Genomic DNA, 257,877 nt, shown 5'->3' with positions numbered 1-257,877 from the left:
AAATGGATTCATGTTTTACCTTATCTGCAGATGAAGGCTTTTAATTGGCAAAAATTCAAACTCACTTGTCTAACTTTTCTGAGAAAGAACAGAAGTGAGTAAGCTTTAGATCCAAAGCTCCATAGTCTGGAGAAGATTTAAGATGATTTTTGCATTGTTAAACATACTGTTTTCACTGCACACCTGGATTTTGAACCGAGTCATAAATCCCTAGCTTTCCTTGCTGTTCATTGTCTGAAATATTTTGGATGATTTTCTTGTGTTCGTGTGATACTTAATTACTCCAACACAACTGCTAAGCATTTCTGCCTGGAGGAGGGACAATACAAATCTGTAGCAACCAAGCATTCTTCTAAAGCAATTACATTCACTGCAAATGCTATTACAGTTAACTTAAAACCAAAAGTTTGAATTGCAGTAGCTGAAAGTTTGAGGGCCTCGCAAGTTTAGTGCCATCTTTTGTTGAAACTTGCATCATCTGCTGGTTATTAATGTAAACAATGTTCTTATTGTCAGTAAATGAATGAATGTAGCTATTTGCCTACAGAAAGCTTCTGTTGAATAAAACTGCTTACCTAATTTGTATCTAAAAGTTGAAAGAAGGAACTGAAAACTACTTTTGTTCATGTTTGATATGAGAATTAGCTGTACCAGTGGTGAGATTTTGATGTTAATTTGGTAAATAATTTTTCTGTAAATTACCCTTTCCTTGTCCTTCATTTCTTGATTTAAACAGGCTTGGGATAGCTAAAGTAGCAGTATAGTGGATTCCTTTGTTTCATATTACTTGCAAGTAATACGAAGTACTTTAAAGGAAAACAAAAGGCTACTTTTACCTGATGAATATTTCTTCTTGCTAACGATGGGTGTCAGCACCTGTTCAGTCATACAGCAGTTAACAAACAATTGGTTTACGTTTACAGAAAAAAAAAAAAAAAGCTTTAACCACCATTTCCTACAACATCACTATTTTGTCTGTTGTGGTCTGTATTTGCAGTTAAACCGTATAGTCTAATGTATTTCCAGTAAGTGTCATATACAGTAAACCTAAATACTCACTGTCTAGTCCGCTGGCATTGACAGATACAGGGTTCAGAGGAAAGATCAGCATCCTGTTGAGGTGCAAGTTAATAGGTGAACTGACAAATGCTGATAAAGAGAACTTGTCTGAAAGCACTGAGTCATTATAGAATCATTTTCTCAGGGTGAAGGCTGGTCTATCACTTGCACAGGACCTGTTCTTTTTTTTCTCTGATAATTTGATAGCTTTACTTTACTTGTTGCCATAAAATTGAATTCTCTAAAGGTGAGCGTACGTGTTATAACTAAGCTGAACTAACTGCTTACCTTTAATGAAAGGAAATAGTCCTGTGTCTGCCTGCCTTTTTTTTTTTTTTTTCTGGTTGTACTGTCCTATTTCTTCCTTTGCACTGAAGATAGCATTCTTCACACCCTTTGAGTCAAAAGCTATGAATACGAGAAGAGAGATGATGTTTATGTAGCCCACAATGAAGGGAGACAATGAAAGAGGAGTAAGCTATCACGTGGGCTGAAATTGTATTGCCTGCATTGTAATATGTACTGCAATAATTTCATATTGCATCTCCTAGAAAGAGTACTTGATACTGTTAAGATTAACTTTAATGTAGGAGTAGTTTGTTATTCGTCAGCTATCTGTGAATTTGCTGGGGGTGGGCCAAACTTTTCTGGATTTATTAGCGTTTCGTTTTTCAGCTCATCAATTCACATTGTAGTTCGTAAGACATCAGATAATGATTTGTAAAATTAGAGCTGTTCCAATGTTAATGTCTCACAAATGATCCATTTAGCTTTATTTCTAGTATTACAATGTATCTTACTATAACTAAAAACTATATTTTTGTAAAGCAGTTACATCCTTACATTAAATACTAAAAATCTATTATATTTCTCTTCAGACATACATACACTTAAGAACTGCAATGCAAGGTGGTTTTTTTTTGTTGTTGTTGTTGTTTTTTTTTACATTCTTTTTCACCAGGAAGGTTTAACAGTTCTTTAATTAAAGTTTTAAAACACTGAACTAAAACAAAAAATAGTATCAGCTCCGTATTCATCATCAGCTAGAGAATTTAGAGAATTTGATGAAATAAAGTGACAGATGTAGTAAAAATTTTCCTAACCATCTACCCAATCCTTTTCCCAACAAATTATATGAAACAATTTTGCCCCTGCTGTGACCTTTCATATTCCTAGAACCTGTTCAACTTCATGGGGACCCTTGTAAAAAAAAAAAAAAAAAAATGTTCTATAATATGGCCCAAATGTAGCAAGTAGCATTAACTTGGGTGAGTTCTTGTTAGTGTGCTTTTTCGTTTTTGTTTGTTTGTTTTGAGGGGGAATGTAAATATTATTTACATGGGAGATAACTGCTTTGTTTTATCTGGATTTAATTGCATTTACATTCAAATTCTGTAGCACAACCTAGCAGATATATTGCAAAATTGGGAGTAAAAGAAGTACATATCAGATTCCATACTTCGTATTTATTCATAATCTATAGTTGTGTTGTATTCTGAATGATCTAGAAGCACTAGAAACATTGAACCTTCTTAGCCTGATGCTCTGTACAGTTTTATTTTCTCTTATTCCCCTCAGTTTTGAGGGACATTCAGCAAGCTACGCAATTTCCCCGCTGCTTCCAGGGGGGAGAGGAAAAAAAAAAACAAAAAAAAAAAACAGGAAGAGAAATGGAAGGGGAGTGTTAAAGTGAGATGCAATAATGGATCCCAAGGATCCCTTACCTGTCAAAGAAACATAAGCACCTATGAGAATTAAAAACTTCAGAAAATGGGTACCAGTCCTTGATTTCACCTAGATGTTTTTAAAAAAGTTATTCAATGTTATGCTCAACTGTGGACAGAATTTTTCATTATCAAGCTATTATAACAACATTTATAAAGCAACATAGCTGACATAAAAGGTTATTAAGCATATTGAAGTAGTAATGCACAAGATTCTTAAAACTTGAATGTACCTGAATTCTGCTCTGCAGATCCGGGATTCATCCAGAGAACATTTAATGCCAGATTTTGTAGAATGGACACCTAAGAACTTGACTCACACTGCAAAATAATTTTTATATTGAATCTAGGTGTCCGAAAGTTAAATGTCTTCATCTGCTTCATCAACTAACCTTTGAAATGTAGTCCTGTTAGGGAACAGCACAAAAGTGCAAATTTATCTTAAGATTCAAGATGGTTTTGGAGCATGTTTTCTGCTGGTGCTCTGTGCTTAGTGCTGTGCTAAGACAAAGAGGAGATTTAAAAGGAGATGACCTGTATTGTCATCAGCATGGATTGATTTCCAGTAGCTGTAGAACAGATTAGGGTCATCAGCAGAGAGAACAGCAGAGCTTTAACAGCACGGCCCAATATGGCTTACACAAGCAGAGAAAGGAGATAAATCCACAGCTATCAAAGGTAGGAAGAACGATCGCTGATCAGTATATTTTATGCAATAGTAACCATAATTCCATGTTTCTTGATAGTGTTATTTCATAACATGCAATAACCTTGCCACTTAAAATTAAGGCAGAAAGAGCACAGCAAAGGAATAATGGAATTTATAGTCAGCTGGAAATCATGTTGATACTGGCTTTTCATTGTATTGCAATTTGCCTTAAGTATAATTCTGTTCTTCCCTGTACAATGCACTTCAAAAACTTTTAAGATCAAAGATAAAGTCATTCACAAAATCATACAGTTATTAAATAGTGAGGGATTTTTTTTAAGGAGTTAATTATTTTTATTGCTTTATTAGGAATACAGGACAGCAAGCAAACCTGTAATCTCATCACAAACATGCATGTTAAGAAAGTGTCGTTTGCTTTGCCTTTTCATCTACACATATGGTACTCTTAGAGTTACAAGCATAGTGCTTGAGCTCTAAAGTTACAGATACATTGTGAATTCAAAGTGTATTCAAGAACTATTTCAGGTCTCATCGTTGACATGTAAATAGCTTTTTTTAATCTGGTAATTTTTGTGTTGTGCTAAACCCCTCCAGTTTTAATATTTGCATAGTAAAACATTATTTCTGTCAGCTGTCTGTTTCTGTTAGCTTCAGTCTATTCAGCAGACACCTGCTTCAGTTAAGAGGTGACCTCAGTGGGAGTTTCACCATGGTGATTATGTTAAATCCATTATACATGCATCTGGACATCAGTTGCATAATAACACGAGCAAAACTTGGGTATATTCACCTGAGAAAATGAAGCCTCCTGTCATGTGTATCTTTCACTTTCTTGGTCTATAAAATACTTCTGTGATTAATCTCTGAAGAACTTTTTGTGTAATCCTGTGCCTATGCCTAGAAAGACAATGGCAGGATTCACCTACTCTGCTTTGCAGCACAGTCTTGAGAAGAGAGAAGGCAGCTGTAGATCAGTATCTTTATCTATGCATACAGTAATTAATGTACCTTTATAAACTGAAATATAAGCTGTTGTTTCCTTTTTAATTCATCTGCCTTCTATCAGAACTTCTCTTTAGTTTTATTAATCAATTCAAACTAAACACAAACTGAAAAATACTGTTGTTATTGTAGCTCAGGTTTTATGTCCAGAGGTACAAGGGTAGAAGAAGTAATAAAGTAAGAGTTCTCTTTACCTAAAAACCATGAAGAACTGATGTTGCTGAACTATGTATTTTTTAGTCACAGCATTGGTTTAGTTCACTGCTGGCTTCCAAAAAATAAATCCTGTACACGTGGAGAAAAATAATGATGCATTTGCCATTTGGTTAGCATCTTCAGGAAGATCTACATTTTTGACTTTTTTGAATTTTATGAATCAGGAAGAAGTAATCCATCATACCTTTATAGTCAGAGGTCAGGTTTGACTTGAAGCTGCCGTGTGCATCTGTGCAGTTTTTTTTTTTAATTTCTCTGCATAACCAGTAAGCAGCGTGCTGTCTGAATATGCTACGATATCTGGAAAAGAGAAAAACATTTTAATTTCCACTACATTACATAACCATTATTTCATTTCAGACCTAAATATATAGATGGTAAAACCTAATTGAGCAGAGAGAGACATGCCAAGAAAAAATGTCTCCTACCACAGTTATTCTTCTGTATTTGTACTTCTGTACTGGTCTTCTGTGAAAGACTGATATTCTGAATAATTCTGCAAGCTCTTGTTACTAAAGTTCCCTGCACCAAAGCAGTATGCTTAGTTATTCTCAAACATGCTAGTATTTGGGTTTCAATATATCTTTTGAAGTTGTTTTGACATGTTACTGGAGATCTTCAGTTAAAAATACTTTTGATTTAAAACTGCTCACATTGTGAATTTATTTGGCTTTTCAGTTCCATCTCTGCCATCTACCTGGACCCACCTGGTCTCACTCTTTTGGCCTCCCTGGACCCCTCCAGTGTAAAGACTTCAGCCTCTTTGGAACGCTTTAAAATTCCCTTTTCAGATTCCTTGGATCTATCCAGTCTGAGCTCTTCATCCTCTGTGGACTTTTCCAGCCTCACTTCATCTTCTCTGGACCTTTCAAGTCTCACATCTTCAGCCTCTTCCGACTTCTCCAGTACCTCTTCAATCTCCTTAGAGCTCTCCAGTGTCTCCTCTTCAGATTCCTGGGAGCGCTCCAGTTTCACCTCTTCAGTTTCACTGGACCTATTGAGTCTCACCTCATCAGGGTCTCTGGACGTTTCTGGTGACAGTTCTTCAATCTCCTTAGATCTCTCAAGTCTCACCTCAGTAGCCTCCCCAGATTTCTCCAGTCCTGCTTCTTCACCCTCTCTAGAACTCTCCAGTCTCACTTCTTCATCCTCCCTAGATGTCTCCAGTCCCACCTCCTCAGCTTCCTTGGATGTTTCCTGTGAAATCCCTCCAACCTCCACACATGTCTCAGAGCACATTTCCTCAACCTCTTCAGAATCACTAGATTTCACAGATTTTAACTATTTCACATTTAAGGGTTCCTCTGAGTTATCCTCATCGACTGCTGAGGATGTTTCTAACCTCATCTCTACGCCATTTCTGGACGTCTCCAACCTCTCCATTCGGGACGCTTCTTCCCTCACTTCCTCAATTCCTCTGGACATTTCTAATCTCACATCTTTAGTTCCCACAGACCTATCCACTCTCACATTTCTGGATGTTGCTAATCGCACCACCTCAGCTTCTCTTGATCTCTGCATCTAATCAACCCCCTTATCATATCCTTTTTTTCTCTTTGCACACTCTGTACTTTTCCAAACTTTCCTCCTTTTGTATATTCTCTTTAAGTTCCCTTTCCTATGCCTCTGAAAGTTCTCATATGAAGGAAGATTCAGGCTTTACAGATACATTCTAGCATTTAAACAGAACTGAAAACAATCCTGTTTAAGCAAGCGTGAAAACAGTTTGTACAATTCTGTAATGGTGCCTTGTTTACAGATGTATAAATATTAATATATACTCTGGAATTTTTGTAGAGCAAGATTTCTATCACTAATGTAATTTTCACTCTGTCTCGGGATGGCACCTCTCCCAGAAATTTAACTTTTAATTCTTTTAATAACTTTTTATCTCTCAAGATCAACAAATAGCAAATACAGCTAAATGTGGGAATAGGTGTACCCAGGTTGTGTGTATCTCTATTACGGATTTAAATCTGAGTGCAGTGCACAGAATTGCAGAGGCATCACATGTTGGTATGGAGAGGGAAGATGTAGTAGAAAAAGAAAACGGATTAAAAAGAGGAGCAGATAAGAGAGGGGTGAGGAGAGAGACCTGCGAAGGTGGAGGGGCAGTAGAAGAACGTGTAGCTGGAACAAAGGTGTCCATATTTGTGGCCTGGGTAGCCCATGATTATCTTATTTATGATTAATATAATTAAACTTATTTATAACTATTTTACCTAAGAAATCACCAGATATTAACACTAAAACAGCATTTGAATATAAGACCTCTTTATATATACATAAAAGTAATGTAGTTACTTGTGGTGCATCAAGTATGTTGCACAGATAACAGAGATGAGCTTTTAAAAATCTTTGGTGCTTCCTTGTATCTTCCTCCTGTAGCTAGCTTTTTTGAAAACAAATATGGTTTCTTTGTTTTTCCAATGTATCACTGGTACCCTTTGTGTGTTAAAAGTGCTGCCTGCCCTAACAAATACTTTTTAATGGATTTAATTTTTACAAGTCGGAAAGCTTTGCTCCAATGTCACCCATGTCTCAGAATTAGGACATAAATGTCTTAAACAAAAAATAAATATGGAAATAAATGTATGCAATATGAAATATTTTCTGCCTCATTTATACTAGCTCTTTCTTTAAAATTAATTAGTAAAGACTGCAATACATGGGTTATAGAAATCAAGTCCAAATTCAGTGGAGGCAAAGTTGTTTAGCAATTATAAAAGTCACAAATTGTTTGTCTGTTGGTCCAGATGGAAGGAACTGGTGTAATAAAATGCCCACCTTCAAAATGTCATCACAACTGGCACTGTAGAGTCATCTTCAGTGATCTCAGTAGAGAGATCAAATAAGCAAAGTAAGGAGAAGAAATTTTTTCTGCCTTCCTACTATTTCCTCCTGGTTGCTGTGCCTACTAATTACATAGGGCAATCTTCTCTTACTGGCTTATAATATCCTGGAGACACTGTGGCTAATCTGGTGGCTAATTGTTCTCTTTGTTCTGGTGGCTCTATACTGTCACTATTAGGGTGTATAGCTTGTTAATTACAATGGCTCTGGACTAAGTAAGCTCTCCAATAAAGTTCAAAATTACTCTGTGCTTTAAAAATCATCACCATGTAGCGTTGTGAAATCTCACAGTGATTTCCAGGTAACTGCACTTCAGCAGATACCAAAGCAGTCAGGAAGACACGAGGCCTCTGTGCAAAGAGGAACAAACAACCAAGGTCTTCTCAGGACCTCTGTGTTTTCCAGAGGATTCCGAAATACTTTGTGATGTGGTTTGGTTTGGGATGGAGAGAACAGAGAAGAGGTATGTGTGCTTAACTGCAAGGATTTAAAAATAATAATAATAATTCAAAATTTTCCTTAAAACCTTAAGAAGTAATTATTTAAATCAGTATTTGATTAGAACCATGTTGATTCCTTATGCAGCTTGAGTCTTCTTACAACTTTTTTCTTATTATATATGGAATTTGTCTGTTTTTGTTTTCCAGCAAGTAGTGACAAATGGATGGTAGTGAACTAGAAGCTACGCTGTTTCTTATGAATCTATTTAAAGGCTTAAATCTATTTAAATGTCAGGTGTATGCAATGCCTTACACAAGAACCCCATGCCATGGGGATCCGGTGTTCTCGGGGATAAAAGTGAACGTGGCAGAGCTTGGCCACACATGGCTTAATGCCCTAACTCGAGAATTTATAGATAACTATAACAATCATTGTCTGTGCGTGTTTATAAACCATCCCGATACCTGCACTCGATCTGAGGCACTGACGAGGGCAATGCCCTCCCCTCCCCCCGCCCCTCACACCCCGCCTGAGCCCCCGCGAGACCCCTCGAGGAGAAAGGGCGGGAGGCGCGTGCCGCATGCAGCCCTCTCATTGGCCGCCGCCAGCGGCGAGCGACGGCGGCTAGATCGACCGCTCATTTCCCATTGGTCATCTTCCCTGAGGCAACTCGGAGGCTGATTGGGCAGCAGATAATTCTCGCCCGCTGATTGGCCGCAGGCTGGCAGGGCGGTCTTTCCCCTTCCGGCGGGCGCTGACCTTGCTGGTGGCGGCGCGGCGGGGGCAGCCATGGTGGCGTACTGGCGGCAGGCCGGCCTCAGGTAGCGGCGCGGCGCGGGGGGGGACCTCGGGGATCCTTCGGGGAACCCTCCCGGGAACCCTTCGGGGCCCCCCCGTGCCCGCTGGGCTCTCACCTCGCCTCTCTCCCTCTCGCCAGCTACATCCGCTACTCGCAGATCTGCGCCCAGGCCGTGCGGGCGGCCATGAAGCCGCAGTACAAGGCTGAGGCGGAGAGGGCGGCCATGGCCACCGTGAAGACCGTGAAGCCCAAGAAGGAGTGAGGTGGGCGCCGGGCACGGCAGCGGGAGGTCAGCCCGGCCCTCGGGTGCGGAGCGGGTGGCGGCTGAGGGTGCCCGTGGTGCCTGTGGTGCCCGCGTCCTCATCTCCGGGGGGGTAGGGGGGAGTTCCCCGTCCCCCAGCGCAGCGAGCTGAGGCAGCTCCGTCAGGCTCTGGTTTGAATGATTTAGGTCCAAAGCTGTTACACGCTGCGGTAAGGCAGCTGTGTCCTTGTGAGAGCTGAGAGCTCTGAACGCCCTTGCTTTGCCAAGCCAGAGACAGTCTCACAGGTGACCACTTTTTCTGCTCCTTATGCTGAGTAGATAATAACCTTGGGTAAACCCTAATCTATGTAAGGGTCAGCTGGTGGCTGTGAGAGGTGGGTGCTGCTTGTACCTGCGTTTGTGATGTTGCACACATTATGAGCAGATGAAATCTCTTCTGGACTCTGCCTCAAGCAGCAGCAGATAACGTCACTAGGAAGGATTGCTTTGTCACTAGGATTGTTACGTGCATAAGGTAACAACCTGATCCAGTAAAGGTGATCTGTGTACCTTAACATTACCGTAACCACGTTTGTAGAGACAATAACGTTGTGGAAATGGTTGAAATGTCTGTATAGTGCTTGATCAGCATACTTGGTAAACAAAAACAAGACTGTCTTTAAAATAAACCTCTGAACCAAGACCTGCAGTAAATATGTTTGGCAAAAACCACGTGGAGACTTTTGTTTTGCATAAGAAATTGTTTGAAGCGTAATCAGGAGTTAATGTATTTGACATCCTGAGAAAGTAGGTGGTGATACCATGAATGTAGGACAGCTTCTAGTTCTGAGATTAACTATTATTACCTTGTGTGAAATCTACCTTGTACGTGTTTTCTTATTCTTGAATCAAGTAACTTTTATTTTAAATCTCTCCTAGGAACTGATCTGTGGCGAATACTGTAACAGCAAACTGCAAGCTGTAGGCAAGCTGAAGACTGCAATACAATGTCATCATGTTAACTGTAAAACTTGCCTGTGTGTAAATCAGCACGCTAATAAATATCACTTGTGGTTAAACAAATGAATGTGTGGCAACTGTTGTTCCTCTTGAAACAAAGTACTCCCTTTTGCAGAGACATATTGAGTTAAAAGAGGATTTTCATCAAACTACCATTCAGCAGCAACAGGTGTTTAAATCAAATCTCTTGGTTTTCACGCTGGTATCTCAGGTATATCAATGACAGAGGTGTAGCTGCCATTTAAAGTTTTTCTGCTTATTCCATTTCATGATTAATGAATATTTTGTGGAATTAATCACTTAGAATGTATGTCAGCAGAGAACATAAGCGCGTAATTTCAAACCTGTAATCAAAAATACACCTGCCAGTTCTCTCCCATTGCTGGAAGTGGCATGCTGTTGTTTCTAAAGTTCTCCCACTGGGGTGTTCATCTTCCCAGTGTGCTCAGAACAAACTAATTCAGTGAAAATCATGAGGTCTAAGTTGAAGACAAAACTGCAAGTGGAATGCTTCTCTGGGGATGTGCGTGCATAATGTCCCACTGCATAGGAAGGAAGACAATATACTTACAGAATGGGCATAGGTGAACATGAATCCAAGATGCTGACCCAAAGTAAAACGCGAGGAATTGCTTTCTGCAGAGTATAATAAACTTTCCCTTCCGAGAATATAAAAAAGTGTTTTTTTGTGTAAAAACTTGTAAATATATTTTAATCTTTATAAAAATAAATTGCTTATCAAATCTTTCAAGTATTATTTTGTAGTATTGGTATATGTCTTTATTTTAAAGGATATTATACATACAGTGGCTATGAAGGGCATGAGGACTTTTTGTCAAGGTATTCCTATTTAATGATTGCTGTTGAACTGTAGCTGCAAACCATTCCATCTGTTTTGCTGTACTCAGTGATAGGAAGAAAATATACAATAATTGAGGGGTGTGGGAGAATAGTACACCAAAATACAGTGTTCACAATTTTGTATGCTAGTATAACTCAAGCTATAGTTTGAAAAGGGAAACAAATCACACAACAAGTACAAGCTCTGCAATAATACAATAATATAGACCAGCAATGTTATAAAACTATTAAAAAAAAAAAAAAGGAAAAAAAAATGTCCATATTTAGTCTTGTCCTCTGTTTTTCTCCCTTCACCCTGCAACTTGAACGTGAGTGGCTCTAATTAAGATCTGTCTGCAGAGTGCATAATAAAACATGCTGCCTTTATAGGTCTTACAGATGTGTACAAGTTCCTAAAACAGTAGCAAGTTCATGAACAAGACATGGACTGTGGTTACCTGAAAATAAATAAATGTGATGAGTTGACAGCATGTTTTGCTGTTGCTTATGATCCTGATACACGTGCACGTACATACACAGACTATATTACATTGTGTCAAGCAATAATACTAAAAAGTGAATCCATTTACAAGAAAGGCTGTTATGAGGGTACTTGCCTTCATAGCAGATCTTTTGGGGGGAGATTCAGTGTCAACAGTTGCTTTGGAAAGTAAAGCATAGCTGCTGTTGCCTCATATTTTAATGCTGGATATACTTGGCCAAATACAGAGGAAAAAATGTGGTATACAGTTGATGGCTACTGCTTTTTCTTTAGTGAATGACAACTGGCTTGTTTGGAGAATGTTTTTGTGTCATTGTTCTTATGTTTCCTTTTCTGGACTAGCTTCCACTTCTACCTCTTCATATTCCTCAACATCTGCAGTGGCATCTTGGTACTGCTGGTACTCGGAAACAAGGTCATTGGTGTTTCCCTCTGCTTCAGAAAACTCCATCTCATCCATGCCTTCACCAGTGTACCAGTGGAGAAATGCTTTTCTTCTGAACATAGCTGAGAACTGTTCAGAAACCCTGATGAAGAGCTCTTGGATGGCCGTGTTATTGCCAATGAAGGTAGCTGCCATCTTCAGTCCCCGTGGCGGTATGTCACACACAGCCACTTTGACGTTGTTAGGGATCCACTCCACAAAGTAGGAGCTGTTCTTGGTCTGGATAGCCAGCAGCTGTTCGTCCACTTCTCTGGTAGACATGCGGCCTCTGAAGATGCAAGCCACAGTCAAGTAACGCCCACGACGGGGGTCACAGGCTGCCATCATGTTGCGCGCATCAAACATTTGTTGAGTAAGCTCTGGCACCGAGAGGGCTCTGTACTGTTGGCTACCTCGAGCCGTCAGCGGAGCAAAGCCTGGCATAAAGAAATGCAGGCGAGGAAAGGGCACCATGTTAACAGCCAGCTTCCGCAGGTCTGCGTTCAGCTGGCCAGGAAAACGGAGCGAGGTTGTGACCCCGCTCATCGTCAGGGACACTAAGTGATTGAGGTCACCGTAGGTGGGATTGGTGAGCTTTAAGGTTCTGAAACAGATATCGTAGAGCGCTTCGTTGTCAATGCAAAAGGTTTCATCTGTATTCTCTATTAGCTGGTGGATGGAGAGAATGGCATTATACGGCTCTACGACTGTGTCGGATACTTTGGGGGACGGCACAACACTGAAGGTATTCATAATCCTGTCCGGATACTCTTCTCTGATTTTGTTGATGAGGAGTGTGCCCATGCCCGAGCCTGTACCACCACCAAGTGAATGGATGAGCTGGAATCCCTGCAGGCAGTCACAGCTCTCACACTCATTCCTGACCACATCCATGACATTTTCAATCAGTTCAGCTCCTTCTGTGTAATGGCCCTTAGCCCAGTTGTTTCCAGCGCCTGAATTACCTGTAAACAGAATTACAGACAGAACAACCACAAAATGAACAAGAGCAAATTTTAAATGCTACAAGACTGGGGTTAAAAGGCTGGTCTGAGACAGTTGGCCCCAGTTACTTTGCTGTACATACCATGAATAAAATTGTCAGGTCGAAATAGTGGGCCTATTTTGCTGGAGCGTACGCTGTCCATTGTACCAGGTTCCAGGTCCACCAAGATAGAACGGGGTACGTATTTATGGGCTGGAACAAAAGAAAATGACCAACTACTGTTAGAAAGCAGACAGGCTTATAACCTACTCTAAAAAATCCAACCCACCTACAGGTTTGGGGTGGTGATGGTGTTTTTATGTTTTTGTTTTTGTTTTTTAAATTCTATTACTTATTTTAACCTTCATTTTGTCCCTGTAAATTGCTGACATCCTAACAGCACTGTGCACTTACAGTAAGCCTCGTTGAAGTACACGTTAATTCGTTCAAGCTGCAGTGATGCATCCCCACGATAGTTTCCAGCGATATCAATTCCATGTTCATCACTTATCACCTCCCAGAACTGAAAAAGGAAAGAGATTCAATACAGTCATCATGATTTTTTTTTCCTAGCACAATGTGTCCAGCAGCAGCTCTCACGCCTTGTGCCTGTGACTCCACACAAAGCAGGAACTGCAGCTGAAGTGAGGGATGATTTGCCATGTATGGGCTAGACTGCAGAGGGTGGGAGAGTAATTTCAGTACAACCAGCTGAATGAAATGCAATGGAGCCCATCAGAGCGGGGGGCTTCTTCTCCTCTCCCTCCCAATAAGTTCAAGGGGAGAGTTTAGGAGACCAGTTATGCTGGTTAAATATTGCCTGTGCACTAGAAAAGGAAATATTGCCTCTCTAGAAAAGGCAAATTGATACTTGTTTAAATAGCGCAAAATTAATATTACTTTAAATTACACGGGTACTGTTTGGTATGAATATAACAAAAGCCTGTGTTGGGCTGGGGGAGCTGTGTGCTTTGAGGCATGTCATGCACAAGTGGGGCTGTGGCATGGCAACACCAGCACAGTCAAGTCTGCATGGGAGCAATGCTTTCTGCAAGCAGATACTGGGCCTGAATGTCCTATCTTGACATTCATATGGCTGTCTTGTACCAGGACTCTTATCAAGGCAGCTGCCACAGCAGTGTTAATGCAGACACACCCAGCCAATATAATGAGCAAGCTATTTTAATTTTAAAGGTCTTTCGGGTTAGCAACCATTTCAACTCTACAACTACAACACTGCCAACACGTGCATGGTATATTTATCTGCATGTGTGCTTTTAGACTGGTCCTATTAGACTTAAGTGGTTTCCAGGACAAATACAACAGCAAAATTATAAACCTTTCAGTGTTCACACTGGCTGCATTCAAACTATCTGGGTCTAACATTACATTTCCTGGCCATCCACAGCTTCATGTGCCAATAGAAGAAACCAAAGTGATGTTTGCGGTAGCGAGAAATGGAGGAAGAACAGAATGGCACTCCTTCAGCTAGCATGTGTCTTCAAAGACACCCCCAGCCCCAAATTGACCCAAACACTTTTTTTTTTTTTTTTTGGCACCTTCCTACTAAGTAAATAAAAAGGGTGTTATGGGCATTGTACAGCGAAAAGAATGTATTTTTATTTTTTATCTTGGCACGCAAAGTCAGCGATGACTGACGTCTCTAAGTAATAGCATACCACTGTTTAAACTACACAAATGTAGTCCAAATGACATGGCTGTCTCTCGCAGGAGGCCAGTTAGGCAGGAATCCTTAACTTAGAAAAGCCTAATTTTTCACTGACAGCACAGGTATTTCAGTTGACTAACACAATCCCATATTAATGATTATTATGTGGCAGAGTTAGTGCTGTATGTCAGAACTAAAGCACTGGCATAACAAACTTGCAGTCGTGACGTTGCTGGCTCCTTCACTTGTCCTGGTATTTTGCAGACTGGACTAATGCCCCAGGAACATGAGTCCCAGCAGGAATGCTCTGGAGCACTTAGAATTGCTGTGCTGTAGTTATTGCAGATATAAGACCATTCTCATGTTATTATTAGTTTTACAGTTTTTGTGGAATGAAAAACAGTCTTTGACAGTCTTAAGATCAGCCTTTGCATGAGGAGCATGCCCGGCTTACAACTTTCACATCAAAACACTCATAAGCATGGCTGGCATGCCATGCATCCTATCATCGAGACAACAAAGTAATTGTCCCTCCCTCTAAGTCCCCATCTGGTAATGATGTTTGACCTGGTACTGATGACAGCACTTACTCCTAAGGACCAAAACTGAAAGGAGACCTTACCTTTGCTCCAATTTGGTTTCCACACTGGCCAATCTGAAGATGCACGATTTCACGCATTTTGTGTAGCTTAGACCAGTTGGTAGCTACAGCACAGGATTTCTAGCTGCAGTCCCTAGAGCAAGCCCTCTTTCTGCTGCTCTATCAGCTACACCCAGCACAGTCCGCCCCAAGGGGCCTTTTTATACTGGTGAGATTGTCACTCACCCAGCAAAGGGAGTAGCCAGCTCCCCGCAAGTGGCACATCAAATTTGTCACAAAAAGGCAAAGTACATATTCACTGCCCATGGCTAAGGTGTAAGAGCACAGGTACATTGCTGAGAGTGGCTTGGAAGAGCAAATTGTGCCTCACATGTACATGCACACTTAGAATTAATTATAGTTCTTTGTGCAGCAGTGTGATTCAAAACTCTGCATGTTGTATTTGTGTTTCATTATTTTGTGCAGAGCATACATATATATGTACGTTATTTTATGTATTTATCTGTACATAGAAATAGTAGAGCCAAAAGTGAGCAATTATAACCATCTGTACTGTCACATAATTTAAATTTTACACATCATAAGAGTCAAACAGGACAACATCCATAATCAAAACAGTAACAACTTCTGAGCATTAACCTCCTAGAATGACAATATTGAGCACAATGCCAGGCAAACTTGCAGTTCACTAATAAGCATCATTTTCATGAAGGAGGGGGACAGGATCAGTAACAAAAAATACTTTGTAAGATGTAAGTATATGATGTCATACAGTACAATATTTCTGTACTGTAAAATAATGTCATATTTTTCATTTTCTTGTATCTGAGATGAAGTATCTCAGAATTTTCCAGGAAAACACTAGAGGTGAAATCCCACTTCCAGTGCAGTTAACTATAATGTCCACTGTGTGAAATGTGTCACTGCATTAAAGGAAATAACGCAAGCCTGAGCAAAACATGGCACAGTCGTGTTGCTTGCTGATAAACAGGGCTAATATCACTGCGCAACAGAAACCCAGAATGGACGGCCTTCTGGAAGCTTGTAGGAGTTTTATTATGTCAGATGACTGCCAGTACTTCACAGGTTTTCTTTTTAAGGATAGGGGGAGAAATTAGAATTAGGAAAGCACCTTTAATTATTTTGCATAAAAAAGAAGACACTGGAAGGACTTGACTCATTAAAAGTAGCTACTACTTTTACCCTGTTATGGGTTACTAGAGATAAGGACTCTATGAGCTTCCATATTGTTACGAAACAAAAATCAGCTTATTCCAGACTTCCCCACCACAGATGACTTCCACTTTTTCCACCAGCCAATGAAGGAACTGTTCCTAAGACAAAGTTTACTACCACAGCCACATTGCAAAAAGTGGCTAGCAAACATTGTTACCCTCTGTAAAGCTGTTAACTGTCCTCAACAAGGAGCATTAATAGCAAGATTTACAATTCAGGCATATTAATTTGGTTTCTTTAGAACACAATAGTTTTATCATTTTCCAGAAAATAAACAATTTAGTTTCCATTGCAAGACAACACCACAGTTATGTTCAAAATTGCTGCATTGTAAATATTTTCTAATGCAAAATTCTGAAAAGATTATTTGGAGATTTGCTTTGGAAAGCACGTACTTTTTATTCACACACATTTCTTGTTTGTTTTCCTATAATCACTGAGTATCCCGAGTTGGAAAGGACCTATATGGCTCATTGAGTCCAACTCCTGGCTCCACACAGGGCCATCCAAAAACCTAACCATGTGTCTGAGAGCTTTGTCCAAACACTTCTTGAATACCAACAGGCTCGGTGCTGTGACCCTGGGGACCCTGTTCCAGTGCCTGAGCACCCTCACAGGGCAGAACCTTTTCCTAACATCCAGTCTGAACCACCCTGGTGCAGTCTCATGCTGTCCTGTACAATTCCAAATTGTGTACTCAACTGCTGCATTCTGAATGGGAGCTGCAGTGACGCAACGTGTCAGAAAGCTACTGATAGTGGGGAAAAAAAAAAAAAAGCCACTTAAAATATCCAATGTATTAATTTGCAATAGCCACAATTTATGAAGAAGCTGAAGGTTTGATAATTTGTTGGCCAAAATATTTGGCAAAATAATTTCAGCAATAACAATATTGAGACCATTTCACAAGAAAAGGGGAAATTAAAAAAAAAAAAAAAAAGGAAGTGAAAAAATATGCAATCACTAAACATTGTTTTTTTCTCTTGCTAAAAATAGCTCCCTGGAATCATGTGCCTTCTCTGAAGCATCTCCTAATACAGTCTTTAAAATTATTGCACGAAACAAAGTCCCTGACTGCTTCATGAAGGTGGTTTGTTCCTCTTTTTCCCTGCCTTCACCTAAACGCATTGCTGTGAACCCCCAAGTCTCTCTTTATACCAAACTTGGCATATGGAAAGCATGTTTCTGTGTAGATTTTGTTTGTTTGCAGGTCTGTCATCCTTCATCTCAAGACGAAGAAAACCAGCCAGTGAAGGAAACCCCAAGCCTGCTAACTGCACAAGAACACTTCCCAGGCACAGCCAGTGCACATGTGCCGCTGTAGATTAGCAGCGTGTGTCTCAAGAGAAAGAGGAGGATGTGGCAGAAGGGTTGGCTTTGGGCACCTTTCGGCACAGAGGCGATTAGGGGCAGCCTGGCACTGGGCAGACTCCCACCCGCCTGCCTGCAGCGTCTGTTATCAGCCTGCCCACTGCTTCCACTGCCCTCGGAGTGGGCCTGAGATATTAAAGCCATGGTGACGGGTGTAAGACCACAAACAAGCCATGTTTTTTGGTTGCTGGGCTGGGGTTTTTGTTTCTGTTTTGTTTTGTTTGCTTCCTTGTACCAACACAGTACACATTAGCAACAAATATGCCTGTGCAAGGGCCTGTATTCCTCTTTAAACTCTAGTATAAGAGGGTTTAAAAATTCAAAAATTGAGACTATAAAACTAAAAAAAAAAACAAACCTGCCTGCTGCATGTAATCACACAGTTGCTGGTTACAGCCTTACGTGACACTGGTGTATCAGGCTGAAGGCAAAGAAACCCGGATCCCATTCACACAGGGTCTGCACGTCGCAGGCACAGGTTCTCCTGTCACAAACCGCGCGTTGATAGCCACTGTACTTATTGACTCATCACGCTATTTTAACAGCTTTTTCTGTGTGTGTATGTGCTTGTTTTAAACCAAAATGACTCGGTTTTAAGCGTGTGAGACGGAGACCCTCCAGCACAGCACACCAGCCGAGCGGGCTGAGGCTGCCCTGATCCAGAGGCAGGGAGCAGAGCGGGCCCGGCCAGTTGATCTCCTTCATTACACTCGCTCCTTCTCCCCTCAGAAATTAATTACACCCCTCGGAAATTAATTAAACGCTCTTCGCCAGCCTTCCACGCCTCTCCACCACCGAGCCCAGCGCCAGGGGCTCCCCTCAGCGGCTCCCCGGGGGCAGCCGGCCGGGCCCGCCCACGGCAAGGCCCCTCCCGCCGCCCTTAAATCAGCGCCGGGGCTGGGTTCCTGAGGAAGGTTCTGCCGCCCAGCATGGAGGGCCCGGCCCGGCTCCTCGCTTCCCTCCTGCTGCTGCTCGTGGGCTGTTTTGGCCTCTGCCGGGCCGGCCTCTACTTCAGGGAGGGGCAGAGCTGCTACCGGCCGGCCCCGCGCAGGGCCGTGGGGCTGAGGTGAGCTGCTCCGAGCCGGCAGGGGGCTGCCCGCCCGCCCCATGGGTGCCAGCCCCGGGGCTCGGCGGTGCTGAGGGGGAGCCCGGGGATCAGCCTCAGGGACAGAGAGGGGCAAGGGGAGGCTCTGGAGGGCTCTGGGGGGGCTCCGGGGCTGCCCCGACCCTCTCACAGCCCTCCGGGCACCTCACGGCTGGGAGAGCCCGGTCACGTTGTCTGCAGGCACATGACCGGCGTCAGATTGCGAAAGGCTGGGAGTCCTTGTTTTTTGTTGTTTTTTTTTTTTTTTTTTTCTCCTTATAACCCCTTCCCCCCCCCCCTTTTTTTTTTTTTTTTAATTATTTTTTACCTTCCCTTCATTCGCCTGAAAACATACGGTTCGGTAACGAGGGAAACTCCTTTCTGTCTCTGTGCAGAACCTACCCCCGGCCTCACGAGTACCTGGACGTCTCTGCACTCCCAGAAAGCTGGGACTGGAGAAATGTCAACGGCATCAACTACGCCAGCACCACTCGGAACCAGCACATCCCGCAGTACTGCGGGTCCTGCTGGGCCCACGGGAGCACCAGTGCCTTAGCAGGTACGTGCGGGGCTGTACGCTGGCTCTGCCAGCCAAGGTGTTGCCCTCAGTGGCTTCAGTGTTTCTTGCTAAGCAAAGGAAGTTTATCTTAAGGTTACAAAATAGCTGATGTGAAGAAAAAAAGTGCCGAGTTGCTGCAGTGACTAATGTAGCAAAACCAGGCTTAGACATCTGTGAATACCCTAGGAAAAGAATAAAAGCCAAGCTGGTAGCTGAAGGCAGTTTTGGTTTCAGTAGAGAAAGCAGCCAGAGAAAGGCTGTCCCTGCCTGCTCAAAGCTATGTGGGGGGGGGGGGGGGGGGGGGGAAGGGGAACACTGGGATGGTTAAAAAGCTGTTTGCAGAGGGATTACATTTATAGCTCCTGCTGAACTGTTTAGGGCCTGGAGAAGGAACTGGGTGTACTGTCCCTCACCTTGGAGGGGTGGTGATGGTAGAAGCAGATATAAAGCAGTAAGTGTGTCCCCTTCCCTCTGTCTGTACCTGGGGCTGCTGCACCCTCCAAAGCAGCAAGGGGCTGTGGGCTGCTCCAGCAGTGCCTAGCTATGAGGAAGTGAAAGGAATTGCCTTTGGTGGGAAGGGCCTACACAGTATTACCTTAAAGAGCCCTGTTATTTAAATGAATGTCTACCGCAGCATGCAGACACAGCTGGTTTCAGCAGATGGGTATGTCTGCCCTTTTCTTGGGAAAACGGAAGTAGAGGTTTATGTTAATTGGTGAAACGCTCTCTCTAGAGAGAATATATTATGACTTGTATGTAACTGCTTTGGCTTAGTAACATACAGGAGAAGTTGTTTGCATAGGATGTTTTAAGAGGATCAGCTGTGAAGGAGAAATGGAGGAAATACTACAGAAATAGGGAGACAGTGCAGGTGTGGGAGGAGACAGAAGCAACTGTAAAGTCTCTGTTATTAAGCAATACAACAACATAAATGTGTGTGCACTACTAAGATATATAGCTAAGAAGCTGCTAAATTTTATCTAACTTTTGGTAAAACTTTATTGTGTATGTAGCTGTGCATGTATGTGTGTTGAGTGCCTAAAGCATTCATTCCTCCTGCTCTTGCTGAAAGACTAGGCTGGGATAACGCCTTGCTAATTCATACGGAGCACTCCTCCAGTTCTTTGTCAAAGTAGAGTTGAATGTCACTAGTACTAATAGGATTAAAAGTACTACAGCTGCATGACTGAAGCCAGTTAATACCTTGTGAGAAGCAGTTTATAAATATTGATTAGGAAGCCAAATAAGCTAGCTGTTTCAGGCAAAGTAAGGCAGCAGGATGGTGATGTCTGTCTGAGATAGCAGAATAATGGTGAGATGTTTACTCAGTGTGGCTGTACTTCTAAAAGCTCTTCCTTGCTTTAAGCTTGTGACAGCTGTCTCCCAGAGACCTGGGCTGCCTGAGCTTACGATTGTCTGCATGAGTTTATATGTAACTCTTCTCTTCTGTAGAGAGAGAGCGCGCTGGTTTCATGATGTGTGTTTAAAGGCCAGGAAATAGATCTAGTTTTCAGACACTGAATTAAGAGCTCTAAAGTACTTAGAGGGTTGAAATGGATCTTACTCATCTGCATCTTTTTGATGAGCTTTTAATGGAAAAACCTTGCAATGAAAACCCACAGAACCTCAGCCTGCCTATTTAAGCTAAGTATTGAGACACATAGCATGACCTATAGCTGGGGCTTTTCCAACCACAAATACGGTTGTCTGCAAATAGTTACAGGTTCAATGAAGGCAAAGGTGTTTCAATACTAGTAATATAACAGCACACACATTCCACTAATATTTACTGATTGCTTGTACTTGCAGATCGAATCAACATAAAGAGAAAAGGTGCATGGCCTTCTGCCTACCTCTCTGTACAGAATGTGATTGATTGCGCTAATGCGGGGTCCTGTGAAGGTGGAGACCACACGGGTGTTTGGATGTATGCCCACGACCACGGCATTCCAGATGAGACCTGTAACAACTACCAAGCTAAGAATCAAAGTACGATGCCTTTTTTTTTTTTTTTTGCTGTAGGGCTTCAGCCCAGATTTGCCAGATTTTAATATAGAGAAATTATCATTTTCTGTGTTTTTTTTTCAGTTTACTGATTCCTGCTTTTCAGTGTAGTACCAGCTGTTTGACTGACAGTTTCCTCACAGGTCTCTGTCTAGACAGCATAACACACAAACTTGTCTGGACATGATTTCACCAGCTAAAGTGTTTAAACTCGATCTTTTAAGTCAGTGATATACAATCTCTAGTGTAGTTAAATACTTGCAAGAGTCAACCTAAACAAAGCAGAAATGAAACTTTTGTTTCCAGTATTACTGGAATAGTGTCTGTATTTATAGAGAAGCACAACTGAGTAACATTCTCTAAGCAGTTGTGCCAATGAAGTAAAGAATAACAACTAGCGATTATAGATACTTTAAGTGTAATTTCCAGAAAGACAATTAGTTCACTGGAGATAAGTAATCATTCTTTTTAGTATCTACCTCAAATTAAGTTAAAATAAAAAAAAAATCAGCGTGTTATTAATTCACAGGAAGAAAAGCATTATCTTGTGGTGATAATCTTTCTCTCCGTAGAATGCAAGAAGTTCAACCAGTGTGGAACTTGTGTCACTTTTGGAGAATGCCATGTGATAAAGAACTACACTCTCTGGAAAGTTGCTGACTATGGTTCTGTCAGTGGAAGGGAAAAAATGATGGCAGAAATCTATAAGAATGGACCAATTAGGTAAAAAAAAAAAAAGTAATTAACTAGTAATTGGATTGAAATGCTTGGAATTCAGTTTAGTGACTGAAGTGTACTTCTCCAATTGAGCACATAGTAGGAGCTCTGCACTAATATGCAGACTTCAGCTTGTTTGTAGAAGACTGAGCTCAGAAGTCAAAATGCAAGAAAACAGATTTTTAGCCAGGCTCCCACCCTGATTCCTGTGTATAAAAATACTTGCTCTGTTTTATTACAGCTGTGGTATAATGGCTACTGAAAAGCTGGATGCTTATACTGGAGGACTCTATACAGAGTACAACCCTTCACCTACCGTGAATCATATTGTATCTGTGGCCGGCTGGGGTGTAGAAAATGGAACAGAATACTGGATTGTTCGCAATTCATGGGGTGAACCCTGGGTAAGGAAACAAAAATATGTTTGCAGCACTGCTTTAGAGGAAAAGTGGAGTTTTACCCACTTGCTAAGAGGATGCTGCAACGGCAGCTTGCAGGTAGAAAGTAAGGCTTTCTTTGAATTAGACTTTCAATTAAAAAAAAGAAATTTAATTAAGCTGAAGATGGATACTTGGTTAAAGTTTCTTAGGTAATGTCAACTCAATCCTAAATGCTGCCTTTTCATGGATATGTACCTCCTGTTATGGGCCACCATAAATCTGTGAGTTGTAGGCAAAAAACAAATCATATACATAGAACAGAAGCAGATTGCCCCTTCAAAAAAAGGCTGTTCTATAAATATAGCGTTATACTTCTTGAGTGAATTCCTAGCTTCACTTTTAAACCATTCCTATTTGGAAAACAAAAAAGATTCAATACCATAGTTAGCTTATGTTTTCTAAATCACAATGTCTCTACTTATACTAATGCAAATTAATTCTCTACAGGGTGAAAGAGGATGGCTGAGAATTGTGACAAGTGCATATAAAGGTGGAAAAGGAGCACAGTACAATCTTGCTATTGAAGAGGACTGTGCGTATGGAGATGTTTTACTTCCTTGATTCTGTACTGTACATTTTTCTGTTTAAAGAATAGTCTAAAACTTTCACAGTTCAACTTTCAGGCAGTTTACAAAATTAGTCCAGGTAACACAACACACAGTATTAAAAATAAAATGCAAGTTGCCTTCAGATAACTACTTAAAATTTAAAAATTAAAGTAATTTACCAATGAAAAAGTGTTGTCTGCTTTGATGCACAGTATTTAAATCAGTGTCTTACAGAAACTATATGTAAATTTGTGTATAAATATATATTTTTAAAATACAACTTATGCAGATATAACTAAAAAACTATGCACACTGTACTTACAATAAACTAACAGTAGTGAGCAAATATTATACAATTATGCAGCTATAAAAACAAAGCTAAGACCAGATATTTTACATTCAAAAATTTAAAAACTAAATCTCTCCGTTGTGTCCTTGGCTTCCTGGTGAAAAAATATTGCTGCAAGTCTCGTGTGATGCTGTTGCTTTTATCCAATCAAAATTATAATAAGAATGTTGATCAAAAGATGTTAAAAAGACTAAGTAGATAAGTACTTTTTCCTGTTTGTTTTTTTTTTTGCTTTAATATATGACTGGCTGTACTATTTTTCTCCTAGTGAGGCAAAATCTAGCCTGCCACAAGACAGAGCTCTCCTCATGCTCACTGAGGAAAGGTAGCAAATTCTATTTCTTAAAAATGAGTCAATTACTAAGTGGCAATCAGTGCCATATTAAGTGGCACTGCTCATTACATTTAATAAACTGACAATGTTCTCTTTTATGATTGTGTTTACAGCATAAGAGCTTATTAATACATGTCTCCAGTCATGTTTTATTATTGTACATAACAAGCATTCTAATGTGGCAAACTAGTTACCCAAGCCCTTACCCAGGATGGTACTGCTTTTACTGGACTTACTGTTGTGACAGAGTTGTTCAACAATGTGATATGTAGCAAACTATAATGTTTTAAAAACAAATTAAATGAAATCATATTAATTCTACCCTCTCTATGTTAAAGCTTTTTAGTGGTATAGTGAAGTGTGTGTGGGGGGGGAGATGATAGAGACAGGTTCAGGAAAGACTGCTGCCTTTTATTAGGTAGTTTCTCCAACTTACCTTGGTTTTATCTGCCTTATAATTAGAGACTGTTATGCTTAGCAGAATGAAACAACAGAGCTGATAGTGTCAATGTTGTTGTGCTATTCTGATTATCAGATATCTAAGAGAACATGTTTTAGATATGGTTGATTTGGCCCTAATTCTGGGTTCCTCTATACAATCACTCGCTAATCATTAGCTGTTGATCACCTACCATTCACCTCTTCAGTTCTAAAGACTGGAATAGACATTTAACTCTAGGCAAAAGGCAATCAGGAGTCTCATGCTGTGCATTGGTTAGTTAAAGCTACTTCCTTGGCTTTCCTTTATCATAGTGAAATGACTCCCCAGTGACAATAAGATTAATTCTGCCAAGCTGCACTGCCTACTGTAAGTTAAGTCCTACTCAGCAGAAGGATTGGGGAGTATAATAGCATTGACAGCAGCAGCATGGAAGTTTTACCTAATTTAATATCATGATAAGCCATGAGTACAGAGGAACTCAAATGTATAAAGGAAATGATATAAAACTTGAACAAGGAGAAAAGCAGAAGTCTGCTTTGTCTGAACAGCTGTTAACTTTGTGATGGAGATAGGAACCAACTGCTCTTGATTATCACTGAGATGGTATATGAGGCGGGGCTACACACAAAAAAGGAAGAGCTGTAGGGTAAGTTGTTTTTGCAGTTCTTAATTCTACTAAGAACGGAATCCAGGGTCTACAACAAACCAAACTCATGTGCTAATACTACTTCCAGTAGAATGAAGATAGGGTCTCATGCAAGTTTAAGTAGCAAGACATTTAAAAGGTGTGCAAAGAAAGGGAGCTTTGAAGGTCTATTTGGAAAAAAAAAAAAGTCACGTGAAAGACTGGCTGAAGAGAGGAAAGATGCAGTCCTTGTAGAAAGGAATGGAGAATCTATACAATCGATTTCTGTCTTAAATTGTCATGGTAGCCTAGAATTCCCCTTCATAAATCAGTGACAGCAGAAAAGAGCAAAAACATTTTAGATCTTAAGTTTACAGCAAGGTGACTTAAAATGTCACCTTTTGTCTTTTAGAAAGTACTTGGAAAAGCGCAGATAGTCTTGGCTATACCCCTTTTAAATAGTATTTCTATGTACAAAGAGAAATCCAGGCAGATGAACAGAAACAAACAGTGGTCTCTGGAAAAGAAAAGACCTTTATTTAAAGGTACATTGTAATCTTGGGGGTATCCCTAACTTTAGTATCCATCCAGAAAGAGTACAGAGAAGTATTTAAAAAAAAAAAAGCCACATCACTGTAATGAAGCTTTTGCGCACACGTTTTTTAGACAGCAAGAAAATTCTGACGTGGTAATGAAACTTACCAGTAACATTTGATGCATCTATTTAACAAAAAAATAGATTCTGAAAGATACCACACTCACATTGGATCCATTTGTTAATACAAAACTAACTTTGAGTGTTACACCTCAACCTCTATTATGTAGAACATGTTTTCTCATAGCAGTACATACATAGGATATTTAAAACTTTACTGTAATACAAAGGTGAGAAAGAGGCATCACGGACCCTGCAGCACAGAGGTAATCATGCTTTTTCCATTTTTTTTTTATACTTCCCAACTCACAAGATCAAAGCCTATAGCATTCAAGATTTTTAGTCTTCAGAGAACTATCTGCAAGATGTGTTAATTAAGAACTACCTCCCCCATTCTTCAGGTTTTATATATTACACATGAAGAATCAGTGACAAGTTTTGCAAGTAACTGAAAAGAGCGTTCTTTGAGACAGGTTTGTGTGTCTGCTGCTACCCACTTCAGAATATTCAGATTTATACCAATGTGTTCAGTAACAGAAAATCCTTCAGTATTATTTTGTTTTCCAAATTACATTAACAGTCCTCTGATATAAACCTCAAGGTCACCATGCAAGTTAATCAAATGCCCTTCAGCCCCTTCTTTCTCTTGTTTTTTTTTGTTGTTGCTGTGTTGCCCACCTATAGAACCTTACGGTGGAGGGTATGTCAAAGTAGTGATCATGTGCTCTGCGTTCTTGATTTTTCCACTGCTTAGTTCACCATAATAAAGTTAGATTTGCAGTGAGCTTAAAAGAAAGAAAAAAAAATAAGTGTTCAGTACATTACTGTGATTTATCTGTCTGCATGTGGAATTCTGCATTACATAATTAAATAGAATTTTAGGGTCTGAGCAGGTTTTATTACCCCCCTAGGAAATGAGTATACTATGAAAAACTACTTCCTTCCTTTTTTCTTTACTACAGTGTCAGCTCTCCAAAAGCAGTATTTGTCTTCAAGTTCCTCAACTACTGCTCAGAGATTCTTGATTAAAGAAAAATTGCTAAACACAGGCCCACAAAAGGGAAATAATCTGTCAAAGTATCTGGCAAGCATTCTTATTTTTAGCAATCCTGTTGCTAAGCATTATTTACAAACTGTAACAAATACACAAGGAAGCAGATGTGCAATGGACAAGCATGACTTACCTATAAACTCAGTGACAGGATCATGTTCACCTTCTGTTTTAATAGTACCTGCAATACTTTCATTCTCCAAGATTGGAAGAAAAAGCTGTACGAAGTCTGAGGTATATGGAGGAGCAATCACATCCAGTACCTGAAATGGTAGACAAAATTGGATTATTCTTCCATTTAGGTGTACGGTAGAAATATTACTTAATTCACAACCTTTTGTTGTCCATATAAGTAATTGATTATATATTCTTGTGGTATTCTACCTTAATACTACCAGAAGTCAAAGTTCAGTATGACTAAGTCCTGTCCTTGTGAATACTGATATTACATACATTGCTCGGAAACCCATCTCTTAACTTCAAGTATTTTTGAATTTGAGGCAAGCTGACTCGGTATCCATCCAGCCATATACAGCTGATATTAAAGTTTATTTCTACATGTTAGTAAACACATTTTTTTTTTGCTGCTGACCTCTGTAACAAAGTATCTGATGAGAGAGATATCCGTGTCTAGCTTCTCCAGGCATTTGCGGATATAGCTGACAACAGGCAGGACGTATCCTCGACTGAGTAAGTGCACCATTCTATCCAAGAGGGTCTTCTTCAGTTCCAGCTGATAAGGAGGGAAAGAGAGCAGGGTGAAGGAGGAAAACCAGTACATTAGAAATATACTCTCAAAAGCGTACAATTTTCATCGTTTATTCTTATAGACTCAATATCTGCTATGATACAATCACTACCACGTTCCTAACTCTTAGAACTGCTGTGATAACAGCAGTTACCCTAAGAAAGCATAATACAAAGGAATGCAAATACCGAATCCTTTGATAATCACCTGCTCCATTACATCAAGCTGTGAATGTTCTGTTTCAAAGAGTTTGACAAGAAGTTGTAGAACTTGGGGATGAAGCAGCTGATGGCACGTACTGATCTGCAAACAAGATAAAATAAGATCAACAGAAATTCAATTTAAAAACCAATGTGCTACTCTTATTAGACAAGTTTACATTGATGTTTATTGCCAGATGTACATTCTTTTAGAAAAGTATACCACCAATTCTTTCTGTAATGCCTAAATTTCCCCAATATAAATAACGCTGAGCTGACAAAACCAAACAATTAACTCTAAACAGAAACAGATTCATCTTTGTATATTTAGTGTAAACGACAGGCATTCCATGAACTGGGTGTAATTCCAGTTACAAGGATAAAAAATGCTTTTGCTCCCCAACCAGCTTTATCTGTACACTTTTACCTCATCCAGTAATGCTAGATGAACTGGGGTATGATCAGTCTGCAGCTGGAAGTATCGTGGTTCTGACACTGTCCAGTCCACCCACTTCAATACACCCATTGCCACCACTGGAAACCTACAGAAAAAGAGGTCAGTTTAGAACATGAGCATTCAAACAATCACCATCTTCTAGCATATTCTAACAATTGCTAGATTTTCATAATTTAACTTAAAACAGATTTAATAAAGCTTGAAGTTTTATTTGAAGAGTTGTCAGCATACATAAAGAGCCACCTTCACCCCCAATAAAATTAAGAAGCTGGAGAATAATTTTTTCTACAAAAGACACTACCTCCTCAGCACAAAATGCTAAAAGCAGGCAACATAATTCACATGCATGCTGAGCTTAATCCAGTTTATTCAGTATCTGCTGTTTCATACTACTGAGAGAAGAAAGAACATGTCTATTGCTAAGAAAGCTGCATTAGGAAGACAAAGTAACCCGTCACCTATTTCCAATGGCAGAGCCAAGATGTTCTGCAACATGAGAGGTGCAGTTTGCAATGGAAGCCAGAATTTGTATCCTCGTGAGGGAAAGATTCCAAAAAATCAAATGTACAATTTCAAAAGCTACTTTTAGACCACGTATTCACCCATTCTACAGTGAGGACATTCTCACAGAGCTGCCCCAAAAGGCACTTCCATTTAGCAGTACTTTTTCTCCTAAATAATACTTCCCTTCCAAAAATGGAAACTTGTGACCAGTCTCTCTGCTTACCTGATGCACTGATAGAGTGTGCTCAGTTCTGCAACCAACTCTGATGCTCCTTTGTTCTCATTGCAACACAGATTGTGAACGGTTTCAATGGCTTTTGAAGTTGACTTGAGTTCATCCTTGTTTATGCTGACTCTCTTGTTCTGACAAAATACAAAGTTCAAATGCAAGAGACACAAATATACAGGGAGTCTTTGTTTACTTAAGGAACTGTAGCTTGACATAACCCTAAGACTACATTGTATTTCTCAAAGTTAGACTCACAGGTTTTAGAAGAAAAAAGTTTTAGAAGAAAAAAGTGTCAATGTGCTGAAATAGAAGGAGATTTGCTTTATCTAATTCCCAGCTCATTGATACTTTTTTCTTCTAAAAATCCACATAAAAACATTTCACAACAAAATAAACAAACCAAGTTGAACATATAATTTTAAACTGAGCAACTTAATGACCAACCATTTACTTCAGCACAGTTACACCACCATAGGTGAAAAGAAAACGTTACGCACAGAACTGAGCATTACCTTTTTCCACATCTCTACTACGCTAGCTGCATATGCCAGTATGTGAATGTATTTGTGTTTGTGGTCCTGGTTGATCTTGGCACCTGGCTTAAACAATGACTGCATGAAGAGGTCCAGAAAGGCAGGTACTCGAATCTGAAGAAAATGAATGGTTTATTAGAGTCTGAGAATTATGAGAAAAATATATTTTTTTGCATCTAACGTGTCTCCCATACAGCAAGATTTAACGGATTCCTCCTCAGGAATAAGTTAGATGGTTTCTGAAGAAACCTGAACTTTTGACACTGGCACAAAAAAAAACAACAACAACAACAAAAAAAAAAAAACATACAAAAGAGCAGCAAGTTAGAAACAGTATTACTTAAGTATCTAAATGCCACCATTTGTTACCAGAACCCATTTTAGAACAAGGCAGTAAAACATGCCATTTACAACTGCTTGTAACAAAATGCAAAATTGATATAATTTTTTGTTTTAAAGAAGGAAGTGAATTCCTTACCATCTTTTACTTCCTTCCTATTGGGAAGTTCTTTAAATTAATTAATTATATGTAAAAAGGCAGATCAGAATGATTAAAAAAAAATAAGATGCTAACGCAAAATACAATACAAATAGCAGTCACACATTTATACATTATTTAAAATTATAGATGGATGAGCCTGAGTGATAAATTCCATCTTGTGTCAATACATTTTGCACAGTAAGACCTCAGATTTTTGAGGCTACAATAACAGAAGAAAGTTACAGAGGTTAAAAAGAAGACAGCTACTAACCAGTTCTACTGGAGGTGGGTCCATGCTTGTAAACATTTTGAACAAAACGGTGATATCTGCTGGATTCAGAGCTCCTTTGGACAGCATTGCACCAAGAGCTTGACACGCACGAGGGTAAGAGGCTGCAGTACCCAACGCTAAAGTGATTTGACTAGCATCATGGCCTCTAGATGAATAACACAAACATACATAGCAGCTTATTTTCTTAATTTGGACAATTCAGATCTAGCCTCACTGAGACAACAAGGTACACCCCATGTAATGCAATACCTGATGACAGAACCTCTTATGGGTAACAAGAGAAATAGACCTGTATTTTCCTGGTTTTATTCTAAAATGTGCATCAAATAATAAAAATAAGTATTTTTGTAATAGACAGAAGCATAAATTCTTTGTTATTCCTACTTCAGTTCTCCCAGTACAGGACAAGGAACTTTTCTGTTGTTCTACATATTAAAGCCTGCTACAAGAACTGCTCAGTTGCTAGCAATTTCACACTACCACAGACTGAATAAAAAGCAAAGAATTCTCCTTTTGCTGGTAATCAAGAATGAGCAAAAAAAAGCAGATTACAGATTATGACGACTTATGTTTTGCTTATAAATATAACAGGCGCTTACTTCTCATGAGCATATCGCTGAACCTCCTGAGCAATCCGTCTGACAGCTGACCCTCCTTGCTCTTCTTGAGATAATATGGACATCATAGCTTGAGCAAAAAGGTACGTGTGCTCTCCATGGCAAACCATCTTCTGCAAAGGTGCACATGAAAAATATTACCAGAAAACAAGAAATACATTTTTATTATTACATTGCCTTAATAGGAAAGATTTCAATGAAATCTACTAATACAAAAGGAAGAGAAGGAAGACAAAAGTACAGAAAAGCATAGTCTATCACAGTGCATTGATACCATGCAAGAAGAAATGACTACATTGAGAACGTATGCTTTTTAGATGCTAGAGAGGAAAATTTAGCCTATTCATACTTGGCAATATTTAAAAAGTAAGCCAAGTCCAAAGCCATCCAAAAGTCATTATGGTATTTCATAATAAAGAACAAATGCAAATTTCACACTGATGTGGATGATAAAACAATTATTAGAATTTGCCAGAGGACTGATTAGACTGATCTTTAGATCTTAAATTAAATGTGAAAGAAGACAGTTTTAATTTTTCCTTTATACAATCCATTTAAGAAATACAGGAAATGTTACATACACAGCTCAAAACATGATTGGTGACAGAATCACCAAATTTGTATTTTTTTAACTCATATATATAGCTTCTTTTCATAAAATTCTCTAAGACTCAGAAAATGTCAAGATTTTCTATAATCCCACAATGACTTGTATATTCTAACTGGAAAGGAAAAAAATATTTTTCCCCACATAAAAAGGAACAGAGAACTTACGGCAAACTCAGGGAGGTTTTTCTCAAGGTTTTCTTCCCCTCCATCTAAAATTGTTGCCAAAGATGTGCGCAGGACTCTGGAAAATACTTCCAGTTGCTGACATGCTGTCGAAACACTGGTTATTTCCCCTTGATATCCAGCATCAGATATAAGCTACAGCAAAAATAATAAAGAAATTAATAAACAAATCACTTAATACCTATATTATTTAAGATGATATTTCAGATATCCTAACAAGCCTAAGAGAACACATACACTTGCTGGAATTCACATTCATCATTTAGAATACAAAAACGGAAACCAATGAATATCTGAAGTGAAGTGTTGCACTGTGTGCACTTGTAGTTCACACAGGAATCAAGAACTATTTACATGAATTATTCCTCCCATATAGGATCGTTATCTCCTAACAGGAGATTAAACATGTTTTTACTTTATGTATGCCAACAACAGCCACAAAGCAAGATTAAGAATTAGTTACCTTTGGTACTTGTGTACATAATATATGGATGTACATGTGTAATAAATACAATATATAGTAATAGGGTCTTATGCACACACATATATGCATGTGCAAAAAGCCCAGGAGAATAACTGTCACTGGGGAAAAAAAGCATGTAAGAACATGCTTTTAACAACTATTTCCCAGCACTCACAAAATAAATCTATTCTTATAGCACAAAATTAAGGGAATTCCAATAACATTGCATATAATTTACATCAAAAGGTATCCAACGCTGAAGTCATTTTCAAAAACAGAACAAGTCACTAGGACATGGCAATAAAAATAAAACTAGAGATACAGACATTCTTGCTATTTTACTCTTAAATAGCAAACTAGTTTTGTTTCACTGTTGTATAAAAACAAAGGCTTACTTGAAAGCCTTTGAATTCACAACCCAGTAACCATAAAAATATGATTTAGAAAACACATAATGCACAATTTTCAAACACAGATCAGAGCAAAAACATCTCAAAAAGCAGGTCAAATTGGAAAACTACATTCACAATCGGTAGGACAATTCCTCTCACCAATATGTACTTGTACTGTTCTGACATTTGAATAAGTAGTATTAACAGGTACACATATGAGATACAGGCAATGTCATAGCCAACATTTGATGCCAGAACAATTAGCCTGGTATGGATCGTCTCATTTATTACACTTGAGCATACTACCTTCACAGTAAAATTAAGCATTAAACAGTCTGGATGGGCTTCTGCCAACTTGTAGAAGAGATCTCTCCATGTTGTGTGTGCTATCATTTGCTCAAGCCATGCTGGAGTCTGAAAAGATTAAAGAAATAGAAATAAACATAAGAATATCTATTTGTCAATATCATTAAAAGTAAGCTTTTTACCTCTCAGGAGTCTAACCAGTTGCTATGCAGGACTTTATTACAACAAAGGATGCATTCCACTTTTCTAAGTTCTCTAAGCCCCTGAGAACTCTAGTGAAATAGAGCTGGTTTTCTGAAAACAGTCGATTAGCTGAACAGCTTAGAAGACAGTTTTCCATCCCCCACCATCTACTACTCCATCACACAAAGACATCTATACAAGATCCACTCATGTCATGTAAAGACAGCAACATGGATTCCATGCATACCTCTCCTTCCTCTGTGAAGATGGAATCTGCTTTCCGAGGATCAAAATGCTTGATAAGTAAGCTCTTTAAATGGTTTTCCACAGTCTCCTGAACTTGCACTGGCTCAACACCTGTACAGAAGGAACAAAAAACTTGGCAGATGCAATTCAATCAAACATGGCAGCAAAATTTTCAATTTTTCAATAATGTTCTATCATGAGAACAGAAGCTACTCCGCAATTTACCAGAAATTTATCCACAGGTAGAAGATGAGAGAAGAACCATCAGTTCTATTCTCAAGCCATGCAGATACAGACATGTACAGATTTTGAGATTCTCCATCATTTTTCCTAAATGCAAACTATGCTTAGGTTCATAGGCAGGTTACACTAGCCCTTTTCTCTTGCTCTCTTCATCACTCATGCTAACAGCAATGCCAGACATCTGACAAGACTGTCACTAGGTGTGATACCAAAATATCCTAAACACAAAAGAGATTACCAGGATTGGTGCACAAACCCACGTTACTGCAGGCTAGAGTCCATCTGCTTTAAATGTTAGGTACCAGTAGTTTTGACAAAAACCAATAGATTACTTATTCTCTGAACAGAATCAACATATTACGATGTTACACAAGAACAGAAAGGAATGGCAATATGTCTTCAGGATACATCTTTCACATAAAGAATTTAGTCACATACATATACAGGATAACAATTCTAATATGATCCACTTTTCAATATGATCAAATTTGCCAATTCACGTATTTACGATGACGGACTACGGACCCAAATTATACAGTATCTTACCTGTTTGAATGAGCCATTCTGCCAGCAAATTTACAGTCTGTGCCACTGCTGTATAGTTTTCAGAAAGAAGCTGGATGACATTCTCTGGAGAGCCTCCTGCTTGGAAATATCTGATGAAAGAATTAGAAAAGAACAATTTGAAAACTCTATAAAAAAAAAGCAACTCTAAAAATAAAGGGAAAATAACAGCATCGTTTATTTTTGCATATCTCCATACAAAACAGTAGCACTGCACAGCAAGCTGCACTCACCTTTTTAGCGTGTTAAATATAGACGGCTCCATGATGTAGTCAGGAGTTGAAAATTTCTTCAGGCATTCTTGCTGGACTTCGGCATCATCCTCTCCCTCCCCATCCTCATCGTCCTGCTGTTTGCAAGCACCGCCAGATCAGTCACCTCAGGTCTTCCCCGCTTACCCCACAGCACACTACCAACTCCCGGAAAAAAAAATACCCAATTTAACAGAGCAGGCGCAACCCCAACAGCACCTTGCTCTTGTTTTCTTTCTTTTTAACCCCCAAAACCCAGGTCCCACAGCCCCGGGCGGACCCCCAAGCTGGGCAGGGCGAGAGGAGAAGCCCCGGAGCCCAGAAGGGGGACAGGAGCCCGCCGGTCCCCCGAGCAGCCCGGCGGGACGGCGACCCCCAACCCCCAGCCGCTTCAGGCCGGCTCTCACCGCTCCCCCGTCCGCTTCGTTGCCCCACTCCGCCGCGCTCCCTTCGAAGTAATCGGCATCCTCCATGGCTCCCCGGCCGAAAAACCCGCGGCGATGGCCGGAACCAGGCCGCGACCGGCCCCCGGGGCGGAGCGGCGCGGAATGGCGGGCGGCGGCCGGGCGGAGCCTGACCCGCCCCGGGCCGGCCTCATCTGAGGGGAGGCGCCGCCGCTGTTGGCTCTATGGAGCCGTGAGGGCGGTTTGTGCCTGAAAGCTGTCGCCCTCCTGCCGCTTCGCGGGGAGTTTTTCGCCCCAGAGCCGGTGCGAGGAGGCGGCCGTCACCTCACGCCTCAGCGCCGCTCCCCCTGCAGCGGGCGTTCGCTGCCGCGCAGCCGCTGCCTGGTGAACGAAGGCTGAAACCACGCAGCAAATAGTAGTGAAATAGCACAACCTAAAAGCCGTTCCCGTGGTAAAAATAAATAAATGAATAAAATAATAATAATAAATAAGCTTCCCTGTAGCACCAGGCCTCCCAAAGCCATAGCAACGCAGGTGGAGACTGCAAGAAAAGAGAAAAAAAAATTGGATCATCATACTGTAAAAATGTTAGGAAAACAACAACAAATTGATGGTAATTAGTACATATTATCGTACGGTTTAAAAATTGACAGGTAGAAGGAAAAAGCAGTCCCGCTAAAGAACAAAGAAGGTACCCTTGGTATGATGGAAATGGAAAGATCGTAAGGTTTTAGGACCAGAATCAGTGTAACAGCATCCCCCAAACTTGCTGGAGAATAATATTAAATTAACCTGTCTTTTCTTATTGCAAACCAAAATTCGTTACTTCTAGCTTAAAACAAAACCCTGGAATCTTTGATCTAAAAAGATAACAGACCAACTGAAGCCCCTAGGGGTAACGGTATAGGCAGTACAGTTGTTAAAGGGTTCATTTCCAGGCAGCAGCAAGACCTGCACCATGTGGGTCTCCTTTCCTCAGGCTCTTGCCATCTCGTGTACCCACCAGAGGCAGGCAGTCGCATAAAGAAAACACGACTGCTCCCCCGGCCACGAAGCTGGATGCTCAGGGCAGCGGCTGTGCTGAGGTCGGGCCTTGGTGCTGCCCTTCCTGGGGTGTGCCCACAGAGGCTGGAAGGAGGACATCAGGGCTGGGTGCTGGCCTGAGGCAGGGAGGGATCTGGGAGTTACAGACAAACGAAAAGGGGCCAAGTCCTAAATGGATACTGATCATACAGCCTGACCTCTGGCAAAGAGATGGGTGTTACTGAAACAGGAGAGCTAGAAGGCCTATCTGGTGACAACAATCAAACTTGTAAGGACTCCCGTGATATTTATGCTACAAAACTTACTGTCCAGATGAACAGAAAAATTGGACAGTCCTAGCACCAACTGCCACTGAGAGACAGAGTGGTATTAGGTATTAATACTACCAGTAATTTCAGTGTCTGACTCTCAAAACCACAAGTCCTGTTGTCTTTATATACTCGCATCTCTTTGTTTTGATTGCAGTAACAGAAACTTATTGATAATATTATTATCATTTTAATATAAAGAATAAACAATATTTAAAGCATTTCCTTTCAGCTTTCCTAAAGGAGAAAACTAGGGACTTGTACTAGAGCCAGACATTAGCAGAGTGGCCCTTTGCAGAAGAGCAATATTCAGGCATTCCCCACTGTATGTCAATAAACAAGCAAAATCAGAACAGAAACAAATTTCAAGGTATCATTTAAACTGCTGGAAAAAACAAGTGTACCAGAAACTGATTTTGCAAACTAAACTTTTACAGCTTTGAATGGAAATAATGTTGGTTGTCCTCTTGGTTTAACTGTGTTCTCCCATACAGTTTTTCAGTTTCCGTGAATTGTTCACCACTGCATATAATAAAAGCACTTAGACTTACCTGAGTGTCCCTGAAAGATTTTATTATCCAACAAATGCAGGCAACAAATTTCTCACTGAATGCGTATTTGACTATAGTTTGTATGTAAAATATTCTCAAGTCACAGTTCCCAACTAATGAGATTTTGATGACAGCATATTTGAGCCAAATCAATGTTCTCTGAAGGCCAGCCTAGGACACTCTGCAGCATGCCGTGAAGAAGCTCTAAAGGCAACCTAGGCAGTAGATGTGGGTGAAGAAGAGCCACATCTAGAGACTGTGGAAAATTATTTATTTCCCAGCTATCAAATTCTGTTGTTTGATTTTTGAGCAAATTGCTAACTTGCTTTGTTTCAATATTTCCTACCTAAAGGAGTGCTAAATACTACACAGGTGATCATTTGATTCCTTCCTGGAACAAAAAGACATTCCAAATGGAAAGCTGACCTCTAACAAAAGTGTTTGCCTTTTATCCACGTTTTTTGTATTTTGTAATTGCTAGCCTTTTGCAAATCAGACAATACATTCAACTAGAGATCAGGTAACAACTTTCAAATTCAGTAGAAAAGTACAGCAGCATCAAATTAGGCTAATGCGTTTTGGCTAAAGAGTTCTTTCAATCAGTTTTTTTTTGTTTGTTTGTTTTTTGTTTTTTTTTTTCCCCCCCCAGTACCGTGACATTGACAATTCCTGGTAGCAGCGTTATTGCAGACATTTAAGTTATTCCAGACATTGAATGCTTGACACATTTCTATGCAACTGAAAAGTATTCAGAGGTACTCAGAGACAAAACAAGGCTTATTTATATACTGTGGATTGATTAAGATCACAGCCTTGCAACTCTTTGAGTACTTTTCAACATAAACTTATAGTGGAAACATTTTTTTTCAAAGCAAGTTCTACAGTTTAATTGCATACTGATCATTGGAAACACTAAGCTTACACTTCACTTCTCCCTGTTCTGTAAGTGCATTTTTTTTTGTGGTTCCTTAGATGGAGACATCCTGGCCCTTTAGATAAATACATTTGCTGACCTTGAAAAGTTATGTAAAGATCCCAAACTTGCTCACTTGTACCTGGGAAATGAAGAATTCCCCAAATATTTTTAAATGTCCAAGGTGATGAATTTAGGAGCCTTTTTTATCTAGCTTTCCCTAGTTCCTTTGTACTTACAATGAGATTGTCTCATAACCTTTTTTTTTTTTTCTTTACAGCTGCTCTCTTCTTGCTTATCAACCGTATGTATTACAAAGAGTAGACAGGGTGGGGCGACAGGGACAGTAGAGAGTTGCTGAATTGAAAGGTAGCAGTCTTTGGACCACGATGTTGGGCACAACCATAAGTTGTAGGCTCCTGTTTTAAACCACAAATATGTTAACAAGAGCCACTGCCTGCAGCAGCACTGGGCATCTGGGCTCCCTTACACAGATGAACTGTTGAAACCCAGCACAACTCGCCCTGTGGGAAACAGAACTCAAGGTTAGCACCAAAACCTTCATCAAATCCATTACTTCAGTTTGGATGTTGTGCCTTCAAGTAAAAAGTGATCAGGAATTAAAAAAGCTGAGATACATAATGAATCATCACACACACACTTGAGGAAAGAGATGCTGTCTCCTCTGGTTCTAGGGTTAATGCAAGTTTAAAACACTTTTCATTAATACTTTGAAGTCTTACGTGTATTTGGTTTTACCACCCTACCTCTCCATTTGCCTTTTTATGGAAGCTTTTCTGATACTGCCAACAGAAAACTGATAACATACTGGAAATTAACCAGAGTGGAACCCCTCTCCAAGCCTTCCTTCACAAGCCTGATGATGTGATTCATAACCCTTATACAGCTCTTTTCAATGCCTGATCTCTACTGGCACTCCAGCATTTTTGTTGTAAAAATAGTAATTCCAAATTCATATCAAATACAGGAAAACTATAAATAGAAACACTGTTATTCACTATCTACAATTCATATAAAATCCACAGCCTAAAAACATTATTAGTTTGCATAACAGAACACCAGAACTGAGAGAACTCCCGTGATTACTACTTCCTTCCTAAGCCTGTTCTTTGTACAGGCTGGAGTATTAGTTTATTTCGTACAAAAGTATTATGCTTTAATTTAATAAAATAAGTGTATAAATTAAAGTGAAGAGATACATTCACATTTTAATTCTGAATTTGCTTACATTTTTCTACTGGTACCCCAGCCTCTGAAAGCTTGTTATGCTACATAAAAACCCCTAGGATTGGCATCTTCTCCCTCAAAACTTGATGATTCTCTCTAGATTTGGGACTACATTTAAAGGCTTTATTTTTTCCTGCCATTAAATCAAAGGTTTTAGGGGCAGATTTCCTAGGTGAAAAAAAAAAAAAATAGATTCTATTTTAATGTTTTCTTTTAAAAAAAGTTATCACAGAATCACAGAATTTCTAGGTTGGAAGAGACCTCAAGATCATCGAGTCCAACCTCTAACCTAACACTGACAGTCCCCACTAAACCATATCCCTAAGCTCTACATCTAAACGTCTTTTGAAGACTTCCAGGGATGGTGACTCCACCACCTCCCTGGGCAGCCTGTTCCAGTGCCTAACAACCCTTTCAGTGAAGAAGTTCTTCCTAACATCTATTATATTACATACTTGATCTGTTACCCTTATTGCATAGGTATCAGCAAGCACTTGTTTTTGTTGTTTACCTAGGGAAGAACTCTATTTTTTCCACAGAACCATGCTATGTTCATAGAACCCAGAAGCTAGAAAAAAAAAACTCATGATTTTTATATGTTTAATGCAACAAGAGATGAGAGCCTTGCCAGCTCCTCCCCAAGTTGCTGTTTCCAATAGAATTGTGCTTTAAACTGTACCCATTTTGCTCAGCTCAGTACATTAAAAGTAGACCGAGTAAAAAGCAGCTTTAACTTTTAATAACATGAGAATCAGGACTTAAAACAATTAGCTATGAAGCCAGCACTCATGGCTAACGTTTTAGCATTCTCTGCAATACAGTAAAATACTCTGAAGCACTTTTTCAATGTAGTAGCTGAGAGACATCCATCTCCAATATTTAATCTAACTGGTTACGTCGAGGATTAAAGTTGGTTCACTCCTGGCATTTCTATCTCGCCAGTCAGTAGAGAGATTTTTAATGGCTTTCAGCAGCAGAAGTTCAGAAATCCCCTTTGTATCTTATTTTATTTACAAAGACACTTCAAAGATTGTCAGAAAGACTTTTTCCCAGTAGATGAAAACTCAAAAATGTCCAGCTGAGGAAGAAGGGTACAGTTTTGGTTTTGGACTGCAAACAGATGTTTGCTCATAAATATTTTTACTGTTACACAAACTGAACATGTTTTCAGGGATGAGGATCTGCTCCTGAGTGAGATTTCCACTGATAGCAATCTATGGCCCTGATCCTACTTGTACAGTTAGTAGGAATTTTATCGTCGACCACCATGGAAGAGGTTTTTTATGTGCCAGCATTGTTAGAGACACACATAGTATATTAGATACAGCTGGGGGAAAGAAGAGAACCTAGTCTCTTCCAGAATACATTACATCATTTTGTATCTTGCAGCAACGTCATCCGTCCTAGACATGTGCATGGCACCAATCACCAACAGCATTATCGCTAGGGCACTGGCCTGGTGCTCAGATGACACGGGTTCTGTCTCCGTAGCTGTGGTCCGTTTCCTGTGTAATCATATTTAGACCTTTGGTTTTTCCTGGTACATCGTTCTTCACATTTGAAAATAGGATATAACACAAAACAGCCTACATCTTTTACAGGAATATTGTACCACAACTAATTACAAGGCGCGCAGATTTTAAAGTGATGAACATCAGTATTTCTATGCATAGATTTACCGGTAAATTATGTTGCAGGTATCAATTACGTGCAACATACTGGAACAGACATAGCTTCAGTTCCTCTAGAGCTAATGACATACTCTAGGTTAAATCCTATCCTCAATGCCACGATTCAAAATAGTTTTTAGATAAATAAAGATAAGCCCTTAGGGCTCCTATCTCTGACAACTGATCCAGCATGCCTTCAAGCTTTTGCATCAAAGTCTACTCCTAACAACTTCAGATCTCCCATTTCAGCCTCTCAGAGAGCAGTTTTTAATGCTTTTGGAAGCAGCTGAACCTTTTTTTTTTTTTTAGTCTATAGTCAATTTATCTCTCTACATTTAAAAAAAACCAAAACCTTCAGGAGGTATCACTACTCTGCTGCATCACACTGGCTGCTGAATGTGTACTGATGTACAAATTGCTAAAAGTTCTTGGGTTGAAATAAGTTACTGCAAATGCACAGTAGCTGATTTTGAAACCACAACATCTCTACGATTTATTATTATTTTTACAAAATACCCAAAGTGATCAGACCATATTGTAGGTTACTGGCTTGCCAAAGGTTATGTTTTTAAATCAAAACCATTTCTGAGTTACAGAAGTGCCAAAAACAATCTTGAACCAGTTTTGTTTTGTTTTGTTTTGTTTTTTAAAACCAACCCCCATCCAACAAAACAGTTGTATAACTTAAAACAGAAACAAGAGTTTGTGTTGGAAACTGTTTAAAAACCAACCCACCAAATCATGCTTGAGCAGAAGCCTTGTATGGCAAAGATATAGCTTAGGGCAATTTAGTGCCAAGATATAGACCCGCTATGGGTTTATAATGGAAATACTGACACAACCTCAACTATAGTGATGCAAATGTGCCCTAAAACACTGTATTTGCTTTTATTAATAAAGTGGTAGTGTTTACATTTGCAGGTATCTTACACTTCAGCATCACGATGAATACTGAGTAGAATGAGTAAAGTTTTGGCTGTAAGGTCAGAAGTTTCCAAACAGATGAATGAGACAGAAGTGAAAGTCCTCAATCATGAAAACAAGAAGTTCAAATAAATAAATAAAATAAAACTAGGAAATACGGGTAAGCATTAGGTTGGAATGGTTCAATTAACTGCAAATTATGGCCACTAAATTAGAAAGACATAAGAAAACACAGTAACTTATTAAATAGCAAGCATTAAAGCTTTATGTTTTTTGTATTTAAAAAAAAAAAAAAAAAAAAAAAAGCTGTTAAAAATAAGACTTGCATTTACCAGGCCACCAAACTGCATGGACTAATAAAGAGACTAACAAAGGCAATACTGAGACATTAAGACACACACACACTCCATACTTGTGCAACTCAACCATATTCAAAACAATTGCCTTTATCCTCACTTAAGAAAGGAAAAAAAGTCCCCTAAGCATTTCTGTTCATATAAAGCTTTATAGGAAGGTTTCTTAAACTGTTTTTCTTATATAGCTCATCGTTATTATGTACCCTTCTCATTATTAGAGGAAGAAGTTGATTTATTTTTACTTTTATTTTTTAATGGAGATGCTTTGTTTCTCTCAACGAGAGATTACATTCCTTATACCACTGCAAGTTTTCCCCATTTATAAATTTGGTGTTTACACCATGTCTTACTAGGCTTAAGAAAATAAGGGTTGGCACTCAATTAAAGATTTTGGCTCCTGTAACTGGAATTAAGGCTCACAATGAATTTCCTTTCCACTCAGTGTCCCCCATTTTTACCTATAGGAAACACCAGCCCTTAGCCTACAGGCACTGGATACATTCTTAAATCAAAGGGGGCCATTTTCAGTCATTCTCTCTCACAGTTCTATGAAGTTTAGGTGGCAACTTCCTAAACATGTGAACAGGAAAGATCCTTTTTCAAAAATGAGTATCAACTGCAGCTGAATTTTTTACAAAATTTAGTGTCTTCTGAAAGATCACTACTAACGTTGAGTTGAGAGAGATTGGGACATTAAATCCATCAAGTCCCCAACTGCTCTTAACATATCTGAAAATGGATGAGGCAATTTATTTTAATTTAAAAGTTTAGCCACAAAAGCAATGAAAACTCACAATCCTGAACAGTTTCAGTTCTTAGTATTAAAGGCATCTGATACCTGAAGCAAATCTAGCTGCACAGACACCACTGACCACACCCTAATTTAATTTAAACTGGACCTTTTCCCAAAAAAGAAACTTAACACAGGATCTTGGATGGAGGGAAGCTAGTGTGAAAGGCAAAGAGGCAAGTATTTTTGTTTGTTTTCCTTTTAAAGTCACTGCATTAAGATCCAGATCAGTTTAGGGGTGTAAATGAAGGGGAAACAGGGATGCTTGAGTAATATAGGCTAACACTGTTCTAGATGTGTTATTACAGTTGTAATTTCTGACTCTGTACAAATTGTACACGTAGGTTTAGACACATGAAAAAGTAACACACTCACAGAGACATAAAACACCTAGGTATAAAATATAAAGCAGTGTAGTAGTTACTAAAATTACATGCTCTCTTATTGCTACAGTGATTTTTGCTCTTTTTCTTTTTACTGTACCACATGTTGTTCTAAGCATATAATTTGCATAAATTATTCAAGTTTAAGAAAAATCCACACATCTTCACTTTAAGCTACTTATATAGTTAATATAAAACAAAAAGGTTCTAAAGTATCTCTTTATTAAAAGAGAAATAAAAATGTCATTTGAAACTGGAATTCAGTGGCCAAATCCAAGGGCAGTGCACACCTTGTCATTCTGGTAGTATCATGCCCACGCAGTGTAAGTGGAGGTTGGTGGGGTATTTGGCCCAGTCTAGAGATGGTCACCAGACCTGCATGATGCCCTATGTGTTTGTTATTGTTCTGTTTTTGTCTTCAGCAAAAAGGACTATGAATGACCAAAGACTAACATTTATAATTTGTAGCAAAATTTGGTTTATGTAGAAACAAGCCATGTTTTGCATTTGGATAGAGATTTAAATGAATTAAAGCTAAAATTAAAAAGCATGATGCTGCAACATCTGGTCACTTGTTGAAGACCTCACTTTTAAAGTGGTTAAGTTTGCACAATTTGTACTTTTTTCTTTTTTTTTTCCTTTTTTTCTTTTTTTTCCTTTTTTTTCTTTTTTTTTACTAAACAGTATTTTTCCTTCTTTTATAAACCAGAAAAACTAAACTACAGATAAATTTTCCCTACCTTGAGCTAATGCTGCAGATAGGGTTGACAAAGCTGTACAGCGCAATCAAACATACTTACATCTTAGCTCATTGTACAGGTACAGCCATAATCAAGGCACAAAGATCTTCTACAAGTTATTTTTTTTTCAATAAAGTTGTACAAAATAATACATTTTACAGTCTGTACAAGAATAATAATCCAGCAGTAAAATAAAAAATGAGGGGAGGGAAGAAGAAAAAGAAGGGAAAGACTGTGAGGACTACAGTCCAGATAATGATTTTTATAGCAGACGGGATCATCAGTGGACAAACTGAAAACAGTGTGTGGTTAACTCTTTCTGCAATCACAGGCCATATGCAGTTCAATTCGTAAATGTCCATGGTTGTCTTAAGACCACCAAGACTGGATTTAAAAATACCCTTCTGAAAGGTAGCAGTTGGTTTTTGCACTGTCTAGGTCTGTTGTAGAATTGTCAGTATTTCCGTTCAAAGCCACATTACAGTCAGAGAACCAAACTCAAGTGTGTCTTCAAACTTGGTCTGTGACTTGGCACCTTCTTTGTCTGATGCAGTGAATGATACAAAGTGGAGATCACGGGTTATATGATTATGCCCACAACAGTGCTAAATTACCTAGTTTTCTCTCCCCAATTTTTGTTTTATGCTTTAAATTTTAATCCCCAATTCTTTCAGGTGCTCCACATTCAGGACTTTTAATTAATTAGTTTTTATTTCTTTTTTTTTTCTTTCTTTTTTCGTTAATAACAGTGTTAGGGAGTCCTCATGGAAATGGCCTTTTAAGTGTTAGGGGCCATCTCAAACTGTCCGAGGGGTACAGAAGCAAGCTTAGAAGTGCTGCTATTGTCCAGCAAGGAGAAAAAGTTGAGGGGTGCAAATCAATGGGAGATTCAAACAGTTCTCTTCCACCCTTTGTGGGCAAGGGTGTTTTTTTCTTTTTTAATAAGGAATAAGGAGTCCAAAACACAGAAAAAAGTGCTCTCCATCACAACAACTCGTATTGGCGAAGGTGCATGCGCTGAATAATGTCCCGACAGTCATTGAAAACCCTCCGGATGTTCTCTGTATCCACTGCACACGTGAAGTGAGGATAGCAATAGTGCCTTCCATCTCCACTTGCTGTGCTGATTCTCTGTTAAGAATAATAGAGAGATACAGGGTTACAATAAGGCTGGGGAAAACTGAAAACTTGTTCTCAGATGAATGAAGGTTAAGATAGGAACATGTAAGCTGAGCTTTCGAAGGGTGTAACTAAGTGGCAAAATGTCCACAATTTCTCACTTTCTCAACTAAAATATGAAAATTAAAATGATTGGAATTACATGGTGAGAAGGGCACTGAGTTCCAGGGAATTCCACAGTGGAAAGGGAGCTCATGGAAGTTCTATTACTTGTATGCACATTTGGTGAATTTAGCTGCACAACCATTAGTGAATGTTGTCTGTAAACGAAGTGGGATTTTGCCTCACTGTACAAGCTTTCTAGCCCCGTTTTACACTTATAAAAAGCCTCTCTTCAAATTTTGTTTTGTTCCAATTTAAAACGAGTCAATAACTTCATTGCCATGCTCAGCATTACAATTAAATTTAATACTTTAACAATCCTATGTCTAGTGTAGCTGTAGTTGACTAGTAATGGAAAAGATAACATGAAAAGAACATTAATATTTTGCAGATGATGCATATTTTCATTAGTCTTTGTCTTTAGAAACGATATATGGAATAAAAGCCTGGCCCCACTAACAGCAGCAAGGTTTCACTCATTATTCTTCATTTGAAGTTCCTTAATTCTCACCAATGCTTTTGCTGTTTAATTACATACTGTGTCAACAAACACATTTGAAGAGCAGCTAACAAACTGTGGTAAAGCTCTTAAACCTGTTTTACGCAGTGCAGACATTAAATATAAATTACACAAGACATAGCAGCATTTTGCAATATTAAAAAGTACCTAAAAGCTTATATTTGAAAAAAATCACATAAGAAATACTGAAGGAAAGGAAATACTTACAAGAAACTCATCTCTAATAAAATACTTGGCCCTTGTAACTCTGGGATCCTCACCAGGCTCTGGTATTGCTGATTAATAATAAAATAAGCATCTCATTAAAACAGATGTTTTTTGCCAACAGCGCCTAAAAATCATAACTTGCTCTGTTTTCTGCTCATATGTGATAGAAACATATTTTTCAAAACTATGAGATAAAACAAAGTGTAACATATTTAAAACAGCAAGATTACAGTAGAACAAAGGAGAATTACAGTGTCCATAGTATCAGACATTTGTCAGGTAAGAAAAATGACTGCAAATACGACAAAGAGGAGTCCACTCTTGTGACTACTGGGTCTCACACTGCAATAGCTGGGGAAGAGTACTAGTGATGTTACAGGTAAACTGTAATGACAAATGACTGTATTATATTTATTACTGGTCCATTCATGTATAGATGTACATATTTGCACAGTACTGTGAGGAAGACCCTTCATTATAGGCTTTCTATTTAAAAAAAGGATCAGTTTGTTGACTTATGGTAACTACCTCTGACATGAGGGTCAAAGTTGGTTCTGTTGGTATTCATTAAAGATTACTAGAGGACTGCCCCTATAGTGTTAGTGTAAGCTGTACTGTAGTCCACCAGCAAAGAAACAGGATTTTGGCATTAATATATTACATGCATAAAAGAGGACTGTCCCATTATTAATACCTAAAATGGAATAGAATAGTTCTAAAGTCCATCTAGTCCAATTACTTGATCACTTTGGGGCTAACCTGAAGTTAAAAAGTTATTACTGAGGGCATTATCCAAATGCCTCTCAAACACTGTCATGCATGGGGCATCAACCACCTCTCAAGGAAGCCAGTGTTGACCAACCTCACAGTAAAGACGTTGACCTAAAAAACCTAATGTCCTGAACCTCCCCTGGTGCAGCTTTTTGCCATTCCTTCACATCCTAAAACTAACATTACTCGCCGGCTGAAAAACAATGGAGGAATATTTATACTTGGAGTTTTCAAGTCTTAGCTGAAAATACCAAAAACATTAAAAATGTGATTAATAATAAAATGATGAATTGCTGATAAAACTTAAAAATCTTACCATCATCTGGTGTAGTGTAGCGAGCAAATTCTGGAAAGTAGTCTTCAATTTTAGATTTCCCTGCCAAAACTTTCTCTGCTAGCAAATCTTGTTTATTCAGGAAGAGAATTACTGAAATGGTCCGTAGCCACCTATAGAAAATTGAAGCCAGACACTCTGAGATGGCATAGCTAGGATCATTTATTAAAGCAAACAAACCATCAAAACTAACACGTAATCTAGTTCTGGAGACAACATACTCAAATGACACTATAATAATTGTGAAAGGTTTCTCTTTTACACCTTAATCCAGTGGTGTAATTCAGGGTGTATGCCAAGTTTGGTTTACAAGGTTCTAATGTGGGCAATGAAATTTTCCCACTTTCTACTGTTAATCCAACTGCAACAAATAGGTGAGCTTATAGTAGTAAATTAAGAAGTGGTTACCACTGCTTTAATTACTTCACCCTCCGTAGGGCAACTACCAATTTGTAACTCTCCAGACTGTTTTTCAGTTAGAGTGTATGAGACATTAATGAAGCAAGTAAACAGCTGTGATCAAAGACTAGCTTAGATGGTGTGAGAAGAAGCAAAATAACGTAGGCTACTCTGTAACAGGTCTTCACTAGGATTACTGATTTATTTGATATTAACAATGAAACCTCAATTCACAGACCTGTTGTTCCAGATACTCTTGAAGAGGTTTAGTGCTTCTTGAAGCCGATTGGTCTGATTGTCCTCTCGTATAACCATGTTGTAGCTACTGCTGGCCACCACAAATATGATAGCAGTCACATCTAAAGCAAGAAATATCCATCAGTTAATACCAAACTTCAGAAGAAACATCCAAGAATTCTAGAGGTCAACCAAAAGCTGCTGAATTTTCAGCTTTATTAAGAGACCAGACTGGAAAGTTATAGACTACACTTTCTAAGTACTGAAAAAAACCACACATTAGTGATAGGAAAGTGTCAGGCCACAGAAGCTGAAACAATGATAGAAACTATAAAAATGAAAGGAATAGAAACAAGAGTGAAAAACTGAAGAACGCAATTAAGATAATTTAAAGGATACTCAAAAAACTGTACAGAAATTTAGAAAGCAATTCAGAGCAATCAGGAAAGGACATGGAGCCCAGTGGGGCTGCATCCCAGGAAAACAGCACTTTTGATCTGTGTGAAGAGTAGTAAGAAGAATAGTAGGTTGCTATACATTCGTGGTTCATTGTACAGTGTACTCAAAGGCTCTGATCTCTTTCTTGGGATCTATTCATAGGATAACAGAATTCTGATTTCTGTGTGGCTGTGCTGCTCCAGACCTCTTACACTGACTTCCAAGCTCATCTGCCTCAGACATCAACAGCAGAAGAGATGAGTCAGATCATGAGGTAACAGGAAAAGGAAGGAGCAGAGGTAAAAACCAAACAAGTCTGTTATAAATAGCACAGACGAAAATATTGCACGGTAGTTCCACATATAGTGAGAGGGTTCAGATGGTACTCTGACAGCCACTGCAGCGAAATGAGTCCTAAGTTGCATTCTACCTTATCTCTGCTGTACGATCTCATTATAACTTTTCTAGAAAAAGACAGACTTTAGCATAGCTTCATAAATATTTTGTCCAAACAACAGAGAAAAAGAAGAAAATATTTTTCACCAACTGTAAGAAAACTTGTATGTAGAAAGGTTTCACATCTAAGCAGAGATAGAGTGAAATACATGCAACACTTTAGGATACAGACTAATGGATTTAATTTAGGATACATACCTAATTTAAACTGTATGGGAGTTACGAATATAATCCTCTAAAATAAACAGACTAGAACCTCACTCTTCAGACTCCAGAGCTCACAAAATACTTGCACAGATTTCAGGTCTTACCCATACCTGGTTTGGTGCTGTGTTAGCATTCTAAGGAAACTAGCAGGTTATTTAACCGAGGGTATTGATTTATGTTTTCAGAAAGGACCTTCCCCTTATGTGTGTTTTTGACAAAACATGCGTGGCTCCTCAGAAAGGTGCAGATTTATAAACGTCATCATAATTTTTTCACAAGGGTTGTTTTGGGGCTACACTACACAATACTCTAGTGTTTTGCTTCCCATTCGTTACATTGTGTCTAAAAAGACAAATTTTCCCTACAACCTCTTACCGCATGAGTGTGCTGGTGCTGATTTGGAAAGAAGCACCCATGACATAACAATGGGGATGCAATTATGCACAATAATATGACATTCTGATATTATACCTATATTAATTATATTGTAATTGTACTTGTTATATATGCACGAACACATGTAAACCTTCACTTTGAAGGCAGAATCTCTCCGTCTTTACTCAGTTGACAAATGACGCACAAACACTCCAACAAAAGAACTACTTAAATGAAGGGAGGGAAGCTGACGAAGATCAACAAACTCTGAGGTTACCAAGCTTTAATTCCTTTCCATTGACATTCTCCCTAAAGACCACAGTTAGAGAAGTTTACATGACAAGAAAAATTTCACCCCATGTGACTGTTTAGAGAATTCCTTAGCAAGCTACATGGAAAAGATGATGGCTTTCATAAGGTGATGACATAAGACTGCACGTTAAGATTTTGTGGATAAGTGTTTTATAAAACAAATTCTAATCATACCATTAAAACACTGGATCCATTTTCGGCGTTCATCTCGTTGTCCTCCGACATCAAACATACTAAGAAAAAAAAAGCATAAAATGGGTCACAATACTTCCCCCCACCCAAATGCAAACAGAACACGTAAGAAATTTTAGGACTTCCATGTCCTAGAAGCCAAAAGAAATTGAAGATTCTGAGAAACTTAACAGGTAACGGTCCACTGACACATGCAAGCAGAACTTTCATTGCAAAATACAACCGTTTGCTCTCACCAATATCTACAAATAAAGAGTAAGAAATTCTGGTGCATGTGCATTGCATATTCATTTTCACCCTTACAAACTAAGACAACATAAAAAAAAAAAAAAAAAAAAAGGTCCTGCAACAAGTCATTTATTGAAAGAAGTATCACAGTCAAACAATCTTTCTAAACTGGCACAATACAGAGAGCATATATTTTCTGCTCTTAGGTATTGTACAAAGCTTTTGGTAAAATATTTTACTATCTAAAATAGCACTGAATCAAATAGAAAAGGCATTAGTAAAAACATTAAAAATATTTTGTTCTTTGTCATCTAAAATGAAAGCAGAAAATCGCATGCCAACTTGAATTTCTTTTTAAAATATGTCTACTAAATTCAAAGATCAGAAAATGTTTTCAATTAAACATCGACTTGAGAAATACAAAAAGAGTCTCAAGGATTATACGGTATTCTTTCCTCCAATTTAGCCTTGTTCTTATCTATACTGTATTAAGAAGAGGAAAAAAAAAGGAAAAAAAAGGAGGATATACTTACTGAAAATTTACTTTGTCCACCTGAAATTTGGTTTCAAAAATTCCTGATGTCAAAACTCTGCATCTGAGAAGATCCTATAGCAGAAAGGAAAAGTCATTAATTCAACACATACTTTATAATTCTTCACATATCCAGCAACAGCAAGAAAAACCTTTTACTTAGTGCTGAGAGTGTGCTACAAAACAGAAAAGAACATCATCAAGCTGTATTTAAGTTTCTAATCTTGAAAACATGCACACAAATAGATGTGTGCTCAACTTGAAAAGCACATATATTCTCACAAGCAAGCTGCAAGTGCCAAGCTTGGAAGAGAAGGAAACATTTAAAGGCCACTCATAGCAAATGCAAGAGCTCAGAACAGTGCAGAATCATCACTGGAGATCTGCCTTCACTGAATTCAGTGGGATTGTGGCACACGATAGGACCTTTAAGCAACTGCCAACCAATTCCCAACCCCAAAAGATAGGTCTCCCCCCCCAGCTACTCAGTGCTTGGCTATTGAAAGGAGTGTTGAAGTCTCAGGCTTTTCCTTTTTTTTTTTTTTTTTCCCCCCTAGAAGAACTACAAATTCAACCACTTAGATCTTATAAGAACGATTTTTTTCAAAGATAAAATTTGAAATCTTCACAAGAGCTACAGAACTGTTTAAAAAACAACTGTATTGGAATTTATTCGTGTCTACTGCAAAGCAGCGACAGCCCTACATAGGTAACATCTGCCAGCAGAACCTACTTTGCATAGGCTTCAAGTTCAAGTCACAGTCCAATTGTGACTTACTACCAAATACCGCTTTGAATTCAATTAAAGGTTTTGTAATTTAGGACTCGAAGTTTTGGTGTTCTTCCCAGGAGATCTAAATAGCAGCTAAATTGTAGCATTTGCAGAACATAGACAAGATCACACAAATGGACCAGACTGCAAAAAAATTTACATGCACACTACAAGGTATGTTCTTACTACCTAGGTACCCAACTGGTCAGGGAAAGCCCAAAGGACACAAAATCCGAAGGTTACAGAACACTGTTCAATCATTAAACTAAGTGGCTACATTTTAACATCTTTTTTTTGAGACTGAATTAATGTTGACTGGGTATTTTAAATACTCATATTGAAAGCTGTATATATTTAAACATTGTTCCAACTTGATCCGTGTGTTTGAAATAATTTGAAAACTGCAATGCTTGATACACAGAAACAAGCTTGGAAAACTGGGTTCTCAGGAGCTCTGCATCCCTAGAAGTCAATACAAATGCGACAGAAAAAAAAAACCACCTACTCTCAAAAAAAACAAAAATCAAACATTACACTCAATAGTTTTTATGACAAACACATAATGCCCCAGAGAATAATCCACATGGGCCTGTTTTACCAAAAGTTTGTGTGGAGATTGAATGCAGGCAGTGCCCCAAGAGGTGTTCTTTCTGTTACTTACAACAGTAAAAGTAGGATTGTTTTATTTAGGTAAGTAGTTAAGTAGTTAAATAACTTTCCTTGTCAATATTATTTGCTAAATTTGGGATATTAACATCGTCTTTGGTTATTTATCCTACAAGAGTACACTATATGCTTTATTGCATTTCTTTTATGGGCAGAAAGTTAGGAATATGTACGTGATTTTATACTAGAGACTTGGTCTTAAAGAATATCCTCAAATTCTCTGTAACAAAATGAAGACTACAATTCCTATTCTGATACAAAATAAACTAACAAGGCCATTTTTACAACATCCCTTTTCTATTAAAGCCCATGGAGTCATTTTATTGTGAGGGGAAATTCACCAAGTTCTACATGAGTAAGAATATGGAGCATGCTTAGATTTACCACGCTTTCTGCAAGTAAGAGCTAGATAACACAATGAAAGAATTAAAACTCAGATTTCTATCTGCATTCAGGAAAGCCTATTTTCAAGTACGTAATTTAGTAACTCGAAAAACTGATCTTCCCTGAAGGTAAACAGGATCTTGCAAAATGTGCCCTTTTCCACTGTACATCAGATGGACATTTCTGCTCCTTGAAATATAACCGTGGAGTCTGCAGTCCAGCCACAAGGCCAGATCTGCACATGGTCTCACTAAAATGCCATATGGGTCCTTCTAGCAAGTGGTAAAAATAGGATAATCTGCTAGCTTTGAACATACAGTATTTACTGTTGGCTCAGTGAATGCACTGATCCTAATTAGAAAATGAGTCTAATTAGTAAAGAAAGTTTGTCTTATTTGAAATTGTCTTTAATTACAAGATGTACCATTTTTAAGAAGTATCTATACTGCAGAAAAAGATGTACTGACATACTCGTACCTGGAAAACTCTATTGCTATTTATGTTGCTATTCCTTCTATTTATCAGGAAGGACATATGAAAAGGAATACACCATTATTTTTAATTGTGAATAATGTATCTTCCTGCTTTTCTGGATATATGGCACACCGAAGGAGATGGTGTGGTTGAGAGGATACCAACCAACTTTGCATCAAGGGAAGCACATGGCAGTTATTCAGCAAGGAGGGCAGAACGTTAGAAATTACTTATTCAAATGAACATCTGAATTATTGTGTTGCTAAAGTATAACATGCCTTACATCTAGACAGATTTTCATTTCACAGTACACATATATGTTTAAGCATGACCACAATCCTAACGACAAAGTAACTTTTACTGGAATATTGTACTTGTTCAGTGCATGGTAATACCTACATTAGTGCCATAAATCGCAATTGGAAAATTAGAGAAAAAGATATCCTCGAAGACAGAGGGTGCAGATAAGCTGTATAATTTTTTAATGCGTTTTACTTACCTGGTCAGACGGTGTATACTCATTTTGTTTGACTATGTCAATCTTGTCTAGAAAACTAGGGAAAAAAAAAGAAAAGAATAATTTGGCATTCTCAAATTAGACAAACTTTCTGATGCTTAATTAACTGACAGCTCCCAAGTAACAGTTGGTAAGTTTTATTGCATTCAGATTCACGAAGTGTTGAATACATGTAAATTGCTGAACATACGTGTGCTAGCATTTACATTGTGCATCTCCTAGCAGCACCCAGCAGAGGGCCGAATTCCCAAGTTTTATTCAGCAAGCCTGCTCATCTCATTCCAGCCCCCTCCCACTCCGCTCCCTCCGGCAGCAAACACGGACGTAGTTTAACTTGGGTGATATTACAAAAACTGTACAGCATAGTCTGCTCCTGCTAACAGTAAAACAATGACTCAAATAATCTGCCTGCATGTAATATTCTAGAAAGTAAGATGAATATTTTTATGAATAAATGTATCGTCACTGTGTCTTTTAATAAATGAAATCCCTAAACTGATTTCATTGCAGTTAAGTGTAAGGGAACACTGATTTTGTTGTCACCTGTTGGAAAAGCTTTTCAGCTTACTTTCTGCAGAAGTAGTACTAGTAGGCACAGTTATAAAGTACGTATAAGAAGGTTTATTTTATTCAAAAATCATTAGGCATTAGTTAAAGGAGCTATCTTGGAGCCTTTAAAAATGCTTTTGCCAACTTGCTGTAACCTTCTAATTATCTTTAACTCAAAGGGCAAAAATCTCAAGGAACCAATTTGTTTTACTGTGCTGTTACTCTAAGATTCAAAAACATAAAAAAACAAGTTTCAGAACACAGATGTTATGCTATAATTACTCTGACCACCTTGCTTAATATCAAGTATGCATCAGGGTTATGCAGGACCTGACACCTTTCATTTTGTACTAGAAGGAGACCTCAAAATGCTTCTACAGTTAACTCTACTGGTAACATTACTGACGAAAATATATTGGTTTTAAGACTAATTAAGTTTCCTTTTAAACTCCAGTGCATGAATTCTTTTCCTTATGAAGCAGAAATCACAGAGAAAAGATGAGTTTTCTCAAAAGAAGATTTCCCTTTGGATTCCTATTCCTAGAAAGGGACACTGAAACTGCATTCACTATGGTCATGCTCAATGATTTAAAGGGGGAAAAAGGTAGCCAAGTCCCAGCTTCACAGATTGGAAACCAAAATGCCATTAAAATTGGATTGGGTCTTAGCCCTCTGTTTCAGCCCCTACTTCTCAACAACTCCCTAAAACACAGTGCAGGGGAAGGGGAAAACAACTGAATGTTTTAACAGTGGCTTCAGGGTAAAGGCATTTTTGCCAGGAACTAGATTACCTTCTTGTTTCAGAGACAAATGAAAAATAAGTTTTGTTTCGTCTGAATTACAGACTTTAAAACACATCAAAACTCATCTTAACAAACATACTATTAAAAAAGTGAGACGTAAAGTTCAATTTCTGTCATGAAAGATGATGTGGACACAGGCAAAGTTAAAATTGATCACCAAATATGTACTGAAATTTACAAGCTGGAGTTTTTCCTCATCTCTTCCAAGCTGTTAAATAATACCCTCTTCTTTTTAACCCTTAGGAATAGAAGTAAAGCGTTTTGTTCCGTACACGGGGGATGTTAAATAGGGATGACAATCATGAATTCCAACTAGCACAAACGCTTGCACATTAAGAAGTGCTCTCTTAACACCAGTCTCAGAATCACACGGTGATTTCACAAGTTGGAGGATGCTTGAAAAATGATCATAACATAACGCGTGCATAGAGACTTTAAAGTGATTACTACGATGTCCCAGCCTTTCTGTACTGAATTTATCTGAGCATAACATTTCACGCAAGGTTCCACAAAAGGCTTTTTTTTTTTTTAAAAAATAACACACTGCTAATCAGCTTAATGGATTTTGGAAACTGACAATTAGAAAATAACAACAAGATATTGCTACAACCTGGAACTGAAAGTACAAACCTCTTACTGTTGTTTATGCAGACTATTTTTAGGCCTATGATTTCCTTGAAAAACATCAGCCACATAGGAGCAGCAGTACTGTACTTGAGATGAATTCCAATAGCAACGTTCATGCCAGGTAAAACAAGTTCAAATGGAATAAACATTTCTTCTTCCCTCCTAAATAAGTTCCAACGTTCACTAACATCTGATACTCGTAACAATATGAGTTCAAGAAGAAAGTCTTTCACTGTGTGATAGTAACCAGAAAACCTTCACTGCTTCCAGTGGCATTTTAAGGAAAATGGAGCAAAGCAGCATGTTAAATGAGGATTTCCTCCTGTGCATATCCCTTTTCACAAAAGTCTGCTCTATCAACTCTAGAATGGGCTAAAGACATGAAAAACAATTTGATCTTTTGCACAACTATTTAAAAAAAAAACAAAAAACAAAAAAACAACATACATATAATTCTTTCAATTGAACAACTTCAAAATAAATGTGGTCTAAAATAAGGAGCAATGCAGGAACATGAGAGTTCAGAAAAGTTCAATACACTGTGTTCAAAGAGGTCTGTGCCATTGTTCGTCCAGACCAAATAATTTATCCAGTAAATGGAACTAATAATCAAGTGAGGTGAGAACAAAGCTTAATTCAAAATGAAAACAAATTCACCATCATTAATTTTTATTTTTAGTTCTTGTTATACTCTACCCAAAACACAAGTGAGGCCATTTCAGTACTACCTTGGTGTGCTGAACTCACTGCTGGTGGATTGCTCTAAGTCTATTGGAGATATGCCCATCTGCTACGGCAGCAATGAATTTCATGGGGAGAAGGCAAAAAAAAAAAAAGCTACTACTGAAATAATTCAAATAAAACTCTCAAGCCACGAACCCAAATTTTAGACAGAGTAAGTTTTGCACTAAGTTACAAAGTCAGTTTTTTTCTTCTGTAAAATTTTCCCAGAGATTATATGGGAAAGCTATTTTCCAGAAAGCAAATCATCCATTCAGCGTTACTGCCAATTCTCACTTAGGGCCAAATTCTGGACATGACTAAATAACAGCTATTGCTCTGCAAAATACTGTCACTCAGTATAAGGCGCTTTTGCCTGTATTATTTATTTAAAAAGAAAAACTGCTATGTTGCTATGACACATTAAAAAATAAAATAAAAGATTTTAGGTCATTTGTAATCAGCAGTGCCGTGGTAGAAGCATCTCCAGGACAGCAGCAGATGTGTCCCTAGGATATTAAAATGCAAGGTATTAATAAAAAATTTAAACGATCTGAAATAAATAAAAAAAAAAAACACACTTTATTCTTGGATCCCTTTCCTCAGCTTGGGGAAGGAAAAATGCATGTGAAATGTTTTAAACACATCTTTGAGAAGAATCCAGTTTCTTTAACAGCAAGGGGTGTACTTAGAAAGCAGGTTTCATACAGACACACAGAAGCTTTCTTTAGCTCCCCCACAACTTAGGTCATACACGTAACCCCAATTCTTTCCCAGTTTTTTAGCAAGCCTATTATGCCAAAATCATGTCTCAATTTTCTCATCGAGACGTATGCAAATTTCTGATTAGTTCTGGAGTTCTTCTGTGATACAGAAATAACTGCTCTGGTTTTGCTTTATTCCTCTTTGGGGGGAATTTACTGAACGAGCAATGCTGCTGCAAGGCTAACAACTGCTGTCTCCACTTAAAGGTATGCAACACATTAAAGCCTCCACCTCAACAAAGAGCACAACTTCACCATTTGGGGAAAAACAGGGAGGGGAAATTGGGCTGCCTTTCCGTAAGCATTTCCTGACTGTCTTTTCAATAAACAGTAACTTGAAATTTCAGTCTTTGTGATTTGATGAAACGGTTGACAGGCAAGAAAAAAAATCTGCTCTATCAAGACGAGCTTTTGTTTTCAATCTACAGTACCACTGCAAAGGGCTCTTCAAACTGACAGCGTACCTGTATTTGAAAAGCTCTATTCCCATTAGCTTTTTTTTCTGTCAAGTCATAACCTGAATTTGTATACAAAATGTCTCTCTCTTATGACATACTAAGATCTCATCTTCTGCATGCTGCGCATCAAGATTCAAAAATTCAGTCCCAACTAAATACAACATTTGTTTGTAACTCAGCTCCTTCGACACTAGTACGGGAACTTTGTGAAGTTTCTCGCCTCTGAAAGCCTCGAGGTATTTTACAGACAGTAAATCATGCTCACGAGTCCTGCCTGCCTCCATTCACGCTGCATTTCCTGTCTCTGCCACCACATCCTGAAATACACACCTTATATTAACCTTGTTTTAAAGGTAGGGAAAAAATTTGAGGCACATGAGGAGTACGTTAATTGCCCAGAGTCCCTCGAGTCAGTGGAAATGGAATTTTCATTTCCTCTGAGTCATGTGTTTTTATCAAGATATTACTAAGAATTAACCACACTTGTATCTACCCTGATCACCTTTAAAGCAGTCTTCACAATTCATGTTTCTGTGTCTGAAAATAGTATTTGTTTGCTGATCTTCCTAAAGAGTAAACTGTGTAAATGCCCAATAATTTTTATTATTTATTAATACCCTGTCAGGGACTACAAAACTGATCCCAAGCTCTCCAAGGGAGTTTTTAAACTGAAATTTAACACAATCTAACATTAATAGTGTTTATAAACAATAAGGTGTTTTTAATTTCTCTGAACAGATCGAGCTTTAGTTCTACTTCCCTCCCTTTTTAGTGTTTGCCGTAATCCTTCATGCTATTCAGGAAAGGCTTTCTAAGAGCTAAATAGTTAACTATTTGATAAAGTCTTTCTTCAGCTGTTTTGTCCATGCAGAAGCCAGAGTCACAGGATTAGTACAAAGATACAATACTCTCTTTAAAAGGGTATTCAAGCCGAGAAATACGTGATGTATGTACCGTAACTTGAACACAGTTTAAAAAAAAATGTAATACAGAGGCGTTTTCCAAACCCTGAAAAGTCAGGTCTGCTACAGCGTCAAACCCATGGCTGCCCATGCAGACCAACGCACTGCCCGCAAGCCCAGGGCAGAGGCTTTATTTTCCTTTGCAAGCGCGCACGGCCACCTCAACGGCCCTCAGTTCTGTCCGTTCCTGCCACTCCTGGGAGCAAGCAGGGTATTAAGGGAGAAAAGTCCTATTTCTTAAACTGGTCGTAAAGATTTCTTCTACATTTCAGCTGATTTATTTTTGTAAGAGAAGCAGAAAAGCAGGCAGAGTTGCAGGAACGGCGTAAATAAAACAAGCAAACATTTGATCTGCTAGTATTTATGGTATCCTGTGAACATGGATGTTACATGAAACCAAACTTGTCATGTTTTTCCTCAAAACGCAGTTAAAATTAATATTGGGGCATTAATAGACTTTGTTTGTTTTTAAAGCTACACTGGTATTTGCTATGATTTGCAAAGCTGCAACGTTTGCTGTTTAGGTGCTGGTAGAAGACATGCCACGAACGCGTTCCTGGGTAATTTAAAACGTTCAGAAAGGCACAGTTCTTTTTTTCCCCTAAGCAAAACTAGATAAGGGGAGGAAAAAAAAAAATTTTTGCAATTACTTTAACCACTTCCCAAAGAAAATGAAGAAATCACAACCTTTGGAGACAGGCACATGCAGCCAGTACTGTAACAAACATGACTGGTGTAAGTGCGAGAGCACTGTTATCGCGTGTAAAAATATCTCCGATACGTTGTTCTCGTAACGAAATTCTGCGTGGCAGCTCTCAGACATGAGGACACCGTTCGAAACCAGATTTATATTGCAAATGGACTGATTTGTAGCACAAGGCTCCAGCAGACACAAGCCCAAAGGTAACTCTTCAGAAAAGCTTCCCAAGAAGTTGCAAGTATTTTTTATTTCCAGCTTCAGGTCAACTGGTTATTGGGACTTCCTTACCGAAGTCGCCAGGCACACAGAAGGGGTTTAAGGACGAGGTGAAGCTCCGAATGGACTAGTGGAGAGCATTCACGTGGCCCCAGCCCAGCGCAGCGCCTGAACCTGCCGCATTCCAGCCGCTTGGAGGCGGAGGGGCACCATGGCTCTCATTTTGAAGCAAATAATGAGAAAGCTGAAAAGTATGACTCCATATATTTGGAATCATCTTGTGGTAATCAAGGTTACAGTTCCTTATATGGTGTGGAGAACATGAGGCACACATAAAAAAATAGAATATTAAAAGTAGGGGGGATAAAGAAGCGCAACTCTTGCAAAAACCCTGAAGCGCACCCAAGCGACCGAGCAGCAAAGCCCCGGAGCTTCGCGCTGCCACGAAATACAAACCTTGCCCTAAAAACAAGGCCGGTTACGCGCCCCGCTTCGCAAGCAGCCTCATTAAAGCAGCGTAGGGCTCCCAGAGGCCGCGAGGCATGAATGAGTTTCAGAGAAACCCCGGCGAACGCAAAGCCTGCCTTCCAAAAAGCGACCAAAAAGCGCAAATGGGGAAAAGGTAGGAGAAAAGGAAAATCTATTTAAAGCAATCGTAGTTGTCTTTTTTTTTTTTTTTTTTTCCTCTTTGCCTGTCTAAAGTTAGTCTGGCTTAGAGGATGCAACTAACTTTCCCAATCAGTTTTACATTACAGCACAAGTCCAGAAATAGCTCCCAGCCGCCTTGGCCTCTAGCACGGTTGCCATGACAATGGAACCACAGCTCTATAAATAGCTCATCAGCACCAAATCTTGTGAGACGCATCTGGAACGGGGCCAGCCCAGCCCCAGCTCGACAAATAAAAATAGGCACAGGCGGTTTTCAAAGGCTGGCAAGGTACAATGCGGCTCGGCCCGCGCCTGGGGATGGGCGGCAGGCAGGGGAGAGAGCCCCAGGGCTCCCCGGCATGAGGGACCAAGGGGTGGCGGGCCGGGACCAGGCCCCACAGCCCCTCACAGCGGGCCCAGCGCTCGGCCCTTCCCTCATTTCCAGTTCATTTCCAGTTCTCCTTCTTCTCCCCCCAGCCTGCAGCAGAGCCGTATGGCTTCTGAGCCCCTCACAGCGCAGTGCAGTGCACGGGAGGCCATTAAAATAAGGCAAAGCTGAAGAAAAGTGATCCTCACGAGTCCCCCCTCTGACTGTTTCTGTAGGATTTTGGCCTCAGCGTGGTTCGGTGCTCGTGTGAAGCCGGAGGGCTGCGTGCTGTAGCACAGCCGTCCCCCAGGCTGCAGGCACACTGCTCCGCTCCTTGCCTGGACACGGCACGGCCACAATCACGACCAGGAGGTTACAGAGCGAGGGATCCGCGCCCCTACAGCCCCAGGCCTTGCCTTCAGAGGTCGGTGAGGAGCGGCACGAGCCGGCCCCAGCTCCACAGCCCCACTCGGCAGAACTGCCTTTCGAACAAGCGCTTGCTTTCCCTCGGTGGGTGAGAAAATGCAGTATTTTTAGCACAGACTCTTGATCAACCCATTCAATTACATCCAAATTATCTGTGTGGGAACAGAATGTTATGTCAAAAATGTTATTCAGTGTATTTGTCAATATTACCCAACAGTAGGCATTTGTATAATCAGGAGACTCAATATTTTCTGCAGCGTATGAAAGCAACGGTTCAGGAATAAGACTGAAGTTGTACGGCTTGGCAATTTCAGACACGGGAAATAGTAGTCAGTGTGATATAACACAGCGAGCACAACTCTCAAAATATAAAATCTTCGCTGCTGTATCAAAAGCCAATAGAGACTACAGATGGTAATCAAAATACTGCGACTATAATAAGCATTGAAGCCACAGTGAAATATCTTCCGTATGCCATAAAGGCACCAGTGCACGCATTCAACACAAACTGCACCATCAGCCCACAGGATTCCTTTAGGTCCCTACATGGATATTTTCATTTCTAAAAATTGTAGAGTAACTTCCATCCAGGCTTAAATCTGTATGTAAACTTCCCTTCCCTTCCCCCTTCCGTTCACCACATCCAGCTTGCTCATTTGCCAGCCGAACAATGTATACTTCAGAAAACAGCAGTTTTCACAGAAATACTTCTGGAAAACGTACTTTATAACATGTAACGTAATGCGATTCAGGATTTATTGGGTTTTATAAAGATACTTCAAGCTAGTTTAAGAGCCTATAATCAGCTGCATGTTTGGATTGAAATGATATAAAAAAGAACGCTATGTATATATTTCTTCCTAAAGAAAGCAAATTCATAAATAATTATGAGATGGCTCTCTCTGAGTCACACAATGAACAAACCTCATGGTTTTGTAGGGGGGAGAGAGTGAGGCAGAGGGCTGGCAAACAGAAAGCACCGCCCGGGGCCCGACCTGGCCACTTGGAGGGGCCGGGCAGCGCCTGCCCGCTCCTCTCCTTGCCTTGGGGCTGCTGTCCCTTCCCGCAGCGGTGCCGGGGAACATCTCGTCCCTAACACTTCCACTAACCGAGGGCACGCTCTGCCCCACACCTCTGCTGGGTGCTTTTCACACAGCCCCCCCTCCCTATCGCTATACAGCGATACACAGAACAAACCCCAACTCTTGAGGCCTTTCTGGCTGCCCTCACTTGTACTTTTCAAACCTGTAGAAGAGGTATTTTCGTCCTCTCACGACTACCAACAGACTGGTTAAAAACAACTTACTCCCAAATGCCCTCAAGGTGCACCCCTGTGATACAAGCCTGTATATGTCCCATAGCTTCACAACAGCCCCTCACCCCGCCCCACATTACTTCACCGTGCCAGGAGGAAACTTAAGCTGATCCAAGCCTCAGGTTGGGTCCAGAAATGAAAGGTAACGGTATGAATGAGATCACTGCGCCAGGATTCGATCCCAGGGCAAGCCCGGGGCGGAAACATGGCTAGGGAGTGGGAAGGAACATGGTGCAATCCCTATTAGCTTCTGCTTTCTTTGAGGAAAAGAAAAAAAAAAAAAGGCTGCCAAAGAAGTCAAAAAAACTAACAAGGGAAAAGAAGAAGCCATTAAACATTCACACAACAAAATTTCTCAATTCACTTCCCTTTCTGCACCTTTTCTACAACTTTTCTTCACAAATTTTTGTGGTCCAGAGCAACGAGAGACCCAGACCTAACCAACAATCCTGTTTGTTGCAAAGCACAACAAATGGATTGCTTTAGGCATGGGGACTTTAGCCCTTCTCTACAGTTTGAAACAAATTTGTTTGCCTGTCGCCATTTTCACCTATCCCTATTTACAGGCTGGTGTTCTAAAGAAAACAAGAACAGAATTAATCAGGAGGCAAAGTACCAGTTACCTCTGAACAATTCATCTGTTACTGGAAACTGAACAAAAGGGAGATGGCAGGCTCAGCCTGGGGATCTCTGAAGGATATCAGGCCCTGCACCACCAGGGTACCAGCGACAGAGAATGTGGGAGCTGCAGCATTAAAACTTGAAACTAGTTTTAACCTTGTGCAACGCTCCAAGACCTTCATCCTGCAGAACCAAACTCCTAAGCACTCCATCAACTTCCGTACCTTTTTCAGTTATTTCCGTAAGGGCTCTGAACATTTGTAATTTTAAACTTCACACAGGGAAGGAAAAGCCAAGGATAATACCTAATTGTAAGAAAATAAATTCTATTGCCATGTGTTTTTTTTTCAAGCTATCGATAAAGTCATCAAGCTGGAATAATGAGAAATCCAGTATGGTTGACTGCGAATGTCTCTCCCATTAAATTCCCCACCTTAAATATCCATAGTCTAAATATATTTTCGTTGTGCCTGTTTTCTGGAAGGTAGAAAAAGGTCTTTAGCTACAACGGAGGTCAGTGATTTTCTGTTGTAATCTGTTTTTAATTGTAGACTAAGGTGACAGACCAAATCCAAACAGAGCAGAAGAAACCAACAGAACAATCACAGACTGCATTAGACCAATGCTTAGTGGGAGCTGAACATGGAGGGATATTTTAAATTTAATAATTTCTAAAAAACAAATTAAAAGAAACTTGTACAGTAAGGAAGAGACATTCTCATACAGGTTTGAAAATAGTTTACACTAACTCGAACTAAGGAAACTGTTTAGGCAAAATCATTTAGGCAAAAATCAACGTGCATAATTTTAAATGAAATTACGAAAAGGCTCTACAGAACACAACTTCGTTTGAAAGGCCCCCAGTACACTTGAGTACTTCAATTTCATATTTCTTTTCTAACGTGAACAACCACCCATGCAATTTTCAAATATCTATCCCCTACTGTAGGCTGCTGTAAGTAATTAAGACAGGTGAACCTAATGGGATATCCTTTCATTGTGTTTCAACAAAGCATTTACATGGAATCCTGTCCTTCTGGTCTTTAGCTCCCTCCAGTGCTATCAAATCAGTAGAATTGTGTTCTGTTGATAAAGACCGTCACATATATAAAATTTTAAAATTGAATTTTTCTCACAAAATTAATGACATCAGGATTTCTAGAAAAAATATTTTAAAAATACAGGATCATTTGGGGACAATTTTATCTCACACAAAATAGAGTGCTTCAATCTTTTGTTTTTCACATTGAACACTGAAAATTTAGACAAATGGGACAGGCGTTACTTTATGGTACAAGATGCAGGCACGAGCAATGCTCAGAAGACTGGCTAAAAAGCTGATCTCTAATGAAGTACTTACACTAGCTAGACCAGGCAATGGGAAAATAAGGTGGACTGAAAAAGGTCTGAAAGGGTAAAAAGCTGGTGGTGTCTACGACAAGAGCATCATTTCACTGAAAAAACAGTACTTTCCTTCTACTGGGATGGTGCTGGTAGAAGCGTACTCTCGTTGACTGTGATGGAAAAGGATAGCCAGAAAGTTAACAAACAAACAAAAATATGTATCAAAAAAACAAAGAGCTAGAGCCGAAATAGCTCTATGCTGAAGGCCACAGAATTCTTTACAAGCATTTTTAATTGGTATTTGCACCATGTCTTTCAGATGCTAGAAGAATTAATACACTAAAACCCCATTTGGTTTTGCCATTTGAAGAAATGGAGATATCTGCAGAAGCAGACAAATCAGATCAGACAGCCCCTGCATTCTTCTGCTCGTGTTGTTAGTATACTCTGAGCCCTAACTGCTGCAAATACAAAACCAGGCGCTTCCTCGGCTTCCAAACATCTAAAACCAGGCACCACCATTTTTAACAGAGATTTCTGAAAAAGAGGCAGAGGGAGATGATACGATCTTACTCGACAGAAAAGGAATTTTGCTCCCAGGATTGAGTTTCCGCAGGAACCAGGGAAGCAGTTATACTGCAGAGGATGAATATGGGCCCCAGATGAGCCCAGAACAATGGGAGGACAAACGAGCGCTGTTCTGAGGGCGGACTTCGCTGCCTTATTTAAATATATTTGTACAAAGGTCTTCAGAGAAACACTTCGCTGCACTTAACGTGCAAGAATCCAGTCCAACACCGGAATTTTGCCTACTTAAGCACTACCACAACCAAGAGCTTTTTGCTCTGTATTTTAGGAAGTTTGGTTCTGCTGCAACAGTGCAGGAATGTTGACAGTTACCCTGCTCACGGGAAGCTCAAACCTTCCACCTCCCCTGTGCCAGCGCCGCACGTGATGCTCGCTCCAGGCGCTCCTGGCCGGGGCGGCGGGCAGCTCCTTCGCCGAGCTACCTGTCAGTACCTGCTCGGCACTTGCCAGTTGGAGCAATTCGCAGCAGCTCACATTTCAGTTTTCGCTTTTCTCAGGGCATGCTTTTTTTTTTTTTTTTCTCTCTCGAACTTGGGAAAAACAACTCCAGGCCTCTGTAAAAGGAGGCAGACAAACTGGCATCATGTATTACAGCATCTGTAAGAGCGCACCTCTCAGCACTGAGTGAGTGGGAATATCAAGTTACTCTTCTTTCTTCTTGAAACATTCACTTGATCATGAAATTTAATACCAGACATACTTTAAAAAAATCATTTTAAAACAAACAGTTGATACAGAGCTACCACAGCAATTGTATACTGTTAATTTTGAGGACCATACTGTTATTAATCTTTGGCTACTGTGAAAATCATTCCCTGCAAATATCTTTTGCCACACAATAAAATGAAGTCAAATTTAAGTGCTTGTCTCTCCCTGGTACACATTACATGCAGGCAGATAAAAGGAGCAAGAAACCAAGCTCGATGCCAAATTCAAAGGCAAACACTAAAGGTGAACACATTAATTCTGTGGGAAAGCCACTGGCAGGGAGTGACAGCACGTCTGCAGAGGTACAGCCCTCGTCTGTTCTTGTGTAACTTTTACACATCACACAACAAGAACTGTCAGTCATTTTATTTCATGATTCTGCTCTTTGCTTAAATATTCAGATTCCTTTTTCACTCTTCCTAAAAGGAAAAAACGAATACAGACCCTTCACTTATTTAAATGTTGTTTGTGATAACATCAACACATGGCCAAAGACTACAAAATATTTCCCCAAATAGTATTTGCATATTTATCATTTTTAAGCTTCCAATTCAATGGATACCTCATACAACATGCTGGCTTTAAAAAGACTCACAAACAGCACTAATTTAGCATGATAAGCTATTTTAGAATAATTTACATAAAATATTGTGGCCCTTCCCCCTCTCTTCCCCACAGACCTGCTAACTTTACTCAATTTATCCTAAAGCAGAATTTTAATCATTATAAAAATATGAACTCCTATAAATCTCATTTCCCAAAACAGACTAGCTATAAAAAGGACTTTCAAAATGGTGCTAAAAGCTCTAATCATTAAAATGTCTGTAAAACAGAAAGTAGAATATACTTCTTTTTGCAAAAGCTATTTTAACATTTGCAAACGTTACTTTTAGCACCAACTTTTCTAACCCGCGTGCTTTTAAGAACAAAGCAACAGAGAATGTAGAATCAGAGTGTGTGAAGGAAAGGTAAAATCCCTGACAAGGCACAACCGTAGCCTGTTTCCTCTCTCAGCCAGCCAAGAGTGGTGTGTGCTGGTTTCGGCACCGAGAGGTTTCCTATTGTAGTCACTGACTCACGCCCAGGCAGTCAGGTGCTGCAGACGCTGGAGCAGAGACGGTGCCGGAGTCAGTGCGCAGAGCTGGGGCTGGCGGGGGCACGTGTACAAAACCGAGCTGCACAGGAAAAAGGAGGTGGAGGGAAATTTTTGAAGGACTTTTAAAATACCTTCTCCTGCAGCTAACTTGGGGCGATGTTACAATGAGGAAGTGGTAACACAGTTGTTTCAGTTAGTTTTTGTTGTGTTTTTTTTTTTTTTTTTTTTAAACCAGCATTATTGAATCTAGTCAGCATAGGTACAATAGAAACGTTGTAACTACCTGAACAATTACTAAACATATTTGTAGAATGTAACTATTTAAACATTGCAACCTTAACAGCCACCAATAGGGAATAGATACCTCTCTTGGAACAGAACCTGGTACTGAGACATTAAGGCTGAGAAGTGCTACTGGAGGTGGTTCAGTGACACCTCGAGCCATGGCTGCAGTCTCAGCACCCTACCTGGGAGATTTTAGAGGCCAAAGACTGAGAAAAGAATGGGCTCCGAGTTTTATATGCTCCTCCTCTGAAATGGTTCTCTGCACGTCCAGGCAGTGCAGAACCAAAACCCACCTATTACCGAGACTGGGAAGAACCACTGCTCTGTGTTACACCAAACAAACCTCTGCTAAATTACTGCCCATCTCCAGAAACCCCAATGTTAGCCCCTCTTTTCTCAGGCGATGGGGGGAATGGAGGGGGAAAAAAAAAGATTCTAGCCGTTATGGTCTTGAGGCAAGTAGAAAATGGTGCTGTGAGGTCTACCTACCTATGTAGGGAGTGTGAAACAAGCACATCTGAGAGGTGGAAAATGATTTCATCTCAGCGAGCATTAATTCTGAAACTGCGGTGCTGCTGCTGTATGTTGACATCATTAACTACTTTATTACGCTGGAAAGAAAGTCTCACAAAGCTAAGAATAACAACTCATTTTAGCACCATGAGTGGGTGGACTCCTCTCCCCAGCCCCTCAGCTCAGGCACAGACGGGCAGAAGGAAACCTGAGGGAAAGGGAAACCAAAGTGGAGAGCCCAGGGCATGCACACAGGTTCCACGGAGCTGCCAGAGCTCAAATCCCACAGCAGGATTAAAGCCTTACAATCCCAGCAGAGAACACACACACATCTTGACAATCTCTTTGTCTGCAGAGGGCAGTGTCTCATGTTTGCATTTTAAATGGCTGAAATCTTAAACCTAAATTATTTATTAATGGATTAAAAATTTCCTCTTCTACATGAAAGGAACATTTAAACAGACTCACAGGAAGAACTGAACAAAAACGGATGCTAAAAACTATGGGCTCTGTTCCTGTAGTGGAGAAGACAAGAAGGGGACTAAGAAGGTATTCCTCTTCCCCAGATGTAGTGTTAATTCCCACATCAACATACATGAGGGGCTATGAACCCAGCTGGGGCTTTGGCCACCCGTATAAAGCTATGCACAATAATCAAGTCTATTATTCTGTATAAAGAATAAGGAAACCTCTCGTAATGTCTTATTGCAAGGAAGCAATAAAGGACGTGCAGCGCCCTTCAGTGTTGCAGCCTTGGTTCAAATATGTGCCTGAAGCATAGCGGTCACCTTACACTGCAGATTTGGTAATAAACACGCAATTCCAAAGTGTGCTAGGAAGCAGAGGCACGCAGCAGCAGTGCTGGAATGATCAGACCCAGTCGGGCTGTGCTGGCTCACCTATTGCTCTGATACCTGTAAGCAGACACTGTGTGATTTAAAGCACAGAAGACAATTCCAGGATTTCCATTTGTTCTGCACTACTATAATTAGAGCTTCCGGCTCCTGGTTTACACTAAGAACAGCGGCGAGGACTGCAAGGTGGAAGAGGCTCAGATCAGATGGGGCAGACTGGGAGAAAGGCTGGTGAGAAAGCTCAGTAGTTCTGGAGACAGGTAGGTGTGTTCTTCCATTACCTGCACTGCATCACCTGCTTCCACACGGGCATAATGTTTGTAGACTGTGTGTATGTGAAATACAGCTTTTATTGCGCTGCAGCATTTTAACTCCACTTCCTCTGCTCAGCAGCAAATTATTAGATTCACCACAAAAAAGGGGGGGCTAAGTGCGGCGGCAACTGATACATTACACAATAGCTAATACACATCCATTAAATATAGCCATTTCCTCTCCTTTCTTCTAAAACTTTCAGCCTAAGAGGTTTTTGCAGTATCTTGATCGTGTTGGCTGCCCTTTATCAATAGCTATAGCCAAAACTAGCGACAGGTGCAGAGCTTTCCACATGGCACTTTTCCCTTCCCCTGTGCCACCCATGTTTAGATCCCACAGCTTCAGCTTGTAAAACTGCAGCTATCTTCTTCATATAAATGCACAGGAAGTCCAAGGAACAGACTGCCAACGAGCAGATGAGAAAATTAAAAAAAGATCTGTGACACTAATCAATCATGCCAGGATTATACAGTGCATCTAAATGGAGATTTTAAGGGAACAGAACTGGAGTACTTCTGCAGATGAGCATATCCTAAATTTTATTAAAAAAAAATTACTTTGAATGAAGCAACTTCCATTGGAGAGACCTATGTTTTATTAACACATCTTAAGATTTTCTGTTTCTTTCTTTAAAGATAATAGAATGGGGAGGAAAAAAAAAAAAAAGCTGATATAAATATAATTCACATTCGGGTCACTAACTTTCATGATTATAGCTCCAAACACCAAGCCTTTAAAAAGGAGAAAAACAACCACCCAAAATTCACAGTGCTCTGCAGCAGAACTTCCTCCTGTTACCTACGTTACCTTTTATCAGTGTAAGCCACATACATTTGGTGGAGCTGTAGTCAGAAAGTATCCCAAGGAAGTAAAAAACATCGTCAGCTAACAACTTTTCTATGATCAGTTTCCAGGAAGAAGTATGCAGGGAGAACGCCATACATTTATACAGAAATATGTATGTCCCTCTCCTACAGTAAATATCCATTTCAGTTTTCTGTACATCCAGCATTTGTGGCATGGATCTTAGATATAAGTGTGAAACAAGTCAGAATTTAAAAGACATACTAGTAAAGCAAGGATATTACAACCTGATTTGCTCTGTAATCCATATATGCATAAAAGTAGCATATGCTTGTATAGATTTGGGTAATTAGCATTCTGTTTCAAAACCCACTGTGCTTTGTACACTATAAACATGGTAATTGTCACTTTATCTCCCAATCTACACTGTGATTTCAATTATAACACAACAAAGGGACTGCTCATGAGAACTGAATGGAGAGGGCAAATCGCACCCCTCGTAATAATAGTAACAACCCTATGTTAATTATTGTTTGTTTGTGTTTTTTCAAAAGGTATTTGTTGATTTATTACAAACATCTCTTACAGTCTGATGAAAAAAGAAAATGTATTGGGTGCGGCACGAATCTTTCATTTGTAAGACTTGTCTTGAGGGAAATCAGTTTCATATTCTTTACAGGCACGTGACTTTATCAGAAAACCACAGTGCACAATTTTGGCATAATTAGCAGGACCTTCTTAAATACAGCCAGGAGAAAGCGCCGAGGGAAACAAACACATTTCACATCATTAGGAAAAGTCAGGACTGGAATGGAGGTACGGTGCCGGCCTCTGCACACAACAGCAGAAATCCTACCTATTTTTAGTTCACAATTCCAATAAGAAAACAGCTGGGAGTCTTAATGAAAATAACTTGGTGACAAATTTAATGGACTGAACACTAAAGTTACTATTTTTAAATAAAGTTCCTAATTATCTTTCGAAACAAGAAGCAATTAAGCAGCAGCGGAGCCACGACTTCACAAGAGTCTGGTAAGGCTTGGCTCCGATCAGGTTGAAACTGGGAAATGGCTCAGCCACTTCTGATCCTAAAAACTGGGTGAAGGCCAGGATTGGTTTTAGGACATTTTTTTTTATTATTATCATTATTTATTTATTTAAAATGAAAGCAATTCTGCTCTGGCCTGTCCGTGCCGGCTCTCTGGTCACCTTAGGAGGAGGCATGGCACCTCGCAGCCTCCCAGTTACCAACCTGCAGGCACCAGGAGGAGGTGGAGACAAAAACACAAACAGAGCTCCTGCTGCCTGAAGAGAGCTTGTGGAAATGATCAATGCTCTTTGCTAACGAGATGTGCGGCCCTTAGAGGAGTTCCGCTCCATGGAACAGAGGTGGACAGTGAGATGCTCCAGGGGCAGTGGCCAAGGGTCAAGGATCTCACCCTACAAAAGCACTCAGAGAGAGCACAGAGGAATTCGTAACACGGAGCATATGGGTATTTGCAAAGTTACTGAGCTATCCACATAAATCACGATAAAGTCAGTTACAATCTGACATGCTCTTCTCCAAAACTCTCTCTAAATAGTTCTTTAAAGTGCAACGTTTTAATTACTTGTTCCCTTGATAGAGCACTGTGATAATGATGAGTATATTGCACTTGTATCTCACAGAAGACAAAACTATTTCATGTTTCTTCCATACCACACACCTTAGTTTTAAAGCAAACTTTCCATTTAGCAGGATCTTAAGAGTCCGAAATGCCCATTTGGGAAATCCATCATCTGATCTGCTGAGATGGGAGGAGGGATCTCTAAGTTTGTCCTCACCGCTTCTACCAAACCATTTCACTGCACCAGGATTGTTGATGGTACTGGCATCAGTCCCATGAAGGACTGAACATCCTTCACTTGTCTGATTTCATTTAATATCTCACACTTACCAAAATCATTCAAGGGTTTTTCACTGCTATGAGCTCCTATACTGATGTTGAAGAAGGTAAAACTTGTTCTTCATGGAGCACATGCTGATGGCAGAGCTAATGAATGGACCAAAATAAAATACCAACCAGCAAACTCAAACGAATAAGGCTCACTTTGCTGTTGAGACCCAACAATACCAAAGAAAACCAGACACGCTCTTTATGAAGATACCCAAGAAAAAATAATTGCCTTGCTGGACCTAAGGCTTCACAATGCCCAACTCTTCTGATCTGCCACTGCTTTTAGAACATCAGAAATAGGTAAAATTCAGCTGAGAAGCCACAGTAGCAAACGTGGCAGATGGGGCATTCCAGTCATGGCCTTCAGCACCTTTGCAAGTATTACCAGCATTAACAGAAGCAGCAAATTAACACAATTTGCTTGCACATCACTTTTTTTTTTTTCAATTTATTTATAAAAATTGCCTAAGTTTAAGCAGTTTGTTTTTTTTTCTGTTTTTTTTTTTTTTTTTTTTTTTTAATTGCAAAGCCCCAAATCTCTCTGTAGTGATCATGCAGCACTGCCAGGCCACATGAGCAGGGCTAGATGCGGCCCCCAGGAGCCCTCCTTTGCTACACCCTCCTGCATGACCCAAGGCTCCTGCCCTCCCCCAGCTGCAACAGGCTTGCTAAAAATAGCTCTTTGCTAGCTTTTACTCAGGCTGCCGTTTACATAAGCCCTTTGGGGGCAGGGGAACCTTGCAGAGTATCCACGGAAGCCAGGAGCCTTCCCGGAGAGCTGGTGGGGCGGCAGCACACCGCGCGTGGCCAGATATCGAAAGCCTCACCTGCGTGCTGCAACTTGGCCTTATCTGCAGATATCCTTCTTGGAGACTTAGTGTATCACAATACAAATATAGTTAACGCAATTAGAGTTAAGCGTAACAATTGATTTTAACGTTTCAGATACAAAAATCAATGTATAATGTATTGCAGAGCAATCCGTTCAAAAGCACGGTTCCAAATCACAAAACCTATCAATGAGATCCTGCCTACAAAATGTTCTTAATCACACTTAAAATCAGTTCGCGTTTTGAGTTCCTTTAGGACTAAGTCACATGCTGTAAGAAATACTTCCTAAGATTAAAAACCCCTGATTTTATTTGCACTACAGGGAGTGCAACAGGCAGTATTACAATAAATAATGTTCTGTGATACATTACATCCAGCTTCAGTTTGCTAAACTTGTTCAACTAATATGAGATAATCTATTTTCTTATTTCCAGCCTGCCTCTCCTGCATTTAGGACTTTATGGCCATGTTCTCTGCATGCAAAGCACATGGTCTCAATAAACTTTGGAGCCTGCTGGTAAATTTCTACCAAATGCAATGCAGACATCTTTGTCAGGGGTCTCGAAAAGATAATAAATTCAGCAACACCTGTGAATGAGGCAAGCACCCAGACAAAAGAAATTTAAATTAAAATCCCCGGTGAAGGAATGGTTTCAGTGTATTATCGAGCCCCGGAGTTCACAGCAGAGGAAAAGAAAGCAGAGAACGGGCAAGTCAGCAACAGGGCGTGCTCCTTCACTAGGGCCACAGGGATGTATTTGCTGTATTTCAGCCCAGGGAATAATTGGGAATTGAACCCGGTGCTTTCACGTTGTACCAGCGAACGTACTGGCCTCATTTCATCCTCGTAGCAGAAATTTTCTATTGTTGTCTCCTATCTTTCAGAACTGTTACTTTTAATTCCTTTCCTTCCCCCCCCCCCCCCCCCCCCCTCAAAGCAAGTCTTTAATGAGGTCCTACAACATCAGTTTAGGTCTCAGCTTGATAAAAGTATTCTCCTAATTGTCATCTTCTAATCTTGAAGTGTTCCTCTTTCAGCAGCAGCACAGCAGGAGCGATAAGCGCTCCCACAAAAACACCCAGCCCACGCTCCCGAAGCTGTGGTGTTTGCTGGCGGCGCGCAGCACAAATGGCAGACGCCGAGGCCGGCAGCCACCCGCTCACAGCGGCAAGACAACTATGAAACCCTGACGGTGCTGGCACAGCTGCATCCCAACGGTGCCTCCTGTGCTGTCAGTGTGGGCCAGGAGCCTCTCAGCAAAGCCCCGCGGGCTGCGTGCCGCCCAGGTAAGGCGGCGGTGGTGCACGGACCCCGCGCTCCTGCTCGTCCCCTCCCGCACTTACCCACAGTGTGCCCGGCGCCTGTGGATTTCCCCCTGCAGGATCCCCAGCGAAGGCGGCTCCAGCCCCTCTGGCAGCCTTCTCCTCGCTGCTTCTGCAGCAGATCGAGTTGCCTGAGCGAACCACGGCCCAAACTAAGCTGCAGTCAGGGCCTTTTCTGTCTGCACAAAGGCTGGTAGCAAAGGCATGTGATAAAAGGGGTGACTGAAATTAGTCCTGAGGAACTAACAGTGTGATTTTAGCGCTTGCTTTGATGATTCTCAGGACTCGACTGCTATGCCTTTTTGCCACCCCAGTAATCCAACCCCCCTGTACAATTCTCCAGTCTGATGCTAGCAGTTCAAGATGTTGCTTGCTCTGTCTTTCAATATAGTAATTCAAATTTTACTAAAACTGAGCACATTTTTACAATTCAAGGTTAAAACTTCAGGAGACAGACAAATGTAATATGCCCCGAGTGCACGACCACCTTACAGAGTTGACATAACTGCAACTCCCCCTCTAATTACCACTGCTTAACCTCAGCAATTCATTCTAACCCTATACTGACCGCTACGTCTCTTCACAACACACAGGCGATTTGAGGATCACTGTGGATGCAATGCTCTACCAGGGAGCCACCATTTTACTGGATCAAATTTACTTCAGGTATGTGCAATTTTTGGAGAAACGAGATTAGAGAAGTTTCACCTGCAGCAAATAGAGATATTTTAGGGTCAGTTCAATACATACAAAACTTTGCCACACTTCCCTTGCCAGAACAAGGCTGTTCTGTGTCTAGTGAAAATAAAATTAAAAAACAAAAGCAGCAGAGCAACACCATGCATGAGGTCCATGCGTAGGGAAGCCAAACCAAAGAAACCTGTGCCCTCGTAAGACCCGAAGCTCTTCCCATTGCCTTTGTGCACATGAGGAACCTGCAGCAAACCCACCCGGTGGTCGCTTACTATCTGTCAGCTTGCCCCTAGCAGCTTGGTACAGTGTCCACTGATATCACCTCAATCCACGCACGCACAGCATGGCTTAAAGGGTGAGAGGCTTTTGGACAGGACACCACCGAATGCACACGATCACCAGTGTCTGAACCCAGCTGCTACTGAATTAACTCACAGGCTAAACTCCACTTACTTCAGGGCAGCTCCTGTAAGGACGGGTCTAGGCTACTGAATTTGTCCCTATCTTTACTATTATGAAACAAAATGGAACTGGTGCAGTAATGCTGTGTTACAAGCCATGGTTAATGACCTTGCGTAACAATGCAACATACTGATTTCATGAATAAATTGTATCGTGTCGAGTCTATACTAACACAGATTAACCACTCTAAATGGGTTGCATATTTAGTCAGGACTTTGAATGCATAAATCAAGCTTTGTTTGACAAGAGTTAAAGAAGCGTTTGGACAACGCTCTTAGACATGATCTGATTTTTTGTATTTCTTTTGGGGGGGTGGTCCTTTGGGGACCCAGCGGTTGGACTTGACGATCCTTGTGGGTCCCTTCCAACTCAGATATTCTGTGATTCTATGATATCGGTCATTTTAATTAAGTGCAAAAGGACTTACGAAGCCTCAGAACGTAACAAATAATCACCAACATTACACGTCACCATCTGACCCCAACCCCCAAAAAGCCTATGAATTAATGACCATATGAAAAGGATTTCAAAGTCCACCTTGATTAAAAGTCAGAAACCTCACTTTACAAGAGGGGAACTTTTAAACTATTTTGTACAACTAACCCCAAATGAATTTAGCTTCAGGCATAAACAGGTATACGTATCATACACTAACAAGGTGCTTGCTGTTACACAGTTAACTGTATTTCACTAATTTTCATTTTATTACAAACTTATGCCTATCAACCAGAGAACAATACAATATTCACAAGATCTCTTCCAAAAGCCTTAGCGGACAATAGATTCATTTTTCCACATATTTCTATCATATTCTCTCACACACTATTAATGTCACAACAAAAACTTTGAGGATGGGAGAAGGATGAGGAATGGGAAGCCTGTTGCCATCAAGATGCAGAAATCCTTACAAGTTCAGCTAACAGAAGGTTTTGGCTTCTATTCCATCTCCTTGTGTTTGCATTTTGACTCTTCCCCTTCATCCACAAAAAAATGTGCTGCATTGGGTTCTGTACGTTTGCAGAACACAGGGCCACAGGAACAAAACAGAAGCACGGACAGGTATCAGATACACACTGCCTAAAAGGTTCAGGTACTACTGAACCAAACCAACAAAAGCTATTACAAAAACGTGCATCTGATGTTTGCTTTCAAAAAGCTCAAGATAATTTTACTTTCTTTGTTTGAACTTTGCTTTCTACTTACGATCACAGAGAAAGCCTATTTTACTGACAATTTTTGTAAAATACAATGTTAAAAGCCATGCCAAAGTTTTAGAAATATGCTTGAGCAAATGCATGCCTAATCTGAGTAAATACTGTTACTAAAACACAGAAACAGCTGTTGCATGAGCAAATGCTCCATTTGCATGTGAAAGCAAATGCAGCACACAGTGGAAATGGAAGTTCATTTCTCAGAAATCAGGCATCTATGAAGACTCGCAGGATGGCTTATCCTCAACTCTTGCAGGCACGAGCAAGTGATATGCTTAAAACAGAAGGCAAAGCACCACAATCTGGCTGCCGGACTGGGTCAGGAAAGAGTTCTGGCCCAGCCTTTGCATGCCGCTCTCTGATCAGGCCTTCCCTGCCCTCAGCTGAAGGCTAATCCCTAAAATTTCCAACAAGACATGGAAAGGAAGTTGCATCTGCAGCAAAAAGCCAGAAAGGAACTGACACGTTAACAGATGTGTGGAACAAAGGACAAATAAATGTGGCAAATGAATGAACGTGACGGGTGCGGGGGGTAAAAGTGGTGGAGTGAAAGTGGAGACAGCAGTCAGATTCCCGAAGCAGAGTAATTCCCTTTCAGAATAATTCAGAACGATGTGGTGGTCTTCACACACACCTCAGATGCCTGTGGTTTATCTTCTTAAACTGGACGTGAGGAAAAATATTCTGTATTGTGAGGGTGGTCAACCACTGAACCAGGCTCCACAGTGGTTGATGCCCCATGTCCATCAGTGTGCAAGGCATGTGGACAATGCCCCTGTTTAACTTTCGGTCAGCCCTGAACAAGTCAGGCAGCTGGACTAGATTGTCTTTGAAGGTCCCTTCCAACTGAACTGTTCCCTTCTATTCCACTCACATTTTGGACTTGTAAAAAGGTCTTTCTGCCATTACGGCTCATTAACTTTAACATTTTCATTTGAGTGCTCCTAATTCTGAATACTCAAGCAAGCTACTCCAGGACACCTTTTGTTTTATCTTGCTTCATACTGTGATGTAATTTATTTTAGAGACAGAGAAGTTTATCTGGGGTTGAGTGTAGGTTGAAATTACGAATTTATGATTAGCTGTGACAACAGTGGGAACATGTGTTGGATTCATAATCCATTTATTGGCTAAATTTAGGTAATCTGGTTTTCACAGCACTTGCCAGCAGGCACATCCCTGCTACCAACAGGCAGCAAGGAAGGGCAGACACTTGGAGTAGTTAGGAATAATTCAGGCTACTTATATATTTGGACTCATTTTGTTGGTCCTGACTTCAGTGAAGTCATGCAAGCACAGGAGTGACTGTGCTTCCTGTTGTCTACAGCAACCTCCGTGTGCACCTAATGACCCCATGAACTGGGGAGAAAATATAACCCAGGGTTTATTTACTTTTACCTGAAATGTAGCTTCGTTTAAAACATAAACCTCTGGTACTTCAGGATAAAGAAGAATAGAGACAAGGCCCTAATTCAATGATCTCTAAGTGCTCTGGAACAAAAGCAAGGTGGTTTTATGATTAAGTGAACGGATAAGCAATGAGGTGATCTGGGTCTGGTCTTTGGCTTGCCAAAGAATTCACACAGCAGTAGGCAAGCTCGTCAGCTTTAAATCAGCAAAAGGAGACATGAATGTTAGTCTTCCACACAGGAATGTTTAACAATATAATTGCTAATGCCCATAAGAAGCTTGTGTATGCCAGGAATATAGGCCGGGGAAATTCCTGTCCTGTCAAATGCGAGTACTCAGCACAGCTCACAGACCTGGAGGAGACAAGAGGAACTGCTCTGCCAGAATTACACTAATTAGAAAAAGCAAAAAGAAAGAAAAAGTAATAAATAATATGAATAAGAAACTAGACTAACAGTACCACTGATAAATCAGCTGCTATTTAAAAAGGTAAGACTTTCAGCAAATGCACTTTACTGTATGATCTCCGAAAGGAACTTCATCACAAAGAGAAATCAACAAGGAAGAAAATCATTAAGTACTCAGATTGGGGCTCTTAATTGCTCTTATAACTCAGCGAACCCAGAAGTGAAACCGTAAATCCTAATAAAAATATAAAGAATTTACAACCCCTAACACAGCAGATATTAAGAAAACAGCACGTCCACATCTGCTGATCCTTTAGCAGCTCTGCACAGCAGTCAGCTAAGAGCTGCACTCTCCCCCTTTCTTTGATAAGTATTTTAAAAACAAACATCTTCAAAAATCCTTCTCATAAAGCCCTTCTGGAGCAGCCTGGCACAGTTTCAAGCTATCAGAGTGGCTCTGCTGGTGCTGAAGTTCGAGAAATCCAACTCACTGCACCTACACCACAACCTCCCTGGGCTTTCTCCTTCCCCGAAATGGCAGGCAGTGGGAGAAAACACGGCGAGGCTTTCAAGCAGGAAATAGCGTGAGAATAGGCTCCCTCATGCTACTTCCAGCCCTTCCTGATAGCGGAGGGTGTGAAATGGGCTGCAAATACTGTCTCTCACATTATTTCCTTTTCCACCCCAGCCAAAACCAGGAAGCGTCAGCTGGGAGATATGCAGAGAAAGCAGAGCAGAAAATGAAGCAAAAATCATACTGGTGGCCAAGGAACCGAGCTGAGCCAAGGCTAGATAAAACAAAAAATCAAGTATTTGTGGGCGCTTCCTAATAGTAACAAGACTAGAGAAAAACACTAGGAGGCTTAGGTACCCAGGCTTTGCTTTTGATTTGCTACAAAGCTGATCCAGAGGCTACTGACATCAACTTGGACTTACAAGACTGTGCTTGTATCCTCCAAGCCTTCATGCCACCAATAACCCATTTGTATGAAAGAGATCCTACTTATTCCAGCTACTCTGCAGTGTATTTGTGAGGCTTTAAGAACAGAGATCCACAAACGAAAACCAAGGTAGAAGTATTAGCAGCATCAACACTTCAAAGAGATCATGTGTGTTTATACTTGACAGGACGCAGAGATTTGACATGCAGGATTTGGCACATCACAGTGGAAACGGCTCCTAGGTTCCCAATCTTAAGTAGTATATTCTGAATAAAATGAAATCCTGCACCTGCAGGAAAGAAATGTGAAGGATGGTAAATCACTCATCGCCATTTGGGATTTTCTATATTCTAGACACTTCTGCATTCTTCTGTTTATTATTAGCCAAAAGGAGTATCACATGGCTGCTCCAGTTAAAACATTCATTCTCTTCTATATACATCCCCAAAATATGCGGGAGCAATCAAATCTGCTCTCCTCTCAGGTACTGCCCTCTCCTCACAGCTAAAACAATTCTCTACAGAGAGAAGCTGGTGACAGCCTCCCAGACCTTGCTGTCCTAGAAGCAGAATTGGAACTAATTACTTCATAAATGGAGCTAAGAAAGGGAAAGAGCCTCCTTTCCTTTCTCCCAGGACTGTGAAATATGCTCCGGCAGGAAGTACAGTAAAGCTCAGGATGAGCAGAGGCAGCTACCCTTCAACACCAACAGGGCTCCTCTGAAGTGACGCTTCCATTTAGTCAGTAAGCCTGAGGAGGAAGGGCAGGATACCAGCAGGGCTCTCCAACAGATGAGGTTACCGGCCCAGCCTCCCAGCTTTACACCTCTGAAGCTCACCAGTAAGATTAAATGAAAAGCTTGAAGCTGGTACCTGGAGCTTTTTTCAGGTCTTCTGCTCTGAGCCGAGGCCAGGAGTTTGGGGGAGCAGTGACAGAAGCGCACAGACGGGGTTAACGGGAGCTTCTGCTGGGGAGGCACCGAGAAACTTCAGCAAGTCAGCACAAAGAAGTGCAGCCTTTAAAGGTACTTCTCAGGAACAGGTGACAGATACCACTGCTAGACTCCTCGTACCTACGTTAGCGTTACGTAGCTAAAACACGTTTGGACGAGAATTATCTTCGTTCCCACTCTCCTAGGAAGGACAAGTAGCCCGAAGTGGCATTTTTCCTGTGTTCATCTACAAGAATTTGTGACAAACCAACTTGTTTGCTTTCCTCAGCACAAGCTCTGCAAGAGTTTAAGTCTCCATTTCCTCAGTATCTTTCTTTTCAAGATGCTTCAACATCCTGAAGCTGCGCCATAGGTTAACAAGTCCCTAGCTCTAGGAGGACCTGATGTTGGACTGAGTTCCCACATGGAGAGCCAGCTCCTATCCATGAAAAGCACAACTGTAAAAGCAGCAGCATCAAGCATGAAGGAGCGGGGTCAATCCTCACACCTCTCCCCAGCACTCAGTACCTGACTACCGCACTGTTAACAAAGATGGAAGCGAGAGGAGCGAGGGGAGTTTGGGGCCATTTCCCAAAAGCTGCCAGAAGGGATGCAGGTGCTGCAGCCTGGCCGAACAGGGAACACCACCAGCCCTGCCACGGCTCTTCCCTGCCGATGGATGACAGAAACCAGCCCCGAAATGCTCACATAGCCTTAAAGAAGCTTTGCATGTATTTCATTCCAGTTTGGCAGAAGCAGAAATGAATTTCATTTTGATATTAACATTCCTGAAAGCCTACCAAAGCCCTGTGCAATATGCACTCTTTACTATCCTAAAAGGGATAAAATTAATTTGTACGTTTGGAACAAACTATTTGCAGTGCACTTTGCAAAGCTTCCTATATATAACCGTATAAATCACAAGAGTGATATTTTTTTTTAAATGTAGAATGTGAAATGACTCCATAGCAAGACAAGCTTTACACCAAGCAACCCACACTTAAAAAAAAAAAAAAAGGAATACAAAAAATTAAAAACAGCAATAAAAAAACGCTGTTTAGAATTTTAAAGCAGTTCTCCAAACTAAGACTCCATTAATACTTAACAATTTATTCTACTTTTAATAGCAAGAAAGGATTTTTTTTTTTTGAAGCTGAACTGGTCTTGAAAGAGAAAAGACACTTTTCTGCTTTCCATTTTAAGTAAGCTTTTCTTGTTTTAAACACGGATCTTCAAAAGTGAAAAATGTTTAGGACGCAGGACTCTTCTCTGAAAGAGCTGACATCTCCAACACTTCAGTGTGCTCAACTTTCTCTTTTAATTCCTGTTAGCTCTAATGAGAGCAGCTTGCACGTTAAAATTAAAAATCTTTACTTGAAAACCTCAGCAGCATTTTGTGTTCTGCCTCTGCTGCATTTTTTTAGAATGTGCTCACTGGGTTAATTTTGAAGTATCAATCATGTCAGATTTCCACGCAAACATTTTGCCATTTAAGAGCTCCTGATTTGCATATTCTGTTATTAAAAACAATACCAGGGCACGATCAAAAGCGACAGAAAGGACAAGAACTGCCAGTACTAACAGTTAGAAAGGTTCTTCCATAAGGAAACTGCCATACACTTTACAACCAAACTGAACATTTAAGAACCATGGTCTATTTTTAGGAGACAGCGATGGTATCTCAGAAAAAAAAATCAGTAATTTGTCAGCAATGTATAAGGTTTATTTTTGGTTCCGCAGCCCATGATGTAAAATTCAGTGTTCCACTAGATGGAGCAGGACGGTAAAACCATCAGAAAGGCCATTCCTCTTGCTGACCCATGAAAAAGTCAATGTCCAGCAATCAGGGAGGATAGCAATTTTAGCTTTCTTCTGTACAATCACAGCAGAACAAAATTTCATCCTCTTCCAAAAAAAGAGCAACACACAAAAGAAATCATAGTGCTCTGCAATACTTGTGCCTTCCAGTCACAGAAAATGACTACTAACAAGCACTAGACAGAAACACTAACAGATAACCAAACAACATCAGAAACAAAACTATTTTTAACAGTTTCTATCAGCTTTACGCTATAAAAGACAGAATTTAGCGGACAATTGCCAGAAAACTTTTTTTTTTTTTGTAGCAACTGAACTTTCAAAAAGATCCATGCCGAATGATCAAACATTAGTCACCTAATGCAAGACATCGCTGCACATCAAACACTAGAAACAATGGCAAAACTTCAAAGAGCCTTCGAGAGACCTGGAGCTGTGCAAGTCATAGTAAAATCATCTCCCTGGTCTCTTTTCAAACAGAGCTAATTGTTGATTTACCTTTAAGTCTATCTAAACAAACAACAACAAAAAGAACCTTACAAATTTTATTTCATCAAACGTTCTCTACGAGACTCAGCAAAGGCAGACAAACCACAGTCCTCCATTATGCGAAATGAGAAGCTTGCACTTCCTTGACCATTAAAACTTATTGCAGCTTCTCCAGAAGAAACAGAGTCTAAACTAATAAAGAGCAGTCTTAACCTTTAATATTCCAAATTTAAGTCCTACAATTCTTGAGCCTACATAATGAAAGTACCAATTGTCACAATTACAACAAACATCTTGCAATAAAAAAAAAAATCAGAACCATACCTTATTGCGATATGTGATAAATAGCTGCAAACATGCAGCAGTCTCTCTCATGACAATACTAATTATCACAGCAGTATAAATAGCAGAGGGGAATGAATCATTCTCTGATATGTGCAGAAGGTACACAAGCAGAAATCTTGGTGACTGATCACAGGCTGCTGCCTGTGATTGTTGCTGCCCTCTCTTTGTTTTCAGACAAATAAACTGCACTAAACTCAAAAGCTGCAAACATGGGCACGTTTCACACCATCATAGTTTCCAACTTATTAAAACTTGCTCAGTATCTGAAGTTGACTGTCATTTAGAAAGAAACTGGTGTAAGAGGAAGAAGCGGGAAATTTGCTGTCAGCCTGTGCTAGGACCACCTGAAAGTATCGGTGAGGTTTCCAATACCAATATTATTGTCTAACTGAACGCAACTTCCCCCACCTCTGAATGGCTGATTAACAGCAACTCATTCCATAGTGTACCCTCTTCTTTTCCAAGGCATGGAAAACTAAGCATCAGGACTATCCAAACCACTGTTATTAACATCCAATATCACTGTCAGCATACAGCAGAATAGAAACGATACTTACTACTGTGCACAGTCAATCAGCTGATATTCATTAGACCTCTCATAGCAGGCTTTCACACCTTCGTCTTGCCAAAGCGTTTTTGTATGTTCATAAAATTCCTGAAAGAATAAAAAAAATACTATCAGCAAAAAAAGGATTCTATACTAAGAAGCAGCAAATAGGAATATATCGTTAGCACGGTAAGAAATGGTAAAGGGCAACAATTTAACAAAAAACATTAAACATCTTTGTAGAAGCTGTGTATGAGTTCTGTTCTGTTGGCTTTCTTAGTGTCTTGACTTTGTAACGCTTTAAAACACTTAAAGAATTGCTTCTTGATCATCTTGTCCCAGTCCAACTGTATTTGGAAGTCCTGGAAGAAGGGCTAACTTTTCATTAATGACAATTCTGTAGGCATTTTTAGTAATCAATACTATTTGATAACACTCTTTAGCTCACTGATATGATGTTTATTTGTCTGTCAACGTTTTTTTCTTCATTGAAACACTATTTCTTAGTAATTCTTCCATAAAGGCAGCAAATTATGAATAGGTTTTACGTAATTTTCCATCTTCCAAGTTAGTGGGGATTTCTGGGGACTATACAGACACCTTTATCTTAGTGCTTGTATCAACGGATTTGTTCTTCCGCAGTGTAACAGCATACTGAGCTTCAGAAAAAATACACTGATGCGAAACCAGATCATGTTTTGATGGTTTTAACCTTAAAAATTACAAACCAAGTGCAATGTCTTAGGTTTGCTGAAGCTGTAACCTAAGTACAAAACACAACCAGAAGTCCGTCCTTCATTGCATATAAAAGATGCCCTTTGGCTCTAATGGGGTGTGTGTTATAATTAATTATATTTCTGGCTATCAAAGAACTTTGAATAGACTTAGAAAGAACACCAGGATCTTTGTAACTTAAATACACGCACCACTGGATGCATTACTTTTATCAATGACCATGGACTTTTCCTGGGTGTATCTCAGAGCTTTTCAAGTGTTTGGGACTAAATGCTTTAATTCTGGTTTTTAATGGACTCTGTTCCCCTATTCCAACTCAGTTTTTCTGCACCCAGGAGAGCACACAACCTTTAAAGTAGTTGCTGTATACATTCTGCCACCCCCACCCTTGCCCCTTTTCTTTGTATTAGGGGTGTGTTATAGAAAAAGGATTTATTATTTTTTAAATAACCATTTTACTGCTTCAAGGTCCCTCCATTAACTCCAACTAGCTTTGGAATCATTCCCTCTCTTGGGATATCGGTGTCTTACATTCTTTTACTATCAGCGTGACACAAAGAAAGGAGTCCTCCTTTCCTACCAGGATATTGACTACCACCTGAACAGTATCTCAACAGAAGATGCTTTGAAGGGCACCTTCAAGACAAGTAATGGCATCTTAAAAGTAAATTCAGTGCTGTGGATTTTGAAGCCAATCTCAGTTTTGGCAGGTAGAAGATGCATATGTGATCGTGTGATCACACAGTTGTGAATACCAATGATGGAAACAACCTATCAAATAATAAAATTGATCTTGTTTTCATTGCTATTGAACGAACGTGCACACACACACAAAGAATATTAAGTGCATACTATTCATCTAAAAAAGATCTTTATGGTAAATTTTTCTTCCTACTTCTTTTAAAGACAATACAAACTTCATACATGATATTAGATGTATCTTTATGGTTTGTTCCCTGCTTTTATAAGTTGTTCACGAGCAATAAGAAAACCTGAATTTCTTTCATATGTAGGTAAGCTTTTACATGATTTTAACTATCAAGAGATTGTACAAATATTTATTGTTAAAGGAAGATAAATTGCAATATTAATTCCTGTCCTCAGTTCTCTTCCTCCCACTGCTGAAATGTTCATTGGACGCGTTCATTTTGAAGGTTTCCTATTTTTTGGCAGTTGGGGAGACTGGCAAGTACCTTCAATCTTCAACTGTATCACAGCATTGAGACAAAAATATCTTTCCTAAGTAAAAAATGAGCAGGAAGAGAAAGTCAGGAAGAGAGAGGATACTATCTGGAATCTCACCATATTTGAACCAAAACTATTTTGGGGTGGCTTCATTTATTTATTTTTAAAACTAACAGCAAAAAAACTAATACAGAACCTCTCATGACTTGTTTAACTTATTACTACAAAGTTGGGAAATTGTCTTAATTGAAAAATTGAATTGGCAATTGTATTTTGTTGTTGTTGTTGTTGAAACAGCAGCTGATTCAGATGGACATAAACCATCTAAATTTCCAACTTATCAAGATAACTTACACCAGACCTCAGACAGTTAATTGAACTATTTGGCAGACACATGGTTCTAAAATAGATATCTACTTCAAACTGGGGTCAGCATCTGCCAAGCCAATTATCTCCAAATATACCCCAAAACACTCTCTTCATCCTGCATTGCAGTCAGTAAACAAATAACTAGGCAAAGATAAGTTTATAAAAAAATGTAATAAAGCATAATAATTCTTCATCAGCTACAAATGTATATTGAAAGTGAAAGGACACATTGTGTTAATGAAACAAGATCACGGCACAGTAAAACTCTCTTGGCAGTAGAAAGAAGACGAACTTAACCTTTTGCATCCCCTTTCCCTTCCATTATGGTTCTCCCTCCTCTTGGGCTTTTGTCCATCTCTTCTAACAACCTTTCTCATACCTGACTCTGGTCTCCTCAATGAGCCCGTTTGAAATTCACCAATATACATGCAGAAGTGTAATATTGCCTGGAGTGTTCACATTTTACTACATATTACTTATTTAGTTGATAATTTCCTGGATTGTTCAGTACGATAAGCTGAGAGAGTATCCCGATGTTCTCCTCACTCTGAGTCCTCTTATTAGAAAGTTTCTTCCCAAGCTTGGATGCCTCCTCATTCTGCAGTCATTTGCTGATAGGCTTCTCCTGTGCCTCTTCTCCACCATCGTTCTTACATATTATTTAAAAATAGCCATAATCAGTTTGTCCTCCCACATTAAACCCAGACTTCCTCACTTTCCAGTAGCCACTCTTGAATTTTGCTATATCTACCCAGGCTGACATTAAGAAAAAGGCAAGAACACAACATGAAAATGTTCAGATCTTATATTGATTGGCTGAAATATCTTACTATCACACAGTTTTTAATGACCTATCAGTCTGTAGGAAGATGAACCTTCTAGCCATCATGAAAATGAGGCACAAAGTCCTTCCTCACTCAACTACAATATTCCAGCACAGAACTGAAATAAAGCAATTATTTTAAGCAGCTTATCAACTCCGTCATACCTCGTGGAAAAAAAAAAACATTTCGAGTAGTTTCTGCAATCAGACTCTTAAGTGGGATGAAAAGTAAATCCAGTTCCTGGCCCTAGCATAAACACATTGATAATAAAAAGCCCAAGATTTAGTTTGACAGAACTGTTACATACTGTTCAGCAGAGTCCTCCCTGTGTTTTAAGAACAGTTCTGAACTTCCCAGAAAGTATCTGGATAACAATAATCAATGTTTTTGCCTTGTTAGGTCAAATTAGCAATAAAATACTTAATAGTGCCTTTATGGCTGTCCCGCTGATCTGAGCTATAATCAGCAGTACTTATGCAATCCTTTCAATATGGTTGTTAACTGTCCATGTGGGCTGGAAAAAGAATTCAAGTCCACATTCTTTGAACTTTTTATTAGCATTTCAAAATCTGGATCTACGAAAGTAATGAGTAATGGATTATTATACCAAGAAGTACTTTTTTTTTTTTTTTTCTTTTTTTCTTTTTTTCTTTTTAACTACATGACTTGTGACAGCCAAATATGAAGATCCCTTGTTAAACAACCTTTTGTCTTTGGGCCACACCAAATCTGTCTTTACACAATTAGGGACTGATGCCGACCCAACTTACACAACTGCAAACAGGGAATGTAGGTGTTCATCAGTGAAAAGTTTGAACCAAGCTTAGAAAGTTCAACTCGTGCTTTATTACAAGCTTAGTTATACTAGAATGAGTGACTTTGGAATTAAGGCATATTAGCTAGTCACAAAAAAAATAAAAAATAAAAAAAAATTCCCCCTGTCCTCCCACCCCCAAAAATACACCTACACTAACCACAATTCTGTAATAATATTTAAGAAAAAGAATAACATACGAAACCCTCAGCATCCCCTTTGAGTCATGGTATGTAGCCTGGGGTAACTCTCCGGGAAGACAAGCAAAACCACAAGATTTGTTATGCATTTAGGTGGAAAAGGGGCTTCAGAGGCCACCAGAAAAATCAAGTCAGTAACAGTTTTTTTGTTTTTGTTTTTTTTTTTTTTTTGAGTTAAACAGGTCTAATTTGTATGAGTTCTCTAAAAATAATGAGTTAGGAAACAAATTAACCGAAAGTAGCAGGCAAATTTCCTGAAAAGAAATAGCCAGAAAACTAGTCCTTACATGTCTGCTTCTTGTTTCCATAACACTGATTCATTTGCTGGCACATCCTAATATAACAGACTCTACAGCAGCATCAACACAGGTTTCTCTTGCACTAATAATGGAACTCCTAATAAAACAGCTAAAATAAACAAATAATACTAAATAACATTTTGGTTTGAGATGATACTCCACTTTAAACAGGAATGAAACATTAGGTTCAAAACAATCCACAGTATTTGAAAAGTGTGGTCCTATTATCCATTCTTGCCTTATGTGTACTTAAAACCCAAAAAATATTCAAGTTATGTCATTTTCCATTTTAAAAAAAGCTGCAGTTACACAATACACACCCAAGATCCTGTTTAAACTATAGCTGAAGCTGTGTAAAGCAACAAAAGTCAACATAACTGATGACAGGCAGCATGGCATCACCAAGCAAAGTGAGAATTGAATTCTTCCCAAGACTTTACACTCTTCAAAGTGCTAACATTACCCGAAAGAGAAAAATCCTTGTGCAGAACACTTAGGGAAAATTATGCCAACGTTACACGCATATGAACGTAACACTCAGGGTTTGACTTTGAATGAGTACAAACTGCACAGGGGCGTAGTTTGAATTCTGGGCACAATCCCTACATGCTTCTGTGAAACTATAAAATCTTGGAGAAAATCCACCATCTGGATAAACCTTCTCTGGTCTGACTTAGATAACTCAAATATGAAGGACCTTGACTTGCCGATTGTAGGAAGCCTTGTCCCTCACCATGCCATAACACTACAGAGCTTTAGCAGTCACAGTCATGTGAAAAGAAATGTGTTTAAGTATTAACGTTTTGTTTAGCAGAAGACACCTTCTCCACCTGCTGAATGTTTCCCAATACAATGAATAAACAGGTAACAATTGAGTATTGCCTGTATTCACTTACAGGAATGCAATCAGGCCTCTGGAGGAGAAAGATAAATAAAAACAACAACCCATGAGCAGAAATCATCATGTAAAAGGGATTCTTGTAAAACAGTATTTCGGTCGCAGAAAGCTCTAACCACCATCCAGGGTTCTGCGGAGTCTAATTGAGTTAAAATCCTACTTGTTTTAGAAAATTTCAACAAGTTGAGTAAGTGACAGCAGGTAAACAGCAGTTTTATTAGAAGTCAACCAGAGAAAGTGTTAAAGAACTTGGAGGTTGAGTGTTTTGGTTGTTAAAAAAATTAATCCTCAAGAGACAAGCTCCAGGCCTGGGAAAAAATAAGGAACCAAGATCGGCTTTTGAGAGACATTCTAAAAGGATAAAATATTAGTAGAAAATGAAAGAGAAAAACTGGACATACTGTCTACATGGTTTTGTTCCCTCCAAATATATAAATACTCAAGAGACTTTTAAAAAATGTTTATGAAGCAATGTTTTATAGGCATTAGGATGTTGGCAGGGAAAAAACATTGGCACAGTAACTGCAACTATGACACCATGTTCACAGGAGCCCTAGCATGGACGTGCAACGGTACCTTTTCTTTGTAAAACCATAATGTAGGGCGGATCTGTCAGCAGATAGCTTATTTACTAATTCCAGCAAAAGTCGGTGCCACTGAAAAAACAACACTACCTACTAAAAGGTGTGTACAGCCATTACACAATGTTGTGGTTAAAACTGGGATTCAATTCCTGGGCAAAGTTCAGTGTCCCATGGAGTTGTGCATTTCATAATAAGAGTTTTAAATAGGTCATCCACTTACAAGCCTAATGACTAAAGGTCAAACTAAATCAGATTCTAACTGTAAAATTGTGTCTTTTTACAAACATGCTCAGTACGGTGGGGGCACACGATCTCTGCTTTTGGGACGGACAGGCAGCAGTGCTGCGTTCCCCTAATGACCTGTATTAGGGTACCATGGGGTCACGGGGTGGCACAGCAGCACGGGGCATTCCCAGACAAACTGCACAGGTTGATTTTCTCCTTCCAGGATAGGTAAATACACAGCAAATTGATTTATTTTTTACTGCTCATATCCGAAATCAAGCGATTACTATTGACTGTAAGGCTACTCAGTGAAGGAAGCCAACGGTGTCTTGTCATTCTCCCCGTGTTTGGGCAGGGATCCTACAACGTGTTAAATTTGTCAAATCAGACAGTTTAATAAGGCACTTACTTGAATAGGGAAACATCTGCATTCCTAATGGTGTGAACAAGTGTTAATTATTGCTTGCTATTTTAGGGAAAACATGCCGATGATATCACAAAGGAAACGCATACCTACAAATAGTTGAAGATATTCTCCAGTTACTGGCACATGTCCAGAGGCGAATACAAAACTCTTTGGGAGAGGCCAGAGTACTCAGCATTTCCCATAACTGAGTCAGAAATACTTTCAGCAAGGATTCAGCCTCATTATCGATAGTTTTTTGTGTTTAGAAAGAAGAACAAGGCTAAAATATTTTGGGCGTCTGCTTACGTTATCTCCACATTTCTAGTAGTACAAACGAAACCGGATGTTGCTGCAAGAAGGGATAATGGGAAGGGAATTTTATTTAAGAAATTCCTGTCAAGCTTGAACTTTCATTTTTTCCCTCTGTTACGTTTCAAGAGGCCCCAGTATTTGCGAAATGTACCGACACGTGATTCTATACCCATTATATCCCACGGCGCCTTTGGTTAAGAGGCTCCAGCAGTGTATCATCATCACACCATCTCCCTTTTATTTTTACTTTCACGAGATATTTCATCACCACAGAAGCTTAAGCTGTTGATACTGGAACACTGCTCGGATTTAATTCTTTCATACAGCTCCCATTTAAAAACCCATCGCTCTCGTTAGGGAGGAGGAACTCACTCTTGGGAGAGCACCAGGATGGAAGGTCGGCAGGCGTGGGCTGCCCATTTGTCAAGACTGCGCTGGAATTTTAAACCAAGTAATCAATACTCCTCTGCTTCTTCGGAATATACTTACACGTGGACAGAAGGTAATTCATTAATGAATTAAACCTACTACTAGCATAAAAGGCTCAGGAAAAAGTCGTCTATACCACTTCAGCTCTCTCTTGGGGCAGCAGAGAGCTGTGACAGAGGCATTGCAACCAAGAGCTATTTTTACAGACCTCTGGCTAGGAAGGAAGGTTTAATAAAACTCTGAGAATTTCCTTTGAGCCTTAAATTAGGGTTTGGAAAATGTCTTTGATACTACGTCATTTCGTTGCTTTTTGTGTAATGAATATATAATAAACTTAAATAGTCAAATCAAATGGCTTTATTGCCTTATGCAACTGAGAACAACGCCACCACGAGTAACACGTTGAACATGGGATCACGCTGCAAGTTTGCTGTCCCCTTTTGGGTTGGAAACACAAGACCAATTTTTGACAGAAATGTCCACCAACAGAAAAGTGTAGAAGTTGACTTAGGATAAGAAGGAACTCTCTCTTAAGACAAATCCCAAGGAACGATCACTGATTACCATACAACCTTTCTGAAGAACCAGAATCTGTATTTATAGAAGTATTCATAGACTCCAAATGCTGTTTACGTGAGGAGATCAGGCTTGCATACATTTACAAGAGATTAATCAAAACTTCTGTTTACTTTCTAGGATTTATTTATTTATTTTAAAAGAGTAAAAGCTATCCAATTTTCCTGACAGCTTAAGAAGTCTTGATTTTTATTGGAACATTGAAAAAATGTCCTAGGATAATAAAATATCTTAAAGTTACATAGCTGATATGCAAGGAAGGTTACAAGTAAAACAAAAAATGAAACGTGCTTTTGTAAAAGTCCAGGTCAGGAATATTTCTATGCTTTCAGTAGCATCAAAGACAACAGTCGTTCAATACATGCACAAAAAAATGCACATGCTTTACTACACTGTACAATGTCTTGTGTAAGTACCTAAATTACACCCTGAACTTAGTATTTATTTTTTAGAGGAGTGCCATTAGAATTACTGAAAATTATCATTTGAGCAGCCTTGACTCCAAGAGTTCTACCTACTTTGTAGGATAGTCCGGCTGTGTGCTTAAAAAGGATTATTTGTAAACAGAAACTATTTTAATTCTCATTTATATCCTTCACCTCGTATTTCAAATAAATGAAGTGTTTGTTTGTTTCTGAATCCAACCGAAATACCTGAAGGAAGGCAATGATGAACACCAACAATAAGATCACGAAAAAGAAAAGGCCAAAGCTACTCTCAGTTGGAGATGCTTTCATTGGTCCTACCAAGCAGAAAAGAGAAAATCTGGAAAGCTGGAACGTGTAACCTCCACAAAGGCAAGCTGAAAACCCTGATGATCTGGTGGTTTTCTGAAAAGCAGGACTCTACTGGAAGCGATGTGTACCTTTATAAAGCACGACACTCCTGGCAGCAACAGATGTGTGCAGGATCAGAACAGAGTCATGCATGCAGGGCTGCCTCCACAGTGCACACACCTTCATGGCCAGACAAGCTCTCACCAACCTCCACTTGAGCTTCACAGGGTGAAAGGCCTGCGCTTGTGGATCTGTCTCGAGATCTGGGGCCTGACGTTGTGATTCTTTAAATTCCATCCTAACTTCATAAGCTAAGGGCACATACCCTGCAGCTCTGCTCCATATAAAAGTCTCCCTGCTGGGAAATCACTGATGACTGTATGTAAAAAGGTAACTGAACAACTTTTCCATCCTACAATATATTGCATTTGGTACTGGAACGATAAAAACAACTTCTAAGTTTAGCACTGAGGGATGTGTAAAAACAGCAACAAATACGCGACAGAATCAAAATGTAAGATGGATTACAATACTTTCCCACTTTTCTCATTAGCTACTTTCATGCTTGTCTGAGCTTATCCTTGACTTATCTGACACAGTGTAAATTAAATTAAAATCCCAAATTCATGGCTTTTAGAAGCACGTTTACCACCACATTTCCTAGTCTTTGAACACAACAGAAATTTGATGCCCAAAGGTGTTTTTTGTTGTATGCCCAAAAGGCATATCCAAGGGTGATTTGCACATTTACTATGTTGCTGTCTTAACAGACTATCACAGAAAACCTTGCCAAGCCACTGCCATGCCAACCAGGCTCACAGGTGAAACTTTATTTCATCTATGTGTACACCAGTATTTTGTGATAGTCTCTTACTGTGATTAAAACCAGAAAATGCTTAAGAATTTCTATATTAAATTTATGCCTATTTCCTGTTTAATTCAGCTGACAGCTCTTCTCTTTCAACATAAATTGAATTAATCTGTTCTTGTACTTTAAGACTGCTTTGAGGAAAACAAAGGAGATGTATCAAGAGAAATTAAGTCATGATTTCTTCAAATGAATTTCTAAATGTGAACTTATGAACCTACAAACATGGTATGGTGGGAATTTACTTGATAAAAATACAAACGCAGAAGAAAGCATTAGCGTTTACTTCGAATGCTAATCAAATAAGTTAATAATAAAGCAAAAGAGTGTTTGTTTTTTAATTTTTGTACGATAAAATGGCTACACTACAGAAACGATCTGCAGATAATATCACCTGACAGTCCTGGAATGTATATTCTCCAATTTAAGGAAATACTTTATCAGATTTCAACTGAACTACATAAACACCCCAGCTGAAACACTGCAGAATTCAAAGGACACGTTTCTTTAATTTTCTAGCCAATAATACCTTCATCTCATGAACAAAACTGAAGCGTACCCATTTTCACTGCAGTTAGAAATTGCTTTATTAAAGGCAAGGAAATTTGGATGATCAAAAGGTGGCAAAAGTAATTTCTGCAGATGCTGCCACATTTAACAACAAAATCAGGTATAGCAGAAAGAACTGCAGCAAAGAAACCAAGCGATTAATCGCTATATAGAAACCAAGGCTTATTATTAAAACTGCTTAGCTCTTCTATTTAATATCTTTTCTGTTCATAGAAGTCGGAAGGGAGACTTTTATTTTTTAAATACATAGGTATTCATAATTTAGGCTATATTTAAAGTCCAAGTGCTGTAATATTACTGTTCTTCAGAATGACCACCCTAAATTTGTATGTATTCCTAATCAGTGTTTTGACTTTCTGGAAAACTTTAGCAGTCAAAAAAAAAAAGTAACACAAATACATATACATACATTTATTTAAATAGCTTTACATTTAGGTGTAAAAAGAAAGATCTTCGCATATTAATGGCAGTGTTTCTAATCATACAATTTACTAAAGAATTGTTAATTTATTTTTTTTTTAAATCAAATTCTCCTTGATAGTGAAAAAAGCTCCCCATAAATTATGGATGCTTGTACAAAAATACCGAAGCTTTATTGATTCATAGACCAAAAGGAACAGGAGCAGTAAAACCTGTTAGTGGAAGTGGTTTGTGCTGAATTCACCTAGGGGCTGCTACCAGACAGGCATCCCTGAGCTCTCCTCTCCACCACACGCCCTAAGCAGCTCAGTTAAAGCAGCCACGTGAGAGCACTGGGGAAAACTCCTGCACATCCGACCAGTCACCATTCCAAGCAACGGCCACTGTGCAACTGCTGTCAAAGAGATGGCCACCAGGAATTTGTTCGTGAACCTAAAAACTAAGTTCTGTAATAACATTTGCTTTTTTTTTTTTTTTTTTTTTTTTTTTTTTAAAGATAAGGTCTAGTCATCAAATAACTCGGATATTAGTCTAAACTTATAGTCAATATATTTTCATTTAAATTACTCATGAAGAAAAGCTTCGTGTCAACATAATAGTTCTTCATATGAGGCAATGGGCTAACTGTTCATAGCTAGTTCTCACAACTACAACCTACCGCACTGCATACTGAAGTTGAAGAAATGCTTATATTTAAGAATTACTGAGTGTCTACTTCCAATAAACAGGTTGTTCCAATACACAGCAATGTCAGAATTTGCTAGATGTTGCTGTTCTTTTGTAAGAAAGAACATTCATATCAAGCATCCATGTGGACAAAATCAGAGATTTCAGGAGATTCATTTGCAAATAATTCCTACTTACACATGCTTTAAACGTGAGAAACAGAAATGAATTCAAGTGGCTGTCTAAAAAAAAAAAAAAAACAAAAACAAAACCTCAATAGAACTCCTTAATTAATTTGTGTAAGAATTTATTTCTGCTGTTAGGGGATAGGAAAACCAGCTTTAAGTCTTGTTCAGCTCTGATCAGGTAAACTCAACTGGATTACCCAGAAGTCCATTTAGAAGGAGCTGTTCTGTGTAGATAAGATAATGGAGATTTAAAAAAAGAATATGTAAAGATTACTTCTGAGGAACTACTAACATAGCACTCTGCTGACAGTCTGTAACACTCCCTATTCCTTTTTATAAGCAAGGTTAACATTCTTCAGTTATGCTTTGCATATCTGTATTTTCTACCAGTTCAGTGCTTCAAGATTCTTAAATACATCTCTGAGGTCCATCTTGTATCACTATTTTACAAAAGACAAGACATACAGGGCATAAAAAAAAAAGACATACAGGACAGTGAGGTGACTCGCTTAAAATAATAAAGCAAGTCTGGACAAGAATGAGTAAGAGTCCCAAATTTTCTGATAGCTATCCAAATTCCATACAATATTATGCAGACACCCAAGAAAACAGGCTCTGTCTCCTCACCTTCCAAGCTTCCCAGGGGGTACTCCCACCAGAGAAAATGTTTTGCCTTCTTCCACACCCCAAAATCTGGGGCATTTACTATGGCCTCCTGGGAACATCCCCCATTAAGGTGAATGTTTGGCATTACGTTATAAAGCCTGTGATGCTGTCAAACCAGAAAAGCTCACTTCTCCTTCCATGATGTATTTAGACAGGAAATAATAATATATCTACCATTAAAGAGATCAGGGTGATTATCTACAGGGACAGATAATTTTGTACTGTTGCCTACATGATTAAGGAACACTTTTGGCAGCAAATAGATCCCAGTGCACATCTTACTGAGACTGCATTATCTTGTATTTTTCTTGAAGATTTTGGTGTTAAAACCCTCCTAAGGCTCCCACCTTTGTCTCTGCCCCTGCTACACGTTAACGTACTACACAATTTGTACCAAGCGGTCGATGGGCCATGGTGTAAAGCAGCCCTCCAAACGGATTCCCGTTAAAAATAACCTCCCTGAAATAGAGGAGAGAAGGAGTAGGGGTTACTGGGGTTATTTTTAACCTCAACCGGTTCAATGGTCTGATTTACTCTGGGGACACGATGGAGGTTTTTTTGGCACAACTGCGAGTGGCACATGATGGTGTGGCGGGAGAGGGAAAGGGATGGCTGTGGGCAGCCGGGATGTTAGGCTGGCTTTGAGGCCGAAGCCAGCGTGTGGTAACACTGGGCCTCAAAGACACCACTCAGAAACCATAATAAAACTATTCAGCAGCACTGGCAGTGGGAGATCCAAAATAACTACAATGGAGCAGTGTAATAAAAAATAAACAGGGACCAAAAAACCTGCAGACAATTTCACCAACAGCCTAAAAACTACCCCATCTCTTCTAAAGATACATTTTCCAGGATACGCCGGAGTGGTTCCGCAGTTATTTCAGATTCCAATAGCAAACATTGTGATTCTTGCTGAATGTCATCTTTCTGAAGCGATCACAGTATTTTCAGGAGATATATCTCCCACAGCTGAGTCCAGATCAATTAAAAATAGGCAGCTGTAAACACTGCTCTGCTATTTTGAATATTTTATTAAGGGACTATGACCCAAAATAAATAGGTTTTATTTGGCAGCTTGATTCAAATGGGTTGAGCATGGAAAGAAAAATGGGCATAGAACGAGAGCATTTCCTTTCCTCTCCTAAAAGTAAGAGCAAAAAGAAAGGGATGAGTAAAAAGGCCACTATTGCAGTTGGTACTAGGGATGGAGAAAATATCCTAACCACTGTCTGGTATGCAGAACGGGAATAAAAATACCACCTCCATAAGCCAGCCCACCCAACATCACCCTATACTTGAAACAGATATACAGCTAGTATCAAAAATACTTCTGAGGTTCATTTTTGACATTGAAAATATACAAATATAATTGTATTTTACCTGAAGTGAGCTAAATGTATCGAGGTACAACAGTGATAGGAAAACCATTTGGAAGCCTCAACTATGAGCATCATTTGTTTTTATTTTCTATTTCAACTAATGGAACAGCTGTAAAAACAGCCTGAAATTTGGATTTGCTTGGTCTTTGTTCTTAAACACCGTATAATTGAAATACTTGTAAAGCAAGTATTATTCTGGTCTCACAGAAAATTAAAGACCAAAATTAAATCCTACAAAATTTACGATAACTTAAAAAGCAATTCTAGCACAAACTCAGGCAAGATTTCAAATTTATTGCTCAAGCAAACCAAGTTTTCTACTTGTTTCATTATAGAGTCTCAATGATAAGCAAAGTTCATTCCATAAGTCCTAAACCATCTGTGATTTTGTTCTTTAAAGTATTTTTTACCATGGTATAATATTAAAATACAAGCCCAGTAGCAGTAATTACATGTGGGCCTTCAGATTTGTTCCATACATTTTCACAGCCTCACTTCTAAGGGTGTAGTACACAAAGTTTTTGTTTTGTTTTTTCCTTTAACTTCCTTTTTCCTTGCTTAAGCTAATTGTGCTGGCCAGTGACAACTTAGTCACATGATAAAAACTCGAGTGAAGACAATGATGTTGGTCCTCCTTGAAAAGATAATCTTTCATTAAAAAAAAAAAAACAGGCACTGCAGCATTTTAGCCAAAAAGAGCTTTCAGTACTTCTCCACAGAAAGCACAAGCCCTCTGTTTTCAGTGCTCATTCAAACTAGCAGGGCTAGACTTCCTTGGCAAGGCTCAGCCATTTAACGTCCTGTCATTTTAGCAAGGATGTGTTTCCCAATGATGCAAATATTATACTACATACAATATTTATCAGTGCTATTCATCTTAACAAAAGATTAAATGGACTTGATTAGACTTCTGTTGTTTCCCTTCTGCTCTGCCTTAAGAAAAGTCTATGCAATAAGCCTAGTAACAAGAAGGATAGATTTATAGATTTTACCCTCCCCCCAAATCATTTTGCTGAAATAAATCAGAACAGTACGTTACCCATGGATACATTACGTTCTCAATCTATTTTTGAAGTCCACAATGAGCTAAGGTAGAAAATACTTCACATAAAGACATGAGTTTAGTATTCAGTTGTGTTGCCTAGAATACTACTAATTAGCGCTCTCTGGGCATTTGAAACACACTTATGTTCCTAGCCTTAGAAATACTGTAACCTTTAGATGATTTGTAGGGCACAGTTCAGAAACAGTTTTCACCAGGTATCTATGATTACAAAATCTTAGACTTATACAATCCAGAGAACATTACAGTGCCTTCAAGGCCTCAAGGTAGGCACGTATGTAGGACAAGAACACAGGTTGTTTAGAGGAACTTTTAACAGGATAGAAACCCCATGACATTTCTAATCGGCTGGCATCTATAACACTTTTACTTCTTTGAATTTATATATCCTAAAAGGATTTTATATGCTCATTGTTCAAATCTAGAATTTGCAGACATGGACCGAAGGCATCTTGTTTTTCATGAGATTTTTCTACGGCTATTGCATAGAAGCCTTGCAATTTCTTACACTAGAGTTTTGCTAGTTTTATTTGAGTAAAAATGGCTCTCCAACTTTCATTGGATCAGTCATAGTTTTGAGGAATTATTTTTTTTTTTGTGCAATTCACATTTTAGAAACTGTTAAAAACAGGGCAGGACAGGACAAATCAGACTATCAGCTGCAAGAGTTCTTGGACCATCAGCTTCTAGGCTTTTGCCAGTAGTATATACAGCATGGCGAAACAGCACAGAAGGTATACAAAAGGAACTACACATTTGATTTATTAAATATTGCAGTAGTTTAAATCACCAGCACGATTATGTGGACAGAATTCCTTTCAGTAAGTACTACTCTTTTCCTTTCCCCATATGCTACTATTTGTATTCAAGAAATCTAATTGCTTAATACCAAGTGGGATGAATTAATGTCTCCAACATACTAATTTTTCAGCTTTAAAGGGAATGTTTAGCCTACCATTGCACTGCACCAACATTATTTTTAACTTGAGTTGTTTTTTTAATTCAATGCTGTATGCTCTACACAAATGACACACATTTCCTATAAGTCAGAAACTGCAAACCAAACAGATGGAGACACAGATGAAAAGAATTAGAATATCAGACTCCAAAAGTTGCTCTTTAAATCCTAGAGTCAGACCTCTATACTATTACCACACTGTAAGGTTCCTACATTTCTTTAAACTTCTTTCTGCTTTTCACATCACACTGAATCTTGCTACTGGGAAACTTCAATTCTAGCCCCACCTGTACAACAGGTGATTATAAACAGATTTACATGTCTACTTTAAAATTCTTCATTTAATACTGCCCCATGTGTGAGAAGGATGAGGCCTCATGTTCTAAAAACTGTCTTTAGCTGGAGAAAAATTGCAGGATACTAGTGCTAAACATTGATTCTGATTCAGTGCACTGCTTGCTGGAGAGCTTGCTAAATTAATGTTTAAGAAAAACATGAATGGGTATTTAAAGGGAATCAAAAAGGCCTTCTGTCTTAAAAGAGTATTGCAGTAGGTACTCATAGCCCTCAAAACAACACCTCCTTTGTACATGAGTGTTCTTTCTCCCCATCTTCATATTCTTCCTACAGCAGAGAAGATGAGTGTCAAATATTGTACTGAGGAAAGTATGGCTTTGTAACAGCTGAAATGTGATTCCCCATGAAGAAAACGGAAGAGAGAGAAACTAAATTCTACAACTCAAAACATATATCATAACACACTCCACTGCTAAACACTGCTAAAAAATCCCCCTCCCATTTGCATTAGCTCTCTATATAGCAAAGGTTTTAGCTGCCAGTTTATAAAATTGTCTCACCGGAGTACTGGAAGAGAAGATAATCAAGACTTCCTTAGATATAATGAGGCTATTTCCACTTACAGAAAACTATATTTTCTTCAAAGTACTTTTAATTAATCTATAGCAATTATTCTACAGAGGTACCCAAGGATCATATATTTCTGATACTATTCACTGAGAGTTGGCATCGAGGGACATTCTAAATCTTAACGTGATTTAAAATACATAATTAAAATGAAGGTTCACTTTTTCATGTACCAAAGGACAAATCCAGGAATCAGAAACACAGAGGAGCTTATATAATCATCAAGGACAGAGGGAGCCAATGGTACTCCTTCAAAAATCGATCACTAGCATTTAGAACCCCAACCATACGAACATTTACAGATGAAATACTTGAGTATATCGATGAAACTACCCATTAAGCAAAGTTAAGCATGTGCGTGAACCTCTGTAGACTCAGGGCTTAAAAATTTAACACAATGCTTTGCTCGGGAAAAGAAAAAACTAGTTTTATTGGAGCACAGTTATTCTTCTAGTTGCACATCTTTCACAGTTATTCTTTCAAGTTGCATTTCCAAAGACTCCTCTCTGGTCTTGAAATTATTTACAGACCTGGTAAGTACACCTCTATTACTTTAGACACCAACAACACAGCACATAAAACCACCAGATATTATCTAGTCACAGAAGCTGATCACTTACATGATCCTCAGTCCACTTTCTGGTCTCTCCTATCCAACGACCTCAGAACGCATTGCAAATGTAAAAGAACAGACAAGTGCAATAGTACGGGGGGTTGATCATTGCTGTCCCTACTACTAATTAGTGTAAAATAGCCCATTTCTATAACAAGATATGTCTATAAGCAAGACCCTTGGCATACGTTTTCATACTAGCAAATACCACCTACAAAAAGGACTTCACCTTGATTAGGAAGGGCTCACTACCTTGTTTTACCAGACACGAGTATGGAATATTCAGTTTTAGATTAAAAACAGCTGTCAGAGTAAAAACAGAGCTTCCCTAGCTGTATCTAACAAAAATTCGAAATCTCTCAAAAACTTTTTTAATGCACATTTTTTAAAAGCAGATTTTTCTTCCAGAAAAACATGTATAATAGATTTTCTCTTAATATAAAGAGCTTCAACCAACACTAACTTGAAGATATATTCAAGAAGACGGCATTTCACACTGGAACTAAACAGAAAATCATATCAAAACTTCATTTGTCTTCAGTGCATGTTTAGTATGAATTACCTTAGCACAGACATGCAACACATGCCTGGCTTATTCGCTTACTGCTACACAACTACCTCTTTCAGAGGAAAATTAAAAACAACAAAGCAAAACACCATATTCCAACTCAATGGAAGAAAAAACCTTTCCTGAGACAGAGGAGAGAAAGAGAAACATCAAGTACTTCGGTACATGGTAGGTCACAGGAACTTGTTAGAGCATTGTTACAGATCACAACCTGAACTATCACAAAACAATGGGCAGTACGAGAGTTGCAGGCACCCAGCCAATTCAAGAGGACATGGGGTGGAGTAAGGAGCTGCTGTCTTTTCTCTTGAATATTCTCCTAAAACTATCTTCAAAGCATGAGATTTTGTCCCCCTCCAGAAAAAAACATAAATGAAGGGAATAAATATTATATGAAATAATCAATGAAGAGAATATATATACCACTGAGAACTGTCAAAACTAGTGTCAAGTTAAAATCTCAAAATGTATTGATTTAAGTTTCTTTAACCTAAAATGATAAATACTGCATTCCGCGTGCTTCAGAAGAACCACACCTTCCACTCTCCATAACCTTTCTGTACCTGCTCAACTTTGAAAATTAACAGATTTGAAGATGACAATAACAGTATTGCCAACTAATTGGCAATATAATATATGACTTTTGCATCGTACACAAATACATTTTTTTTCTTTCTAATAATGGCTGACAGAAACTGTTAAGTTCCCAGAAGCAGCAACAGTTGCAAAAGGTAACTCACTGTTTTCACAGACTAGCTTGTTCAATAATGTTTATAAGAGTTACGAAAACCTTGTTGTGCTGCAAAGTATCCCACATTTGATTACTATTTGCACTTCCACTTTTCTTCAAAGCAGGCAGGACTGACCACTGCTAGAAACAACATTCTGGTGTAAATTGATCATGATTCTGAAACATCATAATTCCTCCCTTCAGTCTCTCGAACATTACATAGGAAGTGAACAGAAGCTTTGAAATACTCCTGTAATTGCTGCAAGTATAAAGTACTTCATGGCAATTAATAAAAAATATCTTCTCAGTGTTTATGAGTTCAGTGGTTGCAAAGTGTATTTTCATGGGTTTCTGCTACTTGTCTGGTTGAGATACAGTAGAAATTAATCACAGTGAGCAGACAAGTTATACCACCAAACAAATCATTATACTTTCTGCATTTACTCTGGGGTTGCAGGGATTTTGAATCATTAACTAGGACTGGGGAGGGCTGGGGCAAGGACATAGTATGTGGAACCTTTGCAGAAAGTCTGGCTGATACAGCTGTCAGAGAGCATATCTGAATCAGCAAGAAATCTGTACTATTCTTCCAAAAGAGAGAAGTACAATATCACTAAATGCCAGCTAATTATAAACTAACTGCTGGGCATAACTTCCCTCCTTTTGGGCAGGGCAATTCCCAAGAATATCCAAACATTACTGCCCACAGTTCCCTTCTTTACTGTAACTGATAATTGCAATAGGGCATAAGAAAGGAGAAAGGATCTCTGCGTTCATAAAGGATGAGCCTGAATATTTTAGCCATGTTGCTATACACTTTATTTGATTAGCACTGACCAAAGACAGCTACTGTAGTAATTCCCAAAGACGAGATCTTTTTTTTTTTTTGTAAATATTTACTACAGTGCAGTGAAAAAAAAATAATCATTTGTAAAAAAGCATGACTGCAGCCAATTAGAATTATTTACTTACCGGTGGGAAATCAAAGTCTATCTGGTTAGCTAAATTTAAGATGTAGTCGATTCGAAACTGGTTCTCTGGATTGGCTAGTTCAACTGGAGGTGCCAAATTGCCCATTGCTGTCACTATTGTCTGCAGAGAAAAAAAAAAAGTAAAATTATTGCAGAGTATGTCTACAGAGCTAATCTTGAATAGTTAGTAATAGCTTGAAATATTACCTCTATAGCTTCTTTAATATTGTTCTTAATATCCTGAATTTTCATTTTCTTCTCCCTGTAATAATAATAAAAAAAAACATACTAAATTTATAGGCCATACAAGCACAATATCTGTCTGAAATAGAACATGAAAAGCGTTCTATCAAAGCTATATTGTTAATACTGAATAAACTGCTCTCAGTACTGAACACTTTTGTAGATATACTTGATTAAATATCTCATACCTTTTCTGCTTAAACAGCAAACATCTATTTGTCTCAAAAAGTCAATATTCAATTATGCTTAAATAAAAACTTACTGCAGTCTTTGACTGGAACTGAGGAATTCTACAAAATCAAATTCTGATTTATTTTAATGAAAAATAATAGAAATACCTGAAAGTTATTTAGCAAACATAAATTGGAAACAAGGAAACAAATAGAAAAAAAAAAAAGAGTAAGTTATTAAAAGTAGAAACAAATGAAAGCAGACCAAAGCGCTGTGAGTTACAAAAAAAATTAAAGCATAAAAATGATGTCGTATCAGAAAAAGCTAGAGCAGAGAACTCGACACAGACATTCAAACAGTTTGGATGTAAAATCTGAAATCAATAGTGAAGGGCTAATTCAAATATGTAAAATTAACTACAAGCACTAAAGTAGGCTAGAAAACTATTCTGAATGCTGTATGTGCACAGTATCATACAGGATTAACTGCAGCCAAATTAAAATGTGTAATGGGCTCAAGCAAACTATTGCCTCCAGTCTATCTGTATGGTATTTTATTGCATGGCATTTGCAATTCTGACAATAGTTATTTTCAATGCTCAATAGTGCAATCAAATGAAATGCCTGATCAAACATTTAGTATAACCAAGAATTTGCTTTCTAAAGGTATGACTAGCACTGAGTCTGTAAACTGTAACTTAGTTGTAAAGCACCATGACAAAACTTTTATATTATTAATTTCTTGCTATACACAATATAAAATCACTGCTTTGAGGTAAACCAAGTTAGCCAAGTAATTACTAAAAAAACCCACCCTAAATTGTCTAAGTGACCTTTTAATCTTCATAAAACTGTTTTACAAAACATTTTAATTACCTGAATATTTATACCAACTGTTTCTAATATTTTTCACTTTGAGAACTAACATTTTCCAGAACAGTATTCCCAAAGACCTGAAGCTACCAACACTATGCTTTCTTTTTTATTCTTTACAAGGTAGTGCTCACACTTTCAATTTACAGACTACAGCTTGAAAATTCGCAATTTCATTAGTTAACTAACTCCTCATATTGTACATGCTTTACATTATGTTTCCTCTCTATAAATATTCACAAGCACCAAAACGAAACTGAAAGCACATTCACCAATGAAGAATGCAGAAGAAGAGCAGAAAAAAAAAGTACTGCCTAAACAACAAGGCAGACACGGATATCCAAGAGAGTGGAAATTTTGGTTATCAAATGAAAGATTAACATAACTTTTGTAAAAGACGGGGTCAATGAAAACAACACCGTGCCAGCTGCATGCCACTCTGCCTTTCAGACGCGGGCTTGCAGGATCATACTACACATTCTACCGCTGCGAAAGCACGATTGCAATGCGAGTCCTGTCTTACAGACAGAAAGCAAACAGCAGCATCAAATCATCTCGTTCTGGATGACTTAGCTGTACTAGTGAACATGTATGAATCAGCAGCCAAGCCCTACCGAACAGAAATACGATTATCTTTAAATATCGGCTCCTCGTCACTGACCACAACGTGTATTCTCAAAGCTTTGGGGCAGGGCAAGAAAGGTCAGCGAAGCTTGATGCAGAAAGACAACAAAATCATCAATAGTCGGATGTAAATTCTTGGTTTCACCGGAATTCTTGGTCTACCCTACAGACCACCTTATTCCTCCTATTCTCTATCTGAAGACTACCAGTTTTTTGCTTCGGGGATTTGGCACTGCCGATGGGAACAAGGCAAAGAGCCAGGAGAGGCCAGAAGCAGTGAACAAATGAAAATAAATAAGACAGGAAAAAAGAGGAGAAACTGAGGCTTTTTCACCCTCTTCCTTCCCATCTTCAGTCCTTTCTCCTACCCCAGGACTTACGAAACTCTTCATTTCACAAACCCAGGCTTACAGTGGGTATAGCTTTTGGTTAGTGCACATATGGTTGCAAAAAGCCGATGTTTTTAAAAATGATGTTCCTTTAATTAAAAAAACAAAACCCAAAACAAAACAAAAGCATAAATAACGCTATGAAAGCAGGAAATGTTTATCATTGACACTGTACGCAATTTGTCTGGCTTGATTTTGCCTTCAGTTTTCAGCTGAACATGATGAACACATGCAGAGATTCTGTCCCACTGAGATCAAAAGGACAACTGATATGTCCAAAGTGAAGGAAGATACTAGCATTTTTAAAGGATTAAGGAAAAAACTAATATTCCGATATTTTGCTTTGTTTTGGAACATCAGGAAGGAACACACATATATAAAGTTGTCTCACTTTTATGTCAACTGTAGTTATATTTTTTCCCCCTAGAATTCTCTTGGATAACTTCCTCAAAGCTTTAGCTAAGTGCAAATTCCCATTCTTCCAAGTAATACAAAAAATGCAGTATTTTTATTAAAGTTTTGGTCAAACTTTTATATTTACACCTCTTCACAGAGCCTCGCGCTCACAGCAGCACCGTAAAGTGATGATGAATACAGAGCGTGGTACAGCTCCAGCAATTAACAAGCTGCTTGCTAGCCATCACCATCTTTACACCAAGAATACTCATAGTTCCTATTTCTGGTTTTGTTGCCATGGCCCTATAGCATGCCCAGTAAACAAGGAATCTTATTACACAGCAAGGGATGTATCATGTCATTTTGTGTTTTGTAATGTTTACTAAGCATAAATTTTCCATGACAATGGGATACCTTATTCTGCTGAAACTCAGCATGTCCATCAATCATTCATCTAACAGCCTAGCTACACCTGTGACTTTTCTTAATAATAAAAAAAAAAAAAAGGCTGTATGTGAAGAAGATGTTAACCAGGGACTAATGAAGCTAAGCTAATAAAAGCCAACCACCACCTCTGCTGTCCTTTCACACTAAGGTAGGACCTTAACATTTCCAGAAGGAATTAAACTGGATTTTCCCCAACCACGAAAACCCAACATTCATCTTAGAAACGGATTCTTGCTTTTTCCTTTCTTATTCCCGGGTGCTGGCACACAATGGCGAAAACTAGGAGAGAAAAAAGCTGCTCTCCCCAGTGTGCTTCTCTGGAACAGCCTGAATAGATGCAAAATGCCACCGCGCTATCACGCCTAATGAGCTCCCGATGGCTCTGCAGGCCTGGTCTGTATCTGTAGATGCCACGGGTTAATAAGGTCAGATTTTTAATCTTGTTTAAAACTTTTGCTTAGGTTGCGTAGGGGAGGCCAAACAAAGCATTAAACTCTATTAGTTGAGGATTATAAGAAAAATCTCAAATCCTGCTGTTTTCAATATTTAAATGGGCCAAAGGAAAGCTGCACATAGCTTTCAGGAAAACTAATAAAGTCTATTTTAGGCACTATAAAAAAAAGATGACATTTTAATACAAGTAACATGAAATTAGAATGACATAAAAGGTCAGGAAAATCAAATATTCCTTGAAAACAAACCTAATCAGTGTTTAGTGAAGAACAATTCCACCTGTGGCTGAGCTTTACTATTTAAATGACAGCATTTTTAGTCAGACCATCAGATCTCATGCAATGAAAACATTACCAAACAGGTTATCAGAAAGCAAACTAAATTAATTTTAATGTTCCTGTCTGATTTACCTTCAGATAATAACAACTGCCCTTATTTAGAGAACTTAGAAAAAATATTTAAAGATTTTAAAAGTACTTGCCAGGAAACCAAGAATTCACCTCATGGGTAGAAAAGGAAACAAAATAACAATAAGGTGAAATGAATGGTTGAAGCAAAAACATGCCTTTTTTTTTTTCTTAAAGACAAAATTAATCACAGATCTTCTGATCCCATTATGTCATTTATCTAAATTCCTGAAAGAGAAGAACTTTGCATGTCTTCATTGCTACTGACAGGTTAAGAAGCTGTACACACACCTTGCTGCAAACTTCTACTGCACAGAGTTCTGACAAGATGGAAAACAAAAATATAAAGAATTACCTAACTTAAATCAGAATGTAGTAGGGTGTTTTGTTTTGTTTTGTTTTTTTCCACCAGCAAAAGAAATAGTTATAAACAAAAATGAGGGGATACATTTCTTCAAACCCCACAAACTTACAGTAAGGTAGCTGGAAAAAAAATCCAAAGCCTGTAGGACAACAAAAGTTATTTTTTTCCTTTAGAAGGAAAAATAGAAAAAACATCGTTATCATTTTAAGACACACCAATTACCTACGTTAATGAGAAAATCATCACCTTCCTCCAAAATCCAGGGATTATATAGGAAACTCCACAGTTTAAACACCTGAATATTTTGTGAAGCATGCATTAGGCATAAATAAAGATAAAGACCACTGTGAAGAGGTGAATTTAATGCTGCAGGATACATCATTTGAGTGAAAGCAAAAAGACTTTGATCAGATAATATGCAACAGAAAACGGCTTTTAATGAGGGTAAATTATGATTGCCAATTAATCACACCATGAACAAGGCCTAAAAAAGGAACCTACCCTGCGACACAAGTACTTGAGGCTTTACAATGTGAATACAAAATATTTGAATGCTCTTTGCATACTGACGATATAGATGTTAAATAGTCGTTTTTGAAAAATGTCATTTCTTTCTCAGTTTGTCTTTTAAAACATTGTTTTGTATGTGCAGCCTAAGCATAACAAGTAACACCAAGCAGTGGTTTGCAGTTTGTGTGCCTTCCTCCTGCACGAAGCAGAGCATCCAGCAGCACAGACAGAGCGCACGGGGTGACACGAGGACTCCTGCTTAAAACGACTGGCTTTTTACTGTGTAACAATCCACGTGCTTTAAAAATAGGTATTTATCCACATCTTTGACACAGCTCATGGATTTCATAAACATGACAAAATAATCGTTTACTACACCTTCAAGAGGTCAGCAAAAACGCCTATAGCTCTACCTGGCCAGCTACCTCAGAGAAGCAGAGCAGCGCAGCCGAGATCTGCCGGCACAAGGCCACAAGCCAAGAAATTCAATTAAGACTTTGCTACCAATCCACACTACAAAAATTCTGCGGTTACTTCACAGTTCAACAGTAAGACAAACTTGGTGTAGCAGCCTGGGTTATTTCTAGCAGAACAACATGACAATTACCTCCAAACAGAACAGCTAGAACAGCAAACCGGGCAGAGGCCAAGCTGGGGGCACTTGAAAACAGGGGGAGAGGAGAAAAATCAGGTGCCTAGGGTATCCAGGGTGAAGCTGAAATAATTCATCTTAGACCTATGGCAAAACACCAGTTTACAGACAGAACTACCAAAATGCAAGAACAAAACCCACTGAGTATCTTCTGCAAATCAAATGCATCATGTATATGAGAGCACAGAGACAGCTCAGTAACTCTCTAGTTCTTGCAGATCAAGATTGGAAAGGATGAGCACAAAATGGACCGTGGGGTAGGATGCCACCAGCAGCAGTAGGATGCTACCACTCACCTCCAGCACTATGGAGATGCTTAGTTGGACTGCTCCGAAATCCTGGCTAACAACAGAGCACACCACCAGGCTACCAAAGGTGATTTACAAGCAAACAAGCCAAGAAGACATTAGGATAGCCTGTTTGCTTTCACTGTAAACAGTATCTTTAGGACAAAGGAAAATGCAACAGGTTGAATAATTTGATCAAGATATATTTTGATCTAAAGACACAGTTAGAATTATGTTGCACAGATCTAATTGTGACTTTCACACACACACAATGCAGCATACACAACAGACAACGCATACTGGGCTTCCACAAGTTCTCCTTTAAGTGTTGGGAACAGCACTACAAACCACTTTGCCATTGCTTGTTTTGGTACAATACAGTATTTACTTTCATGAGGCACATGCACATCTTAATATGTGGCCGTTAATAGACGAACATGAAAAATACAAGAGCAAACAGACACCGTCTATTTCTGGAATGACAATCATTCTCTAAGTTACAAAGCAAGAAACACAAATTACTGAAGCATTAATAAAAAACACATCACAGCTGTCACAATAAAAGTTACTGTCAAGAAATAAACTTAAAAAGCAGAAATGTGAAAGCAGAAATTAGGCTGCTTTTGAACATTATTTACGCTGAAGTGGTAGGGTACTAGGGGCGTGACTTGTTTATTTTCTTAGGGAACACTGCCATAACGAAATGCCTACAAAACTCAATAAAGGCATCTCTAAATATAAACCTAACCCCTACTGTTAGATTTGTTTTACTTGTGCTCATTGCACTATCCTAGGCGTAAAGGTTAACAGGTAACTTCACTCTGCCTCCATGGCCATCTAATTAGGCAGCCTGGCTGCGGGCAGGTCTGGCCTCTGAAGCATGTTCAAGGACCCTCCAGGATGGCTGCACGCCAGGTGACAGCTCTGTCCCCAGGGGCCACTTGGCCAGGAAGAGCTGGAGTGCACCTGGGGTACCTGGAGTACACCTGGGGCACCCTGGCCACGTCACACACCCAGGGGGAGGTGGCACAGGGATGCTGTTCTGGCTCTAAGCCACTTTGAGGCTCCCCTTGGGCTTTGCAAATTCCTCCCTAAAACCAGCTGAACTGGCTCTCCAGTCCCTTTATACCTGTAAGTGGCACCAGACCAGCACAGACCCAATATTAAGAAGCATAATTCTACTTATGCTGCTCCATTTACCTCAGCTAATTAACTCGCAATAGTTTAGGTAAAGAATGAAAACAGAAGTGTTCACAAAGAGCTCTGTGATGGAGGAGATTGACAAAGACCCTTTAATTCATACTGTGCAATTAAACACCTGTGTAAATTGCAGACTGGATTTCTAGTTCTTCAGGCACGCACACAAAGGGTATCACACTACTCCACTTTCCTTGCTCTAAGTACAGATAATTAGGCATATTAGAATAAAAGATGTCCTTAAAAGTTTAGTATTCTCTCTCAAGATACTTGAGATAATAATTAACAGGGCTGGAAATTTCAAACTATCTTGTGATTCGTTTCTGGTACTGAAGGACCAGACCCGCAGGAATAGGAGATTCAAGTCAAACCTGCTGAATCATCTTGCCTTGTACAACTCGCTGCGATAACCGCTCGCTGTCAGGAAGCACTGAAGACACTTTCTTTTTTTTTGGCACTGTGAATGTGGTCATTATTAACAGAAAGAAAAAAAAAAAAAAAAGGGAAGCATATAGATCAGCAATCACCTTTAAAACATTTATGTCTGACTGTGGCAGCACGGAGGTACAGCACACGACCCCTCTCCCTACGTGCTCTCTCCACTGGTCCAAACTGGCCCATAGACGGCTCATACAGCCAGCCCACTAAGGACTCCGGAATTACTTGGCTGGTCTATCGATCTCTTCTTCATTTACAGAAAAAATACTGCTGTGTGAGTATTTACTGACTATATACCACAGTATGCACGGATCAACAGCACCTTCTGCTGAAGGCAGGATGTTGGCTATGCCGTGCATCACTTCATCCTCGGTACCGCAGGGACTTTGCTTTGGAATACGGGCTGGTACCAGCAGCATTACTGGGGTCTGGTTCTTGCAGCACTTCAAAGCACTTTTGTTTTAATTGTTAAAGATCCATTTGACAAGCTCCCTGGGAATTTCATGCATTCTGCCACCATTTTGTAAATGCCTAGTAACTTCTTCAACTAGGGCTGGGTATGAAGCTTCCCAAAGAGGGCAATCACGTCCCAGAGCTCCTCAGGGCTTCACATACAAGTCTGAGACGAATAACTCTTCTACCAGCCAATGACTTCACTGCTACTTTAAATTAAAAAAAAAATAATACACGGCTGGCTAAGTGCCAATATTAAATGGAAAGAAGCCCTAAAATAAAATGGCTGGAACACTGGGTGCCAAACAAGTATACACACAGGCCAGCCCAAACCTGATGCAGAGCAGTAGGGAAGACGACAATTACACAGGTGGAAGATGGTCAGCCAAGAAAAAGGTTTTTTTTAATTATTATTATTATTTTTTTTAATTTTATTTTTTAAAGCGATTATGATTTTCCATTACCATCTGAAACACTTCAGCATTTGATATTGCAGACAGGAGAATTGGAAGGTGCAAAAGCCAAGGCTTTTATCCCCAAACCCTGCAGGTTAGCAGCTAACAAAGGGACGTCAGAAGGACAACAGCACAGCAGAAACAGGAAAAGGGAAAGGTTCAAATTCATACAGTGTGGTAACCTCTCAGAAACACAGTAAATTTTATAAAACCTGATTCTGCAGGTTTCTACAAGCACTTACTGTAATTTTTATATGAATTACTTACTTTTATTTAACCTTTCAAATCCATTAATTTAATATAATTAAAGGCCACTAAAATATGCAAAGAGCTTCCAATGTGATAACAGTTTTTCCAATTTCACTGACAGAACAACTGACACAGCTAGTTTGGGGTTTAGCAGGACATACACCCTGTTGTCAGAAAACAGGTGCGCAATCAAGATTTGCTAGTGTAACATCAGGGAGAAAAATGTCCCAATATTCAAATGCACATGTGCTCATAGAGATACACATTTATGTGCAATCTGACCACGAAAATTCATAGAGATACATCTGATAGGGGCAAATACAAAGAGTCACTGAGCCATCTGATCAGGAACAGTTATCAACAGGCACCTGCTGTCACCAAAAGCTGACCTTAGATTTTGGTGAGACGTTAGTGTTAAATGATTTGTTCATCACGTGTTTCTCACGGCCGTGCTAGACTGTTTTCACTGAATCAGCTATTTGCTTTTCAGCTGTAAAGCTGGAATTCTGACAAAATTCTGAATCAAGGAAGGCTTCCTCAGGATGAGGCGCTGTCAGGTACATGTAGCTTTAATTACAAGCCTTGAAGAGTTGCCTCAATGCTTACTATTGCAGCGTTATCAAGAGAAACTAGAACTGCCCGTAGTGATTTCAGCTTTTGGGAAGTTCACGTTCACAGTCATTCTTAACAGTGTGATACGCAGCTCTTTTCTCTCATAAGCTTTTAAATATGTCATATCTAAACAGTGATTTTTGTTATAGAATTTATTAAAAATTGAGTTCCATTAGAACACTAGAATGGTGAAGCACATTATAGATGTTTTAGGTGTTTTCATGTAAACAAACTCATTAGCAGGACATTCCTACTGAAATCCTCAAAAAAAAAAAAAGAAGCTTGTCAAATACTGTTAGATTGTATGAGTTATGGTTGTACCTTTATAGCTCCAGGCAGCATATGAATTTACTATGACTGTGCATGTAAACTGCATTTTTAGAATATGGGCTAATTAAATATTGGAACAAGCAGATCTGAAAATGTATCCCTTAAAGTTCCAGACTCACAGCGAGGCAGGTGTAACAAAGCAAGGTGCTGACAACTTTGGCTCTAATCCATCAAAGCACTTAAGCACATGTTTAATTTTAAGCACATGAGTAATTCTATCAACTTTAATAGGGCTACTCATGGTTTAAGTACTACGATGGATGGGGGCCAGAATGCGCAGAACCTTTAAGAATGCTGCATGGCCCATGTTATAGGAAGAAAAAATGGCATTCTTCCACCCAACAATTAAGTTATAAAAGCTTTGGAAGCAAAATTTACCGTAAGTTGAACACAGCTCTCTTTATGTAAATACAGAGATGTGAGTTACTCTGCAGCCTTTGAAGACACAACATGATGCGGGTTCTCCTAAGCACGATGTCCACGTATCTTTGGTTTAGCTTTCTTTTCCTTTACAGCTCTGCCTTAGGGCCATATGCCACCTATGCCCACCATACTGTGCTTTACAATTAAGAAGCCTGATGTAGAAGAGATCGATAAATTAGCTACGAGTTATGCTTCTTTTCTGAGGTAAGACTAGATGTGGTTTGAAAACAGTAGCACTCCAGCCTTTCAAACATAAACTTGCCTGCGCAGACACAGGTGTGAGACTTTCAGCAGTCACTGGCTGAACCATTTGGCATCTCCTCTGTATTAGCAGTTATTCTGTATATTCAGAGCTTTCATGAACATACAGCATGTGGCAAATTCAGATCTTTTAAGTAAAAATGAGATTTCTTTAAACCTAAATACTTTGTACAGTCAGTGTTAACAATGTTTAAAAAACAAAAACACCTGTTCTTCAAACTTCTACTAGGACGACCTCTGTAGATCAGAGCTGACTTACTTGATCTCTAAATAAGTCACTAGAAAATTTTGGATCTTGCTTTAGCTGAATATGGCTCTAAAATTGTTACCAAGCTTTAAAAAACAGCTTTCTAAAATAGGAAGAGAATGGAACAACCTGAAAAATCCTTTACAGACATTTTCCAGGAGGTCAGATCACTAAATGGTAAAACAGAAGAGGACACGAGTTTCCTCCCCACACTCATAACGCAAGTCAGAGAAGTTTCACAAGCTTTTTGCTTATATAGCCAAAACATCCCAAACGTACAGTGAATTTTAACAGCATCTATTTTAACATCAAATTATATCTGCTCTCAAAGGTGGATAAGGGAACGTAGGCAGGGAGACGATGTTTCCAAATGGCAATACTAAACAATTATGATAAAAATACACTTTTCTACAAAAACTACTCCAGAGGTCAAAGCATCATACTCAGGCTCCTATATGCCAGATTCCAACAAGCCAACCAACCAAAACTCTACTCCCACACCCCCAAATACAAAACAAACAAACAAAAATAAAAAATGTAAAATAAAAATAAACAGCTTCACCCTCCTGAGTAAATTCTTCAACAACACACACAACTCCTAACTAAAGTCTTACAAGTTAACACGTCCAATGCTCCTAAGACATCCTCCAGTCTGTAAAATGAGGAATTGTGTTTCGTTTTGTGAACACCACTGTTTGTGGTCTCACAGCATCCAGTACCTTATTGATTAATCAGGGCTCTTTTATGCCAGATGTAAACACAGAAACAGTTTCTGCTCCAAACTGGAATTTGAAGCAGTTTCTTCCTTATACAAGAGGGTTTTAAAATGATTTTTCCCAAGTCTCAATCACTGAAAAAATGATCTTCCCTTACTTGTCACACAAGTGTCAGTGAGCAGCTAACCCCTAACAGAGCAAGCCTACTAGCCTACTAGAAACACCCAGCTCCTCTACCCCTAAACACTGAGGTTCGTTCTTAAAGCCCACATGATGCTTCACAGGTTAACACTCATGTTTATAAAGGACAGCTTGTTAAGGCTGCACTCACATAACTTGTTCACTTTTACATAGTAAGGGGCAACTATATCATTACAAGAGGCAATGAGAATTAAATCAGCGCGAGAACTTCGTTACATTAAAAGAGCACTTGCAGCACAAAATCAAGCCCCCTGCATACACAGTTCCCAAAACCCAACTGCTTTGCTATTTACACAGCATCTCCTGAATCACTCATGTTATTGTTACCTTTTTGCAGAGACAAGACCACCAAAACTCAAAGACTGCACAAGACACTGGCTTCACTGCTCACCAGAGCTGGGTTGTGCTTCGAGCAGCTCCGACAGTGCGGTACTGCTGGGGAGCAGGGCTGAGTGGGACCTACAAAAGGGGGTCTAGCTGGGAAAATCCAGCACAAGTCTATCCTATACAGCTAAGGGTCATTAATATACTTCATGCTGCCTTCAAGATAAGGGAAAAAGGTGTATTTTACATCTGTTATGTGAACAACTGAACTATTCATGCCTCCTACACAATCCCATGTAAACTTTTGTGCTCATTAGTCTGGAACAAAGAAGTCAAGGCAGCATATTCTCTGCTGATATAAGAGGCAGTGAGCTTTAAAATCTGATTTCTGATATTTTAAAATCTCCTATAAGCAACATCTATGCCTCCTGAAAGCGTAAAACTACAGGAGGAAAAGATCACTTCAAGTAAGAATTTATGATCTTAGGATAGACAGGCTTCTAAGTACATCCAAATTTAATTCATACAGCTTTTTTAGTACCGGTTACTTCTGATGGTCTGGATTTTTTTTTCTGGTTAAGTTATGTAAGTGCCTCTATTTTTTCCTTAAAGCACGGACATGGGAAAATACTTTTGCAATACTTATTTGTCTATGTAATTGCAATCAGGGCACAAAAAGGCAGCTAACCCAAATGGAACAGAGCTCTGCCGATTTCCATTCAGCAGAGGAGGCCTAGAAAAATAGGGCACAGAAATCTACTGAGTGTTAGCCACCCCTGCAGCTGCCCATTTGCAGCCAGCAGCACCACTGGTGTTGCCTGAAAGGTTACGGCAGCACCATGGCTGGGGCTCACTGGTAGGGCTGGGGAAGTGCCAGGTGCTGCCAGCCCCTCGCTGGGGCATCAAGAGGCTCTGAGCTGCAACAACCTTGCTATCAGGTTATTTATAGGAAAGATATCAGAGAAAAGTATAAGCAGGTAAAATTTATAGACTGCAACCTCCTTTCAGAACATGCTGTACCTCTCCTTTGTAGCCGTACTTTACTTTTCACCTTAATAAATAATCAAAGACAAAAAATGCCCGTTTGTAATTCAAAGGAAGTCCCCAGCTGCAGCTGAGCATGTCTGCACTACACTGTGCACAACTCACTGCAGGCTCTTTAGCTGCTACTAATGTTTTAGTCCAACTGCATATTTTAAATTATTTCTATCTGTTTCTTTAGGTGACTAAAGTGCCTTAGCCCAAAACAAGCAAAGACTCACTCTGTAAGTAAAACGAACAAGCCCCAAACCTCAACACATAGGATCAACCACGCAAAAAAAAAAAAAAAAAGCCGAACAAAAACACGATCAAATTGGTCCTCTCCCTGGAGTTGGTAAGATTATATTCTATTTTCTACCTAGATTGGCAGGTAATGCTGACGATTGAATGAAAATCAAATCCATAAATGGCTTCCAACAGCAGCATAAAGGTTTTTTTGAAAGCAGATTAGCAAGAGGTTTGGCCCAGAGCGCAAGTCCTATCAGGCACCAGCTGCCTGGGAAGTATCATGCCGATACCTATAATCGTATTGAATACGATATGAAAGCTTCTCATGTATTTTCCAGTTATTAAAAGTTTTGCACTACCAGAAGTCAAGATGGTACAAGAAAAATATTTGTGTAAATAAATGATTTAAATATTACCAGGCAACAACAAGAAAAATACCCTCACTTCCTTCCAAGCACTGAGGCAGTCATAGCCCAGTAGTGAAATCCTTCAGCCAGTGCCAGTGAGCATCATTTGGGGCGAGCAGTTCCACCTACCAGTTCTTTCCTGCCCAACTTTAGGAGATAACTGTCAACTAAAGGACATCAAAAGCAGTATTTTATTTCTAGCAATCTCAGGCTTTATTTACAGAAAAGTCAGGAGTCTATTTTAAAGAGTGCAAATTTCTGGACTGCTACTTCTGAAATAATTTTGCTGCATAGTCAGTCAAATTACAGCTGTACTACAGGTGAACTGATGAAATGGCAAGTTAACAACTCCCGTACATTTAACAAAGCAGGACAAAATTTCCTTTATTACAGAGGAGTTGTAGAAATGAAGCTGAAAACGTGATACTCACTTCCCTTACCTCAATATTATATTTCCCATTCTGCCCATTCATTTGAACTGCGTAGTAAGAGAACAATACTTTCACAATTCAATTTTACAGTTCCTTAATTGTGTCACAGCAAACTATTTTTAGTTACAAAAGCTTAAGTGGATGTGTACTGCGGCACACACAGTACGTAACCGGTTTGGGCACACAGTTAGGACTGACTCCTGAACAAACAGATGGGTAGATACTGAGAAAAACTCACTTCTCAAATTCCTCCCTCATCTGTCTTACAAAATCCGCTTCTGTGCCAGGCATTTGAATCTTACAAGACCGTACTTTCCAAGCAATTTTATTCTATTTATTATTTATTTATTTTTAAGTCGGCAGAGCAGCTTTTCCACACAAGTTTCCCCTTACGCAGATTACTTCCTAACAAACATCAAGAAGCTGAGCCTTCCCCTCTCGTGGAGTTATTTATACTCAAACTGAGCACAGAGCATCTTTAACCTGACTCACTGACTGTTCAGTCCCTTTTAAGCAAACCTAAGCACGAGGTATAAAACTAGAGAAGACTTGAACAACTGCTCAGCTTTACAAATAGAAAACAAAGACCACCAAAATGAAAGTTTGAAATACTGATATGAAAAAAATATCAGGTAAAATGCAACTTTTTTGTTTTTAAATCAGCTTTGAAAGTTCTGTTTCTAAAAGCTGAGAATATCACCCACAAGCCATAGATGCTGAATGAGATGGTGCTGGAAGGTGCTGTAAGTGCCTGCAAACCCAGGAGCCCAACTGAAAGACTCCTGTCCCGAGCAATCTACCACCATTCCTGGACTTCCAGGGAACCCGCCCTTTAGTACCAGGAAGGTTCATTTAACTCATGATGTTTCAGACAAACATTGTGGATCCAGATTAGCCTTCTCCAATGAAACACAAATTAACTGGAAAAATTCCAAACCATGCTTGCTGAGAAGTCTGGAAGTCACAAGAGAGGCAGTGAAGAAAGTTTCACTTTATTGTACTCAACATCTACACGCATTTGGACTCAACTAGTATGAAGAATGACCTTTTACTATGTTTAAAATTGGAAATTAATTATACCTGAATAAGCACATTTATTATCGTTTCCCCTGATAAAAGGGAAGTTATACTGCTGTAATTTAAGTCAAACTATGACAATGGCACAATTATCATGTCTTGGCCCTGACCTGACATTTCTAAATGGTAACAAAAAAAAAAAAAAAAAAGATATAGTTTGTACTGACAGTATATAATAAATTAGAATGTTAGGACAAGAAGAGGTATGTGAGATATAATTTGATGATACTTGGCACATCAAATAATATATAGCGCTCTACTGTAATTGTCCAATTACTTTCACAACATACAGTCCCTTAAATATTAATAATACTATTTGAATGAGAAACTTACACACAGCTGAAGAAAATAACCTCAGGAGAATGTATATACTGCTTGAAGTTATTACATTGCAAATTACTTAAACAGCATTACTTAGGCATAATTATTGACCCAACCAGCTACTACTTTTGCTGCAACAAAAACATACCCAAAGTGCTGAGAAACCAGAGTTAAGTTGGCCCTATCTGAATGTGATTGCCCTCGGTGGCATTCCAGCCAATGCAGAGGTATTAACCAGGCAGCACAACTGATCTGCAACATTTGCATTCTATTCACAGACAATGACACGGAAAAAAAAAATAAAATAAAGGCAACACATGAAACTTTAAAGGAGAAAGAAGATTTGCTAAGACAATTCAAGCATTAGTCTTTTTATTTCACATTACAGGGGAAACTGAACTGAAAAACATATAGAATGTGACAACTTCAAAACTTGTTATGAATCTTAGAGTTCCTAAAGCACCAGTGGCAGAACCTGGCAACAGATCCAAACGGGAAGCAGTGTGAATCTTTTCCTTACATTTTTTCCCTAACCTTCTGAAGTGCCATTTCTGAGACACGATATGGACTATGCAAACCATCCACCTAATGGAGCATAGCATGGATTCTTAGAAATTCTCCCTCTGGAGCTTTGAGCAGACTGAGATGTTTTTGCCACTACGTTAGAGAAAATGTCTGCTTAGTACCACATATTTGATTAAAAGAATTAAAAATAATTTGGGGGTGATCATCAGTATCTGCAAAATTCTGAAACATACTCTTTATTAGACATATAAACTGTACTTCGTAAGCCATTTCTACACTTACATAAGAGACACTGCTTCTCAGTTAAGCAGTACGACCCAAGATAGGGTGGTGAGGGCAAGAGAGAGGGAAAAAAAAGAGTGAAGAAATACAGTATGTCCCCCACCTTTCTTTTTTAAAAAGAAAGGTCATACCTTAGTAAAGAGCAAAAACCTTTGTCCTTGGCTTGCACCTTTATATATATATGACCAATACCAGCTGCCTATCTTGTCAGGGGTGCTGCTCACCTCAGTTGTTACAGCAACACAGTGAAGCTCACTGACACGTTTCTTCCTCTGTTTGTCAACTTTCTAAGACAGCGGCTCTCAAACTTTATTTTTGCTTCTTCCTATTTCTGTTTTAAGAATGAGCTGGAATGTACCTGGGGGGAGGTACATGATAAGAGAGCTGCTGTAAAGCAGCGGGAAAACAAGAAAAGAAGAATAAGCCCTACTTTACTGATTGCTAACATAAAGCCAGAAAGACAAGGTCTTCCTCTGAAATGTTCATTATAGCCATAATAATAACATCTCTTTCTCAAGTTTAACAGAAAGTGAAGCCAAGTTTATTCCCACAAGCTCTTTTCAACACATGCAAGCAATATACAGAAAAGCTGTATGAATCTACTACCTGGAAATCAGGTAACTGTATCAATCCACCTAGAGCATAACGATACTCACTGGCATCTCCTTACATGCTTTCATACAAAGGTTAAGCAAGACTTCTCAGGAGTTTAGACCTCCTACAGAACGTAACATAGCTGACTGCATATATAGTGTGCTCCAAATGCATTTATGAAATGTTCAAGTCATGTATTTTAGCAGGTTATTAATATCTGGTGTTGGCAATGGAAGGATACATTTCTCTAAAAACACAAATCGTGTAAACCTAGTCATAAAAATGTTTATGACTATTTTATTTTTTTTAAAGCACTGTACCGACAAGAGCTAGCCAATCTTCAACCTTTCCTAAGAGGTAGATTAAGTATTAAAGTACATCCAAGGTGTGGCATCATATCAGTGTACCCTTGGTGGCAATTACACAATTAGAGCAAATTCTCTGTCAGCTTCATTGCTCAAAACTACAATCCTACAACAATGCTTTCATTTTACAAAGCAATCTGAGGGAAAAATCTCAGTGGACAACTTACAGTTTGAGTTGTGTAACTATATATTAAGTCATTTTGGGAAAAAAGTTTTAAAATAACCATTTTTACACTACATAATTATGCAATGTGTAAGGTATGAAGGCAGTGACAGCATTTGTCTCTAACACTATGCTTCAGAGAATACTTCAAATGCTTGCCTGACTTAACTCTGAATTTAGCATTTCTCCATGAACAATCAATAAAAAAGGAGAGGGGGAGAATAAGTAACTGGGTAGTAATTTCACCACAAGCAACCAACATTCAGATCCAGCATTAATATTCAGAAAATGCCCCAAGTCTCAGTCATTAATAATTAAGCATCGCCACACCCAGGAATATTTTACTACATATCTGCATTGACATCATGAGATCCAAACTTCAAAGATAATTGCATGCCATTTCAAAGATCTTCTCAGAATTAAGGGACACTGGCTACAGTAGCATGTATAAAACCCACTCCATGCCAAGGCAACAGACAACTGAAGCCGAAAAGCTGGACTCTTAACAACTTCCAATGCCTCAACAGTTTGAAGACATGGTAGGACATTTCTGAATCTAAGCAATCACCTTCTGCAAGACTGAGGAAGAAATGCGTTTCTGAAGTTAGAAAACATAAACCTTCAACCAAGTCTTTACACTTACTGAGAATCAATCTTTTATTATTCACCTCACTTACCATCATACATCCGCTACACAGCTTTCCAAACTCTACAGCCGCGCTCCCGAGCTTGCACAACCCAGCTCTCGGAAAACATTAAGCACACACAAACTGCTTTAGGAATCGATCAATGCACCAGAGCAGTGATCAAAACCACACCTTGACACCCAGCATCGCACAGGAGACCCATGAGGAAATCCAGGTGAGTATCACCCACCCACAACACGAATGCTTTGAAGCACAAGCTAAGGGAGATCGGAAGGGCATCCCACTGGTCCTGCTGCTGCTCTCCTGCGCAGCTCTGGCTTGGCCCCGTACATAAGAGGTGCTCTGGATGCTCATCTCTGACTGTGCTTATGCACAGCTCACCTGTGCAGCACATAAGCTGCTACTGAGTCCTGAAACAAGGCCGTGGCGAGGTCCTAAATAGGCCTTTTCTGAATGGAGATTTATTTGGGTCTTCCATCTGCACCAGTGTGCATTGAACAACTGCATTCACATGCACCAACTGCAATGGATCCTACAGGTTGTCTTCCAAGAAATCTAAATTCCCTACATTTCCTCAACAGAGCTACAGAATTCAGAAGTCCTGTGACATTTACACACAATTCCACTTTTATAATATTGTTAAATGAAGCTTCTTAAAAGCTTCTTTAAAAAAAAAAAAAAAAAAAAACACTAATCCAAGCACAACAGATTTCAATGATGAAACGCTTATCATTTTACACAGTATTATTATTTTCAATGTACTGAAGAAAAACCTGAACTAAGTCATGTATTTACTTTAATTTTGCAAAACACCATTAACTTTTGTGACAAAGATGTTTGCCACAAAGTAACTGGGTGTCCTTTTTTGTTGAAACAAAATCTAGGCAGAAAGAGACAAGCAAACAGTGAATGCTAGCAAATCAGATGACACGTTTGCTTGAACCAAAGTTTAAGGCACAGCAGTCCCAGTTAGTACCACTGCATGTACAACTACTAAACAAGGGGTTAACACACAATATGCAGCAGTTAATTCTCACAGATAACAATAGTTGGAGTTCAATAAATTGGGAGGTGGATTATAGCATGGTTTTATTACTACCTTCAACACGTTTACTGATGTGCTTATTACCTTTTTTATAGCGTACCGCTCTTGAGCAACCAGTTTATAATATTTACCCTTTTAAAACTAGGTATACAGAGAATACATACATATATAAAAGGGTAACCAAGTTTACATGGCAATACTGATGCAGCAGCTAATATATCACATATGTAGAGTAATTACACACATCTTGTGCAGACAAACCTACTTAGAAGCCTAGAGGCAAAAGGCAGCTGCCAAAATTCATGCTTTTTATGCATTAAAAAAAAAAAAAAAAGCATCAACTAGGACCGGTCTTTTTCTCTTAGAGGATTAAGATAAAAATACCACCACCAAAACAGTTTATTTATATACAACACACACACACACTCCTTTTCTATCTGTAAATTACCTCTATTAACTGCAGCATGTCAAAAGAACTTTCAGTCCAACACAAATAAACCTTACGCACTGAACACAGTAAAAATATCACATACACTGGAACGTTTTTTTCATTACGTTTTAAACATTTCCTAGTGTATTTCTTTTGTATGCCTTCATTAATTCAATTTATCCTTTAACCTAGAATTATCTAGTATTGTTTTTAGCCCACACATGAAAAGCACCAAGTAACCTATCACCAGCTGACTCAAATTTACTGCGACTGCAGTTGGTGGGTAATGTACCACCCACCTCGTGTAAGGCAAAAACAGCTCTTCTCAGGCATGCACTCACTTGGGTCTGTGATGCAGACAATTAACATACAGATTATAATTCCAAATATATATGTCCTCTCAATGACAGCTTCAAGTATCAAACTCCCTTGAAAACATCTCACACTCCTACGGAAGCAGGAGAGCAGGAAGTTGCCTTGCAACAATAAGCTGTGAATTTGCACGCTGAGTGTTCATTTGTTGTGTTTATCTGCATCACACAGCGAAAATGCCTCCTATACTGCACTGATTCATCGTGTTCATTTCATCCTGAGCGATGGTGAAATGGAAGCCTCTTGACAAAAACACCTAAGTGGACATTCAGTGTGTAAACACAGACTTGGCACAAAATACCCTGCATATAAAAGCCTCCCTATGCACAAAGCATGTCTGACATGTTTTTTTCTTCCTTGGACAATTAATGTGCAATTCAGAATACATCCTCATTTGCATATAAATAAAACCAGGAACTTGATATCCCATCATTTCCGATTCATTTGCAGCACATCCCTTTTTACTACTGTCATCCAGAAGTGGAACAAGCCTGTTTCTAAGACCAGCACCTTCAGGAAAAAAAAAAAACAAATAGTGGGAGGCAAAGCATTAATGCCTGTGACTGGGACCAACAGTCCTCTGGACAAAACTTGTGGGATAACTTAACTTGCTGTTGTGTGTGATAACGCAACTCAGTTATTCCAGACTGTGTCTAAGGAAAACTGGGCATTCACAATGTCAGAATCTGCTTTAAAAACAGTTAGAATTACTGCTTTTTAGGAGTTACTTACAGAATTAAAAATGACCTTTCCATACAGGCAATGGTATTCTGATCTGAACTCAAATTAAGGAAATCTTAATCCAAGCACCTTCTAACTTTTTTGCATCCCCAACAGTGTTTTTGTAGTCTGTCTGTGTGTAATACATATAGTTTTCTTTTTGAATGGAACTGAATCTATCATGCAAACTTAAAAATCCAAAACCAGAATCATTTTTGCAAGTCAGATTTCATGTTCATTGTCATACCCTTGGCTATGGCAGCTTGTCTGCTGCTCAGATCACATTTCACACAAGAGACAGAATATAAAAATAAGCTCTATTTATTGCTCTATAAGCAATATATGTAAGCAATAAGCATTGCAGCATTATCAAGTAATAGAAGACCTAAGCACAATCTATCATACTTCTTGTTTGGAAGGCCTTTTAGGTGATAAATATTTTAATGAAATTCAATACACTGTAGGTGCATCAGCATGAAGTGAATGGATGGTGATGTCTATGTATCAGCAAACACATGAACAAAAATATTCCAAAACCTTTCAGTTAATTTGCAGTCCAACTAGATAGAAACACTTGAAGTCAATATAGGTCAGAAAAATAAACCCATATACCAAACTACCTCCAGCCCTCTTGGGACTAAACCCTGCCCTGTGCTCTGTGAAGCATAAACATAATTGTACTTCACTCACTGAAAGGAAAAAAAATATTCTTTATTTAATAATCTTGTGATTATTAAGAAGTGCTTTCAAAATTAAAAAAAAACAAACACTGCTTGAGCCCTAAATATTATTAGCTTTTTCAGAACATCAGCTCCGAACTTGCCACTCCCCATTTCCTTCTCTCATAACTCTCTTCATTCATGTCATCAGACAGCATCTTATTTTCAGCAACAACTACTCACTTTTTTTTTCTTTTTTTTTTTAATGCTGCTGGATGTGCAGAACTACTGTTGAGGTTGCTTGGCAACTAGTGAGATGCATCAGAGAGATAAGGTCCAGAATGAATGGAATTGAAGAGAACTATATTTGGTTTCATTAAGAGATACTAATGCACTCAAACCGTACCAATTTGAATTTTCCACAATAAGGTGAAATTTTGCTATTTCTTTCAAAACACAGAGTCTCACTAAATCCATTAAGCCAGCTCCTCAGGGACATCTATGTCTGCCTATATGGAAGATGACTTTTACCTGTGTGAGGGGCTTGGTACAGCAAGGAACACTGACATATAGAAAAAACATTTGGTAAACTTTTAGCCCAGAGAGGGTAACTGCATATTTCAGACTGCCTTTTGGTGTACCAAAGGCAGCAGTGCTTCTCCATATACTTTAAAATCAAGTTGAAATTTCAAATGAAGCAATTTTGACCTGAAGGTCCCAATTTTTTTCCGTGCTATGCACAAGTAATGAGCAAGAAATTAGATGATACTGAGCACCCAAGACTCCTACAATGGCAGAAAACCAATTAGAAAAAGTAGGCCCAAAGGAGGTCAAAAAAGCTTTATGCAGCAGGCAGTGGAAATACTCCAACTACGCAATTCCTAGTGAAAGAGTTGCCTTCTTATCTCAAACTCTTCAATGAATTTTCTCTGGATCACGTGAGTAAGAATCAACCCGTCTGTCACAAAAGAGGATCTTCCAACATCACCTCTGATCCTGTCCGATCTTTGATAGGCTTTTTGTTTTCCAAGGCCAGAACAGCCACCAGGAGCAGGCACACTTGTGGCAGAAAAGCTGCATCTCCATACACCGGACATAAATCGACATAAGTCAGTTTAAAAATACTGACTTATGTTTCTCTAAGAGAGCTCAAGCAAGGCCTTCTCATCCAAACAAATTATTTCAATTAACGTATCTCTTCTGATAAGGAACTAAATCTCACTCGTATCTTTTTTTTTTTTTGGTATCTTTCTCACATAGCAGTACCTCTACATGTAAATGAAATCACGTATAAACATCCTGTTTATGAACCCTGTGCAATTCCTGGGGTCCTTCTTTTAAACCTTCCCCAGTAGTTCCACATCCTTCATAAAGTACAGACATAGGATATACCTTTTTAATAACATTCTTATCAGCGTTGAAGTCCACTTTATTACTTATGCTTCACTTTTCCCTTTTTTATACATCCAAGCCTACATTTGTCTTTTTGCCACAAGAAAGCAAACTCCCCTAACTAACTAATTGACTTCCAAGGCCTTTTCCAATTTTACAGATAAAATCTACATTCTGACTCCTGTGAGACTGTCTTGCATTCAGCTGTATTAAAACAAATTTATGAAGTACAACTTTTAAACATGTTATTCAGATCACCCTATAAAGAGTAACCTGACCTTCCCAGTGTTAACTACAGCCACTTTGCAGGGAGGGGTTTTAGACTGAATCAGACCAACAATCTAAGGAATGACTTTATATACTTAACCAGTAGTTCCCTGGAGGCTTTCCAAGCAGTGGTCCCCCTCACTGCCTCTACTAACCACCGTGCTGAGACCTATCAGTAAGCCAGCTTTTAAATTGCTCTAATATATACATTGGTAATTCCACACAATTAATTTTTTAAAATTAAAATATAATGTGATTGTGCATTCAACATCTCACTAGATATGCAGCTATGCTATTAATGACATTCTCCCTATACACCCTGGTTGTAAGAAACCATCATAATTTAAAGAAAAAAAACAGTAAACCTGCCCATAGTTGATACCAAGCATTTATGTACTCTCTTACTTCAAGGAACAGAATCACTTCCCTTTTTCTAAGAATTATAAAGAATTTAACATTAGTGTTTCCCATAGTTTCTTGCACAGTTCCTTTGGGATTCTTGTCCATTATTTATTCTTGTTTTGAAAATATCTATATTCTAACAGATGCTCCTGATACTTGCCTTTGTCACAAATTCTAAACTTCCTTTTCTATTTTCAGCATTGCATAGGATGGGTACATCCTCCTTTTTTGTTTGTACGGAGTAAAAGAATATTTTTGCCCTCTCTACATAACTGCATCATTTTGCTTTCTGCATTCAGTAATAAATCGGTGTTTAAACAAATTATTAGAAGTAAAACTTTTCATATTGTTTTCATATTGTCCTATGGGTTTTTTCCAAAACTGTCAGAAGGGATCTATAAATTAGAGGTCTTAGTTGGTTCCAGCTAACTCCAGAGAGAAGTAATGTACGATTTGACATGTAAAACTTTATTCTAAGACCAAATTGGTATAACGTTCCTTTTCTGTCTAAGGGAGATAAATCTATGTAGGCCTCACTTTTGTAAAAATAATATGTGCATATTAAATGTTACATATGGACATCATCTACCACTGCCACTTGCATCTACTTCCCCTTCTCCTTCCCTGCTACTCTCCCTCTCTCAGACAACTCTAGGTTTCTGAAGTCTGAAAAAAAATGTGGAAAAAACAGCTAACTAGTACACTGCCTTTTTTTTGGTAAGAGGTCCTAGGTTTGTACAAAATAATCAGAAATGCTTTAACAAACTTAGCAAACTCAGTCTTTTTTTTTTTTTTTTTTTTTTTACACTCTCTTCTAGCACTTTACGTTTTAATGCTAGCAAAAAGATATTGAGGTAACAGGACACTATGAAGTTCTCCCGTGATAAACATAAGGAAAGTAAACATATGATTGCATAAGATGCAATTACATAAAATGAAGACTGTCCAATTAGGTGAAGGCAAAACAGAGAGGCAGTACGGGGCATCCTGAATTCCCAATGGCTCCCTGAAACTAGAGTCCAGTGACATAGCTCACTCCCAGTTTCAATTCAAAAAAACTAAATGGCAAAATAATTACGCTTGCTATTTTTATGTACATGATTGTATTATCTCCAGTTATAAACTGTATTTTTATCTACAACGTTCAGCTAAGCAGAACGTGTTCCTCTGAGTAACTATTTTGAAACAGTATTAAGCATTTTTACATACCAGAAGTAAGAAGTTGCATCTAATTTACAGGCATATAATGCAGTAGGCTTCAAAACCACTACTGAAAATTTAATAACTTCCTACTCCATAGAAATTTAACAACAACAACAAAAAAAATCCCATAAAGCAGATCTTCCAGTAAGTTGCATAACAAGGCTGCCATAAATTACAATGAAACAAAATAGCAAAAACATTTAACTTAAAATCCTTACTGACACTGACCTCCGAAAGTGCAGGTGAGGACAGCGGATGGGGGGCTGGCTCTTCCCGAGCTGCCCGCAGCCTGGGGCTGGTGCAGCCGCCTGCAGCAGGGTGTTACTGGCACCCTGAGAGCCCCTCGTACTTTGGGGAGCGTTTCTTCTCCCCCTTTTCTCATCCATTTAACGAGAAAAACATTTCCTCAGCTTCGCACTGTGCGTCGTTTTTTCTCATGAAAAATACAGTTGTTATATTCTCATTTCAGAGAACCAAAACGATGAAGTAAAATGTACAAAATATTTTTTTTCAGCAAATGGCTATGTCCTTGTGATAATGATCTTTTCCTTATTAAAAAAAATAAAATAAAAAAATCCCACTATAAGCTTTCACCTTTATCTTAAATGGTCTTAAACCATGAAAGCGATACAATATATTCAAAGCCATGCCAATCACTGTTATGCAATTAAAATTCTTGAAATGAAAGTTTTAATTTTTCCACAGCAATGACAATAACTCAAATTTAGCTAGCATATTTATTTTTAACTTAAGTTACCAGGGTTAAAAACAGATACTCCCCAGTTTGGTGTATTTACTGTTCTTAGTGTCCCACTAGACATTTTTTTGCCTAATAAAAAATAAAAATTAAAAACCAAACAAGATACGAGCAAGGTGTCCTTTCTCATTACAAACTTGAGGAGGAAACCTGCTTCGCTAATACTGGCTTCCTTTCAGCATTTCATGTAACATAAATGTTAGTATTAATTAGAAATCATCATAGCAAAGCAGAATTATAATATCTTAACCTGAAGGAAACAAAATGGTATCTACACACACAGAGCTGCAGACAAGCCTGGAGTATTTAAATCACAGTGATTAAGAAGGCAATAGGAAATCCCTCAGCTAGCTGTTAAGTTGCCATTCAAGGCTAGATGTAACACCTACTGGGACTGCAGCGCACCTCAGAAGGAAATACTGCACACCTCTGCCTGCTCCATTAGTTCAGCACTCCTGGGAGGCTAGAAGGGTGCAGCTGGGAGAGATGATTATTTTCTGGTGTCTTAACTAAAAAGACAAGTGAACACAATGACTTATTAAACAGCCCTTTGGAGAATATAGTCAGCAACAAGTAGCTAATAGACACTGTCACAAGCCTTCTCATGCTTCTGTAATAACAAACATCTTAAAACAGAACGCCTCATCGTGACATTCCCCTACTACATTCCTAAAAAAGCAGGTAATTTTGTCCCTTAGCTGTCAAGAACGTACCTTGATGCATTGTTTTTTCTATGTAACCAAGCTCTTCCGTAAATAATTCTAATTAACTATATGTTTACATTACAGTACAGTTGTAGAAATAACATTTAAAAGCTGGTGCTACACCTGCACTATTTTCTAAATACTCTTGAATCTCAATTTCTTAGTAAATCTAATTGTCAGATAGAGGGCATATTATTTTTGATACATAAGGATTAAAGTTACAGAAAAAAAATCCCTCATCAGTGGAAATTCCTTCATTTCAACTTGAGAGCTTTGAACAACCAAGATTGGGGTGAACAACTTATGTATCTCAGTTCTTCATCAGAGATGAAACTTAGGCAGCTCGAATATACAAATGCACGATGCATGCCTGCTGGATTATATTTCAGACCATTAGCTATGTCTGCCTTCATCTAGCACTCTGGAAGGACACTTACAAAATTGTAACAGAAGTGTTTTTTAGCTGTTTTCTCTCAGTCCCTCTGACACAGTTGTCCAATTTCAACCAAGATTGACAGAGTTGCTGTTGCAAAAATTAATTTCCCGTAGTGGAAATCAGAGGCTGAGTAGAGGAGAGACCAAAATTAGAGCTCCAATGAAGGAAAGCAGGATGAGTGCATGCAGTTCTAAACAAGCCACAGCACATGCTGACTTCCGTCCAGGTAGCAGAAAACAGAAAAAAAAAATAAAAAGAATATAAAGGACAGGATGATCCAAGAGTATTTAAGGACCAGTGTTGCAGAGAACATCAGGGACATAGATTAGAACAAGGACTGTATCAGTTGGAGAAAACAGGAGATACCATTACAGCTACGGTACCACGGGGAGAACTGCTGACTGGGACTATTGCAGAAAAGATTTGGGAGAAACAGAACACGTTATAGAAATCAGACTGAGCTCAGAGCCCACTACCCACAAAACAGTTTATTTTCTGCTTCGAAGACGTTGAAGAGAAACTGCAAGCTTTGTAAACAGCCAATGGAGGGGTTACTTTATTTTTTTAAACCAAAACTAATGGGTAAAATCCCACAGCTACCATCAAAAGTCAAATCCTCCCAGATCCATTCACGATGTTTTCCACTTAGTTAAGTCCTAAACTCTCTTCTTTCTCTTTTGCTTCTCAGATTACATCACCCATGCTTATTCCACTCTTCATACTCATTACTGTCCAAACTCACTAAAACCAACTATATGGCTCTCTATGCTACGTTGATAGCTGCCCATGCATATTTAAAAAGCTTTTGTCAAATCTAAACCTCAAAACAAATAAAGCCACTGCTGTATTTTTGGCCAGTCCCTTTACATGCCAAATCATGTATGAAGGATTCAGTTCTAAATTATAGTATTTACTCACTGTTGGTACAGTCTTGACTTTTGACAAAACTCACTCACACAACTGTGCCAGTTCTTAGGACAAGACCTAAAATAGACTGAACTACATATCCTCTGCCCCTCTCCGCCCACACCTTAACGTTACGGTCTGTGGCACAAATTTCTATCAAAACCAGTAACTACTCATTCAGCTGGACCAGAACTTTGCGTGGTCTGGGCAGACGTGTACACACAGCTTTTCCAGCACAGTGACACCCCAGCTGGGTCCTGGAGCAGGAGCTGAGAATGAAATGCTCTCCGACTCAAATCTGCAGAAGCCTCCTGACATCCATTGCGATGCAAAAAAAAAAAATACATACCAAGCCTCCTCCCAGTTTTTCAGTGATACTCAAACAAACAAAAAAATACATATTTTTTATTGCTAGTAGGGTTAAAATACGGTAAAGTCTGTTTCCTGGCAAGAAACTGATGTGACTACTCTAAAAACATAGTATTGGTACACAAATCTAAGTGAACTGTAAAAATAGGGCAACAATGCTCGTGTATACAAACTAACATTAGCCATTAGGAGGGAATTCATTATTTTAAAAGACTTAATTATAAATATTATATATTTTTTCTCAATCATGACATTAACTTCCCTTCTTTAAATTCACACACACAAAATGACTAAAGATAGAAAACAAAACACAGAGTCAGATAGAAAAAGAGCAAACTTACTAAGATAGGAATCATTTCAGTCACAAAGAGATTAATAAAAGACCAATCTCCCTAGTTAATGTCATTTACTGGTTTATGTGACATAACAGTACTGCAGTTCAATTTTTAGTGGAACAGATGTATACAGAAAAGATTTGAAAGCATCAATGTCTACCCTTCCTTCCTCACCAAACTATTGAATATATTTGAAAAGGATAAAAAAAAAAATCCAAAAGTTTAAGAATTGACTTGCTTTACTTAATTTTAGTACTAAGACAAAATAATTGTTAACAGTACGTGAGAAAAGCAAATATATTTGTCATCCAATTCTTGAAAATAAAGTTATTGAGTTTTGACTCTACCATCACCGTTAATGGATTTCATAAATCCACAAACTCCTGTTCAGCAGTTCACAGTACCAGTTTATGAAATAAGGCCATCATTATACATCATTATTTGGGAAACTGAGGCTCAGAATAGTTATTTAAAGTCCCCTATAACCTCAAGACTTCCTGAATCCTAAATACTAACCACACTTACTAATCACAAAGGCATATTCCCCTTATTTGTCAGTCTCCATAGTGAATTTCGTAAGTTGCATTTCAACAATTTATTTCTATCTAAATATTTCTGTTTGTCCCAGTTTTTCCCATGACACTTCAGAATTGTCTATTACCCTTGCTGATTTCCCACTTTCTAAAATCATGCATGACAATGATGCTCTATCTTTAGAGCCTGTCAGCCAAACCCACAGTGATCACAGAGGGGAAAGACGACCAAAACAACAACAAAAAAGTCAGTGAAAGGCCATCATCTTAGAAGCTAAGAGCCCTACTCCCCAGATAACACAGAAAAGAGGTTTTTCTTTCCTCTCTTCAACCTGAATTATGCATTTACACTAATTTCACCAACTACGTTGTTTACTCCTCCTGCCTTCCCTCTTCCATTATAAATCCTTTCTGGTTCATATAGATTAGCACCTGAACTTCTGCACAGTCAAAAAGAGAAGATTTTAGCTCCACCTTTTCAGTGGATGCTAACAAAATGCAGTACGCGACAGCAGAGACCTATCCCTCTGGAACAGCCTCATGAAAAGACAGCTGAAGTGCTGAGGAGGGAGGGAAGGAAAGGAAGGGAAGTCACAGGCTTCCTGCTATTACGAGCCAAATTTAAACCCTTTCTACATCACAAGGGGCCCTGTTGCTGGCAGTAACGCAAAGAGTAGAAAAATTGGTTGATACGGCATCTTCATCATGCTTAAAAGGCAGCTCTTCTATGTGAAAGATTAGGCACACCAGAAGAATAATGCTTGGAAGCACGCTCCTGTCCTTTACGAAATTGCTGCAGGAATACGTCAGTCAACAGTGAGCCCAACTTCAGCTGTTCTGCGAGTGCTGCAAGTGGGCAAAGCCCTTCCAAAACTCCTTCCAGAACAACGCGTACTGTAGACCACACCTTGCTTCTCCAATATTCTGCCTTGCTCACCAGTGTCACAGTGCTCCTACCTGCCACACGCCACCCTCAGAACAGGCACAGAAGAAATATTTCTGTCTCTAACCCAATTACAGTTTATAAAAGGAACATTTTTTTAAAAAACAGCCTTTACTGTAGTTAACTTAGCTAAAACTTTAACCACCTTAAATTCACCTTAGCATTGTTAACTATTAAGCATATTAATTACCTGGAACACTCGATTCCATACATTTCCTTAAATAACTAATTAGCTAAAGTGATCAAGGACTGGAATCCCAAAGGAAATTCCTCTGGTTTTGTAGAACTACATAGATTTCGCCTTGCTCAATGCTACAACTCTACACAAGGCCAATTAACATAAATGCATATGACAGCTGTCCCTTCATCTATTTACAGGCAAAATCTTAAGAAAACAAATAAGAAGTCCCCACATTCACTAAAGGAAGCTAGTGCATTTAGCACTGGATATCCTGTGCAGTCACCAGAAATTAAGAGTATTTGAAGAAATACTGAATTATTTTTATTCAGTTTATTCACTGAAGAAAAACTTTTGATTCTCTTGTTTTTAGCACATTGGACATCCTTCACAGCAGGTATCCTCTTGCTGCTTCAAAGACCAATTATCACAGGACAACCAAATCAAAGGTAAACAAGTTTTGGATAGGACTTTAAACTAGATTTCTTTCAAGCCACGCGATGAAGCCACATCAACAGGAATAATTCAAAACTACATTTATATACATGGACACTAACATTGAAGACCATTTTCACCTCCAGCATACTGGCCTTTACAACCTCTCTGCTGTTACCATCACATCAAGTGTGGTGTTGTATGCAAGCATATTTAATGTTTCTATCAAAGGTCCTGGAATATAAAAGAAGTAATGCTTCACTTTTCTTACCCTTCCAAAAAAAATTCTACGCTCTCTCTCACATTAGCTAAATCCCACATTATTTTTCCAGTACATAAGTAGGGAAGAAAGGGAAAGAATCAGGCAAAAAAAAAAAAAAAAAAGATATCAGGGAAAGTCAGACAGCACAGCAACAGTTAGTTACTTTGAAGAAAAATGCCAGTTATTTAAGGACTAATGTGTCTTGCAAGAACTTCAAAACACTGAAAGACAGCCATCTCCTTCTATGTAAAGAGTATGTTATGATCTACTGATCTACTGTTTTTGGCAACGAGAACCAAAAAGTAGACTAATTACAACTTGTGTATTTTATATTTACCGCTTCTTAATTTTGATTATAATATACCTGAATGTTCCTGAATATATACTACCCACAAAGGCCTCTGCAAGACAATACACTGCCGGGTGGACAACCTGCGGCTCCTGAGCTGCGTGCAGCTCCCCAGCAGTTCAAGTGTGGCTCCCATACTGGGGTATGCTACGTGATTGGCAGCAGGGCTGTGCTGGCATAGGGGCTGCAAGGTAATCCAAATCCCTTGCTATGAGAAGGCAGAAGCCAGCAGAGGCTGCTGAGGCCAAATTTGCCATGTTGCCCTGGAATCCAGCTGCACGTTCAGCCCAGCCCAAACCTCCAACCCAGAAGTGACATACTCGAGGAATGCAATGCTGCTGCTAATCCCAGAGACTGTCCCAGTCCCTCCCCAGCTCTGCAGGCTATGTACAATGGGCCCCTGGGATCCCAGCCACACAGATTTTGGTATGCAGCTTGCAGAGTTGGGAAAGTTATCCACCGACGGAATATACCTTTCATTAAACACCAGCATCACCTCTTTAACAGCAGCTGCATACTTAGAAAACTTAGAACTGTGCTGGTTAAATTGATTGGTATTTTTAAAGGTGCCAAGGATCCCTGACGTCCACTTTTATTGATGAATGCTTTACTTAGCACCAGATTTTGAGAGATGCTATATCAAAGTCGACTCATGCAAATCTTTTAAGTCATGCAAGTCTTTTAAGAGGTCTTTATTAGTGAGAGCAGCCAAAAAATGAAGACTACTCGCAAGTACCAGGACGTCAGACCAGGCACTTATGAAAAGGAGTTGTCCTAAAAAAGAAAATATTCCCTAGAAAGAGGAGCTTAAAAACACGTAGCACACAATGTAGTTTATTATGAATCAGCCTGAAGTTTCTTCCAAACAGATTCTGTACCTTATCATGAAATAGTGTTTAGGGATTAGGAAGTATTGTTGAGGCTCCTTAGCTAAACATTTAGCTCAGAATTAACTACTGAAAGACTAGTGAAAGCTTAATCTTCCCGAAGAGACAAGAGATACAAAATAAATTACACTGACTAGAAAGTAGAAAATGCTAGTACAAAAATACTGTTTGAGGACGAGAAAGACAAAAATAGTCATACCATCTAGAAAAGTTACACAAAGAAAATAAACTCTGAAATATCAACACCTTAATTCAGTTAGAATTACTTTAGCATGTTTTGGTACACACACACATGAAGATGCTTGTAAGCAAAAGCTAACATCCAGGAAATCTCTTCCCACTCCCTAGCAAAGTTAGATGAGAAGTTAGCAAACAAATCTTTCATAGACAAAGAACAGGTTTCCATTTTTCTTATATTAATGCCAATCCCCTCCTCACAACTATCAAAAATCTAAACAGACTTTAAGCATAAAAAGAAAAAAATGTAGAAGCATGTTTTATCACAGACATCTGAACAAGCAAACAGAAAACAAGATCTGACCAGTTACCCTAGAAATTCACAGTACTGCCTCATTTTGTGAAGATACAGGAACAAAAGCCCTACTTGCTCTAAATAAAGAAAACTGCATTCATTTTGTGCACTAACGGGAGACAAGTTCACAGCAGTATGAATCAATCTACTATAGCAGAGGTAAATCAGTGTCAGCCATGTTGTGAAAGAAACTGCAGTTTAAAGAAAAAAACAATACACAAAACTTAGGCTGTAATCAAATCAGCTACACTGAACCTTGATACAAACCAGTTTATACCATTAGCTCTTACTTATTATTGGTGTTTGACTTCTTCAAGTTAATGTCTATTAATCTTATCTAAAACTACACATCCAAATTCTAGAGACCATGACATAGTAGCAAGAAGAAAATATACCAAGATATAAAGCAGAACTAACGACTATTGTGTGGTACACAGAGCTATGGTGAGGTGTAAAGTGAAAAAGAAACAAATGTACTTACTCAGCATTAAATCCATTCACATGCAAGATCCTCATCTGTTTGACTATTGTGCTTTTACCGGATTCACCAGCACCTAGAAAATGAAAGTAAATCAAATTCAGAAGGAAGCATGAGTGATGAAGGGACATCATTTTTTCTTCAGGGTAAAAATCGAGAAAGTTGGTTTTCTCGGTGCAAGAGTGAAAAGTGAAAGAAAAAGAAATAATTGCCACTGGAAACTTCAGTTGTAGCTAAAAATAAATGCCCAGCTCAAGTCATGTGTCAGATCTGAATCTTGGATCATTTCACTGTCCATTTTTCCAGTGTCAACGTTAAAAGCAGATTGCTATGTCTGGAAGGAAAAAGGAAAACTTCAACATTTTATAGGGGACAAGATAGGAAACATCAAAATCTTCTTGCCTCATCACCATTATATGATGGAGAGAAAGACTGCCTGAAGTCTATATTCAACAGAAGCATTTTTGTTAGACCCTTAAAATGTTTTATGTTTGACTGCAGTCATCACCTCCCAATCATTAAGACGGTAACTTAAATCACACAGAATAAGATATATGGCTACTCACATCTGAAAAAGAAAGGCATCTTCTTTACGCCTCCACCCGCAAAGCTACAGAAGTCTCCTTCTCTAATCCATGTCTTGTACGCAACCTCCTACCCCCTCTTACATGCCCTTAATCAATCACATACCCAACGAGACGCTAAGACCACTTTGCATGGCTGCATGCTCCAAATTGCCCCCCACAGTTCTCTTCTAATTTCCTCATTACACTTGAAGTACAAAAATGAAAATTAAAAACAAAAAACACTCTCCTCTCTTTTCCGTAAGTAGACGTATTCTATTTCTGCCATGCTGCATGGATGCCAATGCACAGGGCAAGTAACTCATCTGCCTATAGTACCCATTTCTCCACGCACACTGAAAAGATCCGAACAGCAGCATTTCACTGAGCTGCTCCACGCTGCCAGATAGCTTTCTATATAAAGCAAACATATTTTTGTAAGAGTAGTATCAAAACCTGGTAGAATTTACAAAGATTCTTCTCTGCATCTCCTGGCTTCTCGTTTATTCTTCTCGTTACCCTATGTCTCAACAACAGACACGTATGTCGGAGGCAGAATGGGCACAGAGGTACAGTTTGTATTTATAGGATGCCAGGCCTCTGCTAGCACACACTGACAGCACAAGCCTCCATTTTGAGCCTCGTGTTCAAAATTGTGTTTTAGCAGTTATATTTCAAAGTTCATTTTCTGACAGATGCATTCCTCTCTGCTTTCTCCGTTCTTTTCTTTCTCCCTCATGGATTCTTAGCAGTCCTGCTCTTCTCTCCATAAAACCTGTTTGCATGTTTTGCCACCGTAATACCAGAACGTTACTCCTTTTTCCTCTCCTTGCTGACTGATGTTTATAAGCACACAGAGAGCAGTTTTTGTCTACAACTCTTTATGCAAGCACCATTTCCCCCTAAACTACTGTTATAATGCGCATACTCTGTCTCTTCCTCTCCCTTCAGGCATACTGCACCATGCAATAAAGACAGGCTAAAAACTAATCAAGAATGAGTATCCCCAGTTAAATGAGAGACTGGGTCCACCTCACAACTACCAATTATTGAGGAATAGTAGTACATGCTATCTAAATATTTCTATTAATAATAACATTTCAGACGTAACTTTAAATTATGCCTTTTAACCAAAAGCATCGGAAGCCAAAATCTTTATGTTACATAGTCCAAAAGGGGGGAGATTGCTTTTGCTACAAATGCCCATAGCTTGGCATTGACATACCTGGGTTCTTTGGATCAGATGTAACATCAGTGAACCAAAATTAAGTATTACTACTAAATTTCTGAATAAATCTATTTCTATAATTGGCAGCTTATTATGGCGCTATTCTTGCAAACAACTATGCATACATTTAACTTCACCACCAAGGATAGTTCCATTAATTTCAGTTAGACTACTCACAGCAGAAGAGGCAAGCACGGATACAAGGCGTGGGGCCTGCAAAGTGTTATAAACCCGCTAGAATATTTAGCAGCTCTTCTTTCGTGTTATCTGAACACGACGTGAAAATATTAAGACTGCTTTGCACCTTCAAAGCATTTTTTTCCATTCCACGTGTCTCATAATGCCAGTAAACGCAACATAACAGGGACGTGAGCTCTTTCACTTTTTACAAGTCTGTTACAGAGTGCCCGCGATTCTTGCAGCCACTGTCAGAAACTGCAGCAGCTGAACTATCACATTAACACACACACACAGATGATCTTACAGCCAGCACTAAACATCTGCAGAATTTTATTTACAAGTATCTGAACTATTTTTTTAGTCAGCAGAACTGAAGAAAATAAAGAGCAATTTCACTTTAGCCCATCAGGTTTCTGTCTCACAGAAGTAACCAACGTGATGACAAATTGTTTCTATGCATCTAGGCAATGTTCAGCCTCAAATCCCACAGTGTGAGAGTCCCCGAGACCCGAAGCCCAAGTTATCCTGTTCAAAGACTTCTGCTGGAACACCGACGGACTTTTTAGTCTTGCAGGTGCTGCTATAGCTCTAGTTACTTCTCCATTTATGTTAAACCTCCTTCTTCCAGAGAGCAATTAAAAGATTTTACCGGTGACAGGACGTGCCTAAATTCACATCCTTCAAGAATTCTTTTTTCCTTCAGCGTTGTCTCACAGCAGAAGTGAGTCAGTTCACCGAGGCCTAGCCTCCCCTGCACACTGCAAATCCCGCACACCGCTCACCAGCAGTCCCTCCGAGCGACCGAAACAGCCAAGATCCCGTAACTGCATCTGATTTGGAAACGCTCCCCCAAAACCAGCCCGCCAGATGTTTTCCTGCTCCCTGTTTGACACCGGTTTTGAACCTTCCCCTTTCCAATTCCCAGGCTGTTTTTCCACGGGCACCCCCCCAGAGGGGCAGGAGGGCAGGTAGCCGACCTAACGCCGGGACACCCCACGAAGGCTGCGAGCACCCCGGGCGTTACCATTAATTAAGGGCTCGCCAAAACGACCCCGAGCAGCCCACCGGGGGGGGGGGGACGAGACGAGCCCGTACCCGCAGCCAGGCCGGCACAGCCGCTCTCGGCCCCGAGCCCCGCTTCCCTCCGGGACCGCCACCCTCCCTCCGTCCCCCGCAAGGATTCCCCGGCTTCCTTCCTCCCTTCCTCCTCCTCCTCTCCCCTGCCTTCCAGCGCCCTTCTCGGCACCTCGCTCCCCGCGGGCAGCCCCGGGCCTGCCGAGCGAGCGCCGCCGCGGCCGCCCCAACCTCCGCGCCCCGGGCAGGCCCCGCGGCGGGCGGGCAGGCGGGCGGCCGCCCTTCCCTTCCCTTCCTTTTTCCCTTCCCTTTTCCCTTCCCTTCCCTGCCGCCCGGGCCCGCCGCCCCTGTCAGCGCCCTGCCCTGTTTCTCTCCCAGGTTCCCCTCGGGCCCGCCGCTCCCGCTTCTCCCCGCTTTTTCCCCCCCCCTCTCTTCCCCATCGCCGCCCCGGCATCCCCGCCGCCCTCCTCACGCGCGGCCCGCCCCGGCCTGCAGCCCTCAGCCCCGCAGCCTTTCCCCCGCTACCTGCCCTCCCGGCCCCGGCTGCCGCCCCACACCTTCTCCCCGAGCCCCACCACGGCCCCCAGCAAGCCGAGGAGCCCCGCGGGCTCCCCCTTCCTCAGCACCCACCCCGGTGAGGGTGAGCGCAGGGGGGCTCCCGGAGCCCCCCCCCAATCCTCCTCCGCCTTGGCACGGCTGGGCCCGGCGGCCCCACGTCGCCCCCCCCTCCCCGGCCTCGCCGTGGCCGGGCAGGGGGCCGGTGAGCGGCCCCGCCGCCCTCCCCCGTCCTCCCCCTCTCCGTGTCCCTCCGGCCGGGAAGGAGCCGTCCCCCCGGCCCCCTTACCCAGCAGGAGGAGCCGGTGCGTGGCCCGATAGACCTGCTTGTCCTTCTGCAGCTGCTTCTCGATTTTCTTGTTGGCCTCCCGCTGCGCCTTCTCCTCGTTGCGCTGATCCTCCGTCTTGCTGTTCCCTAAACAGCCCATCTTGGGCAGGGGGAGGCAGGGGACGCGGGGCGAGGGGACGGGAGGCGGCCGGGGCTGCCGGGGGGAGGGAGGGAGGGAGGCACTCTCCCGGGCTCCCTTCTTCTTCCTCCTCCTCCTCCTCCTCCTCCTCCCCCCCTACTCGCTGCTGTGGCGGCCGCTGCCCAGAGCCAGAGACATGGAGAGAGCCGAGCCCGGAGCCGGCCAAGGGGGGGCCGATGGCGATGACTTTGCTGCCGCTCCGCCGGGCCTCCTCCTCCTCCTCCTCCTCGTCCTCCTCCTCCTCCTCCTCCTCCTCCCCGGCAGCTGCAGCTGCTTCTCCTCCTCCCCGCCCCCCCGCGCCGATCCCCTCAGCGCACCTTTCCCCGGGGGGGCCCCGCTGCGGAGCGATCCGCGGGGATCTCCGCGCCCCCGGCCGGGCCGCCGGGCTCCGTCAGGCGGAACAGAAATCACCCCCCCCGCGCCGCACGCACGGGGAAAAAATCCAGCTTCGGTGCCACCCCCGAAAAAAAAAAATAATATTAAAAAATAATAATAATAATAATAATAATCCTCTTTAGATCCAAGGCACGGGCTCCAGGCGCGGAAAACCTCCCCGGAGCCTCGGCAGGGAGGATCGGGAATCGTCTCTTCGCCTCTCCCCCGAGCGGGTCACGCCAGCCCCGGTCCCCTTCCCTCGCCGGGCGCCGGAGCCTCCTCGCCCTGCTGCCGCCGGGGGGTTCCGATCCAAGCCCCCCCCCTCTTTTTTTTTCCTTTTTTTTTTTTTTTTTTTCCTCCTTGCTGCTGCTTATTTTTCACATGAGGTTTCCAGGCTGCTGAATCCTCTTGGCTTCCTCCAGCAAACAGCGGGGGGGGGGGGGGGGGAAGAGAAGGGAAAAATAATAAAAAAAAAATCCCGTTTCGTCTCTCCCCCGAGCAAAAGCTGTCCCCTTCACGGGAGGAGGATTTTTTCCTGCCTTATTTTTCCTTCTCCCTCTTGCATTTCTCCTGGCTCTCTCTCTCTTTTTTTTTTTTTTTCCTTTTTTTTTTTTTTTCTTCCCCCTATTGAGCCGCACGGAGCGCGGCGGGGTGGGGCGAGCAGGCCCACACTGCACCCTGGGAGCGGAGCCGCTCACATGACGGCCCGCGTCAGCCCGCGCCGCCGCCGGCGCCCTCTTCGAACCGGCCCCGGGACCCCCGGGACCCCCGGCCCCAGCCCCGGGCCCTCCCCCGGCCCCCCGCCGCCCCTCGGCCCGGTGCCTCCCGCAGGGCCGCGGCCGCAGCCCCCGGGGGCTCCGCCGCCGACTCGCGGCGCTCAGAGGCCCCGGCCCCCCTCAGGCTCCTTCGGATGTTTTTTTTTCGGGAGCAGAAGCCCGGGGAAGTTTTTTTTGGGGTTGTTTTTAATGGAGAAGTGCCCGAGGGGGGTGCTCGATGTTAGAGCAGAATGGTTCCTGCGCGGAATGCTTGTATCTGTGCGCCTTCACACGGACACGCTTGCTCTGGGGGTCAGCCTCGGAACATCTGCCCAGCTCCCTGAAGGAGGCTCCTGGGGGAGCCTAGGTGCGGGAATGGCTTTTTACCGATTTGGGCTTTTCTGAGCAAATTTCCCTCCCCCCCTAGCGCTGGGCAGCTGCCCCGTACCCAGCTCCAGCCACCGCCGCGTGGTGCCCCCTTCAGGGCCGGCCCCGGTGCGGGACAGGCACAGGAGCCCTAAATCAGGCTACGAGAACCAGCACGGCACAACTCGCGTGCAACTGCTTCTACCCCTGTTTTTACAGGCTGTTTACATCCTTACTGTTTTCTAAAATACGTTTTGAAACCTCACAAAAATTGCACGGTAGTTCTCCTGCAGAAGCTTTTCACCTATGCTTGAAAAATAAAGATTAGTGCTTTGCTCTCCCTAAAATACACAGCTATTTTCCCCCCCCCCCCCCCCCCCCACTTACATTAATATCCTTTACATAAATAATTTATTCTCATTTGCAGCATTCAATTATCCACAATGCCATTCCCACGAACACACCTTCTTACGTCACCCGTTACTATATTTAGAGCCACCTACAGTAAAATAATTATGTGAATAGAGCAAACAACTAGAAGGGCACGTTTAGTGTCACCACATACATCTGTTTAGTCGCCCTTGCTGAAAGAGGAGTGGACAACAAGGGAAACAGGGAACTCCATCGCCAACCCTCAGCCTTTGAGGATTTGTTGGGGCTTTCCATGTAATTTTAAATGCCAGGACTTTGGGGCACACACAGCCTAAGAGGTCTGGAGACTTTGATCGACTTCTCCAAGTGTTGTTTTACACCAAGGTAGTTTTCAAAGGCCTTAAAGAAACTTGGCTCAGCGAAGCCCCAGCTAACCTGAAGCAAAGATTTTAATAATTCCTTGTATCTTTTATAGGTCTTTTATTTACTTGTGTTCTTTCCATGTAATATTTATTACTAAAATATATTTTAACTGCGGTGTTTACAAGGTATAAAGGAATCAATAAAGCAGAATTCAGACTGAAAGTTATAAAACCTCACCACTTTTTTATGGTAGCAGGTATGAAGAGAATGCAGAACTGCCAGTATCTGCCACCTCTCGCAGCAGGGAGAATCTGCCCCAGCCTCCAGGCTGTGCTTCCCTCCATGTCACCAGCTGTGGGGGAAGGGAGCAGATCTCAGGCTTCAAACAGTTCACAAAGGAATCCACAAACAAGATAAAATTATTGCTGGAGGTGCACAAACGGCTAAAATCTCCACGAGAGGCGAGCAGAGCTAGCTTAGGGAAGGGGGAGCAGTAAATGTGCCGAAGCATCCACCGACAACCGAGTCGCTGTAATGTTGCTGCCAGTGTCCTGCAGTGTACAGATCCCTGTCCGAGCAGAAAACGGGTCTGGGTCTGCAAGGTCGGCCTCTAACAGCCGTCAGCCACCACACAGTGTGCTGCCCTCCTGGTATATCTGTGCCCGTGTCTTTTTAGGTGAACAAAGCACGAGGTAGTTGAAAAGGAAGACACACGGCTGAGTTACAACACTCCCATTTGCTTATGATGGAATGGAGAATTAGCTCAGTGTATTTCAAGTGTTATTCAAGGGTGAAAGGGTTAAAATCTGAAATAAACAACAAAAAAACCCTCACAAATTCTTAAACATGTCAACAGAGTTTTTTTTGTCTTTCTGAAACATGGTAAGACACAAGACATAAGACACTTCTGAAGAAACTGAAGTCTCAGGAACGGGAAAATAGAAAGAAATTAATGTCAGTATGGCAATAGCGCCTAAATGATAGAAATCCAACTGTTTGAGGGTTGACAATATTTAAGAGTGTATTAAAGAACACCTCTGCACGCTAGGCAGAAATATTTTCCAAAAATGCAAGATAACATGCATGTGGACATGGATGAAAGAAACATTGGAAGACTTACATCTACTGATTCAGTCTGCACTATTTTAATTCATGGGATATCAGACTTTACACCTATAAAATTGTGCACATTGCACACTTACTGATGAAATCTACATTCTCTGATAATCTTTTGGTGTCTAAATAGAACAGCAGGCAGCCTCAGCTTCTGTTGCAGATATTTTTTTTTCCCCAGTCTAAAGTAAATGCAAAGACTCCAAGACACGAACATGCATCTAGTTTATGGCTTTCACAAATCAATCAATGTAACAACCAACAACAACCAGGGAGTTTAGTTGTGTGAAACAATATTCTCAAAGTGAATAACATTTTATGGAATATTTATGGGGGCAAGTTTCATACATCCATAGTCCACTTTATTCTATTTGATAACTTTACTTACTGTATTTTTAGTCTGATTGGCCTTACTTCTACATTCTAATGAAAATCATCAGATCTCTTATTTTTTTTATTTTATTTTTATTTTTAAAGGAATTTCAGTGCAATTCATTCCTGCATTCTCCCTCTACAGCTTTCACCACAAAAACTATTCTCTGGCATCTGAGACTGAGGGAAGATTTGCAACAATAGCCCGATCCTGTAAATAAAGTTATTCTGTTCAGTTGTGCAGTCCCATTGAGTGCATAATTTATGCAGACTTTGCTCTTCCAAGTGAGGACAACTATACAGCTTGATTTACAAATGGTTAGAACAATTCAGATATAAAGTAAAACTAGACTATCAATGACAGAACAAGTGAGAGAAAAGTACACGATCCATTAAGCTTCCCCCTGCCGTGCACACACAAACTTCTGTCCTTTTAAGATTTCCATACAATACACATAGGTGTAACAAAGATACTTTTTCCCCTTTTAATAATTTCCCCTTATATTTGACAGACCATTGCATATAGCCATGTTAATGCATTTTCGTTGTAGTCATCTCCCTTACAGCTCATGAGGACATTCACATGTTCAAGTAAGAGACGAGGAAATTCACAAACATTGGCTTGAAAATGTAGATGCAACAGTTGTTCTTGGAGTTATTTATTTATAATTTTCTTAACAGAGATTACGATACTGCTGAAAAAAGGCTTTTGACAAACAGGCTTCATGTCTTTCCTTTTTTTTTTTTTCCCCCCTAACTAAATGGATAAAACTTTGAGCTTACAACCCTGATGAAGCACCACTGTTAGCCCCAGTGGATCAGAGCTAGCTCTGAGTTCACTGGTCACCCTTTGTTTTCACAGGCGATTGTTAGCTGCAGATCAGGACGTCCATCTTACAACACAGAAGCCCCTCAAACCCTCCAGGATGACAAAACCCCTTATCTCCTATTGCAAACAATTCACATTTGTTAGGAAGTCGAAGATACCGAGCACTTTGCATGCCCCAGCCTACAGAAGAAAGAAACAGTTAATTACTTTTCACGCAGGACAGTTGTGCGGCTCCTTACGGGATCACGCTGTCCGCAGTTAACATGACCTCATAAACTTTTGGCTGTGAACTGCGGGGGTGGAGTTGTGACCAAACCAGTGTGCTCATTTGGAAGGGAAGATAGAGACTACATCACGCTTGAGCATCCCTTAGCAACCAGAGTCAAATGGCAATGCAGCTTTTGAGGAGGCTGTCAGCCTTCGCTGCTACTGGAATAGCCTGTGTTGCAGTTCCTGCCACAGCAGAGAAGACAACATTTCTGGCTCAAAAAGTAAAAGCAGCGGTGGTGATTTAACCATACAATTCCCTTTGTTTCCATTTATAGGGTATAGCTTATTTTCAGCAAGCCCTTTTTACTGGGAGGATACAGAGCTCAGTTAATCTGGGGAACACGTGAAACAAATGGTTCTCAGAGCAACACTTGATCTGCTACTTTAAACTCTTTCCACGTGAAAACCCAGACTGCAAACTTTGTGACCATAATCTGCGTGATATCAGGATTTACCTATGAAGGGCCAGGTGTGTGTGAAAAATAAATAAATAGTAATAATAATAATTAAAAAAAAAAAAAAAGAAAAAAAAAGGAAAAACACTCTCCAATTTAAAGCCATCAAGCAGGGGGGTCAGTGTACAGCAAACTTTGCAGCACTTCACTACTAATCTCAAAGCGCAGCTATGGCATGCATTTGAGTTACCTCCTCCACCCAGAACTCACACCCACAAGCCTGTTCCCCTCCTAAGATTTTGGGTCAGAGCTGCTAATCATGTTAAGGTGAAGTCTCAAGGGGAAGATAGTTTAATCTATTTTTCACTGAGCATTTGCAACCCTGTAGTTCAGCTGAACACACACTATTGTAGAATAATGTCTACACACTTTTTGATGTTGTTTGTTTGTTTGTTTAATGTATCTGTTCTTCCCCACTTTGTGATTTATTTGAAATTCATTATCTTTGCATATCTTTGTAAGAAATGAAGATTTTAGAGTGGTTAGGTTTTTTTTTGTTTTGTTTTGTTTTTTTGTCCTCTTCCTAAGGTTTTCAAGGGATTTAAAGTACTGGGAAAAAATAAACAATCATTGAATTTATATTAGAAAGGTGCTGAAAAAGTTCCCCCTGTGCAAAGCACCTTTGAGGCTCACAGTCTTTTAGTCTTTTGCAGAAATAAGAAATATCTGTGATTTTTTTAAGCAGCCTGCACGTTTGCTGCATTTTTTTTGTGCATTTTGCTGTCCTACATATTCACAGTGCTGTGGCTGGGCAGCTCTAGCAGGCTTCCTTCTTTTAAAAGTAGGCATTATCTCTGGGACAGATGGACTCTTTCAGTTAAAGGACATTTTTTAGTAGCACACGCTGTATATTGATACTTCTCTGCTTTGAAGTCTCTTTATATTTTTAGCTTTAGAAATGCAGAGCTGTGGGCCTTCATCGTAGGCCACAGAAGTGACTGCTACTCGAGTGTCAGATCTATCAATCTCAGTGCGTTTAATCCCCAGCAAACTTGTCTTTTAGTTAGTCTCATATGAGGATTAATTTAGGATATGGTTTAGACTTGGATCCATTTTTTTTAAATCTGCTTTGAAGACCAGAAGTGGCCCCGTGGCCCCTTGCACCGAATCGGGCCTGCTGCTTACGCCTTCCTTAGAAGGAGGCATCCTCCACGAGCTATCGGCCTGCAAAATCCTTTGGACTCTTGGAAGAACAAAACTTGGTGATAAAAAGGGAGACAGTTTCAAAGTCTCCACATTACCCTTTGACCTGCTGAACAAGGAACCCTTGAGTAATCCCAAGCCCATTTAAAGGAGAAACAAACAAATTAAAGCCAAACAATAATCTAAAAAGGAAAATCAAAGCAAACAGATTGGAGTTGGAGCAAGAATTCAATGTGGCTTTTTTTTTTTATTTGTTCCTTCTGCAGTGACCAGAAAAAAAATCACTTCAAAAAGTATTAATAGGTAAACAAGATTGGAAATTAAGCCGTTATCAATCAAACCCAGGGAGGGCAAACCAGGGTCATCAAGCAGAACGACAAGTTTGTCTGTCATATGGGAAAGAGCGAGCCTATCTGAATGCAATAAAACGAGCATTGTCAGGAAGAAATTAATGCACCACTAATGTATTCAATAAAGAACAAACACAAAACATTTAAGTACAGATACTCCAAAACAAACAGAATGAAAACGAGATACTTCCCTCTCTGGCAAAGAAGAAGAATGTTTCCATACAGAAATTCTAAACTTGAGAGGGATTTTTGTTTTGTTTTTAAATAAAAACAAGCCCAGAGTCTACTAATAGAATTAACCGAGACCTTCCTTTAAACCAAAGAAAAAAAAACTTGCCTCCCTCCTCTCACTTCGAAGCTTTTTCTGAGAAATATTAAAAGGGACTTTAAGGAACTCAAGGGATTATGGAAATAAAACACTGAGTAATAGCTTTTCACCTACTAGCTTTTCTTATTTTCTAACAGTTTTTTTTTTTCATGATATTCCTTCTCACTACTCATGCATTCTGCACCGTACTTTGTAAAGAAAAAAAAAAAAAAAAAAAAAACACAAACAACTCTTATGTAACAAAAGTACAAGCACATCCTAGCTCTCTGCATAACACATATGGAATGCTGATTACAAAAAAAAAAAAATTTGGAACATCTCGTTTCTGAGATTTAGTTTCAATATTTGTCAACATTCACGCCAGACCTACCCCTGACTGCAAACTTCTTTTGTAAAGAATTATTCTGTTTTAATTCTTGCCATGTTTGGGTCACAAAGCCCACAGAAGTAGCAGGGGCTGATGTTTTCTAAATACCAGGTTCCAGCTAGCTCCTGCAAGGAAGCAACAAGCTCCCGAGTCTTTCCTCTGCCGTGGAGGTTAGCAGAGAGCAGGGAGGCTCCTGGCTTCGCCTCCCCAGCACGCGCAGCAGCGTGAGCACGCTGCGCCAAGCAGTCCTGGCACCGAGCGCTTGTCCCAGCCGCACAGGGTGGGCGCGGGGGGCTGAGCACAAGCCAGGAGCAGCCGGAGCCCAGCCTGCTCTGCTCGCCCACTGCACCGGTGTTGCTGCTTACTGACACTGCATTCTCATTTTATGGAGCATAACAGGAAGGGGAATAAGAGGATTGTTAAAATAGTTTTCGTTAAGTTGTCACACAGGTTTTAATGCACTGTAAACATTCCTCTCTTTTACTTTTTTTTTTTTTTTAATAGAACGACGCTCAGGTTTTCACACTCAAAATGATTTTATATTTTAGTGGTAGCAAACCGCAGTATTCTCAATACCAGGAGCCATTATTAGAGATGATCTGCAAGGAATAACAGAACTGTGATTTTGCTCTTCCTTCTCTGCACTGCTAAAGGCCTGAAAGTGTTCCCTTTCAAAAAGAGTATTTTCTCCCATCTTTTTTCTTTACATGGAAAACTGTTAAGCCTAGATCCTAAAATTACATACAGACAGAATTATAGAATAGGGGTCTTTTGTACCCTATTTTTCCTGGAAGAATCTGTCTGTCTGGCAAAGTAACAGCATCATTACTTCTTAAGTGCCTTGATGTTAAATTAGAGAGTGCCCCACATACCCTAGGGCAGTTGCAGAATTTAGACCCTTTCCCAATGCTCTAAGTAAGTCTTTCTGGTGTGTTTTTTTTCTTTTTTTTTTTTTTTTCCCCCTTCAATATCAGCAACATATATAAAACAATCGTCTCAAAGCCTTTAGGTGTGCAATGGAAGATTCCCCTTGTCATTGCATCTCAGACACCAGCCAGGAGCAAGTACGTCCCTTGCTAGGGCTGTGGGAACCAGGCAGGAGTCCGGGCTCTGGACCCTGCTCCAGCCCCAGGCTGGCTCAGAACCTGTGGCCCAACACAGGGACTTTGCCTCTGCCACGTTAAAACCAGCAGAGGTGCAGGATTGTGCCCTCTGATGGACCCAGCACAGGGTATGTCTTCAGCATTCCTTCCCTTCTGTTTGAACACAGTGTCTGAATTAACTCTGCTCACAGGCCTGCTCGAGAGCTCGCAGAAGCCAACAAAACTGTCCATGGGAAAGAGGTGAGCTCTGGGATTAAGCAGCGGAAGAGGATCCAGGAGACCTGATCTAACATGGGACGCTCGATCCAGCACAGCCACCGATCCATGCATGACCTCGGACAAGCCACTTCCCCCTTCTGTGCCTCTTTTTCCAACTATCTTTTATCTGCCTTTGTCACATAGGTTGTAAGTTGCTTGCTTCCAATGTGTCTGCACAGAACCGAGAACCAAGGGACCCTGATCTCACTTCTGGCCTTTAAGCCCTTCTGTTAAATATTTCATCATAAAATAATTATTCAGAAAGGAAGCAATTTTAATAGGCTGTCTTCTTTTTATTAACACCTATTTTAACTCAGACATCCTCAGGAATATTAAATGAAAACGTAGCCTCTCTTATAACACAGCTTTTCTGAAATGAAAATGCTACGAAAGCTGCTAGTATTCTTTTGAGTCCTTCTGCCCCAGGCCCTCCAGCGAAGTCAGGGAAAGCCAGAACCAGCATGCTTTTTACATTCAAAGTATCACACAAAGATACTTTTTATTTTGAATTTTTTTTGTTAAAATGCCTGCACAGTTTTCAGTCTTTCTTCATACCCCACAAAGTACCAAACAGGGCAGAAACCCAGTGGTGTGCTCTTTCGCAGGTCGCCTCCAGGTTTGCTTTATGCTCTTCGGTGTTACAATAACGAATTTGTTTTTCCATTGCTCCGTGCATGCTCTCTTGTCTGACTAAGAGTGACCTATTCGCTTCTGAAGCAATCGGCTTTTTTACAGCTTCGTCTCCGCTGTGTAAACAGTGAGCGCGTCGCACAGCTGAGCTCCGTTCTGACTCGAAGGGACATGCAGGGTGCCAGCCCCGAGCCATGCAGCTGCTGTGAACCTGGCCTGTGCGACCACAGAGCTGCACAGGGACACCCCCAGCTTCATTCAGTGGGATCACTGTGACATTTTGTAGCACTTAGAGGGAACTTCACCCTGCCCTCAAAGCAGCCAAGGAGATGGGATTTGCGCTAGGGACGCTGCATGGGGCAGGGAACCTGATGGCTTTACACCACTGGTGGCCCCCACAATTTGCAGTGCTCTGGCAAAGCCCACGGCAGCTGCTGTGCCAAAACATGCCCAGGAACCCTGAGCCCTGGGATGGGCACCGGGGGTGCACCCTTAACCCCCTGCCGGCCCACCGCGGCCTGGTGCGGGGAGCAAGGCCGAGCCCTCCTGGCACCCGCGGCCCCGGCTGGAGGCCCGGCCCTCCCACATGGCTGAATTTCACACCCTATATATAAAATACACAGCCATACATTTATCCTCAAACATTCTGTGAATCGGTGTTACTGAGGGATATACTAAGTCCATACATATGAGCCTTAAGGAAGATTTGTCCAAGGAACTACTTCCAGAGGAAGTGCTGGGCAGCCACATTATTTGTTTTGTTTAAAATGATTTCAGCCTTGATAATGTCTCTTTATCAAAACTACACATGTGCTGAGCATGCACAGTGCTGAGTGTTGTGAGGCATACAGGAAGGGGTGGATTTAATTTATTTCTTTATTATGAATATGGTGGTGCTGTAAGGAGAATCCAGGCTGACAGCGTGAAATAAAGCCAAACTTTCCGATGATAGTTTGAGGCCTGAAGTTCCTGTGCTGCCTTTTCAAATTCACTCTTAAATTCTGTATTCCTAATCCTCTGCTCTGGACCATCTCATGAATGGACATGTGTATTACTATAGAGCTGAGCAAGTACCTCATAATGTTTTCCATTAATATTCATTTGAAAGAAAAATGGAGTTTAAGCTTCCTGCTTTTGCTTTCCTTGAGTGAAGAACCAAGTGAGGGAGTGCATAAATTCACAATTCACAGGCAAAGGTGACAAAGGCACACTGAAACACTGACACACTGCAAATATATCCCCGTCAAAACACTAACTCTGTTTTATGTTGTGAACATCATCCTGGCTATAAGGTTTGTTTAAATTTATTTTATGTCATGCCCTCCATGGTGGATTAAAGCATTAGTTTTGCTGGAGAGACTCAGTATTCAGTTGAATGATTACGGCCACAAAGCAGAAACAGAACCACCATGTTCTACCTGCACAGATCAACTCCCAGCTCTTAGCCTAGCAATATTTTTTAATTCTCCACCCTAAAAGCTGGCTTGGAGGAAAAAAAAATGGTTAGAAAGAATGGGCTTCAGTCTCTATGAAAGAGACTGCAGCGGACAAGCCAAGTGGAGGGAAAGCATAGGGATGCTGTCTGCATCTAACAAAAACAAGCTACAAGATCAAACTGTGCAGTAAAGACATGCAATAATGCTATTTTTTCAGAAATCTGTATATGCTAAGTACTGTTTAAGAGTAAAGTGACAAAGACTAGGAAATTCCTTGTCTCAGCCTGGCTTGCCTGGGATGAACAAAGGAATTCTCATTACCAGAAAGTTGAAACTAAGGAATAAATATATTGTGAAATGAAGACTATGAAATGCTGAAGTGGTGCTTTCACTATCTAAGTAAATGGACTGCAGGATCTCACTGCCCAAGAGTGTCCTACCCAAGGTCTGTTTATATAAGCACCAGTGAGAAACCTGCAGGTATGAGCAGATGACTCAGGTGAGAGGTGGTAGAAGTACACAGATTCACTGGCTGGATCCCAGCACACCAAACTGGTCTGCATGCAGACAGGAAGATGGGGCAAGACATGACAATAATAATCTACCATGACTTGAGACCTCCTGCCCTAGTAACAATTATGTAATTGTTACGGTCTCTTAATACTTGAGTAAGAAATCTTTTTATTGCATCAAGTTCTCGTGTCTGGACAGATATGCGCTGTGAATGAATCATTACTGACTAGCTTTGAAGACCCGAGCTGAAGAGCACTTCATCGTGTAAGCCACATATCTGGACACATCAACACTTATGGTCCAATTTTCTGGAGCCAGTTCTTTAGGTACATTACCCTAGGGTATGCTGCCTGTGAGAAACTCCAGTTTTCCAGTGGCATCCTTAAAGGTTTATGAAAGAAAGCAATATAGTCTTAGCAAAGGAACCTCTTAATCATAAACACCTAAGTCTTAGAATAACAAAAACAACAAACAAACTACTCCCCCCTCCAAAAAAAACACCACCAACAAAAAGCAAACAAAAACATATAAGCAAGGAAAGAATACAATTTAATAAACCAAACAGGCTTGAATTCACCTCTTGGCCTGACGTTACCTTTCCTTGGAGCCATGAGTCTGCCTCTGCTCTCTCTAGAACGTTTTGCTTCTTTGGGAGAGAGCACTGCTTCCCTAAATAATTTGAACTCCTTTTCTGCCCTTTTGCTTTTTTTTTTTTTTTTTCCCCAAACTGCTTATCAACTTCTCTGCAAAATGGTCACCATCATACGAAATTCTGCTGCTCATTTATTTTCAATGATTCCCAGCTTTCTCATTTATCCTCTTGGAGGTGCTCCTCTCCTTGGCAAGGACGTAGTGCATCTTAAACATAGGCCTATATTTTAATTCAGCACAGAGGTTACAGCACAGGACGAAGGATTCAGTGAAGGTTAAGGTGTTCTTAAAGTGTGTGTTCTCTAAACCACAGTTTGACTCACATATGCCCCCAAACAATCATACATTAGCAATTATAATGATCTTTAATTAAAAAAAAAGAAATATGTTGCTGTTCTTACAGATAAGGATCTATAGAAATACTTGTATAGGTGCCATGAAAGTCTATTTTTCAAACTACATTTTGGTGGGGGAATATTTAACTACCTTACCTACATTGCTTGAATGCTACTCTAAAATGAACCTCTTTGAAGTTTTCTTATTAAAAAAGCTTTAAAAATTAAGCAGTTTGAATTATTTTTCTATGAACCATATAATCTTCTTAAGTAGTAAAAAGTTAACTTTAGCTCAAGTCATTCTACTTGGAAAAAGATGATAAAAAAGCAGTAGATTCATGTGTCTTGCCCTACATTTTCTCTAAATGTAACATCTAACCCCTGATTGTTACAATTTTTCATGGTAAAGCCTTCTGAGTGTTTATAGCCAGCAGACTCTGGCTTTTATACTGGAAAGTCTGTTATATAAATGTCATTTTCATTTATATCCTCAGTTATAACAAAGTCATTAATGCAGCTGATTCCTAAGAAACCTTATATTTTAGCAACTAGTCCTAGCTCTGGTACTTGATAATGTAAACACGTCTAACACACAGCACAAGAAACTTGTACCTCGGAGATGCTATGTTTTTTAAACCAGAGTTAGAGGCTAAAGTCACACACCATTCCTGATGGAAGTATCAATTGTCAAAGAGCTAGGTTTTGTTTCCAGAGAGCCACGATCACCTAACTACATTTCGTAGTTGCACGCAAGTGATTTTGTAGAGCGTAGTTATCAAATATTTGGTACAGACAGACAGAAGAAATGACGTTGGGTTGTGGCTTGGATCCTAAGGTCATATAAGACTGGAATTTGGGTTTGGATTCCACAGCACTGAAATTGCTCTTCAGAGATTCCATCTCTGTCGATACCAGAACCAGAAAAAAACTCCTTTCTGTTTTTTAATCCTACTCAAACCCAAATATTAGAAGCACGTTAAGATCTATGAACCAACATATCTGGCTCCTTGCCATGTGCTGTATTAATATGCCATATTTAGCCTCATTCTCTAGTACTCAGGCATTTAACCTGTTACCTCCAGCCCTTTCATCCACATCCAGTATGCCACTAACCAACATGGTTTGCCCCTTTTCTTTCTTTCTTCCATTCTGTTAGCTGTTTGACACACATTTAACGCGGCTATCCCATGGCACTGGGAAAAGTGACTGTTAACTTGTGCTCCCTCTACTGTCTGATTTGCTTCCAGCATTTGCTTTGCATGAACACAGCAATATCGTAGAAAAAAAAATTCAATTTCTTCTAACAGAAAGGTCTATTATTTACCACAGCTTTAGAAGTTACTATGTTAACTTGCTAAAACACATGCATAGCAAATTAAGTGCCTAAATGTATAGACTAGACCTTCAACTAGCATATCAGCTATCCAGAATTCCATATATTATAGACATTTTGTCTTGATCTCCTGTGAACCTCCAGGCTGAAATGAAGGAGTCACATGAAGCAACCATAGTAGCTAATATAAAGTACTTCAGAACTGTCAGGTAGCCCTAACTTCCATCAAAATCAATGCAAATTGCAATTATATCCCCCCTTTAAAAGGTCAGGCCACTTAAAAACGTGATTATTAGACTAGAAAGTCCTCAATAAGAGATCAGGAGGCTGAGTTCCAAGTCCTGATCTAGGGATTTGTGCTATGCTTAGCCAGACCCGCGGCTTTTCCTTGACACGGTTCTCACTCCTCATCTGTCACGGAAAAAGCATCTTCATGTTTTACATTGGCAGTAAGCAGCTGTAAAGTGGGGAGGGGAAGAGGAACAGCAAGACTTGGTGCCCCTTCTGTGGCGATTCCTTTCCATGAACAACATGGGCGTTTTCCACGGCTTCTTGCAAAGCAGATCAAAGCAATGAAGACAGCTTTAAATTGCAATTAGAAGCTCCTATCACGCACTCTGAAGCTCGGAACAAAGAATAAACCATGGAGTTCGCACTGTCTACAGATCAAACAGTGAAGCACTGCAGCTGCTCGCTGCTGGAGTACTGCTTGGGGCTCTCACGGGGCTCTTGGCGATGATGACAAGTCGTATCCTCTCAGTACAGTGAGGAACATCAACTGGACGAGCTACCATACATTTGTGGGTTTTTCACCTGCGATATGACCACAGGGCCACTGTGGATGTGGACAGCTAAGTACAAATACCAATGGTGAGGTGGAAGGCTATCTATGCAAAATGTGTGCATTATATGCGAGATATCCTGAAGGTATCTGATCCATTGTGCACACACTACATCAAGACTGGCTTTGTATTTCCATGTGATGCCACAACAAGATAACATTTGTTTAGAAGTAACAGTTTTGCTTGATTACTTTCAGAAAAAATTAATATTTAGCATACTGTAGATGAACTAAGAGGTTCACATTGTTTTTTGTCTGAAACACACATTAAAATAAATTCTAATAAAAAATAAGTCTTTAAGTCTTCGTTCATACTGGCAAGTAAACTGGCTGAGTATAAAAGCCAACGGTATGATTGACTACCTTACCAATGTTACAACTGTTCCACTAAATAGGTATTTCAGAATTTGCTTCCTTGCAGAAGAATCCTTAAATAAGCTTTCTTACAAGGCTTAAAAAATCCCATACTTTAGGACATATTTCCTGTTTTCTTGCTGTATTTAACTATACTTTCAGAACGAAATTTATTTTTCTTTAAATAAAGATCCAAAAATCAAACTTTAAGAGTACGGAGAAGATCACAGAAATCTATCTTGCCGATTTCAATGCAATGAAATTGTTTAATGAATGCCCACAAATCTTTATAAAAATCAAAACAGTGAACACATTAACAAATTAGCATTATGAGTATATTTAGCCCTCAGACATAAAAGGCACGTCTGCATATTCCCCGGAATGGAAAACTTCTGTAAGTAAAACTCAAATAATAATTAAATCCCATTTCATTGATTAGTTGTGTCTGTTACTTTCTTCTGCCTGCTTTTAGATTCTGAAAAGGATCTCACTAACACTCATTTTCTTCTACTTCCTTTAGCACTGTGTGTGGTGGGGCAAATTCACAATGCAAATTCATGTAAAAGTATGCAAACTGATTTTTTATAGTATATAATCACCAACTTTCTGTGTTGATCAGCAGCTTTTACACTACCTCTAGTTAGACTCAGAGGTGCATATCAAATCTGGCATTGTGAAGACTTTGAATCTGAAATGAGTGTTTTTAAGGAAACTTGTGTGCTACCTTACTCAGGTCTCCAGAGTTTCTAGATGAGCAAACTAACCTTCCCACCACAGCTCAGAACTCCTTCTACTATCAGCATCACTTGTCTGTTGACTCCACATACCAGTTACACACCTTCTTAATCCTTCATGTAAGCTTTGCAACAGCTTTATAAATTCCTTATTGTTTCTTACTAAGAACAGCGATGTTCCCCTTCCCCCCAGCTGCTCAGCTGCAGTTTTCATTTACAGATAGAAAACAGAGCCTGTTTCTACAGTGAGGAAAAAAAGAGTACACACCCTTGCAAGCCCTCCTCGGTGAAAGTCCCCCAGTACTTATTTTAAGAGGTGAGGCTCTTGTATTACAAAACTGGTTAGAGCTGGACAAGTCAATGGCACTCTGCAGGAGAACATTTATGAAACAAACTGGAAAATCATATTTTAATCAAAAGTCAGACATCGATTCTACTTCAATTTGATATATTTGAAACAATTCTGAAAGCTAAATTCAGCTTCTTAAAGCCTTTTTTGTGCACATTTTTTCTGTAATGAGGGACAGGACTTCTTCATAAACAAATATTGGGGAGGAACCAAAATAAGTTGATACTCAGCTGCTGAAAAAAAATCAAAAGTACCTAAAGACCAGATTTCAAACGGTATCTTGGTATCTAAAGATTCAGGTAGACCTCTGAAAGGGCTTCCAGGTGGATCTGTGTGGTGGATCTATTTATTTTTCATACCTACCACAGTATCTGCAAAAGAATCCCATTAGGAACTCCTCTGTATTTTTATGCAACTAAACACCTCTAAATCTGAATTATACAACTCAGAATCTACATTTTATCTTTAAAAGATTGTTCAGGAACACAAAGCTACGGGAGCAGCAGCTGGTGCAGGAACACGTCTGTGTTCCCACGTTCTGGGCTGCAGTGGCAATCAGCTGGACGGGGCTGCCTTACTCCCTGGCATGCTTTTTGGAGTCAGACTTCAGGCTTCTGAGCTCTTTGCATAGATTCAAAGAGGGGAGGTTTATAACTGCTCCTCTTTCTGTTTGCATATTTTAAACAAGCACCCACAAACGGATACTTGGAAAGATACTTAATTGGGAAGCTTACAAGCTATACATATTAATGTACAGCAATGCTAATGCTGTATATTTAATACATCTAAACAGAAAAGCACCTGCCAGCAGGCACATTAATTTTCTTGTTATTTTCTTGTTATTTCAAAGTACTATTTCTTAATATTTACTGATTGCGATTGGTATTCTGTTGTTTATTCAGCTTTTTACTTCCTTTCCTTTTTTTTTTGTATCTAGAACTACCATGTTAAGTAGAATCCCTCTGCACAATAACCTATGCCTTCCTTTCCTTAAATGATCACTACAAATCTTCTAACTAATATTGTCTGTAATACAACTCGTTATGCAAGTATATTTTTGCATTTGCCAGGGTGTGATTCTAAGAAATTTGTGTGTGTGTGTGTGTGTGTATGATATTACATAAGCTTGAAATAAGGCTTTACCCACAACTGCAAGCACAGAGTCAAGCTAGAGGGGATTCAGTGTTCCTTCAATCATCCTGGCACCAACATTCATACCCAGGCTAGACATCTGTACGTAATTCTACAGAAAACTGCTTTATTCACCAGTAATCTTCTGTTGTAACTATCATCTCTTTCAGAAAGCTGTGAAAACGTTCTTTCTGTGGCCCTTATCATTTTCAGATTAAAGAATTCCCCATTAGTTACAGGACCCGTGAGCACTCACTGTAAATCAACAAGCTGTATGTATAAAATTAGCCCTTACAATATCCAGCCCAAATCCCACAAACTGCTCTGAACTTTTTCTTCCTTTTTTGCCAGTTGTCTATCTTTTGCAAAGCTGCCATCATCTGCTCTCTTGCAAATTCATGGTTTTCAGGGGGTTCTTGTTTCTGCTGCCTTCTCAGATTACAATTTCTTTTGTGTTAATTAAGCTGAAAAATTGAAAGAATGTCGCTGACTCTACAAAGAACACAAAACAGGCTTGCTTGAAAAGCTAAAAATAGATTGCTCTGTTCAGAAGACAGACTACTCAGTCTTCAAACTATTTGTACAATGCGAATTAATTGCAGATGGCCAATTCATTTATTTAGACCTCTGTGACAGAAATGAAAGTGCTACTGCGACTCACTATGTGCACAGAGCTCCTTTCAGGTAGTTGGGTCTAATCAGAAAAAGAGGTGGCACGTTTTTTATTTTCTGGAAGTCAATTTGTCAAAAAGTTTTTTGATTTGATTCTCTCTCCCCAACATCCCGGTCTCTCTCCCAACGGCTAGGGTTTAAGATGTGACACTGATGTGCACTAACTAGAAGTTACGATGGCAAGTCCACATTTACTTCTAGCATTCACAGTATATGCTGTAAATCAGTTACATCCTTGTGATTAAAAAAAATATTTCATAATGATGTAAATGTTGCAACAAAGAGCACCTAGACTATTTGAATTATTTGAAATCAATGCTCTTTTTTACCCTCAGTGTTTGTTTTAAAAAGCATTTTAATTTCCTTTTTCTTTTTTTTTTCTTTCTTCCTTAAAAGCAAAGGAAGAGATTTTTTTTTTTTTTTAAATGTTATTGATTTAACAGGAGATAATTCAGGAAAATCTAAATGGAAGCTGATATTCCATCCTGGCTTTTATTGTTAGATAAATGGGAGGTTTCCAAAAATACCATCTATTAACTGGGGTGTATAAACTGTAGCCGTGAAATAAAAATACCATTGAACGAGATAAATTGTTTGGGAAACAGAATGATCTGTACTAGGACTTTACAGCAGATCCTGAACAGCGTGAGGCCTCTTTTGTGCTAGAAAACTAGAAAGTTGTCATTTGGGAGTCTAAATAATGCCAAGAAAAAGAAACTAAATATCAGAGTCCCTTTCCTCCAACTCCAGTGTCTATCCTTTGCAATTTTACTACTTAGCAGTCTCTAAATCCTTGTTTGCAGACTTACTGGCTTGAAAAATGTGCAAAAGTTGATCCACACAGGGTCTGAGCTAGCAGGGTTGTAAGAAAACCTCCCAAGAAGCTTCAGGTGGTTTGATATCTAGCATGCTGATAGTATCACAGATATTACATTTTTCTGTTACTATTTTAAATAACATAATGTTGCTGTCTGCATTTCAAAGTAGTGATGTTACATCTTAGGTCTTTAAATAAAGGATGGTATATATAAAGGCATCCAGCCTTACAAGCCAAAAATACAGCTTGATGCAGAAATGAATTAAATTTTCTGCCTGGACAAGTGATAGTAATCTACTGAAACTTAAGTACCAGTCTCCTCCACTGTTTAAGCTCCTTCTGAAATACTTCTCATGAAGTTGCTCATACTTATCAGTTATCACAGACTTAAAAGGGGGGCAGACATCATCCCTACCCTATATTTTAAGCTATATTCCTTTGCTGTAACTTCACTGAAACTCTCATCGAGGTCAAGGGAAGTAACTCGTCTTCAAGCAATACAAAACCAGCTACGCAGTTAGGCTACGGTTGTAAACACATCTTCCTTCTACTTTTACAGACTACAGAAAGTAGAGAGAGAGCTACCATCTTCCTAACAAGAAACAAATCCCTTCCTAAGGAAAGAAACTTCACAGGATGCCTCTTAAAGATGAACTCTGTCCTGCACGTTTCATGCATTTCCTGGAAATGCAGGCGATACCTGAGGTGGAGCAGAGGACAATAAAGCTGCAAGATAGCAAAGGTCAGATGCCTTCAGCTCCATCCACAAACCAGGCTGAGCCACCCGTCAGGTCAATCCAGGCACAGATTCCAGGTTTGGGGAGGGGGCACCCTTAAAATGCTGCTGTATGCTCACGCAGTGCAGTTACACGTGCCCCTAGTCCTCGAAGGACTTACAGCACAGCTTGCTCACCCTGACGGGGTCCACAACACCCTCAAAACACTGTTTTTCCTTTCAGCCCCAGCTGGAAACGAAGCCACGGACTTCAGCGAGGCCAGGCCGCAAGGAGCATGCCCCCAGGCACAGTGGCAGCGCCCGCGGCTCACCGAGGTTTACTTCTGCAAATGAACTGACTTAGACAGAAACTAATCTTGGTTGAAAAGTGAAACGCTTGGCCACATGCGTAGAAGAGGAATTTGTTGTTGTTTTTCAAGGCATGCAGTAAGGAAAGTGGTATTGGGGAAGCACCACCAGACCGCAGCGGCATCCGCCAAGCAGCCCTCTCCTCCTGGTGACTTGGTTCCTGCTGTAAAATAAACCGGCATCACCAACATCCCATTAAAATGACCAGAAAATATTAAACTACCCATTCATAGGGACTGACCCCATTGCTTTTGCTGAGAGAAGCAAAGGGCAGCAGATTGAAAAATAAATACAAATAAACAAGTGCCTGCTGCTGGAGAACAGCACTACCCCAGCAGCGAGAGCTCAAATGAAGACAGTGCGGTTCTTGCATCCTTGAGGACAAAGCGTGTTATCAGCGCTGCCATGGGGAGCGACCAGTCTGTGCCTTTGCACTTCTCCAATTCTTTTTAATTTTCCACTCTGGATTTATTTATTTATAAACTGTGGTGGGCCAGACTCTGTAGGGATCGTGTCCTTACGCAGGCACATGCTACCTTCTCTCAAATGAGAAACATCTTTGTTTACTTAAGCTATTTTTGTTAGACCTTTTTTTTTTTTTTTTTTTTTTTTGCTGGTCCTGAAGAGTTTTGCCTTGCTTAAGTAAACATCAACATCTTTGGCAGAAGCACCACCCTGGAGTGCCCACAGAGTACCCTGGTAGACCTCATAAAGGTGACATATGTATATATATGTTTAGTGCTTGCTGAGGCAAATCATGTCAGCCGAGGTCTTTCTAGTAAATAGAAGAATAGTAAAAATAAGGTAGGTAAACTGACAGCTCAAAAGGAGGAACATCACCTCAGGAAGTTATTTTTTTGTTGAGCCCTTAATGAAGGATGATAAAATATCAGTGTCTGTGTTGTAAATTCTGATGCTTCACGAGAGGGAAGGGGGGAAAAAAAACAGAGCACACAAAACAGAGATGATTTAAATAGTGTTTCAGCATTTTTATCCAAATTTTTAAGATGCTGGACTAGCAGGAATTCTAGTACTTCTCTCTAGCATGTTGACTATGTGTTCTTAAATACTTTTTAAACCCGGAGGAGTGCTGCAATTTAGCACCTCTCCAGTTGACAGCACAAAAAGGAGAAGTGTCAGAGCACTCGTTCTCTGAATGGATTTGTCCCTTCCCCAGTGCCCCACGTTGGCCTACCGTGGCATCTCTGAGACTACAGAAGGATGCTGAAGTCAGAGTTTATGCTGGTTCTTGCATATCTACAGCCCCTACCCAACAGAAAGTTGGCCCTCTGGATATAATTAGAGCTCAAGGAATAGCCTGTCTTTTAAACCGCAAGGACAGAGATCAGGTTCCACTATTATAAAAAGGAGAAAAACCTTATTTGTATAGACTGCAAGATTTCTGAAGTATAGAAAATGAAGATATGCCACGGTTACTCAGGATGACTTAGGATCTGCAGCATGTATGCTTTCATAGGTTGCTGTCTTGTTTTTATTTCCCAATCAGGTTCCATGAAAGGAACATTTTCTTCCATTTTGTTAAAAAAGAAAACAAACCATCAGATAAATATCAACATGGTTAAACTAAAATAAATCCATCATCCTGTAAATTTTTAAATAACTCAATATACTGTTATGTTTTGAAATGGTATAAGACAAATTTCTCCTCCTCTATAATTCAAAAACAGCCTTAACCAATTACTTCAAACTTTTCCCCAAACGAGACACATCTCCTTTGGCTCAACATTTCACATGAGAATTTTCAAGCCAAAAGGAGTTTCTTCCACAGATGAAATTGGAAATGAGAGATTAAAATCACCCTAATGATAGGTACTTGGTTATGCCTTTTAACTATGGACCCATGCCCGTATCTCTATAATTGTGACAATATTTTTCCAAGCAGAGTATCGTGTTGTATGTAACATTGAAACTTCCTGGTCTCTACTCCTTCTCCTCTGCTGCATGGTTACCATCTTATTTTTATAAGCATTCCATTCTGGGGCTGGCCCTTTAGCTCTGGCAGAGCCAAGCAGCTTCTGCTTTAAAGCGGCTATTTTGCAACTAGCTGCTGCTTGCTGCATCTCCCTTTTCCAGCCAGCGAGTACCTGTAATGTTTTCCTCACCAGCTACTGAGAAACCAGCACTTTCTCACAGGTGCTGGCCCCTAAAACAGTGCACCCGGCGGGAATAACGAATGGTGACCTGGACCATGCAGGGATCAGTCAGGGTGGGCTTTGGTGCTGTTTCCTTTTTGGAAGGGCTGCAAAATGGCTGGTTTTACATGAGCTCATAACAAAAATAATTCTAGATTCACATCCTGCTCACGCTGGCACTATGCTGCTGGACCAGTCAGGCTTGCATCAAAGGCAAGTTTTCATCGCCGCTCCAAATCAAAGGCTAAACATCAGGGGAGCCACCAACAGCACCACCAGGCACTCCTGGCCACTTCTGGCTCAAAAGCAGTGGTCAGCAGGGCAATGACAGCAAACTACATGGATTAAATATTTTAAGCAAAGTACCTATGGTATGATTACTTTACTTGGGCTGTTCTGTAGTGAGAATCCAACCCTTTACAAATAATAATGCCCTATTTTCCCCCCTTAAAAACAACACATTAAAAAAAAAAAGCGACTGAATTTAGAGCAGCCAAAACTCTGTGTATTGCCTGGAGGAGAGGTCTGCCCATCCAGGCTGCCAGGGAGGGAGGCTTTTTTCTTACAATTAATTGCCTACAAGACAAAGCAACTACCTTGACCTAGAGGAAGATGTGGTTGTTTCCTTCCCATCATTTTTCTCAGTCTTTAAACTGCTGTAGACAAGTGTCACACGCTCTGAAGTGCACACAGGCGGACACTAAGAGACGAATTCAAGCACGGTCACAGCCCCAGGAGCACCTCAGCCTCCTGATGCACTGAAGAGCCCTCAGTACATTTTCAGCTGGTCTCCACTCCAGATCAGGCATCTGCATCACAGCAGTACATCATGGATTTGTAGCAGAAGCTACTCGCTGCTCTGGCAGGCAGTAATTAGATTACACGAATTACAGAAATGACGGGCTGGTTGTCTACTCACTGTACGGGCAGCCTGGAACGGCCTGGATAAGAGCAAAGCATTCAGATTAGCACAGGGATGAGCTCAGTGTAAATCCAAATAATACCAAAATAATATGTATTAATGCATGATGCCTCTGAACCAGCACGCTTGCTATTGCAATGCTTATCCTCTGCTGGCTATTTCACCAAAATGACAACATGAAATGTACCATGTACGAGGCCGTCTGCTCATTTGCTTTTCTCAGCATCACACCTTCCACATCGTTCAAGCTTTTTATTAGAAAACACAATAATATGTGGGAAAACCCCATGACCATGCCTGCATGAGCACTGCAGGCGTGCTGTACAACGGCGACCACAACTACAGTGCTCCAGACACTGGCCTACAAGCGAGTGCAACAAGCATTCAGCTTTGCTTATAAAACTCCCATATATAACACAGCCACAGCATGTAGCTTTCAAAATCAGAGTTGGGTTTTCCCACTTAGAGGCAGCCAACCTGCTGCCAGGGGGCCATCAGCCACCAGCGCTGCATCACGAGGCACCTGCAGCTGTGTTACCTCTGCATCATATCCACTTTCCAGCTTGACTGAACCCATAACGTGGCTAGCAAATCGTTCAAATCCTATTTAAAAGTTGCATTTCTCCAACACAACTGTAATGGCAAAGCAGGGCTTTGTGTATCGGGATCACGGGCGATGCACAAACCCCTGGAAGCAGTCGTGTGCAAGAGGAGCACTAACGGGCGTCTCCCTCGGGCTGCACGAAAGCGTTTGAGTAACACGAACGCAGCTCCCAGGGGCTCTGCCTCAGCCTCTGACAACAGCTGTGGGTGGAACTGGAGAATATTCCATAGTTTTCCACATATAGGAAGCTTGGAAATGCACGCCAGGGAAGGAGGGCGAGGAAGGCAGGGCTGCCAGCGGCAGCTGGAGGATTTTCACTGCCCAGGGCTGCGCATCAGGGCACGGCCTCCTCTGCATGTTTGGTGATGCACAGTGCATTTAGGAATTCTCAGTCGAGCAGCCTATCTGCTCACAGAGTCACAGCGGCACGAGCAGAAGCGCGTATTTATAAACGCCATGCAAAAAAAAACAGGATGAGTAGGACCGGGGCTCTCCAGCTGCAGTTCTGGTTACGCCAGACAGCTGCTCTGTCAAAAATGCTGGGAGAAATGCTTCATTTCTTCACAGGGGATGCCTTCAGCAGGAGTCTGCTTTGGCAGCTAGATGCTGCCCAAGGGAGAGATCGTGGAGGTGATGTTTAAGATACGGGTGGTATGCACTAGATACCTGGCTATGTATTTCTGACTCAGAGGGATTTGCAGAGAGAAGAAAAAAAATATCCGGGTAAGCACTATTAACCACCATATAATCATGACTGCATTTTTTTTTTCCACAGCTGTTCAAGCAAGCATCTTGCATGACTCCTGAGCTTGCAGCCCAGCACGTGAGGCTGCAGCTGCACAAGACCCGAGCTCTGCCCCAGCTGCTGCAGCCATTGCCCACTGACCCAGCACCAGCACCGGTCTGTCCTCATCCTCGTCCTCATCCTCGGCAGCGACAGGGGACGAGGGAGGAGCTCCACAATTAAAGTTAGCATTTCAGCGAGGGCCATCCTCAAGCCACAACAGAACCGGCACAATCTGATGGGAGAAATCGGAATAATAGGTTGGTACTGACCCTCGGTTCGGGCAGCAGCATGGAAACAAACTCTAGGTAGCTCTTACATCTGAAAGCCTTGCGTCACTTTAGCAAATGTTAATTGCATCAGTGGTTTTACTGTAGTAAGTTTCTTTTTCCTTTCCAGTTTTCTAAAGCCTTCGGAATATTTCAGAGGGAATCCTTCCCAAATATGCAAACAGCAAGTCAATGCTCAGAGTTTTTTGCCAAGCTGCCCTTTCCCGACATTTCTCACACACACACAAAAAAAAAGCACGATTAAAAATAGTATTAAAAATAATAAATAAAAAACAGAAAGGGACTAGAGTTTAGCAGGTCTAGTACTGCAAACAGCTAATCAAAAATCATTGCTAACACAGCCATACGTTTCCTTGTCCAGCGTGGCCTCCTGATGATAATGTGCTCCCTTTTAATCAGAAGTAATTTAAATGCCTGCTCCTGCTGTTGCTCACGGGAAAGCAAAGTGCAGCACTGAGGCAGCAAGATCAGACCTCCAGCGAGCTTCTGAGGCAGCTCCAGCTCCTGGGAGTCTTCTGGCTTGAGACAGCACTTGGAGGTTTTTATTATTTGAATCGTGTCAAGAATATCTTGGGTTTGTGTTTTTTTCACCAAAGACCCCCAGTATTTTCCTTGTTTTAATTAATTAACTTTCCCTGGGGGGAAAAAAATACTAAGGATAAGTAACAAATGTCGTAATTGGCATCTCACTAATTGCATTCCTTCTTTTATTTAGAAATACTATGCTACAGCTTCTCAGAACATGAGTTTTCCATATGTCGTTTTTTAGCACTTAGAAAAATGTTAAAAATTTATTTCCATCATGATTTAAGAAATTTAATTTTAAAGTTCAAAACCAAATGATCAGGTATCACTTTCTCCAGTCACTTAAGATTCCTAAATTTCTATTTGTGGTTGCTGCTATCAAATTCCCTACTTTTCCTTTAAATATAGATGTTGCAATTGCAATGTTTAGCACTACGGTTACAGTTCACATTCAGGACAAAGCTGACTCCTTAGCACTCAGCCAGTATAAATGTACAGAATGATCTTCAGATATATCTTAACCAGTCTCAGCCATTTCTATGCCTTTTAGCACAGAGTTTACAGTAACACTGACAAAATAAAGTATACTAATCTGATAATCATGTAATATTATTTACATGAAAACTCTAAATATAAATTCATTAAGAAAATCCTACAACAAAATTATGAAAAACATTAAAAATATCCATCTTATTCTTAACATTCAAAAACTTAAATATTTAGCTTATATTAAGGCTACATATAAATTTGTTACTATAATATCAGGAAGAAGCAAATCCAATAATTTTAATTAATAAATGTTATGTATCCCATCTTGAATTTGATATATTAAATATAATTTTAAAAGAGAGAGAAAAGAGAGAGATGTTTCCAAGGAAAAATGTAAGCATCAAAAAGGTTGACTCAATCCTTCCCCCTCCCTTTTATAACATGCAATAGGAAAAGGTTACCAGGAAAAACAGTAATTATCTTAGAGATGTTTTACTTTGCAATTACTCTACTAATTTTTTCTAACAAAATATAGTTCTTCAGTTAACTTTCTAGAGAACAGTACTGGTTGGTTACCATGCATCCAAAACTTCTGTAAAAATCATCCTGAACAAAGAAAGCAAGACCACAGCTGTGACTGTCCAGATATAGAATATCTTCAGGTCATCAAAACTAATATTTCACACGTTCTCAAAACTGTCTTACCATATTATCTATATGAAACAAATATAGTTTATCTGACATTTTAATAACTTAAGTTATCCCTTTCAAATAACATGGCAAATTATCACTGTACTCTAGATTCTGATAATTAAACGTTTCTAAAAATTATTTTAGAGGGTAGTAAAAATACCCATAAATGTTTCAGTCCCTATTGCGTATGTTTGCAATGAGATCTTCACCATCACACCTTTGGCAGGAGGGGGGGGATTAATTTTATTACTTAGAGGTAACATAGTCAAAGGATTCATTTCTTTAAAGCTCAGGCAAATTAAAAAAAAAAAAAAAGAAAAAACATCATTGTGGAATTTTGTCATCTAAAAAAACCACCATAATCCTAAGAGAATCTTAATTATCTGTTATCAATTACCAACATGAAGAAACACATCACCTGCATTCCCAAAATTGGGAAAACAACAAAATATTAAAGCAGTTATGAAGAAGAGCAGAATAACTCAGAAGATAATGCTAACAATTTAATATCTAACAAGTTAACAGACCTTTATGTGGAAATACAGGAATTTAATATGCTATAGGTATTTATAGTACTTTTTCTACACATTTGCATTTACAGTATAATCGCAAGACTTTTTTTTATTTTTAAAAAAAAAAACTTTCACTCTTGCACCACTAAGGCAATTTGGAATTAGACTTATATATTCAACAGTCCACTAACACCATCAAAAAAAAACCAGGTGACTAACCAATACTTCACTATTTCTGACAAACAAAATCTTTTTACCTAGACAGTAAAATAATAGACTTTTTAAATAACTTTATCTTGTGTGTACCCATCTCAAACTCCTTCACAAGATTTATAATCTCAGTTTAATTCCTTTGCAGACTCCCAAGGGACTAATTTCAGTTACATTTGAGCTGTTTTCTCCCAGTTTGGATTTAATACATTACGGAGGGCAACAAATATTAAGTATGTAAAAAGGTAACAATTTAAAAATGACAATTCCTGGAAAAAACATTCTTTATGTGTTAAATTCCCTGAAGAATAGAAATGGCCAAGATGTGTTTCAGACATCTGACTATTAGTCAACTATTGTTAAAGTGATCCAATTATTAAATAGGCAAGAATTATTTATTTTACTTATATAAACTATCCTTCTTTGACGGGTCTGGAATAAATTAACACATCCACATGTTTCTTTGCTTACTATGCCAAGAAGAATGACTAATATTTTTCTATAATAATATTTTGATAAGAAAATGAATGTTCAGTTTAGATTTGTAATATGAGTTTCTGCATAGTTTTTATGAGCTGAATCAAATATGAAATGATCAAATTAGAAGGATTTGAACAACCTAATTTAAAAACAAAACAGCTTTGCTCAAATACAAAAAGTATTTTCTTTGCTACTTTATCAAATGAAAGCATATTTGGGCTGTCAAAAATACACTGGTTAGAGGATTTAGACAGGCTTCATCTGAAGTACATTTAAACATCAAAACTAATTTAAAATGATCTAGAGAAACAAGCTGTGGAATGTCCAATCCTCAAAAAAAAAAAAAAGTAATTAAATGCTCAGGGCTTAGCTTACTAAATACAATTACGGACATCCACCTCCTTTCTCCCCTTGCCAGATAAAATGCCCTCACCCGGCCACCTCCAGCCATGGCAGGAGGACTCGTAACAGCTTGGAGGCTGACCCCAGACCTGGAAGAGGGGGAAGGCATCCGTCCACCTACATTATAACGCCAGGATTTCCAGACGCGTTGATAAGACACCAACGCAGAACCTGGAGCAGGCTCACTCCTCACGCCTACTCCTCCTGGCCACAGACACGAGCCTGGGGCGAGGGGCAGCCTGCGGACCCCACTGGACATTGGGGGAGATGTTATAGGATGCTGTCCTGCAACACCTGGTGCTCCTAACCTGCGTGACAAAGCACCAGGTGGAGAGCTTCAGATCCTCAGTTCCACAAAATAAAACTAAAAACGACAGTCTGATTGAAACTGTAGTTGCCTCTACACTACAGGAGCTTTCTGTTTTTCCCTACCCAGTGGCTGGGGCAGCTTCAGGAAACAGGTCTGCCTGTCTGTCACAATAATTGTTTCTGCCTCAGTTATCTAGTCCAGTCAAAACAAGCCAAGTTCATAGCCAGAGCTGCAAGAGATTTTGAACAAGATTTCTGCGAGCCCCTCTGCGAGCCGAGCATCTCCCTGACACCCAGCACGCCTCACCCCACTGCTCCCCAGCTGGGACCACCTCAACATCACCCACCCCAATATGCAACGGGACCGCTCGGAAGAAAAAATCCACTCAAGGTCTCCCTGTCCTTTCCTATCACACAGCTGACTGCTCCCTCCCTTCACCATCGCGCGGTCCCCTGGAGACAAGCCTGCACCTTCCGGGCCGCAGGAAGCAGCGTGGCCCCACTGGGGCTGGGGCCCCGGCTGGCTGCTGCCCTTGAGCCGCTTCTCTGCGGATCCGTGTGAGATTTATAATCCAGCTGGCTGCCTGGCTGCTCTGCCAGAGCCGGGGGGCCAGAGCGGGACAGCAGTGCTCGGGTCTGCACGCCTGGAAGTGAACGGAGGGTCTTGCAAAGCAGGACCGCTGTCACAGAAAACAAACAAAACCACCACCCCCCAAAAAAAGATCCCACACCAAAAATAGTTCAAGAGAAAGAGAAAAGTGAAAAACCAACCCTGAAAGGCTTTCTAGCTGGTCTGTCCCCAGACTATGCAGGAGGCTCAGCAAAAGAGGAATTTGTCCCCCACCCCCTCTGGCACAAAGTTGCAGCACGCGCAAACAAACAAAGAAAAATCCATAAAAAACGCCAAAAAAATATCCAAAGCTCATCCTCTGCAGTGTACAGGGTGCTTCTTTAATATTTTCAATCTGCAGAGGGATTTAGCTTTGGGCTTTCTTGCCGGCGAAGTCAGAGGGAGCAGGGCAGGAGCGGATCAGAAGGGAGAAGTTCCCCCAGAGGGTTTCAGAAGTTACCGCACATGTATTTCACCAGAGGCTATTTTTAACCCGGTGGTTGCTATTTTTACCAATGTCAGTGTTTTCCATGTGTTGAACTCTGTCCCCATGCAGGCTGCGGGGCGCTGTGCCCCGGCCCCCCCCAGGCGGCCCCCAGGCTCCCTGCTCTCCCCCCCTGCTCCTCCTCCCTCCAGCGCTGGCTCTGGGTTGTCTGCAGCTCTTTGGGAGCTCTTTCAAGAGTATCAGCAGAGCCTGGACTCCACTCCCCGCTGCCCCTCCTCTGTATGGATATATCTTGGGGGGGGGGGGGGCTGTGCGTGGTGCAAAGTCCAACCGCCAGCACCCTGCAAAGCTCCTGCTTCAACTTCATTCCTCTCCAAACACATTCCTGCCAACCGGGAGGGGAGAAGGAAAAAAAAAAAAGAAAAAAAGAAAAAGTAAACAAACGCCACTGTTGCTAAGTTTTGCACTTTATACCCTTTTATATTTACAATCCTCTCTTGGCTAAAAATAGCAACACATGATCCATTTATAACTGGCCGGACATGCCCCGAAGCCGCTGGCGGGGCCCTGGCTGATGAAAGGAGCTCTTTGCGTTCCTTCTACCTGAGCTCATCTCGCGCTTAAAGGGCTCAGACAACCCCGCTGCCACAAAGCATGCATTGAAACCCCTGCTGCTTCCAGCAGAGATCAGGATAAGGGGTGCAAAAAAATAAAATAGCATAAAAAAAAAACAAAAAACAGGCTGCCCCCTGCCCTTCTTGGCATGCGTGGAGGAACGTGGGAGCAGGGAGGTGCGGGAGGGGAAGGCGGCCCCAGCATGGGGCAGGAGCGTGCCCCAGCCCACAGCAAAAGGGCTGCGGAGGCAGCTCAGGGTTTAGCTTGGGGTTTAGCTTTGGATGTGATTGAAAGGTGAGTCTGGAACTTGCATCAGAGGTGGCCATGGGAGCAACTGGGGGCTTGGCTCTCAGGCAGTTATTCTGAAATCGACCTTCAGATGGTACCATGAGGTGGTCACTGTGGACAGACCCGGAAGTGGCTGGAAGCAGTGCCCAGTTTATCTGTAGACCACTCCAGGCCTGGTTCTTGGGCTTGGTGTGAGGAGCAATTCCAAAACCAGCACTGAAGCTGGCCTAGAAGCGGCACCTCAACTCCCTGAGACAGAAATGCGTGGATTTATTTGCAAAAACTGTTCACACAGGAACTTTTAAAGATGGGGTATTTTCTTCTTTCACCATTACTAACATCTTCTGAATCCAACGTTAAAAATTTCCATCAGCACCTGTGAAGGATTCTTAGCTGCGTGTGTAGTGTAAACAGCTCGGGGACTGCAGGAGAAGTCACAAGGGCCAGGCCCAACGCCTGTTTCAGTGGAAGCCACACCTTCCCTCAGAGAGCCCAGGTGCCACACGAATGCCACTTCCCATCTAGTATCAACAAGCTTCAATGTTCTAAAATTTCCTCTTTGAGGCACACGTTTCCTGCTTTTAGTCTCTTGCAGAACCAGGCCCAGGTCAGAAGCAGAAGGGCAGGTCACACATCACCCCGCAGTGGTAACAAGAAATACAGCATGGGACTACGCTGGCAAACATCACTGTTTTAGCAAAGTTTACCACAAAGGTGCAAATCCTAGATGCTTAGAAATACACAGTCAAGCCCTCCCAAAGTTAAGGGACCTAAAAGCAAAATATACCTTCCAGTTATGAGTCTTTCAGGTACTTTAGATGTTTCTCAGTACCTCAGTTTCTCTTTAGAGCCAAGGAACACTGTTTGGAACAACAGCAAGAGTTCAGTGCAGCATGCCATGAATTGCAGCTCCGAGGAAAAATGTAAGAATCATGGTGGGACCCAGAGATGAATTGATTGGAACAGCTGGCAACATCCTTACCTACATTTATTCTTTACAGCCCTATTTCAGTTGCTTTTCTGCTGCTCTTCTTGGTTTTGGTTTCTCTATGGGAAACCACACCACCTGACATCTCGTCTGTGCTGGAGCTTTCAGGCTGCATTTCCCCTCCGTGACTACACCACATACACGCTCACATCCACGTGTACTGCTGCCTTCGTCAGCATCGGACATCCTTCTTCCGAGTGCAACTGCAAGGGTTATTTTGCTGACAAGGTGCTGAATCCACAGGTCCCCGCCCCAGCGGCTGCAGCCCCCCGCACTCCTGCAGCTTGCAAACACCACCAGCCCTTTTCCTGCCCCTTCCCCTCCCTGGCACCTTTCCCCTCTCACGATCTTCCATTCTGAAGCTGACACCCACCCCCAGTCCTTGCAGCTTTGGCCCCCTCTTCTGTTGACAAAATCAAACTCCCTGGCCATAATCCCATTGGAGGTCTGCCACCTATTCAACAAGTAGAAATGCCCCCCCCACCTTTTTTTTTTTTCTTTGAAGGGCCACAGGAGGGTAGGTGCACAGAGAACAAAGCAGCACTGCAAGCAGTCCCTGTAACGCAGGGTGTGATGGCTGTGGTGATGTCCTCTGCAGCTATGCTGGCTCTGACACAGGTCTGATGGCCATGCTGGTGCCAGCAACACCTGGCTTGGGGTAAAGCATGTAAGAGGGTTGTTGTGTTGCTGAGATCTCCTCAGTCACCATCTCACGAATACCCAACTATGGCCTGACACAAGGAAAGGGGAGGAGAAAATGGAGTGCACGTATCTCCTGGGAAAATACACAGTGTAACAGCTTTTATTTATCCACACTAGAGGATTTTCCTGGAGACTATTACTGTCCTGCACTTTACTCTTTCTACTAATGCTCTCGTCTTGGGAGTGCCCCTTTGCATTTCCTATTTATTGCTCCTTGCAGATGTTACATGCCAGTGTCCCCTGCTAAGATGGGACTCGGGCCCTCACTTTCAGAAGTGACAGAAATCTGACATCTCTAGCTGTGATGGAGGATTACAGGGCAGCGTTAAGGATGCCAGGTATATGGAACCAAGACAGCCGTAACAGGGACTGAATCTAACTCAGCCCTTCCCAGCACTGCTCTGGGGTGGTGAAGCTTCCAGGAAGAAAAAAGCAGTCATTCCTTTGTGCAAATCAAAACCAGCCCGAGGTCACCTAACAATGGAGCGGTGTGAAATTGCACATGTGTAGCTGAGAGCAGCGCTTCAGACAAAGGCTTTAAAACTTCCTTGTTTAAATGCCCAGAAAAAAAAAAAAAAACACAAAGCCCTGGTGTTCCTGGGCTACTGGATCTCCCCATAAACAAATATAAAAGGTCAATAGTTATTTTTGAAATGTGTCACTATTTTTCTCTTAAGTCAAATAATTGAATGATTTCCACATTCTCTTCCCTCTGACCTCTTATTTTCTTCCTTTTCTCTAGAAATGCTCATTCAGGACTCAAATATTAAGAGTGGATATGGCCTAAATGTTGCAATTCTTCATTCCACAGATTGCTATCACTATTGCAATCACTGTTCCCTCTGGATCTGGAGAAACCCACACAAAAGGACACCATGAAATACAGATTTGAATAGTACACACAAGGAATAAAATAGACTCTTCGAAGAATCTTTACAAAAATACTCCTTAAGAATTAGGAGGAAAGGGCATTATTTTTGCAGTGGGAGTATTATAAGCAATGTCTTCTGCTCTCAGCAAGGCCTCAAATGTTCGTTTTGTGGATCTGGGTAATTATTAGGCACTATGATTGTACTACCTCTGTGGAATCATTCTCTCAAGCTAAATTTGCTTCCTCAGACACCCTGGCATCACTCAGCAATTCTGCCTTTGCTTTTGAACAAAGCTGACTTGACCTGCTTTGATCATATGTGCTGGGAGACAAGAGGCAGAGAGCTCAACAAGAAAGGGATTCTGGAGAGGGACAGAAATCACACAGCCAGCACTGTCAGCCAGCTGAAACAGATGCTGCAGTTTTGGAAACGACTGCAGCTTTACTGCCGAGAAGGTGAAGAGCGAGGTTGTTACCAGGGCTCCCCACTGCATCCACGTCGAGGAATTCTGCCTGCAAAGAAAGCTGCAGGCCAGTAAGAAGGGCTAGGGGTCCTTGCCCAACAGTAATACAGCCTCAGTTATGTTCATACAGTTCTACACCACTGCAAATAGCACTTCTGTTGGAAGTCCACCATCTACCAGAGAAGGTTATGCCAGAACCTTAGGACAGTGAACTCCACATCTAAATCCAGACTCCTTGTGAAGGTAACGAGTCACACTGGAAAGGACTCCACTCTATTACATCTACAGCCTACGCTAATGGGCCATGGGAGTTGAAGAACAGTTTATAAAGGTATGTATGCACTTAGCTCTGCTGACATTTAGCATCCTAAACTACAAACCAGCATCCTGCAGGACATGGCCTTCACTACACTGACTGCAGAAAGCTCCTCCACCCACTGCTTCCACCGAACTGGTCCTGACAAAACCTTCCTTACCACAGAGCAGTTTAAATAGAAGCTCCAGAACCAGCACACTTCACTCCACGCTGTTATTAAAATGATCTCACAGATTTTGGTGAGCGCTAAAAATTACACTATAACAATGCACATACTCTTACAGGGCTAAACATGCTAAAGAATCAAGCCCCAGCTAATAAACCCCCAGTGGTGTCCTGTGGGAGAGACCAGCAGACCTTTAAATTGTAGTAGCACTTGAGGGCGCTCCTGCAATAAATTTAACTCACCCTAAAATCCTACACTTGGTGATATGAGTTGAAGTCTTCTGTTAAAATATCACTCACCCATGTTGACACGTATATTTTTGCTGTTACACAGTGGCCCTGCTATTTTGGTAAACAAGGAGCAGAAGTTAGTCCTAACATTAAACATTCAAGGTTAGCACCTTGTTGTCCTTCCTAATATTCACACAAAGTGATAAAGGGGGACAGGGGAGGAAGAGGACAAGAAAACAGTTTAATTCAGATTTTTTCCTCCATATAACAAACTTGCTCTGTGTGAAGTGTTGGAAGTGTGAAAATGTCTTCTAGAAACTTAAAAAAAAAAAAAAAAAAGGGATGAAGATTCAAGCATCGCCTTGTCTCAAAGGACAGACATGGGTTGCTGTAGTCCCTTATGGGCAGGGTGATTACACCACTTTTTGCTCTGGTTTCCTTGGCCTTTAGAAGCATCCTCCTTGAAGACTTCTTGGTCCTCAGAGAAACCCCCATCCCTCCCTCACCTTCCACCTGTTATCTCCTCCACTGCATCCTTCCCACCTTCCTTCTTGCAGGTCCTGCAGGCTGCTGCTGTGTAGTTTGGGATGCTCAGTGCCAGATCCGAGATCCAGCCATACAGTTCCACCCCAAGGGAGCATCACAGACACATACATGCTCCACGGTTAGTCATGTTTCAGTTCTTTCTGAACTCATAAAATTTGTTCCCCATTTTTTAACCCTGCTCCAATACGAAACAGACAAAAAACAGGAACAGTCTTTTGACTGAAGTTACACACTGTCAGCCCGAAAACGGCATTTTGTTCAGAAGTTCAGCCAGTGCAGCGCTGCATTTGATAATATCCCTGTTTTTAATCACAGCACTTCCATATTTAGCTCTTCCTCAATTTTGGCCAATATGCTCAATAGTTTTCATTGCAGGATTTTAAAGCATCACGTGCTTTTTCTCAAGTAATATATAGATATTTTGAAGGGGAAGAGAGAAACCAGACTATGCTACATTGGAGTTTCTTTTTAATACTGACTGCTTAACAGAAAAAGAGTGAAAGGAAACACTGAAGATTAAAAAGATAGTTCATAATATAACATAATATAACATAATATAATAATACTATTCCTGCAGTACTATATTTCTCCATCATTTTATTAAACAGTTGTCTGTGTCATGAAGAATTTAATATTACATTTAATATTATATCCTTACTGGTGTTTTAGAAAGTGTCAGGCTATAATTTTAAGCAAGCAGAAATATAGCAAAGCAGGTGTGCTTGGCAACATATCCTAAAGTATACAGACTAGCTTGCCAGAGCTTAGAGATGACTTTAGCATCAGTCCTATAAAAATGCATTCAAATAAGGACTACTAATTACACGTCAAAAATCACCTGCAATTGTAAAAAGGCAGGACAAAGTCAAAGGGAAAGCAATCCAAGAAAGCTGACCTATAAATCCACAGTTGTCAACAAAAGATAAGCCAACAAAAAGTAGAGTACAAAGTAACTGAGAAAAGTACTCTTTATCTGCAAAGATGATGAATTAATCCTTTCTTCTCTATCGTTCTGTGATTAGTTATGAGTTAAGCTTTAAAAAAATCAGGAACAACAAACAGCACATATCCAATTTTAACAGCTCCTCCAGCTGTGACAAGGAATTGATCTCTGGAAGCCAGAAGACCACATTTTATACCTGAGTTTTGGCTCACTGAAGCCATGGGAAGGCTTGGAGCAACCTGATGCTGTGCCACCTCCCCGACACAGCAGGCAGACCAACAGCCAGGCTGCTCCCTGGAATCAGCAATGTGCACACTGCGAGATCTCCGCTTGGCGGGGGTGGAAATCTTTCAATCTCTGTCGTTTCCTGCTGAACCAGCATGGCTGGAATCTTCCGTAAATGGGCAGTATATTCATTTGCCGAGCTTCAGACTTCATGTTTTACCAATACATACGAAAACCTTGTGTATCCAAACTCAAACTTTCTAGGAACAATTCCAATAAGATGCCTCATGTTTCCTGCTCCATGCAGAAAGAGGAAAAAAAAAGCACAACAAAAAAAAAAGAGAACCAAACTCATCTATAATCTACTTTGACAGTTATTGAGAACATTTGGCACCTATTAAAAAATCTTTAAGATTAGACCCTGTGAGCTATAAAAAAAAAAAAATGTAAATGCGAACTTTACACCACATTTAGTTCACTACTGTGGTAGGTTCAGTCAGTTATTTTCCATTGAAAAATTATCTTCAAACGAAGCCAACTGCCCCACAGACAGCAAACATCCGTGTACCGCTGGCGTGTTCCCATGTGCATCCCTCCCACCCCAAAGTCACAGGCACAGAAGCAGCCCCCTCCCTCAAGGGACATGACGGCTCCAGCAGCAGCTCGCAGCCCCACGCTAACGCGAGGATAGGACATGTCTGTGCTCCAACACAAAACATGCTCAGCACAGGCACAAAGACCTATTCTTGCTCAGAATCAGATCTCACCCAGCGCCTTATCCAGGTCTTTTGCTGTCATTTTTGAGCTGGTGCATGCTGCCCTGTACTAGGCTATTCACCAAAACACTGTAATCATGAACCAGGCAATAGCTGCTCATCCTAGAAAGCAGACACTATATAAAAAAGAGAGCTATGAGAAGAACATGGGACCAAACTGTAAACTCAGCCTTAAAAGCTGAGCAGACAGATCCCACAGTCTTAAAAGACTTTGAAACAACCCAGGTTCATGTTTAATAGTTGCTGTTGCCCATGCCAGTAGCATTACATGAACAACCATTCAACGTTTTAGAATTCCTCTGGAATAAATTAAGTCCAACTACTTGGAAACTGACATTCTGAAAACAAAACAGGAGCTTTCTAGAGCTGAAAATACAATATCATCATGTGGATTACCAAAATAGCAATTTGATAACAAAAAAGCCACTAATTTGCATAAAATGATTGTAAATCAGAGCCACAGATGTTTAGAAGCCTGGGATAGAAAAAATAAAAATGAAGGAGCTACATCTAGGCTCCACACTGACTGCTGGTGGTACAAGACTAATTTTCACTTTTCTTGAAGTGACCAACATCTATGTTTTTTTTCCTCAATGTAACAGTCTGATATTATTTTTCTTGCCACTCAAGCAAAACCATCTGTACTGAGAACTGTATCCTTATCCCATGGGGAGTTCCCATAAACTCCAGGTTCTTTAGAGGCAGCTTCCTTCAGCTTAAGCATAAATTCAGAACCACAGGCCATTTCAGGTGACACCTTATGAGAAAGGACAATATACTGAGGTATCTACAGTGGCAGAGAACTGGGCTTTCTGCTCGATGTGATGAAATATTTCAACATTTGCCACAGTTTAAGCCCAACATTAATAAATAAGCCTGTGTGAAAGCTATTCTGTGAGAAAGGTACTGCAGTTTCTAAAGATACAGCTTCCAAATGCAAATGTCATATACTAACAAATTTGTTTTGTCTGCCCAAGTAAATTTAATTAATAAAAAGAAGTTTCTGGCAGCCCACTGAAAGTTGGTCTTGAAGCCTCTCAGAATTACATTTTCTTTCAAGTACTGCTAAATTGCTTAGAAGCCACAGAAAATATACGTTAAGACAGTTGCTAATTTAGAGAAAAATGACCTCATCTGGCACAGTGTCTACAGCACTGATCAGTGCACCACAAGAAAAATATTATTGTACTGCAGCATGTGAAGCCTTGTAACACAAGTGACGCCAGGTCAAAAGGATCTGACTTACAAAGAAAGGTCGAGATCAAGGTCTTGCTTTTACTGTAAAAGATGAAGTCCAAAAAGAAGTTTTAACATGAAGAGCTGGGTGGAGAACAGATGATCCAAACTAAGTGAACATAAACTTCCCCCCCACCAGGAGCAATAACGCCTTCCAAATGTAGTAAAATGTTTTCCAATAATGGCAAATTGAGGTAAGGAAGTGATGTGCTAAGTTATGCTTCCTAGGGTCTCTTAAAGTAATGTAAGGAGAGCAAGAGTGTTATCAGAGCGGATTGTGCACATGCTTAAGACTACGTAAGCAGACCCCAAAGAGAACCCAGGGGAAACTACATCCCTAAGGTAGAAACTTGAATGCTTTATACACTGGAGAGGGCAAGTAAGGTATTTATAAAGAACAGCTCAAAATCCTGGTGAGTAAGGGTGTACCAAAACCCCCGATTGGAAACAGGCAATGCGGTCGTGCCCTCCCATGGACACTGGCACGTCAGTGTTAGTCCATTTAAAGAAGTCTTAAGGCTATGACACAACAAGGTATGAGCCCCAGTTTGGTCAAGTAACTGTTCCTCTTAGGACCACTGTGTTGAATTCTCTAACACTATACATGTAAAATCCCAAATCATAGTTTGGTATTAATGTAGGCGGCATTAAGGATAAGGCATTCCACTCATACATTGCTTTCTCATATCTTCTGCGTTCCTCCACAGCCACAACAATGTGTGACAACACGAACACATATGCGTGTGTATGGGCCAGGCATCAGCTAAGAAATAAGCACCACCAACACACTGCTCCTCTGCCTCCCTTCGCATTTAAACCCACAAGCAAACTTCTTAACTGCAGCATCATCAGTCAGGGAATTTACTTCCTCGTTGGTGTGTGATCCAGAGAAAGTTCACAAGACAGACCGCCTTATTAATTCTGAGTAGACCCAATACTCACCAACCCTTCCTCATGATGATTCATTCTCACTTGGATTCCTCTGACATGGTGTCAGTTTTGTTATGAAACCACTTACTTCACTGCAAGTGGCTTCAGTTGGCAGATCAGTTTCATACAAGAATCTGACCAAGCAAGATGTTAAAGACGTAAGATACCTACGTGGTGTGAGATGACGGTTGAAGGGTGCTTCATAGTATGTTGGTGTCATGTCCCGTTTCCCCTTACCCCCAGTCTGGATGATCCTCAAGAAGTTTACCAGTAAAACATCCTCTGTAAAGAAACCGCACACAAATACTGCCCATCCTTAAGCAACAGCAGCAGGATATTGTTGTGTTGCAAAGGAGACGCATGGGATTGCCTGAAAAGATGACTGTAGCACCCCAGGCTGCCTCTCAGATTCTTGGTTAATGCTGTTTAACGTCACCTTTCTTACCGTGACTTCCCAACTTTGGGGTTCCAACTTCAAATGGATTTAATTCAGCAGTATTCCTAAGAAAAAGATGGTCTGTACCGGGTGAGCTCAGTGGGAAACAGAGATACCAAGTATTCGAATAGCACACGGAGCCTGCTGAGTTATCCAGATTTCAGCTGAATTAAATGACACATAGTTATGACTACTACAGACATCTGTTTTCAAGAGGTGTCTAGATCATTAGCAGCTAATTGTATGCCTCTGTGACATTCCCTGCCATATGCTGGGGGATAATCTCAGCAACCAACAGGGATTTTCACCTCAAATCCTAACAAATCTGCTCTGCAGGGCTTCGCGGGTTTTCTTATGTCATTTATTAGATAATACCGCTCAGCTGCTCTTCTGCTTTTTCCATGCCATGTATCTGTTGTTTCACTGCTCCCAACACCCAAACATTTGTGCAACCTACCTGGTTAAGTGACAATTTTTTTCACACCATCCTAGTAAAAAAAAAAAAATAATCCCTTCCTTGATAAAGGTAAATACAAAATTAATCTCCTGGGTAAACACACAAACTTGTCATTAGGGTTGCACATCTGTGCATGTAACGCACAGTATGAAGAGCAAAGGGAGAAGACCTAGTTTTACATGCATCTTCATTAATGGTGAAAAATCAGAGGGTTTTTGGCACTCTGTGAAACAGGCGCCTATGCTGAAAGATGCAATAGCACTTTTGCAGCCATAACAGATGTGTACACACACAGAATTTGATGTTCGGCGCTAACCAACAATAACAAGCCTGGATGTGACTTCAGTACCAACAAAAGGCATAAGCCAAACTACTCTGGAGCTTCAATCAAATCATTTCTCCAGGCCATAAAGAGAAGCATCACAAATCCGTTGCATTTCCTTGGGCTGGTGGCATTCCTTCCCTGCACAAGGGCACACAAAACCTCACTCAAGCTCTGGCCTCTTCCTTTGCTAGCTAGGTATTATCTTTGCTGGGCCTTCTGATGGGTTTGGCAGTCACTTCGACCTCAGGGGCATCTCCTGAATGCTGCCAGGGAAGAGGGACAGCTGTCAGCAAGAGCTGCTGGTGTTTCCACCCCACACTTCCAGCCCTCCCAATGAAAGACAGCAGGGAAATGCAACAATCTTGAATGAACTGTGGCAGACCAGAGTCAGGGTGGGGAGAGCGGGGAGGATTTCGTGGTCCTGCCTCCTGCCAGCCCTGAAGGAAGCCAGCACTCTGATGAGATGTTTCTGTAGTCCCAGAGCTTCCCCCAAAGCTACAGAGCGGTTCTGCCGCTGGCGAGGAGGGACGTGTGGCTGGGATATTTTTATCCCCTCTTCGCTCCCATCCCTGTCAGTCCAAAACAAATCTCAGCTAGTGAAGTGGGAAAGATGGTTCACAAGGAGAAAAGGATTCCCCAGCTCGATTTGCGTGTCACCACTGGGTAAAGCAGACACATGCCACTGCGGTGGCACAGCTGCATTGTTCCTGGTTGCAGCCTGGAAAGGTTACTGGAAGCTGGGAAACAGCAGGCCTACTGCTTGATTTTTAGCAGCTGAAGAGCAGCAGTAAACCGCATAAGTATTATGTAAAATGATCTTTTTCTAAGTATACATTTATTGTGCACAGAAGAAGTGGATTTAATTACAAACAACTGGAAGTTTTTAACAGTCTAGATTGCCCCCTACTCCCTTTCTAAAAACTAAGGTTTGGCAGCAGCTTTTGGGTTTCTTTGCAAGTCTTCTAAGTATTTCCTTGGAAAGACTTTACACTTGGTCCCAGGCAAGCAGTCAAAATCAACATTTAAAAAGCATGCCCTGCATAATTTCCAGGATTCAGCAGCATTAAGGTATACTTATGGAGGCCAGGAAGAGAACTGCTTTTTGTACTTTTTGACTTAGTGCATAAAGCTGGTCTTCAGACAAGGAAGTTTATATTCCAAATAATATTTTTAACTACATGCGGTCAAGTGCATAACTTATCAAGCCTTTCCTCGTCCCCCTCCCAAAATAAGCCTGAATCGTAAATGTCCTTGCAGTGTTTAGTTTTTCTCAGACCTCTACTGGAAGCAACAGATTCTCAAACCTTCTAATAGAGAATTATTTGATGGCAGAGAAAGTTTCACATAACATGTTCTTAAATTCCCTTTTACAGTAAAACTACAGTTTGGGCCAGATAGTGATACTCAGACTAATTTGGCTGGTTCTCCAAGGAGGATTAGGAATGATTTTGTGATCTGTCACTGTGCCTTGGCTGGGGGACAGTAACAGCAACACACAGGTGAGAGCCCTCACTCATACAAATAATCCCACTGAAATCACTGTGACTGCTTTCAGATCTGCAATGCAAGTTTTTGGTTTGATCCAAAGCCCATGAAATTTCACCCATTTCATGTATTTGATCAGGAAACAGGCCTTTGCAAATTGCTTTTGATTTTTCAATAGTAGTACACATGACACCTCTGGATACAACAATTTACATGTTTAAGGACTAACCTCTAAAAAATTCTCAGATTTTGTTTTGTTGGATAGACAGACTAGAAAGGTTTCCTTATGAATATTTTCAGTGTATTCAAAACAAATGCATATTCTGAAATACCTGGAAGTTCAGTCCTGCGTTGTTCACCACCTTTTAGATGGTGTAGCATGAAACGCTATGGACAAGTGAAACCTTCACAGAAGCTGAAAGGAATGAGAGAAATGACAATAGCAGTAGCATTAAGGAATCAGGTTTAGAGGAAAAAAAAAACAGTATCTTTGAGCTTTTACAGACTAAAAGGTATTTATTTGTTCTATGTTTCTAATCACCAGAGGAAAAAATAGGTCTATCAAATCATGAATTTCCTGTGTGGGGAGAAGGCAGGGAAAGCATCGAGGGAGTATATTATGCAGTATTTTTCTTCCAAGAAAATAGTTTTATCTGGTATTTATAAAAAACAGTCTGAATGCAGACTGTCAGCTCACAATAGCATGCCCTTCTTCCTCACTGTCTCCGTTTCCTCCCCTTGTAAAGCTGAAGTCCCACAAATTCCCCAGTGCTCCAGAAACCCTCCGGCTAACCAGCAATCCCGAGATTTCAGCATAAAAGCCACCAGAAAAAATGCAAAACCAAACAAATGCAGCCCACAGACTAGAAACTGTGCCTGGTGGGGGGGCAGGGAGGGGAAGAGGAAGAGGCTGTGATGCAAGGCACGAGGGCAGCCTGCCGGGGAGCAGGACAAGCGCTCAGAGGAGCTATTTCTCGTTCTGCAGCAGCTCTGCTTGGTTCCCCCTGCGACCAGCATGGCCTGGGGCACAGCCACAGCACATCATGGTCTGCGCATCCCAGGGACGCATGAGCACTGTTGGTGGCAGGCTCTCTGCACTTTGCCCAAGAAGCCAACAGAACTCAGGCTCTGAGGAAGGAAACAAGGGGCTTGCACAGCTGTCAGTGTCCCAGTCAAACTACTGAAAGCAAAACTAAGGAGTCAGAAAGAACTAACATGAAGGAGTTGCCTTCCTTTGATGCCTGAAGCTCATCTCCAGCAGTGCAGGGCAATAGGAGAAGATCAAAACAGCAATAAGCTCATCTATCTCAGAGACGGAAACCATGCTGCCCATGTGGAGCCCAAGCAAGGAGTTTCAGCACCAGCATTACCGCAGTGCTGACCAGAGCAGCTTGGATCTCCCACTGAAAGCCACGGCAATTCCTTGCCTGCTCGACCAACAGGCATCAGCCCCGTTGTTGCAATGCCTCACAGCAGCTCTTACCACCCGAAGCAGAACGGAGGAGGTGAAAATGGAACCTTTCCAGGCTCAACAGGGATGAAGATCCCCAGGGAACTCTGCCATTTTTGGCTTGACAAGAAGAGAGAATACTTACAGTAAAAATGTAGTTCTGAAGTTATTTTAATTTGCACTGATGAGAAAACAGAGCTGGGCTCTCCACAAACATTGCCAACTGCTCTGGGATAAAAAGTTTCACATTTTTCTTATGAACAGCAGAGTTGGAGCCTGGAGAATTCCTTCCATCTGCCTTTGGTTGCTGCACATGCTGGCACACAGAAAATGTTTATCGGTAGCAAGACCATGATCAGGACCACTGCAGTATATTAGGGAGATCAAAATCTCTGGAAAAACACATACCTCCTACTCTCCTTGCATGCACATAAGATAAAGCCCTACTGCAGGCTCAGGTAACATTACCATCTACTGCCTGATACACAGGTGGAGCTTGGGGCACCTGCTTGCACCTGGAGTCACCTGCTCTTGGGCTTCTCTCAGTTCATCAAACATGCAAACACAAGAGCCGTGTCTGCTCCATGATTTACAAATGCACTGTGTTAACCAGTGCTTGCTTGCTCTCTGCCCTGACCACCCCATAACAGTGCTGACTGGCCCTCGTACACTGGGCTTTAGAAGCTCCTCCGTTGATGCTACCTGCCCATCAGTGGTCAGTAATGCACTTGGTCCACATATCACTGAATTTCAAAAAATAAAATAAGATGCATGCTCCTAAAATGCAAACCTCAGATTTTAAAAGCAACTTATTTTGGATTAGCATTCCTAAAATTTAATGCAGAAAAAGCTCACGGTAGGCACAGATGTGTGTGCTGCCCCAACGTTGGGCTGGGGTGGGAACACAGCCCCACACAGGGCAGTGAGAGGGGAAGAAAGCTCTGCAGTGAGGGCTCTGGTCACACCTGAAACTGCTTTAAAATGAAACATAAAATCACTTTTCCCACTCACACTGGCAGAATTCCACCCTACAAATAAATCACCTGCAGCTCCCAGGGATGCTGTCATAGCAGCTCCCACAGCTGCTTCCCCTGGGACTGCAATAAATGCCATCCCTGCGCAGGCTGTTCACACACGGGGTAGTGAAGGGTTGGGCCCTCCTTTCATTTGTTTTTCCACTGAACCCGATATACTTCCTGGAGGTCAAAGTCGTGAGCTGAGGCAGCACCGCAATGTGCAAACACGTCTGCGCCGAGCCACGCTCAGGCAGGGCCCCGTGGGTTCAGTTCCCAAAACCAGGCCCCGAGCGCGCTGCCGGCCTAGTACCACACTCAGCCTTGCTGTGTGCACAGAGCTGAGGTACTGGTTTGGGGCACTCGCTGATTTTCACATGAAGATTTCTCCTTGCAAGAATGTTAACCTGTGCTTAGGATGAGAAAGAGGAGAAGAAATAATGCCCCAGTAGGAGGAAAACCTCCCAGAGCCCCCCTCCAATCTGGAGGCAGAATTTAACTGGGTTTTCCCAGCAATTTTAGTTCTTCCCCCACTTCCAGCATGCTGTCAAAGAGATTGGAGAGCTGGCTAAACAGACTAAGACTGTAGATTGTAAATCCACATCTTTCTCTTAATTAGGAACTGATCCATCCTCCCTGGCGTCCCCTTCCTTCACTTGGCAAAATAAATACTAGCAACTCTCTGACATCTGTTTAACACCTTCCCCACATTCCTCAACGCAGAGAACACTTATCAAGTTTTCTGTGACATGCAAATCTTATAAAACGCTGCCCAGACAGTTCTGTGGATTTTCTCTGCAGAAGGAACGTATTAGAGGAAGTTAAGAAAACTTCAGCTGTGCTATTTATAAGCCATACAGTGGCTTGTTTCTCAAAAGCCTCATTGACCAGGGGAACAATGACAGTAAGTTTAGGGAGTTCAAGTTCTCTTAAGACACCCTTCAGGCCCATATATCTAAAATATTATGGATTTACATGCCCGCAACTGGGCTTTCTTGTAACAAAGATCTGGACTTGTCCTCACTTCAGGGAATTGCCTCTTTTTCCCTTTGCCTTTTTCATACTGTAGTAATTAGAAAGATTCACAAATATGCATGATTTCATTGAATAAGCGCACTCCCAAATTTAAGAGAAACAGGGAAGAGCTGTGTGTAATTAGAGGTAACTGTTCTTTGTTGTTTCTCTTCCAAGAATACGAACACACCTTGCTGAGTTCTGCAGGTATTGACAGCCCACAGAAAGGACACAAACTATTCACATTCCTGTTGAGATGACCACCTCAGTATTACCTTCTTTTTGACACTACAGTTTTTGACCAAGCTATGACTGCTGGCCAATACACTTTTCAGCATCTTGCCAGAAGCTGAGGTGCTGCCTGCATGAGGCTGTTCAAGGGCAGACAGCATGGGAAAGGCAACAGAAGCCTGTGCCAAGGAGAGCTGCGGTTCCCTACGAGGAGCTCCGCTGGGCACAAAGACTCCTCTGAAGTCCATCCAAATGCTGTAGGTGGGATGGCTGTGCCAGTATCTCCTGCTCCCACTGCAACGTCCAATGCTGCTGAACCACACATTGCAGAAGCGATGAGCTATTTATGAGGTCCACCCAAAGAGCCTAAGCACTTCCCCTGCAAAGAGCAGAAATACTCAGTTATTTCTGGGAATTTCTCTTAAGGTTACAGGAATTGCTAAAGAAGGAGAACACAAACAGCTAATACACCAGCTAATAGATACGCTTTTAGCAACAACACTTGCAAATGTTAAAAATTAAATCATCATCCACCTCCTTTTAGCAGAGGATACTTTGAGACAGATGTGTAACACTTTAAAGCAGATGAGAATACAGCTAGGAAATACAGATGTACACAGATTGATCTGCGTGCACATATATAATATCTATATAAAAGAAAGATACCTTTCTAAAAACACATTTGTCTGTAAGTAGCTGAATATAAGTTGCAAGATTCCCATCATTTTTATCAGGAGTTACCAAAACCTAGCACTGGTTAAAGATACAGGCCTCCCAGTGATTTTCTTCAGAAAAAAACATTGATTCTTGTTCCTAAATTTGTTTCTGACCACTGACATTACACAGAGGGATCAGAAAATGCACTATCACTACAGAAACATGCCAATAAAATACTATGATGCAGCCTGGAAGAAAAGCCAAGCGCCGCAGGCAAACAACGTTGTAATTCACAGGCCAAGTCCTGGTCAGCCCAAGACCAACATGCCAGTAGGCAGTCAGTAAAACTCAAGAGTACGTGCTGCCAACTTTTCACCTGTCTGCGGCACTGCTTTGTAGCTCTAGCACTTGAGGAGACCACCTAAAATACACAGGCACTACAACACCAGCCTCTGCATGTCATGGCAGCAGAGCCCCCAAATCATCTTCAGAAAATGAGTCAGAAGCCTAAGGAGTACCTTTTTTTGGGGGGGGGGGGGGGGGGGGGGGTAGAAACAACCATTAGCCAAAACCCCAACCATTCCCATCCTCCAAAGCTGTATTGGCAGATGAACACATACAAGCCCCCTCAGTTTTACGATTTTAGGATGGCACTGGTCTAATTTCAGGTTGCTGCACAAACCTCTGTTACCACTGAAATGTGTGGGTTCAGGACATCCGAGAAGAAAGGTCTGTAGCTTACATGAACAAAACCCTGACTTCTTTGGCCAGTTACTAGGACCAAGCAGGTCACACCACTAGCAAGGGGGTGGAAACCACTGCTCAATGAATAAGATTTTGCACATTTTACCTTGTCTCTTGTGGCCCACTGAAGAGGAATGAAGTTACCTAAGAAATGTGTGCTGTCTGCAGAACCCCACTCTGGAGCAAGCTGAGAGCACAGATGGAAATAGCTGCAGGAATAGCATCCACTTGGAGTCAAGGTGGGATTGCGCTCTACATTTTTGCATCTCACCCCTCCTTCCTAAGGAAGCTATACAAACAAGGGTTGATTCTTCTAACATAAGAAAACTGGTAGACATCAGGTCTGGAAAAAGTCGTCATAGCTGGAATCTACATCCTTCCAGCTCTCAAAGAAGGAAGACAATTTCTCTGGACCAGGTACTGTACCTTCAGGCACCTGGCAGCTCTTCCTGAGCTGCACCAGGTGCCTGTTGCAGGCAGCATACAACACAAACACAGCTCCAACATATATATGTATATATAAAAATAAATGCTGAGAAACTGGGGAGACTGAACCACATTATTGTATGCAGCTCCAAAAATCTCACAATGCGTCATGAATCAGACAACAGGACTTTGCTTGTACTTTATTGCAGCAGTAAAGTTTGAACTATAAATAGCATGGAAGCACTTGGTCTCTCTCTTTTTTATTATTTATTTTCAAAGTACGTTCTCTTTTAAGAGGCACCAGTTTGTGTTCAGTCCTCCTCTCTCATTTCTTCACTGCTGGTGCTCTCCATCAGCAATTCCCAGCCATGACACCGCCAGACCTAGAGAAACCCTAGCACAGGAGACAGTTCAATTTAAGATGCTGCAGAACAAAAAGGAGCTAACAGCTACACAGGAGTGATCAAGCAATGTTGCCTGCTCTGGAAACTGCAAGTGAAACAGTCCTCTTCCCACTCTTAAAGAAAAAAAATCTTAGTATGGAGCTGGCCTAATAGCACACAAGTTGATTGGAGCCAAAAGCATGTTAAGTGAGTTATTACTTCTTTTGCAGGCAAAAAATGTGGCATTTTCACTCAGGTATAGCCACCTACTCTGCACTGGGAAAACTTATGATGCCAGCAGGTACAACCGCCATCCTTCCTACAAGAGGAAGGGAAGAGCTGCTGCCTTCCTTCAGAAGGACAGAGATGGAACAAACAGCTAAGAACAATAGGCAAAACCAGAGCACAGCTGGAGAAGAGTCTTCACTTAAAAATAAGGAACAGTCTTTGATACAACTCTCAAATTAGGTCTGTGGCTACACATGAATGCTGCCTTTCTATAGTAAGATATCATCATCTCTATCCCACCAGGCATTTAATGAGTAAAAATACAGGTTACCACTAACACAGACATTGCCTACACGCTGGGGAAGAGGAGAGATGATGCACACCCATGCTGCTGTGGTGGGTGCTAGGGAACAGGGAATCCCCCAGATCCCTCAGCCCCTTCCCCACAACAATCCATGCTGGCACGTACATGGAGCAACTAATGCTGAAGGGCTGCAACTGTGAAAGCAATTATTTTGCAGTTTGGCTCTCTGTACAGAAAGCATCATCCTAGCATCAATAGTGTGCCATCCATTAGCAGTTCTTCATCGTGACACTTTTATAGCAGTGCTGCTGTAGGTTTCCTAACAACTCCCATTGCCAGACCCTGCTTGAAGCAGCTCTAACTTTGCCAAATTTCAAATATACTGGCTGAAGCTTTCCATGCCATGTGTCTGCCTGAAGCTAGTGATTTTTGTTTGTGTAGAGATAGTACAAAAAAAATGTTAAGGTCAGGAGCACTCAAGGAGGAAGAAAAAAAGGCAGAGAACAATGAGTAGCTTGTCTGTCTCCTTTCTATGGAAACAGGAGAGAAACTATTTTACCAAGTTATCTAAAGCATAGAGGTGCCAGTGCTGAAGATAGCATGTTGCTCCAAGGTACAGTGAACATAATTGCATCACAGGTCCTGAGCTAGCACCGCTTGCATATTGAGTAAAGCCTTGTTAAGGTATGCAAAGCTTTCCAGGTGTTTTTTTCAGCATGAGAATGCTCCACATCCAGCAGATCTCTGCAGGACAGGCAGCAGTCTATGCCATAGATCCCATTTTGTATGCAGTGGTGAGAACCGAGTAGGACTTGTCTTGCAGAGGCTCTTCATCATGAAGACAGACCCGTAATTAGCGTACCACCTCCTGGTGTCCGCAGCAGGATCATCATGCCTGCAATGGAAAGTACCCGGCGGATGGAAACCACAGATTCCCACGTCCAAGTGTTTTTGTAGTATCTGGTAATTACTGGGAGCCCTGTTGGAAAAAATTGTAATTCCTTTACCACTAATGACAGCCCATTTGGAGCACAGTTGTGTACTGCTGCCTTCTGAGCCTCTCTCAGCACGCAGGAGGCCAGGTTGCTCAGCAGAACAGCCCGTTATAAGACACTTGCACTGCTAGCGTCCTATCGGGTTGAGTCTAGAATTTGCTGGTTTTCCTATTCCTTATTTTTTAAAGGGGAAATGAAACACCAACTTAGTATAAGATGTTAAGGTTCAGAAACCCTGTTCTCAAGAATTAAAAAAAAACAGGATACAGGTTCTCTCTACAGTTTTAGTCTATTTTTCCCTGCCTTTCACATATCTTCCAATAAGGATCATACCCTTTTTTTCCCCAGGGCTTATACCTACTTCAGCTCACAAAACATGAGGCACAAGAAACAAATGAGAGCTGGAAGTGAATGAAACTATTTTCTACAGTGACAAGCTCCTGTGAGAGGGAATCTCTTCAAGCACCTGAACAGACATTTATCTGTACAACTGGTTGTCTTCCTCTCAGCCATGCCTTCCCCACCCGCCTGGTCTCTGACAGAAGCAGAGCAGCGTCAGGATAACTGGCTAACTGCAAGCAAGGTACGGAATCACAACATGAGGAAGGATATTTGTGGGTTATGCCATTAAATGCAGCCCTGCAGAACCAGACAGGCTTCATTCTGGTGAAGCGCTGCCACAGCAAACCAAGCAACACGTGCTTCCCATCGCTGGCACCAAGCCATGCTTCACACCTCCGAGATTGCAACTGAAGCATCTAAAGCTTGACTTGAGCATTCACAGCCATGACATCCATGCTCTAAACACATGAAGTGCAATAAAAGAAGCTGAGTGCTATGCAGAAAGTTAAGAGTTAAGATTAGGCAAAGATCACTCATTTAAACTTTATGGCAGCTTCGGACAGCTTTAGCCTTAGTCCTTCTATGGTCGTATTTCCCTCCCCAGCATCCATAAAAACAGGAGAACGATGCCACCTCATCTCACAGCAGTGCCATGCAGACACAGTCACTGACATTTGTCGAGACTACATTCCCTGCAGTGATCAGGGCTGCAGAAAAGCCCACAAGGAGTTCAACAGTTCTTTATTCAGTACGGGGTACGGATGGCGTGTCATAAATAGGGCACGGGGTAACACATTGTACGAGGAGGATAAGAATATTGAATAGCCACTCATTCACTGCACAACATCCATCTTGTGCACTCAATGAAGTACAAGCCCTGTGGAAGAAAATACAATGTAAACCATACAAGACAGTCTTTAATTATATGTTATCCAGGGGCTTACCATGCAGCACACACACAGAAAGAGCGACTGCGGTTAGTCTTCATGCTGATATTTTCTAGCTTCTTAAAGCATTTTTTTCCTGTGTAGTGTATTTCCCCTACAAAAGCTTTTAATTTGCATGCCTATATTCATATTTGTACCTATAAGTAAGAACACTTCTAGTAATTTTTTAAGAACTGATGTAGGTAAGATTCAGAACTGTTTAGCATGTTGTAGTTAAATACCCCAGATAAAAAGTACATGCATCTCTATTTACATACAAAGATATCTAAGTCCCCATTTCTCTATGGGAATAAGCCATAGGTACCTCTCACATGGGTGAGAGTTCACAGAAAGCAACACAAACACCAGGAGAGCTGAGCACATTTCTGACAATTTTTTTTTTTTAATTGTTGTTGGAAAAATACTAACTGATCAAAAACATTAAAACCCCAGAGAAAGGAATAACATTGTTTTCATATATTTGTTATATGATAAAAACAAAATTTAAGATGAATTATAATACAAGTCTTAAAAAAGGCTGAGGAGGATCAATATTAAAGTCACCAGTGGGACGCACACATAGTGGAATTGTTCTACAGCAAAGTTTAAAATCCCCCATAAGTTTAAAATTCCCCCATAAGCACACTTCCAAATTAGGATCAAGACTGTTCCCAAAACAAAGGAAGCCCCCACACTCTGAAAAACACCCTTCAATACACTGTAGTAGTCCTGAACTGTCATCATAATTATGAGCAGAGTCTTAAGTTGAGACTTGGTACACCCACATGCAGCACATTAAACAAAATCCAATGAAATCACATCTGATTGTTTGTGTGAAAGGGAAGTGCACAAAGGGAAAAACTCATGTACTACCACAAGTATGGAGTCAAATTACTGCTTCAAAGATACAGCAGATGTAAAACCTTTGTCCCACAAAAACTAAGAGAAGTTTTAGGAATTAGTAATTTACCTGATGTCAAGAAATGGTTGAAAAGCAATGAAAGAGAAAAAAATAAATCGAGTAACAGGACAGGGATACCCACATGCACTGCACATCCCTGAGAACACTGACAAAGCAAGGAACTCTAGTAGGTCTAAAAAAAAGCAACACTGAATGTCAAGCACCAGTCACACTGACTAGCATTCTAATACTGCAAGTAACAGACCAGAGCTTATAGCTTTAAGGTATGTTATCCACATCACAAAACAAAACACACCCAGGCACAGACACACCTGACTGTGCATTCACTACATTCTGTACACCAAAGCATGTGACAGGAGTAAACTCTGGATTTGCTGTGCAGCTTTTCAGCTCTTGATGTTTGCAGCGAGCTAATGCAGGTGTACCTTAAAGATAAAGTAACTTCTGATACAGACCAGACCTGAAGCATCGGTACAGTTCTCATTTAAGTTCTGTCAGTCTCAGAGAAAAAGCAGCCACCTGCAGTGTCCTTCACCATTCACACCATTGCTCTGTGTCTGCAGGAGCACATCAGCCTGAAGAGCTGGGAGCACAAGCAAGAAACTATGAGTACCTTTTGAAGCTTTTGCCATTGAGCCTACAGTGTCAGGTGAGGAAACATCCCTTGTCTACACTTCTTCAGTGTATTTTCCCCTACCCTAGCTCTATTCCTTGGAAGTAGACTCAGTTGCTGCTTTAAATCCAAGCTAGACATTCCTGCCCCTCATTCAATTGCAGGTCAATTTGACTGTCCTGCATAATTAGCAGGTGTAATCCATAAGCATGCAGGCTATGTCTCAGGACAGAGATGCTCAGCTGCAGCAGCAATACCTGCAGATGCACATAATCAACCATGCACCAAACTTCTTGGTCCAGTTTAGAAATAGAAAATTCACGGAGTAACAGTATGAGTGGGATACAGGGAGACGCAACAAGGGAAGGAAGCTAACTAGAGAACTGACAGTCTCTGCGCAAGGCGCGGGGAAATGGGTCTCTTAGGCATCCCAAGATTTACAAGAGGGCCAAGAAGTGACTTCCTGCTATTCAAGTCCAGGCTGAAATATAATAAACCACTGCCAGCATAACACTGACTCATATCCATCAGATTTATAAATCAGTACTTTGACAAAGAATACTCTCTCTTTTGGCTTCACTATGGATAACTTCAAACTACTAGGATATGTCATTTAACCCACTAAGTTTAACGTCACTTCTGCAAAAAGCAGTACAGTGGCACAATGTGCTAGAAGAAACATTAAAAAAAACAGGCCACTGAAACATTGCCTAGTGCAAATGCAGCAGCCCATCAGATAGCCTTCCTGACTTACAGGCAAGCAGATTAACATCAGCATTAGTCTTCTTGTTTTGTTTTTAATCTACAAAGAAAGAGACATCCATTCTCACAGCTCCTTCTCCAAGCACTTGTTTACTGCAGAACAGACTTGAAATAAATTAAAAAGTTAAGATCTAAAATACCTGTGATGCAGCCTGTTCTTGAAAGGAGAGCTACGTTGGTCAGAGGTGTGACTTCCCACCAACGCTCGCAGCATACAGAGCTCAGAGCCTTCACACAAGGATCGCTTGCTCTGCCCTCCCCCCCAGAAGGAGGAAGACACCTTCAGAAGCACGTATCGCTGTGGCCACATCACAAGGGATCACATTTATAGACCAAAAACTTTTAGCACTGAGACTTATAATACCATCTCAATACTGCTCTCTAAAGCTCCTCAGCAATTCAGACCCTCAAATACAGGCAATGAACATACTGAGTTAAAAAAAAAATAAAAATAAAATAACACCAAGAGGGCCAAGTCTCCCCATTCATCACACAGGGTACCACGCCAACCTCAGCAGGGAGGAGACTCCCCATCCTGCAGAAGTTTGAGGCACCATCTGCTACCCCAGGATGTCCAGAGCTCCGCAACATGCTGTCGGTGTCCCAGCCGATGCATGCTGAGGGGAGGGGAGCGGCAGAATTTCCAAGCCCCCGGACTTACCTGGCGGCTAATGCACCCCAAGCACCTCGGGCACCCCCTGCAGCACCCCGTGCCCCCCACCCAGCCCCCCGCCCCGCCGCACAGGCAGGTGCACGGCCCCGCCGGGCTGCAACCAACCTCGGAGCCCCGACACCTCCCCAAGCCGCCAGCACTCGGCGAGGAGACGCCAAGCCACGAACGCACACGGGAAGACAGATAAATAAATAAATAAATAAAACCAAACTAAAAAAAAAGGGGGGAAAACCTCCCACAGCCCCCAGCGCCGCCCACGGCTGGGGGGGGTCCCTCCGACCCCTGCGGGCTCCCCCTCGAGGTGCAGCCACCGCCCCGACCCCCCCCCCCGGGGCGATGCCGAGCCCCCGTCCCCGGTTCGCCCCCGGGGGGGAGCCGCCGGCCGCGTCCCGCCCGCCGCTCACCGAGCAGCAGCAGCCTGTGCGTCTGCTTGTACTCCCTCTTCTCCGCCTTCAGCGTCTTGTCGATGCTCTTGCTCCGCTTCCTGTCCGCCCGCTCCTTGGCCACCAGGTCCTGCCGCAGCCGGTGCCGCACCTGCGGGTCGCCGTGCTCCGCTGTCACCGGGGGGGGGTCCGCCTCGCCCCGGCCGCCGTACGGCACCGAGGGGCGCGCCGCGGCCAGGCGGGAGCGCAGGCTGTAGCACAGCCCCATGCTGCCGGTGCCGCGGCCTCCCGCCCGCCCCTACCGCATGCTCTCCGCCGGGCTGGGGCCGGGCCGGGCCGGGCAGGGCGAGGCGGCGCCCGGCGGGCTCTTAAACGGCCCCGCGGGGCCGGGGCTGCCGAGCGCCGCGCCCGCCCCTCCCCGCCCCTCGGCGGCCGGGCCCCCGCACGTGATGCCGCCATGGCTACCATCTTGTGAGGGGAGCGGCCCTCAGGCGGCCGCCGGTGCTGCGGGGGGTGGGGGACACGAGGTGTGAGGCTTGGGGACGGTGTCTCCCCGGCCCCGTCATGTCGCTCGGTGCACGCCTCACGGCCCCCGTTGCTCCCTCACTCGCCCCTCAGCTAGGCTGGGAGCTGGGGTGACATCCCCGCCTTTGGGGAGTCGGGGGGATGCTGCACTGCTCTGTCAGAGAGCTGATCTCCAGCCCAAGCGCTGCTGCAAGATCTCAACCCACTGGAAATAAGGGGGAGATACCGAGTCACGGCCCATTTTCATGCCCCAGATTTTCTTCCTGCTATATGCACTCGTATTTGCGGCTTCTTGTGTTCTCCGTCAGTGCCGTCACCCAGCACAGACGTTAAGGTTGAAGCTTGCTCTGTCGCTCTCCCCCTCTATTCTGCAGGCACCACAACTGACTGTTGTTTTGTTTTTTAACAAACTTCAATTTTACCTCAGTTGCAATCAATTTACCTGGCTGGGAGTGATAATTGTGGTTGTGGCAGTATCCCCCCTGCCTCCCGGCAGCATGCTCAATGCACGTACTGCCAACTTTGTCATACTGTACTTTATACTCATCTCCGGCCAGCTCTGAGCATTCACTTATAATATGACTAATATTCTCTGGGGCCTGGCCACACATCCTGCACTCTGGAGTTAGATATTTCCAAGCAGCTCTCTGTGCTGTGGCATATCTGCTAAGAGCCTGCGTGGTTATAACCGAAATCTCACTTTCAGTGCTTTCTCACAAATTAGACATCTTGATATAAATTTCTCTTTGGAAACCTGTGAGTCCGTGTTAGCAGAACACATCCATTACAGGCTGCAGTGGCTCCCTCTTCGTTCCTGCCACCCGAACGGGCGAGGGGAGAGCTGCCCCGGACTGTCCTCGGAGGTCACTGTTAGCCAGGTGTGCTAGCCAGCTCTGCACATCTTTTGTGTCTCATCACTCAAGAGTTTTTATTAGTCTTGGGACCCAGGCTTAAAGCAGGCTGCTTGGTTTTCAGAGACGCAGAGGAGGAGCCCTCGCTCCTGGTCCTGCCTCTGCTGAAGGCCACGACAAACATCACGCAGCCCGCGGCAGCACTCTTCGCCTTCAGCCCCATCCTGCAGGAGGGAGCTGGGGCTTCTAAGCAAACCTCCTCTCTGGCATCCTGTTCCCAATGTGTTTCCAGGAACAATCAGCGACGGCGAGTGGGGATGCCAGAACAAAGTTCAGGAAATGTATTTAAATGATCTGTGAGTCTGGGCTCAGACAGGGTCATGAACAAATGCTTCGCAACAGGAACAGGCCCAGGGAGATTGGCACCTATTCCATCAGAAGACACTGTGTGTTTGTGTCCCTCATAAGAATGATGTTAATTATTTCAACACATTTATCCCTATTTAACTGACTTGCAGTCAGACCTGGTAGCTATGGTCAGGTTCTTATCTCTTCACTCCTGCAAGTTGTGCTCCTGAAAGTCAGTGGGTCTGTTCCTGGAGAAAGGCATCACCTGAGCCAAGGGAGAGAACACCTACTTCTTTCCATTTATTGTGTTGCAACATTCACAGCACCTAATCAATACCCTGCTGCCTGGCTGTTACAACAATTAGTAAGTGTACAAATTAAATCATTACCCAGCAGATAAGTTCACTTTAAACATCACTATGAGCCCAAGCTTCAGAAACAGTTGCTGCACACTGCAGAAATTAATCAATCTTGCATTATGCTTGAGATGCCCACATGACTCACTTTCTGTCTCCACTGCCGTAATGTCTTTTCCTCTGTGACTGAGAGTTCATCCTTCTGATGAGCACACCCCTGAGAATGTAATATACCAAGAAAATGTAAAGGTCAGACTAGAGGATTATTAATAGTGGTTTTCTTTTTCTTTCTGTGCTTTCTGGAGAGGCACTAGAACAAGAGTAAGGTTATACTTGGAGACAGGACAGTTCTGTGAAGCATGCTGTGCTGTGGGGATCTATGTGCTGCTGCTAAAGGAAAGGGAACTTGCAAGTGCTGTGGAGAAAAAAAAAAAAATCTAAACAAAACCAGAAGGTAAAGTGAGAAACTAACGGGAAATATTCAGCCTATTAATTTGTTCCCACGGCTCTGCAGGTAGACAACCCTTTTCTGTTTTCCTGCCTGCGCAGTTTATAGCAAGACAAGTTTACGACCAGTCTGTTTCAGTTTCATTACTTCGAAAACTTTTCCGGTTCAGGTGACAAGTGCTACAGAGCACTCCAAGCTTATCTTTGCTGTAACATTGCTGTAACATTCATCCTTTCCTAGGTAGGATCTGAAGTAGAAATCTGAGAGGGAAGCAGAATGTCAAAGTGGAAGACAGGCTTTCCCTCACCCTATTTCATTTCAGAACCCCCAAAATAACTCATATAACTAATGAATTACTCGTTTCAGGAAATCAGAAATTGCACATCCTGGTATACTGGCTACAGCCCTGCCTGTAGTTACTGTGTAACTGTAGTTAGTCCTTTCCAGCTGTTAACAATGTCAGAGACACATCAGCTTCCCAGCTTACACCAGTCTTAGCAGCAAAATTTCTGATTGACTTTAGTAACAGCAAGGGTAAGGTCATATATTTCCTCTGGGTAAGGAGTGTGTGACACATTGACAGCTTTTTGAAATCACACCCAGTTTCAGAGATAGCAGAGGGAATTACCTCTAAGAACAAACTATCTTCTGCCATATACGAATACTGTTCATCCACGTAGTACTCGCAGCATTTTTACTGGGGACAGATTCAGGCTTGAAAGTGGTTTGCAGTTAAAGAAAATGATTCTTAAAGCTGCTGGTCATGTCCATGGACACACACTATGTATCTACCCACCTGTGCATGGTAGCCTGCATAGCTCATGTCACAGTTTCAGCTTCTTTCAACCTCCTTAAGCAAAAAACATCACAAGAAGTAAATGTCCACACATAGCGAAGGGAGAGCTTGTAAAGTCCAGGCACAGCTGCACCAGCCCAGGAGGAATTCTTCACATCAGGGATATGAGAGGGCTATCTGAGGCATGGCATCTGCAGATGTAGCGTGGCTGTAGGGTTCACTGCTCCTAAAGACATCTCTACATCTCCTCTCCTCTGGCCAGCAAGTGGAGTGGGGATGACTGAAGACCCTGCCTCCTCCTGACTGCTCAGGGAATGAAGGGAACAGAGTTGCCCTTCCCTGACTGCTGGGCTGCCAATCTCTCTGTGTGTTTATTGCATTGCTTCTACCATCTGCAACAGGGAAAAAAGAAGAGAAAAAAAAAAAAAAAAAAGTGGAGAGGTTAAAAAGCAAAGCAGGCCACCTGGGAGTGCAAAAAAGTACCAAAGAAGAGAGAAGAGAGGCAATAACCATGGGACTACATCATTAAAAGAGACATGGACACATAAGCAAACGAACTTGGATCAATACCAAGAAACATGTCAGCAAGAGAAATGTAAATGAGTAAAATTTGCATTAATTTGTGCCTTGGGAGGGAAACTAATTGATTGAACTCAGGACACCCTAGCAAAACTCCCACCCCCATTACAGTAAGTGATCTATACATGCAATGTTCATTTCTTGTTGAAAAACACCAATGTGTCAGACATGCTTATGAGCTTTCTGGCACTCCCCTCCCACAGGCTGTCCTCTCTCCAGAGCACTGATTTGCACTCAAGTTTTCCAGTGTAGGTGACTGTAGCCTGGCACCTCGGGTCAAGGCATCTCAAGTAAAGGAGTCAGCTTTTCAGAGACCCTGTAACTGCCACTCAGTGCAGCTGAAGGAGCGAAGGGTGCTGAGCACCCCTGAAGAATGCATTTTGCCACCCAGTTGTAACGCAAGGCACTTAGTGCATAAAGTGAGGAAACTAGATTTATGAAGTTTGCTCGCTGTCTGTATGACCAAATAACTACTCCGAACTAGGAGGATTTTCCATTAATTTTAGCTGAAGCAGGTTCTGTCTGGTCTCTACTTTTAATCCTTTGTTTCAGGTCAATAAGTAGCTGCTGTTATTCCCCTATTTCGTACACTGAAGTTTAGATTTAAGTGGGTGACTAAGTGCCTAATTTCAATCTTGACTTTCTATATCTCTATGTATATATCAGTCTAAACTGTTAACTTGTTGGCTTCTTTCAGAAGCCCTGAGAACCAGGAGTTTCTAACACCTATAACCACAAAGTTTCTAATACCTATAACCACAGAGCCACATCTCTTAATTCAAAAGACAGCTCTCCTGCTAAATAAGAATCATGATACTCAGACAAGGGATGACAGTCAAAATTCATAGCCTTTGAATTATATTTAAAGTACAAAATGACAGAAGTTATCAGTGCTTTCATTTATGGGACAGTGCTCTCAAGACATGGTCAATAAATGCTGTATCGCTGTTAGTGCACAGCAGGCTTTCAGCTTCCCACCTGGGCTCACAGGATGAGCAAAATCACCTTCACCTAGGAGGATATTCAAGTCCATTCCATGTATAGTGAGAGCAAAGTCTTTACGGAGGAGACAGGAGCATACAGATATGGTTATGGGATGTGATGACATCCTGGTCTAAATGCCAGTTCTGACATCCCTCTGGTCCATCGCTGATTCCCTGAAGCCGCAGAGTGAAGTCATGGACTCCAGGAACAAAGCTGTGCACTGTGTGTGGAGCGTAGCTGAGTCGGTAAGCTTCCAACTTATTAATATCCTGATTGGCTTTATGCAGATGTTAGCTATTCCGAAGCAATCACCACGAGATCCTTCATCACCTCATCCACCATTTGTCTTCTCCATGGTCCTGACAACGTGGTGAGGGATAGCAGACGGGCCATGGCAAGAAGGGCGTTCAGAGATGGCAGTTCTTGGCTTTTGCTATCTGAGAGTATTGCAGTGTGAGTTCAAAATGACACTGTGGCTATAAATTAAAGTGTGACTATTTGCTTCTGGCTCCATTCCTCTTGCCAAACTTCTGAAAGCACTCATTTAACTGTCTTTTAGCAGTAACGGCAGCCTGTGCTCTGGGGAGACCGACTGCTCGCTGACAGGTAGGGTTCACTGGGCACAGAACCAGCCAGTAACACCATCCAAATTCCAAAGTACAAGCTTTTCACTCCATTGAATACAATAAAACTTGCTACCTTTCCCCTCGACTATCTTTATGGACACTTAGTTAGTTTTCAGCATCATGCCTCAGTTTTACTTCAAGAGTACTAAAGTGTGGTCCCCCTCAGACCTCCCCTTTTTTGTTTTACTCTTTGAAGATCATGTGTGATGCTCCCTAGTTCCCAACAGTGGCTTTCTGGGTCCAAGAGCTGTCACCTGAACAAATATTTATGGCTTCAGGTGACAAAAGAATAGAGCACATTGTAAAATTCCTTCCATTCAGAAATCCCTTAGCCAGATGACCTACCTAATTCCACTGGTTTCATTGGGCTTCAATCATACCTCTAGGGGAGACCTGTCACATGCGAGGTGCCCCGAGCTGGGCTGGAAAGCCACTGGGATTGCACTTGTGAAAACAGAAAAGCGATATTTTGATAAAGCAGCTTATTTCCTTTTCTTAACTGGCTGTCCTGCAGACTGCAGATACTTCCTGTTTCCCCTCCGTCCCTTTCTAGGAGATAAAGCAACGTGTTTGTTGTTGAGATCATTGTGGCACCTTTAGCAAACTGAGTTGTCATGGGACTCCCTGCATAAACAGAGCAGGTTTTCAAGGATAATACACAACATAAATGAGCAGTCTTGTTCTGTCAACAAAAGCCCGTGTGTTTATAAGGACCCTCGAATATGTTTTTAAAAATACTCGGGCGGATATTTTTAGCTGTGAGAGCCTCTCCAGCCTCCCCTAACACACCGATACTGTTCTTGGCGACATTCTCCCCCTCTCCCAGGCATGCTACATGAGTCTGGTGGCAAAACTCCCACTGAGGGAGGTTCTGCAGAAGCAGAACCCTGAGCAGCAACACAGCCTCTTGTTATTCAGGCTATACTGACATCTGTTGGCTCTTATCAACAAAGGTAGGAAAAAAACAAAGCCAGTTGGTTTCATACACTGAGATAGCATTCGCTGGCCAAACAAATAACTGGGCGAGCAATCCTGCAATTGGCTCGTGTCCAGGCATGATAAGTAATTCATAGACAGGACTGTCCAGTGGGCAGGGTCAAGTTTAAAGCTAGGGGCCTCCTCTGCAGTTGGCAATGTATCACCATCCCTATGAAACACACAATTCCCAACGATCGCCTTTCCAGCTCTGTGCTGCTCCTACATCACACCCTGAAACACCACAAGTTGCCTTCCTGAAGAAGGCTGAAGCCTGCTCGAAGAAGCTGTGTTTCCCTTCAGGCATGTTGTTCGGTCCATGTGACTAATTAAACCAGTAGGACACGAACACTCATTTCTGAATCAGTCTGAAAAGATCACCCAACCTTTTGGAAAAAACAAGTAAGAACTGAGCAAAACATTTCACATGAACTACCAGAGTCTTACTCAGATGTACAATTTTGATAATATAACTTGATGTTCAGTGCAACAAGCACAGAACAACTGGACGCCCTGGAATTCAGCCAGCATCCTGCTTTGGTTAGGAGCTCCGTCCTGCAGTTACTGTCCTCATATGTCAGGGCTCTTACTCACAGAATTCATACACGGCTTAACCGAAGTAGGTACCAGTGCTACTCACTTCTCTCAGGCTCACTGATGAAGCAATTACAAGCCTCTTTTTCTTTTTTTTAAGTGACTGCTGCCAGAAGTCTGGCAAGTGCCAAGTTTGACTGTGCAGCCCAAGGGGTTCTCCGAGAAGCTGCCTGCAAACTCAGTTCACAGCTGGTTCGGGGACTGATTTGGCAGCAGCGCTTTGTGAGAGAAAGAAAGAACAAACAAGTATTGCAGAGGTGCTGTGGGCATGGGAGGAAGTTACACGGAAGAGGACTTGTGATAATTCGGGCTGCAGAGGCAGACTCGGGTTGCCGAAGAAGATTACCAGCTGCTGTTTGTACCTGTTGTACGTGTGGGAGCAGGGCTCCATGCACGTCCTGTGTACCCAACCTAGGCTGCACCGAGGAGATAGAGACTACCATCAGTTTCCCTTCGGAGTGGAAACAATTCCAGAAATCCCTCTCCTTGCTAGTCTTCACAAATATTTGTTAAATGTTTGGGTCAACAGCTTTTAGTTTTGGCCTCACAAAGTGTAATCTCTTTAAAAAGTCAGATCTGCCCTTTGGCTTTAAAGACAGTTTGTGCCATTTGGTTTTTGAAAGAATTTAAAATAGAATTAGCTTATTTTACAGCATTGTAAATCTCTCCTGGCTGGCTCCAGAATAAGTAGGCTGTTAAATCCTACTAGTAAAGATTTCATCATTTCTCTTAGAACTGCAGTTTAATGTTTCCCATGGAAGCTCGGGGCCAGGCTCACTCTGCCTGCTGGACTTCATTGCTGTCATGCAGCTTTAAAGGAGCAAATGGCAGAGAAACAATGGATCTACTTTCTCCGGGAAAAGAAAAAAGCAGTGAACATGAAAGCACTCGTGGTCGCACGGGACAGGGGAGGTAACACTGGTGCCTGCACCGCCGGCAAGCCCCAGGGCAGCTCTGCCACTGATGGGTTCTGTGCCAAGACATGCGAGAGGCAGCGTGAGGAGCTGGGGCTGCCAGGACCAGGGAGGCTGAGTGAAGCCTAGGGCTTTGAACTCCTCTTCACACCTTCTTTTTGTTATTCTCGTGTTGCCTAAACACCTGCATCTCACCTCTTGCTAAGGCTGCAAAAAACAGAGGCATCAATTCAGCATAGCTGCAGCTGTAATCACAATTCTGGTTATTTGTGCACTGCTTCCAGGGGCAAGATGCTGTCGGTGGCCAGAAGGAGGACACTGGAAATACTCCCCGCAGCACAACAGCTGCATCTGCTCCGCGTTACACACGGTCACTTGACCCTGGCTCCGGGAACAGTGTCAGTTCCCCCAGATGCAGCCTCCTGATAAGCCAATCAATCACAGCCCCGAAGGAACTGAGTTCACCCTTTTTTCCTTTGCCTGCAGCAGTACAGCTTACACCATTAGTTAATGAAATCTGAAACTGCAGCGGAGGCTACAGGATTAAGAAAGCACAGCGTTTTCTCAGGGGGCAGCTCTGTGTGCACACAGAGTGTTTTTTAATGTTTTCCCCTGTTACATCACTGGGAAATTAGTTTAGCTGGCAGCAGAAAACGGCCTTTGGCTGGAGAGAGCATCCTGCCAGCTGCCGGCAGCTCAGAGCTGCAGTGTGCCTGTCCTCTAGATGTCACCACTGCCACAGCCTTGCAACAGCCTGCTCCTGCAGCCAGGCGGCCCCCGGTGCCCACCAGGACAGAGGGGCTGCCTGTGAGATGGCCATAAAGCCCCTTCTAGGTTGCTAACGAGGCCTCAGTGTATTAACACCAGCCTCAATAAAAGTTAAAAAAAAAAAAAGAACAAGCCCACTTCATTTCTTTTTCACTGGGTTGTTACTTCACTACTTGCTTTCCCACCTCTGGTTTCTAATGCAGAGCCCTCCTGCTCTCCTGTATTACCTAATGCTGCAGGTGCAAAAGGAGAGCAACTGTTAATTTACAACCTTTCCTCTTCTAGAACAATTAAAAAAAAAAAAAAAAAAAAGGAAAATGCAATGTTCCTTCTCATCCTCCATCTCAATACATCTCAAGACATATTTTGGTGCTATCTCAGTAGTCTTTTTCAACTTGCCCCTGGTTTCCATAGGGAAAAAATTCATTAACTCTTTGCTGGGATAGCGCTGAAGCACATCGAGCTGGAACGCCCAGGCAAAAGGCTTGTGTCTGTTGGGATGGCACCTCAGGAGGGTCCTTCTTGCTGGGCTGGAGAGTGGCAGTATGCACTCAACTGAGGTGAGAGGCCCCAGGTGACAGGGATACTGTGGTGGTGAGGAAATGAACTTCAGGTCTCACATTTATAAAGCTCTCCTGGCTCTGCAAAGTGTTTCCAATTCCCCTTTCTGTTATCACTAGTGAAAAAAACAACAACAACAAAACAAAACAAAACAAAAACAAACAAACAAACAAGAGAATGGAACAATGAAGACAGTGAAGTCTTCTCTTGTCAATAAACTTTCATCTGGAAAAAAAATAATAAAATAAATCAAACCCAAAACCAACCAACCAAAAAAAAACACCAAAGGCAACTGCATTGTAGTATCAGCAATGGGTATAGCGGCTACAAGAGGAAAAAGACAAAACCCTATAATTTTCTGGACGTGAAAGCACGTACTGCCAAAGGATTCTTGCTTTCAGAGATGAAAGCCAGAATTTTAATATTCTACACCAAGGGGATTATTTTTGCCAAACCTATATCTACGTTAGGAATTCAGCTGTCTTTTGTAGTCAGAAGACATGAAAATAAGATTGTTACTATGTGCCTTTTTGTACAAAGTCAGCCTTTGTCAGAAAAAAAGCATACCCACAAGATTTTTTACCAGAGTGTATTTTCCTCTATTTCCTAGCCAGTTAGCTCCAAGTTTCAGTGCAACATCCCAGTGACACTGGAGCACAGCCACGATGCACAAAGATGACACCTTGCTGGGAATTTATGCAACGTGAAGTTCACAGAGGTTGTGCCTTTCTTTCGGTTCCCAGTTTTTCACTTCCACATGTCCATAAAAAACAACCCATAAATCATCACAGCATTTGCTTTTAAACGACTTGAGAACCTTTAATCTGCTTCCACAGATGAAAAAACTGTGCCATGACGCTCGAGAGCTCGGTATAACGCCCGCCTGGAGGCAAGGCGCAGGCAGAGCTCCCTCTCCCACCGCAGCACGGCAGAAGCGGCAGAGCATCCCCCCTGCCATATGCTTTCTGTGCAAAGGCTTTGCTGGGTTTTTACACAGGCACAGGTTTTACACTTGCCAGACAAGGGATGATGAATAAGGAGCTGTGCTCTCTGCTCTAAAACTAAGAGGTACTCACTGCTCTGTTGTGCGGAAAGCTGTGTACAGGGATTTCCTGAGAGCACCAGTGCACTTGGTGCAGCTGTGGAAGGATGAGTTGTCCTTTCTGAACAGACTCAGATCCCAGCGATGGGCTCAGACTATTTCATCCTAATGCTGAATTGCTTTGAAGATGCCTTTACCTTTCATAGCATAAGTACCCATCGTGAGTAGCTTCCTGTGGCTCTGGGTCGAGTAAAAGTCATGACGATGTTTCCAAGCACACATTGGGTGTCTCAAAATTGCTATACAGGAAAGGAAAACATTTGTATGTTGGATTAGAACATCTTCCTATTGCTTTAGTCATCCCTTTGTTTATATAATACAAGAGGCTCTCTCTGTTTGCTGCTCCATTTTGAAACGTGCTTTCCCTTGTGGTGATGTCAGTCATATCTTAAGTGATGTTTGTCACTGGAAAGCAAAGGAGGTTTTGATGAGCTTTATTATTTTTTTGCTGATGGCATTTGCTTACACTCCTATTATGAAATAATTCTTTCTGCAGCCAGTGCCAGAGTGCAGATCTGTGGTCTTACCAGCAGGATTTCAGGGGCAGAATGCACTGTTAACTATCATTCAGACTTCACATAACACAGAGAGGTTTATGGGACTGAATTAAATTCTGTTGAGAGTAGAAATAACGTGGAGATAAAATTCATAAACAGATGAGTACGCCGAGCCTGCAGAGTGTAGTTCCTTAATTGACTCTCTCACGCTAACGACTTGAAAAGGACTTGTTCCTCTCCAGGGCTGATGCTCCGCAGAGACGTTGGCAAAATCCCCCTGGACAGACAGTGCAATTAAGGCACCAGTCCCTTAACGAGCTCCGTTACATGTCGGAGTAGCAGGCAGTTGCCCAGCGCTGGAGGAAGCCCTGGGAACTGCGGTGACTCAGGGTACAGCCCGGCCACCTGCATTATTTCAGCCCAACACATGCATCCATTTGCTGACTAGCACAGACATGTTACAGCATCCTAGCTTGTCGCTGCGATGGGAGCTCCGGTTCACCCTATGATTAACTTCCTTTAAAGCTAACAATAACGTAAAAGGAGACTGCACACAAGTACCAGCCTCAAAAGAGCTTGTAAATGTTGTTATTATTGTAGTTTTTCAGATTATTTTAAATAGCGCTGCATTTTCAGAGCTGTGAAGTTTATTCACAGATAAATTTGGCAACAAAAATCACGCTCACCATATTCTCTGTTGTATTATCTTCTCCAAAATCATTAGCAGAAGATTAAAAACAAAATTCACGGATATATTTCAGCTTTCATAGTTTCAGTAGTAACCAGCTTCAGTAAATAATTAATACAACAGAAGGAGAATTTGCTGCATGAGGCAACAGCACCAGAATTACTCTATCAACGGATCTGTGTTCTGCCTTGCTAGTCAATCCTGTTCTGAGTGTCAGTAAGAACATAAACTCAGGCGAAGCACTGTGCTGGTGTACCTCTGCTATTGCCAGTTTACCTGGAGCTGGGTCTGTGTCTGTGCACCTCTGGGCTGCGTGAATGCAGAGTTCACACCTGGGACTACAGCTGGTAGAAAGAACTCCTGCTCCGCTGATGTGGACACAGTGGTATAAGGTGAACTGGCAAAGATTTGGGACATGTAATACTGTATCTATTCATCAAAAATATTTGAGTTAATTTGGGTACAAAATCACGTCCACAAAGACAGCTGTTTTCTGTTTCAATCCAAACACACACTTGTATCAGTGACTTTCTTAGGAATCATCTTTCTGGTGGATAATCCAGGCAGCTGTATGGGGCCTCTGTGGTGTTTGGGTTGATGCTCAGAATTTTCTTTAAAATCTCTTTACATGGTTTATTAAGTATTTAAGGATGCGTTGTATATAGACCACCTGTGTTCACCTCAAGCTCAAGAATTAGACTTCTGAACATAAAGGCAAAAAGTAAAACAGAAAGTTATTTGAAATGTGAAGAACACTTCCGTTCTGACTGTTTATTTGTGTCTGTGAAGAAACCAAGCAAAGAAATTTTAGAGAAGATGATCTGACAGCCACATTTAGGAATACTTATTCAGCATTAAACTGTCAAGAGTAAAGTGCAACATAAGAGATCAATAGTTCCCATTTCAGGAAAACAAGGATTATTGGACAGAAAACAAAACCCAGCATTTGGGTTGATGATTAGAAATGTTACATTAAAAGTATGATGGGCAAAGCAAATCGATTAACAGTCTGTGTTTTCCATTTGAGAGAACTGAAGAAAGGCAGGGAAATCAGGAACAGCTCAGGTTGTTTCCCTTTTAGTAAGCACTGTAAATAATTGCTGCTGACCCAGATTTTGTGGAAGCCTTACAGGTTGCTACACCAACCACGGAAATGATAACACCATCATGGAGAATAATTTAACTTCTGGGGTGATTTTCAGAATAGTTTTACCATTTGCCTTGATAGCAAATAAAACAATTTTATTCAAGGCTAAAATAACACAAGGCAATGGGAAGAGTAGACTAAGCGTATTCCTAAAGTGATGAACAAAGCTCAATGAAGATGAAGCAAGACTGAAATTGAACCATGTATTTAAGAAGTAACTGGGTGTTACTAGAAAAACAAATTAAAAAAAATATAGAGAGAAATTTATTAGTATGATTTTTCAGGCGCTACATTTGCTTAAGACGATCTCAGGAGCATTACCCTGTATGGAATGATAAGGCATGGTCTGGATGAAAGAACTAGACATATCTGGAAGAAGAGAGAAGTAAAAGGAAGATGGTCTCAAAAACTCTCCTGTGATCAGTAACTGACATGCTTATTTTTCAGATCCTTGGAAGAAGCTAGTTTTTTTACCTTAAGAGAATTTTCTTGTAGATAATAACTTCAGAGAAAAGGAACGAGAGTGGGAGAGAATGATACTTGGAAAGGAAGAACTGCTATAAAAATGTCATGGTTTTGGCACAGGGACACTAATTTCGCCTCACCTTCATCAGTAGTTGGATTTCTTTATTCATAAAGGATTTCTTCTCCTTAAAACAGTCTTACTCATAAAATGTACATGGTTAAAATTTTAATGTATCACATCTAACTTCATTTATCCTGCTGAAACTTTATGTGAATGAAACTTAGCATGTAAAGCTCTCCTGGAAAAGAAGGATAACTTTTTCCACTGTTCTATTGTAATAAATTTCACAAAGTCACTTTAAATTCTAATAGCTTTGGTTTTAATTAGCTGATTTGAACTGGATTATCTGTGTTTATTATTTTTGGAAATTTGTTTTGAAGAGCATTCTGTACAATATACCTTTGGTTATTCTTTCCACTTAAATAAAACAGTAGTTTAGTAAACACTGCAAAATAACAGTACAGCTTTATATGTGAAATAATTGGACAACATTAATATATGACCTAACAGATGAACATTGCTTTTTTTGGCACAATAAGCATTGAAAGTAGCACCCTGTAACTCCATTATTAGCCTACTGCAGTGAAGCAGTAGTGAAACGCATACTTCTGTGTTAGTTAGCAATCCAAATTCTTTACAGACTCACACCTTGAAAGAAAAACTAACAACAAAAATGTGTTATGTTACAAAACGTGCCAGTTCTTGTTTTGTTTTAACCTGGCATTTTGTCAGTTTTGTATCTGAAGGAACTAAATCGGTATTTTGAGGTTCTCCATGTGTTATTGATTATTTTAAAACACAGGCTTTGTTCATTAGAGATTATTAACCTGATTTTGCTTTTGTTGGTCAGGCAAGAACCACTCTGATATCAATAAAAGCATTTTACATTTTGAGCAGAAGAAAACCTGCTGTCTAATGGTATGGGCATTTTCTATGGCAATTGGCTGCTTGATAAGAAAAAATCCCAGAGCTGCTGGTCAGTTTTAAAGCAGGCAGACAAATACATCATTTTGACCGCAGATAGCAGTGTGTTCTTTGAAAGTTTCTTGACAGTCCTTGACCCCAAATCAGAATCTATTTCTACTGTTTTTTGTTTGTTTGTTTGTTTAAAATGTGCACCCATATGCTAATCTGACCAAAGCCAATAAAAAACGTAACTGGGGGGTTTGAAGGAAAAGAACGTTTTCATGTTACTGCTTGCATGGCCACATAGCAGGATATATCATAATTCAGGCTTCCTTTACAAAAGCACGAAGACAGGAATGGGAAGCACAAGCCTATGCCAAGGATGTGTTTGGATATTTGAAAATAAGGACACATCAGTTCATGAACACATCTTTTTGTTCTTATCTACTAGACTGAAGTTTGGGGAAATTATTTGTAATTTTGGAATTGTAAGGTGGAATACTGAAGCACAACTCTACTTCTGAAATGTAGTAAAAGAAATGGAGTATTACGTACATTGAAACAGATTCACTATTGGCTGTATAAAAACACACTCAAAATCCCCAAAAAACAACAAAATAAAGTATTAAATTGCAATATCTGTGAAGCTATCTGAGCTTTTCTCTCAAAGAACTCTAATAATCCTTCTGAAAGAAACCTTTGAATCTTTCCTTGAAAGAGAAAACATTTTACTGAAGCAACTTTATTGCACGTTTGATTAACGTGAGGAAATTCACCTTTTTTTAATGTACACCAATGTTTTTATCTGTATTACTGTAGTTACATTCTTGTGTGGTAGAAATAAGAGATAATTTAATTATTCAAAAGAATACGTGAAAAATGACAAAGTTTGAATTTTTAAGCACTTCTTTTTGCTTTGCAGGCTCAGCAGAGCTGATGCTGGTATCTTCTGCCTACCAATTTACCAATTCCTGATGTTAGAACCACATCATGATTACAATAATTTGAAAAAAAAAAAAAAAAAAGGAAAAAACTGACAAAGACCAATGTTCCTAAAACAAAGTTTCAACAAAGTTTCATTGTGAAGACCAGGAACAAGAGAAAGAAATGGAGAACAACAAAGAGGTGCATGTAGTATTCCACTACCTGCATTAAAACTCCAGCAAATAGCAAAAAGCATATGTAGAGCTCTGATAAAATTTGTTTGCAGCATATACAGGAGCCATAGAAACAGTTCTGCAGAAAAGTTTTGCTCTGTCTAGTTCACTGCGTAGCCTAAGTGATCTCCCAGAAGAGATGAAGAAGAGCCCAGAAGAGCTCTCCCCCTCCAGCTGTGACTGTTCAATGCAGCACTTAGAGACTCAGGGGTACCTTGACCTTTCCGGAGGCTCTTGTGTACAGTTCTGCACATCCCTATATCCAGACTGGATCACATCCACACTAATAAGAAAGTGCATTAAAGACATTTTGAGCCCTGTTTACAAATAGCTTGATTTTCACATTACACTGATATTTGGCTCTTGTTTTTTTACAGGGCTGTTAACAGAAAAAATGTTTTAGGAGTTGATGAAATTCTACTGTTACTCTCAGCTAGCAGCATTGGGACTGGATGGTGTGTAGCTGTTACAGGAACACCATATCCTGGTGTGATATTTAATGCAGGAGCATAGACAAGAAGTCCTCTGGCCACCACCTGAGCGTAGAAGTCTGCAGTAGGATAATGTGCTACAGATGACTACAAAAGAAGAGAGTGAGGTGGGCTAGCATTCTCTTTTATCACCATGAATTCATTCAAAGAATTTCAGAGCTATTGTTTTTCCTTTCCTGCTTTTTCCCTCCAGCCATTTAAGTTTCTTAATAATCAAAAACACAACACAGAAAAATAACACCTTGATAACCGTGTCAATATGCAGGAATTGTGAGTCACTAGGAAGCAGTTCCAGCTTCCTGCACGACTGCACTAGGAAACTCTGCAGGAAGACAAGTTGCATCTACAGCATCCTCATGTTTCACTTTCAGACAGCTCATTTCTCAAGTGGCAGCTGGCAGGACAGTCCCTTTTCATGGCCTGTACCCAGCCTTTCCTGCAATGTTCCTGCCAACATCTGCAAAGGACCCAGCCCTAATTTACCAGGTACAATCCTCTACAAGTGATAATTACAGAACTAAATGTGACGCAGACCAAAGCACAGTTGCCACTCAATCCCATGTTAAAAATGGAGCTGGTTTTGTTGTAAATTCTCAGCTGTGGGGAAGACAGGACAGTGAAGGCAGAACCAACACATCAAATCCCTGAGGCAGGTAGCCACGACACTGTACAACTCAGGCCCCAGCAGTTTTGCAAACCTCTCACCAGGCATTTGCCTCAATGCTGGAGTTCGAGCAGCCTTCTCTGGTTCCTAAAGCTTCCCAACACCGTGCAGGGAAGGGATGGGTGATGTGCTGAAGCTCACAGGAAGGACCTTCCAGCCATCCTGTGAGCAGCTAGGACATTGTGAGGACCATCTGTGGCTCCTGAGGCAGATGTTTCTGCCACCAAGAACATGCCTGTGTTTCTACAGATGTCCAGCTCACTCCAGGAGGTGTTGCTCCAAATAAGTGAATTTTGGACAGGTAGGTGAGAGCCTTTCAAATCCAACAGAAGGGCTTGTTACACATGCTCTGAGCAGCGACCAGCTCAGAGGACTGGCAGTCTCTTCTTCCTTTTCAGCCAACAGTTGCTAGGTGACATTGTGTAAGGCAAGACAAGCCACCTACTAAGAGAGGAGTTGCCAACCACAGGCATGGAGAGTTATAAAATAGTCATCAAGACAGTATGGTGATACCATCATGCCCAACAAATTTGCATTCTTCTTATTACAGAAGAGCACAAACCTTGGGAATCCTTGGTGCCCTGCTTGAGGGATATGTGAGGTGAGCACCGGAGCAGTCAGCAGCCCGGGTGAGGTGCTGCAGGGACCTGCTGTGCTGCACCATGCTCCTGCAGGGGCCTGGAGGTGCCACAACAGCTTTACCTGCCTCGGGCTGGAGCTTTCTGAAGCAAAAATGTCATGGAAGTTCCAAATAGTCCCAGGCTCTGCTGGCATGTCAGGTGTGGTGTTTACAAAGAGAAAAAAATACCTCCAATGATAGCAGGATTTGCACCTTTTTTTTTTTTTTTAATCAGCTGTAAGAATTTTTCTTCTATTACTTTTCTCTTTTAAAAAGATCTGGAACTTTAATGCTGGTTGGGTAGAAATTATTTAAGTGATTTCTGGTTCTGACAGTAGGCTAAATAACCCATTATTTGCATGGCTTTACCACGGATAAACAGGGTATAAAAGACTCTTTAGAACACAAATCCTGTTTAGACATTTGTGACAGCAAACGGAGGAGAGAGGAGATTTATGAAACAAATATTTTCTCAGCTATCTTAGCGCTTAGTTCTCTGTTCACGTTGCCCTGCCCCCCTCCCCTAGGATTGTAATTACACAACTCCAGGAGCAGCATCCCTTGAATTTACCACTTGCCTGAATCTGCTGCTGTCATTACTGTGGTACTGAGAGGAACGTCTTCACACATCCCGGTATTGCACATGCCCCAGGACTATGGGCTGCTTGTGTCACACTGCACCCCTGTTCCCAAAAGCAGCCAAGATTGCTGTAAGCGTCCCCAGGCTGGTCTCCTAGAGCAATAAACACAAAGCAGCATTTTAGGTGCTGTGAGTTTTGACTGCCTGTCCTCGGCTTCCTTGGTACTTCTCGCTCAGTGTCACGGTTAGGATTTCCCGATGTCTGAAACCATTTCAAGCTGGTCTTGACAGCCACCCAGTTATTTTGGGGCTAGGCAATGGAGATGACAGTGGATCACCATGAGCTTGTCTATTGTGTTCGAAAGCAGCTGCCTCCATCCTCAGCAGCTGTATTTGAGAGTGTTACTTGGGAGCACAACTCAGCTGTCAGATATTTCATCAGCTACAGGTGTTACAAATTTGGATTGGAGGTGAGGAAATATGAGGACAGGGAGAGTCTTCTAGAGAACTGGGCACCAAAAACAGTTTGCTGAGGCATTGAAAAACCTGTAGTAAGGCCAATTCTCCGATAAACATACACAGCAGCAGAGACCTACAGATGTCTGCTCCTCCTTTGCTCTCTCCTGGTACAATATCAGTGATATCAGGTGCTGTAGGTGCACACTGGGCTCTGACAGGCGCATTTCTCCCCCACCTCTTCCTCCCACACAACATGGCAGAAGGTATCAGAGGTTCTCAGCAGCTACTTGGGCTATCACCCGCTTGCACAGAAGAACAGAATATTGCTTTTAATGCTTTACTCCATAAATAATTGCATTGTTTTCTGACTTCTATAAACACAGGACTTACTATTAGAGCAAAATTTTGTCTGTATAGTTACACTGCTGTGTTTATACATGCATACAAGTATAAAGACAGTTATTCCAGGAGTGTTTTGTTTTGTTTTTCTTTTAAGTGTTTCTTAAAACTGTTCTCAAGCTGCACAAGCCAACTCAGGGTAATTTTCTAAAGGACAGTACACTGCAAACTACAAAGCATGCCTTCTTGTTTACTTGGATTGCTGTGTTCTTGCAGATGTGCCTTGCTGCTGCCATTAACGTTATACAGCACCATATGGATTTCTATGTGCTGCTCTGTGTACGTTGGGCAATCTCTCTGCTGTGGCGCCAGAGAAAAGCCGTGGCTGAAATCTGGCCAAGACAGTGCTGTTTCCCGGCCACTGTCATGGCCTTCCAGTATTTGCTGTGTCTTGGCCCCTCTCCTGCTTTCTGCAGAGGTTTGTTCAGTACAGTTATTAGATCTGGGGAACTGAGAACACAAAAAGGACCTAAGATCAACCTGGGTAAAGCACAGCAGAGGAGGGCAGGAGGATTCCTGCTCTTCCAGCTCTGCAAGGGGAGGGCACCCAGATGGGAGGTGGGATCCCAGCCAACACTGCCAAGCTGCTCTGGCACTCTCTCTGGGTGCTCCGTAGGCTCATGAGAGCCCCCACATGGGGATGCAGACAGAGACTTTAGGCTTGGGTTGCTAAGGCTGCTTCCTCAGGATTTGTTTTTATCTGCCCAACAGTCAGAAAAGCAGTGATCAGTTGCACAGTAACCACCAAAATCTGTTCACGCTCTGGAAGACGTGCTTTTTCTCTGTTTCATTTCAAGCAGCCTTTCTTCCTGCATCCTAAGCACCTATGTCTAAAGAGGTGGCAATTCCTCGTTGTAGAAAATCCCCACTCAAATAAAAAAATTCCAACATTTCATTCAAAGACAGCCAACTGCTAAGATGTTAGACTGAGGCCCACATACAAAGAGGAATTAGCCACACAGTGTACTGTGCTCCTAACAGCTCCATGACCACAATTTTCTTTGCATGTTTCATTCTGCTGGAAACAAATAATGCACTGTGCATTTTGAGAACCTGCAGGCCAAGCATACAAAACAGTGAGCACTGTTGTAAACCATTCTCCCACCTGAAGTTTTCCCTTCTGTCCATACACAGCAAACTGAGGAGCGCAGGACTGAGCTCCTCCTTCAGCCCAGCTGAGTCCCTGGGCTCTCTCCCTGCCTACGAGCAGTCCAGATGCTGGGATTCAAGCACCCTCCCAGGAAGGTGGCGGCCACTGCAATGAAATATTTAAAAACAAGGAAGAAAAAGCGAGGAAGGGATATCTCAGAGCTTATTTAGCAATTGGCAGAGCTCAACTAGTGCTGCATAATAAAAAGAGACCAGAAAACACCTTGGAATAGACCCCGATGAGCTCCTTCTGTTATATCCCCAGATCACCAGTTGCAGAGCAGTGAACCAGACAGCAGGCATGCAGCTGGGAACATCCATCTGCCATCAGAAAGGCTCCTGGTCACTTTTTCCAGGGCTGAAGTCAACTCCCATAGCACCTCCCATCCCCTGTTGTTGCTGTTGGAGCACTGTGAAGGTAGGTACAGGTTTATGGGCAACCACATTACCTCTGCACATCTCACCAGACATCTTTTTCCTCTTTATAGCTGTCTGCGTTTCTACAACGCAAGTACAGAAAGTGGCTTGAGGCACTGCATGTGATGAAAACAACCCTTCTGCTAACAGGTACCCACAGAGGAGCTCTCACTGACCCATCCTTTCTAGCCTGACAAACAACTCTATCTACCTCATTTTGCAAAAAGAGGTAATCCCAGCCTTTTCTTGCATAAATACAAACAGCCTAGTGCCATCCTACAGCTGGAGCTAAACGGTGCCTGCTGTGACAGCAAACACCAGCAGACTAACCTTGCCTGTACGTGCACTGCCATTTCTGGCTCTTCTGCCTTTCTCAAAGGCTTTGGACTCCTGCTTTCTGTCTCCCTCCAGTGGCAAGTCGGGCAGGGGACAAAGCAGAGACGTGATTTTGATCAAGGTTCCCTCAGCCTCCACAGCCCCACACCGAGCTTCGTGCACTGCAGGTGGGAGCCAGGGAGCTGTTGGAGCTGGAAATTCAGGACCTTCCCATACTGACCGAGGAGGTTACAGAAGTGAAAGGCAAATGCAGCCAAGACTAGCTTAGGGACTGCTGGCCTGCACAGCAGATACTATCACCAACTCTTCTTTCTTTCATTATTTTCTCATAATGTTTTTTAGGCTAATTTTACATATGTTTAGTGGTTCTGTCCTTCCCCTCTTTCCCCCCACTTATCCTATCTCACCACATCGTTTTCTAGGAAAAAAAAATATAAAAAAATATAAAAAAAATGCCTCTAGTTAACTTGAGTCATTGCATTATATTTAACCAAACTACATCTTCAGCATAAAGTCTTTGAAGAAAACAGGAGACTCTCCTGACAGTTCGCTCTAACATCTGACTTTGTTTGCTTTCAATTACAAAATAACCCAGCGCTGTCAAATTTCTCTGTCAGAGAGCAGTCCAAACATCAACAAACCAGTAGGGTGCTCTTGTCTTCCACAGTTTGGAAATAGCCAAAACACCATCTTCTGGCTGCTGTCTCGGAGGAGCTGTCTGTGCTCATCAAGGCTGGGCTTTGCTGCTGGGAGACACCTGTCCACGCTGTCCAGTGGGATTGTGGCTTCTTGCCTGTTTTACAGCAAAGGGTGAAGGGCTCGGTGATTGGATCTGGTCAGCGTGAGATGGAGGCCATCTGCACACTGAGGCTTTAGTTGATACCATAATTGCACTGGTGCAAACAACTAGCATAAACACACTGCCCCAGCGTAAACAGGGACTGACCCCTGGGCTTTCTGTTGCAGGCTCTCCAAAAACCCCTGGCACAAAGACAATGTGTTGTGTAGATACACCACGGTGAAAGCCTTACAAGAAACAGCTGATGGAAGTCCTTCACTGCAGATGCCTCTATGCAAACAACGAGAAGACAAAGTACAGGAGCTCCCCTGGAAGACCGGGGGCAGTGTGTCCAATACCAACGTGGACGGCGAGCGATGAGCAGCCTGGCAGGGACGCGACAGGAGCGATCTCCTTGCTGTGCTTCTCTGCCTAGGCACTGCACCACCACTTCTTGGCAGAGCACACTTAGATACAGTACGTGGGCTTTCCGTGCTGGAACGAGGCTCATTTTCGGTTTACAGTCAGGCCCAAGTGAATGAAGCCTTCTCAATGCCTTTCGAGACGAACAAAGATGGATCAAACGCTGCGTGTTATCTGCGGCACAATCTCACAGATGTTTCCTTGTAGAAATCTTAAGTGGAATACCAAATGTTTTACCACCACATACAAAGCTGGTTCAAAGCCAATGTTTATGATGTTGTTTTGTGTTTGTCTGTAGTATTGCATGTGCCTGTCAAAGCTGCTTCCTGTTTTGGATATTAGATCTTTGGATGGAGAGCTTCCAAATACTAGGCAGGTCCAAAGTAAGCTGTGCTCAGTAAAAATAAAAAACACTAATATCAGAAGAAATACAAATATTCAGATGAATAATTGTCTTTCTATTATTTCCTGGCTTGCACACTTACATGTGTTCATAGGAGGGGGGCAATCTTGAAAGACATATGCTAAATCCCTGCTGGCTAAAGATACGAAAACCTCTGTTACTCTCCCAGGCCGTATATTTTACAACTCAAAGCGCTATCCATTTAAGACCCAACCCTTTTCATGAGCATAGAATGGGTTTTGGATTAGGTTTGTGAGCTTGTTCATTGTGCAGTTTGCTGAAGACAAAGGAAATGCTCTTTTGCTTCACTGGCAGTATTTCAGACAGACATGAGAAGTGGCTAATGTAATGAAACTGCTTCTGAAATGAGATTCAGAGAGAACGCTGGTGGGATACCTGGTCTTATGAGAAGGAATGTGACAGTCAGATGAGGTAGAAAGGCATGTTCGTGAATGCGAATGGCCACGACTAGTATTTTAACACCAGACCTGGAGCCAGTATCTCCTTGGCTTTAGTCTTTGCCTTACATCTTTGGGGAAAATACTTCCAGATTTGCAATCTGGATTTATTCATTAGAGCTGGTTTGACAGTATATAAAAATGTTATAAAATATAGTCAGGTAAAATAAAAGTATTTGACTTGATAAAATAATGAAAACACAACATTGTAGACTAAAAAAAAAAAAAGTTTCTCATCTGAGCAATTTCTAAATCAAATGTGAGTTTTCTTATCATTTCTATAACACTGAAGTTGCAGACCCTATGTCACAGAGTTGTCTCAAACACAGTGTTTGTAAGACACTCAATTCAGATAAAATGCATACCTAATCGTTAGCACCCATCACCCTAACTTTGTTTTCAGCTAGTAAAATGTAACTATGAATATAAGACAGAACAAATACAAGAGTTTGACACAAACCACTAGCCCTGGGATCCCACCTGAGAAGGAGCAGCAGCTCCCAGCTGCAGGTAAAACTCCAGCACCATGTGGATCCCTGACCAGCCCTCTGCAAAGAAGGAATGCCATTCTTGTAACTAAAGGGAAAGGAAAACCTGTCTGTCTGCTCTGTTTTGTTAGTTTTACAATCACCCATGCAGAGGATGGTGAGAGGAAGGAAAATGATGGTGAAAAGAAGTGGTGGCAACCCTGGCTGGACCATGCCTTGGGTGAGTTAAAATCCAACAAGCCATTGCTAGCAGAAAAGACGATGTGTAGAAGTGGAAACAAGACATCCTGCTGGATACATGGCTTTACACACAACCATGGCCTGCAGGCACAAATCCTTCTGCTCTCCAATAGCTGCATTGAGAGCCCCCCTCGTCTAAGAAGAGCACGCGTATTGTAGCAAGATGTGTATGATTTTCCACTCCGTCCCTCCCAGACACTACCATTGCCCAACAAACTTTAATGTACATGGAAAAATATTTTCTTCCCAGATGTTCCTATTTAGATCTTAATAACTGCCTTAAACTACATTAAAATTACATTAAGATACTAATAAAGAGAATAAAAACATTAACAGAATGTTCTGTTATGCTATCATTAACTTCTATTAAAATATGTATCTTATTTAAACAGAAGTTAAACATACGCACCAAGATTTCCAGCAGCACACACATGGTTTACAGACACACTTCCTTTGGATATTGAGGAGAATTATGTTTCTAAATCCTACATACATCTCTAAACTCCGCTGCATTTTATCTTGTTTCAGGGATTTGGACTGGAATTTTCACCCTCTTTGAGTCTGACTGTGAAGAAAAGGAGGGCAGCTTAGGGTTTGGGGTGTTAGGTGGGGAGCTGTTGGAGCTGTACTTCCAACACTAAAGTCCTTGAAGACTATTGATTTTTTTTTTTTCCAAGCCATTCATTTCTCTGTAAAATGGGGGTATTGAGGCTGACTTCCTTAGTACAGCATTTCAAGATCTACAGAAAATGTCACAGTGCTGCTCTTACATATGACAGCCGAGCATCAAAACCCCAAGTCTCTCTCTGCTGCACTCCTCTGAGCCTGGTGGGGAGCAAAGGAGGTCAGGGACCTGCTGCTGGGAGCCAGGGTGAAGGGATGCGAGGCTGGGGGTGAGAGCAGCAGCACACTTGGGTAGTGAGTGGGTGCATCCAAGGCAGCCCACGACAAGCAGCACCCTCCAGGCTCTGCCAGCTGGATGGATCTGTCAGCTTCCTGAGCAGAGGGGCTGGAGCAGGGCTTCTCTGTGCAGCTTGCCTCTGAAGCTTGGATGACCTGCTCTAGACTGGCTCTGAGAATAAGGGAGCAAGATGAAATCAGAGGATGGAAAATGAAAGAAGACAAAGAGCACCAAAGACTGGCAGGTATTGAGGAAAGTGCTCAGACACTTTGCCACTTTCTTACCAAGTCAGACCAATTGGAGCTGCCTGGGAATGAGAAAACCCGGAGGCAGCAGGTCAGCAAGTACAGACAGAGATGCAGCTGTCTGGAACCACAAGGGTCTGTGGGAGCATTAAATCCATGTAGCCCAGCAGTACACAAGCTGCAAGCATTTCCAGGGTCCAAAAACAGGCCAAAAAATGTAAGACATCTTCACCCTCCACATATTCCACATGCTGCATAAAACCTTCCCATGTCTCCTGCCCCAATATCCTCAGCTCTGCCCCAATAGTTGTGCACTCTAGAACAGCTCCAGAAGATGACTTGCATTTAGCTTCAAAAGCCCATACATTTCAGTGAACAGTGAGAGGGGCTCAGCACTGATGTGCAACAGAAAGATGTTGAGGCAAAGTTTATATGCCCGTGTTTGTATTTCTATATGACACAGGATAGGTGAGAATTGAATGCTGTGCAGAAGCAGGAACATCAGCTCCTAGAGAAAGTTTAAAGGAAGCAGGGTGTTACCTAGATTGCAGCAACAGCCCATAGCCCCTGCACTCAAGGTGTCAATAAAAAGGTTAAGATAACTTGAAATGATTTTTGCAATTCGTTACCACCACAGCAAGCACTGAGGAATGGAAACAGCAATAAAAAATAACAGTGAATAATTTCCTGTTTGTAAATGCATGCACCTTGTTCCTTCCCTGCTAACAGAAAAGATTATCCACATAATGATCAGGATCTTTGTTCAAGGACTGTGAGTTGATGTTGCAGGAACACCAAATTCCCTCTGCAAAACCAACCTGGGCATTGCAAAGGTACTCAGAATTGAAAGATGTATGCTGGAGCATGAAATAAATTGGGTAAGAGCATTGTTCACACGCATTCCAGCTTTCCACGTTGAATGGATGTCTGAACTCATTGAATTCTTATTGTTATAGACTGGAAATCCTTGTCTGTCCTGAACTGCTTCTACAAAGAAAACATTGTCACAAAGAAAACATTGTCAGATGTGAAAATAATGCATTAATTTTCCTACATAAAACTATCAGAAAACCAAAATATTGTCACTGGCCACAACTTCAGCAGTTTGTCCAGCTCAGGACTTCATTTCAACTAAAATTTTACTCACTTATTCTTTTCTTCATATTATTATTAACTCTGCATATTCTTGGTATCCATTTAAATGTCCAAGTAATCTGGCAAAAAAGAATGCTAAACAATTCAATTCAATTTGTGCAGAGAAGAATGATAGAGCCCAGCACTGTTTCCTGAAGCAGACAAGGAGGAGAAGGAAACAACACCTTGTTTAAAAGTGAGAAATCAAAATGAGAGGATGTAAAAATCAAACCTAGCTGCATGTTTTAGAGGTGAGAATTCACGTGGGACCTCAGAGGTCTCCTGGTTTGGGATGTACATCACTATCAGTTCCTTCAGCAAAGGGGAATCTGATTGCCAGAGACTTCCAGAGACAACACCCTGCTGTCTTCTGAAACAATTGCATCCAGGTGAATGGACAGTGCTAATGATTAAAACATATTATATTATTCTTATTCTATTTACAAGAAAATGAAGAAAAGACTAAAGGAGTTGAAATGAGATACAAAGCAGCGTAACCAGTACAATATCTCAAACAGAGAGACCTAGAAGCACGGGTATCTGAAAATTTTGTTGAAATTCTAAGTTCTAGACCAACCTTACTCTCTAGATTCAAAACAAGCAGCACTCTCATTTAGCAAGCCAGAGACTGCTCCAAAGTGAACACAGAATAATTCAGAATATTCAAGAACAGAAAGATCAAATACTTTGAGTGTATGGTTGAGAAACATTTTCATATTTCTGTGCAAGATAAACGTTATCAGAATCAAAACGATGGCATAAAGATTCACACAGACATGAGCAGTGCAGGAATTAATGCAAGTGTGATTGTTTCCTGTTAAATGACCACCTGGGAACACTTCTGAACAGGCAAGAAAAGCCTAAAGCCAAGCCCACCCGTTACAATATCTTTGTGCTCAGTGAGAGAAAAACAACCACCACCACCACCACCTTAAAAATACAATAACATCTAATAGTTTCCAATTGTTTTAACTTGCTTTAAACTGGACTTGAATTACGTGTGGACTAAAAGGACAGTGTAAATTGGTTGTCCTGAGACAGCATCGCTGCACTCACAGAGAACACGTGTCTGCCTGCTGGGATCACACTTAGACAGTGTTATCAGCAATACCATCTGCAGGAACTGATGCTCATGTTCACACCCTGCACTGCGTTTATGGCCTTTTAAAGACCATTAAACTTTTGAGAAAGTAATCTGGCAACTGTTTAGTGTCCTGCTTGATGTGTAAGTGTAAACTCACCCTTGTAATTTAAGAGGGGTTACAGAGCAGGTGCAATTCAGATGATTTAACTCGCATCCATTTAATACCTATAAATCAGTCCTAGGGTTCTGGAATATGATTATCACTGATTGAGTCAGCAAAAGCTTTTATGAAAGCCTTGGTTGACATGCTGGTACAGCCTCACACCTGCAGTTCTTAAGATGTTCCATTATGTCATCCCCAGCCTGATTTATTTGATCGTCTGGGTTAAAAATTCCTCTTAGCAGTCTCACACCCTTTTTCCTAGAAAATAAAATTGATTCATTTGCTGATTTCTTTTCTTTTTTTCTCCTGTGGTTTGGGATATTTCATGACAATGAATTGGAAGGGTCAGAGAAGTTTTACCGGAGTATGCCATGCACTTTAAAGCTGGGCTTTGCTTTGTACAACGCTCTGGTATCCAGGTCAGAAATACTTTGCTATTTTGTGAGTTCCTGATTCCATTCTGAAACATAATTTCTACTTCAATCCTCACTTTGGTTTTGCCCATTTTCCTTTTTTTTTTTTTTTCTTTTCTTTTCTTTTTCCTCTCTTTCTCTGGGTCATGTTATCCATTCCAAGGCCAAGAAAATCCTACTGGCTAACAGCTGTTGTTTATACACAGGTATGTTTTTCTTACTACTGCTAAAGCTTTTCCTTAGTATTGAAGTGAGCAACTTTGCAAACAAGATATATTTAAAGTACAATGAAATACCCTTTAAGATCAATGTTTGCATGGATTAGCAAGTCTTACAAAAAAAAAAAAAAAAAAAAAAAGTGTTCATGAACTGCATACAATTCATTGACTGAAAATGAGAACTAAATGGAGTAAAAAGAGAAAATATTTATCCACCAGAAAGCTTCACTGGCTTTCAGGGCAGCACTTTTTCCTCCCAAGTTTTAAACCATTAAGAATGTCTATTGGAACCATCCCCTGTACTTAAAAGACCTGCAAATTCCTCCGAGAATGCTTATATTCCAACGGTTTGTGTCTTCCAGCTAATTTGGTTTCTCCCCCCACCCCCCTCCCTTTCTAGATAATAGCAGCTGTCAAATATTTTCCCAGTTTGGATCCCTTCCCCGCACCACTAAATTGTATTGTGCCATCAGTGCAGAAGAACCATTCGTTCTGCCAAGTATTGTTGGGATGGAGAAAAAGGCTGGTTATGTGCACTTTGATCTCATCCAGCTGCTTGCCTTGTTCTTTCCCAGGACAATCCTGAAGGTAAGCTTCCCTATATTAGGAGAGAAAATGATTTTCTTTTCTAATTCTGATGCACGTTTGTAGTTAAATCCAGTGCTGCTGAATGTGTTTTGTTCTACTTTTTTTTTTTTTTTTAATCCAAAGTTGACTTTTTTGGTTTTGCTCAGCAGCTACACTTTGATTTGAAGGTGAATTTAAGAGCTGACTTGCAGCTTGGTAAAAGGCTAAATCCCACATCTAAGCACCACTGTCCCAGATTCACAAGCTATATGATACGTATAAATGCTGCATATTTAATAGAATATACTCCTATATCATGGTAATTAAAGACTTGGGAGGAAAAAATTTTGTCCTTTTGGGAAATTCAATAAGTTCTTCCACTATTTCAAGGAACCTGAAATGTTTATCTATATCTGTGAGGTTGGGTTCATTATTTATTCAGCACAAAATTCTTACATAGATCTCCAGTGCAGAGTCTCTTTATGGCCATTCCCTTGTCCATCTTTTTTCCCCATTTGACATACAATTCATGATTTTCATAACTCAAGAGATACTGTATTATCCTTTATTGAATTAGTCCTCTTAATGCCATGGACTATGGAGTTTTGAAAGCATTATGTTCCTATTTCCAAGCAGAAAGGACTGACTAGAAGGCAAAAGAAAAAGGAGCACAGAGGTAATGCAGTGGAAGAGGAACCTGGGTGAGGGAGCTGGTATCTTTCCAGATGGTATAATCCCCCATTGAGCACCTTCAGGGGAAGTCAGACAGCCCCAGGGAATGGAGGCAATGGGACTCAAAGCTATGTTTGTACATTCAAAGAGAACTATGTTCTATTTTAAACCAAGATAGAAAGAATTCAATGAAACTATAAAAGCTGGTGGTTAAGATGTTTAAGGTGTAACTTGAATATTACTTCTGGCATCTCTCAACAAGATGTACTTCCAGCACAGTAGATTTATGGTTATGTTAATCTCAGCCTTTATAGGCTGCAAGCATTAAGGACGTGCATATGTACAGCTTAAAGGTTCCTTAAGAAAAAAGGTCCATTAAGCATTGGAAATTAGCCCCAGAACCCTCCAAGCCTAACAGCCTGTCATGCAGCTCTTCTTTGGTACCATTCACCCAGGCACTGCGTTATGTTTGATGCCTGTGCTCCAATGTTTATAGGTGATCAACTTCATTACCTTTGGATCTGAACTTCTGGGATTATCACAAAAGTGTTAATTTTATTCTATAGGCTGGAGAGCAAAATCTTTTGTTTCTTGGGGACCATAATATACTCTCAACAGCCTCAGCTAAGACTTTATTTGTGAAGCTGGGTTTTAGGAGAGCTGGGTTTTAGACAGTCTGTGTTAACAAAAAGCAGGGAGTTCATGGTCAGAAGCCTGAACAAGCCATATACTTTATTCCCTCTAGCTGAGTGCTTTGCTGTACCACTAGGGACACAATGGGAATTTCCTATGATCTACAGCCACTCTTTCTTTTTTTTTTATCCCATGCTTTTTGATTCAGTCTTAATTTCAGTGAAACAAAACAACTCAGATGAGTATCATGATAACTAACTATTATAGTAGGAAAAGGGAATGCACCAGAGAAGACCATGAAAATGGGATGCAGATGTGGCAACATCACTACTTCCCAAGAAAAGCAAACTACATGCTTTGAGGTTTTCCCAAAGTATTTTCCTTTTCTGGGCAAATTGTGGGGGAGTCCCGTACAGGACAGGAGCAGATCTTTTCAGCGTGGAGGTAAGGCACATGAAACAGAAATGAATCAGAGTGCCTGGATGACTCCTCAAGGAAATGAGCCATCCCGATTCCACCAAGATGAGGGCTGATGCAGGGCACCACCATGGCAGGACAGAGGTTCTTTCAGGATTTGATTGCCAGGGCTGGAGCAAGGAGGCCAGCTCCACTTCCAGACTGCTCTCAATACCAAGTGGGAGCAATAAACTTCTGGAAAAAGTGCTCAGCTCAATCTTAAATGTTGCCAGCACTGCTGTATGCATACTGTGGTGTCCTTTTCTAGGCCAAGCCTTGCAGTGGGATGTAAAAAGGAGTTTGCATCCTACAGGCTCTCTGAGGATTTTAGGTTTGGATCACTTTCCACAACTGTTGCTAAAGTGATTGCTTCAAATTAGAGATGTGGACGCCAGTCTGGGAAGACGGGCGACAGTAACAATCGAGGGATTTCTTATGAGAGGGGTCTCTGTAAAACAGTCCTAGAATTAAAAAAAAAAAAAAAAAAAAAAAAAAAAGGCAAACAAGGTCAAGGATATGGATATTCTTCATCTTACCAGGCACGACTGAAAGGTACTACTTTGTCCAGTGTCATTTAAGGTACTTCCTGTGCCCTAAAGTTCATCCATTGCTTCCTATGAAGAAACGGGAAAGAATCCATCGTTCTAAGAACTGATCTTTGTGTGTGCTATCAATAGAGACTTAGCATATTCTTTTGGCAGACACATGTGATAGGAATATTTGGAAAGAGGCAGATGGACACTGAACTTCAGGTTTTACTGCAATCCACAACTGAGAAGTACAGCATGTTCTGGGCAATGACTATGCAAGGATGTACAATTAATTATTTCCAATTTTTTTCTGCAGACAATTGCGCCTGTGGTTCATGTCTGCTTGGATGTGGTAACTGTATTTGATACTGATAAGAAGGCCTGAGCTCCACCAGAAAAAGGCATCATCTGCATATGTATGAACTATGGCAAAGACAAATCCCAGCAGAAGCATTTACCTAAGCTTAGCTAAAAGCTGTTTTCTAGAAGTAAACCCCAAAGTTCTTGGACTTTTTACTGTGAAAAATACAGATGAAATAAGTATTTAGCATGGCTTCCAACTCTTGCATGTGGCAAGCAACTCTGAATCTTGGGTTTTGGTGGGTTCAAATCTGGTCTGAACTTTTATAACAATAACACATTTAACCTCTTTAAATACATTTTAATTTGTTAAAATAATTTTCAGGGGGAAAAAGGACAACAACAGATCCTATAAATTAAAATATAGGAGGATGAACTTAAGCCAGACCGCTTAGCTTTGGTCAAGTGCATCTATTTCAGTTTGTCAGACCATCAGACCAAGCGTGGCCAGCCCAGTTGGGTCACAGGCAAAATGCTCAGACAAAGGGCTGCAGTTGCATCAACCCTTTCTAGTTTCTTGTGTAAGAAAAGCTGAATGTCACAGCTGTTACAGAGTACATAAACTGCAGGCCCAGTTTCACCCAAAAGGGGCTATCAGTACAGCGGTTTAGCTCAGGACATTTACAATTTATAGGAAGAATAGCAGAAATCCTTTGCAGGAAATGAGAAAGTGCCTGAATGCTATTGTCCCTGTATCAGCCATGCTTCTTACTACTACGCTTGCTTACTTAACGTGCCTTACTCTTTCCTTCACAGACTACTCCAATTCTAAATAATTCCTCCATAAGTAGCTCAGACACATGGTCTCATTTCTGGCAGCCTCCACTGTGCTAAATTCTCTCTGGTGCCTGGAACAGCTGCTTGTTCCTCCAGCCTGGGCCTTTTAGATGTAAATAGTGTAATCCGACTTCAAGAGGCAAGGAAATATTAGCAGAATTTAATGTAAATATTGTATAAATCATCCCAAAATAGCATGGCCACGGGATGAGCCAAAGACACTAACAGAAAGTTAAACAGACTAAGTAAATACAGACTAAATATATTCCCCTCCTGGAATTGCCACTGGAATGAATCCAGGCAGGAAATAGGTTAAAATGCAGTCTTGTGGCAGTGATATTAAAAAGCCATTGGCCCACTTGGTGACATTTATAGTGAATTTTATGTACTCCATACATTCTTAATACATGCTGAGTTAAATATTATCAAATCTATAAAAAGATATGGAAAAATGTCTGTTTTCATATGGGCAGACACTGCCCGGAACTCTCTCTGTGGGTTTTGTGTAAGAGAAGCGTTTGAAAGGAAGTATGAAAGGGGAGAGAAAGAAAAAAAGAGTCCCCACACCCCAACTTTTGAAAACTTGCTTGCCCATTCAGCACCTAGAAGCCACCACACACCAAGACAACAGGATTTCTAGGACACAAACCACAACGAGGACTAAGGAATAAAATACATTAATTCAGTCGATGTGCAAGTGGGGGGAAAAAAAAAATAATTACATATATAATTATAAGTATATAATTAATAATAAGACATATAATTATATGTCTATTATGGGCCTGTGCAGCTTTTGGTTCAGTGTGGTGTAAGTATAAAAGGATGTTTTTCTTGTATGGACTTTCTTCTACAAGTCCCAAGATGCTAGTGTAGAAAACACAATTAATGATAGTTTTGTGCATCTGTACTAGAAGATAAAAAGATGTTCTGATTCACCTAGTGCAGTCCTGGAATCCAGACTCTTGTCTTGATGTCGCAAAGACCATTTTTCACAAAGCTATTTTATCCCAAGTTTTACAAACAGGATGGGATTTCCATACCTCCCAGTCTCAGACTGTACCCAAAGCCAGCAGTAGCATCTATGGTTCCTCAGCCCCTGGACACCCTTCACAGCTCAGATACCCAGATGAATTCTGGTCAGAAGCCACAGGAAAAGCACAACACACCTCGGCCCCATCAAGGAAACAAAGGTAAAGGCCTGCAGCCAGAACTCCAGCCTCCGGCCGATGCTCCAGCCTAAAAGGTACCAGCTGGCCCTGGACAGACAGAGCCCACAGCCTCTCTAGCTGGGCCTGTGCTGAAGATTTATATGCTAACATTTTCTTTACGAAAGCCTGGAGGGAGTCTGAGAAGGTGAGTGACTCCTGTTGTGCAATCCCTTCTCATGACTACTTCTGGAACAGCTGTGGCCAATTAGCTAAAGATTTCTTTCTTTGCAGAAGTATTCTTAACCTTCAGGGCAGAAGAGGAAAATGGTTGTGAAATATGGTGTGGGGCTGCACTATCCTCATAGTGACTTGCACTGCATGGTCCCCTCTGTTCCTTATGCCTCTTTGTCAGTCAATGCCAGGGGTGACCACCAGCCCTTGGACATCTCTGCCAGCCTTGTAATGGGCGTTTACAGGGTAAGGGGCTTCGCTGACCTGAGCTGACACAGATACAATTTCAAAACTCAGTAGCCAAGGGACTTGAACAAGGGAAGAAGTCCTTTCACCTCACAGATTAGCTGAATGCTGTTCAGTCCCATGGCAGGGAGGAAGACTGAAAAAAAAGCTAAGGGAGAATGAGAAGCATGGAAGTAGCAAGTCCCATTTAATCTCATTCAGCCAGTGTTTGGCAGTGCCAAGAAGTGGCAGTACATGCTGCTGACTTCACTTGCTCTACACAAAATGAAGCTCAGTCAGAAAAATCTGTGGCAAGGTTTGCAAGCTGAAGGTCAATCAAAACATTACAGAGATTTTTCCTGACTGAGCACGTTGGTCTGGGACAACCCCTCAAGCACCAACTCCTCTTTGCTCTAAGCAAGCCAACAGATCACCTGCTCAGCACCTCTCCTGGTGAGGAGACAGCCCTCTTGCTCACAAAACCAAACAGAAGAACCCTGCTGGTTCAGACTTGCATCCCAGAAAATGCAGCGTGGGCAGCTCTGTTCCTACAAGAGCCGTTGTGACTGGGCAGCACCACAGAGCACTGCCCAGCAAAACTCCCTTTGACTCAAACAGCCTGGAACAAGCAGCACGTCCTCTGCCCAGTTGTTAACTTGCTCATTGCTGAGACCCCAGGGTCTGGCATAACACAGAGCAGGCCTTTCCAGCTCTTTTTGTCTGCTCTGGTGCACCAGAGCACCAGGCCCCAACCTGCCACTGCTACCCCAAACACATTGGGCCCTGGTTTCTGACAGCTCTGTTCATCCCACCAGCTCCTTCCTTACTATTGTCCTCCCTCCCCAAGTTTGCTCATAGCAAACTACCAAAAGCAGAACCAATCTGTTGTAGAAGCATTCAACAGCCCCTGGAGCCCGATGGCTGTGACAGAGCTCACTAACTCACCCGATGCTTGTGTCAGCTTTCACCAGGAAATCCTCAGCTAACAGCAGCATTGCCCAGAGGAAAAAATGAGAAGGAAATAGGGAGCCAGCTGTTGCAATGCTGTGCGAGACCAGGAAGGAGCCAATACCCACATTTTTGGGGGAGGCACTACAAAACGCATGGGTAGAGAGCTAATGCCACAGAACAAGCAGACTTAACAGGCCTACTCCATTTTCTAAGGTCAGCAGGAAGGTGTGACCTGCACTCCCCAGGTTTACTAGCTTATGCTTAATTACCAATCTCCTTCTGAAAGTGCTGGGCCCACCACACCTGCAGCAATTTAAGCTTTAATTCCTAGAGAACAACCTAGAGAGTTCCTAGCACTCTGCTGCTTCTGGAGCCTGGTGTCAGGCCCTGCACGGCCTTGCTCAGTCTCTAGAAGTTGCTCAGAAGGTAGCAGAGGTGTAGTAGGTCAGCTGGGAACCTGGAGCTTAGGAGCCCCCAAATTTTACTTCTTTACTTAGATATCAAGGTTATTTTCCACAACCCAGTTAGCTCTGTGGAGCTTTGGTATCTTTGATGGCTTGCTTCATGGTACTGTGCAGCTTGGAGGACATAGGCCCTAATGAAGTTTTATTAAGCTACATAGGTGTGCACTGCCCAGCAGAGAGTGCTTCTATTTAAAGTTGCTTAAGTGGTACCAGAATATACTTCAGGTGTGGTCACCTAAATCCACTGAGGTAAACCTCTGCTGTCTGAAAGTGTTCCCCATAAGTAACACACTGCTTTGTCACATGGAGGGGACTGTGCAGTTAAATATGTTCATAACCACAAAGCACTTGGTCAGGACAGTAATAGATGCAGTAAGAACATCAAACAGCTTTTTAATCTGCTCAGTTATTCGCAGAAATGGGTGTCAGTTGCAAATTCCAGTTGCAAATTGTGTTTGATACAGGCTTATTTCTGCTTGGTAACCATCCTGTGTATAATTTCTGACACTGGTTATCTGCTACTTCTAAGGCAGTTTTGACATCTCCCCTTTATTAGATTGTTTCCAGACTTCTCACCAAGCTAGTTCAGGGCAAATGCTGCAGAAGCTAAAATTGTCCTTCACGTGAAAGTAGGTAAGCAAATCCAGGAGCTGGTAAGTGCCTTAGTGGAGCTAAAATTCTGTCCATTAGGGGGCTAAGAAAGACTGTGAGTTTAACAAGCATGAGATCTGATCATTGAAGAAGGTCTGAAACTTTATCTAGAGATCACAAATCGCTTTACTGTATAGGTATTAAGTTCTGCTGTAGCGGACAGACTTCTTATCTAAACAGAAGGAAATAACAATGTGCATGGGAAATAGTAAGAGATGCTAATTAAAAACAAAGCAAAACAAAAACCACCTTGATTTTTATTTCATCTTTGGAACAGCTCCTTCTCAAAAAGCATCAAACCTCTTTCTCTTCATTAGGTGTTGGGTTATTTTACTCTGCTTAAGCAAATTTAAACTCTTTTTTCAGTTTTTGATTTCCTAAATATTTATCTCTTCTACTCCTTTTCAAGTATTTCCTATTAGATTTTTTCAATATTAATTTTATTAGATGGCTTCTACTAAGTGCCTTCCAAGTTAAATCCAATGGTATGATGTGCTTTGAGAAACAGTAAAAAAGAAAAATAACATCCTAAATTATTAAAATCTCATTTCTCTTTTATCTGGACTTGCAGCACTCAGTGAATAATAATCTTACACACCACAGAACTGCAGGCTACTGTGTATGTAAAAACCTGCCTCATTTGGCAAAACACCATATTTTCTAAATTAGAACTAATTAATCTGAAGAGTGTTTCAACAGCATGGAGATTTCAGAGCACTGAAATTAGAACATTTTGCCGTTAGCTTCAGTGGTCAGACTGAATCAGAAATGAAAATAGCTCTTCGACATATTTCCTGAAACAGATTTTGGTAGCAGGTAGTGCTTTACACTGAGCATCTAGAATGACTTAAGATAGAACTTTTATTTCTATGTAGATTTCCTAAAACTGTGATCAAGTGGACAAGGAAATCAAAAAAAGCAATAGGAACATATAGGAAATAATGAAATTCTGGGGAAGAAAAAAAAAGTTACACTCTGCCTATAAATCAAATACAGCCAAGAAAACAAAATGAAAAACTTCTTCTATCTTCTGCATCAGGCTTTTCACGAGGTCTTTAATCAAAAAGACAAAGCCAAAATCAGATGTGTACATCACTGTTAGAACTTCCATTTAAAACCTAGCACCAGTTCTCCCCAGAGATCACCTCCGACACAGGGAAAGGTATAATTTGTCACAACTCTGCTTGACTTTATCTTCAAAGCAGCCAAAAGTGTGTGCTGTGTTGGATTTTTTCAACATCAATGCTGTTTGAGCCAAGAACTGTTTCCAAAGGCTGATGCTTGAATTCACCAGGCAGGGACTAACACTGATTACAAGTTGGTCACTCTGTTCCTAACTCTGCTGCTGACATATAAATTGGGGTAAGTCATTTCCCACGTGTGCCCAAGCCAAGCTAGTACTTGGAAACTCTTTGAGACTAATTTATACAGAAACTAATATTACGCATCCTGACTACTGTTGAATCAAACAAATGAAATGAATCATTGTAAGTTCTTCAGAACTGCACCATACCAATCAATATAAGCTGTTACTGTGTTAGGGTCTGTCTTCAGATGTGTGAGCGCTGGCAAAAGGAATTTGAACAGAGCAATGAGGTTGCACACAAATCTTTGGAACACTCAGTATTCTCAGAAATGTAAATAACACTATGAAGCACCACGTGGGATATGTAAGCTGCTTTAATAATAATAAATTTATTAAGTGGCAAGAAGCCACTCTGCTTTGTAAACGGATTTTACTCAATCACAGTCCCCCAATTTTTTCCTCATTTAACATGAATACATTCTGTAATTTGAACATGAAAGATTTATGTAGAGATATGCTCTGGATCACTTAGAGATTTTACTGGTCAGAAATACATTACACATGCGGGAACAGCACCGTATTAAGACTAAAGGCCTTTTCTCATTATATCTCCTTTACTACTAAGTTAAATTGTCTTTGAATATGCCAAAACTACAGTTTTCCTTATCCTGTGTTCAGAGATGTAGTGGGGCCTGCAGAAATGTCTGATAAATCCTCATGTAAAATAAGTAATTCAGAAGGCTTTGTAAGCAAGAACTGCAGTTGCTTCTTCAGAATAGAGAGAGCTTCTCATGCATTAATGCACTTAGTTTGGTTTCATGAGGTGCTCAGAGGAAGATGTGCCTTCCTCCTGGTACAGTTAGCTGAGCCTGGAGTCTGCACCACTGATATTGTTCAGCAACCGTTTGCACCAATAATTTAAAAAAACACTAACAAAAATGAATCAGGCTGTTTTTATCAGAAACAAGTAATAAATCTTATCATGATAGTAAAAAAAATGGCAATTTTTGACATGTGACATTTTCATTGCTTGAAAACAAATCAGTGCAAAGTGAGGTAACACATGCACCCCGTCACATAGAGCTGGGGGCGCATTAAATCAGGCGCCGCCTTTTGGAATCCCTCTCCATATCCTCAGGGGGAGAGTCTCCATTGCACCCTAGAGGGGACACCATGTTAAGCAAAGGGTCTTCAGATGCCCCTCCAAACAGAGACAGCAACAAAGCCACGCCATAACCAGTAGCTCGTTCACCCTGGAAAAGAAAAAACAATTCACATTTCAGATTGTATAATATGGGCTGGTTTAATTTAGCTACTATCAAAAGCACTGACAGCACACGGCCATAGCAAATACTTGGAGACACTATCAAGCCTGCTTGACTTACACTGCTGTATCCTTACTGCTATTGCAACCTGTCACTGTTAGATTAAACCAATACATCAGTTGATTCACAAGAACAGAGCTCACACTGACTTGAGGATGGACCTGTGCTAGCATTCTTCAAGAGCATGTTCCATCCAACAGGACCATGGATTTGGAGCATGAGCTGAATAAGTTGGGTTTAAAACAAAGGTGGGTTGGGGGATGAGGAGTAAATTGGATAGTTTTTTTTAGGGGAAAAAATGCACATGTTCCATTCAACAGAGGAGGAACCCCAAGAGCACATGTTTTGTGTGAGGGAGGTGGGTAAAATGTCAGAAGTCCTATGAACATACCGCATGAACAGGGGCAGCAATGTCTACATGGACCCAGACTCCAGGCCAGTCGAAACCGATGTGAGAAGCAATGAAGAGTCCAGCACAGGAGCTTGGACTATTGTCTCGGTCCTGCAGAAACAGTAAAAATACAGTTGGTCTTGCAAGAAAAGAAAACGTCAGTGTTGTCTTCTTGACTATAGATTTGCACAACTGTCTTTCCTAATTCAAAGCTTAACGGATGGCTCTGAAACCCAGTTTTTAGTCATGTATACTGTAAATGTTTTGAGTTAATTCCTGGGTAGCAATCTGGTCCTGCTTTTTTCATCTTCTGCCCAAAATCATTTCTGCAGTGTTTTTGGAACTTAATGCACACTGTAACTCTCAAATTCTGCAAAAGCAGCTGCAGAAATCCCTGAGGTCTCTGTCCTCAATTTCCTGTTTTTTCCATTCTTAGTTACTGTCTCCAATGGTTATATACGATCTGAGGAATGCTTGATTTTATTTCTTAAAAGGTCTCCATCCAGGAATTTAGCATTCATCTTAAGGTTATGTTTAAAAGGCAAGCAGCCCATAGACAACTTTGCAGCAGGCTAGCCCATTTAAAATTGATGCTAAATATCAGTGGAGTGGCATTTATCTTGCAAAATCCCCAATTAAATGGTCGTTGAGGTCCTAATACAATCCATTTCTAAAAGGTTACAACCCACAGGAAGAACTTTCAGACAGCTATCAACAGATGAACACGTGATCCAGAATACACATAGGAACATATTTTTATCTAATAAAAAAAAGTAAAGAAAAAAAATATCTTACTGCAACAGAGTTCTTCATATCAGCTACAGCAGAGGTAAATTCACTGAAATGGAGCTCGGGGCAATACACAAGAGGGTGGACTAGGTCTCCACAGTTCCTGCCAGCTTTAACACATGCCCTTTCCCACTCCTCGTTATTGGTAAGGACAGCAGCATGATACTTTCCTGTAGCAATTCCCTAATGAGATATACAACAAAATCAGGAAGGATTCAGCCTGACAGTGCTGCACAGAATAGTTCTGCACTCTCAGCATTAATAGCTGCTTTCCATCTAACAGAACCACCAATAAGAAAAAAATAAATCTTAAAAGTACTTGACAAAAAAAGGTAGTGCTACAAACATAGACAAAGACATTGCAGCTACGGCCAAATCTCTTAAAATTGTACATATAATACACAGACACTAGAAGGATGCACCTCTGTCCACTGGCAGGTCTGTATCAGTACCTGAGCTCCAGTAAGAGTTGCCATATCAAGAATGATATCAGCTCCAAGATCTTTGCATGCGTAAGCTACTCCATCAGCCAGTATCAGCCTCCCTTCTGCATCAGTGTTATTGATTTCCACAGTTCTAGAAAGAAAAGAGGGCATTTAATACAACAATACTTCAGAGTACAGGTTAAGACATCTATCCTGACTAGAACACTTGGTTAGAAGGCAGACCTGAACCTTATGTACTTTCTTACTTGAATCTGCAGGACTGTACTGCTACATATTCCACTGTTTTAAGCATTCAGACAGAACAAACCTGGAAAACTGTAATAATAATACTGCCTGCATGGTACTGTCACTGCTTGTCAGGCCTGTATAATGCCCAGCATGTCTGGCTGGGATTTTATTAATTACTGCTTTCCACTAAGTATCACACTTGGTTTAAAACCACAGGAGATTCTAAGACAGTCCAAGCCTGCCTCTGTAACTGAGACAGCACAGGCTACAGATGGGCACAGAAAACTGGTCGTACTGGAACAAACACAGGAACCCAAGTGCTTTAAGGAAACTTCATCTCATGACAGATGATATGTGTCTTGATGTGCACTTACATACCACACAGGTCACTCTATGCACGCAGAAAACTCATACTATGGCTGTCTGAAATCCTATTAGCAATCCTTAGGGAAGCTGTTGAGGTTCACAATCTATACAGTACTCAGACAAACAGAACCAAAGATTATTTCCTCTCAGTGTTTCCAGGAAAGATATAGGCACAAACTTACTTTCCAGAGTAAAGAACATGAATGTCATCAGGTCTTGTTGCACGTGGTCCAACCGCATTCTCAGCCAAACAAAAAACAGCATGAAGATTGTCTTTAAAACCCTGTAATAACAATAGGAGAGAAATAGGTTTCAATTCACACCAAGCTCATTTATTTGGACTGAAATCAATGTGGGATTATGATTTTATGGCAGCAATGCCACTAATTACATGGGAAATCTACGATAAATGTCTTATCTTGTAGCTGAGGACAAGAGTTACAGAAAGCAGGCAAGGAGAAAACATGCAATCCTGGCTTTAGACTTCTGAACTCACCAAAAAACTGCTGGGCTCACCAAAAACACCCCTTAAGTAACAGAACTACAGTACCCCTGAATGAAAATCAGCTGAATACACCTCCAAAGATGTGGTACTTTAATTTCAGTACAACTCCAACACAGACTCACAACAGAGATGTATGAACTTTATAACCCTTCACCTTTTGTAGTCATTTTCTGAAAAAGAATGAAAGATCCAAGTAACAGATGCTTTGAGCATGACAATTAAAAAGGCTTGTGACAGCACGTTACACAGCCAGTCAGGATGCCTGGGATTATTTTCCAAACCCTGTTTTTTCCACTGCTTTTCTTTAGTTTCCAATGACAGCAAAAACACAGTTGGGGTCACCTGAGAAACTGAGCTCCTTCCTATCACTTCTTCAGCATTGCAGGAGAGCTTACAGTACTAATGGAAAAGGATGGAAATAATAAATGCTAATATGCAGCCATTTGTGAACTCTATACTTTCCTAAAAAAACAGCCCCAGATGAACAGATTCCATCTCTGATAATTGTTCTGGAAAGCAACTTTGACCATGGCAACCCTGGAACGTGGTACTCCTCCACGTCTCAGTGGATCTATCAACTGCCAGCAACGCAGCTTGCTGCCCTGAATCAAGCCTGGAACACACATAAGATATATACTACCAGTATCTACCTTCTCTCTTTACATGTGAAAGTAAAAATCATTTATGACTAGTATTAGTTGTTTTCCATTTTTTATTTTTTTTATAAATACAAAATTTCTGCTACAAAGGACACAGCATTTTCAAACTCTTCTTACCCGTTAGCCTTCTCTTTTCTGCCAGATCCCATCTAGTTTACTTTGGTTCAAAATCAAGCACTTATATAGTTATGGATATTTTAAAACATGAAGATTTTGTTTGTACAGTGACTGTACTATGTGGAAAGATCCTACCAACACAACAGGAGGCAGCAGCACTTAACAAATAAAAGCATCGTTCCTCCTCAACTGGGATAGCTAGTCCTAAAGACATCAAACTCCTAGGGAAAACGGGGTCAGTTTTACTGTCAATCTCTTAATAGAAGTCCTGTAGCCAAAGTGAAGTGGACTTGCTGAATCAGCCCATGTTCTAAAGTCCAAAGGACAAATGCCATCAATCAAAAACTTTCAAAAATAACACACAGCCTCTAGAAACCATAAAATAACTTTACAGCTGCTAGCCCAGCCAGTGGGAAAACAGCACTGTAGATAAGATACCCTTCCATCTATGATCCTTTCCTCTTCCAAAATTGTCCGCAATGAAAAAACACTCTGTTAAGAATCTCTTACTGAATTGCACCAAATTTTCCTTCCCCAGTTGGGAGATGTGGTTAATCTACTGTCAAAAAATGTAAACCCACTTCCACTATCAGCTGCCTTTTATTGAATCTCATCCTGCAGCTTTTTAAAAGCAGAACTCCCTACGTTAACATGCAGGAGGTGAGAAGGATTTAGAAAATGTGTTTTCTTTTCTTCCTTGTGTTGGAAAGCTCACAATGGATAAAATGCATTTTTGAAGGAAAAAATCACTCACTTGTGTTTGCTATCCAAAGGCTTTTAAAATCACATTGTAAAACTGTTGAACAGCATGTAGGCAGATGATATTTTCTGAAGATGGATAATAACCTTTGCCCCTCTTCCTACTGAGCTTTCTATCCAACAGAAGTTTAAACTTCAGTCTTTTTGACAAAGTGCAGCTAATTTAAACCTCTTCCACATTTATATTATTCTTAAGAGTGTTAAAAAAAAAAAAAAGGTCTTGAAACAGTAACAAAGACAAATTATTTCCACTGCCTACCTGAATACATTTTCTGCAAGGATTTAATTAACAAGTCTTCTTGCATGGGATTGTAATACTAAGCAGCGTTAACATTCTCCCATTTTTAGATACAAAGGCACAGGCTTCTTGTGAGGTATGACAGCTTCTTCAGGCTCAGTTTGTCCAAACAGATTACCACCAGTTTATTCATTCGTGTATATGAAATATCTGATGACTTACATTCACAGCTACTGCGATTGTGAACGCAACTTGTCAGTGCAGATAATTACATGCACACATACTTCTGAAACAAGGACTGAATCACTGAGAGAACGTACCACATGCATGGTTTTCCCAGCCTCTCCCAAAGCACTGTAGAAGTTCTAGCTTTTGTTCCCTGCAAACATGTGATCTAACTTTCTGAAGGACTTGGTTATGAAAACCTAGCAGTTTTCCTATGATGCTGCTCAGAAATGTGTTTTCAATTTTAAGTCTCTGCAGATAACTGAAGTTAACAATTCTTCCACATCAAACATACTGCTAAGGCCAAGGCACAGAACTAAGCTGTTGAGAAATGGGAATTTGGCAATGATCATCCCCTGGACAAAGCTTCCATCAGATCTATGCATTAATCTGCAGCAGTACAAGTTCTTTGAACTTTGGATACTCCTTGGAGGCAATAGCTGCTCTGTCAGCAAGACTCGGTGACTGAATTTGTGGAGAGGGCAGGGTTTTATTGGCAGCAGCTACTTCATCTCCCCAGTTCACATTGGGAAAGCATAACGTACTTTTAAAAAATTCTTCATATTTCAATGCTTGGCTTCTTCTCAGCTCCCCTACTACTTTCTGACCACAGGAGCCCAACAAGCAGCTCCTGATGAGACTAGAACTGCCACTTCCCTAGTAGGTTAATATTAGAACTGGCGCAGGAGTTGGAGTACAGATAGGCTTCATACCCTGAGCTGTTCGTCCCTTTCTTTACTAAGGGACAACAGCAGCCCCAAATCCCAAAGCTTAAACAAAAGCTTTATACCTGGATAACTCAGGTGTGAATCTGATTCAAGGAACTACAGTCAACTCAATCCTCAGAACAGACCCTGAAGCTCTATAAAGACTCATAACAAAAAATCAGCACTTGAGCAACTTCTCACAATTCCCAAGATACCAGCAAAGATTTGAAATGGTTTCCTGAAATAGCATAACGAGCAGAGTGGCCCAAGATCACTAAAGGCGGTGGCAGGTCAGAACTTTAGGATTAGGCTGGCCCCCATATCTGGGAATATATCCAAAAGCCAGCCTGCTCCTTGGCAATGCTAGGCTACATGATATCAATTAACACATTTTACTTACTTGCTTTACAGTGGCTTTGAAGGCACCCAAAATAGCAGCTGCTCCACCACAGTCTCGCTTCATTCCAGGCATAGTAGTCTATTTAAACAGAGAGAGATTTTTAAAAAAAATAAAATTTTTGATTTCAGTTTCGAAGTACAGCCTGATAAAACTACTGTTTCTGATGCTTCTATAACTCTGACAGTCTTGACAGTGTCATAACAAATGCAAGGAACACATTCATGTCTACTTCTACTTGCTTTAGAACTGGAAAATACTAAACCTCTACTGCTAATTTGTTAGAAAAAGGAAAAATGTTCATTACAAGACATGCATTGAAGTCAACTCAAATGGGTTTTGTATCTTTCTCCAAAATCAGGAATGAAACATCTTTGTTTCTCACTTTCTGCTAGCAGTGTGCAATACTTAAATTGCACCTAGTAGTTCTGTAAAATATTCCTTGAATTCTATATAGTCTTTTCTCATGGTATTTTGTGTCTGCACAGATGATGGTAAGTGTTTACTCAAACAGATACTCTTTGGTTTCTATGGACATTAACAGAATTACTTCCATCAGGAAACAACACGGTAAGCAAAGACAGCAGAAGTGTTTATGTACCTTTCCCTTAATGCTGAGTCCTCCGGTATCATACACAATACCTTTGCCCACCCATGCAATGGTCTGTGTAGCACCATCTGGAGTGTGACTGAGAACTGCTAGAGCTGGAGGATGCAGAGCTGCCTTGCCAACCCCATAGATACCTGGAAAACAAGACAGTTAAGCCACAATTAATCAAGAAAGACTGCAAAAAGACTGGCTGTATCTTGGAATACTGTGGGCTATAAAACCATTTCAGAAATGCATAAATAAAAAATCACAATGGAGACGATACAATATCCCAATTCACTGCTAGGAAAAAAGGGGAATTTTCAACAAGATATACCTCCAAAGCCTCTCTCCTTCAGCTCCTCATCTCGAATTATGGTAGGAGTAATCCCGAGATCCTTGCCAACTTTTTTGATTTCCTTCATCATTAAAAGAAAAAGGACAATGTCAGTCAGTCAGTCATCAGGACACATTTGTGTTCTAAAACCCACGTGCAGGTTTTACATGATTTTGCATGTACACACATACATTCACTGTTTTGGGACTGATGCTGGTTTCCAATGGTCTAATTTCACTGACACCCTTGACTATTTAGTATTTCATGAAATGCAAATCTGACCTTTAAGCTCTGCCAGGAAGAGAAATCTTCAGAGGTAAAAGCCAGCTGTTCACTCTACTGAACCATGATGAAATAGGGCAGGAATATCTTCACCCTCAACAGCTTTCCAGATCCTGATTTGCAAGCATGTCAATTTCTGTCCCATAATTTCAGAAACTTACCACCATAGGGCTTAAGAAAGCACTAGCACTGGCAAAGGAGCCTGTGTCATCACCTCTTCTGACTCCCGGTTCCTTACACCAAGCATTACACTATCTCCTTCCAACTTTGGTAAGTTGTACTAAATATTAATAGCTAAAGAAATAGCCTGAGCATCCTTGAACGGGTTGTTTAATACATCTCCTAGACCGACACAGCAGGGTTGCTCAGAGAGAGGCACACTAGTTCTTTACTGCTGTAGTCAAGACTTCCAACGTGTAACTCTTGCTCATCAGCTGTGTTACCCACCTCCAGGAAGTTATCCGTGTTCATCTCATTGCAAGGGGTGTCCACGATTCGAGCAGCCAGTCTGACTCCTTCTGTAGCACTTGCCAGGCACTATAAAAAGAAGCGAAGACACTTAAGAACCAGCCTTGGTTTAGGTGGTTTTCTGCATAATGTTGCACCTAGTCCTAAGCAGCCTACACTGGATGTAGGATTCCCCTGGGGCACAGTAATGCCTAACTGCAACTGATCACAGGTAGCTGAGTAGTACTGACTAATGTCAACCAAGCTAACTTATTTTCCATACGTGTTAAACAGAAGATATTTTTTCCTATGCTCTGATTTCTAAGCAACTGGATTCCTTCCAATGAATTGATTCTGCAGAATTAGTAGCGTTCTCCGCTTTAAAAGCAAGACCAAGAATGCAAAGCAAGGTGGAGGGCTGGAAAGACAAGATAAAACAAATCCAGGAAGCCACAATGAACTTGTAGACTACTTGGGCTGGAAACCTGCAGCGATTACATAATGTACAACATGTTTTAATACAGCAGGCAGAATGGTTCAGTGCAACAGAGATTAATACCATAAGATGTTCTATATGGCAGGCACATGGGGAAGGTGAAACATGAGCTATCTGTGTGAAACATGCATCGACTGCCTCGCTCCTGTGGCAGAACTGGGCTGGGAGCAGACATACCTACACAAGAGTGGACTGAACCAAAAGGGCCCACAGCAAGCACGCTGAGGCTGTTCCCTCAAAGAAGCATCCTCCTGGAAAAAGGACAATGAAGGCACCAGAGGCTAAGCTTTAACTTTCAGCTCCTGAGAATCAACAACTTGAAGCAAAAAAGACTAGGTGGAAGGGAACTGTTCAAGTTTTCCAGTAGCCACATTACACCAAAGACCACACACACAGCAGAAGGGTGAGTCAAGATGGGTTTCAAAAGAATCTGATGTGTTGGCTAGTTATTTGTGCTGAGGTATCTGAAGTTTGGCTTGGCCAGACTGGCCTAAGGACTCTATATATTCTGTATCCCAGCAGACTCATAAACCTTGGCTTGTTTTGGAGTGGTGCCTGATTCCCTACAATTACTTTGATTGCTTTACTTCCCCTAAAGGGATAAGAACCTCCTCAGGAGCCAGACTAAGTTGGGAGTGATTCACCACTAGGGTCATGCAGGTAAAAGGAGGTGCTCTAACGTTAACGACATGTCCAAGAGAATCAACATGACACTCACAGAAATAAGCTGTGCATGGGTTTGGCTTCCAGGGTACTCAAGAGAACCAGGACAACAACAACCTTAAGTAATTGCCCTATAAAACTGTGACAATCCCTCTAGTCCTCACCATAAAGTATCATGGACAATGCAGTAGGTGCAGAATATGGCAACATGCCTAGGGAGAGGTTTAGCTAAAAAATGCTACCACATGCCTCTTCCATGCTCTACACTAGCTGTCTGTCTGAATTTAAGGGGTGAAAACTTAGCTTGGAGGAAGCCAGCAGTTGTTTTGGCATTGACATCAAAGGGAAGAATGGGAGAAATATTTAAATATATATATATATTTAAATAAAGACATTTTTTTTATTATTATTATTTCGGGGTAAGGGAAAATTCAGCGATCAACTGTTGTACTCATAGTACATCTTTTTCATTTTCCTGAAGACTGGTCTGGCATCATTTGCTGTAGCCAACTCATTTAGTAGAGTAAGAACAAAGTATGCAGTAACAGTTACAGAAGGAAAAAATCACTAAAGCTGTAATTCTGCGGATTTCAGATGTAGCAACAGTCTCCTCAATCAGATCACAGTGTCAATGTGCACTGAAATACAGATCTGGAGCACTGACCTGGAAGTCACCTAACAGCTCAAGTGCAATACTTGGAAAAGCTTTTAAGTTAGGATCTTGAAGATAATGCCCTAGAATAGTAAAGGTTACCTGATGAGTAGTTTCATCTTTAAAACAGTCAGGTGCAAGGGAAACAATCTTTGACTACCTGCTACTGAAAGACAACTTAGACAAACACTGAACTGTTATGTACAGCTCATCCCCAAGCTGAAGCATTTCTTCAGGGGTCTTCCTTCTGGCTACAGTTTTTTATAAAAATTCAGACAAAGAGGTACATCACACAAATACCAGAAGCCACACGTGATCCCAGAATAAACAACTCTTCAGTGACATCAGTGTGACAGTCACCTGCACACCACAGACAGATTGTGCTCAAATAAAAGAGAGCAGCCCACGCACCCGAAGATAACAGTATTAAACACTAAAACCCTACTATTTGCATCTGTGATAAATGTGAGAAAAGAGGAATTTGTGTTACTTGTTTGGTGTTTTTCACCCCTGAAACATACATTCTAAATAGCATCTTCAGCCTTTGCTGCAAGAATATGTTCAATATTTCTACTCACTTGTGCTCTGAACCGAACAATTTCAAGGAACTTTGATCTAGAATCATTTCTTACTTTAGATACAACACCTATGCCATACGTAGCCTGAGGTACACATTTGTACATGCAACAAACTGAAGAAATTTAAAAAAAGATTTCAGAGAATAATGAAAACAACTGATCACAAGGGAAAGGGGGGGGAACAAAAGCCTACTTTAAGCGTTGCCACTTCTATTGGTCCATTGTTTTGTCCAACCAGGAAAAACTCGACCGTTACAGTTTTTTTCTCTGTGCGTCTTGATGCACTGGACCGATGCGTAAACAGTGGGAAAGCCCTGGCCAACGCACAAGCAGAAGCGAAAACTTCAGACCGCTCACAGACCATCTGAAAAAAAAACAGCCAGAAGAGAATCAAGTCAGGTAACATTAGGTAACACGAAGTCTGCATTTAAAGGGATTCATTACCATTGGCAAAGAGGAAAAGAACTGATGTCTGAATGGAGATACGCTCATACACTACACTTTGCTTGGGAGGGGGAGCAGTACAAACAGCGCCAAACTGAACTCATTCAGCTCAGTTCCCATATGGAAATGAACATTGCTGGACCTGACTGTGTAGAATTAAGGGAACTAGACTGCTTTAATTATAGGTGTCTAATTAACACTGGTTAGCCCAAGGATTGAGACAAAAAAGCAAGGGAACCATCAGTATGTGTTCGAAACAAATAAAACAATGAGAGTAATGATATGAGAATGTGCTTAATATCAACCCAAACCTTTTTAACATATAAAATATTTTTCTGAAGTTCATTACAGAAATTACTGATGGAAAGAAGTTTCAGTTAAACATCTCCACATAAAAGTACAAGGGAAAAATATGAGTACAGTTAATACTCTTGCAAATAAGTTTTCCAGGAGAAAAGTATAATTAGATTTTGTTATTGACGCCGACTATATGAGCTTTCCATAGTAAGCTGGAACTCTTGATTAATCTGGAGAAGCCATAGAAAGAAAAACCACCAAATTCATCTGGCTCGTGCCAAAGGTGACCAAATTAGTGCAAGACCTTTTCCTGCACAGGATTTGTGCTGGAGTACTAGTTTACATTAGGATTTCTAAAATTTATTGACTAATTTGAGTCACCCAAAACTGGCTGTCCAATATAGACAGAGCACTCTGTATGAAGTCCATGTCGATCTTCTAAAGCATATGTACCATGTGCTAAAGCCTTAAATACTTTTTTTTGAAAAAATCCACTACTGCTTCCCTTTGCATGGACGTTACTGGTTGAAAACATTCCATACATATCCATCCTTAATTTCTTCCAACCGTTTGAGCATGTATAAGCTATTATACTTAGGTCTTGTTTACACTCCAGAGCAAAACCATTTATAAATGCTGGTATAATTATACTGGTAACACTCATCCACCCCTTGTCTCCTTGGATACAGCTAAAATCCCAAAAAGTCAACAAAATACTAGACACTTCACCAGAAGCGTTTTCCAACAGCCACTTACAACAATACATCTGTTGACACCTCCTGGAAGACAATTTCTGACCAGGCGGGTAATGAACTGAGCTGCAGATGGACTGTTGTGTCGGCTGACCCTGGAAGGCAACGCGGCCACAGTGGCGTAATTCAGGTAGAGAGGACAGCTGTCGGTAGGGTTTGGGTTCAGAGTGCTTAAAGCAGACTGCCATATCTGAGGAGAAAAGAAGAATTAAAAAAATAAAGTACTGTATCAGACTTTGTTTCCAACAACTAAAATCCTTTATTTAAGAATGCCTCAACATAGTTGGAATAAGACGGGAAAACATTATGACACCCTTTTAAATGCAATAACCTCTACGACAGTAAAGAGGCAGGAAATATGATGAACCCATGTATTAATCAAAAAACACAAATGTGCTTTCCATTCAAGTATCTCTTAAGCCACATGAATTATAATACAAAAGCACGCCATTAATGCACAGGCTGCTTCGGACGCTTTTAAGTTGATACCATTTTGCTAGTGATAAATACATGGACTGATTTACTAGCCCCACGTTATTCTTTCATGCAGCAATTTAATTAAAAGCAAAAAAGAAGGCTAAATATTGTCATAAGAGACTCAAGAGCCCAACACATAAAACTGCCAAGCATCTAGCAACCTCAGAGACGCGATGCAAAACATCTATCGTTCTGCCACAAGCCATCAACACCATCTAAATAAAAATAGATCCACAGACTCCGCAGCCGTAGCTGAAAGCAGGGGAGGAGGAAAGGGACGCGATATCTTTCACCCCTTGCAGGCAGCGAGGCTGAGTCCCCAGCTTGCCATCTGCCACCCTAGAGCGTGTATTTCGATGGTTATTGTAATGGCAGGCAGCACCTTGTCATCTGGGAGGCATGCAAAGCGCTTTCCACCCGTCAGAGCGGGTACAAGGTAAGAAAGAGCCGCACGCTCCAAGGGGCAGCGCTGCCCTCAGCTCCGGCCACAACCCGGGGCTGCCCCAGGGCCTCGGGGACGCCCCGCAGCACCGAGCCGAGCGGCCCCCGATGGGTTTCGCTTTTCATTTTTCCTTTAGGGCCGCCTCGGGGGGCTTTTAGGGCACCGCTCAGCCGGGTAAAGCCCCTTCCCGCTGCTGAAGGTGCAGGTTTCCCCCGAGCAAGGCCCGGCAGGCCCCGGCCCCTGCCCGCCGCAGGCCCCGGAGCCGCAGCCGGGCGCTCCCCAGCCCCCGGGCCGGGTCCGCAGCCCCCCGGGGAGCGCCCCGAGGCCGCCCGGCCGCAGCCGTGGCACGGGGAGCACCACGAGGCCGGGCCGGGCCGGGGAAAGGAGAGGAGAGGAGAGGAAAGGAGAGGAGAGGCGGCCTCGGGAAGCGCCCCGCGGGCAGCCGGGGGAGGCGGCGGCGGCAGCGGGGCGGTGGCGATGGAGGGGCGGTGGTGGCGGTGTGAGGGGGGATCCGCGCTCCCCCAGCCCGGCCTCACCTCCTCGGTGACCCGCGGCTGCAGCTTGCCCCGCAGCTGGGCCCAGGGCAGGCGGTGCAGGTTGTGAAGCTGGCCCAGGACGAGCAGCGGGCGGCTCTGCGGATCCGCCTCGCCGGCGCTGGCCTGGAACTCCAGCTGCACGTTCGCCATCTTCCTGCCCGCGGCCCGGCTCAGCTCGGCTTTGCCCGGCCCGGCTCGGCCCAGCCCGGCTCGGCACGGCCCGGCCCGTCCGCACGGCTCCGCCCCGCCGCCCAGCGCCGGCTCGGCGGGGCGGGCACCGCAGCGAGGCGGGCGGCCTCCGGCGGCCGCGCCGGGCACCGCAGGCGGGCTCGGGGCCCGGATGTGGCTCCGGGCCTGAGGGTGGCACCGGGCCGGCCCCGGGGCCTCGGCCTGAGGTGTGGGGGGCACGGGCTGGCCGGAGGGGGGGTGTAAATACGCGTAGGGGTACGGGCTGCTTCAGCTTGCGTGGAATATCTGCGTGAAGTAACGTGATAAGCTGTAAATAAAACCTGAGGGAAGCGTGGTTTGCTGTCCTGTGTTGGTTAACTAATAAGCACCCCATCACATTTTGCAGCTTGTTCTTCCACTTGTCATTTGGAAGCCACTAAATAATACACACAGACAGAGGAGTGGTGTCCCCCTTGCATCTGCAGGGAACCTGACACGTAAGGACAAGCAACTCCGCTGCTAGGTCACAGAACGGCTCGAGTTGGAAGGGACCTTGAAGGTCACCCAGTTCCAAGCCCCTGCCATGGCAGTGATGCCACACACAAGGTCAGGTTGCCCAGGGCCTCATCCAGCCATTCTTGAACACCTCCTGGGATGGGGCACCTACAGCTTCTCTGGGCAACCTGTTCCAGGGCATCCCCACCCTCTGAAACACAAGTTATCAGGTGATATTAGTAGCCTTTTTTTATTTGACCTGAGTTTCAGAAAACACACATAGATCATTTTAGTTTTCTACAATTCCACTGTTCATAGACAACGATGGAAAAAAGATGCTGCAACACTGCAGTGCACAGTGTGACATTCCTCGAGTCTTCCAGCCTCTTTAGTGAAGGTATTTGTACTAATTCCAGCCACCTCCATGTACAATTAAAATGCATGCAATTTTAATCAAGCTGGAACTCTTACTTGCCTCTCATAACTCCATTTAAGGATGGAAATGCTACATTTTGAAAGTGTAGAATCATACAGGGATAAAAATGGAAAAAGCCAAATTCTTTCCTTCATGAAGCTAAATATCAGAGAAAATGTGCTTCTAAAAACATTACAGAAACAGAAGAAAAAGCCAAAATACACTCTAAACTATAATATGGGCAGTCACTTAAATGAAACAGTTTTCCAAGCTCCAACTTTAATAGCAAATTTGTGTTTTAAATTTAATGGGATTGTTATCCTTATATTTTTGTATTTGTCAAGCACCTCCTATTAATGTCAGGTCAGCAGGGAATCGGTACTCATTAATCTGCAGCTATGTGGAAAGTCTAAACATCACAAAGGGAGTGCACTTCCATTTATAGTGGAAAAGAAAATGCAGATGCAAATAATGGAAGTACATCTAAGAAGAAAATACATATTAGGCTGAATTCCAGAAAAAAAAAAAAAAAAAAGCTTTCTTAGAGTAAGTCTTACTTGGTCCCAGAAGGGACATTATGGAAACTTTATTGCCCAACACATTTAAAATTAGCTTGAATAAAAGATCTAGCAAAATCTATTGCAGAGGTCAATCACGCGTCATCACAGACTGGACAGGATAACCCAATAAACAAGTTCAAACTCCAACACTTGATAACACTTCATGTAGAGATATGAAAGCCAACTTTTATGAGTCTCTTTACTGAGCCAAAGAACATAAGCTGTGTAGGGATTCACTATTATTCCATTACATACGGACAGTGAGCAAAATATGAAAGAGAATAATAGAATTATTATTTCTTGATCAAGACATTCAGAAAATTCCACCAGGTCAACTCTCTACTGTTTAGTACAGCTTCTGCCATTCCTACTACTGCAAGATTCATCATACCGTACTGTCCCAATCTGTATTTTCCAAAGGAAACAAAGCAGTAGGAAACGCTCATCTAAATCTAGAACCTTCCATCATTAAGTTAGGGACAGCAGAGGGGTGTCCTAATCAAAGCAACAGAATGACTGGAAAAGTCAGTTCTATGATACAGAAACTGTACTTATTTTCCACTAATAGTAGTTGCAAACATTTCTACTCATGTGAGCCTCAATGGAAGTTGCAGCATGGCCCAATCTTCCATGGCCACTCCAGTTGTTAATCCTCTAGAAGTTGCAAGTATTAATGGAATTCAGCCACTCAATATTACATATTCCACCATAATTAATATGCAACAGCATAATGGATTCCTTGTTTTAATTAAGCTTATATGTAATGTTTCTTAAAAGAAAAATTCTTCCATTTTACTTTTCAGTTTCTGGAGAACACTCGCCATAGATATTAATTTACTGTTGCAGTGCTTGTAATACTGTCGTTTTCAGATATCACTAGAATTAACTTCTACTAATAAGGAATAGCAGCTTCTTGTTGTATGCTTGCATACATTTTAATGGAGAAAGTCTGTACAAGCAAACAGCTTTATAAGTCATTCAGACCAAGTGGGGAACCACAGGTTCTTGGGAGATGCTCTAGCAACATCGTGCAGTTCCCCGTGGCGTTCGGTAAGCAGTCAGGCAGAGGCTCAGTACAAGCTCAGAAGAATCCAGCAACCATGAAGAGGTCACAGTCCGCAGAACCCTGTGATGCACGCAGAGGTGATTACAGGGCTGGACAGAAGCAGTCACTTGGTTCAAGCAGCTTTTGCTCCTGTAACACCTGAGTAGGTAGCAGCCACTGTTGAAGCCACGATTCTCCTCATGTGCAGTGACTTTTTTGGGCACTGAGGCTACCCCTTCTATAACACTCCATAGAAAGATACTCTTCCAAAGCATTGCATAAGGGTTTATGTTTTAGTTAATCAATAGTTTAGACTGAATTGTAATAAATTAGACATCCAAAGTCTAGAAGCTTGTTTTGCTTTTTTTTTTTTTTTTTTTTTTTAATATTCAGCCTCAAATTCTAGCTCAAGTTACACAGGACAATTCGCATCAGAGCTCAACCTCTTGTGCAGTGCATATTAAGAAAGTGTGTTTCCTTTACAGAATTTGGATAGGAAATACATAGCCATTTACCTTAGTGGAGTTAAAATATCACTGTCATTTTAATGGCAACTACAGGAGAAAAAAGAGTCACTGTTTTGACAATATAAATTACATAGTGCTACATAAAGTTTTAAAAAAACAGGTATTTCATGTCACTGCTGCTTTTATTTAATTTCAAAAAAATTTATGAGACATTAACATCACAAATATTTGCTTCAGGTTATGCTGTTAAAAAAAAAAAAAGAGTAATTGACCAATAAGGTTGGAAGTGTTTTATTACTTCTCTGAATTCATTAGCCATGATAAAATGTCAAAAGCACCAGTCAAGACAGAAATAAATAACACGATCTCATGTTAGAAAGTTGCAAATACAGTATATTAAATTATAGCAATATGCTGCTTCACACCAACTGATGTAGACAGCACACTAGGGAGACAGTAGTTTTACTCACGATCATTGAAAAGATCTATTACCAGAACAGGGGAACTGCACGCCCACCTAAAAGCATCGTTCTTTCTTTTACGGATTTATTTTATGAATTTAACCAAGGGCTTGAACTGGCGGTTTTGGAAGTTCAACATCCCCTTTGTCTAGAGGTAACAGGAGTGGTACAAAGCTTTTCACAATAAGCCCAAAAGCCGCAGCTTTCATTTCTTTCTAGTCTTCTTTCAGGCTCATTCCTGCACTGAGTCAGTGTAAACCCACATCTTAGGTCCTCCTTAGTACATGGAAGAGACAAGTTCAGTGCAGGTAGAGGAATCCTGTCTCACATGTGCAACATTAAAATCATAATATTATTAAACTGCACTTCAGGGGATTTGAGCAGAACATCTATGCAGCTTTACGGGGAGCACAGCATCAATCAGAAATGAAGGAAATATAAGTTACAGTCCCTTTGGGGAAAAGTACATACAGAAAAGCCATATTAAAAATATTAAGGCAAGGCCTCTACAATTGCACACCACTTCAGGCCTGAATTAAAACATGAATACTCTGTTACTTAGATGTTTCTCTAATTTTGCTTTTATGGCCTACAGCAAAAGTTTTCCACTGCAAAAAAAAAAATAGTGGAAAAAAGGAAAATTCTCTACTGAAGGCCTAGTACATGTCACTTGTATGACATCTATCATGGTCAATAAAAGACCATAAACACGTCCTTTTCTAGGCAGGCATTTGAAAAAAATAATCTTCTGTCAGGGGAAAATGGATGTAATGTATACTGTAGTGAAATCACTTTTATATAAAAAACTAACATTTGGACAGATGCACTGTAAAATAAACATCTTACACAACAACTAAAGTATGAAACATCCAAGACCACTATAGCAGGCCAGATTGTGTAGAAAGCCAAATGGAGAATCTCTACTTTTTAGTTTTAACTTCATCACATCTTTAGTGTAATGGTTGTACTTTTTAAAAAAATGTACATGTATATACAATGATCATTCTATAGTGAGGGAGAACATTCCCACGATTACTCAAGCTCAGAAAAAAAAAAGTAATTGTGTTAAATTATGCCAGTGATTAAATCTTATTATTTACAAGATTACATAGCTTTCTGATTCTTAGTGATGATGCAATATCTAAATTAAGATCAGAGGGATTGGATTAGGTTCTGGTTGTTAAACGCCTTCTTTTTCACCTAATTCCTTGGAGTCTGAGTCTGGAAGAAAAGAAATTAAGTCAAACATTTTTATGCCTCAACATATTTTACATCTAGATCAATTTCTGTTATCTAGTCCCATGACTCGGTAACACAGTTTAAATTTGAAGCCTATAACAATTGCAACATAATACAGAAGACAATGCATTATTGTTCACAGTAACAAAGGAATTACTGTACTCACTGGTAAACTTCAATTTTGTAAGTATTTAAGTAACGTGTTTCCAAATACCCCTGGACAAAGAACCAAATTATCCATTTGGAACCATCAAATTTCCGGACTATATATATATATTTTTTTTTAAACAAACACTTCACCAGTTGCCAAACTTGTACTCTGAAGAATTCTACAGAAACATTGCACAGACTTTGTACCACAAGGGCTTATACATTCAAAGGCAGCTTTCTGGAGTGCAGATCCATCCATTCACATTGGGGAAAAAAGTTCACATAAACTCCAAAAATAAGAAAATTAAGTGAAACCTAGTGTGACTTTACACCAATAAGAACAACAATAAGGACAATTACTATAACAAACAAAATTAAAATAACAAGCATCTTCCGATTCTTCTTTTGATATTGCTCTGCCTACAGAAACAGAAAAGAAAGAGTTAATACTTAGATTTCTGCAAAGCTCTAAGTATGGACTCTCGTTTAATATAATTAAGTACATGTACCTCATTTTCTTTGGTAATTTGACTTTTCATATACAGTATATTGCAAGCAACTCCCACAAAATAACTCTAGTCCAAAGACTTGAGTGAAAATAAATATACACTGAAGTCACATTTATCCATATTAAATAAGAGACTATAAAGAATGCATCCTCATGTTGGTTATGCAACCTTACTGTGAATTCTTCTCAGCAGTCCTCGAGAAGATCCTATGCCTCCACAGGACATGTGAGCTATACAGAAGAATGATATAATTTGCAAGAACTCTTAGCTATGAGGACTGTGGAAACAAAAATCAAGCAACAAGGTATGCAAAAGTCTGAACAGTAAAAATTGGCAAGATGTTTTAAGTCATTTTGCCAACAGAGCATTTCTATATTATAGCTGGAGCACATTAAAATTCACAATACTTCATTTTAGTAGGCATTTTGGTTGTACCTGATTCAGCTGTGCATTTTCATTTAATTTCAATTAGAACTGAAAGCTTTCATTTTGTTTTGGTTCTCAGTTTTCTGCTTCATTCCTTCTTTCTTCTAACCACCTTTTCTCATCCCTTTCCTCTTTTTCCCAGGGGAATTAAAACGTGGAGAAAACTCTCCAAAAGTCAAATGAAAGTCTCCTAATAGAAACTAAACAAAACAAAACTTGCATTTAATTCCTTTTTAATTAATAAACCTTTATAATTTTAAAGGGAAAAGATATTAATTCTTTTCCTTTATAGCCCTTGTAAAAAAAGATATTTTCATCAGATCTTATAAGGTGGAATTTTTGACTTGAAACTATATAATACACAATCACTGCAGTTATTTTACTTAATTGGGCTTTAAGTATCACAAAGCCTGACAAAGTATCACAACTGATCCCCATTTTCCAGTTGAAGCAGAAATTAATAATTAGTGATTCATAACACCAGACTTCTGGAATGAATTAATGAAATTAATTCATTAATTCAGCACTAGAAAATATAAATATATAAATATAAAAATAGAAAAGCACTTTTCTATGAAAGTGCTATCTAGGTAGTTTACAGTAATTATGCCAATTAAAACAGAAAACTGACATTTATTAAATCGGAATAGGGTTAACAACAGTACTAAAAACAGCAGGGTATCTATCTGTATTTTATATTACTATTCAGACATGTATGTTTTCCTTGATAGGTGAAAGAATTTTTATGCTGTACTGAAAACACCTGATCTCCAGTATATATTGCATCAGAAATCCATTGTCTCATCAGCATTCCAAGCACGGGTTTGCTGACAATTCATTAACTACCACTACATAAGAAATAGCATTGATTTCACCTGATTCATTTACTTCCAGTTCAGTTTGTGCAAATTGCTTGCAATTACTTTAAGCCTTGTTTGCCAATGGTCAATGCCTTACTTTAGCAGCCCCCATTTTACTTTTTACATATAAAAAGAATAAACATAGAACTGATTTACTTTGCTTTTCCTCAAGTGACAGTTTTTCCTGTGTATATTTTACAAGTCTGCCACAATATAAAGTTGAATGTGTAGCAGTAAGATGTCCACATTTCCAACACAAACTGTTCTACTTAGAAGTTTTTACATAAATCTCCCATTCTAATTTTTCCAGTAATGGAATGACTGGACTGAGCTGACAAGTCAGAACTTAGCTTAAAATCAGAACAAAACAAAAAAGCCAGCAAAACAACCACAGAAATCTGTGTTCTTCTGCCAATTGAAACTTTTCAGATGTTCATAGTAAACATTTAAAAGCAAAAGGCTGCACTTAACTTCTAACAAATGTCACATGGTAAAAGAAAACATTTTTTCTTCTTGCTGCTCATGCTATTGAGATAACATTTTCGAACTTTAATACATTAACTGAGTGACTGAAACCTAATAGCAAGGTACCCAATATCTAGTCCCCTTTCAGAAGTGCTAAGCTCTCAGAACAGTGCAGTGAGAAGAAGTTGTAGATACATTCCACCAGGTCAGCAACATAAAGACTAAAGCACACTGCCTGGATGCCCAGAAAACTATTTGACATTAATAAGCATGATGTTAACAGAAGTTACATGGAAAGTTCCTACTACAGTACAGTAGGGCATATCGTACTGTACAGCAATCACCTCTGTCAGGGATTACGTATAAATGAAAAGTGACCAAATAACATAATGGCTATTTAATTAAAGATAATTAGATATGCAAAACAGCTTAAATATTCTGTCAGCTTACCTTATGTAGCTGTTTTAAACCCTCTTCAGTTTTGATACATGACTGTTCAACGTTGTAGTCAATTCTATCTAGAACTGTTCCCTAAATGAAATGGAGGGAGAGAATGAGCACCAAGTTAAACCTAAACAAACTTCATGAAAAAAAAAATCATTGTAAGCGGCAGGGTAATAATGCTCACAGCAAGCAGCCTGAAACATTCATAGTTTACATAGTTCATTAGAAGACCTAGTTGGGACTTCTCTAGAGGACCTCCTTGCTTAATGCCTAACTTGACCGCTCTGTCACAATCTCACATCACAACCTGTAATTGCCATAATCCTCGCTCAGGTACTTTTGAGTGACATGTTTAACCTAAGCTGAATTTCTGGAAGAAATAACTAACAGAACTCTGTAACTAACAGAACACATGTAGAATGAACAGATGAGTTATTACTTTTTCCTCATTAATTCAACTTCTTACACATTTCAAGCAGAAGAAACTTCGCCTGAATTAATGTGTTTGGAAAAGTAAGGAGTACATGAAAACAGGATATTACAAAGAAAGAGTCTAGAAACCTTAACGCTGCATGGAATCACCCATCTCTTGCTAACATTGTGGTGTTGAGGTACCTGTTCTACTATCATTGCTCCCAGGTCCCTAAATATTTCATTGAGATCGGAGATTGACTGTACAATCTGGCGGATTTCTCTTTCCCGCTCTTCCACCAGTAACGTGTTCTGCTCCACCAATGCTAGCTGGTCATCTGTAAAACCCTGTTGAAATAAAAGATTTGTGGTTTTTAGGTGTTCTAGAGCGAAAACTCTAGAAAAAATTACAGCAATTACATGACTCAATAATGCAACGCTCCTTTTGGTATTTCAGTGATAGACAACTATTCAAGAAAAATCTTACTGTATTCATAAACCGTTTTAGGTCTACTAATAGTCTTAGCATAGAAAATTTAAGTCTTGCATCCTGCCTAATCACACAAACAACTTGCTTTAAAATAAGATCTGTCCAGTTGAAAAGCACGCATTACAGATATGAGTATTTTGCTGCACTATTGGATGGGACATGACAGAACAAATTCCAACATTGCTTAGAAATGCAGTATACCCAAACTCCACAACAAAATAAAACTGAGGGTGCCTGATACTACTGTTCAACATAAGTGCACAGAAACAAATCCTTACTCTGTTACTTGCAACAATTTGTAATACTGAAAATCTTCAGTTAAGCTTTAAATTCACTTTATAGAGTGTCACCTTCCACCAAAACTCAGCATCACACTGACACAATTCTCTAATAATCACTTGTGTATGGCAAAAAGGTAGGGTGATAAAGGACTGTACTGTATTTACAGACCTTCCAGGCCTTGTCAGTCATACAAGGAGCATTCAGTAGCTGCACTGAGTTCCCTCACACTGCAACACTGAGGCTGATGGCACACTTGTCTAACATCAAGAGCAACACTCATTAGGAAAATGCATCACAAATCTGCAGAAATAGAATTTCCATGTAGTTTGGTACTCAGAGTGTAGCATTTTGATATTTTCATACTAGAAGTAAATTAAGATTTTTTTTTGTACTGAATTTGTATAATAATATCTTAACTTACTCTGTCATAAAGCGTATCATCCTCTCCATCATCCATCAGTGGAACTGAAGTGTCAAAGAAGTGTTTGGATCTTTCCTCTCTATTCTTCATGCCTGTGAAAGACAAACTGTGTTGGAGCGCATTGTTTACACACACTGATGTCATTCAGATTTCCTAGCACTTTTGAAAAGTGTGTGCAGGAAGTAGAGTATTTTCCAACTGCTTTTGGAGGAAACATGATAAATATGGGATCTATCTAAAATCTACCTGATAAATGACAAGGAACGTCTAAATTCGAATTGTCACATAGGCTTACTATTTAACAAAGCATAACAAATTCTAGCACGCTTACAAAACATTGATTAAGCCAATAGTTTTAAGTCATTTCATTCCATGAAGTTAAAAAGATTTTGAGTAAGCTAAGAGCCTTAAAGTGTGATCACTGGGCTGTTTTCTAACAGATTCTCTCAGGAACATCCCTCTTCTAATCCTCAGTTCCACCTACACTATTTGCACCAGGGCAATTAAAGTATTTCATCTGAAGAAGATTTTTTTTTTTTTAACAAATCAGCTTACTTTACTTTGCCAAAAATAGAATTGAACACAATGTTAGACTTTAAATAGGATATTCTATTCTTAATCTGTTTGCTGATGCACAATTTTAATTTATCACAGACCATCTTTTAAAGTTTAATATATCATAAACTCCCAATCTAATATAATCCTGGTGGTCCTGTAACCATCACTAACCAAACTTTAATGTACCTTCCCCAACAAAAAAGTAAGTACACCTTAATTAGTGCTTTGCACAGAAAGTACCCATGCATTACTGTATCTCTTATGCTTACGTTTGAGATAGTCAGACTGTGCATGCCTGAAGTTGGTGGATAGGTCCTGAAGGGACTGTGCTAGGGAAGACACTACATTCCTGAGAACACGTGCTTCTTGTTCTGTACAACTACGTGACTTGCTCTGCAAGACCTGGACTGCTCTCTGACACCTGTGAAATAACTGAAAAAACAATTCCATTAGTATAAAAAAAGATACAGCAACACATGTGCTTTAAATATCACATTGCCAAGTTCAAAAGACTAACACTTTTGACCTCTAGAATTTTAAAATGAGTTTCTTATTGCCCAGTGCAATGTTTAAAAAGGCATGGAAATACAGAAAATGGATTAACAACCTAAATCTAACAGGATAGAGTTACAGAGGCACTTCTGATCAAGGGCATTTTCTTCATCATAACTGTTTGGACTGGAAGTCATATAATACATATGTGGATTTCTGTGAGGTAATTGTAAACGTGATTTAATTAAGTCTTCCAATCCTATTCCAAGATAGAAAAGCAAACAAGCAATTGACTCATTGAAAAGTTCACTGAGATGGTAAGTGCAGTACCTAGCATAAGAGCCCAGGACTTCTGGCTCACTCTAATAGTGACAAGAGAAGAAATGCTTTATCCCAAAGAAACTGCTGCCTTATCATGATATGCATTACAGATATGTCATTGTTGATTCAGAAACAAAAGCGGTCTGTACCTGTGTGATCTCTTGGGTTGTTATTTCTATTGCACGTTCTTCTTCACTGCTGTCATCCAGTGTTGGTCTGTTTAGATGTTTATCATGAAGACTGGCTAATTCTTTCATCTTCTGTTTAACCCTGGCAATATCATACTGAATCTAAAACAGCAAACCCAACAATAAAGAAAGGGAAGTGACTAATATTTCAGGGGAAAGGGTTCAGACAAATGCTACACAAAAATAATGAAACAAATCTTTAACAAAAAGCAGACCAAAGATCACTAAAAAAGACACAAAAAGCTGTCTTAGTAACTGAAAACACAAGAGTATGAGTTTGCTATTTTTAAACCTCCTCTTGTTAATCTAAGAGAAGACGGCTGTTTTCAGATATTCTCCATTAAGGTGGAGTTAATATATTTATCATTATATAATTTAGTAAGAAAGGTTTAACCAACTTCCAAAAACATAAATGAAAATTCAGGTTACACCTTCAACTCTGTCAAACATGCTACAGACTAAACTTTACAGCTTAACTTAAATTACTTGCTTTCAAACTAGACACTACAATAGATCTGTAAAGACGATTACTGTCCTAGTAAAAAAAAGGAGACTGATCACCTTTCTGAACACGCAAACTGATGAGCTGACCTGTTTGAGATTTTAAAAGGATTTTCTGAAAGTCAAGAAGAACTTCACACTCCAAATGCTGGAAAAGGCTTTTAATTGGATGCCTCCAGAATCATTCCCTCATATTTGTCCAAATATTTCTGTAACTTACAGCTCATCTGTGCTACACGCGCAGGAAAACCTCTCCTGCTAAGATACTAACGCTTCTTGTTTTCAAATAGTAAAGTGCTAATCTATTTAACTGGATTCCTCAGTGGGTTCAAAAAAAGACTAAAGAATATGCTGAAATTTTTGTATCCTCCTTTCTGCGTTTATATCTGAGAAGAACTTTGCTTTGCTGAGAGCTTTAGGACTTCCCCAAAGTCTCAAGTCTAAGTGCTCAGATACAGCACGACTACTCTAATGGCCCAGGTATACACAGTGCCAATACTGGGCTCCTGTTGATGACACAAATCTAGTCCTCTGCAATCTCTGCTCCTAGACAATCTCCCTTTATTTCACTTGCACTATATCTTTCAAAACAATAAATCACAGCTCACCTGATATTTTCTCTAAACAGGGGTGTCAGAAGTTAGAAAAAGTGCTTGCTTTAATCTTTCTTCTAAAACCACTTCTATCATAAAAGTTACAGTATTGGCAATGCAACAGACAACACAAACAAACTCCTACATGAGAAAAAGTCAGGACTGCATTCGCCATTCAACTTACTTCATCTGCTCCATCCACCCATTTGGGAGGTAAGCGTTTCGTTACTCCAATTGCTGCCTCAGGATCTAGACTTATTCCTGATACCAGTGCCATACGATCATCAGCAAGCTACAAAAGATACAAGAAATATCCTTAAAAAGAGACAGCAAATCAACTTTACTCACACTAGATGCAAATCTTTGACAAAAATAAGTACTTGTCTGCCTTCCCTTCCCATTAAAACCTCAAAAATGTTTGCACACGATGCAAGTATAATCATGCTCCAATTTTTCTAATGAGCTCTCCCATATACTAATGATCTATACTCTCCCACTTCCTACAGGATATGAAAGTCAGGGTAAATTCTTCACAGATTTTCAAGGAGAAGAGATGTTATTGCAGTGAGAATTCAAGTAATTCTTGTACTGGTACATTCATATTAGGAAGTGATTCACAGCCAACAGAACCCTACCAATGGTTTAGCATGGTTCATATTGGGCCAGACAAGTCTGACGATCTCATTTTGGAAAATCTCCAAATAAAGATGTTTTACATGTCCAAGAAGTAAACTTGCAGGAAAATGGGTGGAATAATTCTCAAAAAGATCCAGGGACTGTCAGAGAGTAAAATAAAACAAGGTGCCAGACAGCTTTCACACCACTTTCCATTGATTCATAGCGGTGTTGGGGACGGGGAAAAGATGAAAAAAAAAAAAAAAGAGTAAAAGAAACCTAAAATCGCAATTGATAGTAGTCTTAATTTTGAGTAACTCTGGTGCCACAACACTTAGTGCTGAGGCCATATCTGCTCAGTCATCTTCCTCCTCTGAGGGGAAAGCAGGAAAATGGATAGTATAGATTTTTTTTTTTCATGTTGTCAGTTGAAGCAAGCTTTGTAACTCCAGAGATTAGATGTCTTCATTTATCGGAGACAGAAAAAGGTGTCATCATAAATGACACCTCTTACGACATACCCAATTACTTCACTGTTTGTTCTCAGGGAAAGATTTCACAAAAAAACTCTTCCTAGTTCTCTCAGATTTCTACTTTTCCCATATTAGATTTGAAATCTCTGCAGTCCCCACCCCTTTTAGAAACCAACATTTATTCCTTCCTTAACAGTGCTCTCTTGAAAGCCTGTTGGTTTTTTATCCCTGGCATTGTTTCCTGACCAAAGTTTACATAATTTATGCATAGCATAAAATATTGTCAATAGTTTCACTGTACTGTGTCCCATATGCATATAGTAAGTCAGACTAGTTTATGCATATATATAATACATATAAATACTATAGCATTATTTCACAAAACGCTCCTCTTCTCTATGCAGCCTCATCCTTCTACTGTATACGAAGACACCCCATCCTGTATCAAGAGACTTAATGAACTTGCAGAATAAGAAAAAGGACATGTTAGCTCAGTTATGTATGCTTGATGCACCATGACAAAATAAAATGTGAAAAACAATACCTCATCCAACTCCTGAAGCAATTTGTGGATCCCATCAGCCCCATCCAGTTAGAGACAGCAAAAAAATAAAAGAAAAAAAAAAGAGACATAGGACAGATATAGTATTTTCTCAACTGACGATATCCTAGGCTTTTTATTTATTAAACATGATTGTTTACAAAGAACAAAACAAATTGACTTAAAACACTATTCAATAGAAGTTCAGTATCATGATATATTTGAGTAAGCATTCTGCTTGGTGTACAAACTTTTTTTTTTTGTATTTCAGCTGCTTGATTAACAAAGAGAACGTAAGAGATCAGGTTAAGAACCCGCTTGATTTCCACACTAGCTGCACAGTGAAGTATCTACTTACTAAAATTTCAAATTGAAAATCTGCAATATACTGAAGCATGACAGCAAGGGTAATTGACTGTAGTATTTAACATCCACTGGTGATTTAGGTTTGACTCTGATTGGAGGATCCACATACAGACTTCAGTAGGACATTTATTGGTAAGCATCCCAGTTATCACAGGTTAAAACAGACAGCAAATGACGAAAAGCGAAAGCACACACAGTTTCTGCTCATTCATGTATGAACTTCAGTTATGCTCTAGTTTCAGATACCGTTAGTTTTATGTGCATCCCCAAAACCCCCAAAGACTAGCATCTGCACCTTTGTAACTCATCACTCCTTGTAGCATAGGAGCTGTGTGTGAGCACTGAGATCTAAAACAAGGACAAGTACTTGAGGTTTAACAAAGCAGCAGGCTTCAATCAATGGCCTCTTTTATCCTATACCAAGATCTTGAAATATTACCATATTGTCACAAATGCTATTTTGATTATCTGAGTTTAAGGAGTTGTTGACTGTCAGCATGAGAATGCATCTTCCAGGGCAGAAAGCAGTTTTTGACATACAGCTCTCATAATACAGGACTTTTCAGGAGAAGCCTAGAGAATGCATGAAGCTAAGTCAAAGTACTATGCGCCAGAATTAGCAACATTGCCGTGTACACAGGGGCTCTCCTCTGGAAATAACACCCAAAAGAAAAAGTAACTAGCTAACAGTGATGAGCACCTTGGAAACACAAAGGTGAAGAGCTCACAGTACCACCTTTACGCTTCTTGCCATGCTTGTAGCAGGGAGCTGCTACAGACTTCTGTCCACCAGAACATGGCTGAGCCACTGACTCATCTGCTTGACAAGGCCCTAACAATTTCCAAACACTTCACTTTGGTTATATTTGAATGAGCATCCTAGAAAATGCTTCAGTTCGTATCAACAAAGACTGTAAATAAACATCTTACACGAGTGCTAAGTGTTACTGCACTCGCTGTTGAGTAAAAGTAGTTTCGCTGCTCAGCAGCCTGTAGGCAAGTTCCAGCATCTCTTTCCATGTAGAATCAAAAATTTCAAGGATCAAAAAATGATATTGGCAAGAAAAATTACTGAGAACCAAATGCAATGCCCAATGAAGCACACGTAATACATATCACTACTCATATTTCCTGGTCTGTAAATGCAATTGAATGTATAGCTTGTATAGAAACAGGTGTAATACAATTAAAAAATAATGAAATGTTCAATGGCAGCTCATCAGTTGAAATACGTTTTGCAGCATGAAGCACTGCTTTTACTAAAAAAATGCTTTAATGGGAAGATGAGAGTGCCAACAGATACTTACTGGAGGCTATTACAAATGGTAAGTTTGAGGAACCAGCTTTAAAAGCCAGTAAAGCTGAGCTGCCAGGCTGTTTCATTACTGCAATCAACAGCGTTCAAATACCCTTCAAATTGCTCTAAGGAAACTGCTTGTTTATAAACACCTTTTTGTACTTATTTTGTAAAGAATTATTTCAATAACTCTGAACCTTTCAAAGCAACCTTTAACTTTTAAGATTTCCATCCCAGTGTGACCAGCTCAAAACTTAGACAAAGCCACACGAAGTGCCACAGAACAAACAGCTTTCTGAGGTTTCTGCTCAGAGGGATCACACTAGAATCTACTGACACCCCCCTGTCACAGATGAGATGACTTTGGGTATTACTTGCATTTGGGGAAACAACAGACATCGGAACAAACTATGGGAAAAGTCAAGCAACAAGAGGGACAGGTCTACAGTACTGCATTGGATGGTGCCCACGCTGCAGCGGATAGAAGAGCTCTGCTCTGTGAAACAAAGCAGTTTTCTTTCCCCACTGGGGAGACAGTGGGAAGAAAAAAAATAAGCAATGGACAAAAACCTCATGGCAACACCGCCGTGAAGGTATTTGGATTAAGCCCAGAGCCAGGCCTCTTCTATTCGCTTTTTGGGGCAGGGGAGGGGGGGGAGCAGCACCGGGGGGGCTCGGTGGGGGTGTGGGGAGAGGGACCCGGCTCGGCTCAGCACGGAACGGTAGGATGAAGGGAGGAGACTCACCGCAGCAGCCATGCTACGTGAACTCAGAGGGCTGGAGGAGCCGTAACTACTCACTTGCTCGGCCAGCAGCTGCCGGCTCTGCACCGCCTTGTTCCGCAACAACAAGAACGCGTCCGTCAGGCGCCGGGTGGCCATGGTGGCCTCCCGAGCCGGCGCACCCCCCCCTCCCCTCCCTTACCCTCCCCTCCAGCCCCGGGGCCGCTCGGCGCCTCACCGCCGGGCCCTCGGCCCCGGCCCAGCCCCTCAGAGGGCCCGGGGAGAGGCCCCCGGCACCGGGCGCCGCCGGCCGCTGGCCGCGGCCATGCCCCCGGATCCGCCGGCAGCGGGGCCCGGCCCGCTTCCGCGATGTGCAGCGCCCGCCGCCCTCCGCCCCGCTCCGCCCGGGCCCGCAGGCCGCAGCAGCAAGGTTCCGGCTCCCTGCCGGCTCAACCACACAGGGGAAGGGAGCAGAAAAAGCAGAAAGCCTCTAAATGAGCCCAAACAGCTGGGAAGTGACCCCTCGCACACGGCTGACGCCACCCCAAAAAGCTATGGTGGGAGTGGTGAGGGGTGTTAGTGCCTTGTGGTGATTGCCGCCTCAAACAGCAGCATCCGTCTTTCCACACCTGTCACCAGGTTCCCTGGGTGGTGACAGAAAATGTCTCAGCATAGAGAAGACCTAACGTTTCCAGAGAGCTTCCAGTTAGCTTTGTACATTTGCTGCTTCTCACTGCCTGATGCATCTCTAACAGGAACAATTTGGGTTCAAAGCATAACACCATGACCATTTTGATTTGCCTCTTGTCCCTCACTTTTTTCCTCTGAGTCCCCAACATCACCCCAAATTTGCTTTGCTTTCAGTGAAGTCTGTATTGCCCAA

General features: G+C 40.9%; 7 protein-coding genes and 5 long non-coding RNA genes across 24 annotated transcripts; 5 read left to right on the top strand and 7 right to left on the bottom strand.

Annotated features, from left to right (window-relative positions):
• The first annotated feature begins 8,628 nt into the window (after positions 1 to 8,628).
• Positions 8,629 to 10,088, top strand: ATP5F1E (ATP synthase F1 subunit epsilon). Of its 3 annotated transcripts, none has more exons than XM_068700079.1 (3): positions 8,629 to 8,786; positions 8,903 to 9,027; positions 9,945 to 10,088. In XM_068700079.1, the coding sequence occupies exons 1-2, from the start codon at positions 8,755 to 8,757 to the stop codon at positions 9,024 to 9,026; spliced, it is 156 nt and encodes a 51-aa protein (XP_068556180.1). In that variant the 5' UTR covers positions 8,629 to 8,754; the 3' UTR covers position 9,027; positions 9,945 to 10,088. The 3 variants fall into 3 exon arrangements, with proteins under 3 accessions (XP_068556180.1, XP_068556181.1, XP_068556182.1); XM_068700080.1 differs by having other exon boundaries at positions 8,903 to 9,053; XM_068700081.1 differs by having other exon boundaries at positions 8,903 to 9,070.
• Positions 10,089 to 11,119: 1,031 nt separating this feature from the next.
• Positions 11,120 to 19,195, bottom strand: TUBB1 (tubulin beta 1 class VI). Of its 2 annotated transcripts, none has more exons than XM_068700070.1 (4): positions 19,066 to 19,195; positions 13,191 to 13,299; positions 12,879 to 12,989; positions 11,120 to 12,756 (listed from the first exon to the last, which is right to left on the bottom strand). In XM_068700070.1, exons 3-4 carry the CDS (start codon positions 12,937 to 12,939, stop codon positions 11,687 to 11,689), a joined length of 1,131 nt encoding a protein of 376 aa, XP_068556171.1. In that variant the 5' UTR covers positions 12,940 to 12,989; positions 13,191 to 13,299; positions 19,066 to 19,195; the 3' UTR covers positions 11,120 to 11,686. The 2 variants fall into 2 exon arrangements, with proteins under 2 accessions (XP_068556171.1, XP_068556170.1); XM_068700069.1 differs by lacking the exon at positions 19,066 to 19,195 and adding an exon at positions 15,068 to 15,742.
• Positions 18,533 to 24,009, top strand: CTSZ (cathepsin Z). The gene is made up of 6 exons (XM_068700076.1): positions 18,533 to 18,719; positions 19,133 to 19,296; positions 21,106 to 21,285; positions 21,873 to 22,023; positions 22,259 to 22,421; positions 22,905 to 24,009. Exons 1-6 carry the CDS (start codon positions 18,583 to 18,585, stop codon positions 23,016 to 23,018), a joined length of 909 nt encoding a protein of 302 aa, XP_068556177.1. The 5' UTR covers positions 18,533 to 18,582; the 3' UTR covers positions 23,019 to 24,009.
• Positions 23,570 to 34,530, bottom strand: NELFCD (negative elongation factor complex member C/D). 3 transcript variants are annotated; one of them, XM_068700062.1, is made up of 15 exons: positions 34,370 to 34,529; positions 33,945 to 34,060; positions 33,694 to 33,803; positions 32,906 to 33,015; positions 32,476 to 32,583; positions 31,297 to 31,449; positions 30,505 to 30,635; positions 29,885 to 30,050; positions 29,112 to 29,246; positions 28,594 to 28,733; positions 27,837 to 27,951; positions 27,417 to 27,512; positions 27,054 to 27,194; positions 26,595 to 26,724; positions 23,570 to 26,195 (listed from the first exon to the last, which is right to left on the bottom strand). In XM_068700062.1, exons 1-15 carry the CDS (start codon positions 34,433 to 34,435, stop codon positions 26,161 to 26,163), a joined length of 1,752 nt encoding a protein of 583 aa, XP_068556163.1. In that variant the 5' UTR covers positions 34,436 to 34,529; the 3' UTR covers positions 23,570 to 26,160. The 3 variants fall into 3 exon arrangements, with proteins under 3 accessions (XP_068556163.1, XP_068556162.1, XP_068556161.1); XM_068700061.1 differs by having other exon boundaries at positions 33,945 to 34,057; positions 34,370 to 34,525; XM_068700060.1 differs by lacking the exon at positions 23,570 to 26,195 and having other exon boundaries at positions 26,237 to 26,724; positions 34,370 to 34,530.
• Positions 34,531 to 40,564: 6,034 nt separating this feature from the next.
• GNAS (GNAS complex locus) lies at positions 40,565 to 190,876 on the bottom strand. 3 transcript variants are annotated; one of them, XM_068700071.1, is made up of 12 exons: positions 190,516 to 190,876; positions 133,239 to 133,311; positions 101,047 to 101,101; positions 100,841 to 100,960; positions 81,634 to 81,731; positions 52,578 to 52,632; positions 49,784 to 49,857; positions 49,005 to 49,063; positions 47,044 to 47,164; positions 46,389 to 46,519; positions 45,302 to 45,369; positions 40,565 to 44,424 (listed from the first exon to the last, which is right to left on the bottom strand). In XM_068700071.1, exons 1-12 carry the CDS (start codon positions 190,760 to 190,762, stop codon positions 44,278 to 44,280), a joined length of 1,248 nt encoding a protein of 415 aa, XP_068556172.1. In that variant the 5' UTR covers positions 190,763 to 190,876; the 3' UTR covers positions 40,565 to 44,277. The 3 variants fall into 3 exon arrangements, with proteins under 3 accessions (XP_068556172.1, XP_068556173.1, XP_068556174.1); XM_068700072.1 differs by lacking the exon at positions 190,516 to 190,876 and adding an exon at positions 137,125 to 138,319; XM_068700073.1 differs by lacking the exon at positions 190,516 to 190,876 and adding an exon at positions 133,802 to 135,834.
• Positions 58,714 to 64,562, top strand: LOC137865222 (uncharacterized). Of its 2 annotated transcripts, none has more exons than XR_011101835.1 (2): positions 58,714 to 59,016; positions 61,717 to 64,562. It is a non-coding gene; the product is annotated as an uncharacterized lncRNA (long non-coding RNA). The 2 variants fall into 2 exon arrangements; XR_011101836.1 differs by having other exon boundaries at positions 59,646 to 64,562.
• LOC137865224 (uncharacterized) lies at positions 67,145 to 91,447 on the top strand. Its single transcript, XR_011101838.1, has 5 exons — positions 67,145 to 67,419; positions 72,085 to 72,333; positions 72,963 to 73,035; positions 88,232 to 88,976; positions 90,139 to 91,447. It is a non-coding gene; the product is annotated as an uncharacterized lncRNA (long non-coding RNA).
• On the bottom strand, positions 141,749 to 166,258 carry LOC137865225 (uncharacterized). Its single transcript, XR_011101839.1, has 2 exons — positions 166,146 to 166,258; positions 141,749 to 161,699 (listed from the first exon to the last, which is right to left on the bottom strand). It is a non-coding gene; the product is annotated as an uncharacterized lncRNA (long non-coding RNA).
• LOC137865223 (uncharacterized) lies at positions 161,171 to 166,152 on the top strand. The gene is made up of 3 exons (XR_011101837.1): positions 161,171 to 161,310; positions 161,456 to 161,724; positions 165,082 to 166,152. It is a non-coding gene; the product is annotated as an uncharacterized lncRNA (long non-coding RNA).
• Positions 190,877 to 205,411: 14,535 nt separating the features above from the next.
• Positions 205,412 to 224,666, bottom strand: LOC137865511 (uncharacterized). Its single transcript, XR_011101951.1, has 3 exons — positions 224,449 to 224,666; positions 210,160 to 212,545; positions 205,412 to 208,349 (listed from the first exon to the last, which is right to left on the bottom strand). It is a non-coding gene; the product is annotated as an uncharacterized lncRNA (long non-coding RNA).
• A 2,565-nt stretch (positions 224,667 to 227,231) lies between these two features.
• NPEPL1 (aminopeptidase like 1) lies at positions 227,232 to 241,300 on the bottom strand. The gene is made up of 12 exons (XM_068700189.1): positions 241,020 to 241,300; positions 239,569 to 239,754; positions 238,265 to 238,435; positions 235,683 to 235,772; positions 234,954 to 235,035; positions 234,629 to 234,771; positions 234,031 to 234,108; positions 230,603 to 230,703; positions 229,833 to 229,956; positions 229,387 to 229,563; positions 228,592 to 228,702; positions 227,232 to 228,128 (listed from the first exon to the last, which is right to left on the bottom strand). The coding sequence occupies exons 1-12, from the start codon at positions 241,167 to 241,169 to the stop codon at positions 227,970 to 227,972; spliced, it is 1,572 nt and encodes a 523-aa protein (XP_068556290.1). The 5' UTR covers positions 241,170 to 241,300; the 3' UTR covers positions 227,232 to 227,969.
• Positions 241,301 to 244,054: 2,754 nt separating this feature from the next.
• STX16 (syntaxin 16) lies at positions 244,055 to 257,344 on the bottom strand. Of its 5 annotated transcripts, none has more exons than XR_011101844.1 (9): positions 257,019 to 257,344; positions 253,165 to 253,272; positions 251,848 to 251,988; positions 251,155 to 251,317; positions 250,328 to 250,419; positions 249,339 to 249,482; positions 248,730 to 248,810; positions 246,964 to 247,154; positions 244,055 to 246,439 (listed from the first exon to the last, which is right to left on the bottom strand). XR_011101844.1 is itself a non-coding variant. In XM_068700190.1 (9 exons), the coding sequence occupies exons 1-9, from the start codon at positions 257,151 to 257,153 to the stop codon at positions 246,335 to 246,337; spliced, it is 981 nt and encodes a 326-aa protein (XP_068556291.1). In that variant the 5' UTR covers positions 257,154 to 257,342; the 3' UTR covers positions 244,055 to 246,334. The 5 variants fall into 5 exon arrangements, 4 of the variants coding, with proteins under 4 accessions (XP_068556291.1, XP_068556294.1, XP_068556292.1 ...); XM_068700190.1 differs by lacking the exon at positions 246,964 to 247,154 and adding an exon at positions 254,613 to 254,624 and having other exon boundaries at positions 257,019 to 257,342; XM_068700193.1 differs by lacking the exon at positions 246,964 to 247,154 and adding an exon at positions 254,613 to 254,657 and having other exon boundaries at positions 257,073 to 257,341.
• Between the last annotated feature and the right edge of the window lie 533 nt (positions 257,345 to 257,877).

The sequence above is a fragment of the Anas acuta genome, chromosome 16 (assembly GCF_963932015.1).
Source record: "Anas acuta chromosome 16, bAnaAcu1.1, whole genome shotgun sequence".
NCBI classification, from domain to species: domain Eukaryota; kingdom Metazoa; phylum Chordata; class Aves; order Anseriformes; family Anatidae; genus Anas; species Anas acuta.
The sequence above is the reverse complement of the archived record's forward strand: the minus strand, read 5'-3'. Positions and strand labels throughout refer to the sequence as shown.

Excerpts from the sequence above, each read along its gene's own strand:
- NPEPL1 (XM_068700189.1), bottom strand. The coding sequence starts at position 241,169 with ATGGCGAACGTGCAGCTGGAGTTCCAGGCCAGCGCCGGCGAGGCGGAT. Across the intron at positions 234,772-234,953 it reads GAAGGAGAGAGGCTTTGGAG|GTATCTATGGGGTTGGCAAG; the intron begins GTATATCTTGTT and ends CTTGTTTTCCAG. Across the intron at positions 229,564-229,832 it reads CAACTCTTACTGGAGCTCAG|GGAATTGCTACAGGAAAGTA; the intron begins GTACTGATACAG and ends ATATCTCATTAG.
- CTSZ (XM_068700076.1), top strand. The coding sequence starts at position 18,583 with ATGGAGGGCCCGGCCCGGCTCCTCGCTTCCCTCCTGCTGCTGCTCGTG. Across the intron at positions 18,720-19,132 it reads CGCAGGGCCGTGGGGCTGAG|AACCTACCCCCGGCCTCACG; the intron begins GTGAGCTGCTCC and ends GTCTCTGTGCAG. Across the intron at positions 19,297-21,105 it reads GAGCACCAGTGCCTTAGCAG|ATCGAATCAACATAAAGAGA; the intron begins GTACGTGCGGGG and ends TTGTACTTGCAG.
- GNAS (XM_068700071.1), bottom strand. The coding sequence starts at position 190,762 with ATGGGGCTGTGCTACAGCCTGCGCTCCCGCCTGGCCGCGGCGCGCCCC. Across the intron at positions 133,312-190,515 it reads GCACAGGCTGCTGCTGCTCG|GTGCTGGTGAATCCGGTAAA; the intron begins GTGAGCGGCGGG and ends TTCATTTTCTAG. Across the intron at positions 49,064-49,783 it reads GTGGACAAAGTAAATTTTCA|TATGTTTGATGTCGGAGGAC; the intron begins GTAAGTATATCC and ends TTTTTTTCTTAG.
- NELFCD (XM_068700060.1), bottom strand. The coding sequence starts at position 34,435 with ATGGAGGATGCCGATTACTTCGAAGGGAGCGCGGCGGAGTGGGGCAAC. Across the intron at positions 32,584-32,905 it reads TCTTCACAGAGGAAGGAGAG|ACTCCAGCATGGCTTGAGCA; the intron begins GTATGCATGGAA and ends TAATCTTTTCAG. Across the intron at positions 30,636-31,296 it reads AAAACCTCCCTGAGTTTGCC|AAGATGGTTTGCCATGGAGA; the intron begins GTAAGTTCTCTG and ends GCACCTTTGCAG.
- TUBB1 (XM_068700069.1), bottom strand. The coding sequence starts at position 15,124 with ATGCGTGAAATCGTGCATCTTCAGATTGGCCAGTGTGGAAACCAAATT. Across the intron at positions 13,300-15,067 it reads GAAACCAAATTGGAGCAAAG|TTCTGGGAGGTGATAAGTGA; the intron begins GTAAGGTCTCCT and ends TTCCTTTTTCAG. Across the intron at positions 12,757-12,878 it reads ACCTGACAATTTTATTCATG|GTAATTCAGGCGCTGGAAAC; the intron begins GTATGTACAGCA and ends TTCTGTTTACAG.
- ATP5F1E (XM_068700079.1), top strand. The coding sequence starts at position 8,755 with ATGGTGGCGTACTGGCGGCAGGCCGGCCTCAG. Across the intron at positions 8,787-8,902 it reads TGGCGGCAGGCCGGCCTCAG|CTACATCCGCTACTCGCAGA; the intron begins GTAGCGGCGCGG and ends CCCTCTCGCCAG.
- STX16 (XM_068700190.1), bottom strand. The coding sequence starts at position 257,153 with ATGGCCACCCGGCGCCTGACGGACGCGTTCTTGTTGTTGCGGAACAAG. Across the intron at positions 251,989-253,164 it reads GGGTGGATGGAGCAGATGAA|ATTCAGTATGATATTGCCAG; the intron begins GTAAGTTGAATG and ends TTGCTGTTTTAG. Across the intron at positions 251,318-251,847 it reads CAACCCAAGAGATCACACAG|TTATTTCACAGGTGTCAGAG; the intron begins GTACAGACCGCT and ends TTGTTTTTTCAG.